Genomic DNA, 229,870 nt, shown 5'->3' on the forward strand with positions numbered 1-229,870 from the left:
CATGTCCTTCTTATGCTGGGGGCCCCAGAGCTGGATGCAGTACTCCAGGCGGGTTCTCACAAGAACAGAGTAAAGAAGGGGAGAATCACCTCCCTTGACCTGTCGGCCACACTTCTTTTGATGCAGCCTAGGATGTGGTTGGCTTTCTGGGCTGTGAGCGCACATTTCCAGCTCATGATGAGCTTCTCAAGATGCTGCTTGGGATGAAACCTGCAGGAGAGGATCTGAAAGCGTACCTTGGTATGAGCAGGATAAAACTTTCAAAATTTGTGGTGGTGAACGCTATAGTTTGGACAGCAAACATGAACAGGCCATGGGTGAGGGACTGGAGCCCACAGGGACAATGCCTGGGATGGGAAGCTGATGCAATGGAAACTGGGATAATCTATGCAGAGGGAATGAGGAGGATAAAATATGTTTGTTGAACTAGGCAGAAGTTTAGTAAATATGCAGAAGGAGACTCAGTTATGATTTTGCAGTCATCTCTCATTTCTTTCACAGCCAAACTCCTGAGGTGTAACCTAGCAACCTTAATGTCATTTCAGATGGCTTTGTATGTGCGATATATGTTGATGCACAGTCCAATTTGTGACAGTTACTTCTTTTTATCTTTTTGCATTTTTGGCAGCATTTCATATACTCTGTCAACAAAAGCAGAACAAAACTTTCAATTCTTAAATAGATAAAGTTCAGCACTATCCAGATGTGTATATTTAAGTGGCTGCCATGGCTGGCTTTTGTTGCTGCCAGATAGACAGTGATTTATTCTGTAAGTTTTGTGCCCTCAGCTTTCAGAAATACACTTCTTTTCATGCTGAAGCCCAGCAGAAGTCTAGCAGTAATAATTAGCAAGCCATAAAAATCGACCTGATTTGTGGGAACCACTGAAGGATGCAAAGAGACATTTCTGTTCAAGGAGCTAGGAACAAAAGCGAGTGGTTACTGACCCAGTCATGTCAGACCTAAATTTTGAGGGAATCCCAAGTGATAAGCGTTCTGCAGTCTGAATACTGCCTATTCATTCAGCCCTTCTAGCAGAGTGAATGAATCATCTTTTCAGAGACAGCCCCTCTGGGTCAGAGTTGAGGTCAGTGGTGGGGCATATATTTCAGACTGCTTGCCCTAAATGAAAAAGAAAACATACAAGACTTTGCTTACGCTGTTGCAGCTTTGAGCATCTCATTTATAAAACATTTACATATAGTATCTCATGAGACCCCTTACAAGTAGCGGCTCTGGATGCATAACCAGGTCCTTCTGGAAGGGCCATCTGTCTTCATAGCTCCTCATGTGCTTTCTCTCTTCAGTACCACCCCTACCCTAGAACACTTTTCTCAGCTGATCTTCCAGTTGATGTCCCCAACCTTATAATTAGCTCAGTGTCACTGTGTGCTGTCTGTATATTTTTAGCATGAGGTGGTCAAGTTGATTCTGCAGAACAGGTTGAAAATGAGCCCCCCTTCTTGCTTCATCTGGTGAACCAGCCCCACGCAAGTGGCATGGAGTAGTCTGCAGAGCCTGTTTGTGCTGCATCAGCAGAGGGATATGGAAGAAAACGTGTCTGGGATATAAAGTGGTGTTTCAGTTAGAAACTTCTGAGACCAACAAAGCTGTTCGTTTGTAGATCCCGGCTGTGCAATAGGTGCTTTTCATTTACGGTGCAATGCAGTCTATGTCATACAGTGTGTTTTCATTTAGACTTTGTTAAACACTGTGATGCTCAAGAAGGGGCTGTAACATTCCATCATGCTTGATAGATAAGGGTCGCCTTTAAAAATCAGTGTCAGGAAACTACACAATTATTTAACATCAATATTATTATAGCAAATAAAGCCTGTAAGCTGCGTTAGATCTAGATGTTATTTATGTGGTAAAAGCATTCCTTTCCCAGAAGAGGCTCTCAATTTGAGAAACCACGGGCAAATTAATGGAAGAAAAATTCAGCAGTTGCCTTTTGAACCTATGTGAACTGTTATCATACAATATGTCTTGCACAGTGTAATTTCCTACGGTGGGAAAAATCACCATTCATTTGCAGAGAGCCTGCCACCAGCAAGTTCCGTTTCATGCACCATAGCCCTTTGTGGAGAGAGTGAGTGTTTGTTCCCTCTCCCCTCTCTCCTCTGTGCTGCAGTATTTTTGTAAACATCTGTCCCACTCCCCTCTTTCCCAGGATGAAGAGTCATAGCCTTTCACAGAAGCTTCTCCAGATCTTTGATCGTCCTCGTTGTGCTCTCTGTACCTTTTGCAGGTCTACTGTATTTCATTTGTGATTAATACTTAATGCTTTCAGGCATCCTAAACCAACATCAGCATTAGTGCTGCTGAAACGCTTTGTAAAAGAAAAAAATACAGAGAAATTAAAGATGAATCATACGGTTACCTCTCAGAAAAGACAACAGAAGAACCTGAACACATAAACACATGCATGGATTTCTGTGTCCATCATTGCTCTGCGTGTCCTATATCCCGTTGTCCTTTTCATGGAAATATCTGATGGCAGTCCATGGAAGCACAGAGATAGGTTACTTCCCTTGTCCAGAAAGTCACCTTGAGGGTATCTTCTATATGCACTGCTTGTATTGCAAAGTGCATGATGACCTGGATCCTCATAGACATGTAGGCACCTGTTTCCGATGAAAATCAGTGGGTCTGTGTCACCAGGTGGAGACTTTGTGCATTGAGAACACACTGATGTGAGACTGAAGCTCTATTGAGCTTCTTTCTTCTTCATGTGGAGCAGCTCGTGCTGGTCACTGGCAGGAGTCTAGACTGGATGGTTTGATTGGAGATGGCAAATCCTAGCTTCCCTCCCTCCCCTGGCTGTCTCTTTATATTAAATAAACAACAACATGCATTCAGCCCCATGGCTTGGGTTTTTTTCCAGACTTTTTCCTCAGTTGCTGAATTTGTTCATCAGTCACATCTTATCATTCTTGACATGTACTTTCTTCATCCAATGCAACTTTCTTACCCTTCCACACTCCCCGGCCCTGGGCTTGTTTCTTGCCTCCCACAGAACCCATTCATTCTTCAACTTATCCCAGAAGAACGCCGCTGACTTCACATACATGCATCGGCCCCTTGGCACAGGGTGGGAAGAAAAGGGGTGGCATCAGAACAAGGTTAAACCCAACAGGGTTTACCCAATTACCCAGGCAGGTAATTGCATACACCCATGGGAGCTTGGGGAGGAAACAAGTCTCTGAAATAGGTCTTTGCTGTGCCAGCAAGTCCTGCAATTAAGATTTCAAAAAGGCTGAATGACTCAGGGAGTTGGTTCCTCCTCACACTTTAGATACCTTAATTTTCTTAATTCAAAAACCCAAGGAATTAAAAATTTAACTTCAAGAAAAAATCACTATAGTTAAAATACAAGCCAGGGCACATAAACTCATCTTTTTGGTTCACTGCACATCCTAAGATCTTAACTGAAGCCCTTGAGGGAAAAACTTGCTCTGAAACTGAGGGGCTGCAAAATCAAGTCCTGTAGCTTCAGGTTCCTTCAATACTGGCTTCTCCTGCCCCTGTGCCTGAACAGGCTGGAGGAGTGGCTGCTTGCTTTCTTTTCTTTTGTAGGCAGTAGGGTTGGCTGAGTAAAGCTTTGGCAGGGAAAAGCTACCACATGATAAAATTATATCCCAAATATTGTGATTTTACTGTCTAGACCATAGCACAAAAGATTTCTGGGTCTTCTTGTTTCCAGGTAGGGAGAGATTATTTGTCTGGGTATACAGTCATGGGTCATGTGAGTGGGTGGCTGAATGTGGGTGGACAGCATATTTTTAAGTCATACAAGCATGAGGGTATATTTAAGTTAAAAGAAGTCCTTTATAACATTGTTTAGAAAATAGTATGAAGGGATGAAATAATCCTACCACTTCTGTAGGACCAAGGTTTTGCAGCACGACAATCACTGCTCAGACATTCCCTAGGAAGGAAAGTTCTAGCACTAGCTAATCCATGCCAAGTTTGCTGTAAATATAGAAGCAAGCAGACTATGCAAATAACCTCTTTCCCAATCAGTTTTCCAACCCTTTGTCTCCTTATTTCTATTTGTTTATTTGCGGTTAGATGTTTTATGCTGCAGTTAAAAGCATTGGCTTCTGTTGGCTGTAATGGGTTCCTGGGCCCCTTCCTCTAAGGTTTTCTGACTGTGAAACTGAGAGGCAAAGATGCTTAAGTGGGTCTGGGTGGAGGGACCTGGAAACAAGCTTTCTTCTGTCTGATGCTCTTTTTCAGCATGAACAAACAATGCCTCAGACAGTAAGATACTTCTGCTTCCACTGTGTGCCTGGCATGATTGCCTGGTGTGTCTGAATATTATCTAGTGAAGCTAAAAGCACTCTTAGCAAAGCAATAATCTACTGCCCTTGACCTGAGGAGAAAACTTTTTTCATGCGAGCAAGAAGTTTTAACCAAACAAACTGGAGCAGCCCATGGCCTCGAAGATCCATTCCTCTATGCTTCATTTTCACATCAGCATCTTTGTGTTGCTTGTTCTTTTGTGGAATAATTGACTGTGTTCCTTTACTTCAGCGTACGGAAAGACAAAATTAAGCTGGGATGGCAGCTGGATCAGGAAGGTCCACTCCTAGAGTTACTGAACTGACCCTTTTTCAAGGGTCTATGGCCCTTGAGAGGACGTAGAGAGACAGAGTGTGGTGCAAATGCTGTTTTCCAGATTTTTGCCATGGACTGGTTCTCCTGCATATATTTGTGGGGAAGAATCTGTATGAAATTAGCCCAGGACATCCTTTTTACCATTTATAGTAGCTGACACGATGATACTCCCAAAGATAGCATCTAGGTATTTTCAAAGATTGTACTGTAGCAGGGGTGGAATTAGTTTTGAAAGTTAGGCAAGACCTTTGAAAAAATCAAAAAATGCAGACACATTTGTAGAGGCAGCATTTTTTTTTTGCTAATTAAAAGCTCACTGAGTAAAGTTAAGATTGTGTGAAAATGTGTCATGCTTGATGAGATCTTGGTGAAATTGAAAGAAAAAAAGGGATGTGAAAGTAATTCATGTACGCAGAGAAGGAAAAGGCGCACCAGTGTAGTTAAAGTGCTTATGCTGGGTGAGAGAGATTTTGGTTGTGTGAGTTTTTGCTTAGCAGTTAAATTTGTAGCGCCATGCTGCTAAACAGTCCACGTTGCCTCACCTGCATGTAGAGTAGCTCTGCTGAAGTTGGCAAAAGCATAGACCTGTCCTATGTGGAGAATATGCAAGTAACATATTAGCATAATTAATTATATTCCTTACTACCTAATTTGAACTGTCATCCATCGTGGAGTCTGTTGAGAGAAGAGATGCAACATCAAGTTAATGTGCCTTAGCAAGGTCAGCGTGGGGAAAAAAAAATCCTGCAAGATTTCACTCCAGCTTTTTTGTGGGCTACCTTTACAGACCCCATTCAAATACAAGTATTGATTAGTATGACTTGAGAGCAAAGGAAGCTCGTAGCTATGTAGCCTGTTTGCAGTAGCTGTGACAAATACAGTTTGGCTGACACTCCTTCAAACAACAGGCTTGAAGATATGAGTCTAAGAAGATAATAAACTGGGTGGTGTGTGCTGCCTTCACCTGCTGTACCTGTACAATATATAAGCAGAAGATTACTTTGTTTCAGCCTTTTATAAGCACTGAAAATTATAATGGGAGTGGTAGTGGGGAGGGGAACCAAGCATTCAGTGTTCATTTTTATTAGCCAGCCAGTGTTTGTTTTTGACAAGATTTCAGCCGGCCAAACTTGTGAAATGTTGGCAGCCACAGTGTTTTTAGTGTGATGTATGTGTGAGTATTTCTAGTAGTTCTACCTTTTTTTTTTTTTCCCCTCAGCCTGCAATGACTATATGACAAGTGTTTATTTCACTGTGTCTTAAATATAGTTGAAAATCTCCATTTATTCATATTGTGGAAGAACTAACGTGTACCATATAGGAAATTTTAAATTCCAGTTAGATTATGCCAGTGCTTTGAAAAGCAAGGAGCTTAGGAGCAGGAAGCTGTGCAGAGGGTGACTATGAGGAAAGACCGTTTCAGTGTGCTCTCCTGGATCAATCCTGTGTAGCAAACTGGTGAGCAGAATTTCCCCTGAAAAGCCCCAAGAGGGTCACATAGTGCAGCTGCTGCTTTGAACATTTTCCTGTCTGATCACACCTGGAATAACTCCAGGTTATAACAGCACTTGGAGCTAGTGCTGTTTGTTTATGGTGCTTTTTCTACCCTCTGTGCCTCCTGCATTGAGGGTGACAAAGCCAATGTAGCCACAAATGTGGATGAATCTTTTTCTCTGCCAGGATTGGCACGGGTTGTTTAGATGGTCACTGGCTAATGGCTGCAGAGCTTTGTGTTTTGAACAAGCCTGCCAACTGCAATGCCTTCTCTAAAGTGCACAGAGACAGCTCACGATGCCCATTTGAAATTGTGCTTGGTGGAAAAATCAATGTGGTGTGTCTGACTCTGAGGTGCTCCCCTGGGAGCAATCCTGTCCTTGTTCAGGGCTTATTTCAATGAGTCTTCTGGAAACAAAAGACTCCACTGAGAAATATGGGAGACTTCTGGCTGCCGGGAAAAGTCCCAGCTTCCCAGCATCACTCCTTCCATCCTTCAGCCCCTCCGGCTCCCCAAGGCAGCAGAGATCTCAGGTAGGATTGAGCAGGGACTGCCTTTTCTGTTTACTGATCAGGAGAAGACAAGGCTGTCATGGTACTTCATCTTAAAATTTGCAAGATTGTGTGCAATTTCATTTGGAAAGACTTGTGTTTCTTTGTGTTGGCACCTTTACTGACTGGTATTGATTCTTTAGTGCTTTTGCTGTACTTAGCACAGACCAAATTTATTGGTAATAAGTTTTTGCCTTATTTCTTGTTTCAGATATCACTTATAGTTGTCATGGTGCTGTTGTTATGGTTACCATCTCCTTCACTAACTAAAATGCCTTTCCTCTCTCCTGCAGGAAGCAATTATGATTAGTGATAGATGGGGGTGTGTGAGGGTGTTTGATGAATAGTAAATGGTGTAAAAATGCAGCATTGTTGATAGAAATGGTTTGTCAAAAAGGGGTGGTGCTGGAGCAGGAAAGGGTGCGTAGGGATTCTTCCAGCTTTTTAGCTAGAAGTGAGCTCTATGGTAGATGTTTTTGCAGGCAGAAGCTGCTAGTACCATGATTTCACCATTGCAAGAGAGAAGGGCACCCAGTTTTAGATTTCTGGAGTTTTAGCAAGTTGATGCAGTCCCTGGACATGGGAGCAAGGGCAGCCCTGCATACCGGGCAGCCATGTGTCTTGGGAGAGGAGCATCTGACAGCTGGTCAGCTTAGTAATGCTCTGCTTTCCAGCAGCTCTGAGAAATTAATACCTTCCCCAGGGAGGAAGAGCTCTGTTGGTCAGGAGTGGCAGCTGAAAGACTTGTTCTCATACACTTGCCTGTTCCTATGTTCAGCAGCAGGATGGACCTGTTTGCTATGAAGAGAAATGCACCTGGTGCTGCTTCTTGACCATTCTGTATACTACCTGGGTGTACTGCCTGGCTGCACAGCGTTTGTTACTCAGAATGGAGCAGGGCGGCTTTGTCAGGTTTGCATTTCTCCAAGTGAAAGCATTCCCCTTCATCAGGAACTGTATGGCACCTGTGGCAGGGTGACCCACCCTTCCCACCTGCCTACCTCCGCTGATGCCCAGCCCAACCATGGGAAACTCTGAGGGGGATTTAAATCTCTGTGCCCACGGGGCAGGACACCGTGCAGAAGGGAGCGTAGGAGTGTGGAGTATGAGCAGCTGCTCCTCTGGCACTCTGCCGGCTCTCTGCCATGCCAGTGCTGCAGGTCTGATCGACTACTTCAGAGGCTGCAGTCATTCCTCATTCTCAGCTCTGGCAAGGATGCAGATTGCGGTAAATTTTCTTCGTCTTTACACAGTAAGCCTCCTTTGTTCAGCCTCTGGTCCAGGCCCCATCCGTTATTTTTCATCCGTTTTGTAATCTAAGGTATAATCAAAAGGATTTTCGACAAAGAATATGTGACTATTGGCTAACTGTTTGCAGTGTGGAAATGAAAAAGCCTTTAAAAAACGCCAGATGCTAATACAAGTGCGAGGAGATGAACACTGCCTGCATTTTTAACAGATGCAAGGTAGTATTTAAGAGGATAGTTTTGCTCGTATTGTCTAGGAATAGGGATCTAGCTGCAAGCTAGTAACTCAAGCAGTGGACAAGGAAGAAATAAATCGTATTTGTTATAAATTACCAGAGAAACTTGTTCATCCTTTATTAGGCTTGAGAGGTAGAGTGGCTCCAATTGAGAGAATGTATAATTCTGTCTAATAATATACCATATTACTAGAATTACAGCACTTAGATGTTTAGCATTAAGTGGTAACTTTTGTTAATCATTTAGTGGCTCCTGGACTGTGAATGAGCATTTTAAGTAAGAGGGAAGCTAACATGGTCCCTGTCAGACACCATGAGACTTTCTCTCCATCCATGCTGTTTGCCGTGATTCTTTTTGATCGGTGTGAAGCACAGCGCTCACATCTGAAAATAATCACATTAATTTGAGAGAAGATGCATGTTAGCTGAAATGAAGGAGTGAAATGTGGGTGCAAAGCTCTTCATGTGTTCAAGGTGGGGAACATAATGAAGGCATGTTTCCACAATCCAGTGCCGTGTAGCTGGCACAACTTGTGCTGAGGCTCACGCTCATGCCCCATGGCATACTGGTGTGGTGTCACCAGGATGGCTTTGCAAAGGGCCATGCTGGGGTGTTGTTGCAACCCAGCCTGGTACAGCCTGCGGGCTCCGCCATCCTTCCTGCAGCCTCCTGCCTACCTGGGGCTGCCGTGGTCCAGCACCTGCCTTGGTCACCCTCTTACCACCACTAACTTCAGCTGATGGACAAGAAAAACTGTAAGAACGTACTAGTGAGAATACACTAGTAAGATTGCTGCTCCATATTCTCTGCTATTGAGGTTCTCCTATAATGGGCAGGGAAAAAAGTGTCATAAATATCCAAATTAATTTTTAACTAAGCAACATGACATTTTAGACGACTGGCTGTGCCTTCTTTTCTGATTTTTTTTAAAGCCTTCATTGCAGTTTATGCAAAGAATAAGAAAATCGTAGTGGAAAGAGGAATTTTTTGATTCCCTGAAGTACTATGTTTCCCTAGATCATCCAAACTGTTCCAAGTTTCTTCTTTTTATATACCTAACACTATTTAAATTCTGCCATAATATTTGTCCACTCTTGGCATTCCTGTATCAATATTTGAATTATTTGATTAATTTAATTCCATGGTATGTTAATTAAATGACAGAAAAACAACTAACCTGATGGTAAAAAGCACACCTGTGTATTCTGGATATGAACCTGAGCTGTGGATGAATCATGCCATACAGTAGATAGTCATTGCTAAATTGCCGAGTACAAAGATGCATTGTGTGACTCACTTGCTGTGTTTCTACTACCATTATAAACTCTGAGAGCACTTGATGAATAACAGAGAGTCAAGAATGAATTCATCCATGTTTCACCCTGTAACCATCTATTATAAATACTGAGACAAATTCTGCCTCCAGATACACACAGCTCTCATTGAAGCCTGCCCACTGTATTTTTAAAGATAAAAGCACTTCTGTTACTTTCACAGAGGACTTCTGTGATACAGTCCATTGTAAGAATGTGAATATCCTTCCTCAAGAGCTTCAAGTGAAGCAGGGAGTGTCTGCCTGGAACGGGGAAGGGCACTTCAGGGATAACGGCCTCCAAACTGCAGCGGTGGGATAATAACCGTTACATTCATCTCAGTGACTTTCAGAACCACATTCCCCACGCTCGGCTCTTGTGTAACCCTCCCTCTCCCTGCCGAGGCTCTGCGCTCCTCTTGTGGGTGACCCACGGGCTGAGCTGCTGAAGCTGATGGGCAGGTTCATACTGCTTCTGGGGCTTGCTATCAGCTTCAAAGTACACTGGATTGGTGGAGAAAGCCTTGAGTTAGGGTTTGGGTTTTTCTTTGTTCTTTTTTTTTCCCCTGAGCTCCCTCATGGGACATAGATGAGAATGTCTCCTTTTTTTCCCAGAACATGCTCTGTTCTGTCCTCAGACCCCAAACATTGGTGGCTTTGGATGTGTGCTACTCACTCCTGTATGGAGGGAGGCATTTATCCTGTGACCTCGTGATTTGGAAAAGCCCTGATCAGAAAATGTTCTGTAGTGTCATGCAGTAAACAAATGTAGAGACAGAGGGTTATCTCTTTGGTGTGTAGGAGGTGGTCTTTGCCCAGCTCGGGCTCTCTCCTCTGTAATTACTCCATCAGCTTTTCTGGTATGATTTGAGATGGCTGCATTAAGGCTTTTGCTGTATATGCAGAATGGCTCACTGATGGGTCTCCCATCAGGGTAAAGGAGGAAGGGAAGACAAAGAGGTGTGGAGTGTGCTTACTGTGCTTGATTGAGGCATGTCTCATTGCCACCAAGCTTTGTGATACTGCCCAGCCCACCATTTTCATTACACCTCAGAGGAAACTCCAGGCTTGAAGTTTCAACTGCTCCTGCAATCTTTATGCCATTAGTTACCCCCAGGGAATGGTGCTGGGTCAGGATGCGAGCAGACAAACCTGCGCTTCCCAAAACACCATGGTTTCACCAGGAGGCAAAAGAGTTATTACTTCTTTTTAGAGTGGAACTACAGTTTAAGTTACATATTTATTGTGCATGAAATCTAATTTTCATGATTTGCCATGATTTTTTTTTTAATGTAAAGTGAAGCCATTATTATTAAAGATAATATCTGATCGGAAAGTGGTAGAGTTATCAATTGTGAATGATTATCTGACAAATAACAATAGCTTTTTCTCATGTTTAGAGGGTTTTCTGCAAACCAACCTGACTGTGGAAACTAGGGCTTTTTTCTGGTTTGGTTGGTTGGTTTTTGTTACATGTCTGCAGATATGCACTTTTGTGCCTTCTTTTCTAGACTGCTCAGCTTCTGTGATACATGGCTGGTTGACTGTGTTCAGCTAATTTCTTTTAGGTGTTGTTTTGGTGCTTTGTTTTTTTTCTCCCAGGGAAAGAAAAAGGTGGCAAGTGCTTCTGGAAAAGGCCCGCTGTTTTTCACTTTGAAGTAGTTAGCTCAAGTGAAGCCTTTCTCTCGCTGCCAGAGGTTACCTTATCATCAAAACACAGATTACGATGTGTTGTCTTCCTAGGCTTACGTACTGAGGAGCTGCTACTACTATTTTTCTATGAGAAATAGCCAAAGCCAATGGCTTGTGCAATGGCTTCCTTCCCTTGCTCGGACAAATGAGAGCTAATTAACAGGAGTGAAATATGTGTGAAGTTGCAAATAGTGATTAGTTTTGTTTATGTGTAAATACTAATAGTCATAAGAGAATGCAAATGCTTGTGTGGGAAACAGCTGTTCCTCACAGGCTGTTTTGGACAAAAGGGAATGAGTGTGAATGTTCATAAAACAGCAAGTAAGAGGGGATATATAAATAGGGTCAAATGGCACATATGTTCAGGAACCTAGTCAATGTTCTCCAGTGTGCTTCTGTCATGGCTAGCAGCAGATTGCACGCGCTGCAGAAAACAGATCACCCTGCAGTTCTGTGCCCGAAGAGCACTTGCTCTTTGCAACTGCAAAGAAAATTGCAGGAGCAGCGTCACTTGTTTTAGCAGTTGTGGCATTCTTTTCTTTATCGCCAGGGAAGATGTCGTTGCATTATGATGACCGATTAACTTCTCGTTAAGTGGGTCTACATTTAACTGTAATTAGTGAGGTAAAATCAGATTAATGAAAGGACAGTCCTCAAGAAACTGATGCTAATTATTACAAGGCATATGAGAGTCAGGGAGGACTTGACCTGTATTTTTTACTGCTTGTGGCTTGTTTTGGTTTTAAAGCAGTTTTCTCATGCCCAGGACAGACAAGCAGAGGCACTTTTGCATTTACACCCTGTTTCATCTGCCGAATGGACGTTTCCCTGGCAGCGCTGCTAGTAACGTGCCTGTGCTGCACCCAGTTGCAGCCTGATGATCAGGGGCACAGTCACCCACTTGGAGCTGATTTCTCCTGCTAATGTCGTTACAGGCCAAGCAGTGAAGGCAAGGAACCATGGCGGAGGATAGGAAAGACGAATCCAAGGCACCGCACTGGACGTCAGGTCAGCTAACAGAGGCTTCTTCACACCCACATTCACCTGAAATTAAGGAACAGGGTGGCACAGGTGCCGGATTGGTCAGAAGTGCAAATGGATTTCCCTACCGAGACGACGAGGAGCCGGGGCTGGGCAGCCATGAGCAGCCGGGGACATATGCTCGGACCAAAGAGAATGGGATCAATGGAGAGCTGTCAGCGGGGGACAGGGAAACCGCAGGTAATGCACCTCAGTGCCCCACCAGGAAACACGAGGTTCTTCAGACCAATGAATGATGTTTCTTCAAGGGGAAATGTTAGCTGGAGCCAAGCGTGCCCCGGGGTGCGGGGAGCTGACATGAGGAAGCATGTGCCTTGGAAGGGCACTAGCTCTGCACAGCAAGGGCTGCATCTTCATGCGTCCTTACCCAGGATCCTGGGCAATGCTCTGAGAAGACTTCAGGAAAGGCATGATGGTGCCTTAGTGCATCTTGGTAGATGGGGCAGGGTCACCCCTCTGGACATGGGAGAACAGGCTGGTGTAGAGCAGTCACTCAGCTCCTCTGGGCTCGGAGGGAATAGAAAACCTCTCAGCTGTTGTGCATGTATAGCTCGTGTTGCTCTTGCATGCGTTTGTGTGAGCATGAAGGATGAGTTCTCCTGTTATTACTCACAAGTAACACCACCTTCTTGAAACTCCCAGCTATTTGCAGAATAATGTGTTTCTTAATCTGACCAGGAATACCACAATTCAGTGTCAGCATTTATTCACCCTTGCCCAGGCGTATTTCACTGGATACTCAGGGGGGCTTTGTCTATTTGTAACCTATGTTAGGATTTTAGGATTCAGCTTGTTATTTGGGAAAAAAAAAGTGTGACTGTGTCAAAATGAAATATGCAAAGCAAGTTTCCTGTTTTAGAAGTAAATGCTAATTCTCTCTGTGCAGACTTCCCACGTAAAACCCCAAATGCACAGTGCAAGAAGAATTTATCTTGTAGAGACACAGCTGCCCTTGATGCATCCCTCCATGCATGCTAAAGAGGTCTTTCTAGCAATGTTTGTTGGCTGTTGACAGCATTTGGAGATGCTATCCATAATTTCTCAGCAGCAAGAGAATTTTAAGGCTCTTGAACCCTACAGTCATTTCATAAGCAATTGGTGCTGGAAATGGAGATGTCTGCTAAAATTAAATGGGTTTAGGTGAACACGCTGTTGATGATTGTTTTGGGGGATGATAACAAGGTCTTGTCTCTTTGCTGTAACCCAACTTTGTGCTATGCTTAGCCAGCAAATAAGCAGGAGCAGCTGTGCAGGAATCACAGAAGTAAGATGCTGCAGTTCTTAGGGGTTAACGGGGAGATGTGTGAGTATGTTTCTCATCTTTGCCACAGATTTTTCACACAGTCTTGGACAAGTCCCAGCCACACACCTGGAGAAGTGGGAATAACTTTTCAGGATGAAGAGGAATTTCCTCCTCCTCAGGCTGTTGCAAGCTCAGGTTCTGAGCGGTGGTCAGTGTCTGGGAGGGGCTTCAACATTTAATTGAGGAGTTTGCAACTAATGGGTGAGAGGAGGCAGGAATCCACTGCTGCACAGTAGTAGTGTATTTTCATGTTGGTTTTTGAGGCAAGGAGTTAAACAGCAGAACAAGGAAAAATGAGACAGTATGGTCTAGGGCAGGCAGTGGGACTGGGAACACATGCCTGACAAGGGAACAAGACTACTGTTGATCTGGGTGAAGTTTGCTTTGATCACCACTTTGTGGCCTCATTTCCTCCTCCCCTGCTTTCTTCTCACCGTCTGCTTAGATTGCAAGATCTCTGGTGTGGGGACTTACTGTCGATCCATACAGTTTTTGCTTGGGAGTCTTAATATAGCTTATCTTGTGGCATCTTGCTTTGTCCTTGGACACCAGAAAAGTCCCCAAAACTGCTTACCTTCATGCATGAATTCCTAGCTCTCTGGAAACTTGTGCGCTGCACACTCACACACTGGCTAAGACTGTATTTAATTAATGCAACGTGAACCATCTTAGGATGCTTAAGATATATTTTTAATCACTTTTCTTGTTGGCAACTTACTGTAGTAATAGAGAGGGACTGGGGTGTGTGTTGCCGTTTTACACTAGTATTTACTAGCTGGATGTGCTTAATGCATTGTGAAGCAGGAAGTTTAGAGGTGGATTTTTGGTGTTTGATTCAGAGTTTCATCTTGAAATCATGATTGCTGTTCTCCACCAAATTCCATCATCTTTTTTGTTTGTCTGCCTGTAAATTTTAACTGTAGTGGGGTGTTGTATCAGGTAGGGTTTGTAAATGCCACTCTGATACACATAATTACCAATAATGTGAATGGTTTAATCATTTCTAGTAGCTTGCTGACTCCAAACAGCTGAGAAGAAAATGCACACAAAGCCAAGGTCAACTGAGATAATTAAGGCAAACTGTGGGTTTGAGTGGATTTACAGGGATTTTATTTTCCCTGGTGCAAGTCCAGCACTATAACCTAGGAACATCTCTGGCTTCTCAGCCTTCGTGTCGGAGTCCTAAATCCCCAGCAACTGCAACAACCAGCTCATCTGCAGTGAAGCACTAGTGTAAACAGGACATTTCCCAGGCAGCCACCCATCGCGCTATCCCTGCTGATTACAGCTCTGTTACATTTTGAAGCCTTTTGCTAAGGAAGCTCTCCAGGACCTGACTGACCCAGGAGCTGGGTTCACAAAATGGGCCTCTCCTAGGGAGGGGTATTCTGCAGCAGTGCACTAGTCGCTTTGGGGCACAGAAAAGCAGCAGGGCACACATTTGCAGGGCTCGTGCTGTAAAATCTGAGGGCTGTGTGTTAAGGAGAAGGTTAGAGTCAGGCCACCAAGACAAAGCCACCTTATGCCAACACTGATGCAGAAGCAAGGGATGGTAACGGAGGAGGAAATAACAGTTCTTGCCAAAACACATCCAATCCATCACTGCAAGTGACATTTTTAGGTTTGCACAGTTAAAATTTGTCTTCCTGTATGTATGCGTTTGTCTCTCTCTTGGCATCTGTCTAAGAGTTATTGAGTCTGACCTCAATTTTGGAATCCTCTGAATCTGGCTGTTGTGTTGCCTTTGATTGATCTGTCTCGGTATCGTGCTGGTAATGGCTGCATTATGGAGACACATCAATGCCCTCCTTTCAAATGGACCGATGGGAACGTGGGAGAGTGCACAACGCTGTGGACAGGGCAGCCTCAGGGCCTGATCTGGCATCCACTGAAGTCATGGGCAAATATGTGAGAGAGAATAGGATGGGGTTTTTGGCATAGCGCATAGGAAGCTGTTATGAATGTGATACAAGTAAGGGCAGTAAAGGAGTTATTCTTTCTTATATGTATTTGTGTATATATATATATTTGTATGTATACTTGGGCTGCCCCTGGCAGACAAGCTCAGCGCAATGCCTGAGCCACAAGTCCCACGCTGCTCCCAAGGACCTCCTGAAGACACCTTGCCTTTGGGGTGGTCTGCAGCATCCCACAGCCCAAGATCCAATGAGTTGCAATGTGCTCTCTCTGATCCATTCCTGTCCATGTCCTTTCTCACCTGCATACACACACAGGGTCTTCGGTGAGAATTTTGGAAGTACTAAGAGGTGGGGATGAGATCTGCAGCTCTTGTGAAGCTGAACATTTTCACGTCACATGAGATGTGTGCTGTAAAGGAGGCATGATAATCTTCAGAAACTCACTCTGAAGTGGGCTGATGTGGTGAGTTTTGGATTGGACTCCATGCTAGAACACAGGATGCGTTTGACTTACAATGAAATATGAGAGTGGCAGCCATTTTATTGCTAAGTGTAAAGTCGTGGTCAACTAACTGGATGGAAGCGCAGAGGAGCAGTACAGGTGTGCTGCAGCGTTCTCTGGGCACCAGCAATTCCACACAATCCATTGTATTTGACTTGCAAGGAACATCATGCTGCAAAGGTTTGGGTTTTTACACTTAAAATGCATTTGTTTTTCTTTTCAGTAATATAATGACTAACCTGTCAAATTTATATAATTAGAGGTAAAAGTAGTTAGATGTATTGTGAAGCATCTTCTACAATATGTCTTCATGTACAGTGATTCAACTGATTGAGTGCTTTCTTCATTAAATGCCAAATTAAAGTTTATAATCGGAGGGGGTTTGGATTACCCACACAGTTATTTGATGAATTATTTTTTTGACAGATGAAGGGAAAGCATTTCCTGAAATCCTATTACCAGAGCCTCAGGACAGTGGCTCTGTCCTGGTGTCAGTCAGTGTTAAGGACAGTAACACATCCTGCCAGAGTGACAAACAGAGCACTTCATTAATTGGCAGGGTACCGAAACCATGTGGGATGCAAAGAGACTGCTGGAAAATTGTAGCAGACTTCCTGACACAGCACAGAGGACCAAGTGCAGGTTAAGCACTCCTGCCTTGTTTTTCAGAGCCCTTGAGCCATAGGAAAGGTGGGTGAGAGGGAGTCCATAACAGATAAATGAGAGAGGCCAGGATTTTTGGTGGCTGGGGCGACCCAGAGACTGATATGTGTTAGTCTGTAAGTGGAACAGGAAGAGGGGGGAGCCCTAGACTTGTGAAGAGGAATGAAGAAGTGACAGTATTGAGCTGAAGGAAGAGTGAGGGGCTGAGGAATGATGGGGGAGCAGACCCAGCAGTGGGAGAGCTATGAGAGGTGAGGGGCAGAGAGCTGGTCAGATGAAAGCTGTGAAGGGAGCAAAGCAGGGGTGGGAAGTGGGCAGGAACAACCGCAGAGAAAAATGGGAAGGGGCAAATCATGTTACAGCCTTGAATGTAGTTTATCCTAATTCAGCCATTTGTATTAGGCTTTGTTCAGCCAGACTAGATGGGCAATTGCAACAAATCTATTCCTGTGACTAATGACTCTTTCAATAAACGTATTTAAATAAGCTGCAGGGAATGTCAACCTGAAAGACTGCACTGGCGTAGACAGTAAACACTTGAGAAGAGGTGGGGAGTACCTTTAGGTTGGCTACGCAAAAAAAACCCCAAACCAAACATGTTGAAAGCAGGGATTGTGCTTGTTTCAGTCACCTGGCAGTGTGTCAAAAAAACAGTCTGTATCCCATCATCTTCCATAGCCATGCCTTCTAGTAGCCAGTCTCTAGGTAATGAGGGTCTTTTTCACGGCCCTCACCACCACTGTGTTGTTAGAAAATCACCACAACTCTCAGTTCTGCTGGCTCAGGGCGCTGTGCCCACGAGGGCCAGGACTGGAGCTGCGATGGCAGGTTGTGCAGGGGCAGCATTGCAGCTTTGTGCATGGGGTCAGTAAACATGACAGCCTCTCCAGGCTGAAACTGCACCGAGTCATTGCTTGGTCCCATGGTGTGTTGATGGTTTTTCCCTCTCTAGTGAATTCTCGTTTAATCTTCTTTTCCTTTGTCTTTCTCCTTCTTTCTCTATTGCCATACAAGTGATGATACTAAGATGGCACTGCCAGTAAACATACAAACAGGCCACCTTTGTACAGAGGCCTTTTTAGTTTTTCTTTCTAATAGGGCTGCTTTGTCAGAGCTTTCCTTTTCATTTGGCTCTTTGCACTGGTCGTCCTGCTGCTGCCCAAGCCCTCCTGGCGTTACCAGAGCCCCTCACAAATTCCCTGAATGCCTGTTCCCCAAAGGAGCCTCCCAGCCTTGTTGTCAGATGTGCATTTTCAGCAAGCTGCATGTCTTGAGCAACACAGACAAAATGCATAGAAGGATGCAAAATCAATGGAGTTCAAAGATGAATGTGATTGCTGTGTTTGTCCCGCTTCAGCTGTTTTACAAAGCTGGAAGAATGTATCTTACAATGTCATTGATGGCTCCCATGGGAAAGAAGCTGTTAATTAGGCATTTTGATCTCCCTCCCTTTTCCCAGGAAATGTGACGGTATTTACTGTGCACCATCTTCTTTGCCAATTTAGATACAGGCAAACACACTAGACTTCTGAAACTTTTCTCCTCTGTGTTAAGAGTAATGCAAGCGTCATTTTCTGGGACGCATCATTTTCTGGGACACGTCATGGGAATATTTTAGACATGTTCAAATTATGTTGCTGAAGAGACCATAGGCGGAGATAGCAGAGCCTCTTTGGGGCACTTGTAGAAAGTGTTATTTTTACTGTTCTCTGTTAAGCTTGCTGTAGAAATCCTTCTCAATTGTTCCTCTGCAGAGGACCAGCATTGAGGCCAGAGAAACTCTGTCTTTTCCCATGCATCCCCTAACCCCAGCTATCTTCTCCCTGACTCTGAATCTTCACTAACTGCTGCAAAGACCAGTCTCTGCAGCTTTTCCTGTGACTGGCGCTATTGGTCACTAAATCCAGTAAGACATCACATTTTGTCCAACCTCTCTGAGGGGCTGGCTCTGCCCTCCCGCTTCCTCTTGGGACTTCAGAAATCAGTCGGTTCATGATTGTATGTAGGTATGTATTGGTAGGAGCTGGAGGGTCTGGCACAGTTTGGGGTGGTACAAGCATGCAAAAATTATTGCCTGAAAGGGAGTGGGGTGAGATAATCCAGTGTGCAGGTGCCGTTGATTCCCATGAGTCAGACACCCAGAGGAGTTCAGCCATCAGTTTCGTCTACCCCTAAAGCTCTTCTGAAAATGTCAGTGTGCGGTTCAGGTTCACTTTTGAAAACCGTATCTCAAACCAGGTGCAGTAACACCATTAGGGTCAACTGCTGCGTTGTGCCATATCAGTGTTGGATCTGGCCAAGAGAAGGCATCAACCAGCCATTTCCTTTGGGCTCCCTGTTGGTCTTTTGATTCACTTTGGTGTTTTCTTGTTACAGTATGAGCATCGTAAGAGAGGATTTCATAAGCAGTTGTGCTTCCTTAAGGAGTAAGAGTGAAACGGCTGCGAGCATGTTGGCCTGGCAACCAGTACTCACTTGGTGACGTCAGTGTTCCCAGAAAATATAATCAATACCAACCTCAGAGATGCAACAAGGGGCAATGAGGACGGGATATGGAGGAAATATCTTTCATAACATGTTGCTCCAACCACACCGGTAATTCAGACTGTGTGCCTTGAGTGCTGTTTATCAAAGTTGCCTTTTGAAAACATCTGCAGTTGTTCTTGGGGGGCTGCTGTAGCCAGGATAGCTATTGCTGCTGAAGAATGAATAGCTCATCAAATACAGAACACATCCTGGGAGTTTTGTCTCCCCTTTTTGTGGACAAAAATTTGCCTTTTGTCTGTTCACCTCTGCCCTTCCTCCCCACCATCCATGTTTGGCTGCCTGCTCTGGTGGGGGCTGTAAATGCAGACTTTGCTATTTTTGTGGGCCGGATCTCGACTGTCCAGTGCTGGCGTTAGCTGAGTGACTGGTAGGGCAGTTGTGTCCAGAGGCCATGTTCTAAATTGTGGCCTGTTGTGCTGGAGTCCTTTTCAGCATATGGAAGGAGACAGCTTGTGCATTTATGAATTACGTAAAGTAGAAAAGGCTTGTAAAAGCCAGGAGAAAAGGCAGACAGGTATGAAGAAAGCTACCCCACATCATGCAGGAGGGCTGCGGCAGAGCCACAAGCAGGTGTCACGGCCCTGTGCAGGGCTATGTGCTGCCCCTCTGGGCTTGTCTCAGCTCTGCCCCTTGCAGAGAAGAGAAAGTGGAGCGCTTTAATGGCTGTTCCCTGTCATGTCTGAAGGGAAGCCATCATGGTCTCCATCCCCAGGATGGCAGCGTGAAGGACATGCAGGAGCACTGGGCAATATTTGGCAGTGGGTAGTGGTCTTTGCAATTGCAGCTGGATGGTGGTATCACTGGGGACTGTGCCAGCATATAATTTTCCATTCCAATTTTGATCTGAGGGCAGGAAGATTTGCAGGAAAGTTGATTACCAAACAACAGAGCTTTGTTTTGCAGACACACAGCTGCTATTGTTTTGGGCAGAGCTGAAATGGCATCTTCTTCTCCAAAGTCACCTTGAAAGAGAAGCAGCAGGTTCTTAGGTGACAGCCTGGGACATGCTGGTGGGCATTGCTCGCCTCATTTCCTGGCCCCTTGCTCTGTGCACAGGCAATTATCAGCTCTTGGGGTCTCGCATGTTGTGGAGCAGAAGAGCCTGGAGCCACAGTCATTAACCCCCTCAGCTCCATGCTTTGCAAATCCCTTCCTCTGCTTTCCCCGTTATGGATGCTGATGCGTGTGGCTTGGTGCACTTTCCAGCCCTGATAAACCACAGGTTAGCCCATCAAAAGGCACAGCTTCCTGCCGTCCCTAGGTGCATCTGATGGAGATAGGTCCTCCCAGCATGGGGGCTGGACATCAGCCTTTCCACATGCATCTGGGTGCAGGTTTAACCATTGGCAGAGAGGTAGGTACCCTCAGATCACTTAGAAAAATGAGAGTTGCATAGTCAGTCTGCTGCTCCGGTGAGGAGTGCCAGGCGTTGCTGATTTCTTTTTTCCATGTTGCCATGCCAACACGTCCCTGTGCAGAGTGAGATCTCTTTTTAAGCTCTGCTGAGAGAAAGTATGTAGCCTGAGAGCTTAATTAGCATTCAGGAGTGCACAGCCTCTCTGTAACAGCTCTGAGCCACAGCCAGGGTGTCTGACAAAGGAAACGAGGATTTAATTTTTTGTCTTTTTCCTCTAGCATTTGCTTCTCAAGGTTAGGAAAGTCAGGGTAGATGGGGAGAGAGGCTGGGAGCACTTTGCAATGGGGACCTCACTCTGCTGTCTTCACTGAGGCACAACTTCCATGGAAATGAAAAGGAAATATTACTTTGGGGAGTATTTATGGTGCAAAATATATGTGTGAGAGATATATATACATGCAAATTTCTTGGTTTGACTAATGCTGATGACCTACTCTATATTAAAATTGGAAAGCAAAGGGAATCTGGGTTTTAATTTGAGAGGAACTCAAAAGGAAAGATTAGAAGGAAGCCAGGGACAACCCTCCTGTCTTTGTCTTCCCCGCTGTTTTAGTCTGTGAGGTTACAATATAGAGAAAGAAATCATCTCTTCTCATGTTGTATTCATATCCTAAGTAGGGACAGCAAAACCTAGTGTGTTGTACTGGTGTTTTGGTTTGGGTTTTTCCATTTTGTGGAGTTGCTACTGGTATATTTAACTTCTTACTTTAAATTAAATCCTTATAATGATAATTAATACAGGTTTGCTTGCCTTTGCCAGCTGAAGGGATCGAAATCAGCATAAAGCAGCTGGCATTAGCTGTCAGATGAGCACTGATAATCCAGTGCCTGTCCTTACCAGCTGTGAAAAGGTTGATCAGGAAATTCAAAGGCAAGTCTCAAAGTGAGAGGGCTATGTGCTGGTTTTGACTCTGTCATTTGTTCCTTGGGAGATGCTGAGCAAAACATTTATGTTTTCCTGTGCTGTTTCACAGACCAACTGCAGAGCAGAGTCAGTGGTGCTTGGAAAGCTGATTCTGAGGTGATGAAATGCATTCTTGATTGTTTTTTTGGATTTTGTTATTACTGAGGCATTCCTCATGACATGCAAAAAATGCAGGAAACTCGAGGCCCCCCAGCTGTGTACATTAGATCATGTGAATGAGCCTTTCTCCTATTTGTGGAAAATACCTGGTCAAAACTTTAATACTTGAATTGCATTCAGTATATAGGCAAATAACTGAGAGTTATCATTATCTCCAAGGCAGAAAAACCTGTGAGCTGCTTCCCAGAGAGTCAGTTTCACTCAGGACTGAGTAGATTGAATACTTCATGGAAATCAGTTTCACTTGGAGGCACTGTACACTTTGGAAGGGGAAATTAAACCCCAGGTATTTAATTTTTTTGTTCCTATTTCTTTCCTTGAGGTTAAGTCATAATGATATACGATCAATGTGATACAGTTGCCAGCAACCCCTGTAGCCTATGGCACTTATGATAAAGCTGTGGTCCTCTGTCCATGCAGCCCATGCATCTGGCAAGACAGATACATTAATAAAGAAGAGCAGAAGTATGAGCTGCCAGTGCTGCATAGATGTGGCAGTATTGATGACATAGTAAAACTTTTTTCATCCATAGCTTTGCAGCACATATGACAGAAGGAAAAGGCTTCAGCTGTGACTATTGCTTTTTACCCTTAAGCCAGGTATGTGCCAAATCCAGGGTAACACAGCCTGCGCAGGTTCTTGGTGAGCTGTAAAGTGAGAGGGCTTAGCTGTTCCTGTCCATGAATTGTCTTCTCTTTCCTTTCACTGTCATCCTTTCTCTCTATTTAAGAATATATTGTCCTTCTAAACAATTGCTTTGTCAGCTCTTCCTTCTTTCCCTCTCTTTTCTCATTTATGTTGCCTCTGGCTGATTTTTTTCTTGTTCTGTCTGTGTATTCTCAGCTTTATCCCAGCCATCCAGTGTAGCTCCTCTGTGACCTTGAATTTCCACAGCCACTCCTCATTTTCAGTACGCTTGAGAGATCTGCCTCTGGATGCAGACCTCTCCCGGTGGCTGCAGTGACCCAAACCCTGGTCTCAGCTCTCCCCACAGCATCCCAGATGTCCCCAGCGCCATGGCTGAAGAAGTCTGCAGGTGTTTAAGTGCCCAGAGAAGATGGCTCTGTCAGAAAAAGTGGAAGAGGTAGTTCAGAAGATGCACTGGGGGTATTCATATGCATCTCGCATCTCCCTTCTGCAGGAGTAGGTGCACATTTCTCTTTGCTAATCACGTTGCACACTTAGAGGTGTGAGCCAGTGGTCTCCAAGGGTGGGCAGACAGTGGATGGGAACAGGCTGTGTGAGCAGTCAGGGATGAGTCCTGATCAGAGATGATGACTTGGCGGAGACGAGGCTCCCTTCGACTGGCGTAGTGCCAGAAGAGAGGGGTAGAGATGGCCAAACTGCTGAGCAGGGCTGAGAACTGCTCTGAAAATCCATCCATGTCATGACTTCTGCAGGATTTGATTAATTTGTATGTGACACGGGACCTGTTCTGCTCTGCCTGTCTGTGGGAACACTCTCACATGCTCGACTGTAAGTACGCAACACCATTCCTCACAGTTAGCAGGAGAAAGACATCTGTCTCAGTACAGAGACGGGGCTAGGCTGGGAAGCAGAGCTGGGAAGAGATTAGCCACGCAGCGATTGCTGCATTGCGGAGCTAGCTGGTTAATCAGGTTTGGTCTGGCAGCGTGAGCCCTGGGGTGTACAGGGCATGGTATTGCTGCGTCATGTGTCACCATATCCCCTGATGGGATGAACCAAAATTCTGTTGCATTGACAGAATGATCTTCAGTCCTGACCAGGCACGACTAGAAATCACACACAACATGTGCACAAGTTAATTTTAAACTTAAATTCAGCAGTTTGTATAGCATACTTCAAATTCTTTTTTAAAAAGATCACAGGAAACACTGTAAAAAGTGTTTAAAATCAGCTCAAAAGGAGCTAAAAATGAACTTTAAGGGACATGTCACCTCCTGCTGTAGGTGGCTGGGCCTCCATTGACTTCTGTGGGGGTTCTTAAAAGTCTGTTTGTTTAAAATCTTAACTTGTACTGAGGTTCAAAACAAATATTGATTTAAAAGTGAATTACCTGTTACATGTGTTTACTCATACTCAAAGGATTAAATATCCAGTTCTTTGTTTTGAAACCAAAGTGCTTTCTTCTGCATGAGTCCTAAGGACTTCATGTTTTAATGAAAGACAGATACAGCTGCTTTGTATGTGTGAGTGATATTTTCAGCTGATACCAAGTCCTGGGAAAGGCAATGGGACCTCACAGAGGGTCTGGTGTTGTCTGCTTCAGTATTGCATGTTAGCTGTAAATTGTGTTGCTGGCGCATCAGACAAAACAGAACTGATTAGCTTTTCCCACTTCTGACTTGTCTGGGAAATGCTGACAGTAGTAAATATTTTGTTCCAGGCAGTAGACTTAAGAAGATGCGACTCAAGAGGATGCACAGGAGCAAGTATTTGCAGTAATGAGAGCTCGTTTTAAAAGCATTGTTTTATTGTACTGACATTTGTATGACTCCCTTTTAACAGACTTTAATATTTCAAGGGAAGGAGGAGTGTGGGGACTGATCCCTTAGTGTTTTGTTTTAGAGCTGCCAGACAGCATGGCAGAGGCCTCTTCCGAATGAATGTGTACCGACCGGGGTGTTGGGGAGCCAGAGGAGGAGGCTCACTGGACGTGTCAGAATTGCTCCTAGCGTGAATTGTTTTGGATGTTGCCACTTGAGTGCCTTGGAGATTTCGACTATATTTGTCCATCTCTTTTGCTGAAGAAGGGGATCAGGAAAATGCAGTTAGGGCAGTGGAGCTGAAGTACATGCAGAAGGTGTATAAGTGATCTGAGGACAGGTGGCCCAAGTCCTGGGATGCTGCTTCCCCAAAAGCTGCAGAGCAGCCAGGGATGCACAGAGAAGCCGCCCCTCCAGCCTCCTTGTTTGTCTGTGCCAGAACACTACCGGTCCGACACAGCCCAGCTACAGCCAGGACACCAGTTTTGCACCAGATTTACTCAGTTGTAAAGCAGATATGTTAAGGGGCTGGATAATGACAATTCAGATTCACAGTCTTAAGTTTAAGGAGGAGGAAGGAGGGGCTGTTGAATACCTGAAGTACCTCAAAACAGAGGTGTAAGCCATTTGCTGTGGAGCCCACCAGGGCGTGAAGCTGCTGTTGGGTGTTCAGCTGTAGCTCCCCTGTACATGCTGTTCACATAGTCACTGCAATGCATCTTTCCCTACAAGCAGTCAAAATGTTCATACCTTTGGGTTTCAATGCATTAAACAATCAAAGCTCTTTCTTTCTCAAAACACAAGCCTTTTCTGACCCGTTCAGTTGGTTAGCTGGTAAATCCTGGTGATTTAATTAATCTGTCGCTATCCTTATTGATGCTACAGTAGCTTAAAGTCAATGAGTTTATTAGGGAAATGATACTTGTCAGTTGTGTTGTGGTTTCATTTAATTTAAAAGCTGATGTTCCCATTATTTGCCTTCATACCTCCTGCCAATTACTGTTGATATTGCCAACAACCAGATCAAGGACCTACTTACAGCAAAATATTTACACTCACGAAAGCCATTTGAGAGCAAATATTTGAATTCTGTAAAGCTATGTTACTGCTTTTTTCTTCAATCACAAGCACTAACCTGTTTGCATTATTTGGGCTTTATATAAGTTATTCATACAGCTTTGATTGCTGCTGTGCGTTTCTCTTTTAACCTAAGTGCAAAAGGCAATACTTAGGGTTGTCACAATCCCAGTAATAAAGTCCAAGAAGTGCCTTTTGTTTTTCCATCAGAAATGTCCCTGGGTGAAGCCTAGGTTTTTTTTCCCCAGCATTTCAGCGGTCTTGACTCAAACGTGAGTTGTCCACCAGCTTCCAGGAGAGCTGGGCGTGAATGCAGGACCTGACCTTAGGGAACTGGCTAATGCCTCTAAACAAATCGAATAGCTATTTGGTTTGTAGTCCTGCTGCACTCGGAATTGCACTACCCGTGGGGGGAAAAATCTATAGGTCCTGTTTGCTTTTCAAATTGTTGGGGATAGCAAATAGCCACTTTGTATCTTTCCTTTTTGCAGGAATATATTTGGGGTATTTTGCCTCACTAAGCAGCACAGGTTGCTCTGTGCTTTTGTTGTTGACTCGATTCCACTGTGCCAACAATTAGTGCTGGTTACCTTGGAAACTGCTCTGCACCCCACTGAGGATTTTGACAGGCACGTTTTGACTGAAATTGCTTTGTTTTCCCAATTTTGCAAGCACACATGTAGCTAATCCTTTTGCTGTGCGCTGCCTGTGTTCCTTCCCTAAAATGTAGCAAAATTAATGAAACTTATTATCTGTTTGCATCTTTCTTTATCCCTTTTTTAGCCTCAAGGCTCCAGGAATGTTAATTACCCATTGCTTTAACTGAGCTCACTGTTAGTTTTCTTGGTAGACGTCTGAGGGGTGACATTGTGAATGCATGTGAAGTTTTGACACAATTTTCAGTCTCCTCCTCTCCATCCCTCCTTCCTATCATCCCTTCCCTTTGGTTTTCTCCTGGAGCATTTGTTGTGCTGTGTGGTTCCAGCATGTTAAACTTCGCTTATCCCTTAAACAAGTTCTGCTTTACAGAGACCAGATGGCATCTTCCATGGCTACAGCAAACTCTAGATCTGCTGCCACCGTGGTGGTATCAGATAGAGCTGTTGACAGAAAAAGCGAGGGGTGATGCTGCTCCATTTTGGGAAGAGCATCCCGGTAAAACTGTGGGGACATGAAATAGTTTTTCTTTTTAGGAGGAGCTGTCCCTGCTGCTGTGAAATGATACAGCATTGCAAAGAGGGGTAGGAGGGAGAGAGAAGAAGATAAAAGGTACTGCTGGATGAGGGCTGTCAGAGGCAAATATCTGAGCCTGAGCAGTTTCACTGAGGAAGTGGTGTTCATAGCAAAATCGGCTCCTCAATAGACTGAGCCTGAAGTTGTGGTAGGCTGGAAGAGAAAAAGTGCCTGAGGCTGAAGGCAAACCATTAAAAGGGCACACAGGGAGCAGACACCACACATCACATCAGTTGCTGAGGGAAGCTGCTCCAGAGCCGGCCCAACCCATAGAAAAGCTGCAAGTCTAGGTGCATAGGGGGTTTTCCTGAGGTAGGGAAATGCCCCGGGCAGCGGAGAGACCTGGCAGGAGCTGGCAGCTCTTGTGGGAGATGCTGATGAGGCTTAGGCATTGCCAGAGCAACTGCAAGAGCCCTCACACCTATAAAAAAGCAGCTCAGGGAGCACGAGCAACCAGGAGTATGGCCAACAGAGGCCAAATAGGGCATGGTGTGGCAGTTTGCACAGAAGGGCATGCAGGAAGGGTGTAGTCACCCTACCACCTCAAGAGGTAAGTTCAGTTGGTGGTCGTCATCTTCTCAGGAGGACCTTAACTATGGTATCCACCTGGTGGAAAGCCATGTCTTCTACACTCAGCAGAATGGATGCAGTGACCCAGCCAGAGCTCCCATGAAAACATGCAGACAACCAGGCCTCAGGCTACAGGGCTTGCCAGAGCCTTCTGCTGGTAACCTCGCTTTATGGGTCCTGGTTGAGTCTCTGTCAGTGAAGGGGGGGGGGGGGGGGCTCAGGTGTCTGGAAGGAGTGTCTGGATGATGCCTACTGCAGTTTAAACATCCGTGCCAGAGCAAGCTGGGTGGGGATTGGGCAGCTGTTGTGCCCTTTGGTGAGCTTATGAGGAGGGCAGCAGCTTTTGGAGGCAGAGGGAAGGCTGCAGCTCCCCATACCATCAGCAGCTGGTTCAGCATCCCCTGTGCATCCCAGTACTCTGAAAAGGTTTGTGTCCCTGAGTTGTCTGTGGGGCAGGGAGATTCTAGATGTCCTGATTTGGTATGCTGGGAGCTGGGGTTTGTAGAAAAATTGGGCTGACTTCCAAAACCAGGAGCAGAGAGTGCTTACTTGTTTGAGTTTTAGCTTTGGTTTAAATTAGCATAGTACCCAAGACAAGTGCCTGCCCTCTCAGCAGGGCAGGGCCCTCTGTGCCAACCAGAGAGCAGCCATGGCACTAATGGCAACTGGGCCGACTTGTCCTGACAGCTTTGTTGGAGCTTGGTCTGAAGTGACAACCTTTAAGGGAGCAGCAGAATCACCGTCCCTGTGTGTTAGTTCCTGGCCTCTCGGTTCAGCTTGCTCATTGCCAACGGGCTTTTGAAAGCTCGTGCTCAAGGTCTTTCACAATGTCTCTTCTCCATTATGGACATTGCATTTGAGGACCACCTGTACTTTTGGGTACCGCATTCCCTGAAATCAAACTGGAAGACTTGGTCTGTGTCCTGTATCATAAGCAGCTGACATCTTGGTAAAAAGGAGCAGCATTTTACTCTCTGCAAAATGCGAAGGAAAGCCATGTTGCTGTTCTTTATTGTGCTGGAGTCTTATGTGAAGTCAAGGTCCTTGTTGTCTTTAAGAAACATGTATTTTGTGTTACTTGTTATTTGTTAGTGCCATTTTTGTATCACTGTCCTGGTTTGAGTGAATGGCTACCTGCTTAAAGAGAGGGAAAATAAGTCTCTACAAGCAAAACTATCTCTAATGAATCCGGAGCTGTTAGGCTGTGAAGCATTTGCCTGGCATCCAGGCTGGCTAACTCTCCTTCATCTTTTTTTGTTCTTTATCATTAGGCTTCCTTGAACTTTAATTGAACCATAAGGAAACTATGAAAAGTCTCGATAGCCGTCCTGTGAGGATTTGACTTACCCACTGGATGTGCTATTTATATTGTCCATTAGTACAAAAATGTCTGTCCTTTTGCAGCAGTCATGTATAGCAAAAGCACTGCTTTTCTGGCGAACTGCCCGTGTTTCCTGTGTCACCCAAAATATCCATTAACAGAGTGTTCAGAAGTTGACCTTTCTTGATTAAAAAAATCTGGCCAAAAAAACCCAAACCCCTGAAACCCAAAACTCAGAGGCCATTTATACTTTTATTTACTTATTTTGCATAACCTTAAATTGGAATTTGTATTTTTAAGGAGGCAACCTTTCACCCCCAGCCATATCTCTCTGTGGAACATAATCTTTGTCTCAAGCAAATTAGATCAGGGAGAGAGCTGAGAGGGTGGGAACCGTCTTCTAGGCTTGGAGAGCCTATTTGCACCCCAGAACCCAGCTGGTGTGAACAAGTATAAATTCTGTAACAAAGGAGACAATTTTTAATAGGGATTTGTCTTACCTTCCTGGGAGGAGTCTTACAGTAGCGTGGATGATGGAGAGCAGGTGACCGAGTGGGTTTCCTTTGGATATGCTCCAGGGTGCTAAATCTGGTATGCATTTGCATATTCTATATCTGAAGAATTAATTGGAACCTTTTCTTAAAATTTTCATGTGAAAATAAGGTTAAAAAAATGATTCTCCTGACAGTCTTCCTCATTGAGTCTTGATTTGTTCATCTGAGCTGACAGTACAGACTTGATGACGTTACTTTCGTCAGTAGTGTTGTGATTAGTAGATTCATGGAAATTTTGACAGAAGGGTCACATGTCACATCCTCCAGGTGTAAAGTGGTGGTGGCAATTGGAGTGGGGTCTTCTGGAGCTGTGGTACTCTGCAAAGCTCTGAGCCATTCTCTATGCTCACCAAACTGTTGGGGCAATACTCTTTCCTGTTCTAAAAGAGCAGAATCTGAACAGGGATATACCAAGTATCAAAGGATGCTTTATGGAAGAGCAGTTAGTTTCCTACCTGCGTGTCCCACCCATGCAAAGTGCTGCAGCATGCGGCTACGTGGCATGGTGTGGGAGGGGGCACCACATGTCTGCAGGAAGAGGATGGGCCAAGACGCTGGTTTATTCTCCCAGTTTGCTCCAGTGTTGCTTGTGCTTTGTGGTCTGAGTGTGCATTCTGCACAATATGCTGTTAATTTCAGTATTTAGAAGAGGCCTAGCTAATAAGTAAAGTTACTGAGCAAAATTGGTCCTGTTTTACCTCAAACCAGGACAGCTTCACAACACGGAATTATCAGGACCTGTAATGATTCCAAGGGACCGTTTGTGTCCAGTGCACTGTTCTGGGACAGCAGTCTGGGAGGGTCTGTGAGGTACCTGTTCATGTTTCTCACAAGAGGAAGGAACCAAGAGGTTCTGAGAAGCACACCCAGCATCCAGCAGGCGTGGAAGCAGGAGAAATTTGAAAAGCCTCGAAATGAGGTGCAGGCCCCTGAAAGGCAGCTGGGAAGATTGATGGGCTTTAAATCAGTATCCCTGTTCTTTGGTTCATGGGACCAGCCACATACATGTCTTCATTTATGGGGTTATGGTGCTCAATTAGATCTACTTAACCACAAAGTGGAATTTCATCTCATACTAGGGGCAGGTTGTTGAACAGAGGGACAGAGAACTAGAGCTGCCATTCACAGTCTCCTGCTAATACAGGCATCTATGTCATCTGTAGTCCCTTTTGTAAACGTATCAAGCTCGGCTCACAACCAGTTAAGTTGTTTCCTGCTATGTGGAAGACTGTCAGAACTTCACACCCCTGACAGTAGGAAAACAGTGTCTTCAGATTTCTAGTCTGAATTTGTCCTTGACAAGTTTATGCTCATGTATTCTTGGGCTAACAGTTTTTGAAATCAACTTATTTTTTTCATTGCTTGCTAGTTGTTCTGACATATTCATCCATCTACTCTTGCTATTGGCTGCAGCCAATAAAACTATTGCAGTCACTGCCCTCCTGGTGATCAGTCAGGGGGGAAGTGAATTGTAAGATATAAATACCAACAATTATGAATGTTCTTTGCCAGTGGGTGGGTTTTTAATATCTTATTATATAGTTTGTGCAAAAGAGAGATTAACATAGCACTTTGTTTTTAGACAAACACGATGTGAAAGTCAAGTAACACATCTATGCTTTTGGGGAGAAAAAGAACAGCTTTTCTAAAGGACAAACGAAGAGGAATAACTTTACATTAAAAGTACAAAGGAATTCTGTAAGATTACTAACTGTGAGAAGAAATCACCATTATTGGTCTAATGGACAGCGTCCCTTGTTAGGGTGGTTGCTGTAAAGTTACATGTGGGGCATTGATTCAAATATACTTCCCCTTCCCAGCCAGTCCCAGCCTGAAAGACGCAGTAATGGGTGAGTAGAGAGCTTTTATTTCTGCACTCAGGATGGTGATTAATGGGGGCTTTGTGAGTGTCTCCTGGCAGGAGCAGAGTGTATTGCTGTCTGTAATTAGAAACCTCTGTCTCCACATGAGAGGTGGAGCAGCACTGAAATTTTTGCTCTGTTTTCAGGTGTGTGCCTAGCCGTGCAGCTGGTGGGCCCACGGCCGTGCAGCTTGTTGCCTTCCCTAGGGCTCAGCTCTGTGTCGGGTCCCGGCACGCTGCATTTGAAACAACCCTCAGCCAGCACTCAGAAATAGCTGGAGAGTGAAATGGTTTATTTCCACTGAGTTTGGCTATTAGAGGGAGGAGTATGTTGATTAATGAGTAAGGGACAGTGGGCTAATATGCAGATAAGAAAAGGAACCATTTTTTCTCTGAATTCTTTTGTAGATGGTTCTGCTGGACCAAACCTTATGTCCTTGATTCGTTTGATCAAAGGTGCCTGAACTGCCCTTAGGGCACGAAACCTCTCTGGTTACTTCCACATGCAGTTGTGTGCCTGATGACATTTCACTGCACCTTTGAGTGGGTCTAGAGCCGAGATGAGATACAATTTCTCAGTTTGGAAGTATTTACACCCTGAGCGGTCCCGCTGCCATCCTCCGCTCACCAGAGCACCTCAGCCCCTCTTGCATATGCAACACGTTGAGGGCAGTGGGAATGAGTGAAGCATGGGTCCTGTGGTGCCCAGGTCTGTCAAGCATGCGATGCCTTAGCCAGCTCCACACGAGTCCCCCTCCCCTGCGCCGAGCATAGTGAGAGTGAGCGGCTGGGAAGCAAGACTGTGTCTGGGATCATGGCATGAGAGCCACCAAACAAATTGTTATCTTCTGCAATCCTTCTGCATGATATTCAGACCTATTGTTTAAATAAAGCTTTGTGTTGCAGTCTTAAAAGGGGTGAGGAAGACAAAGTATACATTTAATCATACAGAAATGTTATTTAGCCCTTCTTTTTCAAGTCCCTCATCAGCATAGATGTCTGTCTGGAAAGTGCCTTTACTGCATACTGACTGTGTGCTGATGAGGACGAAATATCATCCAAAGTGCATGTAAGAATGCAGCTAACTCCATATATTAAATGTCAAGAAATCCCATTGCTCAGCTGGCCATTCTACCTGTTTGCAAAATAGTACCTGCAAAAAAAAAATTTTGGACATTTAATAAATGATCATCTTTAAATTTTGCAGTTGCTGCACATTGTCCCTAACAGAAAGAGCATTTAATAATGATGCTTTGTGCATCTTAGAGTAAAGGCTGGGGTCCTGGTTTTTATAAATACTCAGCATTTTCCACTGAGATCTTTGGAATATGTGGTACTTCTATTTTAGCTTTAATAATTTGCCTGTATTTCAGTAACAAATAATATCTTTTAATAATGGATTGTCAGCCTTCATTTTTTTATTGTTTAAGCTAATCTTTATAATTTTAAAACATTGTTCTCAGTAGCATACTTTTCTTTGTTTTTTTTTTTTAACTTTGCTGCTGCCACAGAAGAAGTGTCTGCGAGGATAGTACAAGTAGTAACAGCTGAAGCTGTAGCAGTCCTGAAAGGTGAACAGGAAAAAGAAGCTCAGCACAAAGATCAGCCTGGAGCACTACCTTTAGGTAAAACAAGACAAAGACTGTTCCAAGTACCCTCACGTCTGCAAATGTTATATGTATGTATAGTACAAAAAACAGTTACAGATGTGTATTCGCATAGGTTATGGTCATGGGTAAACTGCACACCACTGGATAAATGCTGGAACAACGTAATACTAGCAGTATCCCTGATGTCTCGCTTCTTCATGGCCCTGTGACTGTCTCATTCACTGTTTGCTCTAACAGCAGTTCTCCACATGGTTTCTGACTCCTGAGCAATGCAGCTGTGAATGTCATTTGTGGTAGTGGTTTTGTTGTCACATTTGGTGGGATCCAGCAGTGCGTGGAGCCCCTTTGTGTTCAGCCATATACTATGTGAGAGAGAAAGATTAATGTCTGAAGAGGCAAAGATTAGAGGAGGCATATAAAAAGAAAGTGATGCTTTGCTGACTGGGTAGTAGCTATTCAAAAAGATGGAGGAAGAGCAGCTCAACAGGAAATAAAGAAGAACAGGACACACAGTTTGAAGGTGGGAGAGGGAGTTACACCTTGTAGAAGCAAATGCCAGTGGCCCAGACTGGGAGTGGTACCTCTGCCACTGGTCCATGCTGTGCCCCCATCCTCCTGCTGGCTTATTCATGAAATGTATCTCTGAAATACAAGTGTGTGCGTGTGTGTATATATATAAATATGTATGCATAAATAAAAAGGTAATTATACACCCATTCATACCTACAGTGCTTCCTCTCTGCCAGAAAACTTCCACAGTAGCTCAAAACATGTAAAACAAAGGCCAGAGAAAGGCTGTACTCTGTCCTGAGGTAGGGCAAGTCTTGAAAGCCTGCCCCAGGATAAGGTCTGCTGGGAGCATGTACGTTGTGATCAAATCAAAATAATGCCTTGTGGTATTTCCCCCACAGGCACTTTGTTTAGTACAGTGGCTGGACCCTGCTTAGAAATAAATTAAAGTCAATGAGTAATTAAGAATATTTGTTGGAAATTTGTTTCCCAAGGTCTTTTGCTTCATTGAACTAATTTTGAACTGCAGCAGGGAGATGTGTTGCTTGGTAATTCCCTTTTTTACAGAGACTCAATTTCACATGAAAGACCCCAATTCTGCAAAACACTTCATACGTATTTGAGGACAGTTTGCTTCACTGGGGCCTGGGTGAGGCAAAATGGGGTTTCAGTTCCATCTAGTTAGATAAGATATTTTTAAAATATTGTGAGAAGTATGTCTTTAGTAAGCAACTGTTGCTGTTACAGTTCCTGTGGTCAGTGACTGTTAAATAAGTGCAGGTAGAATTGCATTGTGATGAAGATATACTCTGTCCCTGGACAGCACATCTTAAGGACAAGTCCCGTAAGGATCTCTTCCAAACCACACTGAAATTAATAGAAGGAGGCCTGGCAAATTCTGCTCGTGCTTTGAAACTGGCCTTTCTATTCTAAGCCCTGAACCAGAAACTGAGCTCTGGCTGTGGAGAGGTGCCGTTTATAAGACATATTTGTTAAAACAGATTTGTTATTCTTTTTTAAAAAAAAAAAACAAACAAACAACAACAACAAAAAAAAAAAAACTAAGACCCCAGTAGTGGATCTCTTTTTAAAGAATCAGATGCAGAGGTTATGCTGAGTTCATTTAAGAAGCAGTTTATTTAGGATTTCATCATGCTTGCATTAAAATAATTGAAAAAACGTCATCTGATTTCATAATCTAGTCTTGTGACTGGGAATGGATCTAAAACCTAGTCTAAATGGATCTAAGATTTCACTGTGCCTTGCTCAGCTGAATCACAAATAGGTCATGGCTGACATAAGTTTCCTATGCTGATGTCTTTTGTATTCAGACAAGCAATATCTGCATGTATTCTGTGATTAACCTTGAACTCAGTAGCAGAAAAAAAAATAATGCAGTATGTTTTTTCTTCATATATTCCAGGTAAACTGAAGAGATTGGATGCCATTTTCCGATAGTCAGCATGAATTTATAGAATCTCTCATGCTCAGATGTTTTATTGTTGTTGTCTTGGGTGACTGAAGGTTTTCTAAGTAGCAATACTGATTTAAAAGATAATTTCATACTTGACTTTTTATTGTACTCTGTGACCAGAATTTTGAAAAGAATTCATACCATCCAAAAAAAAAAAATTCCTTTTATTATAACTTTAAAAATCCATGTATTCTGAAAGGGTCTATCTGAATACCTGCTAGGCACAAGTCTCCATTGAATTCTCAGCTATGCAGAACAGGCTGACTGCAGTTTGTATCAAGCATCAGTCTTCCAGGAATTAATTAATGTATCTTGTTTTCACTGTTTGATTTCTAGCAGTTGAAGAGTCAGCCAACCTGCCTCCTTCCCCTCCTCCGTCACCAGCTTCTGAGCAGACTGGAGCTCTGGAGGAAGGTAAGGGTCTCTTGGACATTGCAGTGCACAGCTGTCATCAGAGGGATGAGACATGAATCTAAAGGATGGGGGAATCAGAAAATGAAGATACTTTCTGCACCTTCATGTGAAAAGATAAGGTGTTCCCAAGCAATAACTCCCCATACACAAACCAGCTGCAATGCATGGATGAGGTAGACACATATGCACAGAGGAAACTGACAGGATATGTTAAGTACATCCATATTAAAGAAAAAAAGATGACAATACTCACCTTTTTATCTGTTATAAGCAATATGAGCCATGATATATGCTGTCCCAATGTGGTCACCAAAACTATGATTTGGTATGGGTCATCTTTCTTTTCTCAGGATTTGTTTGGCTGTTTTTTTTAATTATGATTAACTTTGGGTTTGGAATCTTAAATGCGTGAAAGCAAGGAGATTCAGAGTTGGATCATATCTTTGGTCTTTGACCTGTAGTTCATGCTCCAGTGCGTACATGTATTGGGGGTTCTGTACACAGAGTACAGGAGTCAAATTCTAGTCTCGCAAAGCAAATTTCTACTCTGTTCAATGAATGTTCAATTTCAGTAGCCCATGATCACTACGTTTTCCTCCTGCTAAAATCTCCTTCAGCAAAGAACTTAAGTGTTGACTTAATTTTAAGCAGAGGCCTAAATACCAGTGAAGTTGTCACAATGGTAAGCATGTGTGTCAGTACTTTGTTCAACAGAAGACGACTGTTGCATCAAGGCCACCAGTATAGGGAGACAGCAATATGTTAAAACTGAGCCATACCATGTGGATATGAGAGAAGGATTTGGATTCAGAATCTCTAGGGGACTGTCAGTTGAACTCTGCCGTGTCAATAGCATTTTTATGTGTCCATCTATTTCCTTCTTGGATTTTCTTTTACCATTTTTTCTTTCTTTTTGTTAAATAAGTGCATGAAAATATTTTCTTATCATCTGCTGAACAAACTTTGTCGGTATTTTAACACAGAGCCTCTATTAATTTTGCAAGTGGACGGTTCCTATTTCATGTGCTAACATAGTCTGACTCTCAGTTTATCAGGACACTGCAATTAGGCATGTTCCATCTTGCGGTCATTTTTGAGATAATGCAATTACAGGCTGTGTTAACAGCAACATTTTTTCAGTCCACTGTACTGGAAATACCTACTGGATACAGTTAGTGACCAATATAAAAAAAAATTGATTAATTGATTGTTGTTTACATCTTTAGTTGAGGATTAGCTTTGTTACTGTTTCTGTCAGCATTATTATTTACATGTATTTTAGGATTTTATAAAGTACTCGTATTGATGAATTGACAGGAGGTTGCAGATTGCTCCCTAAGCAAATGGAAATCATTTTGCTGGTTGTGTTAACACAAGAAGGTGACAAAACACTATACAACTCGAGGTTGTTAAGAACTACCAGACTCTGCTGTTCCCAGCTGTGCATATGACTCAGCAAGTCACTTAACGTAGTTGTTTTTCTCTTCCCTTGCATGTAGAATTGAGTTAATGTAATAGCACTTACTTACCTACCCCGCAGGGGTGGTTGCAAGGACTGAAAGGTCAGTGTTTGGGAGATGCTTTGATGATTTACACAATTCCACCGTTTTTAAAAACATTTGCATCATTTCTTTTAACAGTAGTCAAAAGAGACTTTTCCATGACAAGATTTTGATTCAACTCTTCATATTTCAGAGCAGATCACCTGTATAAATCCTAAAAGTGTAGGTTTATAAGGGAAGTATGGGCAGAAATGATGTGCCGAGTCATTAATGCACCCTGCTGGAAGCTTCTTGTTGATGTCCAGCTCTGAAACGGGAAGTCACAGTAGAGTTGGTTGATAAACATAAGGAACTTCTTGAAAAAAATTTTACAACTATATTGTGGTGCTTTTTCCCAAAATATCAGTGTTGTAAATTCAATATAGTTAATGGTAGTAAAAATCTTGTGTTCTGCTCTGTATTAGAAGATGTGGTCCTTATTATCTGTGGGTGAGTTGAACTTTTGCTGATTTGAGTGAGCCAGACCTGTCATTTTTGTTCAGGCAAAGCTCCCATTCAGAAGAGTTTGACTCAGTAGGGTTTGACCCAATTTTACTGTACTTGTTTAAACCTTCGCTTACCTATACCATCTGGCTATTCATCCTCATGCACCTTTACATTGTCTGTCTTTCTGCTCAGTAGAATACAATTTATTAATTTAACCCAGTTCTACAGTTGTTGAACAAGAAAGTTGAGCGCATGGTGTGTGTATCTACCTCAGGCCTCCTTTTTTCCCCCTACTCTTAGAAGATTTTCCTAATGCACTTGTCAGTGTGTGTTGCATTGCTCTGAATCCAAAAGAGACTTCCTTCAGTCATAGTAGGAAGGAAATCACTGTTGTAGACATGACAAAGGTGGATGTGACCAGCCATGCAGCAAATACAAATTAAAAAAAAAAAAAGGTAGAAAAGACAGAGAGGTTTGTGGGTCAAGTGTATTTCATGAGAGAAAGGAGTCAGTGGATGTAGATTTCTTTCATTTGGCTGCAGAAAAACGTTCAAATGAGCCTGTTCTTTTTTACTGCTGCAGAAGGTAAGATAACTAATTTGCCTTATTGAAATTATTTCATTTATTTCAACTATAGTAACTTAATTTTGCTCAGGAAATGAAATTTTCCCTAGCACCGTCTAATCCTTTTATCGGTTGTATCTGGTCATGCAGGGCTGCTGTGATATTCTCTTGCTAACTTGGCATTTCTTTTGTGCTCCACGCCCTTTGAAATGGTCAGCACTGTCTTCATGCAAAAATTTTTCTAAATGTTACAAGATAGAAGGATACCTTTGATGGACTGTTTTCCATTTTGAAATAGGCATTTCAGATTAAGCTTTATATACCAAATACGAATATTTTGCATACTGAAAGGATCTACTTACAGTGAAAATTACTTCTTGAAAGGCATTTTCAAAAGATACCTGGAAGCTAAAGCAGAATTAGCCTTTGTGAGAAGTGATCTAATCTTGGACTTCAGAATACATTGAGGATTTTTCCCATGCTTTGAGATGAAAAAGAACTATTAGAAGGGACTAAAATAACAAAGAAAGGATTTTTCTTGTTGCTGAAATAAAAGCATATCCTCCTTTAAAGACATCATTATCCTGTTAACGAAATTGTCTGCAGTAATTTTGCAAATATCTTTATTAGAACCGATAAATAAACAATGTAAATCTGTAATAGCCACAGACATAACAGCCCCAGACAATACTAGGCTTTGCACTCCCAATGATTTTGGACCATCACAGTTACATGTATTAAGCATTTTTACTGTTGTCAGTTTCTGTAGTTTTAAGGAGCAGAGGCAGGGCCTGTATTTTCTTGCCTACAATTCTTTCAGAGCCTATAAAGAAGGAATTTTCAGCCTTGTTTGCATCAGCATAAAGAGGTCCTGGGGTTACATCTTCATTCTTGTTGATGCATTTTTATTTCTGAAGGGCCCTGTTTAAATACAAGCCACAGCTGGAAGGAGAACCTCCCCTTCGCATCCTGCACGTCCTCCACCTCCATGTTCTGCATCTGACTGTATCAACCTTCTGTTCTTTTCTCCACAATGTCCCAGTTCCAGCAGAAGAGATGGTGACTGCACCAACCATTTCCACTCTTGTCCACAGCAACACATGGACTAGTGTGAGGGCGCCCTGCAGAGAAGCAGGAGTTGTAGTTTTGAATCTTCTCAGGTTTAGGAGGGAGTTGATTCCTGGTCTCTTGCATTCTGAGATGCGTCCTCACCCCCTGTAACTAGCCTTTTGCAAACCATGAGCCCCCTCAAATCTGTCACTGAATTTTGTAGAGCTTCTATGGAGCAGAAATCCACAGGTTCCGCATTGCAACTGGATCAATATGTTTGCCTGCAACCTTGCTGCCGGCTCTTAATTATTAGGGAAAGGTGGGAAGCTCAGGACCAGACCTGTGTTTAGCATTTCCTATTGCAGTGCTCTGCAGAGCTTTCTGCTTGGCAGAGGCGGGTTGCCAGCTTATCTCTCCACACTTACCTCTTTTAAGCATGCATAAGCCCCTGAATCTGGGGTTTGGATTCCACTACAAGAGCAAAGCAACTAAACTATCAATGATTCAGGCACTCTTTGTGCCCTGAAAGAAATTCTGAGAACTGGTCTCTTCAACTAAGTTCCGTGGATAGTATTTATGTATATGCATAGATGCACATAGCATACCTTCAGTAGTTGCCAGCCTCAGGGCTATCATGGAATTTTAAACATGGATAATCTTCATTTTGCAGCATAATGATACATACTGGAGCTACTAACAGAGATTGCTAGCTACCTTCCTCCCCCCAGCTATTTGGGGAAGGGGTATTTTTGGTGGTTTAAATGTTATTTATAGGGAAAAGAAGACAGTGGGGAATTTTGAAACAGATACAATGAGAAGTATAACCACCGTTGACCCAAGTGTAAGCTGATTTGTTGCTTTTTAATTAAAGGACTTTTTAAAATTTACACTTTCAAGTATTTAATTTGATGACTATGAGGGATACAATTGTGTTGGGATACTTCAGAGGTTTCTAATACAGCCTAGTCAGCTGTACAATACGTATGAGTATCAGTGCAAGTTGTGAGATGTGGTTTGGGTACAATATATATTCCTCTAAATGATAAGTCTATAGTTTTGAAATTCACTTATTCTGACGGTTGGTTTCTGATGTTCCTAAACACTGTAAGGAACATCATATATGTGGCCCATGTGTTAAAATGCACAGCTGCTTCATTCCTCCATCCTGCATTAACCTGTAGCCTGGCTGATTTCATTCACTCTACAGTATGACATAGTGGCTAGTGTTGCTAGTGCATGTGTCCATCCTATCTTGTCTTTTCTTTGTCTGTCTGTCTGTCTGTCCTGCAGTTTTTGTCTGTGTGTGTCTATTTGTAGATGAAGGGGCGGAGGATAAGGTGGGACCGCTACACCGCTGCCCAGGCTGTGGGCCTGCTGCCAGCAGGGAGTGGCATAAACAGCTGACCCCCTCCATTTCAATCTCTGTGCCCGATGATGAGCCCTACAATTCGGATGAGGAGTACTATGAACACCCTTTGTTCAGCTCAGAGTGGACTGGCTCTAGTACACGTCCCAGTGCCACAGTGAAGAGCACAGTGATCTTGTTGGGCCATGATGAAGGTGAACTGAGCATGGTCCCATTTTGTTCCTCTTCCCCTCTCCCCACCTGCCATCCATTCCATTATATATGTGCCTGGGATTGATGATTTCTGGGAAGGGAAACCTAGTTGTGTTTTCTCCCCACATGGAATTGATGCTCCTCCAGAGTCTCTCCATCTCAAAGTGAAGCTGCAGCGTGAGCAATGAATGCAACTTTGGGGTCAGTGAAACCCTGATTCCTGCTTAAATCAGGGCTCTTGGTCTACTGGCCTGGCTTATAGCAGAAGCAAAAGCAGCAGCTAGTTAAAAGATGTGTCAGCTAATTTGTTCTGTGTGCCAAGGAATCACTGCCAAGAGCAGTGTGCAAAATAGGCCAAAAGATTGTTATTGGAGGTAAGTCAGTTGTTAACACAATGGGGAAAAAGCCCCACCTCTATGCCAAGATAGCAGTGGCAGGTCTTTAATTCTCTAGTAGGCAAAGGAAATCAATTTTTGCCCCAGTATACAAGGGTGACTTCAGGCAGTATTGGGTCATGTTTGAGCTCCTTTTTTTTTTTTTTTGGGGGGGGGATACATCCAGTTAAGATTGTGTCAGCTGACTGCAAACAAGGAGGAAAAAATGTTTACTGTTACTGTGTTTCTGTAGCCCCTTTTTCTATCGCCTTAGCACATCAGTATTATTTTGTCTGTGGGGATTACCTGAAAGTGAAATGGCTTTTGAGGAATCAAGGGAGAATCTATTTTAGGGCTAACTTCTCCAAGGCAAAATAGATCACGTTTCATCTCACAGCATTTGACTAACTCAATCTTGGGACACAGGAGCTGAAGTTAAAAACAGTACTGAATCCTCTAAAGGTTTGTGTCTCAGGAAGATGGAGGTGTATACCTGAAATTGCTCACTGGGTCATTTCTAGAAAACCAGAGTTGTTTAGAATTGACAGGATAACATAGCGTAATACTGCAACAGCACCAGAGAGAGATCAGTGCTAATAACTGAAGACTGTTAATGTCAGCATGTCTGCTTGAAGCTAGGGGAGACAGAAAATCACAGGAGTAGCCTCACTGTAGCTGGGTGCCTATAGCTGTTCTTAACAGCACTCCTAGATTGGTTAATTCATGGGCAGCTTCCTTTTAAGTCATATGGTCACTCTGGTGAAAGTGTAAGATCTCAGCATATCTATGGGGGAAAAAAAAGGAAAATAAGCCGGATCATCAGTGAAAAGATAGGCACTATGAAACAGCCCTCCTCACTTGCTGCCTGTAAGCAACCAGTCTGTTTGGCATAAAAGAGCCTGCTGCACAAAGGGAGTCTGTAGGATTCGTTCTTTAAGTCAGGGATAACTTTCTACATTGGTGAGTAATTAGTTTTAATCATGTGGTATTGTGTGAAGTGTCTCGGGAAATGGAGGTGTATACCTGAAATTGCTAAGAGTAAATGAGAGGCTTTCCTTAAAATTTTCTAATTGAAAGGGATGCAAATACAAAACTACATAAAATTGGAAAAAGAAAAGTAAAGCAAGTTATTCAAGTCAGGGCCTCTTGTAGCTGGGCACCTGCTGTTCTGGCAGGCTGCTTTTACAATCTGCCCACGTGTAAATATCCCTGTAACACTCGGGCATCGGTCCAGTTCTGATTCTGAATCTTCTGGCTTCTGCTCATTTAAGATATAGTATCTAACCTTATTTACATTTTGATATGTTATTAATAATGTGTTGTACTTTACATAGCGATATTTTCTCAGCCTCAAATAGTGTTTGTGTTCCTTAAACCACTTTTTAAAGGCTAGAACTGAAGTGAATGGTTGATTGTCTGGTTTTAGCTGGGCCAATCTCAGTAGAAAAATCAAGCCCTCATACTTTAATACCAGGAGGCTGGGTACAGCCACTTCCAGATTCGAAACCACTCTGTTCTAAATCTGATTCAGCAAAGTGAAGCATGAAGACACACTTTAAACCCAGGGGGATCATCAGGTTAAGTATGTTGCTGAATCAAAGGTTTCACACCTAATCCTGACTTCTTATCAGAAGGGATACTAATAATGCATGGTTATATTCTGTCTGAGTAACAATGGCAGGAATAGAGTCCAGAATGGAAACTTTGCTAATCCTTCTTCTGCCATGGCATGAGTAAAGACAGCTCTTGTTACCGCTGTAGTTATCCTAACAGCCCATAGGCTGAGTGATGTATTTTAGAAATTCAGATGAACAATTAGTTATATCGCACTCATTGGTTTCTTTGACTTAATTGGTGGTGAGAATTTGGGGGCTACTGGGGAAACAGAATAGAAAATGGAAAGTCCTTGTGTTAAATCTGTGATTTTCACATGCAGAGTTCAGATGACAGGCAGCCTAGGGGAGAAACTGTTTATAAACCTGCTCAGCGTAGGAATCTTGCCTGAATTCTTGCAAAACCATTAATTATCAGCTATTCACAAGGCTTATTAAGACTACGAAAGTGGCTTAATATTTTGCCAAATCCGGGATCCGTGGGGTAGATTGACTTGCTGACATTTAGCAATCGGTATTGCCAAGGTCAGTGGAAAGAAATTAATGCTTCATACCTTCCTCCACCTCAACTGAATGTCTTGTACTGGATTAAAAAGCACATTTATCAGAAAAATATCGGTGTACTTAGAGCTCGTTGATGCACTGGTGTTGTCAGGGCCATCCATCATTCAATACCATCTTCATTTGCAATGAATATCTAACCCACAGTCATTTTTGGGAGAGGCATACCTGTAAAACACTTTCAGCTCTCATCTTACAGCATAAACATGGCTTTTCTGGGGAGATAGTTTTTTTTAGTTTGTTTTGGTTTTTTCCCTAAGGAAAATTCAGTTCCACAATGACTAAAATGGGCTGGATACCAGCAGTCCTTTGACACACTCAAATATAAAATGTTCAGAGCTGAAAGTGTTATGCAAAAGCAGTCCTGTTGAGCTATGTCCTTAGTGTTTACTGTTGGTGTTGATGTCACCTCCTTTTTCCATCTCCAAAAAGAAGAACCAGTAGAGAGTCCGATGGCTGTGGAAGTGAAACCTGCTGCTCTTCCTGGGAAGCAAATGGGGAAAGAGCATGGGCCCATTGAGCCTTCGGACCAGGCAAAGGGCCTCTGGGAGGCTCAGTCGGATTCTGCTTTGGAAACGAAAGTGTGTCGCGAAGACAAAGTGCCAAGTGTGGCATCCAGCAGGGAGAGTGTAACTGTTGTGGCAGAAACGCCTCTGAAAGACACATCCCCTTCCTTGGCTAAGGAAGGTGTGTCCTTAGGTTTGCATGTGTTTGCTGCCGGTGAATCCTTCTCCAGCTTTCTCCAGTGCTTTCCAAGGCTGTTTCATTTCCTGTTCTTCCAATTTATTAGTATGACTGCTCTTATTATGCTTGAAGAGTGTGTAGCAGATAATATGATTGCATAGGTGCTGTATGACAACATGGTTTCCCACCGCTGTGGCTGATTCCTGATTTTTTACTTTGCCATGATAAAATATGCTTTGCAGCTAAGCTGATTCCTCTGCGTAAGCCTTTTTCCCTCATCTCAGATGTGTTTGCCAGTCACATTGCTAATCTATGTATATTTTTTTCTTTTTGGTGCAGAGATTCATCTGCTTTGCTTTCAAAAAGTAGATTTATTGACTTTGACTATGACATAAAGAGGCTTAAACTGTAGAAATGTTTTCATTTGCAGTGTGCAGGTTTTTTGTTTGTGGCTTTTTTTTTGTGTGTGTGTGCTTCAGTGCATTCTGGTTTAGCTTTCCTAAAGTTATTTGCTTCTTATGTCATATCCTTGCCATTCATTGCAGTCCACCCCTCCTCTCCTTGATCATTGCCAGAACTCTGATTTTTTGTGTCTTACCTTATTACAAATGTTTAACCCTGCTGGAGTGCCTTCATCAGGCAAAACCTCCATCACTTCCACTGGGATGTTTGCCTTCATAGTGAAGTTTAGGATTGGGTGCATAGGGTGAAGTTCTGATCTGCTTACTGAACAAAGTGTTTACTGCAATCTATTGTCTTTCAGTATGTAAGAACTAGGCTTCAAGATTTTCCTTTTAATGGTATTTCTTCTCAGCCAGTGCAACAAAGTGTAAAGACACATTATATGGAGTAGTGATATACCCATTCAATACCTAGCTAAGAAATGCTGTCTTTGGGAGGCTGGTGTTGTGGCTGGCCCGGCTAATGAATATTAAATACCTTTGGCAGTCAGAATGTGTTTTGATGCCATTGGTATTGTTCATTTGTACTACAGCAAGAGGCACAGTAGGATACATAAAGTCAGTATCTAGCTATTTAATTTCTGTGAAATGAGGATGATATCAGCTCAATGGCCATGTTTTTATACTTCATAGAGTTTGCAAGTAAGTTACCAAATGTAAAAACACAAAGGAACAAAATTACTGTAGTTGTAGACCTATGTTTTTTCTACCTGTAGAGTTTAGAACAGCAGTTGCTTTTTGAATAAATGTTAACATGTGCAAATATTTCAAGAGTGGCCAATACTTTGATAGTAATTGTTCTAAAAAATTCAGATTCGTCAGTGCAAAAAGATGGCTCCATGGGCTTAAAATTAGACATGGGGAGAATCAGAGTTAGCCCAATGCTTACAACAAGCTTTTAGAAAAACTCATAAAACTTTTTTTACAGATTACTGCAGAAAGTTCTGCCACATTCTGTAGTATCTCTCTTCATATTTTCCATAATAGGAAGATTTCCATATGATAGGAATCATTATTTTCCATGGGATATTAAAAAAATAATAATCTATTAATGATTAACAGAGTCTGTATAAAAAAAAACTTAACTAGGCATTACTCCCTAAAAATATAGTGGCAGACTGTAAGAGTAGCATCTTTAGTTTCAAATTAACTTAATTAGGGCCTGATCTACAGTCATTGAAACATGCCAAGTATTCTTTGACTTCAGTTACAGCTGAAGATGGCTGGCCATTTTGAAGACCAGACCTTCAAGATCTAGGACTATTAATAGCTCTGTTGCTGATTTACACATACCGGTTTCATGACGGCAGTGAGACTTTTGTCATTTGCAAAACAGTAAATATCAAAATTTGGTACAATTAAAAAAACATGGCCTCTTCTGACACTTGCAAAACCTTTTATATGCATTGTTTCTTTAGTGTAGGCTGCATGTAGAAGAAAAAAGTAAAATAGATATAGAAATGTGTAACTACGTATGTTTTAAATGTCAGCAACACACAAAGGTACTACTGATTGGACTTAATCTTGCAGACTTTACTAACTCAAAACTAACACAAGTTACAGAGTCCAGGAAAGCATACTTATGAAGTGAGGATTGCTTGTGGTTTTACTGTTGTATACAAACCATGAAGATGAAAAATTCACATGAAATCATCTCATTTCAGTGGTCACATATTTATATGTGTACAACTCACATTTTCACTATAAAACTTCATATACTGAAAGGAAACTAGGGTTTAACACTTTAAAGCAGATTTCTAGGTGGATGGCCTTGCTGCATGTTTGCATCTTTCTCCCTCTCCTTTCCATCATTCATACCGAGATGTTGTTCTAAGCCACATGACTGCCTGCCTGTAAGTGCTTTAAATAATTTTGTTATAAAACCCAAACAAACTACTTCAGATTTACTTACAGCCACGAAGATGGAATTCCGTGTCCAGGAGGGCGCACGCCCTTTCGCAGCAGAACCATTAGACACAAAGCAAGATGAATCTGTGAAAGACAGTATGACTGGTGAGCAACTTAAACATGATGCCTTAGTTCCACAGCCAGCAAAACCAGAGTCTATAGATAAAAAGGATTCACAGAGCAAAGACAAAGAAAACATGCCTTCACCCCTATCAGAACAGATCTTGGAAACTGATTCACAAAAGAAAGGGGAAGCCAATTTTGCAGAACCCGCTGCCAAGTCTTCTGCTTCTCAAGAACAAAAGGACTTGTCCTCTGAACTGCCTAAAGGGAGCAAAACAGAAGAAAGGACTGCAGAAGTGCCCTCATCATCCAACCAAGTTATGTTTATGAAATTTAAAGATGACCTTAAAGATGTCCAAGATCTCGACATCAGCCATGGTGAAAGTTCTCTGTTGCCATTGGAACCCAAGGCAGAAGCAGTCAAAAGTGAACTTCCTTCAGGCCTGTCTCCTGCTGTCCCCCAGGAGCTTCTGCTCAAAGACAGTTCCAAAACAAAACTGGAACCCACCTCCCAACTGTTTGCCAAAGATCTCACTAAAGGTGAACAAATCCACAGAGACAGGACACTAGCTCTGCAAGAAGTCTCAGCAGTAACTGTAGATGGCCTGAAAACACCAAGCACCCAGAAAATCCCTGCGTGGGGGGAGGAAAAGGACATGACCAAGGATGAGAGTGATGAGGAAGAAAGGTATGACTTCTATGATAAAGGGGAGGCTCAAATATTAGATGATGGTAAATTTACGACAAAACCCGAAGTTAAGACGCTTTCCCTAGACAAAGCAGATTTTCAAAAGGGTGATGAAGCTAGAAAGTCACCTGATATTCTCAAAGCAGAAAAAGAAATTGACCAAAGTGGGCTCCCAGCAACAGTAGATGTGAAAAAGGAGGTCCAGGCAAGAACACAGGCATCCCCATCCAAGTTAAGCCATGAACTGACCCTTGAGAAAACACCAGAGCACCCTGATACCACTCAGTTATCCAGAATAACAGAGAAAGCCCCTGAGGCACCAAGTTTAACCACTGATAAGGCTCCTACTCTAGAATCTTCTCAAGAGAAAGATGTTAAAAGAGATGCCAAGGAGGATAAGACAAGTGTTTCAGCTCCTCATCAAATAAAAGAAGAGGAGGACAGATCAGGAATGTCGAAGTATTTTGAAACCTCTGCTCTGAAAGAGGAAGCCTTCAAAGCAGATGCTCTGAAACAAGGCAGTGATTACTATGAGCTAAGTGACACTAAAGAGAGCGTGTATGAGCCTTATCAGACAGATCGTCTAATACCTGAAGACAAAGAGGAAGAGGAGGAAGAATTACAGACAGAATTGAATCAGCAGCAGAGTGGACCTGCTCATGAAATAGGGTACAGTACCTTGGCTCAGAGCTTTACATCAGACAAATCTGAAGAACCAAGTTCCCCAACAGAAAGAATGTTCACTATTGACCCCAAAGTCTATGGGGATAAGAGAGAACTCCACAGTAAAAATAAAGATGACCTAACTCTGAGCAGGAGCTTGGGACTTGGCGGGAGATCTGCAATTGAACAGAGGAGTATGTCCATTAACTTGCCCATGTCCTGCCTGGATTCAATAGCTCTAGGATTTAGCTTTGGTCGTGCACATGATCTTTCTCCCCTTGCTTCAGATATTCTAACTAACACTAGTGGAAGTATGGATGAAGGTGATGACTACTTGCCAGCAACCACACCAGCACTGGAGAAGGCCCCCTGCTTCCCCATTGATAGTAGAGAGGAAGATGAGCACATTGAAGAAGAAAAAGCAATGACAGAAGAAAAAGTCCAGCCTGAGACCTTGGTTGAATCACCTTTCTTGGCCAAAGAATATTACAAAAATGGGGCTGTCCTGGCTCCTGACCTGCCTGAAATGTTAGACTTGGCAGGGACAAGATCTAGATTAGCCTCCGTGAGTGCAGATGCTGAGATGGCACAAAAGAAGTCAGTTCCTTCTGACACTGTTTTGGAAGACAGCAGCACAGGCCTACCACCTGTGACAGACGAAAACCACGTAACTCTAAAAGCTGAAAGTCAACTAGAAGACTTGGGCTATTGCGTTTTCAATAAGTACACAGTCCCACTCCCTTCTCCAGTTCAGGACAGTGAGAATTTAACTAGTGAAACATGTCCCTTTTATGAAGGCACAGATGAAAAACTGAGACGTGGTCTGGCTCCCGACCTATCTTTAATAGAAGTGAAGCTGGCAGCAGCTGAGAAATCAAAAGAAGAATTCCTCAGTGAAAAAGACTTAGGACAGCATGCCACTGGTGAGTCCATTCTGGCAAGGGACTTTGAGCAGGAGAAAAAAGAGAAGCTGGATACGGTGCTAGAAAAAGGTGAAGATCAAGTTGACTCTAAAGACATCTATCACATTAAAGGTGCAGAGCCAGACAAGACAAGACCTGAGGCAATCTTAGAAATGAAAGAAGAAAGTGTGGCTGATAAAGTTCATGTAACCGATGATACCAGGTATGACAGAATATCAGCTTCAGAGATAGCAAGAGAAAAGGATGCTGTTTCTTTATTGATGGAGAAGGAGGAGAAGATTCTTAGCGTTGTTCCTGAAATAGCTGAGATAGAAGCTCCAATAAAACCAGATTACAATGCTATAAAGCACGATTTGGAAGTGGCTGCAAGGAGAGCTGACCAAGAATATCAGAGTCAGTTAGATACTAAGGTTAGTGAGGTTGTTTTTCTCCCTTCAGGGAAGGACAAAGCCTCTGTTAAAAGAGCAGAGCCTGAATCCAAAGACACTCAACAGAAAGATCAGACCATCTTGTCCAGAGAAGCAAAGGATGCAGATGTACTTTCCAAGACTGAGCCTAGTTATGGGAAGGACAGCACCAAACTGTCTGAAACAGAAATTAAGGAAAAAGTAACTAAGCCTGATCTGGTACATCAAGAGGCAGTTGATAAAGAGGAATCTTATGAATCTAGTGGTGAGCATGATCAAGCCCAAGAAAGTTTGAATGGAGAATCCTTAAAACCAGAGGATATCAAAGCAGAACCTCTAAAACCTCCTGTGTCTCATGAAGAGATGCCTGCACAGTTACCAGCAAAAGAGCTTTCTATGGAGCTTCTCCTTCCAAAAGCTGAGCCTCTCCATGAAGAGCCTGCTGAGATTCAGATGGAGAGCATACCACAGCCTGCAGAAGGAACTGAAAAGATTCCTGATACAGCTGTGAAACCTATGGAAGTCCAAAATCTGCTGCCATATGAAGTGGAAGCTGGGGCCACAATAGGGGAAGAACATGAGGAAGAAGAGGTAGAAGTAGGTCAAGAAGAAAAAGAAGAGGATAAACAGCATCTTATATCAGAAAGGCCCCCAGAAATAGACTTTGGGAAACCTACTGCTGAAGAAATGCTAGCCAAGGGTAGCCCAGAAGCACTGCCTGAACTGAAAGGCATTATTGAATCAGTGGTGACAGTAGAGGATGACTTTATCACAGTGGTGCAGACAACAGTTGATGAGGGTGAATCTGCTTCTCACAGTGTGCGCTTTGCTGCTACTCAGCAGGAAGACATCGAAACAGGGGACTCCCAGGCTGAAGAGGAGCTGGAGGTTGAAGAAGTGGCTGACATTCAAGTTGAGCCCAAGGAGGGCTCCCCAGAAGCTCCTGCTTCACCCCAGAGAGAAGAAATCCTGCTCACCGACTACAAGACAGAGACATGTGATGATTACAAAGATGAAACAACAATCGATGACTCCATCATGGACACAGACAGTCTCTGGGCAGATACTCAAGGTGTGCATTATCCTTTCTGTTTTGTCTGTTAAATATGTTTGCTTCCAAATCATAACGATCAAAAAACAAAATTATTATAGTTGTAATAGTAATCTCAGCATGTTTCAGAAAAATGGTAAAATAGTCTGCCTTTTTTTATTAATCCATCTGCTCTGTCTTCAACTATTTTTCCCTGCTCCACTGCAGTAATGTTAACATTTGTTACTAATCTTTTGTTTGTTGTTATAATTTGCTCTGATCCTACAGATGATGATAGGAGCATCATGACTGAACAGTTAGAGACTGTTCCTAAAGAGGAGAAGGCAGAGAGAGAATTGCGAAGATCATCTCTTGATAAGCATAAAAAAGAGAAACCTTTTAAAACTGGGAGAGGCAGGATTTCTACTCCTGAAAGGAAAATAGCTAAAAAGGAACCTAGCACACTCTCCAGAGATGAAGTGAGAAGGAAAAAAGGTTCATTTAACACTCCCTATTACGTTTTATTTTGTTTGGTTTTTTTGTTGGGTTTTTTTTTTTTTTTTACTATTGTACAGTACTATCTGGTTACTCTGTTTAGATGATGTGCACCTTAACAGTATTAACAGTAGTACTTTTTAATGAGACATTGTACAGCTATATGAAAAGCCATGTGCAAGGCTCACTGCTCCACTGGTCCCGTTTCAATAGTAGGCATCCCCACTGATCACTGCATAACACATCTGATATTAATGTACCAGTGCTCCCCCTCTTCCAACTCAGGGTTTGTTCACTCCAGTAGAAGCGACGCATTGGGATGGAGTTGTGGAGCAGTGGGCCTGCCACTTGATGTATTGTCATATGAAACTGTTTGCTGGTTTTTTCCTGATTCTATGTTTTTGTGTTTTCTTGTCCATAGCAGTGTATAAGAAAGCTGAACTTGCTAAAAAAACTGAAGTTCAGGCCCACTCTCCCTCCAGGAAAATCATTTTAAAACCTGCTATCAAATATACTAGACCAACTCATCTCTCCTGTGTTAAACGGAAGCAGACAGGTGACTGCGTTCTGTTCAGTTATGCAATGTGGCTGGCAAACATAGACTTTTTTTTTTTTTTTAAATCTCATGGCTGTAGCAGCTTCTCTATTTTTTTATTTTTTCCTCCAAGAATATCAGTCTTCACAAATAGTATTGCTTTTTTAGTGTTTTGTATCATTTTTCTTTTCTTCTTTCATTCCTGGTATTTGTTTGTTCATTTAATGGAGGCCATGATCATGTATGCTTGTCATTGCTTGGACCTCCAAGTGCTGTGGTTGTAACTTGGCATCGTGTTTATAGTGTGGTGTTGTAGGAATCTCTACTCATTTTTTTTTAATTACACTTTTTTTTGTGTTGTTTTTTTTTTTTCTGGTGGGAAAACGTTGACAGCTTAAACCATGGTATGCATTTCCATTATTTTGCTTTTTTACTCTCATGCATAATAAGAAGTGTTTCAGAATTATATTTTGTTGATTGATGTTATCTGCATTGACACTTCCCAATCTGTCACTGATGTTTATGCTGTACAGTCAAAATCCACAGGGGGAATCCAGCCACATGCAGCCTGAAGCTGAGAGAGAAGAAATCTGGGCTCACACTACGAATGCATTCCAAGCAAAAATCTTAAGATTTGGTAGAGGAAGATGAAAGGATTAAACAAATTATTCCTGTTACAGCTTGATAGGTGTATCATTATTCAGGGGACCAAAAAGAACACTTTCAGCATTTTCATCATATTACTTGTTGTTACTGTGAGTTCAGCGTGGAAAGATGAACATCTTGACTTTTCTGTTGATCTTAGGAAAAAAAAATATCCTGGAAGAGGCCAGGTAATATAGCTACATGTTGCAGTGAAGTTGTTCATCAGTAAAACTAGGGCTGTTAAGAGAAGAACTACGCACAGCAATGCAAAGCTACACAGGCCTCTTCTCATGGCTTAGAAATTAAGAACAGGACCTATTACCCATCCTATAGTTAAACAGTGCAATACCAGAAGTGTTCCTAAGAAGTTGTTCCCATCCAGTTTTGCACCAGTGAGTCACTCCTATTCTCAATTTAGACCAGTCTCAGTATGAAGATCTGACTAGTGAAAATACAATAAAAGGATAGTTATGTGAGGATAGCTTTAATGTTGTGCCCCACCTGTATAAAGTGGGTATTGTCTCCTGGTTGTATTCCATTAGGACAACCAAACTAGATACTCCATCCCATTGCCTTGCTCCTGTGAGAGAATCTGGTGCTTTTACTTTTCCCCCTCATGAGAAATGGAGCAAGGGAAGAAAAGGCTGATCCAGGCCCCCCTGTGTTGCAGTGGTGGCTTCTCCTCAGTTTGTAGTGTCTGGGCTGTGCTAACTTGCACTCTGGATCAGAACTACCCAAGAGAGAGGAATCTTAAAAAAGGATTAAAGCAGCTCTTCTTGCTACCTTGTGCTGTTTGCTGAAGCACCGCTTGATCAGCTTGGAAGTTATGACCCATAATTCACATATTCTTTCAAAGGACCCAGGAGGTTCAATAAGCAGTGGAAATGAGAGAAAAAAAGTGATGGCTTTGTAGTGTTCTCAACTTTGTCTACACTTCTACAGCCATGTGGTCAGTGTTGTCTTGCCCTCAGGTACTCTACCACTAACTGCTCTGAACTCTTCTGACCTGTAGCATCCTGGAGAGGCCTGAGTCATACCAATAGACTTGCAAAAGGAAATCTGCCCAGTGCCTTAAATGAGTGCTGTCTGGCAACTGTCAGAGCTTTTTCTCTCTCAATCCAATACATAGTGAGGCAGATGTATTAGGCAAAGTGTAAAATGTAATACAAAAATGACCTCCCAGTACATTTAAATCCTGAGATGGAGAGCAACCAAAATGACGGTCCCAGGTTGATCATAATATTTTCAGTATTGTAGTTTGAACTGCTCTAAAGCAGAGGAGCTTGAACCACACCACAAAGTGAACAAAAATATCTCTTAGAATGTTTCACCATACTTGGTGTTGCTGGAAAATTTACAGTATCCCTTATTTTCTTCTACCTTACCTTTTTATACTAACTGATGGGACTTGAGGGTAGGCCATGAGAAAGAATGCAGTGCTATGTGATATCCTAAGAGTGTAAATGGCTGTGTGTTAACCTACATATCCCTGAGCCTGAACCAGTCATCCAGCACTTTCCAGGATCTGGAATTTAGTGGGACATTGTCTCTTGCCTGTTTTCCTTTTATGTAAAATATAGCACCATTTCTTGAAGCCAGTTTCAACTGTCAGTGTGTCCTATTTGGAATGGTCTTGTCAGCTTTAGTGATACCTGGCCAGTGGGGCCCCACCAAAAGTCCCTTGCAGCGTCATCTATACAGATCGAGTGTATTGGAGTCAGTTAGAACCTCCATGTTGCATTTACTGTGACTTTAAAATGAAACATGTCCAGTCATAAGATACAAGTGTCTACAAAAATTAAGTTAATATTTGCTCATATTTTCTGTGTAGTGGCCCAGGAAATGACATCTTTCCTCTATTTCCCCTCAATCCCAGAAAAAAAATCCCATCTCACTGTAAAGCACTGGCAAATACTGGTCACTTACAGTGCCAAATCTGCAAGGGAGGAACTGCTTTTTCAGAGACTCATCCTTGTAATTTGAAAAAGAAATTGCATGGCCAACTCTGAGGAAAGAGTTGTGAAGTCTGCCTGCACTGGTGTAGTTCCATGAATGAAATTCCAGTCTGACTTGCGTTTTGTTGGTGGCTGTGAGATGTCACTGCAGTTGTGCCATCAGAGGAGTGTTTATGCTGGCAAGGCCAGGACAATTACCTGGCTATGAGTGCGAGTTCTGTTCCTTGTCTTCAATTCTGGGGTGACCCCCTGAGGTAAAACATGTTTGTTGTGTATTTAAACTGACAGGAGAGCCTGTAGAGATCTTTTGTTCAGATGGAGAAGTTGTGGTGCTTTCAGGTAAGTCAGCATGAGCAGCGCAGCTATTCTTTCCACTTCATAGTGGTGGGTTCATAGTGGTCAGGGTTCAACACCAAAGGAAGGAGGAAAGAAGCTATTTGTGATTATTTAGAAGAGGTGCAAAACAGACCAAAACCAGCCATAACAGAAGTGGTAAAATGTGATGCAGGAGGGCTGTGCTGTACTTATGCCTCTTGCAAATTCAGAATAACTGAAGTAAGCAGTTATATATTCTTTTCCTCCTCAGAAGTTTTCTCTCCTACTCCTTCAATTTAAAAAAAAAAAAAAAAAACAAAAAACAAAAAACCAGCAATGAAATTATATTCAGAGAGCAGAACTAGAGTGCAAAGTGTGGCAGAAAACCAGGGATCTCCTCACCATGCCTGGGAACTGCACAGGGAAAGGAGAAAATTAATTGGTTCTGTCCTGTACGATGCGTTAGGGTTGGTTTTACAGCTGGAAGACAATCGAGTTTACAGCTAGAGGTTGTCATCTGTGCCCACTGTCCTGCTTCTGCATTTACTAAGGGCATCCTGGCACAGATGCCAAAAGATTTCACATCTAGTTTTTGTGTAGCAAATCTCTTCCTGAGCAGCAATGTTGGGGTGAAACTAATAACTTGCTTTCTGAAAAGCTGCCCTATTCCAAAACTTTTCATAAGGATGAAATCCAAGTCAGAGAAGACTCTTACCTCAAACCATGTTGTATCAGATAAATGAAATAATTAATGTACTTGATGTCCCAGATATCATTTGAGTTGCTAAAGTCTGAGGGCTTAGTTGACCCATGGCACACTGACCTTGTTGATGCAAGTAGGATGATAATTCAACAGTGACTCTCTCTCTTTCCTTTAGGAATGATGTCTAATATTTTGAAAAGTGATAATTTCAGGGCCTCTTTTAAAATTTTCATTTGTGGATTACTTAAAAGAGCCTGATTTTTAGAGGACAGTCCTGAAAATCAGGATGCTAAGGTGTCTGAGGATGGACCTTCAGAACTAGAGCCTCTTATAGCTGTCGGCTATTTCTTGAACTTTTTTACTGTAGTTTCTGGGCTTGTAGGAACATGAATACAAAATTTTGATTTGTTTGAAATGTGTAGAATACCGTTTTACCCCAAGTACGTTTTAAGGCAGGTACATTTCTGTATACAGTTCATTGAGTGTAATTCACAAGGTACTAGCTTTGCACAGTAGTTCCAAGGCTTTTAATTATTCTAACAAGTGTAAAGTGTACTAAGTGGAAATGCTTATTATTATTGTTTTTAACTGTCAAGTCTTTCTTTGGGTCTCTCAGCAGCAGGTGGTGAAACAAACCAGGCTCCTGGTGTATTTAAACAAGCAAAGGAAAAACTCTCAGTGAGTAAAATCATCTTATCATTCATCTTTAAAACCTCCTTTTGTCCTTATTTCAGCTCATTTTGTGTTAATTCAGCAAGTAATTGTGTGTTCCATTTAAAATTTGTGTTCCATTTAGAATTTTTTTGCCATATTCATTATTCATTTTAAAAGGTAATTAAAACCGCCTTTCCTGAATAACCTGAATTACAGTCCTGGGTAGTAGATGATGACAATTTGCAGATCCATTGGCGGCACACAAACTCCAAACTGCAGCAGTTGGATGTTGTTCAGCATTTTGAGCCAGGTCACCCTCTGGGATAAACTGTGTACCTTGGCCCTTTCTGCAGCATCCAACTCATACTGCCACCTTGCTTGATTGCTACGCAGGCAGAAACCCTCCCCCAGGATTCACTGGATGTCTTCTGATGCACCATTACATAGCCATGCATTCTGCAGAGGTCACATCTGTGTACAAGTTCTTGGCCAGCAGCATTTTATATGTGATTAAGTGCTTTCTGAATGGCCATTTCCTGGACCGCTGATTTCTGTCTGTGTTTTAACCTGACAGTTGTGTGCCCTGCCTTCAGCTGCTTTGCAGCCTCTTCTGCTCCCTGTGTCTGGCTCTCCTCTGCTGAGTTTCCTTTAGCAAATACTGCAGTGCCTCTCCGCCCTGCTCCCATGCTGACCCTATGCTCTTCCTGTCCCACCACTGCAAAATCCTCAGGAAACCATCTTCTTTTCACTATCCCCTATGCGACTATTTTTTACATGACACTGACACATGCTAATTCACATTTGCAGCACGACAGTACTTTGTCATTGTTAGCCATCATTAACAATGAAGAAATTCCTTAGGATTCCTCTAAATTTCCTAATGTCTTCCACAGCTGTTTCATCTGTCTAACCAGATCATAAATTTTGGGGGGTACAAAAAGCCCTGTTTCATAAAGTGCTGCACGTTATTTATAAATCATAAGAAATTGTTAATGATGACAGCAGCGTAACCGATTGGAGGCTTTGGAGGAGTTGTGGAATTTAGACTTGAGTTCAGCCATGGATTCTGGGATTTCATGTGGTTTTTCAGGTCTGACCCATTTCAGCTCATAAATGGGAAACTGCTAGAGCTTCTTTACTAGTACAGTAAGAAACATCTGGACAGGTTTCTGGTCTGAGTCAACAGTATGGGTTTGTTACTGTCTTTTCCTGGAGGGTGTTCAAAAGAAGTCAATACAAGCCCATTTTCAGTCATCTCTATTCATGGAGTGCTCTACAAGCACTGCAAAATCATTCTCTGAAATTGTCTGCTTTCTATACACCTTTCTTATTCTGATCAGAAGTCTGTCCCTTGCTTACTTTCTATCCATGTTGCCTCATTTCTCTGATTACCACATTCATGCATCTCTTGGACATTTTCTCTTCTGTGTCTTGGTTTCACCTCTGCTTTTATAAAGACCTCTCTCTTTTTGTTGTTGTGTTTCTTCCTGATTTTCAGCTTTTATGTCCTTCAAGTGCAGCCTTTTCCTCTCCGCTGGTAATGTTAGATCATCTAGCCTGGTCAGTCTTGCTACCCATCTTCAAACTACAGTTCAGATAGTGCTTCGTAGAACAAGTTCAGGAAAGGCTAAGCAGTTCCATCTGCTGGAAGGAACTGTGTACCTGTGGTAGCAAGATGATCAATGATCACCCATTTGTTAGGAACACCTCTGAAATAAAGTGAGTTTTCTGCATCCCAGCTTCAGCAATCCCTGAGTCTTAGTCAGGGTTACACAGATCTTTGTCCTGTGGACAGCTGGTACTTCCAGCAATATGAATTATAACAGAGGTCAGAGGTAATGTATTGCTAGCAGAGAATAAAAATAGTTTTCTGGGTAAAGCACTGGCAGGGATTGAGGCATTTGGTTTCTTTGCTTGCTCTACCAGCCTTGAGCATGTCACTGAAATCTGGTTGGGCCAGATCCTGCTGCTATTACTGATACTAAAAAGTGCCTTGCTCCCTAAAAAACACTGAGGGATCTAGACTGTGATAATCTCAGAGCAGTGCATTAACTCAAGGTCATGCCTTTTGCCCAGCTTTTCCACTGAAAGATCTCAGTCTTGTCCACCTTTAGCATCCCCATTAGATGCACATATGCAAGGAGGACACTGCGTGCAGTATGAGTGAAAAGGCTGAGGTCTCTACATTGTGCCTAGAATCTTAATCTGGAAGAATTTTCCAGACTCATTAGGGGAAACATTTCGCATGACCTGCAAGTTGAAAAAGGTGAAAACCACTGAATGAACATTTGGGCCTCAAACTGTGTGTGCTTAGTTATATCTCAAGTTCAGAAAACCAGGTGAAAGGTGTTTGCAGAATGTCTGCTTCTTGGAGCCACCCAACATAGATACCCTGCTTCCACAGAGTTTCAGCATCACTAACCACTTTAGTGGATTTGTAAATATGGCCCAAAGTTTCACAAGTGGATGGGACCCACAAATTGACCCACTATGACAAATCAGTCAAAGTCTGCAGAATCCTTTGATGTGACAGAAACACATATTGTTCAGTTTCTGTTTAAAATAATTATTCACTGATATTATTCTGTGTATTCTCAGACAGTGAAATAAGTATTAAAAGAAAGAGACATAAATATGTTGCAAAACTCATTCTAGGAATATATTCTTGCTAGTAAAGCACTTCCATCCTTTGAACTAATTTCTTGTCTTGCTCAGTAGAGCTACTTGATATGGATGATGATATCCAGTAGAAGTCTCTCAGCTGTGTTGTAGGACTAGAATTGTTTGTTACACAGTTCTGCAAGTCTTAATCATGTTGATGATGTCACGGATGACATTCAGTACACCAGCCTCAGTTTTCTGTAGGCTAGGTATGTAGCCTCAGCCAGATGCCTGTCAGTAGAGAGTTGTCAACCCATTCTTTTCTCATTTTCTAACAAAGACAATTTAAGGAATAACTCAGACACCTTTTCTGAACATCAAGAAAGTTTAGATGACTGACTTAGATCTAATGCCGAATTTTTCATGGCTAAAGTTCTGTACCAAATCTCATAATTACAGGCTCATTGAGATTGGTCCTATGTGTAACTGTATAAATACAGAGAGAACCAGGAATACATTCCCAAGGTATTCCTTGCAATTGTTCTTTGTAGTATCAGTTATACCCATGGGAGAAAAAAAAGTGTTGCTTAAGTAAGTAGCTATATTCTCTTTCAAGGAAATTCCTTTTTACAAAGCAGTTAGGTGCTCCAAAGTGTCAACAAAGAATTTTCAATGTGTCCTATCAATGTTTAATTGTTCTTTCAATGGGGTATTATCATTATTCTGAATCAGACAAGTATCTGATCACAACGACATATGTCAGCCTTTCAACCTTATAGGAGTTTGCTCATCCCAGGACTCCACATTGTCACTCTATAGAGTGACATCAAATGCACGGATTACAGTGTTTGGGGTGCATTAGAGATTTTGTGTGTACATAGTGGCACAAGAAGCAACACTGTCATGTCATTCTGCCATTGTGGGAATACTGGTATAACTTTGCTTTTAGGATTCCCACTACTTTATTCTTGACTGTAGCCTGGAGGGATATATTTCAAATGCACAACTTAGTTTTAAAGGACTAAGATCTCTTGGTGCCCCTGCAGTTTTGCACTTGCTTCTAATGCAGCCAACCAGCAGCTGTACTAGTTAAATGCCATACCTAGCACCAGTTTTGTCTAATTAACGCAAGACAAAAATAGCATCTGCAGAAAAAGGCACTTCCTAGAATCAGTAACTCTGTCCATACCCAGACCGTTTCAGTCAAACAACACAGAACTAAAACTTTCATGAATGACAGAACTGCACAGACACCATTGCCAGACACAGGAAAAGTATTAATTCGTAGCTTGGCATTTTTTTTTGTGGTCCGTGTTGCATGTGTTTTCCTTTTGTCCAGCTTCATGTTGTGTTTTCTTTTGTTTGTTTTCTCATGACTAGACTGCCTCTTTGTCAAAGATTCCTGCCTCAAAGTCTAGAGCAAAGTCATTGCTTCCTCCAAGACCCAGCTCAGCTTGTTCATTAACTACTAAAAGGGCTACTTTTCTCGATACAGACAGTTATTATGTACGGCCCTCCTCAGCAGGCCCAAGAGACTGCTTGCCCTACTCAAAATCAGATGCTAAGGTAAGGTAGCAAAATTGGTAGAGAGAGTTAGCTTGGAGATGTGTAGGTGAATCCCATGGATCACATTCTCTCCCCACTGAATTTGAGTCATTTTCTGTGAAACTTATGTGGGATTACTTGCATCCAGTGGCAGAAAAAACTGATTATCAGGCTACAAGATTTGTACTACAAAATGGATAAAAACAAAGGAGATTGTCCAGAGGAAATGTAAGTGAAATAAGTTATAACTAGAAGGACATATCTTCTTTCTATTGACGATATGGATGCTGCTTCATTGACTGCTAGAAAGTTGCACCCATTTGCATGTGGGTAAGTGGCAAAGAACAGCAGTACTAATTTGCCTTCCAAGTTTAAAAAATGTAATTTTCAACCAGTTAATATTCTCTGGAAACAAATTCAATCCCCAGTGTAGGAGGGTACAGCTCTAATCACCAGCAATAAGGGCGGAAGCCAAATGCTCTAGGAACCTAATTTGGTCTATGCATGGGACCATGTTGAAGAAGTTGCCGTATAAATTTGAAGAGATGTTTGGCAGTCCATCCTTGCTTCCACATGTTTACATTTCACTTGTGTTTCAAATGTACTTGTTGTTGGGTGGATGACTATCCATTTTAAAACTATTTTCACTGTTGACTTCCATTTTCTGTGTAACTGTGCGTGGTGTGTCTTTTAGTGGTAGCATATCATCATATTTGCCTCTGGGAGTACCATCTTCTTGTGTAAGACTGTCTTTGGCTGCCCATCCCATAAGTTCAAAAATATTTTAACATACATGTCCGTTGCTCTGACTCTGGTAAAAAGAAGGTATCTGCTGATTTCAAAAACTTAAAAGACAAGTATGGAAAGAAATGAGAGAAGACACCAGGATTAATAGTCCTGCACTCAAAAAATAAGCTGTAGCTTAAAATTTTTCTCTGTAAAAAAATTACAAGTTAGTGTTTGAAAATGCAAAAATCACACATCACCTACCAGTATAGTGTGGAGTGTATTCTGGGCACTAGTACTGCAGTTACTTTGCAGGCAAATTTACATAAGAATTTCACACCTGAACTCCAGAGAATTTTTTTACTTTCAACTTGCACTAAAAATGCTTGCTCCTTATTGAGAACCAAATGTGGAATCCATCCATATTTAGATCAGGAGTATCTGTATCTGTTTTAAGTACCTCAGAAGATGACTATTGGGTGTTTTGATGGAGTAAAGAAGTACCAGGTTGCTAAGCGGAGCATGGGAGGTGGCTGGATCCCCACAGCTTCCTGTGTGAATAGTAAACTGGGCCCATACGATGAGGTCCTCTCCTCTATATATAGGTTGAGAGAAATCACAGTGCAGAGAGTGAGTTTTGAAAACTAAACCTTCCTTTTTTATTTTTGTACTATTAGGATGGAGTAAGCAAGAGTCCCGAAAAGCGTTCCTCTCTACCAAGACCTTCCTCTATCCTTCCTCCTCGAAGAGGTGTATCAGGAGACCGAGACAGAGAGGAGAACTCTCTCTCCCTCACAGCTTCCCTTTCCTCTTCAGTACGACGGACCACCCGTATGTTTTTTGCATATTAACCCTCTCCTACTGCTGTGAATGTCTCCCATCCTTGTTAGATTTGTCACATTGTCATAGCATGCTGTGTCCCTACCTTTTACACAGAGGGGAAGGTCTGGGGTATGCTGTTGGAAATCAGAGCCCCACAGACTGTTTTTGTTCAGATAGCAAGTGCTGAGCTGCAAGGGCTTGAAACCAGGGACAGGGTGCACTCTTTGCATAGTCTGCAATGCCCAGAGCTAGGACTGCTCTTCAAACTAATTGCTAATATTAGAAAATGCCTTTGCAGCATGTTTGGAGCTGGGTAAGATAATTAACACAGGGCATTTACAAGCAGCAGCAACAGCAATGAGACAAACCTGAAGTAGGCAATATAAAATATTCCGGTGGATCTTGGAAAAGTGAACTTAATATTATAGTCATTAACTTGCTGTTTCACAGTAATCATATCCCTGTGGTCTCATCCTAGGATAAAAACTGCTGAGAATTGAGATGTTAGCTAGCGGAGTGACTTATTGGGGAAAGTCAGGATAGTAAACGAGGAAGGTCCTTTTATGAGGACCAATGTTATCAAATCACAAGCCAAAAAAAATTACAGGACAAAAAGAATTTTTACCAAATACTCCTAGAATTTTTAGATAGATTTGTATTTGTCCCAGGCCTCAGAACCTGGATGTGGCTCCCTGCTTTCCAATAGGAATTTCTCTGGTTTCTCTCTTTAGAAACCAATCTTATCCCCTTTTAAGACAGCTTAAGGGAAGTAGATAATTAAATTCTACCAAAAAAAGTCCTTTGAAATTCTTAGGTGATGCTCCAAGGGTAAAAAAGAGACCCTTTGTAAGCAGAGTGACCCCCAGCTGGCACAGCAGCCCATTCTACTGACTAGAAGTGAGAGAACACTGAGCATTTGCCAATGTGGTGAGGGGCTGATGAATGAAAAATAAATATACCAAAGCTGCAGGGAGCTGGAAAAAAAACAACATTGCTTTTTTCTCTCAGCTGGTATAGTGAGAAGGTTATGTTTTAGGGTTGGTTTGGTAAGAAAGAAACTGTTCAGGGAAACTGGAGGTGAGAGTAGAGTATGTTCAACCTGTCTAATGAATCATGCAGAGCAAAGAGTTTCTCCTGGACCCCAGGGAGAGCAGTGCATTGCATTTGGTCCACCCTCGTTAAATAAACAGAATGATTAACAAATAGTTTAAATAAGATTTTGATTAGTCCCACTGGATGCTCCAGAGAGGCCCATTGGATTTATAATTCCTGAATGTTTTAAAGGTGAAAACATGCATGTATCTGTTCAGCTTTGGGGATCTCAGGCTTTGGGGGTTGGATTGGTCTTTCTCTCCCTGAGTATTCTCAGCAAAGCTTTGCTTTAAGCAGCATGTGGAGATATCTCAGTTTATGTTCATTTGCGTTTGAGAGTTACCAGCAGAGCTGGCTGCAGAAAGCACAGCGCCACTACTAAACTGCTTCTTGTGCTCAGTGAAAAGGACTGGCAATGCCATAAACAATGACTGGTGGGGCTACAAAATGTTACAGTATTTATTTACTTTTAACTTGAGTGCAGATGTAACTAGAATGTGACTTTTAATCAAGGCTGCCTTCTGTAATTGCTCTTTTTCACTGTGCTAATGAAAAACAGCAATTGAACATGAGGGACATCTGCCCGTCCACACAGCAGAGCTATGACTTACTTATGAGCTGAATGTGCACCCAGGGTTCAGCTGCAGGCACCAGATTACTGGCAGTGGTATATGAGCAACAGCAGCCAGGCACACAGAGTCTTTAGTGTCGGGATTACATTCGGAATTTTCCCCACTCTCTAGTTCAACACCCAAATCCATTGGAATTGGTGAAAAAATTCTTACCGGTTAGTCAGGTTGTCAGATTAAGTCCCAAACGTTAGATTCCAAGGATACTTCTGGAGTGAGTCCAGTGAAGGGCAACTAAGATGATTAAGGGATTGGAGCATCTCCCTTATGAGGAAAGGCTGAGAGAGCTGAGACTCTTTAGCCTGGAGAAGAGAAGGCTGAGGGGAGACCTTATGAATGCTTACAAGTATCTAAAGGGTGGGTTGAAGGAGGATGGAGCCAGGCTCTTCTCAATGGTTCCAAGTGACAGGACAAGGGGTAATGGGCACAAGTTAGAACATAGGAAGTTCCGTTCAAATACACGGAAAAACTTCTTTACGGTGAGGGTGACAGAGCGCTGGCACAGGCTGCCCAGGGAGGTTGTGGAGTCCCCTTCTCTGGAGATTTTCAAGACCCGCCTGGATGCAGTCCTGAGTAATGTGCTCTAGGCAATCCTGCCTTAGCAGGGGAGTTGGACTAGATGATCTCTAGAGGTCCTTTCCAACTCTGAAAATTCTATGATTCCGTGATTCTAGTCCTTTTCCCAAGATGGAAATCAATGTGATATTGTGCCTTGTTTAGCAAGCTTTGCAGGCAGCGTAGGTGTTGTGGGAAGCACACCTGTGTTACTGAGTGGAGAGCTCAGTCACCATGTGAGCAATTTACCAGCTCAGCCACACGTGACAAGGTAACTCCCGGAAGGTTGATCAGCAAAACGAGGCACAGAAACAGACATCCAGCGGTTCCAGCACTAGCACAGCCATCTTAGAGCTGTATCTCACTTCACACACAGTAATGCAGTCTTGGGAGGTACAGAGGGAAGAAGAGCTGTATTTCTGTGAGTCTAATGCTGGGTTTTTTCTTGCCCATAGGATCAGAGCCAATTCGTAGCAGAACAGGAAAAAGTGGAACTTCTACCCCCACTACTCCTGGCTCCACTGCCATCACTCCAGGGACACCACCAAGCTACGCCTCCCGTACCCCAGGCACTCCAGGAACACCCAGCTACTCCAGAACCCCGCACACTCCCGGGACCCCCAAATCTGCCATACTGGTACCTACTGAGAAAAAAGTTGCTATAATTCGCACTCCTCCTAAATCTCCAGCCACTCCGAAGCAGCTACGAGTTATTAATCAGCCTCTACCTGACCTCAAGAATGTCAGGTCCAAAATTGGATCAACAGATAATATCAAATACCAACCCAAAGGGGGGCAGGTAAGGATTCCGCTCTTTATGTTCATCCATATGTGATTTAGTCTTACGTGTGCACCTTTAGGATAGGTATGGGATGGGAGCCATTTTGAGTTGTCTGGCAAATGCTGCTTCTCTTATCCATATACATTGGTTGGTTAAGTGATGTTAAATGGCAGGGGCCAGGACAATCTTCAGAAAAGTATTTTGTCAGCTGAAAACAGTGCCTCACTGAAATCAGTTGAAAAATTTTAAACAAAAGTTTGCATTCCGTGCCATAGATATGTTTCAGCCTGATTCTCAGCAGTTGCTGCTTGCTTAGTCTTCATCAATACCAGCAAATGAAAGAGATTTGTTTTAATTCCAGCCAATTCATATTCAACCTAGATAGATGGTAGCAGGACTGCAAAGCACCATGACCTTTTCCTGTGGCATTGTACGTGACATGTACATTGTGTTGGGTGATGTTAATGAGGGTTGCAGCCTCCAACCTGGTAAATCCACCCCAAGTTAAAGATGATGGGAGGGGACAGATATTAGACAACTGTTTTTCTTGCTGCAGGGTTTGAATAAGCAGGAGCGGCTTAAATTGTATAAACTGGAGAATGTATATAAAATAAGAAAAGGTGAATGTGTAAGAAGGCAGTCAGGATTTTCTGTTCTCACTGTCTGAAAGAACAAGAATTCAGGGACGTGTTGATGCAATTAAAAGCTGAAAAAAAGATAGTTTCATACTTTGCAGAGTTATGCAATGAAGCGCATTGTCATGAGAATTGCTTTTGGCTAAAGACTGAATATGTGTGTAGGGTAGCAAATTCCCCTGTTACTACAGAGAGAACTTACTAAACTTTGGAAAGGACAGTAAACATGTAGGCTTTTAAGGTACGCAGAAGCTTTTGGAGTCTGAGGAAAGATCAGATAGGAAGTACTATAAATCTTCCTGAGGTATGGTGCTTATACCTTCCTCTGAAGGGTCTTTGCTTGAGGCCCTACCAAGCAGAGTTGGTATGGCCGGAGCTGGAATAGTCTTGTATCATTTTTGTGCAATGCAGAAATGGTAATACAGATGGCATTAAAAGCCAAAATTATGTCCAAGCAATTTGTTTGTCTTCCTGTTTGGAAAAACTGTTGTTCTAGCTTACAGGATGAAGCAGTCCATTTTATTAATGTTTAAAGAGTTATAAAGCCATTTACAACCTGAGAGAAATCCTATTTTATTTAGAAACAGAGGCTGAATGAGGAAAAGGAATAGAGTTTACCAACATTTATGCTAAAAATATGGACAACTCAGTCTTGTGGGTGTTAGCAATTATGTTGATTTATTTTTTTTAAAAAGTACCTGTGCATTCCATATTGATTCTGGACACAGCCCCATGACAAGAACACCTGGTGCCCCCAGCTCCCTTTTACTTTGCTGAGTTACAGCAGTGGCAATGTGAGTACTTTATAAAAGGTTCACTTCTCAACTACCTCCAGGGACAGGACATCAGGGTGAGTAACATGCTCCCCCATTCAGCTGTCCTGAAATCAAGACTGGATTCCAGGAAGCTGGCTTGCACACTGTTTCCAGATTGGATACTTCTCTATATATGTGAGTTTTGGAATACAGAGTGGAACATATAGAACAGTGAGGTTTGCCTAATGCTGTCTCAGGAAAAAATAATAAATTGGATCGAAACTTCATATTGCAACCTTATGCATACTGCAGGTCTTCCAGAGGAAAAAAACAGGCTCATATATTAAACAGTAAGGTATCTCTTAGGTGTTCATCCTGTTTTCATGGTAAATTAACACATTCAATGCTTTCCAGGATTTGGACAGTAGCCAGTTACTCATATGAAGTCGAGAAGATAATGCCTCAGCAAAGGTTCTTCTGCTTTTATTTTGACAATTGACTGTGTAATTATTTTGTATGGGAGTTCAACTCCCATTTGACATATTACGTAGCAGATGGTCAGGGTGCGCAGGGGCTCCAGGAGGCTTGGAACACAAGTTCATACTGCGTGTCTGAATTAGTATTCCTCATAACAAACCCAGCTGCTGGACATGGGGCTCAAAACCAGTATCGCATTAGCCTATCCTCCTCCTCCCTGTTACTCTGTGTGGACTGTAGCAACTGTACAAGACCAGGGGGCCACAGCAAATTGTATTTCTTTGTAAACACCATGCCTAGACAGCTACATGTGCTTAGCAGTTCTACAGTTGCACAGTCTTTGCTGGGTAGTGAAGAATGGCACAGCAGTTGGCATTTCACTATTTCGGGTATCACAGGGAAAATCTTCTGGGTGGACATAATGTCACTGAAGCTAAAGCATTTTTTAATTCCCAGTAGTATGTGGCCACGGAGCTGTGGGTTGGGCAAAAAGAGACTCTGAGTTTTTTCTTTATGTCTCCTTTATGCCACAGTTGCTCAGTCTAGACAAGAGGGTTTAGGATTAATTCTTTTCCAATTTGGGCAGTTGAATTTTATAGGGTCTGTGAGAGGAACACATGAAAGCTAATTTCATTTCCTTGTGTCTGCTCACTTATTTTATGTCTGGTGGCAGATACTGCACTGGCTGAAATGAGCTGTTATATGCTATCTGCTTTTAGGGATGATACATGAAACAAACAGAAAGCTGCTCAAGTTTTATAACCTGAACTGGAAGTGCTGATAGCCATAACAACAGGAAGAACAAGCAGACAAAAAGCCAGCATATATCTGGGCGAGTTAAGTACATAAACATGACATGCAAATCACTAAAGGAATACGGATATGCAGCCCAAAAGTGTCATTTGGAGACAGACTGTCCTTTTACCAGAGGCATATCTGAACCTATCACAAGGTTTTGTCTTAGCTTACAGCTGTCCTACAGAAGGCACCCGTACTCTGAAACTGCCAGAGGCTGAGGTGTAGAAAAGAAGAAGCAGGGGATGTCTGAATGCTAAATAAATCAAGAAATTCAGTGCTTCAGCCTTGAATTTAATCAAAAACTCATCAGACAGCAGCCTGATTTTACGTCAGCTCTGATTTGCCAGTCACAGAAACTAAGAAAAGGAGAGAAATCGCTCCACCTCACAGGGGGAAAAGAAATTTAAAAAACCAAGAGCATGCTTCTAGGGGGAGAAGCTAGCTAACTTTGCACTGCATTAAGCTCCTACTAGGACTGAGTATGTGTTTAATTGGTATTGTGCAATCTGGAGAAATGAGGGCTTCTCTGCTCTGTGATGCAGCCAGTAGGTGGTTGTCTGGTTTTCTCTTCATAGTAGAGTATGGTGAAATATATCATTCTTGGCAAAGCTCAGAGGCGACTTGCTCATGGGTATGTCTGCTGGGCTTCAGATGGATTTTCACACTGCATCAGCTGTGGAGGAAATGCTGGGCTTTCAAAAGTAACCCATTTGCATCTGTTATTTCTCAGACAGCCCAAGGGAAGCATGGGGGAACTGGGGGAAGGGGTTGGAAAACTGTTTGAGATGCCAAGAATGGGGTTTTTCTTTTCTGTTAGGATTTTTTTTTTTCTTCTTGAAATTCTGTCTATGGATGTGCTTTGTTTCGTATTGGAGTACAGAAGTGCACTAGTTGAATCTTTTCAATACTGATCAGGCAGAGTATTTATAAAGCATCATAGGCCAGCAATCAAGGATAAAGCCAACTTAGCTTTTAATTTAATCTTAAACTGTATACATCAAAATTCAGCCAAGGGCAAGAACTTCAGTGGATGTGAATCAGCATAGCTTCATCAAAGTGAATGGAGCTGTACAGACTAGAATGGCACACACAAGGTTTAAAATATCACTAACTATAGTAACAGCCAGGCACCTTGTAAGAAGTAAGATGACACATGGAAAAATGAAATACCTAAGCCATGTTGAAGAATGAAGTGTTCCTTGAAGGTCTGTAGGAAGATTAAGAGAGAACTTCACCATCTTCCCTAAACTGTAGAGAACAAAATGCATTTAGTCATGGGTCAGAAAGTCTAAACAAATTGTTGACACAAATATTCAGTAGAACCTGTCCAGAAACCACAAAAATGCTGTCAAGGAGAATAGGCTTCTGCATTAAATGGTAAAAGAGACTGGCACAGGGAAGGATAGGACATCTCAGAGCTGGGCAGAGGAGGCTTGGATGGCTATCTGGTGCCAACTTTGCACAATTTTTTGTCAGGTTCAAAATGAGTTTGGATGGCAGGAGACATTCCCCCACAGCACACCCACACACACTCCCCATTATCACAATTTATGACCCAGTCTGCAGAGAAAAGTATGCTTCTGAAGTGTTCCCTGCTTCAGCTACAGTCTGCCAGGATGCAGATTCATTGCCGAGACAGACAGGTCAGGTGGCCCACCAAGAGCTGAGCACCTCCTGGGAGAACTGCAGGTCAAAAGGTATTCAGCAAGTTCCATTTGAGACAGCACCTCATAATTCCTCTTCCTCCTGTTTCACGTGTCTTTGCACCATGTTACAAACACTGGTGATGGCCCAAAAACTAATCTAGATCTAGATTACATGCTATTGTTGCACTGGTTGTTGAAGAGTAATCCTAAAAGGTAGTGGAGTTGTTGCTGGGTCCCGTTCTGTCTCCCATCTCCTTCTGGCACATCATGCGCTTTTTCTCCAATCCATTGTGATCTGTGACATAACTGAGCCAACGCTTTGAGAATGTCCCTGCTCAGGACAGTGATGAACATAAATGAGCTATAATGTTCAAGCTTTGGTGCTTTCCCAAACAAGAGCCACAGGAGGCAGCTGTTTAGGGTGAAGTGATGTTGTAACATAGCTGTTGTTAAAGTACTTAGCTAATGAGAGTCTCGAAGTCAATTGTTTCCACACTGTTAGCTGCATTCATTGGAATAAGTTGGTGCATTTACCAAGTCAACAGTTCATAACTGTAAGATAAATTCATCTCTGTCAGTCTGCTTTTGTTTCCTTTATACATTCCCAGTTTTGTGGATTTACAGGACATTTGAAGGGATTTTTTCTGGACTGAAAATTAGAAACTAATTCATCTCTTGTTATAACTGCAGATCTACAAAGGCAAAGAGAAATTAGGAGTTTCAGGCACAATTTACAAACTGTCACAGCTCAAAACTGTAATTTTTAAATTTTTGAAATTTAGAATTTGGGCTCATCATTGCAGATTGTACAGAAATAACATCTTGCAGCTCCTGTGTTCAGACTGCACTCATTTAATGGAAGGCTTGACCGAGTACAGTCTGTACAGTGAAGCCTTGAATTATTCTGGATAAAAAGCAAGATCCTTCTTCCTGACTCATATTTTAGAAAAATGAAGCAATCGTTGCCAGGCTGTAGCAAGTTTCAGAAAGTTTCTTTGAGGAAAGGTGTTTGGTTGGTAGAAATGAGCAGGGAATTGGGATTTTCTATCCAGAACTGACATTCACTTTCTATGTGGCTGGGACAGAGTAACATCACTGCTGTGCCTCAACCATCTGTAAAATATGCATCATGATCATTGAGGACAAACTGTGAACTACAGATAGGAGGAGCACAAGATGTTTGAGGGGGCTCTAACCAGTAACAAAACTTCCACTGATTACAGTAGCCTTAAGTTGATGTTTCTCCCTCTTTTGAAGGCAGTTAGCAGCAGTGCACTGATTTCTGCCAGTTGGATGGGGTGTGTTCAATCTGTCTAGCTAGAGTTGAAGGTATCACTTTCTGGAGGATTCAGTGTCTATCCTACAACTACAGTGGCAGCTTAAGCGACCAGTTCCAACTCTTAGCTGGCTAATGTTAGAAGAGACAAATCCTGTCCATGACGTACCATACATTGTTGGTCTCTTGTTAATAGCAAAGGGAGAAACTGTATTTCTTTCTAGAGTAGATTGAAATTACCAGGACATAAATTGCTGTGAAAGTCTGAGTCATCCCAGCAGCAAGTTCAGCAGAGGAGCCATTTTCAGCTGAGCTCTAACTAGTCTAGATTTTGGCAATAAAATGGGGAAGATTGTTCTTTTGGGAAAAATGTTCAAGCAATACATAATCTGGATCAGAGCTGTTTAGTCATATAATAGTGTTCTGTCTTGCATGAAAAGAGAAGAAAAAGAGTTTATTTTGCTAGATGGGAAAGGATAAAAACCTTCATTTGTGTCTTGGAAAATTGGATTTGAACAATAAAAAGAGATGCTAAGGGACAAACCTGCTGAGCTTTGGAAAAGCCAGCTAGCATGAAGAGATAAACACCAGATTTTTTTTTTTAACTTTTACTGAACAACCTAATTTTCTCCATTATGCTGGAGTAAAGAAACCCAGACATAGTGACTCAAAACTCATCCCTTCTTAAAGATAAGGAAACTGATTTGAAAACTGTGATACTTGATGCTCAACACTTAATATTTGAAGCTATTAGTACTCTTCCTATGAGTAGGGACTGTTGCCTTTAAAATTTAAGCATCAAACTCTGTAGTTTAGCAAAATCTGCTTGGTTGTTTTTTTAAGGGGTACTAAAACAAGGATCCTGTGGTTTAGCTGATTAATTGAGCTCTTAGGGTCTTTTTTATTTGGTGTCCGTGAATCTGCTTCAACTTTTTTTACTATTCTTTTGATCAGCTCCCCAGATTTAGTGAAAAGTATGATTACAGAACATGTGTTACAGTTCATCTGATGTGGATCTTGCGCTTCCTTGAGCTGTCTGTTAAATTCAGCTGTTGTCTCTTGACTGTAAACTCTTTGGCATGGAAAGTGGTCATTTCACTTTGTATTTCCCAGCACAATTATGCAAAACCTTTCAATGTTTCTCTGTAGGCTTTTCTCCTTTTATTGACAGGGACATACCTAGTTCAGTGTGGCCACCTTATTAATTAGATGAATACATTTATTTGCAAATGGGTAGAAAGAAACTTGTAAGTCAGCCATCGTTGTCCTATGCAAGTATTAAAGACATAGCTGATTGCAAGACATCTCTTCTATTTTACTGATACTTTCCATTGAAAGTAGCTATTTTCAGTTGTTTGTAATTCACAGTTTAACTGTTCAGGCTGAAATATTACATGCTCAGTGTCTGTCTCTGGGTACATTTTTAAAAGTAAAAAATGAACCTATCTTGTTCACCCTTTGCTATAAGAGCAAGATGAGGATGGTATGTTATTTTGCCTATGTTATGTCCAGTGCAGCCTTTATTTTGAATCTAACTAGCTTGTAGGCTGGCAGCTTCACTAGTGTGTGTATCCAGTAATTTCAGGAGTGCAAAGGCTGAACATGATCACAAGCTCCGTTTGTAGATGTGGAAAGTCTGAGGCACAGTCTTTCTCTTCAATAGCTTTGCTAGACCAAATAAATACCCTTTCCCCTCCTTTTCATCTACCTGTAGCCTCTGCCAGGAGCATAAAAACTTGTAGTATCACCTGTCCTTGGCAGAATATAGATTTGGAAGCACTTAGAACTGCCTCTCAATTCTAATCAGGTTTTAGTCTTAACCTTGCTTCCTATACTAGACCAATTCTTGTCTCAATCCCTGTATTAACTAGGAGACCAAACTCTGAAATAATGTCTAGTTCCAGTGATGTAGCTGTGTCAAATCACTGTGATGCTGTGGTAAGAATGTGCCCTCTTTGATAAGTTGTTAGGAGTCTGGGAGCTTTTCCCAATATCACAGCCCCACGGCATGTTCAAATGGCAAGTAGAGCCAAGCTAGAGTATTTTTAAATGCTTTAGGCACAGTGTTTGTGGTAGAGCTTCTCAGAGGGCATAATTGCAAAGCAGGGAAAACATAATCATCAGCTTCTTGGAAAATATATACAGAGCCTGTAATTTTATCAGCATCACAATTTTTGTTCTTTGAGTATCTTTGTTTTGATGTGTACCAGGGTAGTAAGCTACAGGAGGGAAGCTGTTTATGGATTCTCTGCCCAGATGCTGATAAGTTAGGGGCTTTCCCTCTTGTTGAGAAAAACTCAGTGTTTCTACAAATTTTTGTTCATCTTAAACACAGTGGTGCAGTACTGACAGAGGAGAATCTGCTCCAGGTCCCCTGACTGGAGACTGTTATACATGGTGACTTTGAAATCCAAATTCACTTTCTGTAAACAGCATAGGGAGGCATATACCTAACTGGGAGATTCACAGGCATTGCAGCCTGTCACATCTCCTAACGTTAGTCAGTATAACTCAAAATATCCCCTCTTATCTAGGGTAGATGTTGCCCTCGGACCACAGCCCCTTTGTGTTTAGATTGCCAGTTGGGCCACTGTGTAGGAAGGGAGTTAGAGTTTACCCTGCAGAGTGAGGATCAATATGTGCTTCATCTAAATGAACTCTGAGAAAAATACCCTCAACACTTGATTTCCTAGCAAGCTACCCATAAATGCCTGGCATCTCTTGATGCTTTGACAGACAGCATTCAAACAGCGCAGAAGGTATTGGAGCACAGTGTCCAGTTCCTGCTGGGGACTACCTATAAGTAGTGTGAGTCAGTGAGGCTGTACTGTGTGTACATGAGCACACAGTCTGTCCTGGACTTCACTTCTGGACTACTGCAGAGGAGTCATCAGAGGAAAGACTTGGGGTAAGGTCTGTAAGACTTCCAGGGCTTCAGACAGAAGCCGTTTTTATCCTTGGGCAACGTGGTTTTGTGGAATAAACCCAGCATTGCCTGTAAGGCTTAATTTTTCCACTGTGGTTTAATTTCACGTGGATATGACAAATGCTGAGAAATCTCAGCTTGATCCTGATCAAAGACTCACTTCCAGGCCTTGTCCAGCATACCTGGGCAAACCAGTGTCCAATCAGAAGAGAATGTACACATTTCAGACTGGCAGGTCAGCACAAGGGTTATGAGGGAGCCTGTCAGGACATTATCTTGTGGAATGTTTTAGTGAGTGTGAATAGAAAGCAGTCCTGTTTCTGCCACAGACTAAAATGTTAGCTTTCCTGAATGAAAGCATGAGCAGGCTTCATCTTTCATTTAATGTGCAGCACAACTGAAGTGCATATATATACATCCCTACCACACCTCCACCCCCACACAAGATGTACATACACATTCAGGAACACGGAGACCTTCCTGGTGAGTCATGGTGTTCAGGCTGTCTCTATCGCAGGCAGCTGCATCATCTAATTCCTTTCATCAAGTGCCATTGTAAAAGTTTACCATTTTCTTATCGTCGCTCTGTTCCCTTGGGAGGCAGTTCCAGAGCCTCACTGCTCTGATAGTTACAAATTTCCCTCTAGAATCCAGCTTCAAATAATTCACAGTCAGTTTACATTCTTTGTTTGCAAGCCAAAGTTTCTCTTTAGCCTAAATAGTTCCTATCCCTCTCTGGTACTCTCTCTCTGATGTTTACAGTCTGATTTCTCAAAGGAAACAAAGCTCATGCAGTCATGCTGTCTGGCTGGCAGTCTCAGCCTTTCTCAATTTATTTGTAACTTGTTGGGCCATTTCAACCAGCGCTGGCAAGGGAGAAGTGGTTAGAAACACAGGCGGTCCCTTCAAGTTTGGTGATATTTGTTGACTGGATATGAAACAGAGACTCAGCAAAACACTGACATTGGGGGAAAGGCAGTGATAACTCAGCCCCTTTTCCACAATCAGATACAACGAACAGCTGGCCAGTTGTGTATTGGCTTCTATTTGCCCAGTCTAGCAGACCTGGGAGAAAGCTTGGGAGACATTGCTGACAACAGCAGATAGGGCTTGCTGAAGAATATAGGATGGAGGGATTAAGCAGTTTAAAGCCTTAATCTATAGGAAACAAGGCTCCATTAGTTTGTGGAACAGTTAGTTATAGAGGGCAGTCATGATTTAAATATGTGCAGGCGTGTTGATATATTCCAGGAAAGGGAGAAACAAGGTCATCAGAAAAAAACCTGGATCAGTGCAGTTCTTCCCTGTGCCAGATGACCAGCAGAATACATCCACATCATTCAACTCACTTCAGCCCTCAGCATAGGACATAAATGATACATAGGTCTCATGCTGGCCCCTCTACACAGGGGCACATTTCACCCAGTGAGACAAAGAGGATAATTGAGATGATTGGTCCCTTACATGTCTGCTAGCCAGGTCCATGGGCCATGAGACTCATAAACTGTCAGACTTCCGGGTGCAAATCAACCTTTAGGCACTTGATCAAAGGCACCCTCTCAACTTTTCACCTTGCTTTGGCTTCATTTTTAAGCTACAGGCTCCCAGTCTGCAGTGCTGAGGTCTTGTCGTGACCCCTAAGTCAGCATTTTCAGAGCAAATGCATCCCTGTGGCCATTGCTAAGAGGTGCTGGTGATCCATAGCTGAGAGATGTGCTCAGAAAGTGCTAGGAAGGCTTTCTGTTTTGCCCAGTTGTGTCTGGCCTGAAGCTCTCTGGGAGCCAGATCTGACTGCACATCTGATGTGTGTTTCTGTAACTGATGTGACACCCATCTTGTACAGTACTGGGGTACATTTTTAAGCAAATAGTATATTGAGAGAAAGCACAAGCATAAAACTCTAAAGGCATTTGCTTTCATGTTTTACTGTACGTTGGTTTACTCGCATGGATTAAGCAGATAGGAGAGAGAAAGACAGAAGTCAGTTTGCCTACCGAAAATGCCCTTCTGAAGGTGACCTACCAGTTGTGGAGCTTTCTGGTGCTGTCATCACCTTTATTGCTGAACATGCCATCACCACAGATCTTTACCTATGAAAGCGATAGAACACTTAACATCCTAATGGTTTGACTGATGTAGTGGTTATGTTATATGTAATAAGGGGGACCCATGAAACAGCTTGCTGTGAAGAAATTCTTCACGTTAGCTGCAAAGTGTGGATCTCTGAAAATTTCTTCTAGGAGTTTACTGGGCTTAAGTCAAGAGTGCACTCCAGGTGCTTAGTGCCAGAGAATTCGACTTGTTATCTTAAATGTGACATTATCCCCGCTGCAGGAGCCAAGAGCTGCAAAATCTGATATCCCTGTAAGGGGGCAAATAGTCTTTTCCTAGTTTGGAGAGGTGAGGCGCAAGAGGGAGTGACTTGTCTCAGATTTATCAGGGAGCCTGGGACAGTGTGGGGACCTGAAGCCAGAAAGCGGAAACTGCACAGGGTTCTTCTTCCTCCCACTGACCGCTTCAGCTGTTTTGCAGCTGCTTTGTGTTCCTCAAGTGGTAAGATGCCACAGTAAGGTACCCTGGTGTATCTGTCCCTCTCTCTTATCTCAATATTGGTAGTCACTGTAGGTTTATGTACAACAGCAGCTAACAGGAGTGTGCCAAGTAATATGTCAGTGAAGGCTCTACAAGTACCATTCAGCAAAATGAATAGATAACACCCAAAATTCTGTGGCTTTCTGCAAGTTCATATTTTATATTAATAACATAGAGATAAAAAAAATCCAACATAACATTTTAATAAAGACTTCATATTTAACCCAGAGAAATAATATGCTGCATAGATGGTACTCTTTGAGCAAGTAAAAGCTCCTGGTGCAATGAAGGCAGGTGCAGCCTTGGCCAGAAGCGTCTTCTCACACACCTGAAAAGCATAGCACTACTGAGCACAATCCCCTACCCTTGTTCAGAAAGAAGTCTGGAAGTGGTGTAACACAGGTGTGTGCTGAGCACCCAGTTGTTCCTGCCTACTGGTAACTGCCATCCAGCAGCACATCATTTCCTGGGAGGACAATCATTGGTGGCACCTGAATTTTGCCAGGTGGAGGAACTGCTTTGACAGGGAAGTCAAGGTGGGGGTCTGGCATGGGACAGCTTGGCCTTCCCTTCACAGAGTTCACTTCCAGACACTGCCATATGCCTGCAGTGCATCAGTGGCTAAGGTAACAGAAAAAATGTGAGCTCCTGGCATCTGTAAGGGAGGCTGACACCATCAAGGGAAGGTCGGGTACTTGTTCTACCAGAAACAAAGAGCACAGGGGAGAAGCACGGTGCTGCTAGCCCTAGAAAGTTGTGACCAACTTCATGGCCAGCACCAGAAATCAAGAAGCGGTGATTGCAGCTATAGGTATCCAGATGCTGTTGTTTTCTGCATTGCCCTTTAGTAAATGACAGTAAAGAGAGAGAGCAATAGAGAGCTCTGAGTCCAGTTTAATTAATTTTGTCAGTCCCCTCTCACAGGACACTCTGAGGCCTATTGAATGAATGTAGCTGCTGTTACGGCTGTACGGCAGAAGAAGGGGTGAAATACCTCAGGATTTCAACCCATGACTAAGCTGGCTGTATCTGGGATACCTGCATCAAAGGCTGGAGTGCTGAGCTGTGGGAATGAGGGTTTCCATCTTCTCCTTGTGGCTGGTTCAGCAGAAACACTGGCTATCACTCAAGAGAGTCTAGGACAGGCTGTCCAAAGACTATGTCCAGTCCAGACAAGCAAGGAGTTATTTGAACTTTTCGGGGAAAAGCCACCTCTCTTATCTCCCAGTATAAAAACTTTCCCCTTTGTATTTCACCACCACTTTGTGAGACAGAAAAAGAGCAGCGTAGTACATTTACATATGCTGTGTTAACATACTAAGCACAGAGATTGATGTGGTTTACGTTCACACATTTCAATACAAATGCCAGAAAAAGGAGTCACAGCAGGAGGAAAAATTACCCTGGCTCCCCTGTCCTGCAACCCTGTGGAGTGTGTGTATGGTATATAGTAAGTTACCTCCGATTCCTTTTAGGTTAGGATTTTAAACAAGAAGATCGATTTTAGCGATATTCAATCCCGGTGTGGTTCCAGAGATAACATCAAACATTCTGCAGGGGGAGGAAATGTAAGTAGTACAGACACCCTGTGAACAGGCATCTCCACTGTGGTGACCCACCTTGCACAGTTAGACCCCTCTGTCTCCCTTCCTCTGAGCACTACTTTCCCTTTTGCTACTGTTTCACATGTGAGTCTGGTCTGGTAGTCATGTGAGCCCTGTGTATGCAGTGGTGGCCTCCTGATCTTTTCCACAGAGCACAACATGTTTCCAGAACGTGGGTGGGAAAAGGGTTATCTCTAAAAGCCCAAGGCGGCTGACAGTGAAATTCCAGTGTGAGCCAAAATGGTTCAGTGCCTTTCATGGGAGTGGCCCAAGAAAGTAATTTCCAGAAAGAGACTCCAGCCTCACAGTGAGACTCCAGCCTCACAGTTGGGTATCTTCCAGTCCTTCCTCAGCTAACCTGAGAAGAAGAAGAAAAATAAAACATAAGGACAAAGAAAGCTCAGAGAGAGGGTGTGATAAGCCAGCATGCTGAGTGCTAATGCAAATGCCACTGCATTATTCCAGTATAACAAACTGAGGTTGCCCAGGGTTTGACCAGACACCTGTTAGTTCTAGAAGTCACGCTGGAATAGCTTAAGGTGGCTCTGACCCCTCTGACGGAAATGATCTCCCTTCACGTGGAAGAGCTGATGGTGCGGGCACATCTGATCCAAACAGATTCAGTACAACCACCAGTGCTAGCTTAAGTCATTGCCGGTGATGTGAGTGTTGTGGCATTGCAGTAATCCTGGAGCTCATGTCTGGTCTGGAGGGGCTGCAACTTCTTAAGACCTGCTAACACAGTCACTGTGATTGTGGGCTGCATCTGGGAGCTAGTTGGGAATGCAGCAAGGCAGGAGTGTCACTCTGTGGTTGTTCCTGAGTTGGGCTCAGCGCAGTCCTGGCAACACGGCCGGCAGCAGGGCACAGAGCAGCCGGAGGAGGGAGGGTGCCTGTGCTGCTGCCTGGAAGAGCAGAGCAATGCCACTGCTATCTGATGAGCACCACTGAGCCAGCTGGCTGAACACCAGCCAGCTCAGGTACAGCTGCAGAAGTCACATTGGTAGATTCATCAGACTCTCCATAGTGGATTGAGCTGAAATGCACACCATATTTAGATGCAGAAAAATATGAAACAGATGGTAGAGGAAAAAAATACTGTCACTGAAATATTCCTAGTTGCCAGGATGCACATTCAAGAGCAGAAGCAAACGGGATGGGTCCTGCTGCTCAGAAACATTTTAGGAAGAACCCACAAGCTAATCTGCTTTGTCCTCCTCTTCATTTTGCTAATAGTAAAGCTTAACCCAGCTCTGTCATTTCCCTAGGTGAGAAGGAAGCTTGCTGTATTAATCCAGGTGTTTCTTCCTTTGTGGCATGGTCTGTTTTCTACTAACCATCTCTCCTTTTCCAGTAGAGGCTTGGGCTCTTCCTCTGCAGGGCTTGGCTTTGTATTTATTTCATTTCATTCCTGTAATTTGTGTGTGTGCTTTTGACAGGTACAAATTGTAACCAAGAAGATCGACCTGAGTCATGTGACTTCCAAGTGTGGCTCGCTCAAGAATATCCACCACAAGCCAGGTATTGTAGGAGTTTCTGGAATGTGGGACAATGCAAAGACCTAATCCTGTTATGTGAAGGAGAAATCATGGATGATATCACTCTCTTTTATAGTCCAAGAGAAAGTAAATACACTTTGGTAATAAAAATAATATTCTTAACTCTACTTTACTAATATATAAAGACATAAAGGTATAGGACCACTGAGTTTAGAGAGTCAATAAAAAAATAATGCAGAAGGATGCTGCTGTGGCATAAAGTCATTTTGTTAAGATACTGAAATGCAGATTGAAGTCAGCAAAGTACTTGAACATGTGCTTAAATCCCATGAAAATCAGTAGGGCTGCATATGAATATGCATTGAAGATCTTATGTTTTATTTTTATATTTTATTTTTATATTTTAACTGAACATGCAGTGTGGTATTCTGTGCTTCTCTATACCATTAGATCTCAAGTAGAAGGCCAGTAATGTGAATGCACCCATGTGCATCAGGTCAGACTTTCTCCTGAGCCATTCCAGCCTCTTAATCTCTCTTTCATTTTTCTGTGTAGGAGGTGGGCGTGTGAAAATTGAGAGCGTGAAACTGGATTTCAAAGAAAAAGCTCAGGCTAAAGTTGGTTCACTGGAAAATGCCCACCATGTACCTGGCGGTGGTAATGTCAAGGTAAGGGGACAGCCGTCAGAGAAAAGGCTACCACTGTGTCCCTAGCCCAGTGAAATTATTACAGCTGTGAATTCAGCAATGACTCTGAATTGAGTAGGAAACATCTGTTTGTTCTCCTTTGAGCACACTCACATACCATTTGCTCCCTTTGGAATTTGGAATGGCCAGTCTCACATCTGTGTCTAAGATGAGAGTGAATCTTAAAGTAAAACATCCTGTAGTTTGTGCACTGGCTTTCCCCCTAAAGATGATTGGGACCATTGTACAGCATAGGTATGATCTAATAAATTTGTAGTATGGGTATCGCAGAGGATGAGGACTGCTTTGTGAAACAGGAGGTAGACGTCTTGAAAGTAAGATCACTCCACAAACATTTCACAGAATGACAGAAGGGTCAGGGCTGGAAGGGACCTCTGGAGATCACCTATCCAACCCCGTTGCCAGAGCAGGGTCACCTACAGTAGGTTGTACAGGATGGTGTCCAGGTGGGTTTTGAATGTCTCCAGAGTGGGAGACTCCACAACCTCTCTGGTCAGCCTCTTCCAGTGCTCTGGCACTCTCAAAGTAAAGGCAGTTCCTCCTCATGTTTAGATGGAACTTCCTATGTTCATGTTTGTGCCTGTTACCTCTTGTCCTATCACTGGGCACCACTGAAAAAAGACTGTTCCCATCCACCTGGCACTCTCTTCAAGTATTTACAAGTATTGATAAGATCCCCCCCCAGTCTTTTTTTTTTTTCTTGAAAAAACAGATTTCAGAAATAAATCACAACGCCCATATGTCTATTAAATTCATACAGCTAGGAGCAATGGTACTGCTCATTAAGGCATCCATCAGAGACAGAAACAGTAAGAGAATGTAACACAGTAAGCCAATGTATATTAAAAAAGTGAAAAATTCTTCAGTTTCAGTTATTCTAATGAGTGAAGAAGCTTTAATCCTCGTAAGAGTTCTTAAAAGTAAACAAAATGAGACCCAGATGATAATCTATAACAAGATAATTTGGTGAATATATAATGTGCTAAATTCTTTGCTTTCCTGGAGCAGATTGACAGCCAGAAGCTAAACTTCAGAGAGCATGCTAAAGCCCGTGTCGATCACGGGGCTGAGATCATCACGCAGTCACCAGGCAGGTCCAGCGTGGCTTCACCACGCAGACTCAGCAATGTCTCATCCTCTGGAAGCATCAATCTGCTTGAATCGCCCCAGCTTGCTACCCTCGCTGAAGATGTCACGGCAGCCCTCGCTAAACAGGGCTTATGAATTTGCTCATTTTACGTTGTATGAAGTAATAATATTTAGGCATGAGCTCTTGGCAGGAATGGGCTCAGAGCAGGTGTTACATTCATTCTTTACCATGTCTAAAATTAAGTCACATCCCAAGACTTGTAGTTACCATACAGTTAAAAAAACAACAACAAAAAAATTAAATAAATGCAGAAATTGGCCTGATTTCCATTTACAACAGGAAGACACTGGCTTTATATGGGTATACAACTGCAGTATGTTACATTGGACAATTATTGTTGCTCTGCTCTGTCTTGCATGGAGTACCATACTATGATAAAATGCATTTTTACCTTTCATGTGCCTGAAGGCCATCCACCTCTTTCTGAAGAGCCTTGTTAATATCCCAAGTTGCTCATTTCACTGTTCTGTTGATAGATGGGGAAATAAAAAAAGAAAAGTTGCCCATTGTAAGTTGTTACAGGTTGAATTAACAGTCTGCTTACCAGAAGGAAGGGCATATAGAGAAATTCAAGTTTAATTAAAAATAATGTGTTATTTTGTATAAATGAGTAGAACAAAAGTTGAATTAAGTTATTAACATTTTTTGGACCTGGTTAATTCTGTCAGTGTATAGCTGAAAAGCCAATAAATTATTTAACTAATAACTAAAAATGTAGTTGAAAACATTTGAACCATGCTTGGGGAAGTGATGTAAAAAAGCTGTTGGAAGCAAGCACTTCCACCCCAATGGACTTGTGTCTGATTAGAAAGTTGGTTAAGCGGCTAGATTTGTGTACACACCATCGGTTTCACATCCTTTCCATCTGTTTGATACAGTATTATAGATATATATATTTCTCTGTGGCCATTTGTGATACGCCCTCCTCATATACTTGAATATTCTACTTTATTCACAGTATCTGTGTCTCTTGCACCCTTTGGTGTTGCAATTTTAGGTATGTAAAAGTAGATGTTAGCAGGGTTTTTTTTTCCCTATTCATAAGAATACATTTTAAAAAGATGAAAATTTTAGCATGAAGTTGCTTTCTGTAACAACTAAAAGCCGTGACCCTGTTTTAGTGCCAGATGCAAGTCTCTTCTGTGATGCTAGAAAAAGGATTCCTTCACTCTTCCCTTCCCTCCCTTTCTTCACAAAGGTATGATTTTTGTGGGGTCCAGACGTTTGTAAAAGGGTCTCCAAAGATGGCTGAGTTTGGATTCTGGATTTTTAAAAAATCCGCAATAGTTTGGTTCTGGCTTTTTTTTTTTTTCTTTCTTTTTCTTTTTTTTTTTTTTTTAAACTTCTGTAGTAACGGTGAATGTTAGATTTATTTATTTTTTTCTTTTGCTAAAGTTGAAACACAGAAAAAAGGATTAATTTGTTGTTTCCACTCCTTCAGTGATGTCTTATGTATACACTCAGGCACTCACATAACAGTGATAAACATAACAGAGATGCCTGTAAATTATAGTATATGAATAAATAAAATGAGCTCCCTAGACTGGGTTGCCATAGTGATTCATCAATAAATAGGGCATCTTAAAATCTGAACAAAGTGGGATGATATTGACTATAAAAAGTATAAGAAAAAGTGTGCATAAAAGATGAAGGGCAGAAATACATAAACAACCAATCTAGTGGAGTTACCTGTGAGAACTCCATCGCTGTCTTATGGACACTAAGAGAACACTGAAGGTAATATGGTAGTATTACTCATCAGCGGATAATCTGCTGACACTATATGTACAGTAGACGTTATTAAATGACCAGTTTACATTCTTGCAGATTGTTTGATCTTTTCCTTTTGAAATTCTTAACTAAACTTTGCACTGTCAGTTGAGCTATACTTGATACATGTATTAGGTTAACATTGTGTGTTGGAAGCTTTTGATCCGTTCTTTTTCCTTCTTAATTTGTATGTGTGTGTGTGTGTGTTGGGCTTTGATCTGAGAAGACTCATAGAGAAGATTTTTATGTCTGTGGAGAAGTATTCTAATAATTAATAGCACAGGATTCCCCATCATTAAATTCAGGTAGTAAATGCACAGTTACTAGACAGTAAATATTCAGTGGACCAAAGGGGGATTTTGGCTAAGCTGTCACAGCAGTACAAAGACAAAACAAAATAGTTACATCTCTAAAAATTTTACTGAAGATGAACTCCTAACAGCCCCACACATGACATTTCAGCTCTGCAAAAAGCTTTTCCACACTATAAAGTACCTAATACTGTTTGTAAGTCGGTTGTTTTATACAAAGGACAGTGGGTTTAGAGCCATGCTAAGTGCATCTGGAGGATTCTGATTTCTGCCTTGTATGTGTTATACTTTTGCTTAGAATAATCCTAAGAATTCACATGGAAACAGTGTCAAGTGAGGTGCATTAAAAGCCTCTTCCCGTTTTTTCCAGAAAAACAACAGACAGAAAGAAAAAACAACAAAACAGTATTTATATAACATTGCTCTGATCATACCATCAATTAATATAAATTAGCCTTGCAGTGGGTTTTTTTTATGCCTTTTGCCAATGTGGGAGAGAGTATATGGTACTACTGAACCTCAGCTTCTCTGAAGCTGAACGCCAGCTAGTGAGAACAGTGTTAACCTGTTACTCAAGCTTTTTTATTCCGCTTTTAAAATTGACATACTCTAGAAAACGAAGCTTAGTTATTCCACCTATGTGTCTAAAGTTAGAGTGGTGTAACACACCAAGTCATTTATTTCATGCATTAAAATGAGCTTTCTTGTCTTGATTGAAGCAAAGACCTTTGTAATCGTAACCATCCTTCCATAGAAAGAATCCTAGAACGCTGTGGAGTTAGATGAAAAGAAATTAAGAGTTTTGTGCTGTTAAATAAAAAAAAAATAATAAAAAAAAAAACAAAAACACAAAAACAAGTTATGTTACATGACTCTAGATGTTCACTGAAAGAGCTCATATTACTCTTAACTTCTCAAGAAGAGTGTTGATTTTAAACACAACTGTTTTGTAAATATGTAATGCCCACTAAAGAAGATGGAGCCAGCTTCCCGGAAACTGCATCTGTTGTGTTTCTTTTCCACAGGCATTTTGAGCCAGCAGGTATGTTGGGTGCCTGAGACCCAACTCTGTAACAAAGCAGAGATAGCCAGACAAAAGGAATAGTGAAACCTTGTTTGGATAGCTAGGGGAGAGCCCCAAATTAATAATCCATCAAGTTGTAGAGACAAAAGAAAAAGTACTTCTGCCCCATCTGCAGAGTTCTGTTTCTATGTAACCACAAGCAGAAAGAAATCAAAGTTGAGCAAACCTCTGTCCGGCAACAGTAAAGGAAAAACTAATACTGATGAGGGAAATTGTGTGCCCACAAGGGCTATGTATATTTCCACTGTACAGCAGTAAATGGTATTATCCATTCAACACTCTGCTAAGGTACAGTAATAACCTCATCGTGACTGCTTACAAATCTAAGTTTGCCTATATATACGACCCAAAGGGAGTCGAAAGGCAGCCTGTGGGGACTACCACATGTGAGCAGAAGTTTTTTCCATGCTGGACCAAATACTGTTCGAAACCCAAGTACAAATGTCCCTTCAAAGGCAAATGCCTTGAAGAGTAGATCACGTTTGCTATGAAAATCGACACAGGTAGATATCTAGCCTAGACGTGTGTCGAGTTCACTCACTAGTCAGATTGCTCAAGCAACTCCCTCTGCAGCTCCAGCAAATCCCACTGCAGGAAGGTAAATTATTTTCACAATTGGAAAAGTCAAGCGTATAAAAGCCACTTCAACTTTAGCAAAGAGAAAAAGCCAACAAATAAACATGCGGTATGCTGGGATATCAAGGAATACAGCCTGCTGTTACAAACCTGTGTTTTTTCTGATAATTCTAGAGCCTGTTATCATAAAAGAGGCATTTCTTGAATGGCTGGTGGTAGGTAGTTCATGTTTTTCAATCCGATTTGCAATTGTATTTGTTGCTGTATAGTGATTGTTTTGCAAAATAAAATCGCTTGTCATCTAATTGCTTGTGTTGGTTTCTTTCCACTGTTTGTGATACAGCTGCTCCTGCATTCAACCACCGCGCATGGCTGCCCTGCGTGCAAAAAAGGTGTCCTGCACCTGCTGGTGTTGCAGAGCCGGTCTTGCCAGAAGGCCGAGCGGATTAAGTCATACTTCTCAGCTAATCCCTGTTCCTTCTTGCCAAAAGAATCATTTTTTACAGCTAAGCGCCCTCTTCTGCAGGGTAATATTTCCCTGCTTTGTGTGAATACGTTATTCTGTCCTTCGTTCCGTGGTGCCAGCCTGGGGGTGAGGTATAGCATCACCCTGCGCTGAGCGATTGAGCCCTCCGGGCAGAGGAGCCCTACGAGCACACCACCTTCCCCTCCCTCGTTTCGGTGGTTCTCTCGGGGGCCTTCAGCACAGAGGTGTGCAAAGGCGTCACCAATGGCGGGAGCTATCCCTTTGTCACAAAGCTGGGCCCGGCACTGGTGGGGACTTTGTCACGGTTTTGTACTGCATCTCCACCACTTTGTCCCGCTTGGCTGAACTGTGGGGCAGCCTCTCCCCCCTCCTCGGGCAGGAGCCGCTGCCCTCGGTGGGCCCGATGCCGTGAGGGGAGGCGGGGCTGAGGGGTTGCCATCCACATTCCCCGGAGCGTCCCTCGTCAGGGAGCGCGCGGCCGCCCTGCTGCCCGGCATGGCTCCCGCGGCCAATGGCTGCCTCGCGTGCTCCGGCAGGCTATAAATCCTGAGGAGCCGCCAACGAGCCCCTGGCGTCGCGAGGGGGATCAGCTCAGGGCTCCGTCCCCTCGTAGCTGTAGGGAGCGCTCTCAGCCGCCAGTAGGAGCTGAGCCCGGCCAGGGCCGGCTCCCTGCAGCCAGGAGCCTGTTGAGGACAGCGGGGTGGCGTGGACCAAAGGTAACAGGACCTGTGGGTGATGGGCTCTTGGGGTCGACCTGAAAACTTACGGGGACACAGCCCCGAAGTTTGAGGGCTGCTTGAAGCAGTTTGTTATTTCGGATCTGTTAGTGGGTCTGCCTTAGCTCAGGTCAGGGGGGAAGTGCGGCTCTGTGTTGCAGGTGGAAAAAGAAGTCCTCCAGCAAATGTTTATGTGCTGGCCCAAACCACCTGTGCGGACCAAGTGCCTTCTCAGCATGGGCCTGTGGTGTGGGGAAACAGGGAAGCCTCACCTCACAAGGCTTTCCGGCTCTTGCACTGCTACCTCTGGACCTGCTCAAGCGAGGCTGCCTCTGATGCCACCCCCTCCTCTGATGCCTGCCGTGGAGGGGTTGCAAGCCTGTGCAGTGCAGATGTAGGTGCAATGACACAGGTGAAACGAGAGCTTCAGTATCAGCTACTGTGTAAGCTCTGCATATTCTGCAGAGTTGGATAGCAGCAGTGAGACTTTCTAACAGAAGAAGAATCCTCCAAACGTGGCTGGGAGCCTGAGTGGCAGGAGGCGGATACAACTGAGTAGACTGCCTTAAGTTTCCCAGCCCTTGACCAAGCTGGACTTTTCACATAATGCTGCAATATTCATAAATAAATGCAGTCAAACTACCTGGAGGAATAATCAAGTGCTGTTAATTATCCATTAGAAGCACCCTCCTAAGGGTGCTTAGGCACAAGGCAAAACTAATGTATCATCTGCTAAAAGGAAAAAAATTAAGAGGTTGAGAACAAAAGGGTAAATCCTGATTTAAGCATTCACAGCTAGAGCAATGATTGAGCACAGCTGGTAGGAACCTGTTTCCTCCTTTCAAAGTGAATGAAGAAGAGGTGATACTTCTATGATTGTTGTGTTTTATTAGCAGCGTGAGGTAGGTGGCGTATTTTATAATTTGCTAGCAGACTGTGATGTTGGAGCACTGAGATAAGTACAAGCTGTGAATAAAATCTTAACTACGGTGTTACTGAACGTGAAGGAAGCCCAGGAACCCTGCTACAAGGTTTGCTAGATGTACAGAGGATCTGTCCATCCTGTGCCTATCACAGCTTGTGGGGTGTTCCTTCCATTGTACAAGAACATGGTAGAAAAAAACAGGTGGGCGGGTCAGAGAAATAGATCAGATCAGAGTGGCAGGCAGATGGTCTTTCACCTAGAGGTGTGTGGCCATGCAGAAGTCCCACTTGCTGCTTTGAAGACAAAAGTGTGGCCCTGATTGGGGGGGTCTCAAACCTGGCTTGTGTGAGCATCCTTGTTCTGGAAGGAGAAGCATGTGGTGGAGGCCATTCTCAGCTCTCTTCTGAGCAATGGAGAGAAAGACACGTTTGGTAACTCAGTGGAACAAGAGATCCCCACTTTCTTCTCCAGGAAGAAGGTGAAAAAGGTATTTGGGTGGGGTGGGGTTTGAGGGGAGGGGTTTTGTTGTCTTTTTTTCCCAAAAGGAAGTAAAAGTTTTGCAGCTACTACTACCAAAGCAGTCACATCCCAGAGCTTGGAGAGTCCTGATCCAAGGGGTGGTGTGATATCCTGACAGTGAAAGCTGGATTATTTTACTTTTTTCTTAGTCTTGTCCACAGACCCCCCTATGTCGTCTCTTAAGATTTTGTTCCATCTCTTCCTGCCTTAGCTAGCTGGAGCATAACCTGTGCCTATTATGTATTTAACTGCGATTAAACGGCTGTGTGAATATGATCTGTTGCTTGAACATGATACAAAGCCAGTAACTCTCTTTCTGCGGTGACTGTGGAGGATCTGTGTTTCTGCTGTTTCGAAATAGGATTTTCAGATGCATGAGTGTTATGTCCACTCCTACTGATTCCACCTAGGTGTGGCCCAAGGATTAAATATCTGATTGTCTTTACGGAGTCTGATCCAGCTGGACTACAGTCTGCTCCTGCCCAAATTCATATAGCAACAGCAGCAAACCCCGTAGTTTTAGGGGTTCATTTCATAGTTTTAGGGGTTCGTTTATTCTTGTTTCTGAACACATAGTCATGTTGTGTTTGAGCAGGGCTGGTAAGAAGACCTGTGAATGAGACTTCTGAAGAACTTTAGTTGAAATGTTTTCATGCTGAGTTTAAAAGCCCTTAAAGAAAAAAACAGAGCTTTCCTAGGTTTCCTTAGTTTTTACAACACACCTGGGAAGGAGAGAATCAGGCCTTTGTTTTACACTCCCCTATATGTCTATCTTGTGTAGTTCATGGTAGTGCTAAGAGGATGTATGCATTTGCCATGCTGAAACAGTAGCCTTTGACCCACTCTTTACACCGATGTAAATGACAGCATATACAATACTGCCAATGAAATAGCCCTCTGTGCCCACTCCCTGCTGATGCCCTTGCTGTGTTGTAGTCTAGTTACTTAACAAGGTACAAAGACTTTCTAGGAAGAGAAATTGGTAAATGAAGGAATAACTTTTGCTTCTAACTGACAAATCCATATGAGAAAGGGTAAAATGAGTGGCATTCATCAGTGCTGACTTTCTGTGACTGGTTGTCTCAAGAAAAAGGGTCTTCAGCGTGGGTCCTTTCAGCCGAGGACAAAAGCCTGCTGGCAGCTTATGGAAGACTAAGCTCTCGGGAGTGTGCCAAACAATTGTCTTTATTCTCTGCTCTGGGGTGTACAGTTAGGAGCTGTTTACAGCTTTGCTCTCGAACGGCTGCTGCACAACAGAATGGCTTGAGATACTCATGACAGTTTGGATTCTGGTTCTTTCTGCACAAAGGGAATAACAGATAAATTAAAGGTATGAATACTTATCAGTGTGAGTGGCAGGGACTGAAGCTGGGGACTCGGAGAGCATCAGCATGAAAACAAGTGAGGTTTAGAGCAGTTCCCTGCTCTCAGCACTCCTGTGTAAAGTGGGAGCTTCATGCTCAGGTTCTGCTTGGTGTTCCCACTGTGTGGCATGCTGCCAGCTTTGACTGTCTCTGGATCAAGACTGAATCCTACTCTGATGGATGTGTAAACACAACTGTGCAATGAATAAATCAGTGATCAAGCAGAATCATGTGATTTAGAGGGAAGTCAGACTGATGCTGCCTGTAGTAAGAGAAGAAATGGAAAAATAGTGCCATGGGCATCTTTTGTGCCCAAGCACTTGGTGGGCTGGGAATTGCTGGAGTACAGCAGAGCTAATGACACCGTCGCAGCTCTTCCCCACACCTCCTTCCTGAAAGCAGTGATTTCTTGCACTAGTCTTGACCTTTTTGCAGGCAGACCGACCTGTGTATCTGTGCCAGCCCAAAATGCCAGTGTAGCCTAGTGAACAGAGCACAGGTGAATTTTCAGGACACCGTGCCATTGTCCTACTATAATAACCTCCCTGAAGAGTGTGCTTGCTTCCTCTCTATCCCCACTGTAAGGGAAAGCAGAGGACTGATTTGATCCCCATGCCTGGAAGTATTCAAGGCCAGGTTGGATGGGGCTTTGAGCAACCTGGTCTAGTGGAAGGTACCCCATGGCATAGGGGTTGGAACTTGATCTTTAAGGTCCCTTCCAACCCAAACCGTTCTATGATTCTATGATTTTCTCTTTGCAGCACCCACTGCAGTATTAGTATCTATCGTAGACTGCAAATCTGAGAGCCTCTGCTGAAAGCAGAAGTTCAGTATAGAGGTAAGTAAAATCTTCCAGGCTGTAAAGTTCCTTCTTCTCTTACGCATGCAATTCCCAAGTTGCAACCTGCTTCACTTACATAAGTACAGATCACTTCAGCTTTGTGTGCCCTTTGTGGTAGGTGTGTGCGTTGTCTCCAAAACAAGGTAAGAACAGCCACTGTCAAACTAATATAAACGACCTTTGCCACCTCCTGGGTTTAGTGCTCATCACAGCCTGGCTGGATTGGAGAATCTGCATCTTTAACTGCAATTCTTATGACAGTGTCAGCTGTTGATAATATTTTCTTTGTAGTCTGATTTGTTTTGCATCAGAAGTTCTGTAGCTTCAAACCTCTGTACAAACGGAGGGATTTAGGTGTCTTTTATGGCTGCATGTTGTTGGAGAGCAATATTCTGCACTCAAAATGGCAAGTTTGACTAGAACTGCAATCTGCAGTTGTATTTTCCATTACTAGGAAGTAGTAGCTATGCAGTTTCCTCTCAGAATCTGTTGGGCTGCCTGAGCTCCACTTGCTAATGGCTGTGTGACAGGGCAAGGTGCTGGCTGTGCACAAAGAGTGAGTAAGGAAAATAATACTGGATTTCAAAGCTATTTGTTTCTCCTAGAGTCCTTCAAGGATCTAACAGAAACCCAGGTAGAGGCAGAAACCCAGGTAGAGGTACTAGCATATTGTCCTCCTGTTTTCTGAGAGGTAGTTAACACTGACAGATGTGGAGCTAGCATGCAGTGACCTCCTGTGTGCTCCACTCTTCCTCTTCTGTCTGAAGAGAGGATGTTTGGATTCCTCTTTGGAGGCTCAGTGAAGTGCTGCTAGTGAGCTTCCAAACTCTGCTCTCTAGGACTGCCTCCGTTCAAGGGCAGCGATGATGTCTACTTGGGTAGGGTTGAAACCAACGAATGACATTGGTTTCCTACTAATTTTTTTTTTTTTTTTTTCTGGTGGAGCTTTGTGTTCCTGTTTTCATCCCTGTCTGTTTGCCCCTAAGCAGCTGCCCCCGACTGACCGCACCAAGTGCCTCTGGTGTCCATGTCAATCAGGAGAATTTGTAGGAGATTCTGGCTGTAGTCTGCGAGCAAGCTGCAGTGCTCTTCTTTGCTCTTGTGTTTCCTGTTGTATAGCAGAGCGTGGGAATAATAAGTTTAGGCTTAGAGCAGCAAACTGGATGCTGTTGTAAATGGCTGCTTCTTGAATGCAGGAATAAGGAGAGATACCCCTTAAAAAAGACGAAACAAAAGACCACCAAACAAAAACCAGGTCTGAACTGTGTTACCAGTTACTGAAAGAATGCAAGTGTCTTAAACCAGTTGAATGTTATAACTGGCTAAAATGCCTGATGACACTAATTTTGAGGGTGAGACTGTATGATGCTTAAAATAACATCCACATAAACTATCCCTAGTCTGCAGCCCTCATCCCTGGCTGAGGGTTACCAATCCTCTTAACTGTGGTGAAGCTATGAGTTCTAGCTATTCATATCGTGAATGTCCATGGGGAAGCCACTGATCTTGCACTTTTTGAGGCCTGAAAAGATTGTTTTAGTTATTTATTTTTTTCTGTAATTGCAAATAGCATTAAAACTTTCCTTAATCCTTATACTGTTCTTGGAAGAAGAGTGATTCTCCTGCTTGATAATTACTAAAGCTCCAAATAAAATTAGACTTCGGATTTGTTGCTCTACTGAGGTTATGCTTTATTCAATAATTTCATAACACATTACAGGATTGGAAAAAGCAATTATTTAAAAATAAGTTTATAACTCCTACTGCATTGTGTTTCACTTCTGACTGTCAAGAGGCATGCTGGCAAGAATTAAAATTCAAATTTGCTTCCAAACAAGATGACTTTGTATAAAAAGTCCTGGATCCATTGAGGAGATTTGGAGTAGGGAAACTTCTTTAATACAGACCTTGCATTTAGAAGTAATTTTTTTTAACCCTCTTCTCTCTGGAGTTAGTTCTTGTAAGATTTTTAGAAATCAAGATTACTTTTTTTCCTGTCTGACCTCACTCAATTGAGGGAAAGAAAATAGTAATTGAAAACTTTCCTGTCTGAGCAAGCTAATCCTGTGAATAAAAAGGCTTTACTTCTGTGCACCAGTGGAAAAAGTTGCTGCTAGCAAAAAAAAAAAAAAACAACCAAACAAGACAAACACAATGAACTAGCTCAGCATCTCAGCACTTGGGTAGATTAGTGATTTTAATTATTTAAAACTTTTTGGTTGTAAACATATTGTTAATGTTTTATTTAACAGATTACCTTCTAATTAACTGTCTTAACACTCCTTTTGTGCAAAAGGGGAATTTTAGCAAAATGTAGACCACATAGGGCCCTGTTCTCCACGAGTGGAGATCAAGGCCACTCTAAATCACTGCAAGGAAGTATTGGGTTGGGCACAAAAAAACTTTATCCCAAGTGGGAGTAAATGCAGATTATCAAAGTAGTGGCACTAAGTTTTCAGGAAACCTGTTTCTCGAAGTACCCATAAGGAAGGAAATAGGTGGTGTTGATCAGTTCAGCTCCTGTTCCAGGAAGGAATGACCTTGATGAGTCTTTAAGTGCCTAATATTAAGTAGGAAGATTGAAAGACAGGAAGAAATATGGCATTTGCTTGTTGGAGCATCTGTCTTCAAACTTGCCTTCTTTTTATATAAGCAATAGAATACCAGAATTTTTTTTCTGTGAAAAATTAACTGATAAGGGTGGACTTACATTGGTCTTTCATTTTATTCTATTAATTATTATTAATAGTATACTATATACTCATATCTCTAGGTATGTAAGGAGAGCAAATCTAACAGTGACTGAGAAATATTTCCAGCAAACCTGACTCAAATATATCTTTGTATTAGTCAAGTCAGTCTGGTGTCTAGTTGGAAACACAAGTAAATCTGCTTTGGCACTCGCCATCCTCTTCGCCTCTGTTTATCTCAACTCTCTGTGTAGGAAAAACCCACTTGTGCTGGTTATGGCTGGTATAGAGTTAATTTTCTTCACAGTAGCTGCTATGGGGCTGTGGTTTGGATTTGCACTGGAAACAGTGTTGACAATACAGGGCTGTTGGAGTTACTGCTGAGCAGTGCTTACACCGGGTCCAGGCCTTTTCTGCTTCTCACAGCACCCCACCAGCCAGTAGGCTGGGGGTGCCCAAGAAGCTGGCAGGAGACACAGCCGGGACAGCTGACCCCAGCTGACCAACGAGATATTCCATACCATATGATGTCATGCACAGTATATAAAGTGGGGGAAGAAGGAGGAAGGGGGGAAATATTCAGACTTATGGCGTTTGTCTTCCCGAGTAACTGTTAACACATGAATGGAGCCCTGTTTTCCTGGAGATGGCTGAACACCTGCCTGCTGATGGGAAGTAGTGAATTAATTCCTTGGTTGCTTTTGCTTGTGTGAGCAGCTTTTGCTTTACTTATTAAACTGGCTTATCTCAACCCATGAGTTCTTCCTCCCTTTTACTCTTCCGATTCTCCCCCATCCCATGGGGGTGGGGTGAACAAGCGGCTGCGTTGGGCTTAATTGCTGGCTGGTGTTAAACCGCAACACCATGGAATAACCACTCCAAACTTTCCCTGTTCCTACCACCAACTTTTGCTTTCAGAGAGGGTTTATTACTTGCTTCCCTTCTCTCCTCTCTCTTGAGATAAAGGAGTACCTCCCTGTTCAGCAGCCTTGCTCTGTGCTCTATCAGATGCTTCGAGGGCTCCTGCCTTTGTAGATCCAAGGAGGGTAACTTGGCCTTATGAAGTGTTAATGAGCTCCCCAGCACCTCCAAAAGCCCTCTCCCTATTCTGCCCCTCTGCCGTTGAGGGGGAGTTGGTCAAACTCCACCCGATTCGCAGGAGCGGCCTATTTGAACTCGTCCCTGCTGCAGGCGGGTGGCGGGGGAGGGGGGGAGGCGTCTCCTGACCCCACCTGTTCTCGGCTGCTCTGCACCTTCCCCCCGCTGCGGCTTGGTGTAGCTTCCAAACTTTCCCACGGTGCGCGCCGCGCCCGGCCGAGGGAGAGGGGCGGCCGGAGCCCTGTTGCTCCGGGGCCGGCGGGAGCAGCAGCCCCGGTCCCCTTGCCGGGCGCGGGACGTCTTGCGGGGAGGCCCGGGGGCGCGGGGCGGGGCGGGGCCGGGCCGCCCGCGCGCCACCCGCCCGCCCTCCCCTGTCACCGCCTGCCGGCGCGGCTCTCGGTGCTGGGAGCTGTCCACAGAGGGAGGTGCTGAAGGCAGGGAGGAAGCAGAGGGACGCGGACATCTTCGCTCCCCTAATTTCCTCCCTGCCTTCTGCAGCCATTTTGCACCAGCAAAGCTGAAGGGAGGTGTGAGAGGGGAGGGAGGGGGTGGGCTGCAGAGGATGAAGGGAAGAGGGTAAAGAGTTACGGAGAGCAAAGGAGCAGCCATGGGAGATCCCGGCCGGTATGTCTGCTAAGACTGCCTCACAGCAGCAGCTGTCATCAGCATCATGGTGAAAAGGAAAAGCTCAGAGGGCCAGGAGCAGGAGACTGGCCGTGGGATCCCTCTGCCCATCCAGACCTTCCTATGGAGGCAAACCAGGTGAGAGCAGCGAGACCTGGATACTTGGGATACAGCTGCAACAGGGCAGTGGAAGTCGGGGGGGTGGAGGGGGGGCAGGCCAGCTGCTGCCCAGTGGCGGGGAGGAAGCGGCTATTGCAGCTGCAACATGAAGGCATGAAACAAGCTGTTCTCTTTACACTCAATATAGAGCAATCTGTGTGTATTTGGGATGAGGGAAGGACTGGAGGCAGCTTAACCTAGTGGCAGTCCCGGGCAGCATCTTGATTTGACTTTAAAATGTCCATGTGTATGTGTGTCTATCCACCTTTTCCCTCCTCCCTGTCCCATTCCCCCCACCCCCCCCCTCTTTTAAGAGGACTCCTGGAGCTCTGGTACCAGAAGCAGCATCCCTCAGCGCTGCACCAGAGATGCAGCTTTCCTTGTATCTGTATTTGCAGCTGTTCTGGAAGTGTAATCTATCCTTTGAGAGGTCAGCATGCAAACAGATACGTCAAAGTCTCACCTTATTTCATTGGATTGGAGAGTAATGATGTGTGAGGGGCAGGCTGAATGTATGGCTGGGGCTTTATGTTCCTTGTGAAACCTGTCTGTCTCCTGTCTTAACAGAATTCTAAACTGAAAACGTTGCGGGGGCTGTGGGGGAAGGTTGGAAGGTTTGGAGGTTGTGGCTCTAATTTAAGGCCTCTGTCACAAAATCCCTTTATTCCACGGTTTCAATGTCCTCCAAAAAGAAATTAATGCTGTAATAAGGTGACCTGATTATTTTTTTTTTTTAATATTTAACTCTGATCCTGTTCTGGAGGGGAATGACAACAGAGGGTGGGTGTTCTCTACCTAAAGGGTACAGGCCTGCATTTCATCCTAAGCCTTCCACATCAGCAGCTGTGGAGGAAAATACTTAATACAAAACTGGCAAATGGATCCCTGGCTTAAAATACAGGCGAGGCAAGTTCAGTGATATTTAACACATTTTAAACAGAATACATTGAAAATCTTTCACTAAGGTAAAATGGCTGAAAACTGTTTGATGGAAAATTTTATCTGTGGGCAACAGGACTTTTCTTGAAGGTGGATTAACCACCTTTTGGCATATCAGCATGGGTACTTTTGTTTTCTAGAAAAGGTAGCAGCATTTTGTCAGATGTGATCAACAGGTATCTGAACATTGTTTTGGCCTTATGTCTTCCTTTACATTAAGTTTCTCAGCCTTTTTGCCAACCTTCTGACATGAGAAAAATCCTAAAAATAACAAATCAAAATCCACACTGGGTCTCTAATGCTTTTTCTCCTTTCCTTCAGTGCATTTTTAAGACCGAAACTGGGGAAACAATATGAAGCTTCCTGTGTGGTATGTACATGTTTCTCTTTTTCAACTCTTACTAATAACTAACTTTTCATGCAACTTGATCTGACCACAGTAGCTGATCAGCAAGCTTCTCAGCTTACGCCAGAAGTGGATTTAGTCCATTCAGCTTAATTCTGTACTTTTATCACATGAGGATTTGAAACCCTTTCCCACCTAGAGGATTTGGATATCATGTGCATCTCTGGACACAACAAAAATGTATTGATTTGGATATTAGTAATTGAACTAATTAGTAATTAAATAAATAATGGTATGGGCAGACTAAGCTAGAACAATCTGGGTCTAAACTTGTAGTTCATCATGTGTGCATATGCTTTCAAATGAGATCGATGTCATTTCAGTTTGCGATTACTGGAGTTTTTTTCAGACTTAAAATATTGAAAATCTAAACATTACTAACAGGCTTTAAACAATTCTCTTACCGTTATGCAAGATGAAAATACCTCTTTATTGGAAAATAGAGGGACCAAGTCTTAGCAGCATAATTAAAGAGAGGTTATTATGCAGTTGCTATTAACTCTTACTTCTAACTGTATTTCAAATGAAACCTCAATCTATTGTCTAAAGGGAGAAGAAAGGGAAGGCATGCAGCAAGTTCGAATAAGATGGGTATCTTGGAAATTTTGAATTCCTTGAACTGTTGCTGATCTTTGGATGACTTAAAGTACGTTAAGCAGTTGCAGCCAAACTTGACAGACTGGAAAAACTTGGTGTGGACATGTATCTTAATAGTTTAAAGTACTTAGGTCTCTCTGCAGCAATTTTCTGACTTCCTTCTCACAAGATATTAAGCTGGAGAAGCCCTAGGTACTGCTGACTAGTTTTCTTCGAAGAAATCCATAAATTTTTCAGGGTTATTGCTAGATACCAAGTACTGATAGAGGACTGCTGGCTTACTGTGTTGGTGAGTAAAATGTATTGCAATTCTGGCACACGGAGCAAAAAGCGTCATCGCTTATTTATACCATTGACAGCTCTTGGTTGTTCAGAGGCTAGAAAATGGAGCTTGTTGCCTTATGGCCTTTACTAGGAGTCTCAGGAGTACGCAGGAACCATGACTTGAAGCACCTATAATCCGAGGCTGTTGCCCCACCTGTAAGCTAATGTCTGTTACTCTTGGGTAAAGGGCCAGAGCTTCCTTCTCTGTACGTTCTTCATGATGTACCTCTTTGTCTGTGACTTCCTTGTCCTTCATGCGGTGCTATTGGCATCAGGTCTTCCTCTGTGTCTCCAAGGCTGATTCTAAAACACTTTTGTTCTATGAGCACAAAGCGGAATTTACTAAGTGTAAAAAAAACATTCAAGACAACATAAGTCACACACTTCAGCCAAGGGAAAGTGAGTTCTGGAAAAATGCTCAGAAAGGAGGGTGCCTTTGGGGTTGGGGGTAATCCTACAGCTAGTGCCAGAGCAGTCAAGCAGCAGTGCCTGCCTCAAATGTCAGGGAGCTTGCTCCCCTCCTTCAGCCCGTGCCTTTGTGCCAGCGGAATTGCACAGTTACATATTTACGTGCTGTAGTCCTGGCAAAAAGCCTCAGTGGCCAAGAGTCATGTCTTGGGTACAGATGAGCTCAGCACTTTTGGAACCAGTTGCATCTTTGTGACCTGAAGGTTGGGGTGCCAGGCTTGCGTAGAAACCCTAACACTTACAGGGAGAGAGGAGCTTAGTGTTTCAGGAGATGGGGGGAATGAAGAAATGTGTGTACAGTGAATGCAGAGACTGTATTGACACCTGGAAAGAGAGCTGGGATTACCAAAAGCCTTTTAAAATTATGTATAGCTCTTGCAGATGTAAACATAGAATTTTGATGCAATTTTTAACTAGTTTTCATGAAGATTCAATCCACTTCTGCACCTTGGATGAAGGAGAACTTGATTCTTCTCCAATTCTTAACATAATAATTAAATTATGGTAGAAAGCTGTCAAAGGTAGGGCTTAGTTTTGACCAATTGATGGGATACAGCCTGAACTGCTGCATCTGCCACTTTCTTTTGCTCATCAGTTTCCTATCCCTGCCAATGCACAGAATGTCTGCCCACATCAACACTTTCCATATTATCCAGTGGGGTAGCAGAGTGCTGTGTGCATGGGTGAGAGAGGGTTTCTGGAACCTGACAGGTAGTCGGCTTCTCTTCTGAAACATCAAGCTGGCTGTCTAACACTGCTGTATTGACTAGCGTGCCTAAAAATACTATGCACCTGTTATATAATCTGTCCTTTTTAAATTCTCTAGCCAGAATAATTCTAGGCATGTCTATAGGCTGTTAACTGTCTGACAGTGCATGTGATACAACATTGTGCAGTATTCTGTTATTATTATTATTATTATTATTGGCCCTAAACTGCTGCAGTAGAATTTGCTGCATATTGTGCATCAAGGAAGCAGATGCTGGAGGTTCAGTGAGTACAGCATCTGGTCTGCAAGAGCAGATTGCATTGCTTCTCTGAGCTTTGCTTTGTACCATAATATTGGAGAAAAAAAAAACTTGCTCTTTTTTAGCTTTGTTTTTGTTACCTGAACAATCACACTGACTTCAATTGGTCTATGAACAATGGCCTTTAATCTGAAGATAAATACTCTTCCCCTGACTCCCCCTCTCCCTCCATATTGTCTTACACTGTCTAAATGCTCTTGTGCCTCAGTATGGATTTAATGTTCTTCCTTCTCCCCATTCTAAAGTTGTTCTGTCCTGACACAATGTCATTCCTAATGTGCATGAGTCAAAGCTGTAAATGACCTCACAGGAACATATGAAAGTGCTATACAAGTCTAATACATTTTTTTGGGTGAGGGTAAGGGACTCAAGGATACATTTTAAATTCTTTTACCGTGGATTGCACTGAGCATGGAAGAACCCAAATGTTTTCTGGAGGATCCTGCAAATTAAAAGTTTACCTCTTTTCTGTTTTTTTTTTTGTTGTTGTTGTTGGTTTTTTTTTTTACTTGTTTTTGCAAATGTAGTAGTATGTTTTGCTGTTATGAATGATTAAAGCATAGATATGGAACAAAGTTTAAAAAGAGGCCACCTTTGTTTTATTTTGCCAATGGACATGGTTGCAGAAAACTGAGTTTTTTCTGTAAATGAAGTGCTTGGCATCTGTGTTTCATTGCTTCTCAATGTTTGTATTATTACTATGTTTAGTGAACAATGGAGCCTTACCATTCCTTGTGCTATGAACTCCTAGATTAATGTTTTAGATCTTTCTAGGAACTCTTCCCTACTCAGAGGACCTTCCCCAGACTGACAATACTGTGTGCCTGCACTTCAAATTCTTTCCAGTCAGTCTGAAGTGACTTTAGCAATAGTCTCTTCTTTCTACCATGATGCAGCCTGAGCTTTGGAAGAACAGGGCAGTAGGGTTCCCTCCAAGGACAGAAGTCTAGTTCAGGAAGCACTAATAGTTTCTCTGTGTCTCTGCCAGTGTCCTTCTGTACATACACTAGGCTAAACACTGGGCCCTGCTCTCCTAGCTTACTGCTTTTTTTTTTTTTTTCTTTCCCTCAAGTGAGATTCTCTAGTGCTGCTTCCCTGGAGGAGACCTGCAGCTCACCTGCCTCTCCTGAGAGGATGCAAGCTGAGCTTCCCGAGTTCCTGACTGTTTAGCTGGGGCCTGGGGCCTGGGGCCTGGCGGAGCCCTTGCTGCCTTACGCAGTTTGCTGTAGATACAGCTCCCCTGGGCTTAGAGCAGGGGAAGTTCATGCGACTCGAGCAAAGCCGTATAGTTAACCATGGCAAAGCCCAGGCAGAATCTGCTCTGTCCTCTACTGCTCGTCTAGGCTTCCTTCAGGCAGCTACCTGTTCCCGTTCTGGCAGCAAAGTGACCAGGCTGACCCTGGTCACAAGGTATTTAACAGCCCCTTTTGTTGTTGGGGGAGAAGACGGTAAAAGGAGAACAGCAGCAGTGGGAAGGCAGCCAGACAGGACTGACCGCCACTCCCTGGGAAAACAGATGGCATCACCAGGCTAAAAGGAAAAATGCTTGTGTAAGTGGCCCTGAGGGAGCTGAACACACCCACAGAGAGCACTGCTGAAAGGGGCTGCCCTTTCTCCAGCCAAGGAATAGCACTGACTTTCCCCACTACCACCTTGGCAGATGTTCTTTATCCTCCTTTGGCACATGGGGTGTTGCAGGCACAGACAAGCCTGCTATAAGTAGGTAACTGTTTTCTTAGTCAAGCAGCGGCCCTGAGGCTGCAGCTCCAGACGTATCTGTAGCACGACAATTTCTTTCTTCTGAGTGACTTACAGGGAGCTTACTTCAGATGTTCTCATTCAGCCTTCTCATTGAAGCATGTAACTTCTCTCAGCTGTAGCAGCAGTTGCTTAGTTCATGTGGGGTGAAAATTAGGTCTTTGATCTTAATGTTTGTATATTCTCTGTAGCGGGTCCTGAAAGTTGGAGTAGAGCCATAGCAGACCAAAAGGGAGGCTCTACAGGAGCAAATCCTGACCCAGGGTCTTGCATCTTGGTTATCTGGTGTAGGCAGAAGCTGCTGTGAGCTGGACCTTTATGTAGAACTCCAGGCAAATCCCATGGGGACACTTGTCCCAAGCACTGCATATTCTTGTTGGGCTGCTTGTGGCAGTAATCAGTGTGGGGATTTATGCCAACTAGGTCCTGTGCTGACAGTACATGCACAGTGGCAACTGTGTACCAGCCAGTGCCCATAGCACACAGGGACGCTCACCGGTTTCTGTATAATAGCCTTTGTGTTAGCATTTTTCTGGCAACATACAGTACTTCTATCTCAGATGCTTGTGATCACATATGCTATTCTAGAAGCTAATCTTTCATTGTGGTACAGAAATATATTTAGCTTTCTGCTCAGACCAGCAAAGAACAGAGAAATCTGGTGGCTAACCATGTAGGAAAAGCTTCATGTGGCTCAGAAACCCAAAACGTTGAGGCGAATACAAGCCTAATTTAAAGACATAATTGCAGACTTCCTGGCTTCCTCTTGAGTTTCTGAAATGTGCAGAATGTGGGCCAGAGCTTCCAGAAGGCAGTTGTTGGAGGACTTTCTCCCTGATGCCATTGAAATACCCTTGAATGAGACCTTGAATGGAAAGCCAGAGAGCAGCAACGTGTCTCGTCATACTTCAGAACAGTGTTGCTGCTCACGGTGATTTTTTTTCCTCCCCGTGCTCTGTAAACTGAATACCTTTGTCACTGTACTGAAGCACGAGCTTATGGTTTAACTTTTCTGCTGGAGGTGGGAAAAAAATTCCTTTCGATAAGCCAAGGTCAGCACGGGCTCTGGTGCTCGGCAGGCCTTTCAGTGAGCTAATTCAGCTCGCTAACCTGGTAGAAACTACTTGCCTCTATGCTGAGCTTCATTTTGGCTTGTGTAGAGACTTGACTTGGTTGAATGAAGACTTCAGTGAGCCGCAGAGCTGATGCATGAGTAGAGGTGGGAGCATGTCACTGGAGCACAGATAAGAAGTAGCACCCTGTCCCCTTTTAATAAAAATAAATAAAATCTCACGTTTTTCACTAGCTCAGGCTTTATGTTATTTGTAACCATGCATTAACCGTGAACCTTTTGTCTTGCTTCTGGGGATACCTTGCTTCTTTGTTCCTCCCTTTTGTTAGGTAACCTCGTCTGGGACAGTTGTTCTAGACCTCTGTTTTCTTTATCCTAATGTGCTCTCGACTTCTACCTTCACACCCCCCACACACCCCCCCCCCGCATTCATGAACTGATAGGAATGAATGGCAGGAGACTGTTTCCCTTTGTAGACAATGTGGCCCCCAGCAGATCTCCGTAAGAGTGACTTGGGCATCCTTTCCATGGTAGACATGTTATCTTATCCTGGTGCTAAGACATACACATTGCTGACAACCTAATCTATGGGCCGTTATTTTTTGCTAGTCCCCAGGAAGCCAGCGGTTTTGTCCACATATTACAATTAATGCCCTCCAGTTTCAGCCACTGCTCCATGAAGAAAATCTATTGACTTTTCTGACTAGAACGTGGGGTTTCTACTAGGTGGGCAGTATGACTTTCTCCAGACTTATATTTGTTGGCAGCTCTGATGTTTATTGTTGGTATTTCCTCAGTTTCAATTTGTGTTGCTACTGGCTTAGTCCTTCATAAGTGCACTCAGTTCTGAATACCCCCCAAATATATTTGTGTAAATCATACAGTCCGACTCCCCTTCTTTTAGTCTGTCTATGCATGGTGTTAGTGCGGAGTTTCTGTTTTAGGTTGTATGTACAGATAGACGTGCGTTTCTCTGCCTGCATGCTGGCCAGAGCAGAGCTGTTACGGGGATGCTGTAAAACCACGATGCTGCGGCACTATTCTTGCACTAGGGCATCCTGCCTCTCGACGGAGGAGCTCATGACTGCCCACACTGGCATATGTGGCCATGACCTGAGAGAACAAATGTGCACAGCTGCAGGAGTATGCAGAAGAGTGCACATTACCGCTGATTAGCATGCCACACCTAAGAGTGGCTGGTCATTTAGGAGACCTAGGTTATGACTGCTGCCTTTTTTGCTTTTCTTCTTTGGAATTAAGTCTATTCTTATTAACACACACACATACACACCCCCAATTTGACAGGAAAAATCGGTATGACTAGTGTTGAAGGATAAGCTTTATGAATCTGGAGTGAGGCCATTCGAAGCATCCGTTAGGTCACGAATGCCAACAGTTACTTGTTTGTCCAGAGCCTGATAAAACTGATGAAACAGCTTGTGAACAAATAGGTAGCCAGGAGGCTAAGCTGGTATATGGCAAGGACATGCATTATCAGTAATGTATTTTTTCACTTTAGGAACTTCAGTGAAGGAGTCTAATTGCTTTTGTGACCTATAATGAGATCTTTGTATATGGTCAGAGGAAGAGCTTATTGAAATGGTTGGAGCAACTAGCAATAAGGAACTTCCTTAGGGATTTCAAAGGCAGATAGTCTTATTTTGTGTTTCTTGAGGTGGAAATAATGAACTTGCTGGAGCCATCAGCTCTTTTAAGTGTTCACAAAACCATTACATCATGGCTCGACAAAAAATCTTCTACACAGATTATTTTCTGTGGCAGGGTGTGAAAATATATCCTAAGGCCCATATACCTTTAATGGGTTGCCCTTTGTGTTACACTGAACTGAAAGAGCATGTGTGTCCAAGAAGAATATCCAGCGCTTAGCTCCACATGTACAGGCTTCATTAGCTCCTGTGACTTCCAACAGAATTACTGGCATGCCAGGTTAATAGCCAGCACAACTATAAGTCTGGCTTGATGTCAGCACTTACTAATATACACATGATACTTGCTTTAATTTTTATTTTTTTTATTACAGAATATATATTGAGTGGCCCATTCATTTCCTAGCCAAGTATGTCCATATGTCTGGTGAGCTTTAGCTACAGTCTGTGTCTTTCAGGAAAAATACTACGAGATGTGATTTAGTTATATAATGAAAACTTGCAGATTACAGGTTTTTAAAAGATAATGTTGTACGTACTAGAAGGTACGTGCAGAAAGAGATATACAGTGTCTTTTTTTCTTTGTTCTTACTTCTAGTCTTTTGAAAGGGTTTTAGTAGAGAACAAGCTGCATGGCCTTTCTCCAGCTCTCTCTGAAGCCATCCAGAGCATTTCTCGCTGGGAACTTGTCCAAGCTGCGCTCCCGCATGTGCTGCACTGCACCGCAACATTGCTCTCCAACCGAAACAAGCTAGGTTAGTACTCGTGTGAGTTTGTTTTTCCATCACTGACGTTATCAGTCAAAATATGACAGACTGATGCTCAGCGTGCCAACATATTCTAAATCCTAGAATCCCAGTTAGTTCATTCTGTGGATTGCCATTCTTGATCTGTTCTCATTTATAGCAGGGCAACCTGTGAAAGCTGTTCCAGTGAAGCTAATCATCTGATGAGCTGAAGAGTCAAAGTAGCTCAATAATATTTTGCTAGTTATTTTCCAGAGGTAATAGAATTAGCTTCAGCAAAAGCCTCCCCACCAAGCAGGCATGGGTTCCTTGAAGGAATACATATTTCTTGCAAGGCATGCTGCAGTGGCTGATTGCAGCAGGTACTTTTAATATCTTCAGTTCTTTTTTTAATTTTTTCTTCTTTTTCTTTTTATTCAGACCAATGCATTTGAGTCTCAGCAGATAAGTCAATCAGATAATAAGGATAGGGCCAGGTCCCCCACAACATCCTTCTCTCTAAATTGGAGACATATGGGTTTGATGGATGGACGGTTTTGTGGATGAAGAATTGATTGGATGGTGACATCCAGAGGGTAATGATTGACAGCTCAATGTCCAGATGGAGATTGGTGACATGTGCTGTCCCTTAGGGGTCCGTATTGGGACCAGTACTGTTCAATATCTTCATCAATAACATAAACAGTGGGATCGAGGGCATGCTCAGCAAGTTTGCAGACAACACCAACCTGAGTGGGGTGGTTGACATGCCTGAGGAACAGGCATGTGGAGCATCAGGAGGGACCTGGACGAACTCGAGAAGTGGGCCTGTGCGAACCTCATGAGGTTCAACAAGGTCAAGTGCAGGGTTTTGCACCTGGGTTGGGGCAATCCCCAGTATCAATATAGGCTAGGGGATGAAGGGATGGAGAGCAGCCCTGAGGAGAAGGAGCTGGGGGTACAGGTGAATGAAAAGCTGGACATAAGCCAGCAATGTGTGTTCGCAGCCCCGGAGGCAAACCGTGTCCTGGGCTGCATCAAAAGAAACATGGCCAGCCAGTCAAGGGAGGTGATTCTGCCCCTCTACTCTGCTCTGGTGAGACTCCACCTGAGTACAGTGTCCAGCTCCGAAGCCCTTGGCACAGGAAAGACGTGGACCTGTTGGAGCGAGTCCAGAGGAGGGCCACAAAAATGATCAGAGGGCTGGAGCACCTCTCCTATGAAGACGGGCTGAGAGAGATGGGGTTATTTAGCCTGGAGAAGAGAAGGCTCCAGGGACACCTTATTGTAGCCTTTCAGTACTTTTGGGGGACTTATAAGGGAGATGGGGCCAAATTTTTTTTGCAGGACCTGTTGTGATAGGACAAGGGGTAGTGGTTTTAAACGAAAAGAGGGTAGATTTAGACTAGATATAAGAAGGAAATTTTTTACAATGAAGGTGGTGAAACACTGGAACAGGTTGCCCAGAGATGTGGTAGATGACCCATCCCTGGAAACAGGTTGGATGGCGGTCTGAGCAACCTGTTCTAGGTGAAGATGTCCTTGCTCATTGCAGGGGAGGTTAGACTAGATGACGTGCCAATAGGGGACACAGCTTGAGTGCCTCACAGTGCTTGCTTGCATTTTGTCTTATTCAACAGAGTCAAACAGACAAGCCTGTCAAGCTGGCATCTTTTAGGACCACTCTATGTCCATGCATTCTGTTGCCCTGCAACTAACGTTTCAGGGACTGAACTGCAAATGCTTTGAAGTAAATGGAGACTTGTGAATTAGGAGGTTTCAAACACAATGAAACATAATGCTGAAATTTTTAATGGTAGAGTTTTAATTTTCAAATGCTTGAAGTTGGATGCCCAGTTTCCTGTGCAGCTCTGAAAGTCCATTAATGGAAACTGTGAGATACTGTGATGCATTTCTCCGTCCAGGACATCAGGATAAGCTTGGAGTAGCTGAAACAAAGCTTCTTCACACTCTTCACTGGATGCTGCTGGAGGCCCCTCAGGACTGCAGCAATGACCGATTTGGAGGAGACAGAGGCTCTAGCTGGGGAGGGAGCAGTAGCGCCTTTATCCACCAGGCTGAAAACCAGGGATCACCAGGACATCCCCGGCCCAGCGCCACAAGCGACGAGGAGGAGAATAACAGAAGGAAGTTCTTTCAGAACTCCATGGCCACAGTGGAGCTCTTTGTGTTCCTCTTTGCTCCCCTTGTCCACAGGATTAAAGTAAGTAGCAAACTGGTGGGTTACTTGTGTGGAGACACCTCTGGGCAGGAAAAGAATGATTCTGCCTTTGTGATTGTTAATTAATTCAGTCTACAGTGCACATTAGGTGACCACTGGAAATGTTTTAACAAGCTGGCAGAATACCACTGCCATTAGGAAGAAATACTTCCAGTGACATGAACAATCACTACGGCATCAGGCAGACACAAAGGCAAATAAATCTGAAGTGAGCCATTTTCAGCTCTCAGGAATGTCAAAGATCTGTGGCCCTTGTGAAGTCTTTGGGACTCTGGAACCCACAGAAAAGATTGTGTGCTTTAGCTTGCTCCAGTGATTCTCAACCATTGCTCAGAACGTCCTTGCTAGCTTTTCAGGGATTCCACTCTGGGAGTGCGACTGGGATTTGTTGTTGTCATTACTAATCATCTTGATGCTAATTACCTGGAATGCGTGATAGTGTTATAAGCATGGCAGTGGCAAAGGCAATTGAGCATTCCTTTGTCCTGAAGTTGGAAGCAGGCTGCAGGCTTCCTGTCTGTCAGGGTCCCTCTGTTGGTCTTATGCTGAGCCCATCGGCTTTGCAGAGTGGTGTGATGAGAAGACTTTATCTGCATGCTCTGACTGCTGCCTCTTTAGTCTCTCTGGAGGGCTGTTCAGCCTTTACATTTCCAGCTAGGCCTCGGATGAGAAACTGGCTCTGGAGAGTAGGTGCTTGGAAAAGGTCTATAAAGTCATAAAGTGGTAGAGGCTGTTATTTGTTCTAATCCAGCCTTGTATGCTGTAACAGTTGAAGAAAATAAGAAAGTACAGGAGACAAAGGATAAACTTTTGGTTAAGGCAGGTGAAAGCAGGTCTGGAGAGCTAGATGCTTTCCCTACTTCTGCTACTGAGTTCCTGTACAGTATTGCTCAGTTTATTTAGCCCAAATTTTTCATAATTGTTTACTAGTTCCACATTTTGTCTGTAAGCTACTGGGACATGACAGGAAGAAATACTGAATTCTTCCCAGTGCTACACACACAAATGTGGGCTGCCATTTGAATAAATGAAATGAAACTGGAGATAGACCCTGGCTATTAGAGATTAGGTTTCCAATTTTTTTTATATTAATCTTTCTGGGATGTAGTTTCCCATTTACAAGATGGGGTTAATAGCAATATCTGAGGTTTACCTCGAAAATCTCTGAGATCTCTGGGATACTGCAGTGATGAACATAGAAAAGCCCATGAAAACATGCATGTTTCTGTCATCAAAGCAAAGCTCAAAAAAGGTGAGGTAAATGAGGCATGTAACTGGCTCACTAAGTCAGCGTTGTCCCCTCTGTGTTTCACAGAGGTAGAGGTCTCAGGGGAAGAATACTATCTGATCAGATAACTGAGGTCATGTGTGTGCTCAAGGAAGATGATACGTGTTTGCACAGGCAGAGCTAAATGATGAAATTCCTAACTTCTGAGAGGATTTGTGTATTTAGCAATGTGTTTTTAAATGAGGCTTTTGAGAGGGTGAGAGGGATGCGTGTAATCCTGTAACCAGAACTGTAGATAAAATTGTTGGTATGTCATCAAAAGCGAGCAGTGCAAAGTAAAAATGCAACACGTTACTGCTACCAAAAGCCTTTCAAGGTGCTCCTTAGTAAAACCAGTAATTAAAAACAAGCTTAGTTTATAACAAGGCTTGTGAGCTCACTATGACAAGACGGCACTAACGAAGAGTAGGGAATAGAAGGGCTGGAGAGCTACAGGCAGTCAGCTCCTGCCATTGCTTTAGCTCTGTCTGCATCATCAGTTTCAACCGCTGAGGCATGTGGAGCTATGTCAACAGGAGATGGTGGTGCAGCTATGATTATGCTGCCAAAACTGCTACTACCATGTTTGTTTGCCTTATGGAGATAGCTGGACTATACCAACATCAGTGTCTCCTAATGTAGATCTGACCTCAGGTCAAGGAAGTGCATACCCACACCTTGATCCTGCTAAGATTTACTTGTGTACTAGTTTACATGCTTTTAGCTACTTGCATATGTAAAACAGCGATGGCACAAGTGTAAGTAGTACCAATGTCTCTGTATTGACATAGCTCAGGTACTAACAGTGCTAATAATAATAATAACATTATTGTATACTGCTATTTCATAGTAATTTGTTACATTTCATATTTCCTCAATTTCTAAGTAATGTTTTAATATTTACTATTCTTATTCTTTTAGGGCAAGAAGTTCAAGTCTAAGAGTGTAAATCCTAGGGTTGAGCTTGAATACTAAATATCAAGTGGTTATATATGGTCAGAAGGGGTGCTTTCTGACACAGGAATTGCCTTTTCATATGCAGCTTAATGTCCTGGAAAAAATGGTGTTCATTAACTAGTATAGAAATTACATTTGGAAAAAGCCTCTTGTATATATTTATATTGAGATTTCCTTATTATTTTTTAATAGCTATACTTCAAATGTACTAATGTCTGCAGAGTAGTGGCAGTGGCCCTTGAGTTAGCATATACTGACCACAGAACTGCACGTGATATCACTCATTTCTTGTAAGATCTGTGCATGAAAGAAATGTCAATCCTTTTAAACTGGAAACAACACTCTTGTGTGTGAGTTTGTGTGATACAACGTCTGTTTGTCTTTCTAGGAGTCTGACCTGACATTTCGGCTGGCTAGTGGCCTTGTTATTTGGCAGCCTATGTGGGAACACAGGCAGCCTGAAGTTTCTGCCTTCAACGCCCTTGTAAAACCAATCAGGAACATCGTCACAGGTCTGTGATTTTGCTGTGGTAATGTATCTCCTGTGAGCTGGGAAACCTTTCCTTTGTTTGTCTGATGCTGCCTTATGTTCTGCAGCCATCATATTTGAAGAAATATGTTAATCCTGCAGGAAGTAGTCAAACCTTTGAGAGTCTTAAACTACTCAGCTGTTTCCCCTCAGAGTCAACTGACATTTGCATAATAATTAAATAGGAGATGAGAGAGAAAGCACAAATAGGAAACGAGAAACTTCAGTAGAGTTATCGTTTCCTGTCAGCCTCATATCTCTGTTTCACTGTATCTCCCTTAGTTGCTAAGAAGGGCAGAGGCAGTACCTAGCAGCAGCCTGACACGGGTGGGGAAGGCCTTCCCAGACTTGCACTGGACAGTGTAGGTTCTTCTCCTTATCTAAAATTTGAATTTCACCATGTTATGAAATTAAACAAACTAGTTTCAAGAGGCTCCAAAGAAGGCTTAGGTTGTGAATTTGCTTTTGCATACTGGAAGGGGTTGTTCCTGCTTTGTACTTCATCCATAAAGAAACTGGAGTTGGGCGCTTAGGCTTCCAAGCCTTTATGTCTGGCCTAATTCTAAAAAACCTTTTTTACTTTTATGTTTTAGACAATAGTTTTGCATAATTGCTACAAGGTAGTGAGTTAAAAGTGTGCTGGGTATATCACTGTAGCATTGCTTGCTCATTCTCAAAAGCACGGATCTCTAATTTTCACAGTAGTGAAAATGTAGTTTGCTAAATCAGATTTTTCTGATGACAAGTCATTTTGGATGTCATATTTTGTTCTGAAGGCTTTGTAGGCCTCTGGAACAGTCCAGAATTGAAGAGTCAAGTCTTTCAAATTATTTAAAACCATATTTGACATCTAGCTCTTCTTCTTCTGCTTCAAATTCTGGAATTAAAAAATAGGATTTCAGGCCTGGAACTAACAAAAGGAGTTAGTCCTACGTGTTCTATGACTATTGGAATTTTTTCCATAGGTCTGGAGTGTGGTCAGAAAATCCCTAAAGAATAACTTCAGGAGTAAAATCTGAAATGAAAATACTCTGTTATGTTCTGAAAATGTTTTCGGTGTAATGGAAATAGAAATTGGAATGAGGTTCTCTATATCGGGAAAGATTCTGCTATCTTAGCATTGTTGTCTTAAATTGGGACAAAAAAGTTAAATTTACTTAAATTTTCCTTTGAACAGCAAATTAAAAAAAAATATACTGAAGAAGCTTTGCAATGTTTTGTTTGGAGTCAGTCTGACACTAAATCACATCTGAATAGCTCGCAACGTGACAAGATTTCAAGAATTGTGATCCTAGTCTTTGTGATGCCCTTGTTCTTCTACAGTATTGCTGATTAAACTTTCTGTATGACATTCGTGCATTTCTTGTGATAAAGGCATTTGTCAAATTGGAAATCACAATACATTCTGATAGACGTAACCTAGAAAAGGAGCTGAATATATGTGAAAATAGGAGGAGGAAGAGCTCCAAAATAAAAGGCACTAGTCTACACAGGAAAACACAATTTGATGCCAAATGGATTTAAGATAAAATTTATATTCACATTTGATTTTAAAGAAATAGAGAGTTTCAGTAGACAATGTTGTTGAAAACACAATTGAAAGAATCATACAAAAAATAATTTCTTTTTCTTTTTATGGCTGTGGCTAATGCCTAGGAAGTCTGCAGGAAAGAAATGCTGCTTTGGGTTTGTTTTTGGTTTCCGGTTTATCCTTTCATGGTACATTTTAATATTAGAGGTGGTTTCCAAAATGGCCTCCTTTGACTTCTTTTCTCAGCTAAGAGAAGTTCTCCCACCAACAATCAGAGCGTGACTTGTGAATCCCCTAATCTGGACAGTGGACATACTGAGGTAAGTTCTATGCCAAGGTTAGACAAGCTGGAATAAGGAGCTGAGGGAGGGGGAAATTATTATTGAAACAGCACTAGCAGTTACCACCCTGAAGTATTCCATCTCCAGAAATTACAGTTCTTCACGTTATTCCGGAGGCTCTGAACCTTGTTTGCAGTGGAACCAAAGGGTATTTAGTATAGTTGTCAGGATCTCCTTGGCCTTATCCTGTCTTACAGGACAGCAGCCTGATCTTACGTATTTTCGGGGGCAACAGCCCTGTCTTACCCTTTGCCTGTACAATGCATAGTACTAAGTAGACCCAGGTTTGATCAGTTGCTCGATGTTATTACCACGGTATTATGGTATAAGTAATAGTCATGTCTAAGCACAAATTGCAGTAAGAAAACTAATATGGGAGAGAGAAATATGTTTATATACCTGTTTCATTTTATTAAAACTATCCAAAGGGACTACAGGTGGTCTGTGAGACAAGCCAGCCAGATTCTGTACCTCCAAAAGCCACTGTTTCAGCATGTCATCGTGGAAATTCCTTGGATGGAAGTGTGTCCTCCCAAACCTCTCAGGAGAGAGGTACCACACATCCCAGGTAAAAACACCTTCAGCAAAAAGTTAGTCTGGTGTGACTCAATGGTGGAAGTCACAGAAGTCCTTTGTCTTGAATCTGCTGTTGTCCGTACATGCCAAGGGTGCTGGATGTTTATCTCAAACTCTTAATGTGACAAATCTCAGTTCTGGGTGATGAACAAGGTGGTGATAATTGATATTCAATGCCACCTTCATTGGAGAAATCTCTAGCTGGCCTGTTGGGACAGTTTCTTTGGTCTTTTCTAATTTGTTGGTTGTTTATAATTTAAAGACACTAACAACCTGCAGGTTCAGCCCTCCTCAGGCAGCTGGTATCTTTTCTGGCTTCCTTCTAATCAAATTTTCTTTTACTTTTGGTAATGCCATAAAGTAAATGAGGCTGATGAGTGTTTTCAGGGGGTGGAGAGGGAAAGAAGCCTAGCTGTATTTTTAGGTCTCTATGGATTTAGGAATGTCACTTAAACTCCTCCTGAAATCTTCGGTCCTGTTGCTTATCTCTTTTGGGAAATGTCATATCCAAAACACTGCAGTGTTTTAAGAAATTGCTTCATTACAGAGACAGAAGAAATGTGGGATGGAGTGGGTTTCTGCATATAATCTAGGAACGACTCTGATTTCTGAAAAAGGGATTTGATGTACCCTTTCACTGGCAAAACTATTCTCTAGGGTTCTGATCCCATCAGGAGGCTTCCCTCAGGATTTTGTATCAAGCCTGCTGTTGGTTCTGGATCTTTATTTAGTTTGTATTGATGTGAGCCAGTAAAACTGAAGTTGGGGACAGAACTGCCTTTCTATGTGTGAACACTACTGCTCAGAGAGTGCACAGCTGTAAAAAAATAAGCAGCCTTTTAAGAAGACAGCATCAGGTGATCAATTTATCAAGCTGGGTCTGGTGGTTGCTATGGGGATGAAGCTTCAGACAGGCTTTGAAGAGAGCATCATTATGTCTCCTCATTTGCAGGACTCATTGATCAGTTAAAACTGTACAGGGAGCTTCGGTTGCCAAGCAACAGACAACTGGGGAACAAATGTTGTTTACTCTACTTACCAACAGCCGCAGTATTCCTTTGTCCTTGGGCCGAGGTGGAAGGAAGGCTGCCTTTGCCCTCTCCCTGCAGTCACAGGCAACTAAGACCTGATTATACAAACACTGGGTTTACTTCTAAATGAAGCACGGAGCTTAATTTCTGGTTCCTCAGACACTTCTTGAGCAAAGGGCTTGTTCCTGTGATCCTGGCTAATTATCCTTGCCCCACTCCGTGAAATTCTCCATTTACAGAAGATACACTTTAACACTGAAGCAAATAAAGGCACAGCCCTTTATCCAGCTGCTGTCTCGAACGCACTGCCAGAGAAATAGACTTTGCAGGAAGGACTTTAATGCCGAATATTTAATAAGGAGAACGTGCCTTGCTGCAAGCTGTGTTGTGCCTCAGGTTTGCCTATGCTGCGTACAGGGGAGCACGAAAGACTCTTTAGCCTCAGACACTGATCCAGGTCCTGCAAAGTGACCAGGAAGTAATGGCATCATCCTTTACAATTGCTACTGAGGTGATGGGCTCTGTTTCCTTTGCTGGGATGCTTTGAGTATCCCAGATACCCTTATGTTTTTTTACAGGCTGCATCTATGTGACACAATCTCGACTGTGACAAAAGCAGCCTTCACATCAGGTTTATGGGGAAAGCTTTATAGCGTATTTCTTTTTATTATCATTTTCTCCCTCCTAATTCAGTTTTTCAGGTTTTTATAACAGTTTACTTTAAAGTCATCAAACTTGTAATATTTTTACCTTGAGTACAGCACTAGGGGAGAGGATTTGAATCTATAGGTTGCATACAGTGACATATGCTGACACAGACAGGCTGATCAGCAGTCGCCAAGTGCCTTCATCATTGGCCTGTGGGACTGGCAGCAAACCAGCTCCTGCAGGTTTGAGTTCTGGATGCACACAGTGCTCCAAGCCCAGCCTTGCCACCTGCCCCCTGTTTCCACGTGTATAATATGGAGCAGGGTTCACGTCACTCCAAGTGGTATCAATGTTCATTGCATGCTTCTTTCTCCTATATCTGCCTTGGATGCACAGGGTAGCTTTGTGGCACTGGGCAGCGATCCAGCAAAGCACTTTAAGCACTTAGGGGTTCCACTGGGCAGTATTGCCGCTTGTTCCCTAATGCTTTGCTGGACCATGGCCTTAAACGCCTCTGTTCAGAATGTGGCGGTGGTAGCCAGGTGGAGATGGGGGTGTCCTGCCAATGCTGTTTGCGTGTTGTTTAGCAGAATTGATAATATAAATGGTTTAAAAAAAAAAAAACAACAGTTGATGTTCTGTGACAACAAATATTTGTTGTTTGGTGATTCCCAAATGCCTGAGAATACAATTCGTGGAAGTACTGTTGGTTTTTATAGAATCCAAAATCACAGAAGTACTCAGTTCACGGAGGTGTGTTTCTAAGACACTGAGTAGAAACATTCAAATTGTATACTTCTGCAGGCAAAACCCCCAGATCTCCGGTGCTCCTGCCCCACCCCCAGCATTTCACACCTTCTTTTGCCATGTGATTCTCATTCCTTTCACTGCTCCTTTTCTGACAGATTGTCTCCTAACAGCTAGTGAATGTACAAGAGGGTAGATCAGACCAGTTGTACTGGGCTGGGAGAGAAGTGGTGTAAAAAACAAATAATAAAAATGTTGGGGCATTTTATTGCAATAAGGTTGGCTCTGAAAACAGATATGATCTCTTTGAAATCTGAAATCTCTGGAGTCGCATTTCTGAGGCTTATTACAGACACCTTGCTTTTGCATGCACTAATACTTAGGAAATCCCATACTAAAACCCATCAGGAAATGACACCACCTGAAAGGCAAGAAAATCATAACGAAGGCTAAAAATGGTCCTTTTCTCTGTTACACCTTGGCAAAGAGTGTCCATAACAGTAACTTTTACTTGTATAAGAATCAATTTAATTGGCTTTAAGGGTTAACTAACTTAGCTGTCCTGCCTGCTCCTTCTTAAGTAAGGCCTGATGTGTACAAATGTAAACCATTCCTAAATACGTATTACTAGTATCTGAACAGCAGATGCTCAAGGGTTGTCTGTTTCCAGCTGAACTAATTATTCAATTAGTGCAGGTGCTGGAGTCTTATCTTCAGCCCACAGTTTAAGAAAGCAACCCTATCCAAGAAAACACTTAACAAAGCATGCACTTGAGTCCTCTAGGGAGGTGAAAGTTAAATATCCACTTATGTGTCTTCAGTAATGCTTTTCTCAGTCAGGGCCTTAGTCCCAAAGGGTCAGTGTCGAATGTCCCTGCAAGCTCAAGCAGGCACAGCTGTGTGCTCATCCTGGTGATTTCTGCAGATGGCAGGAGAATGAGAATGGCTTACAGCTCTTCAGGAGTGGCTAAATTTTAGGCCTCTTAGTAGAGCTCTTGTGTCTCTTGGGGTGGACCAGCATGTATGCTAGGACAGAACTGGTTTCCAGGTATCAAAGGAAACTTTATGATATTAAGAGTGACCCCTTAAGAACAGTTTAACATACAAACTTGACAGATCATCATTGACTGGTTCTTTATTCAGACAGCTGAGTATCTAAGAAGGGCTAAGGTGCCTGATGACTAACATTTCTATTCCTGCTTTTTGGGACAGGGTGTCCTTGGTGATCCCACCATGCCAGAAGTCTCGCTATGCCACATACTTTGATGTGGCAGTGCTGCGCTGCCTGCTGCAGCCACATTGGTCCGAGGAGGGCACACAGTGGTCACTAATGTACTACCTGCAGAGGCTGAGGCATATGCTACAGGAAAAGCCAGAGAAACCACCTGAGCCAGAGATCACCCCTTTGCCAAGACCTCGCAGCAGCTCCATGGTGGCTGCTGCACCCTCTCTGGTGAATACCCACAAGACTCAGGTAAGCAGTTGCCCTCAGTAAGAAAACAGCACCTGTTGTGGTGATGCTGGGAAGTGATGACTGTACAACTAGTGAAAAGCATAGCTTTGGTGTTGGTTATACTGCCCGGAGGTCAGACACATGCATCAATTCAGAAAGAGACCCTGAGAACGATGAAGGTTTTGGACGCAGAATCTGATGCAGAGAGTCAGAGCTGGTGACTGCTGAAAGTTTGAGGATGGATTTAGGATAATTAATCTAGGGTGAACTGTGATGACATTATTTTTTTATGTGAGAACATGCTAAGGTAGTTGTCAGAGGAAATCAGACTGCTTTTGTGTTACGGTGTAATGCTCAGGACTCTCTTAGCTTCTTTGGTGTAACCCCTCAAAAGAGAGAAAAGGAATTGCACTTGGTACAGCACTGCACACTCCAGGCAAACACTTGATTTAAAATACTGGAGTAGGCTTTGCAAACAGAGGCGGTGAGCAAAAGCCCTCCATGTTGTTACCTCTTCTCCTGCTGTTATTCTTATTGCATAACTTTTACCTTTATATTTGCCAACAAAACTGTCCTAATAGATGTCAAGATTTGCTCCCTGTTTTGCTGGAAAAGGAACCCTGGATTCCTGACCTTGGCGCAGTAAAGATCTTTGTGTTAGAGCTTAAATGGTTTTTCTTTTGGGTAGCTCACTGTTGTTCCCAGGCTAAAAAGGGGATGCTGCTGCAGTTTCAGTTAATCTCCTTGATTTGTGCTACTTTTAGGTTGTGCGCTCTTTTCCTGTCACGTGGGCTTTTAACAGCAAATTCTGATTTACTAAGTTGATGGAACTGCCTAGCAAAATTTAATACAGATTCTATTTTTGCAATCCAATTTTATGACACACCTCAAGTAAAAGGGTCTATCTTCTATTAATGTTGCTGTCAAATGGCTTTTTTGAGTCAGAACTCTCAGAATTTTTGGTGTTTTTTTCTTCAAATCCTTGCTTTCAGTATTGTAGAGCTCTGGCAGCCTTTGACCTGTTATTTTATAAGGGAGAAAGGTGAAATATCTTTTCTCCTGTACAGTCCAGATGCTGGTAAGCCAGAAGACAAACATGAACAATGGAAATATTAGTAGTGTTATTTCTAAATCTCAGGATTTTATAGCCATTCTTACAATTTTTATGAGGGCTGGTGGTTACTTGTGGTGTTAAGAGCTCAGCAGCAGAAGTATTTTTTAAACTGTGTTATACTTTAGTGTAATTTCTATAAAATGTTGCCTGTTTCATCCCTGTAAAAGCTTAACATATCTCCATAAAGGCCAGGTGATATGAATAACTATTCAGTCTTAATCTACCTTTGCATGGGGATTTTATAAGATTGCTGTGCATGTACAGAAAATCCTCCTTAATATCATCTCCTGGAAGGAGAACTGGAAGATATTGCTGTTGATGTGTTTCACTGTTTCCATGCATATACTGTCCCTTTGTCTTTGCTCATAACAATCCGTTTATTTTCAACATTAACAAGTTTAGCTACTAGTGCGACAGGGAGTGCAGTCAGGGGTTCTCAGTACACCGGGATCGTGAATAGGGTTGTCCTCCATAGACACTTTTGCACTAGTATTGTGCTGGTTCTTCTGTATACAGTGAAACACTTCTCTCCTTTCACACACTTGGCTACTTCTTGCTTTTCCAGGCTGTTTCTCTTGCAGAAGATTCCTTTGCTCAATTGCTCTTCACTAACATTTTTCTGTTAAATCCATTTGGCAACTCCACTGGGTACTTTCTAGCTGTTAATGTGGAGACTCTGTCCAGAGCATTCTTCCCTCTAGGGCTAGGTTTGATTGCTTTTGGTAACCTCTGTGTCAGTCCTGTGTATTTTTACTGTACTTCATAAAATTGGAATCCTGTTTAAAAAGGTTTCCAATTTGTTACGCAGAACAGCTGTGATGGAGGAGGTGAAATGGCCTTCCATGCAGCAAAAGTTTCGGCTCATACTCCCTTTCTTTACAACTCTGAGGACTGAAATCTTTGCAATGCACAGAGACACCGAGGCTCTGGTTCATCCCAGCCAACTGTAGGGACTTAACTCCTGTTCTTATGTTGAGACTCCCATCACTCAAGGCTCTCAGCTAGTCAGAATGCCACCTCCAGAGCGCTAAGATTTGTCGTTTCTTTCTGTCAACACAAGGGGTTGTATGCTGAGGCTACACCAGCTCATCTGACACAGGGATGTGGTTAAAGCCTGCTTTTTTGGTCTAGATCTTAGACTCAGCACACGTCATCGTAATTTCAGGTTGATCAATAAGTTCTCAAAGATATCAGCACTCTGTGTTTCAGCAGGATAGATTTAAAGAGGCAGGCAGAAACTGATTAAAGACAAAAACAGCTGCCTGCAAATCACATCAGGGACCAGTAGATTTTTCTGGTAAATCCACATTCTTTCTATTGTTCTGCAGTTTATCAGGGTAACTTCCTGCATCTCCTCAGCAAAACTCTCACACTTCTTGTTGTTTTCTGTGTGCCTGAAATCACGTTTCAAATATAAGCTTGTGCTAAAGGAGTTAGGACCGAGAGAACATGAAAAACGTCCTCCATGTATTGCCTAGTAAACTGAACAGCAAAGTAGAAAAAGATGCAGTGCAGCATGCCAGCACTGCTTGTTGCATAGGAAAAGGGGTACTGGGCGGAGTGTGAATAAAATCAATACTAGGTTCCTCTAGAAAGTGACTTAAGTCTGAACATATTTCAGACCTGGCAACACATGATAAAGGAAACCTGCATTGCACCTGTATGCAGTGAATTCAGTATAAGGACAGGCATAGGAAATGAAACCTTCAGAGGCTCACAAACCTCTACAGTCTTGCACTAACATTGCAGGGGCAAAAAGCCAAAGCTTAAATTAAGCATAAGACCAATGCAGCTGCAGTGCTTGCTGCAATGCTAATATAAAGCCAAGAGTCTCAAGTGTAGTATCTTGAGTTAAGAGAAGCGCTAATGAGCTGGTAGCCATACAGTCATGCAAAAGGAAGGCAATAGAAAACAGAAACAACAAAATCTAGAGTAGCAACCCCAAAACTATTTTGCTTTCTTATCCCCTTTGTGCGTAATTACCACATAGCCTACTGCACAGAATAGCCACATTTTTAATCAGTATCCAGCAGGAGTGCTAGCTTGATTCGTTAAAATACATCCTGTACCACACTGTACATTTAAGGTGGTTCTGTAATTTGGTTTTCTAGTGCTGTTTGCTTGATACCTTCCCTAAGGCAATTTCAGAACTGGGACTGTGTATTTCTGCATGTTTGTATGGCTTGTATCACAGTAGGCCCCGATCCTCACTCTGTAAGCCACCTAATAAAACACTGATTTAGTAACTAATGGACAAAGATAATGAATCTCAAATAAATTCATATGATGTTTTCTAACCAGAAGAGGCCAGAGAGCTGTAAAAGCTGAGAACCAAGCCATATGAAATACTTGCTAGCCTTGCTGTTGAAAGCACATCCTGATTTGCTGTCTATTGCATTTTACAGACGACTCCTCTCCTGAATTTTTGGTCATATATGCAAAATGGTTTAAAAACATACCTTGACTGAATGTGATTGAAAACAGCTATGAAAAGGACTTTCTGTTGAGTGTCTCCTTCATTCTTGTGTTGATAAAATTAATAAGAAGGATTCAAGGGTAGTCTTTGATTAGTCTGAAAAGTCTCTGAAGAATGTGTGGTCCTCGATAGCCCAGTACTGAAACATGGTACCTGGTGCTTAAGACTTCAGCTGCAAAGACTGTCACCAGCTTCTGCCGGACCTTCGTATGCATAAAACTGCATACTTGTGTTTTGCAGAGTGCACTAGCTCTGCAATACCCGGTCTGGCTAGCCAGAATCTAAACCTCCTATGCCGTAGGAGTCTCTTCATCTGTCGTTGGCATATAGCTATCTCTGGAGTGAAAGCAAAAAGGTATTTTAACATGACCCAGTTGTTTAGCACAAGCATTCTGATGGGGGAGTGAGGATAAAGAGCATCTGCATTGGAAACAAGCTGATATTTAGGCAGAAGAAAATTATCCTGAGGGAATTTGGTCAGGTCAGCTGCACAAACATCTCATGAAAAGTGGCATCAGATCTTTAATGAGAACAGATGGCCAGGAGCTGAGCTTATGCCACCTTTGTAGCAAAGCCTTTCTTTACAGTAGGCAGCCGTAATGTCTGTGGCTCAGTGCAGAAGGGAAGCAGAGTGCCCTCTACTGAACTGTCAGTAAATTAGTCTCAAGGTTTTCACTGTCGTGGGGTATTCTGTGCTATAGCTGTAAGGGCTTTCACAAATATGAACTATGATAAGAACTGTCATGGACAGATCTTGGAGCACTGTTATGACAAGTGAAGGATGCTTACTGATGCAGAAGTCTCAGGTTTCTTTTGTGAGTAAATAAATATTTTACAAATCAAGTCTGTTGAAGGGACAGTGCTGTTTATTGCAGTTCAGTTCCAAAATACACTTTTAAGGCCATATATTATTAAGGGCATATTCTCTTGGACCTTAAAACTCTTCAAAAAGGCTAGCCATTGTGATTGCTCATGAATGTAAACCAAGGCCTCCAGATCACCAGCTACCCGGAGTCATACCTGGGATCAGAATCAGCATAGAACAGAATGTGAGTCTTCCGTGCCACTACACCACACTGACAGCGACGCCTGAGGCTTTCTGTGGCAGCACAACGTGCTGTACTTTTTTTCTGTGGTGACGGAAATTTTAGACAAGGTCAATAATTATGTGAGTTTCCAAATTTTGTTTGTTCATTCATTTGTTTTTCTTTAAATGTGCAAATAGTGTTTTGCGTAATGAATTGAAGGTCCTTTTCCTCTACAGTGCTCCTATGACAGCTTTTGGAAGTAGCTCTTTTTTTTAAGCTGATTACCCTCTAGTTCTCCTTGTGTTTGTTGTCTTCTTTTGGGAACTGAAGGATCTTACGATGAAATGTAATGAGGAAGAAAAATCGCTAAGCGCAGAGGCATTTTCCAAGGTTTCACTGACCAACTTGCGTAGACCAGCAGTTCCAGATCTCTCCACAGACCTGGGAATGAACATCTTCAAAAAGGTGAGTGTAAGAAAATTGTACTTTAATTTACCTATGATTCAGCACCCCGATGTCCTGCTAAGTAGCAACTGAAGGTCTGCTTGGGCTATACATTCATGCCATATGTGAGACCGACATCTCTCTTCATCTCTCTGTTTGTTAGTACGTAGGCTTTTATAATGCACATTCCAAACACAATACTGAAATCTTAATACAGATAACTGTCCTGCTGAAACTGCATGAGGGGAGGCTACTCAAACAGTGCTGATTTTTAAGTGTAGTTCCAGCTAATTCAGTGAGTTTTTCCAATGTTTTTACCTCATGAAGAGGTAAAATCCAGGTACCATCCAAGATACTTAGCAGGGTTTTGTGGATTCTACTAATCTAGCTCATGGTCTGAGAATGTAATAAAATTATACAAGGGCATCCATCCCAGACCAGGGCAAGATTGAGTTTCTTTAAATACTCATATGGTCCCAGAGTGCAGACAGTTGCTGTCAGGATAAATGGCTAAGATAAAAAGCTCCGAGTGGAAGGTTACACTTGGGCCATACATCTGTGTTACCTTTTTCCCTCAAATGGTGGTTTACTGCGCTTCAAAGCCTCTACCAGCTCTCATATTCCCTCCTCTTCCTCCTGCAGTTTAAGAGCCGCAAAGAGGACAGGGAGCGTGAGCGCAAAGGATCAATTCCTTTCCACCATACTGGAAAGAAGCGGCAACGAAGGATGGGGGTACCCTTCCTCCTCCACGAGGATCATTTGGATGTCTCACCCACTCGCAGCACTTTCTCCTTTGGCAGTTTCTCTGGAATTGGCGAGGACCGGCGTGGCATTGACAGAGGAGGATGGCAAACCACCATATTAGGTGAGATATTGCCTGGGGTCTCTGCCCCAGGTTCTGTGTCATTCCTGTCCTGAACATTTGGAGAACAACAGAGGCTTTTTATTTCTTAATCCATCCTATTGCCACCTTATGTCCTTGGCTCCGTTTGCAGCATTACACACCTGTTTGTAGAAGTGGCAACTGTGCTGACAGCAGACCTTGAATGACTTAAGCTTTGGTTCACTTTTTCTCTGAAAACTACCATTTTTACTGGAATAATAGCTACTGTAGCAACCTGTAGTCATGTCTGTACCACTTCAATGCACTTTGCCTGAGTGGCAGCAAGCATTGCACAACTGCAGCTTAAAATAGATGCAAGGAATGGTTGCATCCTCTTCTTTTAAAGAGAGATCTCAGGAGAGGCAGCAATATGGTCATTAGGAATATGGCAAAAAATAATCGCAGTCTTCCTCAAGTGGATACAAAATAAATAGGGTATTGTCTCAGACAGTGAGGCTTACACTGTCTTGATATTGCAAAGATACAGTGTTTAAATCTAAATATTGGCTTCTTTGAGCTTCCAAGTTCACTGAACAGCATCTAGGCATTGTTTCTGTTTCACAAACTTACTCCTAATGTCATAGATTTTCATCCTGGCACCCTTTCTTGGAGATGGTAGGCAGCAAAGTGATTGCCTAAGGCCATGCCAGAGTCTTCTCATTTTCAATGGCTTTGACGGCATCATTTGGTAAGCTCTCTGTTGTAAATACGTCCCTCTTTGGGACACAGGACAATGAGCTTAGCCAGTGAATTCTTAAAGATTCACATGTGTTTTGTCAATGGTTAATACACAAACACCCACAGATTTGTACAAGAATAGCAAACAGTATCCAAATCCTCTTTTGCCTATCTTCAGTAGCTCAAGAGGTTTGTTAAATTTTGATCTCAGGGGCTCTAGATTCTTTACCTGGCTTAACCTACAGTTCTTTCATTCTGATATCTTGGCAAAATCATATATTTCAGATCTAATGGTCAACACATCCTTTGCTTTAGCACTCCCCATCCTAATATACCTATTTATTTTGGACAAGGGGAGAAGAAACCAAATAATTCCTGTAAGTCACCCCAAAGAGAATCTTTCAGTGCTGACCAATCTTGTTTTCCTGAAGCAGGTGGAGGGTGACAATGTGGGTGTCAGCTAAATCAGTATATGCTGAACAGAAGAGCCTCGCAGAAAGTTTGTACATTCTGTCTTTATGTCAGTGAACCCCCGCCAGATATCCCGCTATATTTGGTTCTGCTTCACAAGGTCCTGGAAGGCCTTGACTTTAACTGACTCCAATCCTTCAACTCCTAACCTCAGTTACTGTCTCTTGCCTCCAAGCACCTCTGAGATGACTAAACTAAATATCCATTTCTTGCCTTCACCCTAGGAAAGTTTACCAGACGGGGGAGCTCTGACACAGCAACGGAGATGGAGAGCCTGAGCGCTAGGCACTCGCACTCTCATCACACGCTGGTCTCTGACCTGCCGGACCACTCAAACAGCCATGGAGAGAACACAGTCAAAGAAGGTAAATTTAACACATCGGGAAAGAAACGTTTCTCTGAAATATCAGCTCCAAGAAGCTGAGGAAGCGTTACTGTTTCCATGTATGAATATATGACTAATTGGTTGTGGTTTGTTTTTTTTTTTTCCCCGGCATCTCTCGAGGGCTTTTTGTTCTGTGTAGAAAAATGATTCAAAACGGTCATCTTTATGTGGTGCAGTTTGTCAAAAAAAAATTGGCAGCCATCAGCAGGGACAAGGCAGAGTTTGGGGTTTTTTTGCCTTACCACAGAAGTTTGGGCACAAACTTGGTATTGCTATTGGTTTCATGGGGAATCTTGAGCTATTTAATGCCCCTTCACAGTCCCCAACTTCTGAATTGTGCTCAGAATCACAGGTTTTTTTCTTAATTCCCCTGGTTCCAAAGAGAAGCCTGGCTTTTAAATATACTCTGAAATCTCTCTGGGGCCCACCTGCCTCGGACTGCAGAAATAGCAATGCCAGTGTGACCACCAAGGGAGATCCTCTGGTGGGATGAAGTCTGCTCCAGAAGGGGGAGTCTTTCTTTTGGCAGGGCAACACCACCTTTACCAAACAATGTTAGCCAAGCAAAGGAAAGCTCTCTTCCGTCAGCAGGGCTGTCTGCACCAGAGCACTTGCTGGCGCTGCTCCTACTGCCTAAACACAGTGGATTTGCTTTCTCCCTCGTGTGTGGTGCGGCTGGCAAAACCTGGTCATAGAGATTAGGCCTTACTTGTGCCAAGTGCAACCTTAAACCTCGATGAGGGAAGTGGATATCACACACCCCATGGAGCAGGGCACAGCCCGTCTCTGCGCAAGCTGCCAGGCAGCATACCTAGGAGGCTACAGATCCACTCGTGTTATGTTCTGTAGCCTTGGAGGTCTCAAAGATCTACGCTCTTTTAGCACAGCAAATGTGAATAGTCTGAGAGAGGATGGATTTACGTCAGCTTTAATCCAGCATGGGCACATCTCCGTTGTTTCTGGTCTGTGTCTCCTGGGCAGACCTCTTCTCCTGGGTCAGTTTTATGGAGCCTGTCTTCCTGACTTGCATTCATTCTATAGAACAGTAGTCCCACTCACTCCACCAGCTTCCTAGCCAAATATTTTTTAAAAGGTAGCCATATGCAATGCTTGTTTTTCTAGTTGTACCCCAGGTACAATACTGCAGCAACTATATGAATAATAGAACATATTGTACTATTTCTAGTGGTAGTCTATGACTTTGAACGAACTGTTCTGTAGTTAGAGAATAAGTACAAATATTAAATATTTCTTTTGTTTTGTGTGACTAACTATATCCAAGCATACTGGTCATTCATAATTTCCCGTCTACTTTCCCTGGCCAGGAGACATTTTCTAATGAAATCATTTCTTCTGGCTGACTCACTGAAAAGCAGAGATGAGAAATTAGTTATGTCCTAGGTTGCTGCTCAAGAGGAGCCATGGGCACATGCTGCAGACATGCATGGACGTAAATGAAGTCTTCAATCTTCCTTCCTTGCCTCTGTGAGTTCCATCCAGCAGTCAGCCCTATCAGTGACAATGAAATAAAGATAGAGCATAGGAAAAGTTACTTTATGTAGGATTTGGATATGGATTTTTGTCACCCATTTCAAAGCAAACTAAGCAAAACTTTAGTGAAACAGAAAATAGCTACCTTTGGATAATCATCCAACTTGGTAGCTGAGAAACAAAATTTCCTAATTCCATCTTTACTGTTATCTTCACCATGCAAATTTCAGTGAATGCCATTAAAAAGTCACACTTGCTAGCAGGTAATCCTGTGATTACAGGCAGCTAATTCCTGCCCTGATCATTGACCAAATTGTCGCCTAGTTTAAGGTTCTGTTATCAGCTTTAGAACATTTCTTCTAATAAATAGTGCTAGTTCAGTGCTGGCAGGGTTGCACAGGCTATGAGGACATGTAGTCACCACTCTGGCAAGTTGTTATTTGCGTAATATAACCAGTCCGTCGCTGAGTCAGTGCTTGAAGATTCTTATTAGATGTATGGTTTTTTATTCATTAGAACACATTAAATAGCCTTAGGTAGAGGTTCTTTGTTATTCCATAGCCCTGTTACTATACTGTCTGGCAGAAGGTGGTCCAATCAACACTGTGGGACGCGTAGGGCCTTTCTTACACGACAGGGTGTATAAACCTACATACAAAGCACTAAATGTGGGAAATTACTAAGATTGTGGCCTGGAGTTCAGCACGAGTTGTAAAATTGTGGTGAATCCTTGATAAAAATTGGCCTGTGTAGCCAAAATGCTGTCATTACCTGAGCTAACCAATTTAAAGTTAAGCTTGGCTATGTCATGAGGTCCCTTCTCTGAGCACTGTGAACTTAGACACCACATTGCCTTTCTCATCAGTCAGCTTTGCTTTTTGGAGATGGTTTAGACTGTCACAGGTACTGTTAGGAACATACTGCTCCATTTTTTTCAAATGGTGTGATGAAATATTTCAAACTGGTGTGACTTAAAAAGCTGTTCCAAACTGGTGCTGCTGTTACCCTACCTTCACCCCTGCAGCCAGCTGCAGAGTCCTTCCTCTTTCCTTTGCAGAGGCAGTGTTGTTTTTAAGACCAATACAGGGAGAAAAGCTGGCCAAAATCTAATCCCCCTTTTGCATTACATTTAGGCTGGCTGAGGTCCCTGATCTACTTACCTGCCTAGTTGACTAAGATCAACTTAAGCTACCATGGAACTGTATTACTTGAGCAAGCCTGGGGTTGTTCTAATTTACACTGGCTTAAAGGAAGAAACAAATCTCTGCTTTCATCCCTTTACCCATCCCTTTACTAGGAACCTGTCTTGTCTTTCAGCATGACAAGCTGCATTAAGAGTTGCTCCCTTCATGTAAACAAGGAGAGCCTCACTTTGCCATTTCATAACTCTAAATGGAAATTTACAGGTAGCCATTTTCCTCCCTGCAGTGCGATCCCAGATCTCCACCATCACTGTGGCCACCTTCAACACTACCCTGGCCTCATTCAATGTGGGCTACGCCGATTTCTTCAGTGAGCACATGAGGAAGCTTTGCAACCAGGTGCCTATCCCTGAGATGCCCCATGAGCCGCTCACATGTGCCAACCTCCCAAGGAGCCTGACGGACTCCTGCATCAATTACAGTTGCTTGGAGGATACGGATCACATTGATGGAACCAACAACTTTGTCCACAAGAACGGCATGCTGGATCTCTCGGTAATTGGCAAGGAATGAGGAAAGCCAGGTCCCTCTTCTGTCAATATAGCTGTACCATTGAGATCAGGGTTTTGATGAGCTTTTCCTCCACCTCTTTATATGACTTCTCTCAGCATTACATAAAGGTCAGTCAGATACATTTGTGCATATCATAAAAGTCTCCTCTGAGATACTGCAACTCCTATTACTCCTTGCAAGGAGCGCATGTGCATGTGGATTGCACACGTCAAATCTTAAGCAATATTATTTAATGGCTGTGTTTCCGGGGCATGCACCAAGTTCCCTATAAAATAGTATAAAACCGAATAGCACCTTTCTTCTGATGGCACCTTAAAACTCACCTTTTCTGCATTCCTCTTAATGACTTGACAGCTCCTGGTGCACTGAAGCAATGTTCTCAGGCTCACAGATGTCATCTCATGGTTTCCTTTTCTGTCTGACTGTGCCCAGCCTGTGGTTTCTTGTCTTACACCTAGATTGTAGGCTCTTGGGTTTGAGGGTTGTGTGTACTTCATTCTGAGTTCATACTGTGCCTGCTATAATGAGTGTCTAGTCTGTGACTAGAATTTCCAGGCACTAAATAGTACTAGGAGAGAAAATAAGTCTGACTCTAAATATGATGTTTGAATCTCCCAGGTGGTCCTGAAGGCTGTTTACTTGGTCCTGAACCATGACATCAGTTCCCGTATTTGCGATGTGGCACTGAACATTGTGGAGTGCTTACTTCAGCTTGGTGTGGTGCCCTGTGTAGAGAAGGTTCGGAGGAAGAGTGAGAACAAAGAAAATGAGGCCCCTGAAAAGAGACCAAGTGAAGGATCCTTCCAGCTCAAAGGGGCTGCTTCTGGTGGTTCAGCTTGTGGATTTGGGCCTCCGCCAGTTAGTGGAGCTGGAGATGGAGGAGAAGAAGGAGGTGGTGGAAGTGGTGGAGGAGGTGGAGGTGGCAGTGATGGAGGTGGTGGTGGAGGAGGAGGGCCGTATGAGAAGAATGACAAGAAACAAGAAAAGGTTTGTCTTGCTTCCCTTTACACAATTCCTGAATGTAGTGCAACATCTGTTGAGTATGCATGTGTATGCAACTGACCACCTGTTTTCCCTCCTTTATTTGCACCACAATCACAAATTAATCTCTTTTGCTCACTTGGGATTCCACCAAATAAACATGAGAATTCAAGCACTGTAACTACTCCAGCAAAGCAGCTGCCAAAAGCCAAGTTTGTGAGCCTTGCATGGACATTTTCAATATCTTGTTAAAGTGCCTGAAACCCTCAATCGCAATGATTTTTTTTTTCAGGTTTTATTATTCATAGCTTATAGGGAAAACCAGAATCCAGTGTGTGAGCAAGTTTGTTTCCTTTGATGGCCAGAAAACATAAATTTTTCAGTATTGATATGAGAATTGGTCAAGAGATGGTGTTGCTGACCTCCAAAGTTGCAATTCATAGTACTATAATAACTAAGACATTTTAAAAAGATGCTTGTTTTTCTGCTCAAGCAAGAGAGCTCTCTGTTTTTCAGGAGAATTTTTTGAAGTAAGTACTGAATGGTATTCATAACAGCGTGTAGGGGGCTTTGCATTTATAGCATGAATTTTTGAAGGGAGATGAAAAGGAGAAGCCTGGTCCCTAAACCTGAAAAATAATTGGAGTAAACATTTCAAGAATAAAAAATCAATAATGGACTATCTGAGAGGAGAAACGGACAGCAATTTGTTAAAAGTGAAATACTAACAAAATGCCAATGGTTGTGCCAAAGTTTCACACCATCTTTCCCTCTGTGACTCTCAGGATGAAGGCCCATCTGTCAGCACCCATAGGCTGGCACTCACAATGCTGATCAAAATTGTGAAGTCTCTGGGTTGTGCCTATGGTTGTGGAGAAGGACACCGAGGGCTCTCTGGAGATCGCCTGAGACACCAGGTATTCAGGGAGAATGTAAGAGAACTAAGCTCATTAAAGCGTCCCCCCTTGTACCTTTGACATCAGCTGCTGAGATTGCTGTCTGCCCCCTCTGTAGCTTTCTCTGTATTGGCAGTAAATGTGTTGCTCTTTGTCCCAGCCCACAGACTGTGCTGCAGCCCAGCCATAGCGGATTTTCAGCTATTATGTTACCTTCCAGCCCCTGGGGCTTGCTATGAGCACACCTGAGTACCAGGGTGCTTCTGAGCACCCCAGTCTGGGAAGGGACAAATACCTGGGAGCAAATACCCTGTGTGAGCTGATCTAACTAATTTTTCACGTTGACGATACCCCAACAGAGTACATTATTTACAAGAGGTGCAGCTATCTTGGGTTGCATATCTGAATCCAGAAGTCTAAGGTCTAGTTATGTTCACTTTTCCTAATGGTGATTATGAGCGGTTGCTGCTGGGCTGCCCCATCAGCTCCTGACAGTTGGAGTGCACTGTGCTTGCAGGCATGTTAGTATGCTGCAAGGAAGGAAAAGACTCATGCCCTGTTGAAGGGCAGGGTGGATAGTCACTGTTGATTCCTTACATTTTTGGTTCTGCCCAAGTTGAAGTGATAGAAACTGCCCAGAATGTAGCCCAGACGTCTGCCTTAATCCAGAAGAGTTTGACTCCCTGAGTTCAGTCCAATGCCTGTCAAATGGGAGACTTTCAGAGGCTTTCTCCCATACGGGCCTCCTCCTCACCTTATGTGCTTGCAGCGGGGAGCATTTCTGATGACTGTAATGAGAATTTACACTGTGACCATCCATGGTATGGGTGGGAGCCAGGTGCTTTTCCATGGCTTTGGTTAGCCTAAGCCATGCCAACAGAGCTATAATTTGGTTCTGGGATCTGAGCTAGGTGGCTCAGAGATGAATTGGCGGCTTCTGTATCATGCAGCGTTCTTCTGCTAGCTAGAGGCTACTGAGGCTACTGCAGCAGTTACGTTAGTTCTGGTCACAATGGGACAAAGTGGATTAAGAGCGTCCCAGTAGCAACAGTAGAAAGGTTCTGCACAGAGCACTGGTTGAACATATACCATGTTCATCAAATGTCAGTTAGGCTTTTACGTTGTGTTGGAGCTGAGCCAGCAAAACATTTAGGCCTAAGCATAAGGGAGTAGCTCTCTTGGACCCAAGTTTCTTATCAGACTCATTGAATTGAGGTCTTTATGGGAAGAGATTTTCCTACACATCTAAGTCTGCTGCATTTCCTGTGCGTTTGGCCAAACTGCTTTGCATGCACCATTTGTGTTGACTGCATGGACAATCACATGTCTGATTTTACTGGAAAGTTAAATACCCTATTGTAGGTAGCAGGAGAGTTCGTGTTTCCCATAGAGCTCGTATTTCAGATTCTCTAACTCCAACCTGCATGGAGTCCCAGTAGGATGGATATTTTTGTGATAAGAAGTTGACAATTATAGCTTTTAAATATAAAGCCAATGTTTTGCATGATATAAATTGGTCACTGAGTACAGGTGCATCAAGTGTGTTGGGTCTGAGCCAGAAAATCAGACGCCAGAGGCTGGCTAAGAACCTGTTTCACCAAGGCAATAAGCTTTGACTGAGGTGGTACATTCCAACTTTATTCCTATTTGGTGAGATTTTACCTTGGGGTTGGGAAGAGGAGGAGAGGCATTGAGACATGGCTGGCAATGACTTCACCACCACCTCCAACCAGTGGCACCCATACTGGTGCCTTGTTCGTGCCTTCAGCACTGTCTCCTTGTGCTGAACTTCTTTGCTTCAGAGGCAAACCTGTCTTCTGTTACAGGACCAGAACCCTCTGGCTCCTAGGGGAGGTTACTTTAGACAGCACAGTAGAGCATTGCCTAAGCAAGAGTAAAAAAATACCCTGCTCTTATTAGCAAAACTTGAACACGTACTTTGATGTGATGTGATTTGATGGGTATCGTTGCAGGCTCAGAACTGCCTCACAAAGCTGTACAAACTGGATAAGATGCAGTTCCGGCAGACCATGAGAGATTATGTGAACAGGGATTCTCTCAATAATGTGGTGGATTTTCTGCATGCTTTACTGGGATTCTGCATGGAGCCAGTCACTGACAGTAAGTATAGCTGGCATCAAAAACTCTCGCTTGAATATTCCTAAACTGTACCAACAGAAAGAAGCCATACCTTTTCTTTTCCTTTAAAAAAGAAAAAAAAATATGAATTGCTATCCTCAGAATATACAGACTATATCTGCAGAAGATACAGAGTATATCCTCAGTCAGTGTGGGTCAGGGGGGTTGGATCTCTTCTGATGTGACCACGCAGTGGTCTCACCTAGTGATCTTGCATCACCCAGTGCACCCGAAATTGAAGGCCTCTCTTTTGATTCATCCTACCTGTTGCTCGTGACTATTCAAAGAAAATATTTTCATTCAACTACGCATCAGGCAGCAAGTTTTTTGCTTCATGACATGACCAGGTGCCAGCTGGAATGGCCTGTTTAATCCAGGGTTTATTCTGAATGGAGATATAATTGAGCATAAAAACCGTCTGTGGTGCCTCAGGTGAGGCTGTAAATAGGAAGAACAAATTGAATAAACAAGAACATGAACAAACAGATGTGCATGCCTGTAGTTACAAACATGTGTGCATATGTGCCATTCTATATATGTTTTCTGGATTTGTTTTAAGTTAGGAAGATTATTGCAGGTTGTCGTGGTTTAAACCCAGCCAGCAACTAGAACCACGCAGCTGCTCACTCACTCCCCTTAGTTGAGATGGGGGAGAGAATCGGAAGAGTAAAAGTGAGAAACCTCGTGGGTTGGCATAAAAACAGTTTAATAAGTAAAGCAAAAGCCATGCACGCAAGCAAAGCAAAACAAGGAATTTGTTCACTACTTCCCATCAGCAGGCAGGTGTTCAGCCATCTCCAGGAAAACAGGGCTCCATCATAGTTACTTTGGTTACTTGGGAAGACAAATGCCATAACTCTGAACATTTTCCCCGTTTTTTCCCTCACTTTATATGCTAAGCATGACATCACATGGAGTGGAATATCCCTTTGGTCAGTTGGGGTCAGCTGTCCTGGCTGTGTCTCCTCCCAGCTTCTTGTGCGCTCTTGGCCTAGTTGCTGGCGGGGTGGTGTGAGGAGCAGAAAAGGCCTTGACTGCTTAGCAACAACCAAAAACATCATTGTGCTACAAACACTATTCTCATCCCAAATCCAAAACATAGCACTACACCAGCTGCTAGCAAGAAAGTCAGCCCCATCCCAGCCAAAACCATGTCACAGGTGCTATTAGAATGACCAAACATTTATGCTTGGTCACCGCATGCAAGAACAATCAGCAATGATTGTTCACAGAGTAGGAATAGCTGCTTTAAAGCACTCAGGGAGTCTGACTAGTCTGTTAGCCTACTTACGATCTCAGGCATTTCAGAGAAAGGATCAAAAAATTATATAGCAGACTTCTGTGAAGAAGATGCCCATAGGAAGTTTCCCCAAGTATTCATCAATTATTGACTCGCTCATGCTTTGAAGCATGGCAGCTCATGCAGCTTTTGAAAGTCTTTTCTCTTATCTAATGAAACTGGGATGTTTCTTGTTATTCATACAAATGTGTAATTCTTTTTTGACTCTTTCTGAGAGCTTAGTCTCATTGTGCACCTGGCAAGAACAGCATTCCTGTAGTTCAGAAGATTTTCTTTTCATGAGTGTTGTCATTTTTCAGTTTAATCAAACATCTCTTGTCCTTTAGAACAGTTTAGAAAAAGCTGGAGGTATTGTTCAAATTTTATGCCTTATTCTGTGGATCTCTAAATGAGAAATGTGGCTAAAAGGAAGCCAGAGTGGTCCTGAATCATTTAAATGCTTTTTCATACTACAACTATTTCTGGGAAGATTTCATCCTTCTCATTTATTTTACCCTTCTCTTCTGCTTTATTTTTGTGGGATGGGATTGCAAGAACTGAACATAGGATATTAGGTGAGGACTTGCCCTTGTCTCATGTATCTGAATCCCTTTATGTATGTCTTTAAGCCATCTTTTTTAAACTGTTCCTAACAAGGGGGCTTGCTTGTCCTTGAATTTCACAGACAAGGCAGGATTTGGGAATAACTTCACCACAGTGGACAACAAGTCTACAGCCCAGAGTGTAGAAGGCATTATTGTGAGTGCCATGTTCAAGTCGTTGATCACTCGCTGCGCTTCCACTACACATGAGCTGCACAGCCCGGAAAACCTGGTAAGTACTTGATCTCATGTTAACAAAGTTCCTTTTTCACTTAGGTGTCACCAGTGAGTCTTTACAGTGAAGAATTCAGTTCAGTCAAATCCCATAGCAAGCTATGCAGTCACAGTTGAAACATGATATAAATGTGATGCATTCTTTTCATGCCTGACTTGGAACCTGGCGACTTAGCCAGCATAAAAGTTGTGCACTCTGAATTGCATTTTTCTCTCTGTTCAAGCAGCATCTGCGTTGTTGTTTTTTTCCAAATGGATTAGTAGCATAGTCTGGAGCAAGGGATTTATGATGAAGACTGTAGCCAGCATAAATCAACTTTCAGCAAAGTGAAAGCCAGTTTACTTGGTCAAGGATGTGGTCCACCAGCGGCAAAGTATGTGAGTTACTGATAGCAATTTGGTGGGTCTTCCCAAGGTTTAGACAAACATTCAACTTACCAAACACTTCGAGGAAGGTAAGATGCTGCTGGTTGCTGCCTGTGTGCTGTCTCCCTAGAGCAGTCAGCAGAGTGGATGACATGAGGTCTCTTCTTCCAAATTGATGCAGAACCTAGCAGCTCAAACCACCTCCTTTATAATCAGAAATTAGGATTTTTCAGGGAAGCAACCAACAAGCACTCTTGTGCTCCATCCTTACAGCAAACTGTAGAGACAATAAAGTCCAGCTAAAGGGACAGTAATCCTCTGTGAGGGGAAGGGAAAGGGAGAAGGAAAACACAATAACGTGTTAGACCAGCAGAGTAGTCTGCCTATGTCCAAGTCCTCTTGTTCTTATGGATATTCCTCCTTTGTTATGTTTCTCGATGGAGATGTGGTGGTGGGATGCAGAAAAACATGTGCCATTGTTGGACGTAGATTAGGATCACCAAGTGTAAATTTTCCTTATGTATGTCTTTCCGGACCCTATTTTAGCTGATGTGTAAGGTGAAATGTTTCTTTAAGTGTAGCACCATTAAATGTGTCCATATGGAGAACACAGTACACAGAGTATATATGAGGATTTCCTGTTGTTGCGTCACTCTTTAAAGTCAATCTTGTGTTCAATATCTTATGAAAAAGAGCCTTAATCAGTATACAGATCCAATTATTTTTTGTTTGCGTTTTGTTGTTGTTGTTGTTGTTGTTGTTGAAAGCTGGCTGTGCAGTTCCTAGCTGGGAATTTTCAAAATAATCCAAGATCTGTCAGAAAAGTTCACAGATCAAAAATCAGGTCCTGTAAAACTGTTCCCTCCATCCCATTGCCCTCAGATATAGAGGTGATTTGTCACATCACAGATGTGTATAAATGTTCAGAACTAAAAAGAGCCTTGAGTGTAGGAGTAGGTTGGCGAATGAGTGAGTCATTCCTCTCTCTTCCCATGATGTAAAGCTCTAAAATAATTAAGAAAAATCCCCAAACGCCCGCTGGTTTTGAAAGAAAACATGCAATTTTTTCACTCTATTTTCCCCTCCACCCCTTCATTTAGCTTTTTCTTGCCTTTTAAGATTATGGGCTAGATGAGTGGGATAAAACAAGCTTTAAGTCATCTTTGCAGCTTTCTCATCTTGCAGCTGTTTTAGTCTCTGATACCTCTATATCTGCTTTAGCCAATTGCAGAGCATGTTCCATAACGATGATGCTCCTCATAGTCTGCTTCATCTGAGTGCACTAAATGGAGTCTCCAGCTTTTGATCCCAGCCAGAAAACTCAAACCCTGTACATAGAAGGTATATCAGGCAACAGCTGGAGGAAGTAATGGCCTGCTGAAGTACCTTAGAAACTATTGATTGTCACTGCTTCTTCACAAACTGCAGACTGAATTCTTTCATTTTCATGATGTCTTGCTATTCAGGGCTTGTACTGTGATATCCGACAGCTGGTCCAATTTATCAAGGAGGCTCATGGGAATGTCTTTCGGAGAGTGGCACTCAGTGCCCTCTTAGACAGCGCTGAAAAGTTAATACCAGGAAAAAAAACAGAGGAAACAGAGCAAGAGCCCAAACCTTCTGGGAGCAAAAGGTGGGTGTCTAGGAGGGAGAAGGCAAATGACTGACTTGCATATGGCTGTGTGACTACATGCACTGAACACAAATATAGACAGTCCAAGGGCTTGTGCGTTTTATCTTGATAGCACGTTAGTTCCTGATGTACAGAATTGTACTGTGGCAGCAGTCTCCATTACAATTTAATGAACTGAGACAGCAAACAGTGCTGACCCTCTCATACAAGAGGCCTAAGAGAACAGTACTGGGAGGAGGAAAGGTTAAGAGAAGTAAGAAGCATAGTGTCAGTCCCAAAGCACTGTGGGGACATAGCTTTCAATGTGCATCACATCCTTGGTGTTGTTTATCTGACAGGTAAATCCTGGTATGCAAATCAATTCCTAGAAGAAATCTAATCCTGATGTGCTTCTTTATAAAAAATACATTTTCTCTGGTGTTTTGAGACTTGTCGTTTTAAAATGTTGGGAAGAAGGATTAAGTTGAAAAACTCCTAAGAACCTTGCTTCTAAGAGCTGATGCCTTTTTCATGAATGATATATACAGAGAGGCAATAAATTGCTAAAGAGAGGGTACATCTCTAAAGCTGCTTTGTTGCTCAGCAGTGCTGGTTTCCGTGTCGTGTAGTATGTGATGACCATGAGATGGGCCATCCATTCGCTTTAGCTGATGATTCGTATTGTCTGTATAGATCTGAGGTGGGAAGTGTTGTCATTGACAAAGGTCAGGCATCAGCTGCCCCTGATGAATGCCGTAGTTACATCTCAAGCCGCCCAATGCAAACTCCAGAACAGTAAGTAAATATTGAATTGTTTCATGAGTTATTTATTGCCAACAGCTTCCTTATGGGGTTAGTACAAATGGGCAGGACAGCAAGGACTTGTCTCTTTGGATGGTACAACAAATGCGTGAAGTGTCTGTTCAGGAGCTCCTGATAACATCCAGGTAATGCCTATTTTCAATGCTGCCAGCTGGACCCTCCCTGATTTTGATGGGGAACCACCAGCGATTTTCAAATCACAGTGCAGTAGATTTGTCAATATCGCGTTCTACCATAGCCATGAATAGAGTGTTAATTCCTCAGAGATGTCATCACAGCTGTTCTCCATGCTTTGTTTGTACGCTGGGGGGATGATTCTATTAATTTTCAACTTCCAAGTTGTTGCTAAGGGTCGTTAATCCTTTACTGCCTCCCAAGAGCCAGTCCATTTCTGACCTATTTGGGGCATATAGTCTCCAAAAATTGTTGCATTTCCCTTATCAGCACAGGTGCTCTACCAGTTTTCTTAATGAGCAAATCAACCTGCTGTTAAGCATTGCACTTTTGAAGTCTCTATTGTCCAAAGAATGCTGCCATTTATTATTGAACTAAATTTAGTCAATACTCTTAAGAATTTTAGAAAACTTTATAAATGGCCACTGGTCCCTAAGTAACTTTGGACAAGTCATTTAACTTCTCTGCCTCTGAATACCCATCTGTCTTGTTAAAGTGCTTTGAGACACACTGTATGAAGACATTGCTTGCACCATATTATGTATTCTCCTGCATTAAATGAGCCTGCAAAGTCTCACTGTTGCTGAGACTGCAAGGATAACACAAAGCCCTTTACTGCTCTGCAGAACTGCAGCAAGCTGTTCTGCTCTGAGCCCTGCCACAGCCACTGGAGTTCTCAAAAGTATAGCAAAATATACTGTCCCTATTCCAATACATTAATGAGAACTGTGACCCCAGCAGGTTCACAAATGCCTATCATGGTGTCCAAAAGCTCTCCAGTACACATGATTCTAGAAAGCAGCAGTGTAGTCTTATCGATATGGGTTATTTTGACCTAAAATAAGATGATTTGTTTTTCACATGTAGGAACTAAAAATTGGGGTGACCTGTTCAGTAGATAAGCTCCTCAGGGTGGAAAAGATAGTTATTTTGTGCCTCGAACAATATTGAGCGTGTTGTCAAACTTGATTATGTCCCACTGAGAAGAGTATGTTTGGAATTCAAAATGAAAAAACCTCAAAGAATAGAGAGGTCAGGAGGGGGCCTTGGGAGGGGGCCTTCATTCCTCTGAGCATCCAAACTTCACTGAAATGCTGTTCACACTCTGCATCCCTTTTCTTCCAGTGATGAGCAAATCCAAGGGGCCGTTCTGGGACGCAAGGACTTCTGGCGAAAGATGTTCAAGTCACAGAGTGCAGCAAGTGATACCAGTAGTCAGTCTGAGCAGGACACATCCGAGTGCACTACTGCTCACTCTGGGACCACCACAGACAGGCGCTCCCGTTCCCGTTCCCGACGAATCTCCCTTCGAAAGAAACTCAAACTCCCCATAGGTAAATGTATGTCTCTTCCTATTCTATACACATATTGCATGCGCAGAGAAACACAGAGATATATCTGTCTTAAGAAATATTGCAACACAACTCCTTATTGTCCAAGTATATTGTGTATTCTCCCAAGGGAAGCTGGGAAATGCTGCTCTCTACGTTTTACAGATGGGGAACTGAGGCAAAGGGAACTGTAAGCAATTTGCCAAAGGTAACAGAGAATATCTGTGGCAAAACAGAATACTGAATCCGTGTCTCCAAAGTAGTAGGCTAGTACCTTAATCGTTGTTCCTCTCTGAAGAAGAAAAATATTCCAAATAGCATTTGATAGATAAAGAATATATCCTTTACAAGTCCCAAGACCTGGCCTTGCATGGTAGTTAATGCATGTAACATGAAAAGGTTCCTTCCCCTTTCCTCCCATTTTCCTTTGCCCTGGCATGGCCACTTTGGAGAAATATGCTGCAATTGCTAATAAATAGATTCTGCTTGGAAGCATTTTCAGAATTGTCCTGAGTGGCTTATTCTGCAACAGGGAACTGGCTGAAGCGCTCCTCCCTCTCTGGCCTGGCTGACGGAGTGGAAGATCTCCTAGATATCAGCTCTGTTGACCGTCTGTCTTTCATCAGGCAGAGTTCCAAGGTAAATGTGTCAGGCAGTATTGCAGAGAGCTTGGAGGGACAGGATCTGGCTGGTTTTAGCTGTCCAAGGAAACATTCTACTCAACATGGACATTGCAGCCAATGAGACTCAGTCACAGAAGCCTTCAGAGTAGAGTGCCATGGAAATTCGATCCTGGACTTTTGCGGCTCACGGTGAAGACTAGATTAAACCTACACTGTGCTCGTCAGTCTGCCTTGGTTCACTGAGAGAGAAATGCAGCCTCTGTCAACACACTTAAGGTTTAACTGTTGGTCACACTTCTTCCTTCTTTGTGCCTTTACAGCCTCTTGTGAAAGACCAATCCTTTAAGCAGAAAGCTTAAAAGATGAAGTGCTTCAGCGTACGTAAATCTGTACAGACCCACTTGTGTTGCTATGGTGATCCACTGTGTTACAGCCCTTTTGTAGCCGCTTTATGTCTAAGCAGGGAAGACCAAGAGATACAGGTACAGCGCAGCCTGACTTGTCCCTCTGTCTTCGCACAGGTGAAGTTTACCAGCGCGGTGAAGCTGTCAGAAGGAGGGGGGCCAGGAGGTGGCCTGGACAACGGGCGAGATGAAGAGGAGAATTTCTTCAAGCGTCTTGGTAAATGGCGCACCTGCCGAAGACACCCATCCAAGCTTCATCACACAGAAGAAAAAGATGGTTAGAAATCAGGGTTCTCGTCTCCTTTTTTCTTTCCTTTTATCTTTTTTTTTTTTAATCTCTTTCTTTCTGTATTTTACCCCTTTCCCTTTTTTCCTGCTTTCTCCATGGTTTTTGTATGCATTCTAGCCTTCTCCAACTTTTTAGTCTTTGTAACTGTTTTCTTTCCCTTCCTTCTTTCTTTTGTTTTGATTTAAAAAAAAAAATTCTAGTAAAGTCGATTTTTTTAAAAAATCAAGACTATCCAAATAAATTATGCAAATACAACATTTGGGCTTTTCAAATCAAATTGAATTTGATCAACACACTTGAAAAATTAATGCTTGCTTCAAAGCACTCTCATTCAGTTCAAAATTAGGTGTGTAAATCTTTCATTGCCTAATATAACAATGGGTGTTCCATCAGGTTTTTTATTTGGTTTTGGCTTTTTTTTTTCCAATTTGTGACCATTTGACAGTTTTAGCAAAGACCAGCACTGATGAAATGGAAAACCCTACACAAACCTTGTTATAATTATCTCTTTTCTTCTGTGTTTGCATGTCTAGTGTCTGCATACCATTCGTTAGGGATGCTGTCCCTTTTTCTTAGCACACAACATAATAACAACAACACTACTTTTCCTTTCCACGAAAGTATATTGAATTGCAATTAATTTTCAAAATCAGCAATGTTTGAAAAGGGCCTTTATGAATAATACAAGGTCATGATATATTCTGTTTTAAAATGTCATGCAGTCACGCACGTGCTCATGTCCTCAGCTCAGAGCTCATCCTTGTTGTCAAGGAGACAACCTGGTATCTTGAAGTTCTGCTACTGTTTTTTCAAGAAAACCAAACCCGACTCCCAAAAACACACAAAAAGGAGTAGATTTTCTTTTTCACCATTATTTCTCTAGCTTTACAGTGTGTTACATTCTCTGGCATTATGTTTTTTATTTTCTGACATTAAACTTTCACACTGCATTTTATGTATTTCACCCTCATCTGTCCCAGACCTGCAGTGTAATGCACATAAGGCACTATTCAGGCAAGTGATACTAGCAAAGTATGAGCGTATCTCCCCAGTGTAAACTGGTCATCATTCTACCACTGCAGAAACACTGGTGGTGGTTTTCAACTAAGTCCTAGGTGAAAATATCCTTCCTTTAGAAGGAGAATGCATCAGCCCAGCGGCTCGTTGTAGCTTGGTAGCTGAAGGTGAATACCCCCACACTGGAAGGAACTGCATTGTTTTCTTCATCTGCTACTTTGTGCTGAAGTAGGTGTGAAATACTTCCACCATATTTTCTCCCAGCTTTCGCTGGGAACAAACAACTGAGGGGCAGTGCGATCTTTATAGACTGCCACAACTCTTTATACTGTGCTCATGTGAGATATTCTTCATATTTTCTTGTAGGAAATTGTTTCCTTTTCAACTTGCTAATGCTGATTTTATGCCACTGTGAGTTTTCTTCTGCCTAGGGTGCCCATATTCTTGATTTAATGGCACAGGTTTAGTCTTGGCCCTGTAAGTGTCAAAAGACAAAGCTCAGGTGACACATTAGTATTGGCTTTTTGAGCTTTGGAAGCGTTGACCATACTTCAGCCTTCTGTGAGTAACATCAGAATTTATGTAATTAATGAAGAGGACTTGAAATGTCTTTTACGTGCCTGTGAGCGAAGAAATGTACATGACACATGCTTGATGGTTTTGACGTATACATGTGTTAGAAATACCATAATAAAAGTGATGCAATGGGTTAAAGACAGAGACCCTTGCGCGTTAGTATGAGAAACAGGCAAATTGTCCAGTGATGTTGATGGAGAGGGTTGGGCTGTTGCCTGATCACTAACTAAAGCAACGGGAGGGTGTTTAAAGTTTTTAAGGCGAAGTGTGACGGTTAATGAAGTTGTATCACCATGTTCACAAGGATCTCTGGTATGCATGAAAGCCACATACCATTAGCAAAAATACTAGAGTAGTTGTACATGCCTCTGTGTGTATGTACTTCTGTCTGTGTAGTGAAATTGATGTGAGGCCTTTACAGGGTGGGACACAGAATCACAGAATAGTCAGGGTTGGAAGGGACCTCTGGAGATCATCTAGTCCAACCCCCCTGCCAGAGCAGGGTCACCTACAACAGGTTGCACAGGACAGCGTCCAGGCGGGTTTTGAACATCTCCAGAGTGGGGACGGTTTATAGCACAGTAGAACAGCAATGTTACAGAGGCCCTTCAAATTTCCAGTGCTTCTGTATATTCTATAAAGGTCAGCAGGGTTTATGGGCTTATGGAGATGAGAATAAAGGCCTGTTGAGGGTGGATGGGCATACTATTAAATCCCTCAAGGTCTGACCCTAAAGCATTGTTTTGGAACCTATTTTTGCCTTCCCATTCTTGTCATTCATGGTGCTATGCCATTACTTTGCTCATGCTTTTTCCATGTGGTGTATCCTCTTGTGTTTTTGGGTTTTTTTAAAATAGTAGTCCAAATTTAAAAGAAAACAGAGAGAGGAGAAATACATTACAGTAAAAAAACCCCAATAATAAAATGTAGAATAACTTGTCACACCATTTATGAATTGTAATCTTCATTGTGATATGTCATCTAGACCACTGGATATGTATGTAAGCATACGCGTGTGTGTGTGTGTGTATCTGTATGTGTGCATATGTATACATATATATACACATAATTATATGCATATTCATGCATAACAAAATGTTTATTTTAATGATCTTTTTACCTATACTAAGAACACAGCATATATACAGACGTGAGTTACAGTGTGTTTACATGAGACCCTTAACATTCCTTTGGGCACTTAATGAAGACATTGTGAGTGACCCTAGAAGTTGCCAGGGCGTTCAAGCCATACAGCACATGTGAACCACAGCACATGCTTGCTTCGAGGGATGATCTCACATTCCCACAGGAAGCAACTGTGGGCGCAGGAGCTTGGGCACCCGCTCTCCTCCTGTGTTAGGAAATGGTCTCTGCTCACTAGGTGAGATTTTCTGCAGGGCTGAGTCACATCATTAACGCTAAGCCAGTGAGGGCTCGCCTGCTTAAAGGAAGGCTACTCCAGGATGGGTGTAGTGGAGGACAGTCATCGCGCGCTTCTGAAGGATTCTCTTGCAAAGCTTCAATAAAGGGCTGTAGTGATAGACTGTAGGTAGTACTACTGAGCCCAGACGGACAAAGCCTCTGCTGAATCTTTATAGTGGGGGTTAGGGAGATGCTTTAGGCATGCTTTTCTGTATCAGAAGGTCAAGTTCCTGTTCTTTACCTCATACAGGCACAGCCTGAACAGGGCCCTGAATAGGAAACATTTGTTTGTACCTCAAATGAGTTGGTGTTACAGCAGCCATAGCAGGAAGGCTCAGGTAGCATGCTACAGGCTATAAGGAAACAGGAGTTGGAAGAAAAGGGTATTTGTGCCTGCTCATTTATGTAAGTGTTCTACCTGTTCTTTCTACTTTATTTGTTTGTTTCCTCCATTTTGAGTAAATATTTCTCAACATAGGAACGTTTTGTTTACTGGGAAACTATGTACAGCTTCACTGGAGAGAGAAAAGCCACGTATGTCATAAAGATGTCTCTTGAAATTTCATTGATATACCTCTGTCTTCAGGGAAAAAAATGAAGATGTACGTTGTCATTTTCTGTTGTGACTATTGTTTGTGGTACATAAGTGCTTTCCAAGTTATTCTGAGGAGTGCAATCTCAAAGGGACTTTGAGTTTTCAGCCATTCTTCTCTCCTGAGGAAGGAGAAGTCACGAAGTCCTGTAGAGGTGATGTCTTTCAAATCCATGTTTACAGCCAATCTTGAATTCTCCACTTGGTGTTCTCTTCTTCAGTGCTCTATACTTCAGTATTCTGTAAACATTTGTACTTTTCACGTGTAAACAGGGAAAGTATTATGGATAAAGACAAAAAGCCCAGAAGCTGACTATTCTTGTTTTGACCAGCCACCTTGCCCTTGAAATTACTTTCCTGATTTCTCACCTGTATCTTTCTGCCACTCTCTCAACTCTGGGTACCAACTGCGTAATGATCTTCTGCATTCAGAAGTGTTCATTCCAATCGGCAACGGAATTAGTTGCTTTACCATGTGAACTCTATACTTGGAGTTTAAAATCATGCTTGAAAGAAGCCCTGGAGAGGGGTGCTAGCTTCATTTTCAAAAGGAACTCTTATCAGGGAGCTTTCCACCCCAAAGGGTGCAAGACACTTCAAGGGAGAGAGGCTGGAATGATGATGATACCTAGGAGATGAGTGCAGTCTCACTTTGGGTGTTATGGCAATTGCAGAAGATGTATGCCTAAAAAAAGGACAGTACTTGATTTCAACATAGAACATTTCCAATATTTGCTACTGACTTTTCTGTTCTAGTAGACATACATTACTACATTGATACATGAGGAATAAGGTTTATGCATGCTGTGCTTTCAGGTAAACTTAGAGGCAATAGAGAGGTAAGAGAAGAGATTATTCAGGAAAAATGAACAGTAAGCACGTGTTAAAGAGGTGGGGAGGAAGAGCCATATTCTGGTTCACCTATGTTGGGATAGATCCTGGATTTCCACACTGAGTATAGTGGATTTGTTTTGGGTAGACATCAGTATGACCAAGACCAGAATCTGGCTTGCTGTACACCTATTTCACAGAAGTCATGAATATTGTAAAAATGCCCCTGTCATCTTCAAGATAGCGCATCAAGGTGAGGAAGGGATTTAGACCAAAAATGTACTTATCAGGGGTTTTGTGCCACTGTTTTTATTGGTGAGAGACTGTGTTCCTTTCTCCCTACCCCTCCCTGCATCCCCTTTGTACTCTCTACCTCTTTAGGTTGCCATAGCTTTGATGATCACTTGACCTCCAACCAAGAAGGAGGAAAATCCAAGAACGTTGTGAACCTGGGAGCAATCCGCCAAGGCATGAAGCGCTTTCAGTTTCTCCTGAACTGCTGTGAACCAGGCACTATCCCCGATGCCTCCATTTTGGCAGCAGCCCTAGATCTTGTAAGTCGTTTGTTGGTGTATTTTTACCTGCTGAGTGAGAGCATGTGCCTATGTGGTGGCCCATTGCTGTTCACTAATGCTGTTCATGCCTGCACAGAAAGCAGGTAAAGCATCACAGCAATGCCAACTGGTGGCGCTGTTATTAGGTGGAGTTTTAGCATCTGTGACTGGATGAGTATGCAGAGAAAATGGATTTTTTTTTTTTTTTATTACATGGCTTCCCATAACTAGATTATTGCCAGTGCAAAGCTTTTATTGTTGGACTTCAGATTTTGCGCACAGCCATTCTGCTTCTGCTCCTAGTGTCAGTAATAACTTACAGAATAAGGATTGAAGACTGGATAACTACCTGGAGAGGCATAGTAATTCCACTCAGTTCTGACAGAATTATAAATACATTAGGCAACACTGAACTATTAGTCACCAGAGCCAGTCAGTGGAAAAAAACTTGAAACGTCACAGTGTACATGCTTTTAAATGCAGATATTGCTAATTTGCAGATCCAAATCACGAAGTGACACAATTCAGTCCCTCCTTCCTGACACTGAGTGTCTCTTCTATGTCTCCCTCCTTCTTTTCCTTGCAGCTGCTGTTTTTTAACAGTCCCTTTTCTAAAGCAGTGGCCTTCAGCCTGTGGTTCATAGGCCAGTAGGGCTCTGTGAGGTGCCTATGTGACAAACACAAGAATGTGACAAAGACAGCTATGTAAAGCCAGTGAACTATTAGTGAATTCTCTGCACAGTGCTCTTCTGCTTCCTTCCATAAGTGTTTGGATGTCTGCAAACAGAAAAAGATTGAAAGCCACTGCTCTCGGAGCATCCATGTCCTCTCTATCCCTTTGTCTTCCCGCTCCCCACCTCTTCCTTCTCTGACTGCCATGCCATTTGTGCTCATATTCAGTTTTTTTGCTTGCTGCTGAAGATGCCAGGCTCATGGACTCTGCCATCCTGCTAGTGTTGTGCCCTGAGATGTGCTGCCTTGTCTGCTCCATAGTTCTAGGGATGATACATTCTGTGCACCGTGCCTTTATTTGTTCTTCTTAACCTTGCGTCCTTAGGCTGCAGATTCAAGCAAGTCTGCATTAATATTGGCCCAAAGGGGCTGTTGCTACCAGTTCACTTCCAGGTCTACCGTTTGGACTGGTCCCTGTCCATCTTCCAGTAGACAGGTGTTTTCTTCACTAGTTCCCACTCTTCCTGTTGGAGATTGTTGGCCCTCTGGCTAGAAGCTATGGAAGCAGTGTCTGACAGGGAAGCCTGTCTCATGCTCTCACAATCAGACGTGATTCCTACCAGCCAGGGTTGCAGTGAGCTCAGGAGGTGGCTTGGGGAGGTAGTCACTCCTGCCGGGTATGCTGCACAAAGACAACTTCATTCTTCAAGGCTGCCAGGCTGCCACCCCATTGCAAGTTCTAAACTAACACGGAATGTAAGGTGAGTGGGCAGGGATGAGCTCATTGCTGTCAATTATGTCACTAAGATCCTTCTGGGGATGCGCTACTCTGTGTGCTAATAAATCAGATGATAAAACAGGGGTTTGGCAACTATGTCGCTATTGCCTGTAAATGTCTTATTTATTCTTTAAACTTGCTACATGCTTAAGCCACAGACCAACTTAGTCTGTGCCCATGTATGAAGTCAACTGAAAACTGCTGCTCAGAGTGAACTGATTGAAGATGTCTGTTCTGACTTCCAGAGCTAGCTTTTACACAATAGATTTTGACTCTATTTCTTCCCACTGAATGATGCCAAAGACTTTGGTATCAGAATTTCTAGAAGGTCTGCAGCTAAAGATGAAAGAAGCCTTGTTCTAATTACAGACTTGGGAGACTCCTTACAAGTTCCTGCTCAGCTGGCATCATGTCTACAAATTATTTGAGATATATAGAAGTTAAGAAGTCACGTGTACTGCAGGTTTCAAAAGATGACAGCTTGTCACCTCACTGTATTGCTTAATGGCAACGTATGCTCTAATGGAAAATTCCCACATTTTATGTCAATAGAGCACACCCAACAGAAAACATTCTGTGTTTTTAACTCCCATTTTCAGGCTTTTGAAGTAAAATTTGATTTAGGCTTGATGCAAATGAAAAGTTTCTTAAGTCATTTTATCCAGCCTAGTTGCTACGGCAACCTTTAAAAATCGAAAGGCAAACAGCTCCAGTTTCATTTCTTTCATAAACTTTTTCAGCATGCTTTTTCATGCAAATTTTTGAAATTCCATTCTTATACTGACTTCAAGATTTTTGATCAGCCTGGATGTTTATACACATTTGCCACAGTGATTTAAAGGAATTAGAACAATGAAACAAAGGCTACAATCTTACGGAGGTAATGATTTATTTATATATTAAATCGAGTGTTGTTTTAGGTTTAGATACTATGTAGTTAACATGTTTTCCCAGAAACAGCATCCCTCCTTGACTGAATTTTGTAAAACTCCAAACAATTTGTGGCTTTGCAAACGTTCAGTGACAATTGATAATATGGAGCAGGCAGTTTCATCCTTATGTCATCAGCTTAAATCCAGACTTGGCAATAATAAAATTTATTTTCTTTCTCTTTTTGAGAAACGCTGGAGGTTGAAAAGCAAATAATACGATATTTCGGTCTGTGGTCAACTTTCTGCAGAGGATTGCAATAAACCTCTGTCTAGCATTGTATAAAGATGTTACCTAAAGTATCCTAATTAGACTAGTGTAAATGACTCAGGTGGGTAAATACGAGCTTTCTTTTGACCAGTTTAGCAATGTGTGACACCTGTCACCGTTACACTTCTTCAATAAGATGTGTGAGTTCTTACCCTTGTTGAAATGCCGTAATGGCACTGCTTTATGGCAGGGTTGTGTTTGAGAGGACCTACCATATGTCAGGAGGGCAGAAGCAAACTCTAAACTGCAAGAATACCTGCCAGTATCCTGACTCCCTGTCACCAAGGGTCTTAGGCAGGCTCTGTTGTTCCCATGTCGCTGTTTCCCTAGGAGAAATATTTGTCCATAGGAGGGCGTATGACCTGGAAGGAAATTGCTCCAAACAGGTCTCCAGAATAGATGACTGGCAACAGAAACAAAGGTCTGTGTCATGGATTGTGCTAGACCATTTTTAGATATAATCAGAGAGATTTGAACTCACATTTTTGAGTCAATTGTCCTAGATATTGGTTAATAACTTACTCATGACCCATCTTCACATGCCTGCTAACCTACTTCTCATGCCAGACTTACCTTGTGGCTAGAAAAAGGAGAGCTATTCAGTCAGCATCTTTTGATGGTACTTGAATTTACTTTGTTTACTCTAAGAGTAGATTGTTGCTATTTTGCTTTTCTTTTTCTTTTTTTTTTTTTACCTTGAAGAGACCAGTGGAAATAAATTTTTGCTCCAAATACCTTGCAGAGTACGAGAAAGGGAACAAGAAAATTACCACTGGTTGATTAGTCTTATAAAATTCATTGTCCTTGAAAAGAAAACTGGGCCTAAATACTCTGCAGTATAAACTCTGCAGAATCAGCTGCATTTGAACAGTAATGTGATGCTGTAAAATTCCAAATCCATTCTGGTTTTGCTCCATCCCACTCAGGTCGTTGCTTTTGCTGTTGTTAGTACAAATCAGGGTATCTACTGAAAAGCTCCAATGGGAGTACTTGAAATTTTGTTAAGAAAATGGTGGATTCTTATTCATGTCAATTAATCAGTACAAGAACAATTTTCAAAAGACAAAGCAATATAGTAGGTCTAATGCTAAAAGTGGGCTTGTGAACAGTTTCACGGGCAGGCTTGTGAGAGTATTGCTGCTGTGTTAAGTTTTGACAGTGACCATGGTAACTTGTGTTCTTTTCAGCTATGCATCGCCTACCTGATTCATTTCTCTCCATTTGTGATGTGTTTCTCTGTGGTGTGAATCCATCCCTGTCCATTCTGTCACATCTTCATCTTTCTCTTGCTGCTGCTTCAGGTTTCTCTGAGCCTCAGGTAAGCAATCACAGGGAGCTTGTGCCCTGTGATGTTCAGAAAGTCCTCCTTCATGCAGGACATATTTTCAGGGATTGTTCATTTGGAACTGCTGCTCCAGGACACACCCATTCTCCCCTTCATCCCCCATCCCACATATCCTAGTTTAGTTATCGTAGTTGAGTGCTTCCATAATGTGTACAGCACATATCTTCACAAGATTCCTATACGCTCAGAAATTGGAACTTTGCCAGGGGTGAACTAAAACTGGAGACTACGGCTCTTTTCATGTATGTCTGCAGGTCTGGTTGAGGTTTTAGTCTGTGAGAATAAAAGAATAAAATCCTCACCTATTCTGTGTTCCGTATGGCATGTGAGCAACAAACAATTTGTCATGTTTTTTCCAGGTGCTAGGTACTAGTTTTGTTTCTGGTTATCAATGAGCTCAGATTTCGGCCTTCCTCATCAGAACATTGGGCCAGCTTTAACATTCTACTTATTCAAGAGAATTGCTAGAAGATTGCTATTTACTTCCAACATTTGAATAAAATATGAGCAAAAAGCTGCAACAGAATGCTGTGTCAGGAAGCAATTAACATTCTTGTTAATGTAGACAAAACATAACTCTTTTTTTTTTTTTTGCCAGTCCCCTAAAAGGTATGACTTTTTTCAGTCCTGTTGGTAGTAACTTCTGGCTGTAAGTTTAGCTGCAGCACAGAATTTCTTAAATCAACTCCCAAACTTTTGGAGCACTGTCCAAAATCTATTGCTTTCAACTTTTGATTAAAGCACTGTTGGATGCACCATTTGATAATGTTCCACAGACCAACTGCAGACTATCTTCCATGGTCTCGAGGCCCATCTGTTTTTTTTATGGACCACAGATGAGGAACCTCCCCTTATAAGTAGATACTAATCTGTTTAAATTGTCTCATTAATGCTGTCAGCATCTAAATGTGTGGAATACACATGTTTGTGCTCTGTGAAATCCCTGTTAGGGAACCTTTCAAAGCCAGCTTGTGAATTGTGAACATTGTTGTATTGTTAGTTTTATAACCTGCTGGCTGCAGGGATTTTTGCTTGTGAAAATTCCAGGAAGACAGGGGGGAAATTAAATGGAAATGAGGAGAACCATTTGCTTTTAGTCACTTTCCATGTCTGTAAAGATGCTATTTTTGCAGAGCTGTAGACTGCTGGGAAGAAAGCTCCTTCCTGAATCTAATCTACCCTTTAGGAAACAAATTACAGTGTCCATTATTTGAACATATTTGAGAGTTTCAGAAGCACTCCTTATTGCTCTAACATGGATCCTGCTGGGCCATTTAATACAAACGGAAATAGACTCAATATAATTTATCCCATTAAAGAAAAGTGCTCTTCCAAGCTGGGGGCAGGAGGATTTTCCCCTGGAATATAGTCAAGGCCGTCACTTCGAAACTCAGCTGCCTGATGTTAAGTTTCAGTACTAAATTATCTGATGCTTGCTAAGGCCATTGAAGTTAGGCAAGCGAAATTTTGTTGACTTATGCCAGTAATGGATTTCACCCTGCATATCTGCTTGCTATAAGTGCAAAATAGCTCTCTTCATAGTTTCAGCAAGCCTCCATTCATGCTTCCACCCCCAAGATGCACAAGCAGAACTTAACGTGACAAATGCTAGGGTTCATGCGGCCAAGCTGCCATTTGCGTTTGCAGTATTTGCAGCCTTACTAGCGAAGGTGAAAAGAAAACTTGACTCATTCCTCCAGTAAAAGTGTCAGACGCACCCTTCTGCTTTTTGACAGTTACATGGTCTCTGAAAGAAAGGATTACAGAGAGGTACTGAAACAAGGTTGTTTATGAGTTTATAATGTGGCTCTTTCTGCCCCTCTAGTGGCTGGACTAAGCATAACCGTTCAGTGTTTCTAAACCTTGGGGTTATTAGCTCAAGAGGTGTGATTCAAGGCAGAGATCTTGGTTTCAGACTCTGATGAAGAGACTTCTCGGTCTGTGTGGCTCCACGGAAAACTTGTGAAGCAATTGATTAAAGCAAAAAACCCTCTAATGTTTAGAGAGTTTTTCTGATGTATTTGTATTTAAGGTGATTTTCTGCAAACGTTTCAGGAAGCTCCTGTAGTGGCGAGAGCAGCCCTGTTCCTCGAGTGTGCACGCTTCGTTCACCGCTGTAATCGTGGCAACTGGCCCGAGTGGATGAAGGGCCACCATGTGAACATTACTAAGAAAGGCCTGTCCCGTGGGCGTTCTCCTATCGTGGGCAACAAAAGGAATCAGAAGCTGCAGTGGAATGCAGCTAAGCTTTTCTACCAGTGGGGAGATGTAAGTGTTTGTTTCTCTTCTACTTACATTAAAAAATATACCAAAATGTAACGGTAATTGGATCCTATGCAGAATTACAGTAAAATGAGGACTCATAAGCTTCCCTTCCAGCTCGCACTTCACAGCCTGCAAGATCACCTCTTCTCCTAATGGGAATGGACTTTCTTAGGATGTAACAGTGTCCCCTTCCTTCTCCTCCCCCTGCTGTGTTCCCTCTAAGGATCCGTTTGGTCAACTCTCCCGTTTTCAGCACTTGTCATACGTGAATGCCTAAGGAAGAATAAGAGCAGGGTGTATGATACTACTTACTTTTTTCTAGCCTCCGAATATTTTTAGCCCAGGGCTGCTTGAGCTAGCTGTGGTGCTCTATATTTAGTAATGGATTTCTCTTTGATGTTCTTGTTCAGTTTCTCTTTGCACCCACATAAGCTGTAATCACTCATCATTCTTTGGCAAGGAACTCTACGGGGTTACTACATGTCATCTAAAGAACTGCCTCTGTTTTGAGCTTGGATCCTTCAGGTTTATTTGATTGTGATCTCTTGCAACACATGGACTAGGCAATTGCCCTGTCTGGCCCTGTCAGTGCTGTTTGCAATTTCTTTGGAAACCCACCAGGGTATACCCATTGAAGGTCTGACACTTACTGCAAACACAACTCAAATAGTGGGAGAAGTTCCTTTGACCTCTGTGATACCTGTTACATAAGTGTATTTGGAAATGAGCTTTGTGCTTCTCACCTCCTTTCACAAAACCAGAGATTACAGTGAGCATCATGATAAAAAAAAAAAAAAAAAAAAAAAGACATAAAATCCAAGGCTCAGGGGAATTTGAAAACCATATAGTCTGCAGTCTTGGTGTACCTGCAAAATCCACGCCAAAAAAAGCCTGGCTGACCCATATTCTCCTAGGTTAAACCAACACATGCTTCTCAGTGGAACACATTGTAGGGAACCTTGAGCTAGTGCTGACCATGTCAGTACATTCCCAGCACAAAACACAGCCCAGGGGGAGAACCTAGCTGGGGTCTGAGCACTCAGGCTAATAAGCTTTGTCTTTTGGCAGCTCTGCTTCTTCCATTTCTGAAGCTAATTCTGGGACTGCTACCTGGGTACCCTACTCTCCGTTATGTCTCAGACACAGGTGACTGTCTTAATAACAGCACAGATACCAAAGTTCCTTGAAAAAGTACATAGTGTGAATGTATTTGCTTCTATATTCCACCACCTTAGCTTAACTGCTTTGAGGAATCTTTCCAAGTGGAGAACATAGTCCTTGTATCTTTGCATCCATTGCTGACAGTCAGGACTATCCATCTGTTTGTGTAGTCTATGCCTCAAGACATTCCTTTCCTTCACATTCTGACAAAATGGGAGCAAGCAAGTCAGTTACCATTAGAAACCAGTTAGATTTCCCATCAGCTGCTATTTTTAGGAACTGAATTAGCCCGGCCTGAAAAAAGTCCAGGAAGGTTTTCTTTTAGAAATGTTAAAGTATCACCATATGATGCAAGGTCACAAGAAAGGAGCCAGGGAAATCTGATGGCAAGCAATGTGGATCATTCTATTCCCCTTAACTTTAATGGCATCATCAGGCGTATCTGGATGAATTCTCCATGCTAGAAATAGCATGTGTTTGTTAGCTGCTTAGGAACATCACAGAAGGGAAAAGCATTACTTTTGCTTTACTGTAAGGCAGGAGAAGATTTGGAGAGCAGTCTTTGCCGCGCAAATTTATTCTCTTTTTACTGCAACCCATCCTGCTGCCCATTAATATTTCTGTTTCTTCTCACTGGAGGCTAGGACAGTATAGTTACCCATAGCATCGTGGGCCACTAAACAGACTTTAGGCTTTAGGACTGGTCTGCACCTAGCACTGCTGGGGTGCAGTTTACTTTTATATCCTTTACGTTGAATGCTGGGCAAGGTTGATCCTCTGTTACTGCTTTTACCTGCCACAAGCTGTTTCAGATGAAGGTGGCTGCAAGCATAAGTGGCAGCCACCAGCTGAGCCTGTAGGGCTGGGACCCTGCAAGCTGTGCTCCTCAGATGGCTGCTTTTGTTGGCTCTGACCAGATTCCAACGAGATAGGCTGAACCATGAGGAGAAACAGCTTTCTGTTGCCGTAATACAGGCCCCTGCTGCAGAACATGCTGCTGTTTCTGTGTGTTAACCTGCCCATTTCAACATGGCAAATATCAGCACGAAGGGCGGAATGACTATACACTCACACAGCTCCTAATCAGTTCCAGTATCAAGAAAGTGGGGTACCTCCCCAGCCCATCTCTGCCTCCACGCTACCAGATCCTTGTCAACACTACAGCACACTATCCTTCCTGCTTGGTGGCAGCAGGGCTGCTGCTCGGGGATGAAGATCCTTGGACAAAGAGAAAAGAATGTATTAGTCTTTGAATGCCGTGAGGCCTTGTTCTGGTTTTGTTTTTTTTTTTTTTTTCTTGCAGTACATAAGGCTGAAAATTTGTGCTCATTACAGATCCTTGCTTGTCTGTCATTGCTCACTAATTGTGATATACAATGCTATTGTCAAAGTTTAGTGAGACCAAGAATGAATGTAAAACCCATTTTCCCCACCCAACTCCTTTAAATCAGTCTTCCTAACAGCCATCAGAGCATAACAGTGGTAAACCCTTTCCACATGAGGTGGGATTTGGGCCACCTGTAACAGTGATGAGCCTACTGAATCATGCAATATCACTTGTTCTGCTGTCTTTTTAAATAATACAATGCTAAATCTATTCTGCTCAGGCTAGTCTGTCACTTCCTTTGGCTTCTTCTGTTCAGGCACTTCAAAACTTTTCTTTTAAAGTGTGTCATGCTCTCCGTTTGCTAGGAAAACCAAGGGTAATTCATGCAGATAATACATGTTAGGAATTCAGTGCTCATTAGTTAGGATGCTGTGGGATTATGTATGATTACTTTAATATTAGGGTGGACAACACAGAATAAATAACGTGATAAATTACTGCTTTGTGCGGAGGCAAGCAGAACATTTCTTCCTTTAAATGCCTGAAACATGAAAGGCGAAAAAAATTGTGAGAGACATGGAGTTTATTTAGCAATCTGCAGGTTCACAGATAGCTGAGGTTGGCAACTATTTGCATCAGCTTGCAAACCACAACAATACCACCTTATTCTCGTCATGTAGCGGAGTCTACCCTCTTCATTGTTGCTGGATTTCACAGGAACTGCTTAGTAGCAAGGAAGAGCCACCACACTAATACCTGTTTGGGGCTGTTTATCTATTTCTGCTTCACTTCTGCCGAGACAGGAAAGTTATACAGTGCTGGCATGGCCATAGGTAGAAAATTCAGAAATCCTCTGTAGTATCTTTCTCTGAAACTATCCCAAAACCAATGAGGCCAAATGGCAGGTGCTGAAGACAACTCGGTAATTAAACACATTTCCTCTCTCTGTGATGATATCTGTGATGATATCACAGGATAAAGTTTTACATACTTGTCTGTGTTCTCTTCATTTGTGTGCAGCAAAGAAAATAAAGAAAATCCTTAAGAGCTCTAAAGTGTCAGCAGGAGAGCATTCTTCTTTCTAACACACCCTCATCTGTAGCTTTGCTGACAGCACCATGAGGGCTGTTTACATGCTGATAATGGTGCTGGCAAACAGCCACGAATAAACGATCAATGCCTTTCTGAAGAGTTTAACAGTATTCAGTGGAAATCTGTCTGTGTTTTCTACGTGGGTCCCCTCCACACTATTACCTATGCACCTTCCCAGCTTTTATACACATACTGTCAGCTCGTTTTTGGAAAGTGCGTCAGGCAGTCTCCTTTAAAGATGGAAGCAGGCTTTCTCAGAGGTATTCAACAGTTTTATGGAGGAAACGGGGACTGTTACTGGATTCCTAACTCACAGGATAGTTTCTTAAACTGAGTTTAAGTTCTTAGATGGTTTCTTAAATATTCTTAGTATTCTCAGACTTAGCAAAACTTTGGCACACATGTATCAAGGGGAGAAAGAAAAGTGGAAGAAATTCATACAAAATAATGACCTAATCTCCTCCTGCCTGTCATGTGTTAGTTTGGGGATTATTTATTTATTTATTTATTTAACCGAATCTGCAAAAAATTTTCATCCTGAAATTTTACATTCTTTGCAAATTTTGGTTAGAAAAAAGGGGGAAATAAATTATGGTTTTGGTAGGAATTAATCTTCTATCATCCCTTTCTCTACTTTACTGCATTTCACAGGCAATAAAAATAAAGCCAGGACATGCTGTTCTGGCTGGAACATCTCCACAGCCTTCATGGAGCTGAGCCCTTGACCACCAGTGAGTTGGTCTGAAATTCTCACCTCCTTGTGCTTTCTCTTTCTCCCTGTCTGCAGGCAATCGGTGTCCGCCTTAATGAGCTGTGCCATGCTGAGAGTGAGAGCCCTGCCAATCTGCTGGGCCTCATTTATGATGAAGAGACCAAGAGGCGCCTGAGAAAGGAGGATGAGGAAGAAGACTTTTTAGATGACAGTAAGGAGACTCCCTTTACTACAAGAACCCCCGCTTGTAAGAACCTCTGCTTTAGGAGCACTTAATTTTTCTTCTTTTTTCATCCTCTGCCACCCAGCTGTATTTCCCAGTCCCTCACCTTCACCCCAGCTTCCTCCCCTGTTCTTTCCGTGCCTGGTTGTACATGACCGATGGGTAGCAGCACTGAGAGACTTTGAAGGAAAAGGGGGTGAAACCAGGCAGTGAGTTGCAATTCCCGTATACTGGCAACCTCAATTATAAGCAGGGTGCTAATTTTATGAGTCTTGCTGTCGCTTGAGTGCCAAAAGTGGTTCAGATTCCCATTCTTCCCAGTTATTTCTGCCAAAATATTTGTGTAAGATCAGCTGCTTTTCTGTTTCTTAACATTGAAGAGTCATCTCCTCACCTCATGTGAATTGGCACTGCTCTACCAAAGGCTTTTAAATCTTGACTTCAGTATATTTGCCTGATTCTCAGGCAGAAATATAGCACAGTAGTATAAAAAGTATCATTAAAAACCTCTATAAGAAGAAGATGACTAAAACACACATTTGTGCGTGTGCGTACATAAGGGGGCGTGGTGATCACTGATTCTGAAAGTCGAGATAGGCGTGCAAATTATAACACACCCTGTGAATCAAAATAAAGTCAAAACACATACTGGTGTAGGTGAAGGTGGTAACAAACATTATGTCCTCTCCAGACACCATTTGTATATACGTGTGTGCTGTAATGTACTGGTTCCTGTGTACATGTACTTTTGTTGGCCATCGGATGTAGTGTGCTAAGCACTGTTTATGTATCTTCTGGGGTTGTTTTTCTGTGGTTCTGGGTTTGTTCTTATCACTACATAAAGGCCAACTTTGGAGTAGAGAGGAGTAGGTGGGAGCAGTGAAATGGCATTTGTGGGAGATGATGTCAAGAGAAAGTATTTGCCCTAAGCTAGACCTTCACATGTGCCACTATGTGGTGTGCTCGTGCTAGCAGCTGTGTGAATGTGGGTGGCTGTTCTGGGTATTTTATTGGCTCTTTAAGAGGAAGGTGCACCCCAAATTTTCCTTCTGCTGCACCGTGAATGACTTTTGAAAGGGGAAGAACAACTGCATTCCTATGACCAACTGACAGAATAGTTTTTCTTGTGCCTGTTCAGCCACTGATAAGACACTCATAAAGGGATGAAGAGCTGCTTTTAAAGGGTAGTCTAAGACAAGCAAACAGGTTGTGATCTAGAAAGACATGTAAAAGCTCAAGTACTCTCCTGAAAGCCAGGGTCTGAAAATAACCAATCTGCATTCTTGCCAAAGGCAGAGATTTTTCAAAAGGTGCCCTGTATGTTGTAGGGACTAGACTGAGGAGCATAAAATATGCCGTTGGATATTCCGTTACAGTGTACATCTCATCTGTATGTGGTAGTTCAGGTTATTTCAGTCCCTACAAAGCCCATAATTTGTTACTGGTAATGTGTACAGAGGAATTAGTAAGCATCACTGAATTAATCTGATCCCCCTGCAGTGTCCTCTCACTTGTTTCATTTGGACTGTTTCTTTGTAAAAAGTAATTAGATCAAACATGGGGGAAAGCAAGTGAAAACACAAATCTCTCTGAAATGTATGAAGATGGTAATATCAGACATTATTTTAAAATGGGTGTGGTTAGTTGTTTTTACAACTAATTTTTTTACTTTTTTGCTGTCTATTGTCCTAAAGAGTATTTTTTCAAATTAATCAAGCACTGAAGAATCCCTCGTACTTTTCAGGCTTTGAATGGCAACAGATGGGTTACAAAGTGTAGGGCTTTTGAAGCTCATTGTTTAGTCTCAGTTGAGACAAAACTTCAAATATTTCGATAATCCCTCTTCTCTTTCCCCCTTTGTTTTAGGTTAAGCATTTGAATGTATAATTTGATTAAGCAGTTTGAAGTTTTTTCTTGATTATCTCTAAACAACATTTGGATTCTTTGCACAAATAAACAAGCCTGACTTCAAAGGAGGCTGTCTTTTCCAGTTATCAGGGTAGTGATTAATAATAGGCACAGTATGTCTTTGCTGGCTAGTCATAACTCCATGTATTTTGAGACATTTTTCTATATTTGAAAGTGGCTCTTTTCTAGAACTGCAGAAGATTTGGCTGAATGCAAAACTGTAAAAGGGGAAGAAGCGTATCTACTTTTTAAACATTATTAATTTTAAATGAGGTTTATACAAAATGCTATAAAATCATGTTAGTTTAGTAGGTGCTTCACCATAATATACTATAATATATAGTATTTTACACTGTAGTGTTACTATAATATAATATATACTATAGTACCCTATAGTGTGCTAGTGCTATTGCATGTGCTGGTAAATATGGGTTGATATTTGTTTGACTGTGTTCCTTTCAGCGTAGGAAAAATAGCATAGGTAGAAGTCTGGGTTTTCCTCTTTTTCAGTGCAGCTTGCATTGTGCACCATATGTGAAAATGTCCATCACCTCTTGGTTCCAGATTTTGTGTAATCTTGCTTACCATAGAAATATTTTTTCCTAGGCACTGTGAATCCTACCAAATGTTGTTGTCCTTTTGCACTGAAGATGGCAGCCTGCCAGCTTCTCCTGGAGATAACCACTTTCCTTCGAGAGACCTTTCCCTACATGCCCAGGCCACGTACTGAGCCTCTTGTGGTAAGTGGACAATACTCCTTGGAGAGGAAGCCATGCCCACAGAAGTCATTGGGCTCTGGTCCTGTCTGAGAAGAGGTGGGGTGGGATAATAACTCAGGTGGCTCTCTGATGCCGGGAGAAAGGAGCCGCTGACTGGTGAACAGAAGATGGACGGGGCACATCAAATGGGTTGATTAAGAAGATATTAAGAAGGTCAAGAAAGTTTCAAAATAGAGAAGAGAGCAGCAGATGGATTAAGAAACTGAGTGTGGGGGACCTGAGAGGTGTGGGAGATGGACTGCAGGAGGTGACAGCTCACATGCTGCCTAGCTGATTAGGAGGGCCAGTTGGCAGAGAACTGAACAGGGCAGTAGGGAGAAAGCGATGGTTTACTGAGAATTTTCTGGAGCTTGAAAGTTGAGGATTTTTTGACTTGGTTTAGACAACAGAATTGAAGGGACTGGGGTAATAAAGGAAAGAAACGGAGACAAAGAAGCAAGGAAAGAAATAAACCTCCATGAGTCTGAGAAAGGCATAGGCAAATCCTGACATTAAGAGTAAGCTAAATGACTGATTAGGTGACAACTAATTTTGTGAATAGCAGAACCCATGAAACCTGATTTCCAGTGGTTCAGTCTTGTGTGGATTCTCTTATGTCTAATAATGCAGTTTAACATCACCTTCAGCCTGTTGTTTCACAAAGGCACTCAGTTATCTTTTGTCAAATTGGATTGAAGGTGACCATCAGCTTCAGAAGTGGTTAACATGGAATGAGATGAGAAATGAATGGCAGAAACGCAGTTTCATCTTTTAAGCCTAATTTCTTTAGGAAATCAGGATAAAAAATTATAAAGAAAGAATGAGAAGTTTCCAAGTGAACATGAAGGATTTAGCCCTATTATTCTATTTTTGTTAATGACAGACTGAGATCAAACTTTGCTGATGACAATTGTGCTTGACAGGCTGATTTGGCTGGGCATTATTGTAATTAGGTTCTGAAATGGGTTTCAAAGGCTGTAGATGACCTATGAAGTGACTCAGCCCACAGGTATGCAAGAAGGGCAGTTTTAAAAAACAGGGATAAATTCAGCAGGAGTCTTCCTAAACACTTTGTTGATATTTTTACCATGTAATAAAGGACTCCATCCAAAAGCAGGATAATACCACGGTTTAGAATTCATCTCAGTAAAGTAGTTAGGCTTGGAATTAAGAATATGTTGGGTAATGAAGGTTAACAGAAATTTGTGCCTTTGTGCCAGATGATAGAAATGCAACTGATTAATAGATTTTCAGACTTGTATATGGGAGAGAAGGAGGAGAAATTATTTTGTGATGTGTAGGCAGAAGAAACCAGAAACCCTAAGGTCACGTTATGCAAGAGCCTATTAGAGAAAATGGCCATAGAGTGCTTCTTTTAATTTTGCGGGAGGTGGTGGGAGGGTGGGAAGAAGAGCCAACAACACTCCAGATTAAAATATTAGCTTTTGTATTTATGGAGTGATGCTTCCTTTCCAAGATGTCGTGGTTTAACCCCAGCCAGCAACTACGACCACTCCTCCTCTCCCCCCCAAGTACGATAGGGAGAAGAGGGAGAAAAAGTTAAAAAAAACCCATACCAACATGGGTTGAGATAAAGACAGTTTAATAGAACAGTAATGGAAGAGAAAATAACAATAATGATGATGATAATGGCAAAAGAATATACAAAAAAGGTGATGCAATATAATTGCTCACTACCCAATGACCGATTGCCCAGCCCATCCTGAGCAGCAATTGTGTATTCCTGCCCCCCAGCCAACCCCCATTTATGTACTGAGCATGACATCTATGGTATGGAATATTCCTTTGGCCAGCTTGTCCTGTCTATGCTCCCTCTCAGTTTCTATGGAAAGCTTAAATAGTCCTTGACTTAATATAAGCATTACTTAGCAGTGACTAAAACAATGTGTGTTATCAACATCATTCTCATACTAAATCCAAAGCACAGCAGCTAGTACAAAGAAAATTAACTCTATCCCAGCTGAAAACAGGACACGAGAGACTCATGTACGTAACGTTATGGTCCATAAAGCTGAAATTCCAGTAGACCAAATCTCACTTCCATTGATGTTTACAGGTATTCCATAGATACGAGCACAGAATTTGAAGCACAGCTTTGAAGAACCGAACCATTTGCACCTAAACTAGTTGTGGTGAACCAGTTTAACAACCCACAGTCCATCCAGACTCGCCAGGCTGAGTGCATAAGCACCCTTACTTATGTTTGAGTGAGGCAGGCAACTCCTGACTCAAAGCCTTTTACTGAAGCTGGTGGAGCAGATAGAAGCCTACTCTGCAAATGGCTGGGAGTGATGAATACATTCTTTTGAAGCCTACTGCTGCCACAGTAGAGCTAGAGAACTGGGACTTCTCATTTGCTGTGGTGGAAAGTCATTCATTTTAGCTTAGCAGTTGCTGAAGGATAGAGAGAGTCAAACTGTGTGCTGAGACAATGTATTTCATTCTGTCAGTTAATTTGTGGGGGAAGTAATTTCCAATGTAAGCATGTTGACAAACAACAGGGAGAAGTAATGTGTTAAACACTCCAGGAAGAGGAACTCTGACTATGCTGTACTGCTATAGTGGCTCATCTTATGCATGATGATTTATGCAGCTGCACTAATTCAGACAGATTTGATCACAGATTTTTATCCTGAAATGCTTTAGCCTTTGTTTCATATCCTAAACTATGTTAGATAAGTTTTAAACTACATGGAAGTTTTCAGTGCTAGAGATACTATGGATCATTACTTTAGGCACCCACCTTTCTGTAGCCCAAGTTTTGTTATTGAGCAAAGTAAAAATATTTCCCTTATGGCAATCTGCTCTTAGCTTTTCTGACAATCATTCATAATAATTTTCCCTGGAGATGCAAAGCTGACTGCAAATAGTTTTGGACCTTCGACTGGTGCTAAATAGGTTATTTAACCCATTTCAGCACAGCTCAGCCTAGAACATATGTTTGAGAAACCCTTTTTTTTGTTTCAAACCAACTCTTAGAGTAGCAGACTTTGTCACTACTCAAGTAGCTCCCAGTAACTTATATAGGTGTTTTGTATGCTAATTCCCATATGAGATCTCTTGAGCCTATAGAATTTTATCTGTAATAACTATTTTGGATAATTTCAGTGATGTCATCATTCAGATTCATCAGCTGTTTCCTCACAGCAAGGAACTTTGTGTTGTCTTAGATTTGAGCTAGTTCCATTTTGGGTCGAGTGATCTCAAAGCTGATGACATCCCCAGTCAAAAGGAACAAATTATGTTCTTAAAGAGCCCAGCATTTTAACTGTGTATGCCAGTGTGGGAGTTCACAGTCTTTCTTCGCTTTTTCTAGCTGTGGTTAAAGAAAGTGGATGATAATCCATAGCTTGTGGAATCTTAGGACTTTTGCTTTTTTGACCCAAACCAGTAGTCAGTAGGTGGCACAAATGTGACCATTTCTGTTAACAGGAGAAACTGATGGTGCAAACTAGCTTCTCTCTGGTGCAATGCTGTTGATTTTCCAGAATTTATGTACAGTCAATATTTTTATTACTCCTTTTTTTTCCCACTGTGTCCTTTCAGCCCGATCTGCACACCGAAAGCTTGCTCTGGGCCATGCTGTCATGGCTGTCGCACTCTCAGCTAGCTTTCTCTCAGCTTTTCTGCCTCTGATGAGTACAGTGGCAATGCATTCCCTAATCAATCACAGGGAGCCTGTTGGAGTAGAGACCTAATCATCCACCCGGCACCTCGGGCAACAGCCACCTTTTATTGCCACCTATCCATTAGGGGCCATTTATGTGCTTTCCCCCTCGTGAGCCAGAGGTGTTAACCAGAAATGTGTGTTAACACCTCGTTAACTCTTTCATCCTGACAGTGTTTACAGTGCGACTCAGCATGCTGCAAGCCCAAAGAGTAGTGGGATGAGAAAGTGTCAGGGTAGATGGAGAGCTGTGTGATAGACCTAAATTTCCATCTGAAGCAGCTCTTCCTGAAGCTTCTACGGTTGCAGTGAAAAGCGCGGGGGCTCATACTGCCTGCGCATCTGTGTGGTCTACATTCTGCTACAGGATCTGGAGAGCTGCAGGCTGCGTCTGGACCCTGAGATGGACCGGCACAGGTATGAAAGAAAGATCAGCTTTGCTGGGGTTTTGGATGAAAACGAAGATTCAAAGGATTCCCTGCACAGCAGCAGCCACACGCTCAAATCTGAGGTTGGCTTCGAGGAGAAAAAAGGTTTGTCAGACAATAAGGCTTTTGTATTCTCAGGGCTTGTGAAGTGGCGCTTGATTTTATGTTTTCGTTTGCTTAGACTGTGTTAAAAAGCAGGCGGCCATGGAGTCACGTGGCTTTGAATCATTTCTGAGGCGCTTCTGGCCTTCAGGGTTCAATATAACAAATGTGAGAAGCAAAGATGTTAAATTTTATAAAACGCTGCTATGACTGAAACCTATTAAGAGCATTGCAGGATTTCTGAAAAGGAGGATGCCTTGTTTGAAACTGTCTCTCAGTGGGGTGCTGAGAGAAGCATCACTATTTGATTCACTTTAAAAATAAAGATAAAAAGTGTTCGTGTTTGGTTTTTATTCTGATTACAATTTTTCATTTTGGGAAAACCACAGATAGGAGGGAAGATTGGAAACTTTCTGTGAAAATCTGTACTGGTTTGGAAGTCATGGCATCTCACAAAATTAGTGGTTGATCACTTGATCTCTTGAATTCTTTGCTACCACATGAAAACACACACCTCTGTGGCTTTTGATGGCTAGCAGATTAATGTTACCAACATACTGTATACTGTACAAGCAAACCTCAAGCTCACTGTGTTTGCTGAGAACAGCAGATCGTTTCCATTTTTGAGCCATCTCATGCAAAACTCACATACTATCTGATGGTACAAGTGTTGCAATACAATATACAGTCATCGTGCGTAATTGCAATTAGAGGCTAACCTGCCAGACAGTTACCTGTAAATGATTCTCCCTCTAACAAGTTTTCTAGAATTGTTTAAATCCTGTCTCATAATAGCCATATAAAGGCGCAGATGTTTGAGTGATAATTTTGATGATTGTTTGAAAAGGATAAATGTTTGATGATTTTTTGAAAAGAATGGAGTCTGTGGCTGGTTATCCTCTAGGAACTGTAATGTTTTATTAATGATTCAGAGGAGATTTTCTTGACTTCAGCGGGCTTTGGATAAATTTTGCATTGTCTTCAGCTGTGACCCTGCCACAATTACTGCAGAAAATATTAGAACTGCTTCCAAGACTCACATGGTGTAAAACTGACTCCAAAATTGTGTCAGGTGGGACAGTCACTCCTGTGAAGACAGCTAGGTATCCACCTAAGAAAGGTGAGATGGATAAATTCATGCTTAAGCTCATTTTTTACTACCTTTGACATATTGGCAGCCCAGCAAAGGACAAAGCCTTACAGTCTGTCTGACAGTCTAAGATCAGTGGGATAAAATGTCTCTAACTTTTTAGATGAGGAAAAGTTTGGGTTTGGGTTTGGTTTTTTTTTGAAGATAGTTATGACAATTACTTGAAACCACTTTTCAGCCTCTCTGGCAGCAGTCCCATCCACTGGGATGTTACCTGAGTGGGAGAATGCCTACAAGCATACAGTCCTGCTGGAAAATACTGGTGGCCAGTTTCTAACTGTCCTATTTTTCTTAGAGACAATGCTGACTTAGGTTTTCCTTCATGTGTTACTGTGCTACCGGCATAATGAAGAACTGAGGTTTTTTTTGCAAAGATAGAATTAACTTTCTGCATCTTTGTCTCTGTTAAACTACATTTTCCCTGCAGTTTCAGTTAAGTTGTTTTTTTCCCATTCTCCCTTTTCCCTAAGATGTCATGTAGTATTCCTTTACTAAAGCTGCCTCTTTACTACATTTTAGAGATGGGAAAAGTGACTATGGCAGGAAGGCTGAATCCTAATATACTAATATACTCTAGCAAAAATGTATTTGCAGTGTTTTGGAAGCTAAATAAAAGAAATATAATGTTATATTTTAAAATTACAATAATTATGTTCTTTTCTCTGGCCACAGCATATTCTTCTGGGGATCCACCTGGGCCAAACATAACAGATGCAGAAGCATCTTTCGTAATCTACCCTTTTCTAGATAAGAAAATGTTGTTGTGTAAATGTAACTAAATTTTTCTCAGCTGCAGCGACAGGTTTCTTTATCTCAACCTCTTTGATGAGTACTAATCTGTTTCCTTTCATTTTTTCTGGAGTGTTAAAAACTTTGTTCTCATTGCTCACCCCAGGTGTGGCTTAACAGCTATCCAAAAGCTACGAGTTTACTGTATAGAATCTGCTCCAGGTAGGTCTGAAGTACAGACACTAAAGCTAGGTAGATACAGGCTCTCAGAGGATCGTATGTATTATTTGCATGCTAAAATGGGATTTTGCAGACTTCATGAAATGCAGTTACAAGGGCTTAAATGGTTTGGCATTCGGAGGAACTGAGCCACTGTATTGAGGCTGATCCGAACAGAATTCGAGTAGTATTGATTGCTAAGGCACTCAGCATGCTCACTTGGAGGGAGATTCTCTAGTCACTCAACAGTGATTTGCCCAGATGATTCATGAGGCCTGAGGAGTAGCTCTCAAAACCTATCCAGCTGTCTTCGGCCAGGACATTAGCCACTGGAAATGGGAGTGGGAATTGAGTTCTGGAGGAATTAGGGGCATTCTCAGGCGTAAAGGTGTGTTTGATTTTTCCTGAAGCCAAAATACAATTCTATTAAAATATTTTGCTTACCCGTGGTATCCAAAAAGCTGTATCCTCTTCATTCTCAACAACAGACCAAAAGGTAACCGATCACACATGGCCTTGCCTGATTAGATCTGCAGTAAAATGACTGAGTGTTGCAACATTTGGACTGACATACTGCCATGTACTGCCTTTGAACTAAGAGGAGAATGAAAGTGCAAACGGTTGGTGCTTTGAACATTGAACCATTTCATGTCTGTGCTCATCAAAAATGCAGAGTGTCGATGGATGTTGTTAATGCCTGAAAGCTGCTGATTTGTCTGAAGGAGAGGATCTACGTGCTCCTGTTTCCTCTAAAGCATTCTAATGATGAAGAGTAACATGCAGAGACACGGATTTATGCAAATCTTACTTCAAAGAAGTCTTGCGTGCTAACCTCATGAAGCAAGCTACACTTCTGCAGTCACACGTGCTGTATGAATAAATAATTGCTCCTACTGCAGAGTTCAGTGAGGTTTACAGAAGCCAGGCCCACAGGAAAATAGGTTTGTCCGTGGTGCCTTGTTCATGCTTGGGATTCAGCCATCTATCCCTAGCAAGAGGTGATTCTGCACTAATGTAAACCCCAGGGGCTGGCAAAGAAAACTGCAATTTACATCCATTGGGCAGATCCTGTTTCCTGGCAGGAATGGAATCAAATTGGTGTGAATCGTAGGTTTTCCTTGTCCACGTTTTGGGTTTCTGTTAGAGCAGCTGACTCTACTTGCTGGTGGTTGAACGAGGGCTAATTCCAAATACAGACAAGGCCCGAGGCGACGTACCAGGTCTCCAGGACGTGAGGTGCTGAACACATTTCTGTAAAGCATCTTTACTGCCTGATTGACAGAGCTGCATTGGCGGTGGCTTTGGAGGAGCCTCTGGCCCCACACTCCTTGGTAGAAGAAAAGATGCTGCAATACAGACTGGCAGCAAAGGGTCGGGGGAGAGGGGAGGGCCAGGATATCTTTCTTTTTTAAATGAGGAAAAATTAAGGGGAAAAAAGTCCTCTTTTATTCTTTTAATACAGTTCCCAGCAGGAAGATCAGGATAGGAGGCTCCCGCTTGCTCCAGATTAAAGGAACCCGCAGTTTCCGGGTGAAGAAGGGGGGTTCCCTTTCCAGCATTCGCCGGGCCGGCAGCCTAAAGAGCACCAAGTTATCACGGCAGGACTCAGAGTCTGAGAATGAGGAGCTGCAGCTGTCCCACAGCAGGGACACTGTCACTGATATAGGTAACTTAGACAAGTGGGTGGAAAGGGAGGGGACAATAGGCAGGACCTAAACTCTTGATGTGATTGCAGCAGAGCTAGAAATGGCAAGAGACCCCCACCCCAGAAGGTTAGGAAAAACTTAGTCCTTTTCAGGCACTGCCTGAACTAGGGCCTGGGAGGAACACGGTTTGGATCCTGGGTGCAGCGGCAGCTCCATGCACAGGTGGTCAATTCAGAGCTCTGTGTTAGAGCATGAACTCTTGGAATGCTGGTGCCTGACAGCTGAACGCATGCTGTCTTTAGGGGAGCACATGCACGTGTGTATATGCACATACGCACACCCCTAAATCATATGATATAATGAATATGTGAGGTCATATGATATTTTGTTGTCCATATTAACAGATAGGATATATATGTACAGACATGCACTTCATATTCTCTGTAGCATATGATATCATAGGCATGTCATATGACATGTAATATATATATTCCTATATGTAGAACATAATGCATACATGCTGCATACTATATTTCTACATATTGGCATATACATATATTGTTACAGTTTGCAGATGCCTGCCTTAGTCTTCGAAAGATGGGTCCCCATACATTTATCATACAGAAACAAAATGTGTATCCCGCCATGCGAAATCTCCATCACAGTTGAACTAAAGGGGCTCTGATAGGTGTGTTAACCAAAAACCACAGTTCAGATACATTTGGAGCTGAAATACCCTCCCAAGCTTAATGGCCATTTTTATGTTGCCCAAAAGATGCTTCAGTAGGTGAACGTGGAGAGTGAGATTGCCTGTTCTGTAGACTTTGGCAAGTCACAGTTTAGTTAAAGAGGAGAAAGGAAGGAATAACCACAGTTAAACCCCAGCCATCTCTTAACAGCGCTGATGTTAGCATTATAGGAGGCCCATAGGCTATGAAAAGGCTAGAAGAAACACAGGGATCAGTGAAGTTCCCAAAGAAACCTCTCCCTTGTATGAGTTCTTTAGAGCTAGAGCGCTAGAATCAGGATTTTTTTCCCCTTTTATCCCCATGACATTAGCAGTTTCCATGGGCAATTGGCAGTGACTTTGCCCATTGGCATTTCCAGTTGGATGCCACTTCTGGTTGGAGTTTTGTTGACATTTTTAACCACAGAGCCCAGTCAATGCAGATCACTAAACCAACCATTTGCAGCATCTGAATGGTCCAAAGAATTTGTTTCTGATGTTTTTTGTTTATCTTCTCCCCTTCCATTAAGAAAAAAGTGGGGAGGGAGCAGTGTTTCCTACTGACAAGATGGCCTGTGAGCCGAGTCTATATGGTTCTTGTAATTGTCAAGCCAGCATGATACAAGGATTGGGGAGGGGTGTCCAAATGCAGTCTTTCCAGTGTGGCATATTCTGTGTACTCTGGTCTGTTCCCACAAGGCTGGCCTGGCTTACAAGTGCTGTCCCTAGTCTTTAAGCACATAGGGAGCAATAAAAACAACCACCTTTTGGGTATTTTTCTTTTGAAGAAGGGAGCCCTTGGAGCGCGAGCGAACCTAGCATTGAGCCCGAGGTGCTGAGCAACACAGGCACGGAGGAGAACTATCATCGGAACATGTCATGGCTGCATGTAAGTATGAGTCGCCGGCAGCACTCTCAAGGATGGCATTTTCAGTAAAAAGAGAACCTTTGTGTTGGTGATAGCCAGATCACAATCACTGCTTTCTCCATGTAGCATCAAGAATCTCAAGTGTAAGTAAGTTGCAACCTTTGGAAATCATCTATTTGCCGTTTCTAAAATGGACTAAAACCAGAAAGGTTTTGTCTTGCTCCCTCTGTCATAGAATGGGTAAAGTTGGAAGGGACCTTAAAGATGACCTAATTCCAGCCCCCCTGCCCTGGGCCAGGGACACCTTTCACTAGACCAGGTTGCTCAAAGCCCCATCCAACCTGGCCTTGAACACTTCCAGGGATGAGGCAGCCACAACTTCTCTGAGCAACCTGTTCCAGTGCCTCACCACCCTGCCCATTTTGTATATTTATTTTGTAAGGGAAAAGGTACTATTTCTCTCTAGGCGTGCAGGGACAGCCATGCTACCTCAGCTGGAAAACCATTAGCTCGGTATCTTATCTCCAGCATGGCTAATAGTGGGTAGTTCAGGAAAAGTAACAGAATGGGCTACAGTGTGAGCTGGGCTCCCGGCTTCTGGGAAACGGCATTTTAGAAGCTACTTGAGCTGGCAGTTCTGCTGTGACCACTATGTGTGCTAGCTACCAGAAGACTTTTCCTCAGGGAGGTTTTCCAACCCCTTTTAGAGCCAATTTATGTATTTTTGACTCCATTAACTCTATGAAAATTAGCTTAATTATGCATCTTGTGGGGAAAAAGAAATACTTTTGGAACATTTTCTTTGATTCCTTTAGATGCATTCTGTCACAATGTCTAACCCAACAGGGCCTTGTGTATCTTCGACTCTATCCAACAGACGGGGAGTACAACAGTGCAAATGTGGTTTGGTCCTGCAGGGCCTAAGACATCCCTTTTGGTGATCTCTGTACCCATGATTTAGACATGCCAAAAGTCAGTTGGGCACAGCTACTCTGTTTAATCCACTGGTATCCAAGGACTGTACACCTCTTCATCCGTTGCCTCATGACACTCTGTGATGGTGCAATATGGTCAGTGTGCCTGTGTACCCATGCTTTGCAGAAAAGTTGGATTGACTCCCTGTGCACAGATTGATTGTATTCTGCACATGTGCATGAGGACAGATGCCTTTTGGCTTCTGAGTTGTCTTTGGGAAAGACAAGCTGTCAATAATGAGTTGATATCTCCCTCTTTCCCCCAAGTAATTCCCACAGTCCAGTCTCCACTGCCCCATTCCTATCGGGTGTGGGCAAGAACAAGATTAATCAGGGCAACTAAGATGATTAAGGGCTTGGAGCATCTCCTTTATGAGGAAAGGCTGAGAGAGCTGGGACTCTTTAGCCTGGAGAAGAGAAGGCTGAGGGGAGACCTTATTATGGCGTACAAGTATCTAAAGGGTGGGTTGAAGGAGGATGGAGCCAGGCTCTTTTCAATGGTTCCAAGTAACAGGATGAGGGGTAACGGGCACAAGTTAGTACACAGGAAATTCCGTTCAAATACATGGAAAAACTTCTTTACAGTGAGGGTGACAGAGCACTGGCACAGGCTGCCCAGGGAGGTTGTGGAGTCCCCTTCTCTGGAGATTTTCAAGACCCGTCTGGATGCAGTCCTGAGTAATGTGCTCTAGGCAATCCTGCTTTAGCAGGGGAGTTGGACTAGATGATCTCTAGAGGTCCCTTCCAACTCTGAAAATTCTGTGATTCTAATACTGCAATGTCAGAAACAGTTCTTGATTTGAAAAGCAGTCTTTTTTGGAAGAGGTTGGCAGGGTGGGGAACTTGAATGCCATGTCTTCCAAGCTCAGTCCCTCAGTCCCCCGACTACCCTGCTTCTCTGTCAGGTTTGGAAACTAAACTGAGTATGTTAGACATGAGAGTGTGTACTAGGCAATTAATTGTTAGAGGAGAAAGACATCTTCCTAGCTAGCAGCTTAGGATAAATGATGGTGCCTTTGCTCAATGTGGGAGGATGCATGGACTCATAAACACAAGGCATAAACTGAAGGGAACTTGAGATGTTTGTCTTACTCTACATGTGATCAGCCTGCATAGGAGAAAGGAAGATTTGAAAAACCACCTGTTCCAGTTAATGCCACGCAAGTACCAATATTGCATGAGAACTTTCTCTTTTCGTTTGTTGGAAAGAAGGTGTGGGTGGATGGTCACTAAAACCACAGGCAAAACAAAAAATCTGCTTTACTTAACAGTCATGAAAAAAACACTCAAAAGGATCACTGGTTCCAGTTACTTATATGCATGCACCAGCATTTCCTTTACCTATCCTTTATGGCAGCCGGGAGCGTGATAGCCTCACTCTATGTCAGTGTACTGTAACTACAAGTTATAACAGTGGACCAGAGGCTGGGTAGAGGCTATACAATGCTGATCAGATTTATACCATTTGCACATTGATACAACACTGGTGGTTTGAGATGTTCCTGATTGACCCCAAAATAACATGAGTCCAGAACAGGCTGTCAAAGACAAGAATCCCACATACGCAGCACAGATTTGTTTTAAACTAAGGTCCTGACTTTTTGGAAGCCTAAATATTTGAAGGTTGAGAGTGATGTGGCTGCCTTACTTGAGAGAGCCAGCAGAATGCAGCTGCACAGACAATAAATGGATGGAAAAGGTGGTAGAGGCTCTTCCTGGTAGTTCTGTGCATTTCTGCTCTAGGTTGTGGGATGAAGAGAAGGATTCATAAAAACCAGTTCTGACCTACAGTGTGAATGACTTGGCGATGCCTGTGTTCCGCTCAGAATGCTAAGTGGCTGGGTTTGTGTGTAACATGAAGACCAAAGACCTGCTGGACTGAGCTCTGCTCCTGCAGGAAGAAACCCTTTGAGTTACACCAGAGAGCAGTCACTGAAGTATAGACTTACCCAAGGCTTTCTTTAATTAATTACTTTAGGGACTAATAGCAGTGTTGCTGCAGCAAAGCAGGGCTCAGAATAGCTAAATGCCCAAATATTTACTCTGTTTCTTAGATGGGTTTTACAGCTCCTTGCTGCCATATGGCAACACCACTACAAATAGTAACTGAGCCAGCTAACGAAAAGCGAGGCTGGATGGCCGACCCAAGCACAATGAGGGAAGCATAGGCAGAACAACTGGCACAGCTTATTCCTACTTGAGAGCGTACTGAGACATTTCTGTTCCCATTCCTTGAAGGAAACTAACCCCCAAACCGGGTGGGTTTGCAGCTTTAATGATGACTGAGTAGCTGACAATTTCCAGTCTAAGCCCTCATCTGGTGATAGAACAGCTTTTCTACAAACTGAGAGTATACTGTTTTCCTCAGCCTTGATCTTGCCACCAGCCAAACATACGCATCTACAGCAACTCCATCTCTTTGTCTGCTGTGTTAACTCTAATGTTTCTTTAGCCATGCCTAGCTAGTTTGTAAATCACTTGCAAGTATGGAGCTCTGCAGAGACACACATACCTTTTCAAAAATCTGTGTTGAGCTTCATGGCCTCCCTAGTTAGGCTGTCGAAAAGTTAGTTTGACTGTCCCTATCACTGGCTGCCCTATGCAGTTCTCTGTGTAACTCTCTTTTCTATAGGTAACTATGCTCTTTTGTTATTTCTTTTCAAGGTTATGATCCTATTATGCAACCAGCAAAGTTTCATATGTACCCACATTGACTACTGTCACCCACACTGCTACCTCCACCACAGCCGGTCCTGTGCTCGCCTTGTCCGGGCTATCAAGCTCCTGTACGGAGACACAGTGGACTCTCTGCGAGAAAACAGCACATTGAACAGTGTGGCAAGAGGCAAAAAGCAAAAGGAAGTAAGTAGATGGAAAAAGCAGAATGTTGTGGGGTTTGTTTGGGCAGGTCATAATTACCTTCAAGGACTGCATAATGTACTCAAACAGTTCTTTCATGACAAAATGAACACGACCCTCCCTAAACACAGCTCTGCTGTAAAAAAAAAACCAACTCCTATCAACTCATTTAGCATTATGGAAAGAATGTAATCTGTATTGATTGGGAAGAATCTTAGTTGCTCATAAGATAGTTTAAAAGCTTATAACCTCACTTTAATTTTAGTGTTCTTTTATGGCCTCTACTTATCAGCCCCTGGAGTCCAGTCTCTTTTCATGTTTCTTCTCATCTGTTAATAAGACCCACTCTTGAAATTCTCGTAAAATCTTGCATAATTTCTTTCTTTTAGGTCTGAGCTCTCAGAGCTGTTCCAAGAATTGTATACATTAGTCTTTAATGTTACAGTCTTTTTAGTGACACACTTTTAATGATCAATTCAGCAGGATATTCAAACAAGATTGTGCCTTTTTAGCAAGATAAGTGGTGCCTTTAACTTCAGTGGAAATATATTTCTGCTTTCAGTAAAGTGCCCACCCAGGTACCAACTGAATCATGTCAACAGTTGGTTAATACTTTCGTATTCCTGACCACAACAGACAGACTACAGTTATTCTGAATACTGGCAATGGCAGAGTCATTCAACTACTTTGTAGTAACATTGAAAACAAAAGTGTTCATGCAACTCTGATCAAGATTTCAATTGGGTGAAGAGGCTATCATCCCTGTAAGTGGAAAATGAAGGAGTAGGAGACAAGTTCACAATGTTTCTTCATCAGCTAGCAGATTGTTTGTTTCCTGTTAAGTTAGAAAATTGAAGGGTATTTGTATGGAAGACAGCACAGAGCAGAGGAAACAACAGGTAATGATTCTGCTTTCCTGGAAACTGTAACCCCCGTATATTTCTTCTGACACAGAAAAGTAATGTATCAGTGATTTAGGAAGAGAGGCAGTCATTTCCTCTACAGAAGGCAGGCTTGAGATAGGCAGCTGGCAGTGTCCATGAAAGGTAGCAAAAGAGCACCGCATTACTGTGTCTTGTTTCATCTCCAACTTTGAATTGCAAGGCAAAGTGGTATACATCTCTTCATCCATCAAACCACCAAAGCCTTTAAGCAACAGCAAGGAAAAAAAGAAGTTGGGGGACAATAAGGTTTCCTACAAACGCACGCACCATGTTTGTACAGACGTCACTGCAGGACAATTGAGGACTTTTGAATTTTATGTGACAGGAGACTTTTCATCCTAGTTCCTCATGCTCCGGTATTATTCAAGTGCTGTCATCCTCTGACTGCATGGGCACCATTTCCACGTTTATCTGGGTTCCAGAGGAACCTCTCTTTTACTCTCACAGCTTGCAGAATGAAAGGCTGCAGGTAGCTGCAATATGCAGACCTGGCTGAGGCTTGTGAGCTCTCTGGTAAATGAGGACCACCGTGTTAATCAGCAGGCTACTAGCTTGAGGAGTCTGTAGCAATCTAACATTCTAGGAAAAGTTCCTGGTATTGTGAATAACAAACATAAAAAGGACTTGTCATTCTCACTGTCATGGCAATCTGCTAGGGACAGCTCTCTGGCAGGCATTAGCTCAAGTCCTGAAATGTGTTGTCACTTACGCTTTCTGAAGAAGAAGAGAAGATATATGTAGCTGAGAGGAATCAACGGTGTACACACTAAACACCTCAGCTGGTAATTTTTTACAGGGAAGCTGTAGTCTTTTAACCTCTAACCTGCTTAAAGTACTGTTCTCTTGAAATACATGGGTGTGCCACCTGTGAAAATTACACAGCACATTCCTCATTTGGTTGACTGGCTTCTGCCTTAAGCTTTTATTGGGAAAAGCATTGTTAGAAAGACAAGAAATTTGGATGAGATATGTCATCTCACTGATACTAGGCCTGTTGCCAGCACAGGAGAAGGCTTTGTGCTACAGCTCTGGTACTAGACAGCTTCTAATTTATGGGTTTTTCTCTTGTACATGATCTCCTCCCTTTCCACATTTTGGGAAATCTAAACTCTGCTTTCTTTTTTTTTTTTTTTTCTTTTCTTCCTTTCAGTGCTCAGACAAGTCATGCTTGAGAACTCCTTCTCTAAAAAAGAGAGTTATTGATATCAACTTGGAAGGGAAGAAGGACTCTGGAATGCTAAAATACATCAGGCACCAGGTACTGACTAGGCCATGTGCTAGTTAAGGAGGCTGGTACATAGATGTCAGGTTAGAGTGCAACAAGAAGGAAAATGTGTATGGATCTCCAAGCCTGTGTGAAGAACCGTTGCTCCTGAATATCAGTCAGTTCAGCCCTGCATGTTTTCCCCTGCTGAGTAATGCTAAATTTAAGCCTCTTAAGGTAACCCCATCAAAGAATTCTTTAAACGTGTAGCTCCACTAAATTGGGGTCTATATCCCTGGCTTCCCACAGCAATGCATGCATCAAAAGTGGGGATACAAAAGATTAAAATAAAACAAAAGTTTAAAAATCCAGAAATGCATTTAAATACAATCTGTCAGTTTACAGCAATGGTTTTCTTTGTTATTCTTTGTTCAGTGTTCCTGAAGCAGCAACAGGTTCTTTGCAGGCCTGTTCTTGGCAGTCTGAGAGATTTTCATGGATCTGTATCGTTGTTTGTGCACCACCTCGAGAGAGTTTGGCTTTTCCTTTATCAGTGTTTTGGTGACGTGAGAGACTAGCAACAGACTCAAGGAACTAGCTTGCAAGCACTGCTCTTTCAGTGTAGGCTGAAAGCAACGTTCTTCTATAGACCATTATGTGAAATGGCTGAAACTAGAGGTTATTAGTGGGTAATCTGCAGACCAAAACTAGGGTAAAATACTGAGTGTGTTGTTCACTGCGGGTAGTTCGCACAGCTCGTCTGTTTGGCTTGGTTTTTTGCAGGTAATGAGCCTCTCCCCTGCACCTTTGTCACTGCTAATCAAGGCAGCTCCTATCCTCACGGAAGAGATGTATGGGGACATCCAGCCAGCAGCGTGGGAGCTCCTGCTCAGTGTGGATGAGCACATGGCTGGAGCAGCAGGTAAAAGAATAAAGCCACTTAGTATGGCTACCCCGGCTGCACAGCTCACAGTAGATCACAGGGCCTTGCAACACAGCTTTGTCTCAATGACACCAAGGGCCTCTTGGGCGCTGTTTGGTTTTTATAGACCTTCATGTTTTTGTGCTCAGTACAAAAGAGGTGGTCAGAAGGATCAGGAAGGCAATCTCTCAGATCCTGATTGTGGTGGATGATTACAGAGCATCAAAATTAGTATTTGTGTTTAGCTGGGTTTGTAGGCAGAGGAAACACAGTGATTTAATCTGTAGAGAGTTTACTGAAGTATTTTGTATGTTGCCTCATGGAAATTGTTAGTATCAGTTGAGGGCTAATACAAAAACTGAGAAGGGGGATGACAGTGGAACTGTCATAGCTCCTCTGTTGTGCTGAAAGGAAAATTCTCGTGTTGCATGGAGACAGTAGCGTTGCTCTATAAGGAGTCTTATGGTATGGTATTTGTCTAAATTTTCTGTTTCCACTTGGTATTAAATTGTGCAGATGACGTTTGCTGATGACACATAGTTGAGAGCCACCTTTAAGACAGAAGAAGATTAGAACATCATATACCTGTGAGACTATTACCTTGAAAAAGAAATTCCAGACATGGCATGAAATTTATTACTACAAAGTGTAAGATTATGTCCTTGCAAACTAATAAGAAGAATTGTTCTGTTATGAGCTTGAATCTTCTTCCACGGAACTGACATAGGTTTGGAAGAATTCAGAGTATATCAGTTGCCAGAAAATGGCTGACTTACTGAGCAGAATTTAGCTGTGGAAAAAATAAATACAGTCAGGATGTGTCAGAAGAGGTATTTCGTTAGAGATTCAAACTATTAATGCTGCTGTAGAGTACATTGTACAATTACCTAAAACACTGCACATCCATGCACAATTCTGATCGCTGAAGAAAGAGACGTTTACATTGGAGAAGTACAATGACTGTTAGGAGAGGAGGAAGAATGAAGAGCCTATATGATGAGGATATTTACTTAATGGATTCAGGTGAAGACTGAGTTGATACTGTTGCTCTCCATACCTACAGCAGACCAGTCAAGGAGGAAGAATTTTTTAAGCCATGGTAGTGTACAGTTGAGTATGATCTCTTTATGACTTCTTTCACTTTGAAAACAGATTTGTAACCACCAGAAAAGAGAGCAAACGCTCTCAGGTTTAAGAGTTTGTGAAAGGGATTAGATGATGTGACTCAGGAGGACCCTTAGAGTTTTATTGTCCTGTCCAAATGCTCATAGCCAGTGTGTGCTAATGCCATGTGTTCAGAAATCACGAGCCATAACCCTAGAAAATACAAACATCCCTCACACGCAACACAGACTGCTTAAAGCAAGCATATATTAAAGCAATCAAATTTGTTTGTAAGCCAGTCTCCCACAACTTTCAAATTCTACCTTTCTCCTCCCTCAGCACCCAAGGAAATGGCTTAAAGATTGCCAGCTTCCCCATATTTGTGCATCTAAGGGAGCCATCACAGGTCTTTTTACACTGGAGATTAAATTACAGGCAATTTATCAAAAGCTGCTAAGAATGCAAGAGTTTTTGATGTGCTCCTCAGGCATCTCTCCCCTTTTCGCCACACAATCTAGCTTCGTTTTCAACAGCTGGCAGTGAATTCTGCCCTGAAGTCCATTGTTTGACTCCACATCTCACGTTCTTCTTCAGTTCTGTTTCCCTCGCTTTGCCTCTGCTCCACCAGTGTACAGTGCACTTCAGCGCACAGGTCTTCTCTGTGCTCTCCCCTTCACCTTTGCCTTTCCCAGGCTAAGTGTGCAGACAGGAGGAGAAAGGAGCAAAATAAAGGAGAGAAACAAGCTGCCCAAAACTGCATTCAAGTGCACTTCAAGTCCCTTTCTGGGGGAATAATTTTGGATACTCTTTCTCTCTTATGAAAAACTTACCATGGGTCACAGGGAAGGCAAAAAAGCTTTGCTGCTCTTCCTGAGGAGGAGCAGCCTCTGAGATGCATTTTTCTCCTCCCCTTCCTGGAGGGAGGATTAAAATCCATTTGAGGGTTTGTAGTAGCTTTTTTAGTAGCAAGAGTGATTTCAGCCCCAGCATAAATTACATTCATTAACTCCTGTGCTAGTGTACAACAGCACCATCTACTGACCCCTTCCAAGATTATTTCTTTTTTTGGTTACTTCAGTATGAGCTCACACTTTTAAATCAGTCCTACAAAGGCTTGACATAGTTACGTTGAAAAGACCAAAGAGTAGAAAGTTCTCTGAGCTGGTGAAACAGGAGAGTCCCTACAGATCTGGAGCAGGAACAGGCGCCTTCGCAGTGCAAAGCAGGACCTGAGCAGTCAAAGAGCAGCCTTGTTTTTCTGCAGAAGTTCAGACTGCCTCTCATCAGCACAGCTCTCGTGCCTGGCACCTTCTGAATAAATGTCAAGGCAAACACAATGGCAAACATCCTCTTTCTACTGTGGAGGAACAGCCACCAAATCTAGAGAAATTGTCTCTAGTGATCTGTGGTGATCTACTGGTCAAAGAAACCATGGGCTCTCTGACACCCAATGAACTCCCACAGTAACACTGTTCCCCCTCCTTTTGTTTCCAGCTCGGTGCTTCTCAGATAGCCATCTAAATTAATTGGCCTCCATCGGCTTGGAGTTGGACTGTGTACGGTTATATTCAAATATGCTCCAATGAAGCAACTTTGGGCCAGCTCAACTTCTATTTTGCTGTTTTCCATTGTGATGTGGTCCTTTGTTTCTCAATTCATAGCAAATGTGTTTTCTCTTGGAAGCAGATTGTGATCATTGCACTGTGCCCATTTAACTCAGAACCTTTCTTTTTTGTTTTATCCATGCAAATAGACAGGTGAGACCTCTGCTGGGGCACCGCCTCCTGCTCTGAGGGGAAGGTTGAGCTTCTGTTAAACTTGCCTTTATTAATCATCACAGAAATCACTTGGAAGTGGAATCTTTGAAAGCCAAACTGAATTAGTCCAGTTACATCAAGAGATGCTTCTTTTAAAACCAGTCATGACTGAGATTTTAGTGAGAAGAGCGAGGTGTTTTATTTTAGAAGCAGGTTTTCCAGAACGTTTTACAAGCATCACATGAAATACTGTGTGGTTCCAAAAGGTGGAATCACATGTGGTCAGTTTCACGAAGCAGTACAATTTTCGCTAGGTCTGGTAGACTGCTGATCTCATTTCTGGAGCCAAGATTAGGTTTCTTTTGTTGGGGGAGGTTGTACAGCTGTAGTTTTTCTCTGCCAAATAAACACATTATTAAGGAAACCAGATGATCAGATGTCCTCTCCCTGCAGCTGCCATGTTCCTGCTGTGTGCTGTGAAAGTGCCAGAGGCCGTTTCTGACATGCTGATGTCTGAATTTCATCACCCAGAAACAGTGCAAAGACTGAATGCCATTCTCAAATTTCACACACTCTGGAGGTTTAGGTATCAAGTCTGGCCAAGGATGGAAGAGGGAGCACAGCAGATCTTTAAGGTAGGTAGGTCACGTGAAACACAAAGTTGCCATTTACAGCTTGCTTTGTGGGGTAGATGTGTAATGACACATTGCCATGAAATTGGCTGAAAATCTGTTTAGAGAAAAAAATGGTGGTGTAAGTCACACTAGTGGGGGAGGTGATACAGAACTCCTGTATAAAATGGGGACAGTGTAATGGGGACACAGGTCAGGAAAATCATCAGAGAAAGAAAGAAATGTGTCATGCATCGTGTTACAGTATAGTGAGATATGGAGTTAGGAAGAATTTGCAGAGGTAATCAATGTCTTGGGTACTTGTGCTCATGTTTAATTAGCAGTACTGACATTAATAATAGTTTGCTGTAACAAAATCTCTTTCATGTTTTTGCTTAGATCCCTCCTCCAAGTATAAACTTCACTCTGCCTTCTCCTGTCCTGGGGATGCCATCTGTGCCAATGTTTGACCCCCCCTGGGTCCCTCAATGCAGCGGGAGTGTGCAAGATCCTATAAATGAAGATCAGTCGGTAAGCAAGCACTGGTTTTATTTTATAGCAGCATGGAGGAAGCTAAAGGCAAAAGATGTGGGCTAAACTCTGAGTCTTCTTGTGTTCCTCAGCTGGGGAAAATCTAGTATGCTGTCCATGTAGGGCACACAGAATTTTCCACATTGTCATAAGGTTTTTCTCTTTGTTCACTGCGGTACGGTACTGCATATCATATCCCTGCATGAGACTGTAACTCAGGTCTTAAGAGCACACAGCTGTTCTCTCTCCAAGAGAAGATTAGTTTGCTTAAACTGTCTGACAGACCATTTTCCCTGCACTGGTTCATGTGGTGTCTCTTGGAAGAAGTCTGCACCAAGGTTTATTGTAGACATAGCTCCACGAGGAGTCTCCTCGTGAATGTCTGTTCAGCTACCACTGATTTGTATTTAGAAACAATTGCCGAATGCCACCAAGTTCTCTGGCAGAAAACACGGGATGTGTGTATCTTAACTAGCGGCTTCAGGCTGTGTTTGTTTTCTTTTCTTCCTGACAGAAGTCATTTTCAGCCAGAGCTGTGTCGCGTTCCCATCAGCGAGCAGAGCACATCCTGAAGAACCTGCAGCAGGAGGAAGAGAAGAAGCGCCTGGGCCGGGAAGCCAGTCTCATCACTGCCATCCCCATCACTCAGGAGGCCTGCTACGAGCCAACCTGCACACCAAGCTCAGAGCAGGAAGAAGAAGGTGTGCTCCAGGGCCAGGAACTGCATTGCAGGAACCTGAGAGCACCTGCCACCAACACAGAGCACTGCTTAGGGGTGTGATGTCCAGGAACATTAGAACCATAGAATCATAGAATTGCTAAGGTTGGAAGGGACCTTTGATTGGTAGTGTTAGAGAAGTCACAACCACATCCATTTGTTGAAGAGTTCAAGTCATTGAGAAAAACTGTGATTAAAAATTAGTGCAAGAAAAGCACAAAACCTTAGAGGTATTGAGGGCTCACTGTATTACCTGGACCTCCTTACCCCTCTCTCCCAACTTCAGTGGAACTTGCCAGCATTTAACATCTCAAAGCTCCCAGTATCTTGCAGCATTTAACACAATGAGAATATGTGACACTAGGTATGAAATTTGTCCTTCCTAACTTTAACCCTTTAATAATTAAAGGGTGGGAGGAATCACCCTTTAGCAATATCTGTCTTAAGACACATAGGCTGAATTGCCCCTGGGGTTTTCTACCTTTATGGTGATTAGTGGGGGAGCCTAGATGACCAGCTCAGCCTCTGTACCAAATTTTCAGATGGCCAAAGTTACATGACATGAATCATGAAAAGCTTAGTCTTTGGGTAAGGACTTCTATTGGTCCAGGCTAACAGAGCACAATGATTTCATTAAAGGCGTTTCAAGGTATGCATCATTAGGTGAGTACAGTGATGTTCAGATCTAAATATACATTGGGAAATCTTTGAGCAGAAATCCCAATTCTTAGGGAAAACTAAGCACCAGCAACTAAGATGGTTAACAGGATGTAGATGAGAAGTATAGAGCCAACTCAGTTACAATGTGACTCACCAGCACACTGAACGCTTATGGAACAATGCTCTACTGGTTCCCAAAGCATGAGCAAATTACCTATCTGACCGATCTTTATAGATTTTAAATTGTGCCTTTTGAGTGTTACATGACTTGAATTTTCAGTGTTCCAATTTGGCTGTAAGTGCTGTCCTTCAGAAAGTTCCCTAAAGCCTGTCAGTTGAATTTGGATTGACATTTCCTATTTTCTTTGCCAGTAGAAGAAGTTGCCAACCTGGCCTCCCGCCGTCTCTCTGTGAGTCCTTCCTGCACCTCCAGTACATCTCATAGGAACTATTCTTTCCGCCGTGGCTCTGTCTGGTCAGTACGGTCAGCAGTCAGTGCAGAAGGTAGGTTAACTTTATTTTGGAATATCCTTTCCTAGGATTTCATCCACTGGAAGCCTTTCCTGTTAACCCATAAAGCTGTTGGCATTTCCTTTTGCTGAATGTATTCCCAAGCTTTAGCCACTTTATAATAAATTACTGCCCTGCATTATTTTATTCACTCCTGCTGTTGCAATATCATCCCTTACTTATGTTTCATTTACAGAGTAGTGCCATGGAGAGCACTCTGGCTGAAAAAATGGTAATGAAATGGGATTTCCTCAAAAAAGAAAATGGGTTCCTTGAAAGAAGAGAAATGTGAATTGAAACAAATATATATTTACAATGAAAATTCTTGATCAAGAAGTTGGCTGGAGGCTCAGTTTCTTCTTGGAGATAGCAGTAAATCTGCTGTGCTTGCACAGCGATCAGATAGCCTATCGTTTTGTTCTGTTTGTACAGCAGCTAACATAAATGTTTATTTAACCTACCTGGATATTACCATGGCTTATTCACTAACACTCACCTTCTACTCTTCTTACTGCTCCAGATGAAGAACACACTACAGAGCATACCCCAAACCATCATGTGCCACAACCACCTCAAGCTGTGTTTCCAGCATGCATCTGTGCAGCAGTGCTCCCCATTGTCCATCTGATGGAAGATGGAGAAGTCCGGGAGGATGGAGTAGCTGGTACTGACCTAAATTAAACTTCAAGGGATTCTTGCTCAAGGGTGGTGGAAGCTTCCCACACTATGAACAATGGCTTACATTTGTTAGGTGCCATAACTAAAGTGGTGTAACACAACCTTGTATTTGCTCACAGTTGATGTTTCCTAGAAGTATTGTGTGCTCTGTATCGTTATGAGTATATATGTTAGTTAAAATGTTAATGAATAATCTATTAAATCCTCAAAATCTATTTGAAAGTAGATTCACAACAGAAATGTGCGTTTGTAGGGTTTTTCCCTTTATTTTCTGTGATTTGTGTTTGGTTTTGAGTTTTTTTTTCTTTTTTGGGACCCTGAAAAAGCCCCCAGTTCAAGAAAGATATTGAGAAGCTGAAAAGGGTCGAGTGGGGGGATACCAGGATGGTAAGAGGCCTAAAACAGGTGTTCTGTGAGGAGTGATTGTAGAAGCTGGGCTTACTTGGTGTGATGAAAAGGAAATAATGAGTTAGAGGAATTCTAACTTAGAGGTTATAACTTGGGAAGTTTAGGTTAGAAATTTGAAATTAACTTCATAACCAGGAGCATAGTGCGATTTCCGTAGATTCTTCATGCACAGTGGTTATCAATCCTTGGCTAGTCAAAGTCATGGTTGACACAATCTGGTGTCGGTGACAGTCCTGCTCCAAGTGGGGCTTAAAATAGAGATCTCCAGAGGTCTATTCCCACCAACATTTCTTTGATCCTGTGACAAACAGAAAGCTACCTATACACAGCCTGAACATTTTGGTTGTGGTCTGTGATGTATTTGTAAAGTAATAATGCATTTTTCTGTATTTGTTTCTCTAAAATATTTACAGATGGTGGACTGTTGTTCTTCCTTCCTTTCCCATTATTCATCATGTCAGCTGATTGCATATTTAACTTTCTGTTACATTTTGTATTCAGTTTTGGGTGGACGTAGTCAGCCACCTAAAGAATGTATGTGTCATTTTGTGATCAGCAACTGAGTACTGAAAACAAAATAATGAATAATTCTCTGTTGTTGTTACTATTCACAGGATTGCAATTAGTTGCACTTTGGGGAGTTGATCATCAACAAAATTCCCTGCTGACTATGTAATACTGTTCACCGATACCAGACAAAATCACTCAATGAATCACCATGAAATTCAACTGTTATGCATGAACAAAAAAGTACATGATTTTATGTTTTTTAATTGCCATATATGTCCATCTGGAGTTGTGAATCCAATTGGTTATTTCTTTATCATTCCTCTGACTACAGTGATGAAGTGCTTCCTGTCATATCAGCAGTAATTAGAGAAGGTTCAAATATTAGACTTGTCATTATTGCTTGAGATGACTGCACTGATGACCAGGAATCCTAGTGCCTCAAAGAGGTGCTGTGTGTTTCAGTACAAAAAACTGTGTCTTTCAGTACAAAACATGACAATTATGGTAGAGGGTTAGGAACGTTGGCATCTAAGTGTACCAGTTCAAGGCTTTTCCAAGCAAGAAGGTTCTGACCTTGTTTTCCTTCTCTTTTACAGTAAGCGCTGTTGCTCAGCAGGTCCTGTGGAACTGCTTGATTGAAGACCCCTCTACAGTTCTCCGCCATTTCCTTGAGAAGCTCACAATCAGCAACCGACAGGTAAACTTTTCCTCTCCCCAGTGGTTGTATGTATTGCTTAGAGCAGGGGAGCACAGCTGCAAGCAGAATCACTCTGTGGGCATCACTGAAGAAGAAGATTCGCTATTGTAATGTAGCTCAAAGTCTTTTAAGCCATATCATCAGTTGGCTTCAGTCTTTGTCGACTAATGTAAATGGGACGTAGCTGATTTACCACCACTAAGGATCTGACTTGCTCTATAGCCAAGCTTTGAACGGATGCTTAGTGAAGCACAACCCTTTCTATGTAACATAGGCAATATTGCCTCAACCCATGCCACTCTGTTCAGCTTTCTCTGAAAGATGGGGGTGGCTTTGTCTCTCCCTGGCTTATTAGACTGCTTTTTAGTGCTATGGCTGAGCTTTATGGAAGAAAGGGATACCAGTTCTGACTGCATGAAAGGCAGTGAGGCTCTCCATACCACTTTCTCAACTGCACATTTGGTGTACAACATCAATAATATCACTGTCCTCATCTTCCAAGCCACCACCTAAAAACTGACTACAAAATGAATATTCAACTTTGAGAAATGCCAGAAAAGGCTGCTTTTCAGTTGCTTGAGTGATCAGGTCTCAGTGGCCTCACTATTCCTGAGACTTCTCAGCCGTAGTCCCCAAAGCTTCTATTTAAGTCCAGAGGCTCACTTCTCTTTGTGCAGTATCTTTGAGATGGAAGCTCTACCCTGTCCAGCCTCAGAGGCCTCTGAGCTATCATAGTGTGCTGTTTTACCATCTCTTCATAGGCCTGCTACAACCGTGAGTACAGAACACAGAGGACAACACAGAGGACAGGTGTATTTCCTTGGAAGCTTTCAGCAGATGCATTATTGGCATGGGTTGTCCTATGCATATTCATGGGCATAACAGTAGCTCAGATCTGCTGTGAGTTAAGAGGATGAGGGCCATAGAAGAAGTATATGATGCAGTCTCTGTCCTAAGCTGACAGTGAGATGCCTTGCCCTCCACACCCCCTTCCCACCATAAGAAATGTATTGATCTACGTTTAAAGCAGGCAGCCTCTAAAGGAAGGGAAGTTAGATTCTGCCCGCACTCCCTACCCAGCAGCCACAGCTATTGATTTGTGCTGAACTAGATTTCACAGATCATCTAGGTAGTCATTTGTTGTGATAAGCAGGGAGAGGAGTGCAGAATCAGCATGCTACTGTCAGTACAAATTGCAATAGGAGGTATTGGCCTCTCTGAGATAAAACAGACATTGACCTGGGTGCTGTGCCCTGGGCCTTCTTTTGGTAAATGTGGGAGCAGCCACAAGCATATAGTCCTACTTCATGCACCGAGACAGAGCTGAACAAGGGAGTATGGAAAAATAGGAAGAAACAAAGCCAGAGAGGACAAAAGGAGGAAACCCATTCTCCATTTTGTGATGGAAAGAAAAAACATTTGCTCTTTTTCCAGGATGAGCTGATGTATATGTTGAGGAAACTTTTGTTGAACATTGGAGACTTCCCTGCCCAGACATCTCATATCCTCTTTAACTACTTGGTGAGTAGCTTGTGGGTCTACTGCGCAGCCCAGAATCTCACCTCTGCCTGCATGTGTTCTAAAAAGTTAATGTAACAATCTGCATGGAAATAAATGCTCTTAACTTTTCATATATAGCTTATACCGGCTTCTGGCTGTGGGTGCAACTAACCAGGCTTACACTAGCATTTCAGTCCTTCTCGGGAGAGAAAAAGAAACTTTTAACATTTTATTAAACCCCTAAACAACCTGTCATGGATTTCTGAATTGATTCACAGACAACAAGTTGTAGACCAATAGAAAGATCCCAGTGCCAGAAGCCTTTAATTATTTTACTTAATTTTCATTCAGAAAGTGCTCTGCTCTTGGACAGTCCTATTGCAACAAATCTAGTAGCTTCTTTCAAGATTGTGGAAAATGCGTTTGCGACAGTTAGGAAGTGAAAAAAACCAGACAAGATGTATGCTAATTCAGGAGCCCTCTGTTGTTCGTGAGGTGTCTATGTGGCAGCACATCAGAGCAGAAGGCATAGGAAGTCTCTTACTGCAGAGGTTCTCCCTTTTCCTCACCTACAGTGGCTTCTAAGGCTGGGGCTGCAACAGTACTTTTTGCCCCCACCCATCATCCTCTCTAGAAAAAGGAAGAATAGTACAGGCAGATTGTTCCGTAGTGTGTGTAACCTTTCAGGACATAAGTTTAGTGAGTTAATATCTCTGAGTGAAAAAAGGCAGAAGAACAGTATTCTTATGCTGTGTTTACACAATGCTCTGCACAATTAAGAGTGTGTATAACCTGATATTCCTCTTACTTATTACCTGCAGGTAGGACTGATCATGTATTTTGTACGCACTCCATGTGAATGGGGCATGGATGCCATTTCTGCCACACTTACCTTCCTTTGGGAAGTGGTGGGTTACGTAGAAGGACTATTCTTCAAGGATCTCAAACAGACTATGAAGAAGGAACAATGTGAAGTGAAGCTGCTGGTAACTGCCTCGATGCCAGGTATAAGAAATGAGTCTTTAAATCTCCTTCACTTCCAAGTTCATGACCCCCTGTACCAAAAGGGAGATCCATCAGAACTGCATCAGAAAAAAAAACTGCTACAAATGGCTGCATATTCTATGTCAGTTTTTCTTGAGTTGAGGATTCAGTCAGTAAATTCCACCTCTAATAGCTGAGATTTGGAAAGCCACTTTAAGAACTTTACAAGTGGCAAACAGAAAGTGAATTAGAACAGTCTTTTCAACTCAGAGCTTTGTGCCAGTTGGGCTGTGAAAGGCTGGCAGGACGATCATTGTAAGACTGTACTATTCAGGCTCAGTTTGATCTGATGCATCCTCTCATTTAAGTCTTGAGAGAGCCCAAGAAGAGCATGCTGTGAGCCTAGGATGTCACAAGTCAGACAAGAGATATATTGTTAAAAAACAGGTTTGACCTTTTAGGCTTGTTCCTCATCAGAGTGATGGTTGCTGCTAAAGTCAGCTCAGTCCTTTAGGTACAGAACAATTTCTCATTATTTGTGGAAGTGTGAGACTATGCTAACACTACATAATGGATTCCAGACAGGACTGGCATTGTCTGGCTGCCGAAGAATGAATTTTAACTATGACTTTTTCTCCATGGGCAGTCTTTTAACATTGAGTTAATTAAAGAGACCAGGGAGAATATCATAGAATCATATCATAGAATTGTTATGGCTGGAAAAGACCTTTAAGATCATCAAGTCAACCATTATCTGACTCTACCAGGCCCACTTCTAAATCATGTTCCTGAGCACCATACCTAGATGGCTTTTAAATACATCCAAGGATGGCGATTCAACCACTTCCCTGGGCAGCCTGTTCCAGTCTTTGATAACCCTTTCATTGTAGAAGTTTTTCCTAATGTCTAACCTAAGCCTCCCCTGGTGCAACTTGACACCATTTCCTCTTGTCCTATCGGTTGTAACTTGTGAGAAGAGACTAACGCCCACCTCTCTACAACCTCCTTTAAGGTAGCTGTAAAGAGAATAAGGTCTCCCCTCAGCCTTCTTTTCTTCAGACTAAACAACCCCAAGTCCTTCAGCCATTCCTCATGAGACTTATTCTCAAGACAACTGCTTTTCTTCCTTTAGGCACAAAAACCCTTGTCGTGCATGGACAGAATGAGTGTGACATCCCAACTCAATTACCAGTCCATGAGGACACACAGTTTGAGGCTCTCCTGAAGGTAGGAGTGAGTTTTTGAACTGGACAAACTGCTTAATAGTATATTTACCTGCCATTCTTGTATGCCAGCAATACATTATGCTTGATTTCCTCTTTCAGTGGGGGAGGGAATTTCTGCTGACACACACTTCTGTCACCATATGAGGAGAGCTTGGTTGAAAGAAACAGGATCCTATATTAAAGGATATTAGAAATGCCCTGACCTCACAGACAGCCAAAACCCCAAAAATGCAACTACACTTGAAGACGCTGCAGATTGTTGGGTATTTGCTGTATACAATCCTTTGGATAATACATAAGTCATTTGAGTGTTTGGTTGTATCAACACTAAAGACTAAATAGAACAATCAAGATCAGAGTGGAAATGATGGTTCAGTAGTCACGATGGGGATCTATGACATGTGAGGTCAGTTCCCCCTTCTGCCAAAGATTTCCTGGATGGCCTTAACAGAGCCACATAGGAAACAGATTTATAAAAGCCTTCAGTTTGTCCAACTGTGTTAAATTTTAATGGGAATAATGCATCTCAGTGCTTTGGAGGATCTCAACTTTAGTGTCTCTGTATATCACCTAAAGCTTGATAAATACATAGTATGGAAATGGAAGCTGCAATAGCCATGTGGCTTATATAGCCAGACAAATATGTGCAATATGAAGACATCGAAAAAAGTAACTACAGTCTTCAGGACTGTGATATCAGCATGCCTTGATTATCACAAACATATTAATGTACTTTATGATTAAAAATTAAGAATTAATACCAGTAGAGTGTTCCAGCCTGACTGAGTCATGCAGGTTTGTACCTTTATACGTCGTTAGCTGGATATTCTTATTTTAGATGTTGTGGTCTTTGTACAAGACAGCTAATAAGTAACAGGATGTTTTTCTTTCTTCCTCTTCAGGAGTGTTTGGAGTTTTTTAACATACCTGAAACGCAGTCCTCTCATTACTTTTTAATGGATAAGCGATGGAATCTTATTCATTACAACAAGGTAGGGCAAAGATCAGGTCCTGATGACTTTATTCTTTCCATCTTGTCCATTTTTAAACATTGGCGTTATCTAAAGGAGAACAAGCAGCCCATAAACAGACGCAATTCTGGCCTGCGGGCATAACATCTTGGGCGTTTAGCTGTGTGTGGTGAAAGACTGGAGTTTGACAGAAGAGGCAGAAGTGGAGTCCTTTGCTCTTAAGTCATTAATGTCTAGTTTTCTTAGAAAAGAGCAAATTTCTCTTCTGTTTATGCTCTTCCATGATGCCTGACGCTGTCTGAAAGCCCCTACCCAAAAGCTTCAGAAAGGGCTAAAGGGCCTTGTATTCAATTCTGTTGAGTGATGCTGTTATGATTGCATTTGTTTAAAATACACTTGTTTCCTTCCCTGGCAGACCTATGTCCGTGACATTTATCCTTTCCGGAGGTCAGTTTCTCCCCAGCTCAACCTGGTGCAGATGCATCCAGAAAAGGGTCAAGAGCTCATTCAGAAGCAGGTATCTTACTGTCACCAAACACCTCTGCCCAGAAACAAACCCTGTAAATAAACTTTTCTTTTTCCTTTAAAGGCTGCCACTCATGCTGCATGCAGATAGAGAGCTTTACTGGAGAAGTAGCAATTGTCACGAAATCTACCCTGGTGCCATTGGACAGCCGTATGGTATTTTAAGAAGAGTCAAAGGCGGCAATGTGAATTCCCTCTCAATCTCTCCAGCCAGCTTCTTTTGGGTGGATCATTTTTCATTTTCCTACACTCGGTCAGGAGAGCTTCAGTTGCCTCAGCTTCAAAAGTTGCTTATTCCTTTCTTTAACATGACCTCTGGATCTTTAGGAACCCATTTAAGACCTTTTCTTCTCAAGTCTGTCTGGCTGTGGAGCAGGAATTATCTGTTCTACCTTCCTCTCTGTCTTCTCACTGTAAAGAACGCTACCTGCCTCTCTTCCTTGTCCTGCTCTCAGATGCTAGTCTTACTGTAGCTACTCCCAGAGGCACAGCAGTAGCAATTTTTTCGTCAGGGGAATCTCTGCCCTCAGAAGAGCACTGTCCTCCTTATCTTCCAGCCTCACGACCTGATAATCTGTCTGATCCTGATAATGTTCTGCAGTGCCAAGGACCTCTCCCCTTAGGAACTAAACCCTAACTAAAGTGGCAGGGCAGTGCCTTTAATGTGCTGCAGACCCCTACAAGTATCATTTCTTTAGACAGTAAGACAATGGCATTGAGCTCACTCTACCTGTAGAAGCCACATGCCCTATTTTCCACAAATGCAAATTTGTCCCAGTAGCACAGGGTTGAGTGTTTAGGGAAAAGTTGCTCTAGCTGTATCTGCAAAGGATGCTAATAAGCAGGAAATAAATTGGTATTAACAGTTGCAATATTTTAGCCAAAAAGCAGCCACTGTAGTTGTCTCCCTGGCAATGTGAGTGCAGGGACAGGAAAATATCATCAGGAATGGTTATGAAAAGCAGCTACAAAGCTGCTTAAGAGGACTAGCAGCTAAAATAATAGAGAATATAGTTAATGCTGTCTCATATATGTATGGTACAGAATAGGGGAATATTTCACATGCTGCATCTCTCAGTATAAAGTCTTTAAAAATCTGAAATTACCTGGAATCATTTTGGTTGCTTCTCTGGCAGAAATTATTCTCTCTGTGGTTCTAGGAGATGTGTCCCACATATCAAATAAAGTTTGATATGCCCTACGTGACCCCAAAAGATTAAGATGGCCTGTCCAGTTTTGTCAGGGCATTATTTTACAGTCCACATTTTTCTATTTAGAGTACTTAAGAGGCCAAAATATTTCTAAGGTAAAGCTTAAATCAAGCGTCTAGCAGCCTCTCTGTAGTCATGCTAGAAGTGGCTGGACAACATCCAGCTTCAGCAGAGAAAAGAGCACTGTAGCATCTACCCACAGAGCAGCAAGCCATGGAAAAGTACTTTCTTTACTATTGATTGAGCACCCAATTCTAAACTGAGTGCACTTCAGAGCAAGGTCATAGCAACTGCAGGACATGGGAAGCTGAGCTTTGTCACATGTCAAGCCACGTGCTTCAAGTTTTGACTTCATTCCAGTATCTAAGAGCTGTCTTGAAACTGTTTCCAAAGGCAGTTGCTTCTACTACTGAGCATCACTCTGCGTTATGGTTACTTTGACCGTCAAAATAAAATAGCTAGCCTGACTAGTCCTACCAGTCAGAAGTTCAAAGGAGGCTGGTAGAATGAAAATCAGTTTCCCAGCTGGTGTAAAGTAGAAGCGATTATCTGAAGTCAGCAGGACTTTCCTTGTTTACAGTAACTCAGAATTTGGTCTGCTTTATTTTAATGACTACTTTTCTTTTTGCAACTATACATATGCCTTCTATGGCCGGACCTGAGCCAACCTCAACCCAGAAGGTAGATAACCATTCCAGTCTCATGTTGACTACAGTCTAAGACCTCGCAGACAGTAACTGAAACTGTATGGCTTTCAGTTTGGAGTTGGTTTGCCTCTGACTGCCTTGGGGGTCACACTGGCAAAGCTTACGTTAACCTACAAGAAGAATGCATGGCACAGTTGCAGAGTGTTTTACAACCACTCAGGGTCCTCCATAAGACTGAAATAGAAAGTGTTGTTAAAACTTCTTTTACAAACAGGATCCATCTTTGCTGAGCTGAGCTGAAGAACAGCAGTCACACAAATTCTAGCAAAAGAGTGCAGCACTAGCCCTGTGAATTTCAACAGGTTCCTCAGGGCCATGAGTGCAACATCCCTCCCATCAGAGAAATCCATGGAAGCTAACCTAGAAAAGTGCTTATGTGTGGTAAATAACTTCTTGATCAGTCTGATTCTGGTCCTTGTGTCTTCTTCTCTCAGGTGTTCACCCGCAAGTTAGAAGAGGTTGGGCGGGTGTTGTTCCTCATATCACTGACACAGAAAATCCCTACTGCGCACAAGCAGTCCCATGTATCTATGCTCCAGGAAGACCTCCTGCGCTTGCCTTCATTTCCCCGAAGTGCCATTGATGCTGAGTTCTCACTCTTCAGTGATCCCCAAGGTATGGCCTTTTGATAGCTTTCTCTGGTGGTTGTACAGGGCCTAGAAGGTTCCTGTGAGGCACTTCATTTGCCTTAGAAACATACAGACTTGTAGCACTACAGAAAGCTGATAAATCTCTGCCCATGGAAAATGATACATAGCTATTGGTTTGTAAGCACAACAGCAGAAAGGCCTTTGCTGTTAGAGGTCCCCAGATGAAGCTATGTTCTTTAGACGCAAATGAGAATAAGTTATAATTATGCATAAAAATTATGCATGAAACAACAGCTGGAATACTGTGTCCAGTAGCATAACTGGACCTAAAAAGGATTGCTCAGAGCCCTTTGCCATCCACTTTGAGGAAACAATGGACTTTCAGTGAAGACGGGGCAAATTCTGCAGCAGGGATATAGAAAAAGCCCTTTTTTAGAAACTTTGCTCTGAAAGTCAAGTAGGGTTTCCAGCCTGACTTGAGGATTAAACAGGCCACTGCTGCAGGACGGTAAACATTGGCAAGTTCTGTAACAGGCCTTAAAGGCACCTGTCTTCAGAGGCATTGTTGTAACTGTATTATGTCCTGTAATGTGTGGGACACGTGAAGGATAAAAATTCAGCATAAATCCACACAGCCATTCAGGTTGTGTGGGGCAGATGATGCATGTACAAGATCAGATCTACTTCTGCTTTTTAAGAGAATTTCCAACCAGTGGGGAGCAGATTTAATGAGCTGTGTGATATTCATCATTCTTCGTCTTCATGTGTGTTGCTTTCAGTCAAGGTTTGCTCAAGCCCTGCAGGCACTTCCACAAGTACAGGACAGGTGAAATCATTTTAAAAAGGCAGAATGATGGTCAGTGTTGTGGGATGTTTCTTTGGAGAAACATTTCTCTAGGAATGTTGTGAGGCTGGCTGTGGTGGACAGGGTTGATTGCTGTCACCTCTTCTTCCCCACAGCTGGGAAAGAGCTCTTTGGTCTGGACACTCTTCAGAAAAGCTTGTGGATTAAGCTGCTGGAGGAGATGTTCCTTGGCATGCCCAGCGAATTCCCCTGGGGGGATGAGATCATGCTGTTCTTGAACGTCTTCAATGGTGCCCTGATCTTGCACCCTGAGGACAGTGCCTTGTTGAGGCAGTACGCTGCCACAGTCATCAACACCGCTGTGCACTTTAACCACCTCTTCTCCCTCAGCGGGTACCAGTGGGCCCTCCCCAGCATGTTGCAGGTGAGCCATTTCCATGAACAATACAAGGGAAGACTTCCAAGAGAGCACTTTGTTATAGAACTGACTGTTACTGGAGAAACTTTAAACTGCTGAGTCCTGGTACCGTCACAGGTTTGGGGGGCCCCAAGAAAACAAACAACAGATCAGGGTGGGATGGCCCAAACCAGCATTCCTGAGACTACATCCCCTTTTCTACTTGAGTAAATGACTACATTTTCTTTTCTTCTTTATATTAAGTGAATTAATGTTTGTTTCCCTTTCTATGTACTTCCACACAAAAATGTGAAATTTCTGGAAATTTTTTGGACCTTGGGTCTCCCTCAGTGTTTTTTTCTCCAAGGATGGTGGAAATTTGGGGAATAGTTGAAATATCTAGATTTGCTACTTGCTGATTGAAACTAAAGTATATTCACTTTTTAAAGTATGATCATTGTGTTATCTGCAATTTAAATAGCAACAGAAAATAACACGAAGTGTTTATGAAAAACTATATGTTGTCTTTTCATGTCAGTGATGACATATATTGCAAGTGTTAAGAGGTAGAGTTTCTCTTCACTTTCAGGTGTACAAGAATGCTTTTTTCCCTGTTGACATTTGAGAAAAATCAAATACTGAAAATAGAAAAATCCTGCTGTTGTTGCTTTACAGACAAAAATATTATTTCTGCAGAGTTTGAAGACAATATCTAAATAGAGATTTAGTATTATAACTGTTCTTTCTGTAAAAGAAACAATGACCATGACATCCCCATGTATGTTCATTTTAATATAGTTAACAGAGCACAATAATTAGGACCAGTGATTAATTTAGCTATCTAAACAAATTCTTTAGTAAGTGGAAACTCTAATATCAGGCATTACATGGTTAGGTAAGTATGTATTGGGTCTAGATCTGCAGTGCATGGGTTTATTCATTAGAAGCAAGTAATTTTGAAAGAAAATAACTTAATAACTTAATTTGAAGTAGTTGACAGTAACCATTCAGTCCTGTGAAAGACTTTCTTCATTTTCACTTTTCGTACTGAGAGAAATTAGTTTTTTTAATTCTCCCCCCACCAATTACTGACAGCTACTGAATTAATAAAATGCCACTCTAGAGAGGCAAAACAAGTAATTCCACAAGAAAACCTTACTAGAAACCTTCAAGAGCCCTGTGCTGTAACGTGAATTTTGCACTACCATAAAATCTCAGCATTACCTATTGCCAGCAAATAGCAAGAAAATCCTGCCCACCCCGACCCCAAACCTCCCACAGGCTCGTACCAGCAGAGAAGTGCAGGCAGGCAATTGGAATGGACAGAAGGCAGCAGCACAGTGAAGTTGTTCCTAGCAATTTATACTGTTTACATAACTGAGAAACAAATCCCACATCTTTGGCAACGCATTGGCTGCACGGTTCAGTGGCAAGCCCTGAAGGAAATGTCACTCTAGAAACCCTAAAATATCTTAAAAGTGGGTGGAACTGTCAGTGTGTTGGAGGACAGGCTAGGAGTTCAAATTATCTTGACAAACTGGAGATGCAGTCTGAAAAAAGAAAAAACAGACAGATTATGTTGATCAGGTTGGACAAGCGTAGGTCCTTACTTATGAATAATCAGCCACATAAATATGGAAGGGAAAGTAGCTGATTCAGTAGCGCTTCTGCAGGACAGAATATTTGAGTTGTTATAGATCTGAACCTAAACATGAATCAATGGTGTCCTTCTGTTGAAGGATAAAAAAGAAAAAGAAAGTATCTCAAATGCCATTCTGGAATGAACATACGGGTCTGTATCCTGTGAAAGAAACGTGGAAGAATTTGGCTGCTCCGATCAGCAGTACTACTGACTTGAAGTGCTGGCTCTGTCCAGCTGTGGGCACTGCACAAAAAAACATAAGTTAATTGAAGACACTGCAGACAGGAACAGGGATGTACATCTAGAAAACATGTCATATGAGAAAGGACTAAAAAAGCTGGAATTTGATTTGAAGAAAGCACTCACTGGCTTCAAACAAGTAAAGTGCTTCTAGGAAGGAGAGCTAAGGAATCTACCTCTGATACAAGGGACAAAAAATAATGACAAAGAATGTTCAAGAGTGACAAGCAAACCTTTTTTCTAAGGAGAGTTTGTCCCTAAAATGCATTGTCAGGGAGGGTGAACAAGCCTCCATCTTTTAAGAGTGTTAAGCAAATTTATCAGGAATGACAAGGCTGTAGTCGATTCAGTCTGAGGTCAGGAGATGAAGAGCCCTTCCACTGGAGTAGTACTTCCATGTTCTTTTTCATTTGCTTAGGTATACGCTGACTATGAAAGCAACCCACAGTTACGCCAAGCGATTGAGTTTGCGTGCCGCCAGTTCTATGTCCTGCATCGCAAGCCCTTTATTCTGCAGCTGTTTGCAAGCGTGGCCCCTCTCCTGGAGTTCCCTGTGAGTAAAAGCCATTCCCTAATCTCAGCACGGGGAAGCCTGTGTATGCAGCCAGCCCCCCATCAGAGATCATAAAGAGAAAACAGCTGGAGCAGCAGCACAGTTCTTACTGAACATGTGCTCACTGCACTTGGTGCTGCACAGGACCCTTTCCTGAGCTTACATCTGCGTGCTTTTGTTCATCAGCGGATTGAACAGCATGCTGAGATAATGGGCCACTGGTATCCAGGCTAGTAAATGTGGTCTCACTTTAAATTTCTGTGTATAAATCGGGTACACCCCGAAGGAAAATAACGATTTGTAACTCTTTAAATGCAAATCTTTTCTTAGAATCCAGCAATAGGAGCTAAAAGCTTAATGCCAAGTTTTAGTACATGTGAACTGTAAGACTGGATTAGCCATGTTTGGAAATATTCACTAATTACTTTTTAACATTTTAATGAGTTAAAACAAGTTGATGGAATTTTAATTTGAAGTGGGACTGCCAAATCTAACTGCACATACACTGTAAGCACATACATCTTTCTCCTTCACAGGGCAGCAAAGATCTGCTCTTTCTGGGAAGTAAAGCTATGTGCGGTTTTCAGATCATTCTTACACTGTAGCATCAACCTGTTGAGTCAGGCGAGACTTATTGTTTGACAGCAGTAAGCTCTTGAGCTCCCTGTGGGCCCTTTGTCAAAAAAAAAAAAAAAGTTGCCCACAGCTCCAGATAAAAATTCCTTGGATGCACCCAGGCCCTCAGAAAATCAACCACGAATGTCTGTTGTTGAAACAGGATGCTACAAACAACGGAACCAGCAAAGGAGTGTCAGCTCAGTGCCTGTTTGACCTGCTGCAGTCTTTAGAGGGAGATACTCCAGACATTTTGGACATCTTAGAGCTAGTGAAAGCAGAAAAGCCTCTCAAGTCATTAGGTAACAGCAAAGCACCGTTTATTCAATCATTCCGGTTTGTTGTTTATTGGTTCAACATGCGTTTGATGCAGCATGATTTGTTCAAGACCCTTTTATTCTCTCAGATGCAGTCATACCTGTTTCTTATGCCTCATGAGGCTTTTAAGGTTGGCTTTATCTATCACCACCATCCTTTCAATATTTTCTGCAGGAGGGGAATTATTAATTTATTTTATTCCAAGCTACTTTTTCTGCATTGAGCCTTCTAGTCTGAGACTAGCCCCTGGCATTTTGAATTTTATCATGTGTGGGTGAAGAATAAAGATGCCTAATAAACTGTATCACGCTGACAAGATCAGTGTCATCCTCTCCTCTGCTCCATGTGGGCAGGAAACAAAAGCATCTTCTCCCGTGGGCAGACTATGACTAGTAAATGATGGATGCCATTCAGACATTCAACAGTGCTGAGTTGTAGTGGGTTGTTAATTTATCACAAAGTAGAATATATACAGCTGTATGATGTATCCAGGGCACTGTATCTCTTGAAAGTTAGCCATGCAATGCAGCATTTAAGAATTTGGCTGCTTTGTGCTTTGCAGGGAAGTAATTTTTTGCTGATTTTTATAAGGATCTTAATTTTTCCAAAAGCTTTCAAAATTTTCACTTCCCTTAAATAATACTGATTTTGATGGACTGTGAAACCCGTCTAGCCTTAGAGTTAAAGCTTCGTTATATACTGGGATTTTATGATGCTGCACAGTTATATCACAAGTTATATTATAAAATGGTACAGAAATGGAAGATATATTTTCCTCTTTGTGGATTGTAGTAAACATTTATACAAAAGCTTTGGGTTTTCTGTGGAGGGTTATTCAAAGTCACCTCTGAAAATTCCCAAGCGTGTGTTGATGGTGAGACTGTAGATGAGTATGTTGTGTGCCTGGTATTTTCCAGATGAAGATCAGAATTATCTAAAACATCTGACTTCCAAGTTCCGTTGTTCAAAGTGATTTATGTGCTTCAATGGTTTTGAAAACTTTTTCCCAAATCACTAGCAAACCAAACTCACTTTTGTGCTGGTGCCCATAGGGCTACCAGTAGAGAAGGGGCTTGATTTTTTAGAAGTAAAACTGTCTTCTGCTGTCAGAATAATTTTTAGTGTGGTGCAAACTTCTAGGAGAAAGTAGAGGGAGCATAAAAATTTTCATTAAGTTGCCACGTGTCCTTGTCATGCATAAGCTTAAGATTTTGCTGTGATGGGTGATGTTTGAAATGGGACTCCAGTAGCAGCTGTAGCCTGAGCTGTAGGCTCAGCAGTGATTTGACCTCCTGAGAACTGTTTCTCCCCTACTGGGTTCTTGGACGGCAGGGTGCAAGTGGGAGTGCAGCATATGTTTCCTTTTTATAGACAGATTTTTGTCAAAAATCAAGAGCCTATTGGGGATTGTTAACATGAGAAGCAAGCAATTGAACAGGGGAAACAGGAAAGAGTGTTCTAGCTCCTTTCATATTCCGTATGTTTGTGTGATAGTCTTCTCATATTGCTTTACTCCCTCAGACTTCTGCTACGGGAATGAAGACTTGACCTTTTCAATCAGTGAAGCCATCAAGCTGTGTGTGACAGTGGTGGCCTATGCTCCTGAATCATTCAGAAGGTGCTAATCTGTTTTCTTGGTTTGTGCAGACTCAGAAAAGGCATAAAAGTGGCATATGGCATGCGAAACCAAGGCAGACAAATGGAGGCAGAGCATACAGAAATTCCAAGCATGGGGCTTCTCTGTGAGGCCAAGCCTCTGCCTGTTGGTACCTTTCCTAAGGCACCAGTTCCAAACCCTGCCGGCTGCCGGCTGCAGCTCTCAGCTGGATGGCAGTCAGAGCGGCAACGCGTAAGCTGTGTTCCCAGGTGGGGGTCACGCTGTGTCCTGCAGGTTTCTGTTTTTGGAGCCGATGGAGAGGGAACTGGAGGGGGAGAAACAGGCAGCTGGAAAGAACAGGAAGATACAGAGAGAGGGGAGGTAAACTGGTAAAACAGAAAAGATAGTTTCCAAGAGAGAATCGGAGAAGAAAGGAGTCTTTGGAAGGGAAAATGAATGTCTGCAAATGGATGACGTTCAGAAGATACCTAGAAGTCTGGGTTATTTTTATTATTATTGTTTCATGCGTCAGCTAATTTGCCCCTTGATGTCCCTGATCCAAGAGTTTCTTTGGCCCAGGACTGCTTATCTAGTGAGAAGCAATGAAATCACAGGGCCAGTGAGGGATCCATGGGTCTTCAGATAGAAACTTAAGCCTCTGCCTGATGTGAGTTTCAGGACTGACAAAAAAACCCCAGACCAAGTATTAATTATTTTTCCAGCCTCCAGATGCTGATGGTCTTGGAAGCACTGGTTCCCTGTTACTTGCAGAAGCTGAAGCGACAAACCTCTCAAGTGGAGACTGTGACAGCAGCTCGTGAGGAGATTGCTGCTATGGCTGCCCTTGCCACCTCTTTGCAGGCCCTCTTGTACAGTGTAGAAGTTCTCACCAGGTAACCCACATGGTTCAAAGGTCTGAGCCTGCATTTGGTTATCAGTTTGGGGAAAGGGAATGCACAGGAAGTCACAATATGCAACGCAGCTTGAATAATGGTTGAGTTTTAGACATGGTAAAATTAGTGCCAAACTTCACCAGATCACGCACAGAATTTCAGTGATCTTGTTAGATGTTGTCTTTAGCGTGCTATTCACCTTCCCTTTGCCAGGCCTATGACAGCCCCACAGATGAGTCGATGTGACCAAGGCCATAAAGGGACCACAACAGCAAACCACACCATGTCAGCAGGTGTGAACACCAGGTACGTCAGTGGACTTTTCTTTCTTTCTCTCTCATTTTTCTGAACAGCTGTTTTTTTGGGGGTGGGGGGCTGGGGGGTTAGTAAGGTAACAACTGATTGCTCGGAGTGCTTGGAGCACTTCCTCAGACTGCTGAGGAAGTGCTGTAGGTACTGTGAGAGAAAACAGTCAGACAAAACGTGCACATAGCCCAGGACTGAATTTCTGACAGTAACCAAAATCCCCAAGACAACAATTTGTCATTTAAAACGATGTGACTAAATAGAAGACCAGGATACCAAAATGGAGGACACCCATCCTAAATGTCTTTTTCTTTGTTTCCCTTTTTGCACTCTAGAAGTATACTGACAAAGCAACTATGTCCCTCAGTTCTCTGCTCTGCCTACTTCTGGGTCCACTGTCAAAGTGACCACTGGGCAAAGCACACTTGGACAGCAGAAGGGTTGGATCCTTCTGGCCTTGTTCCGAGAGACTGAACAGCAGTGCAGGCTCAAACTGCACATTAGTTGGGACTCACAGAGACTGGCACCTCCTCTAGTTTTTTCTCTAGTTTTCTTTTCTTTTCTTTTCTTTTCTTCCTTTTCCTGTTGCCTTTTCCTTTTCCTATGGTTTGTTTCTATCACCTTTACCTCCACATTAGTCTGGGTTTTTTTTTTTTTTCAGTTACAGATAGCAAAGGAGTGGATGGCAGAGAATTTGAGAGAAATGCCCTCTTTAAAAAAACACAACACAAAAACCCCACAAAAAAAATCTTCACACAAAAGAAGGAAATAAGAAAGGAGATGGCACCAGTAGACTGTAATACTGCTCCTTGGCCATATTGGCCATTCAAATTAGGCTGCTGCAAATTAGACAAGGCCACTGGACAACTTACTCACTCATAGTGCAAGGGCTTCAGAAATCTTGTTACAATATCCCCCCACAAGCATTTGGGATTATGAAGGTTTTCTCTGCAGTACTGATGACTCTTCTGGGCAGCCCTGCCTTCTAGCCAGGCTATGTCTTACTGTTCTTAAAATCTGAATGCTCATGCTGACCCGGAAAGGGAATTCTCCTGTAGTAAAATCTGGAATAGCTGTTCTTCCAGAGCAGAGTATTTCCTCTGGATTTCTCTTTTGTCCGTACCAGCTGATAGTAAGTCTGTACAGAGCCAATAGTCTAGTACAACACCACGGGCTGTATAGGACTGTAAATCAGGAACACCATTCCGGCAAGACATGCTTTCCAAGTCTTTTCCCTGTCTTCTTTTGTATCGAAGTGAGATAGACCTCGCTCCCTACATGGATCATCAAAGGGCTATTTATGTCAATTTATAGATGTGTAGTGCACACATCTCGGTTGGTAACTCCTGGAATGAGTCTGTTAAGACCGATTCAGGCATGGATGAAATACAGCTTTGACTTTTGATCCTGGATCTGAGAAGCAGATAAACCCCTTCAAGCTCAAGTCTGAAGTATATACATGCCATTTACTTTCATTGCAAGATTGCCTAGTCTAAGGAAAATAAGATCTAATGTAAAGTACTGCTTTATTATTTGTCTGCTGATTTTGGAGAGCAGTTAGTATGTACCAGCTGACAGGCACTGTAGAGACTCCTGATGTTGTGTGACTCAGACATCTTGATTTACATTTTCAGATCTTTCTGATTATCAAATGTTCAGTCTCTGATCCCAAATATTTTTGCACTGCTTCAGGTTTCCTGCCCTTGTTTCTTCTGTTGTGTTGTCATTGCAACAGACATCTGCTAGCAACAGCAGGAGTTTCTTGATGGTAGAACTGCTCCAGCCTTGGACCTGTTAGCCAAATGGTTCTGGGTTTGTTAATGCTTCCTCAACAAGAAGTGGCAAGAGAAAATGAAAACAAAACAAAAATACACTCTGAGGTATTCTTTCCACTAGGTGAGCTCTGGCTTTGTGAAACAGACCGAGCACTGGGGTGAAAATAAGAGAAATTGCTTGAAAGATGGCTGTGATTTTTAAGACTGAATTTTTCCTTTCATAACAAGGGCAATAACTCCAGGAATCTGTTGTTTGCTGCCAGTTTGGAGGTAAAGGCTATCCAACGTGGTCACTAACTATGTGTAACCATTGTTCCAGTGAAACAGAAAGGCACAGTTTAGGCATTACTAAGTTGCTGTTTAAAACTCCACTGTTTCTGTTTTCCCAGGTACCCAGAACAGGGAGCCAAACTACACTTTATCAGGTATAGTAAAATCTTCACTTAGTCTTTCTTGACATGTGATGAACTATTCCCCAGCAGTTTCCAGGCTCACTGGGTAACACCCACTATAGCTGTGACAAGCAAATTTTTCAGGGGAGGGTAGCAAGTATAGTTCATACAGAATCACAGAATCACAGAACCACAGAATTATCAGAGTTGGAAGGGACCTCTAGAGATCATCTAGTCCAACTCCCCTGGTAAAGCAGGATTGCCCAGAGCACATTACTCAGGACTGCATCCAGGCGGGTCTTGAAAATCTCCAGGGAAGGGGACTTCACAACCTCCCTGGGCAGCCTGTGCCAGCGCTCTGTCACCCTCACCGTAAAGAAGTTTTTCCATGTATTTGAACGGAACTTCCTGTGTTCTAACTTGTGCCCATTGACCCTCGTCCTGTTACTGGGAACCATTGAGAAGAGCCTGGCTCCATCCTCCTTCAACCCACCCTTTAGATACTTGTATGCCATAATAAGGTCTCCCCTCAGCCTTCTCTTCTCCAGGCTAAAGAGTCCCAGCTCTCTCAGCCTTTCCTCATAAGGCAGATGCTCCAAGCCCTTAATCATCTTAGTTGCCCTTCGCTGGACTCGCTCCAGCAGTTCCCTGTCCCTCTGGAACTGGGAAGCCCAAAATTGGACACAGTATTCCAGGTGTGGCCTCACCAGGGCAGAGTAGAGGGGGAGAATGACCTCCCTCGACCTACTGGCCACACTCTTCCCTATGCAGCCCAGGATTCCATTGGCCTTTTTGGCGACAAGGGCACATTGCTGGGCCATGGATAATTTACTGTCTACCACAACCCCCAGATCCTTCTCCTCCAAGCTACTTCCCAGCAGGTCCGCCCCTAACCTGTACTGGTGCCTAGCATTCTTCCTCCCCAGGTGCAGGACCTTGCACTTGGTTTTGTTGAACCTCATTAGGTTCTTCTCTGCCCAGCTCTCCAGCCTGTCCAGGTCACGCTGGATGGCAGCACAGCCCTCTGGGGTGTCAGCCACCCCACCCAGTTTGGTATCATCAGCAAACTTGCTGAGGATACACTCTGTCCCCTCATCCAGGTCATTAATGAATATATTAAACAAGATTGGACCGAGTATTGACCCCTGGGGGACACCACTGGTTACAGACCTCCAACTAGACTCTGTGCCGCTGATCACAACCCTCTGAGTTCTGTCCCGCAGCCAACTCTCAATCCACCTCGCTGTCACCTCATCTAGCCCATACTTCCTCAGCTTCCTAATGAGGATGTCATGGGAGACAGTGTCAAAAGCCTTGCTAAAGTCAAGGCAGATGACATCCACGACTTTCCCCTCATCCAGCCAACCAGTTATAACATCATAGAAAGCTATCAGATTGGTCAAGCATGATTTACCCTTGGTAAATCCATGTTGACCACTTCCAATAACTTCCTGTTCCTCAACGTTTGGAGATGACATCCAGAATGAGTCGCTCCATTACCTTCCCAGGGACAGAGGTTAGACTAACTGGTCTGTAGTTCCCTGGGTCCTCCTTCTTGCCTTTTTTGAAGACTGGAGTGATGTCAGCCTTCCTCCAGTCCTCAGGAGGAGGAAATTATTCACATTTTTAATAAGACTTTGGAGATTACGATTTCCTTTTGGTTTTGTTTTGTTTTTATAGCAGATGCAACTATCTTTTCAATTGCAGCGGAAAGCATCTGTTGCAAAAACAAGCTGGAGAGGTTGTTATAATCTACCCATGCTGTTCCGCTGCATAAAATGCTTCCTTCTTTTTGCATTTTGTATTCTCCAGGGAGAACCTTCACCTACTGGAGGAGGGCCAGGGTCTTCCCCGAGAGGAATTGGATGAACGAATTGCCAGAGAGGAGTTCAGGAGACCGCGGGAGTCATTGCTGAATATCTGCACAGAGTTTTACAAGCACTGTGGTCCGAGGCTGAAGATTCTGCAGAACCTGGCTGGTGAGCCCCGAGTGACTTCTCTGGAGCTGCTGGATGTGAAGTCCCACATGAGGTATTCCACAAGCGTTCTGCTTTTACTTGTTCATTTCAGGGGGATTCATTCCTTTTAGCTCTTAATTTTTCGTAATAGCAGACAGAATCACTTTTTGGTGGTGTAGTTGCATGTTGCTGTCTGAAACATACAGAGTTTGGTTTGGATGTACCTTAGATTGTACCTGATGCTGCTTGTGTGTAAGGAAGGTTTCATATGCTCTTCTCTGCTCTTATTCAGCCCCCCATCTCCAGTGGATGAAATAGCCCTGTGGAAGCCCATCTGATGCATCAGAATAAGTTGCAGTGAGGAGCAGAGCAGATCAGGCTGCCTCTGCAAGGCAAGGGGTGGGGAAGCTGCCCAGGTGGCTGCATACGGCCTTTATCCTCTCCTGTGACGCTGCGCAAGAAGGGCAGAGCAACCACTGCACCGTATTGCATAAATACCTGAAATACGGGGGAGGATGGGGCAGGAGGCATTTACAGGGCCACCACCTCAGTGTGTGATACAGCAGCTGCACGAGCCTTTTATCAAGGTGCAGCACTGAACCCTGCTTGCTGGCTGGATGCTCACTGCAAACCGTTTCATGTGGTGCTGACCTAGAAGAAGTTGGGGGTAGGGCCTCCTATGCATTTTGGACCTTATTCTCTTCTCTGTGTTTGCTGTTCATGGTAAACACAAAATAGCCCAGGTTGCGACTGAGAAGTTTTTTCCAGATGTAAAAGACAAGAAAAGCAGTGAGCAAGAGGGAACGGACCTGATTCTGTTGTCAGTTTTTCATTCATTTTCAAGGGAAACTCCTTTCTCACCCAGTATTATCTCAGGAAACATAAACTCAAATGAAAACAGCACAGATACTCTCCAAGTTAGCCACAGTTAGCACTGTTCTGACTGGGATTAATATGGGAAAACTGGGATTATATGAGGCAGTCCTAGTGTATCCCTTGGCCCGGGGGGAGGTGGGTACAGGGAGAGAGCTCTCTGAGTTCTTTTATAAGACAGATAAATACTTCAAGATCATTCTTTGAAAACAGAACAGATAAATGCCAAGAGGCCATTTTTTATGTCCAAAGCCCAACAGACTCAGTAGATTATTAAAGTAAATAGGGAAGAAAGCAAAGATATGTATGTCTGGGACTGGACTCAAAAGTGAATCAGAACCACCTTAACAATAACGTATGTTGTTGCCCTGAACCCCAAGAGGCCATTCTGGCTGCAAATTATTCCTCTGTTTGAGCGCTGTACCTTTTTCCTCAGGAATGCCTTGTAAAGGAAGATGAAAGGTGACAGATCCTAGCAATGCATAGAACCAGCTCTGTTCCCACCCCTGGACCAAGGAAAACCCTCAAAAAGCTCTTCGTCCTTTTACAAGCATGCTCTGAAAAAAATGGCAAAGCCACTTAGCTGGCAGATTCTGTCACAGTTAGAGATCTTTGGATTCAGGCTGTCTTTGTAGAACACAAAATTATGTTTGACGTTAATTTAGGTCTTGTTTAACAAATGTCGCAAATTCGGTTGGGAATTGGGAGGTTGTTTTTTGTTTGGTTTGTGTGTTTGCGTATGAATTGAATGTTGGTGTTACCCCCCTCTGGCAAATGTGTAATAATTTAGGGGGTAATTTCAAAAAAGAGATGTCTGTTTCCACTGATGCATGTCATTCTTATGTAGTGCTTGGCTGCAAAAAAACCTGAAAATCTGCCTGATGGACATGGCTGCTTTTGCAGTGCCACCTTTAGGCTTTTTCCAAAGGACACAAGCCTCAGAACTCAATACATCTGTTCAGCTGCATTACCAACTCCATGACTTTTAGCCGTACAAGTCTGAAGTAAAAACTTTAATCTTACGTTACAAACAAAGGTGAAATTCTCAGGACGGATTATGTCCTTGGTTAGACATGTTGCAGGTTTTTTAATTATTTCAATGGGAGTGAGGATCCTGTGTCTGATGAATGTACTTTATTTAGTGCAGTAAAGTAAGGGGCTTGCTTCTTTTTACTATCCTAGTTTTACATTTGTATGTAACGTAAGAATGCTCTGAGTGTACTACCCAGAAGTATTTGCAGTTTAACAGTAATGTGGGAACTCCTTTTCTACATGTTTTTACATTCCAGAGTAATTGAGTTTAATTGTTCTCAAACTATTTTATGACCCTCTCTTAAAAGGCGAGTTTAACAAACTTAAATCCATTTGTACAGGAGGTGTTATTGGTATGTTTTCTGGAAAGATGCTTTCTTCTGAGAAGATTTCCATGAAGTAGAGTCACAGTACACAGTAGTAGCTGGCAAATACTGCATTCTTTTTAAGAGAGAAGGTCTTTCCATGGCTAACGGTTACAGCAGTAAAAGTAAGGGTTTGATTTGCAGATGATAATGAGTTGTGCCCTCATTCTCTTATGTCTCCTACAAAGTGCTGGAAATGACTGGGGTTTTGTGGCTGAAACCTGAATTGCTTTATCATAGTTAGCCCTAAACAAAAGCAAACATCATCTCGATACTTGCAAAAATTCATTTCATAAGTATCAGTGAAATGACTGACAGGATTTAACCACTGTAGGAAAAAAAACTTTTCTAAGTAGAGAGCAGATTTACCAGAATGTGATGTGACAGCCGTGGTCTTGGGAGGCTGACAGATGCTATTTCAAAGACTTCAGAAAACAAGATAATATGCTATCCTTTTCAGACAGGATTCAGCTCTCCCAGTTTTCGCCATTTAAAAGTGAAATGTTTAGTCTGCAAAAGTTATAAAGATCTTTCTGGACCTAGTGAAAAGGAGATGCACATCCAATGAGCTGTTTATCCTGGTATTTCAGGAAGATTGGAATTTCCCTGGTTGCTTATTTCTGCATGAACAGAGCTAGAAAATTAACTGAGATTGACAAGTAAAGTTGGATGAAATGGATATCACACTTTATAATGCATAAGAAAGAAAGCTTTCGTATACCATTATGTGCCACTGATATTGTATTACTAGAAAGAAACATAATTATATGATAATTTAAATTTCACAGTGTTTAAGAAAACAGACCTACTCCGCAGTAGGCAAAGTAGTTGTAAAAAGTAATAATAAAGAAACAAACACTGGATAAAGAAACACTTTTATAGCACTTTTGGTTAATCTGAGGAACTTGTTGCCATTGATATTGCTAGGCAGATTTTTAAAGAGAATAGAAATATATTCCGTTAGTTGAAGGCATTTCAGAAAAGCCCCCACAATATGAATAGGACTGTCCTGTAATCATTCACTACAAAGTCTATTGATGTTTCAGTGAGTTTACAGGTTTCTAACCCTTTTATTAGTAGATGCGGCTTTATTACTTGTTTTTGTCTACTACAAATATTCAAGTATTTCAGTAGGTCTTTGTGAAACTGCAAGTGTAAAAGTTAAATGTTGCCATGGTATTTCACAGTCAATACAGAAAATGCCATCGGCGAGGCCATCTGGGAGCGTTAGAAGGAGCAACAGCAACACAATCTGTAGAGGTGTTAGGAGAAACAAATCAAAGCTGCAGGGAATACTACAACATACATGTTGTGTAATGGGAGGCACATTATCTTTAAAATTTAACACCTGAAAATTGCAGAGTGAGACCTCTGAAAGTGGTGACACTGAAAAACAAGAACAAAACCAAAGCAAATCACTCATTAATTGACATACAGGTGATGCCAGGGCTGTGTTTCACATGCATTTGCAATGTTGTAATCTTACTAACAGCTCAGGTACACAAATCTGTGATTCCTGATGTTCCTTTGGTACATTTAATATCAGCGTAAAAAGATTATTTAGACCATTCCCGTGCACATAAATATAAACAGCGATTTGAGAAAAAGAAAAGAACACACCAGGAACTATGGTATCAGGTCTAAGAGTTTAAATAGCAGCACATTTGACTTTCGCATCTTTTTCTTTTTACTAGGCTACTGAAGACTTATCTGTTAGTTCATTGGCATGTGCGGAGAAACGCAAGTTGTATTTTATTTTCCTCTTGACAAACCCTGGTTTTAGATTGGCAGAAATCGCACATTCCCTGCTGAAACTGGCACCTTATGACACGCAGACGATGGAAAGCCGAGGTCTCCGGCGCTACATCATGGAGATGCTGCCCATCACTGACTGGACAGCTGAGGCGGTGAGACCTGCCCTTATCCTCATCTTAAAGAGATTGGATCGTATGTTCAATAAAATTCACAAGATGCCTACTTTGAGGTGAGCAGGTATAATGGAAACCCTCTGGGGTCCGTTTCTGATGTTGCAAGCCTTGAAGTCTGGGTATGTCATCTAACTAAAACTGTCATGTTGCAGTGAACATTTACAACATATCAGAAAATGAATAGATGTTTTTATCTCTGTAAGTGTGCATTTATGTTGACATTTTTGTTGTGTCTTCTGGTAGCAAGAGAAGAAATGCATGGTTATTAAGAACTACAGAGACAGCTTCCAGAAATCTCATTTTTCTTTCTCCAAAATAAGTCTTCAGATTTGTATCATCTCACTACCCTCTATATTTATTTTAGCTGTGAGTTGAGGAGATATTAATTTTATTTTTTAATGGAAGGTTAAGCTGTAGTAAGAGTGTTTCTAGCGTGCCTTCTCATGAAAATGCTGTTACGTTCTCTGTAAAGATAAGAACAGTCTGGAGGTATGCAGTAGCTTCTGAATGCTTCTTAGTAAAGGGAGCAGACAGAACTGCATCAATTGCATCTAGTCAATGGCTAGTGAAAGCCCAGTGCATCACATAGTAGCATTATAGTACAGGCTTTGGCGCATTCAAGATTTATTCAATATGGAGCATTCTCACCTCAGGGGCAGTGATACAAATCCAGTCTGGGTAGTGTAAAATCTCCCAACCCTTCAGATTTTCCAGTGATCTGAGTAAAAACAATGGTTGGTCTCAGTCATCTGCATGGGCCTATGTCCTCAACTGTTTGAACTGCACTTTGTGGGCAGTCTCAGCTGAGAAGCCAAATGATGTTAGAGGACATCAGAATTTAGGACTCAGGCGCAAAACTTTAGGTCCCAGTGAATGATATGTACACAACTAAGATGGAGCAAATAAAAGGGAGGTGATCTCTTCTTTCTGGCATCGCTACCTATCACTTTCCTTTGGCTAACAATCTACTTTAAGAAACTCCTGCCCTTGTGTGGAATTTAGAGGCAGAAATTTTTATGCTTTCTCCTTCCTGTTGGTTTGATTCTTTGCTGTCTTGCCTGCTTCTCGCTCATTCTTTCTTTTCTCGCTCATACTTTTCTCCTGCCTCAAAGGCAGCTTAGGAATCTTCCTGTTCCTGAAGATCTTTCCTCTTTGTGTAAGCTGAATGAATGTTCGTCAGTTAAAATTCCCTTCATATTCTCTCTGTCTATGCCTGTACCTATGCCTGGCTGAAACTGCTCTTCTGTACACAAAGGGATAGAGACAGCAAAGCCACTGGACCAAACGCAGCAACTACATTTAAATGTCATTGGGCCAAGAAGCCTCTTAGAGATGGGGCTGGGTGCCAGACCCCAGGAGTCATCCACTGGGGTACTCACATCAGAATCATTCTGCCTCCTGTGGGCACCCTGCTCCAAAACCAGTGTCCGATGGTAGTAGTATATATGTAACAACAAGTACGAGAACAAACTACTATTCTGGAGATTTAGGAACCGCGGATGGTGAAAGATAAGATATATGTTGGTCTGCATAAGAACTTACATAGTGAACACTTGATGCCCTGTGTATCTCTAAGAAGTCCACTGAGGAACTTGACAAGGGTATTGTTTATTCTTGAGCTAACAAGTTACTCAAGCCTTGTCTTTTTGTCCCAATAAGTGCACGGTCAGGTGTTGGCTTGAGAACTACACTTGCTCCAAAGAGTCAGGCCCTGAGATGAAGGGTGTGAACCACTTTGATGTTACCTATGCTGTGTCTGCTTATGATTAGGAAGGACTCTATTCAGCATCTGCCATGAGAGCTAAAAGCTGTTTTGGTGAAAAAAGCAAAATGTCAGGGAAGAAATGATGCTGGAATGAAGACTTTGGTGCTGGTAGGGAATGAATCGGCCCTGCTGCACAGGTTGAGGAAGGTAAAGATTGTACTGCTGAGCCAGTTTAAATTTAGAGCAGGCTCTGTCTGGGAGTTAATCTGGCAGATCAGACTAGACTTGGCTTACAGGGGGCACTCACAGCTGGTGGGGTTTGTTCCCTTCCATGAGTACATCCACAAGCTACAAGAGATGGAGGAGTTGCTCTTGGTTGGGAGCATGGCACAGCAAACCTTTTCCCTCACACAGGCACACCTGAGACAGGTGTCTGGTGGCTCCCTTTCCTTCACCGTCTGTCGGAGGGAAGCGTCAGGGAGTGAAACACAGCTCATCCACCACTGCTGTTGCGAGGGGGTTTGTGTCGCTGGCGCAAACCCCTCTGCTACGTTTCTCGTCTCTCTCAAATGCCCAGTGTGCTCTGTGGCTCTGTGCTTCTCTGAGCTGCGTGGGTAAAACCTTTTCTCTGTTGCGCACTTCGTGCTCATCTTGGACGTCGTCGCTGTCTGAAACATTTCCTCTGTGGGCGTCAGTGTGTGTCGGTCGCCGTGTTTGCGAGCGTCTGGTGGGGGGCAGGAGGCCCGCGGCTAACGGCACCTACTGTTGTATTGCAGGCGCCAGGTTGAGTGGGAGCCTGCCAGCAATTTGATTGAAGGGGTTTGTTTGACACTTCAGAGGCAGCCAATCATATCCTTCCTGCCTCACCTTAGGTCTCTGATCAATGTGTGTGTCAATCTGGTGAGTAGCCGAGCGGCAACCCCGTGAACCTTTGCTAACCCCCCCCCTGCTGTTGACTTCTCTGGACTGAAGATGACAGTTCATTCCCATTCCTGTCATTTTACCTGTCCCCCTTACCCCTCGCAAGGGGACTTCGCAAGTGACACTAGAGATAGCAAGGTTCATTTTTGAAGTGGTGCATGGGGAGATACAGTGACCAGTAGCGGTGGTCAAGCGATTTATTTCCGTTGCTTCCCACGCACCACTTTGAAGATCCACCTTTGCCAGATTGAGCTGAGAGTTGAGGGCTGCAAGTTGGAGAGTGGGGTGGTGGAGACTGCACACACCTGGTAGAGACGGGGAGAGGGTGGCACTGGGGATACCTACCGTCTCCAGTGGGGAAGAACCTTGATGGCTCTGTCAGAGGCCATCAGGTGTTGGCTAGTTAGAAGGGTTTTACATGGGTGGATTCACTCCACTGTTTGCAATGTCCCTGGCTTGATCTTGTACAGGTTTGCACTGTACAATGTTCAGATCCCACTCCTAGTAGAATTTATGCTCCTAAGTGTGTTACAAGAGAGAGACGATATAGACTGAGCCTGTCTGGTCACTCAGTGACAGATTGTAGTGTTTCTGCAGCTCTTACACTGGGAGAAAACCCTCAATTTGATAGCGGTGTGACTCCAGCCATTTGGACAAACATGCATGCTTACATTCCATGTGGAAAAAAATAAAGGGGGAAAGGCCGTGCTAGCATTTTTATTGTTATTGGGTTTTATAACATTTCCTTCTTAGAACGTAAATGTTGTAACTTTTTCTAGCAGTAACAGAAAACCTCCCAGGGTTCGCCAGTGCTCTGAGGAGCTTTAAAAACAATGATCATCACTTAAAATGTAATATCAATTTTTGCCAGTTTCCTGTCCTTCAAGTCCATACAGCAGTCATCACTGCAAGGACAGGGATGCTCCAACCTGTCAGAGTCTATAAGACTCCTCCCTTGTTCAAGCAGAAGTAGCTGCTTGGAGGGACCACAAATCTGGGCCTGCAGACTACTTAGGGTTGCTACACGGGGAAGTTGCTACAGAGTTAGGTCAAATACAAGTTGAAAATGGACTTGAAGTTGGGCAAGCAGTCATGGCAGAGTGAGTCACACCAGCAAGCTCTCCAAAGGGCCTGCATTAAGAATTAGCCAGTGCTCTAAAAATAGCAGAAAGCTCCGCAGTGCTGAAGTGCAGTCATCATGCTTGCATTCAGCTGGCTGGGAACATCAGGGAGACCTACCAGGAAAAGATGTACTCTTACCATTAAGAGTATTTTACCTTTAGCTGTCAGAACTATGGCCACTGTGAGCTGCGGGAGCACCCCTGACTGCATGCTGTATCATGTGTAGACCAGTTGCGTCATGAAGCCCAAAAAGAGATCAGACAGGAAGGCGGGGAAATGTCTAAATGATAATCCATGGTGATATAAAGAAAGGGCTCTGCCTCTCCTCCTTCTAAATTGTCCTTTGGTTTTCTGGCAGAAAACTGGTTACTGCCGTTCTCCCCAGGCTGGATTTTGAAAAAGAGAGTTCATTCATCTCCCCTAAGCATAGGTGTCTGCCAGGTAGCTTCTCCCTGTTCTTGTCATCTAGATGTGTCTAGTCATGGAGAGAAACAGGCATATGCAGGCCTGTGATTTAATTCTTCCTGAGGGACTTATCCAAAATGGTTCAAATAACTCTTCCCCAGAAGTGCTATTTTCTTGTGCTGATATTTCAAGAAGTTCCGGGCAACCTGATCACAGGCAGGTGACTCTGCTTCAGATATCTGGGGTCGGGTGAGATGAGTCGTACTTGGAGTTCCTCAGAACAGACTGTGTTTGAGAGGAATCTGAACATTGTACAAAACCCGGCTTGGGTCAGACTTAGGACATTATTTTTCAAGTAGAACAGCAAGAGAAGGGAAAAGATGTCCAGTTTCAATGCAGACTTTTTGCTTTGATGACATATTTTTATTTGTTACAGTCGTTCCATGACATATCCTCCAACTCTAACTGTTCCACCAGTCCAGTGCTGGTCATTCAGGGCAGCTACTGGGTACATTTATAAATGTACCAGGTTACCTGTGCACTCCTCCCATCCTTGCTGGTTCCCTCTTCTCCCCTCCCTTTCCCTGCTAGAACTCCTTCTCTCCTCACTGGCCCCAGCTCCTACAAGGACCACTGAGGGGGCTGGTTCTCCTAGAGCCACCCCAACTCAGTGCTCGGTGGAAAGCCCCCCCATTTCACTGACATTGGAGGATATGGCATGGATGCAACTGCAAGTAGCCAGCTGTGGTGATGTGCTCTGTTTGTATTGCAGGTGATGGGAGTGGTAGGACCCTCCAGTGTGGCTGACGGATTACCCCTTCTTCATCTCAGCCCTTATCTCTCGCCACCTCTGCCCTTCAGCACAGCTGTTGTCCGGCTTGTAGCATTGCAGATACAGGTGTGTCTGCCCTGGCCTGTGGCCAGGCCTGTTATAGCTTCTGGTTGAGACACCAACTCATCGGTGCTCTGTTTTCTCTCTGCAAAAGCTGGGCAAAAACTGTGGAACATACACCAAAAATGAAAGAGAAGCAACATGTAAATTCTCCCTTCTTTTTGAAGGCTTGAACTGAGCTCAAAACTCACCTGTTGGGGCCAAGTCCACAGCAAGCATCCATCAGCTTAACACTGCCATTGAAGTCCAGGGAGTTCAGCTGATAGATGCTGTTTTAGGCTCTGACAAGCACGTTAGGATTCTCTGCAGGATCTAAGGAGTTATCATGTCTCCTGCCACAGGGAGATGGGCCCCAGCCTGGGTCACGTCCATGCAACCCTACCTCTTTTCCAGTGGGACCACGTGTGTAACTGAGAGTGGAGTCTGTGCTCTTCTGCTCTTATCTGAGCTGGTCCACAGTGTGCCAGCTCAAAAAAGCAGGGCAACTTGGCTTTTCAGCTGCTGAGTCAATAGCATCCTTGTTGTCTAGAATAAAAAAAGCCCATCCTGGACTTATTGGAGAATTCATCACTATTCCTTTCTCATAGCAGTACCCTAACTGTCACAGTCTTTCTGCCCCTGTGTCCCTTTCCCTCCCCATTGGCATGAAATCAGACAGAATGGTGACCAATGATAGGACAATTTTCCTAATCTAGCTCCAACTTGCATTTTTAAATATGCATTGGCACACCCAGTTGAATACTTCAGCGGGTATTTCTGAGCAGTGGGGCAGCTTGGGAAGGAGGGCTTATAGGGACCAAAACACAGTGCTGTCCCTCAGAGCATGAGGCACAAAAGGACTTTGTGGTACTAACTGACACAGAAAGAGGACAGATTTCTTCCAGCTCTGAGGTAATGGTTCTTTAATCTAAAACAACAAAAAAAGACCACCTTCACCTTCTCTGAAATCTTTTCTCTTTTTTAAAACCAGATACCAAATTAATCTTTTTTTTTTTTTTAATTGGGAGTTTTTACTTTTATTGTCCTCTGCTCCCTGTTCACTCATTCTCTTCATGGGCTTTAAATGTAATGAAAACCAAACATGTCAGAAAAAAACATGAGAAGTCATATTCCTAATACTTCCAGCAGGTTATGAAACAGAAGTATTTCACACCCCATCAGAAAACATCTTCTCCTGGCATTTCTCAGCCCAGATCTGCAAGCTTGGGGGGTCGCAAGGTTCAGTTGCATTTCACAGCTAAGTCTGTAGCAACTGGGAAGTTGTAAATGAGCAGAGTTCTACTGGCAGTCATTTGTATTACCTCCTCTAAAGATGAAAGACCTTTCAATTTAGGCTTGACTACCCGTAAAGAAGTAAATGTGCATTTTGTTTATTTTTCAGGAGTTCATTCTTTGCGTTAGGAAGGATAATAGGGCAGCACAAAGTAAGGCAGAACAAAAAATGTGTTTGGGAATAACCTTCATGTTCAGACAGCAGAATATTTAGATCATTTCATTTGTGCAATTTCCTCTGTTCATTTTTTTTTTCCCCGTAGTCTGGGTCAGACCCTGATGCCATCCACGGAAGTGCAGAGTTTAGGACTAAAGTTCAGCTGACTCCTGTGGGATACATCTGATTTTGTTAATGATATCTACGAGTTAGGAATCTGGGCTTCTTACCTCTTGGCTATGACAAGAGCAGGTGACACCTATGTTACTCTGTGAATTCCTTTTACTCCCGACTAAGTGGTCTCAGGGCTTCTAATTCAATCAGGGCATCAATGCTGGTGTTGTACTGTGTAAACAGGATGCCCAGGGGATCGTCATTCCCTGCAGTAACTTGTGTGCGTGATCTGCTGATGAAATCGTTTAATCCTTTCTTATTATTACTGCACAGGCTTTGAAAGAAGATTTCCCCTTAAGCCATGTCGTCTCCCCATTCACCAATCAGGAAAGAAGGGAAGGAATGCTTTTAAACCTACTGATTCCATTTGTGCTCACAGTAGGATCTGGAAGCAAAGGTCTGACTAATTTAACAAAAAGAATTTTTCTCCCCCTTTTCTGACAACCGATGTTTGCACTTTCCCTGCTCTCTGTTGATTTTTTATTTTTATCTTTTAATTTGGTTTTCTGTCACCGGCAGTGTGTCAGCTAAGTGCCCTTTGAGTCTGAGACTGAAAAGAGCCCCACAGGGAGACGTTGTTGTTGTTTCTTCTCTTTGTTTCAGCTGTGCCATGGTTCTTGAGTCAGGTCTTACACAGATGTGCTCCTTCTTTTGAAACTGCAGTGCAGGGCAAGACAAATCTGCTGTAGCAGAAGCCACAGAGGGGAGCAGAGGTCAGAGAAATTGTGTGCCCCTGTGGATCACAGTCTGCCCAATCCATGCCACTTGTCTGGCACAAGTCCTGCTCCTTGCTTTCTTCTACAGAGGGTGGATCACTGGTAAATCCCTAAACGAAAGCAAAGAGTAAAGGGAGAGGGGAATGTCAAAAGGAAATGAGATTATGAGGCCACTGAACGGAACATTTCTGTGTGCTGTGTAGCTCTGTGTTCGTGTGTGTTTGTGTTGGTGCTAAAATAAACTTTGCCTTTGCTTGCAGGAGGAGAAGCAGCATAACAAGGTGTGGGGGACAGAGTTTTGGCTTAGGGGACATTTGAGATTGCACCCCATTTTGGAACTGAACAGGGTCTGGATCTTTTGGATGTCTTTGATGGAATGTAGCCTGATCTTTCTCTCTCTCTCCCCTCCCAATGCATCTCAGACAGCCCCTGGCTGGAGCAGCCTGAGGTCCTGCTGCTGCTCCAGACTGTTATCAATATCCTCCTGCCACCTCGTATCATCAGCACTTCCCGCAGCAAGAATTTTATGCTGGAGAGCTCTCCTGCCCATTGCTCCACCCCAGGGGATGCGGGGAAGGATCTGCGGCGGGAAGGGCTTGCAGAGTCCACCAGCCAGGCTGCCTACCTGGGTGAGTGATGGCTTCTGCTGACCACTGAGAAGAAACAGAGATAAAATGGAGCGTTGGAGACTGTAGATAGCACCAAAGAAAGCCATCTCCGGCAGGAGTTAATTGAGCTCTTTAGAGCTGCTTTAGGTCTTGTCCTGAACAAAGGGGCCAGGCCAGAGCATGAAATCAGGAGTGTCTCTGGAATGTATTGCAACATGAGCGGTGTCTGCACTGCAGCTGGCGGAGATTGCAGCACAGGTAGAAGTCATTCAGTTTTCACACTGCCGGGATATAGCAGTGAACCCACAAAAGGAAAGTCAGACTGCCTATCAACCCCTAATATCACAGCGTCACTGGCCCTTGGCTAGCTAGGGTGCAACGTGACGCAGTCTGTCGGCCTGCTGGCCCTGTACACACACGGTCCTTACTGACTGGTATTCGCTCTGCTCACTGTATGCTGCTGCAAGGGTAGCACTATATTTTCTCACACAGGTGAAAGGAAAGGAAAAATAACCAAACTGGAGAGGAAGGAGCGATGCAGATCATCAGGGCTATATGGGGAGAGTTTTGTCTCAAGGCTTTCACTCCTTCAAACAGCTTCTCTGTTTCTGATTTTGTAACGGCATTTACACAAAGACTTATATTCAGATCTTTGTTAAGCTATATCTGAGGTATGGGGTAACACTGGTGAAAAAAATGGCAATTCACCACTGATTTAGCCCCCACCTCCCATCCCAACAAGCTTGGATACAAATGTGTGACGGCTGAAATGTCTTGGCCATCCCATCAAGAACGATGGAGTAGTCAACCTTTCCCCAGGCCTCCCTGTTTGTTCCAGACCACGGGAGCATGGAAAGGGGGAGATTCCCTGTCCCTCCTGTGAGCTAACTGTTGGCCACAGCCCACTTTAATATAAGGCATTGTTTTGAACCTCATTGCTGTTCATCCCCATTTGTAAAACAATGCTCTTGTGAATTATGGCCCTTGGCATACTGGATTGTATTTTTGTTTAGATTACAGTTTGGCTGTGACTCATGCAGCTGCACTGCTAGAAAGGTTCTTTTCATTACACCATAAATAACCTGGAGGTTATTGTGCTCACAGGGTGACTCTTTGTGTGGATATGTTTGATCAAGATTTTTGAGGTTGTCTGATCAGCCAGATTCCCCCCCTGAGCTACTTTCAAAATATCTGAATTCCAGGAAGACAAAAGAACTCTGCAGGGAGGGAGAGGGGAAGTTTGAGCAAGAAAATACAGAGTAATTTAGGTGTGAAATAGGAAAATTTCTTTGGAAATATGACTCGCAGTCCTGATCCTGAGGCCTTTATAAGAAGGTTGCCCTCCTTCCCTGCAGCACTTGGAGACTGATAGAAGAGACAGTTGTGACTCTTAGGTGTGTGGGTATGCATGTGCACGTGCATGTGTAGGCTTGTGCCCTCTGTGCCCCCCCCCCTACCCCCATGCCTCCCTCAATGCTTGCAAGGGACACTGATAACCTCTCTGACTGCCGTTTGCTGGTGTGTGTTCCCCTGTAGCCCTGAAGGTGATCCTTGTTTGCTTTGAACGCCAACTGGACAGCCAGTGGTACTGGCTGAGCCTGCAAGTCAAAGAGATGGCACTGCGGAAGGTGGGAGGGCTGGCCCTGTGGGATTTCCTCGACTTTATCGTACGAACGCGGATCCCTATCTTTGTGCTCCTTCGACCCTTCATCCAGTGCAAGGTAACAGTTGCTTTGGCTCCTGCTAGATCACTCACTGAGGGCAAGATATCCTTTATTGCCCCGCTGAGAACAGAGAAACGGCACTCCTGGAAGAACTGGGTGTTTATATAGGGAGTGACTTTTCAGAAGTTAGTAGGCCTGTGAACCCTTTGAAACTAAATCACAAGGTTTTTTCCTAGACAACGCTAAAGGGTATGTCCATCATACAGGAGCTCTCATCCACAAAGCCATGGAATATAGCTAGTCTTAGTTCCCCTGGATGGGAAAGCACTATCAGGCTTGACCGAGAGGGTTTGCATGTGGACTTAGTTTTGCAACAAAGACACTCAAAGCACTTGGAAGTACTGTGGATGCTCTGAACCTAGGAGAGGGTTGGCAGAAATCTTCCAGAAGTCTCTCTTCCACACAGAGCTGCGCAGTACAGCTAACAGTCAGGAAGGACCATTCCAGTTTACATTTTTTGGGTGAAGGTTCTGACAGAGCTTTTGTGGATGGACAGCTGCTAGGCCGAGGCAGCCAGGGCTTCAGCTAATCCCAGCTCTTCCCTGCCTACCAGGTTGACTAGCACATGGTACTCCACCTTATTTAGCCTACTGTATCTCACCACTTGGACAGACTAAATCATCTTGGAGGAAGGAGCTGTCTCAAGCCTGAGGGCAGAGCTTAGCATAAGGAAGCCCCCATCCCCATGTACCAATATAAGTGACGTTTTGATGTCTGTTCAGTCAAATATAAGGTCGTCCCTGAAAGACAGGTGGAAACCTCGTAGCTGAAGTCAAAACTTCGTGCCTACAAAGAGGACAGTCTGCTGGCTGCAGGCTCATGCTAGTCTGGAGACCAGTTCCAGTTCCTGGGCATCATTTCCTGCACTGCTAACGTTCCCCAATTTTGCAGCTGCTGGCCCAACCAGCTGAGAACCACGAGGAGCTGACTGCCCGACAGCACATTGCCGACCAGCTGGAGAGACGGTTCATACCGCGCCCGCTCTGCAAGAGCTCCCTCATTGCTGAATTCAATAACGAGCTGAAGATCCTGAAGGAGGCAGTGCACAGTGGGTCTGGTAAGGAGGAGAGGGGAGCGCTAAGGGCCATCAGCCCAATCTGGCCAGCTGGCTCACCCGTACATTAACTTGTGAGGCAGACCTACCCACCGTCTAGGAGCGGGACGGGGTAATCCACCCATACCCCGACAGCCTGCTCCTGAATCAGGCCCTATGCCTAGCCCAGCCTTGCCACTGGACAGCCAACAGAAGTCCAGGTTAGTTGTGAAATGCACCTTGGTCTGCCCATTTTTTCCCTCCTAAGTCTGTGTCCCATTTCCCAGCAGCCGCCTCTCGCTCTCACAGCTGGTTTGGGCAGCCCCAACACACAACAGAGCAAGCCCCTACCTACACCTCTCTGAATCTGAAGCTGCTCGTGTAGAAATGTTGGTCTGTTTGTCAGCAGCAGATCTGTCTCCTCCTTTGTCCTCTTGGTCTCTTTTTGATTTTCTCTACTGTTACCAGCGAGGTCCAGACCAGAGTCCCCAAGCTCGTGGTGCACTGAATTCTCTCTTGCATGAGGGGACACTTCTCCTCCAACAGTCACCCTTGTTGCCACGAGATGGCAGCCACTGCTTACACACAGCAAAAGATTTTATGTGCTTTGTTCTTATGAAAGGAAAACAAATTCAAAAGAAAATACCCCAGCCTTTTTTCCCTCGGTAATAAGTTGCCTTGTTCCTAAATGTTGAAGCTGATCTTGAAAATATGGCACTAAGGTTGAGGGAGAAAATCAGACTGCATAAGAAAAACAGACAGAGATTTTGGAGAGATGAGGTGAGCCAGGGCAGATGTGTTTCTTTTATCACCTCTGCCAACCCCTGCACCACTAGTCCAGGCAGAATCAGGTGCCTGACGAGACAGGAATGCTTGGCTGGTTGTTGACTTCCAGTGCCATCGCTGACTTGGGTTTGGTTTTCCCATTCTTGTGCAGCTTACCAAGGGAAGACATCTGTCAGCACCGTGGGCACCTCCACCTCCGCTTACCGCCTGAGCCTGGCCACCATGTCCCGCTCCAACACGGGCACTGGCACGGTCTGGGAGCAGGACAGCGAGCCGTCCCAGCAGGCCTCGCAGGACACGCTGAGCCGCACAGATGAGGAGGATGAAGAAAGTACGTGGCAACTGATTTGAGCTAAGCCCCCAACAATTAAGAAGTTTTCCTGATGTCTCAGAGGACGGCTGGGAGGGGAAGACAGTTGTCCCTGTCCTTGTGTGAATAAAAGGCTCGTAGGGGCACGAGGCTATGGAACTGCTGCGGTTGCTGCACAGTTCCTGGTGTTAAAGCTTGGGTTGTTACATTCCCCCCGGAGCTCTGGGTAGGAAAAAGGGAGGGCGCAGGCAGATCTTTAGTGTGCGAGACCTGGGCTGACATGCAATCCTCACAGTGCTGACAAGGCATTTGGCAATTAGTCCTCTCTTTGACCTTCATCATGACAGTAGGCAGGGGCTGTGGCTGGCTCTGTAGTTGGGATCCTGTTCCTGCAGGATCTTAGTACTTCCTGCTCATTACTTTTGTCCAGATGCTCTGACGTGGAATATGTTGTCTTTGTGCTGCATGGGATCCAGCTGTGGCTCTCTGCAGGGTGGAATGTCTGTGTCCTTGTGTCACTCGATTAACAAAGAGGAAATTAAGCCTTAAACCTACTGACAACAAAAGCTTGATCTCCCTTCTGGGCAGCTGGCAGGTTCTGGGGTTGCCAGGCTTCCTGGTGCCGGTTTCGAAGGAATGGGATGGTGAATCTATTGGGGAGTAATTTGCAATGACCTGAATGTTGCTTTGTCATTTCAGCTGAGTTTCATGTTATTCTTGGAATTTTGCCTTCTCTCTGCTTTTGAGCTGTCCATCTGCTTCTGAGTTGTCCATCGCTGAAACCGGGGTAGAAAACTCTGCTCAAGTGTCATCAGGCTTGGGCTTCCCCCTGCTTTAGCGGGGACACTGTCTTCTGGTGCTGCAACAGTTGGTGGCCTCGGCGCTTCAATGCCTGAAACTCAGGCGCGTCACTTCTGTATTTGAGGACTGCTGACTATTCGCCAAAGACATTAAAAAAGGGGGTGGAAAAACAGGCTTAAAAGAAGGGCCTGTGCAGTTATGGCAGAATTGCCTTTTGGGAAAGAACAGTTAGCTTGAAACTTTCCAGGCTCAGCCCAACTTTATTTTAGTTGGGTTCATCACTAAACGTTGCACAATCCCTCCAGTATTGCACTGCTGATACATTGCTCGGGTACTCGCTGTGGCAAACTCTGGTTTCAGCCTCAGATTAATTATGAGCCACTGTGTGGGACGATGAGTGCAATCTTCCTATTTGCTTGCGGCAGTATTACTTCAGCCCTGCCTTGGCTTAATGCTGCCATAAAATATTTCAGTATATCAAAATCGGAAAAGGTCAAAAAGAAAAGAGAAAACGACACAAAACTTCCCCTTTGTTTTATCTGTTTATTTGTAATTAGAAGTTGTTATGGTAAAAAACACAACAGAGTAATTTCTTTCCAGGTACTTTATATAATTTTAAACAGTACCGGTAAAATTTCAAGCAGTCCTGATCACAATCCAACTGTCTGCATAATTCAGTTGCAGTAAGATGTATTTGAGTCAATTTATCCCCTTTTTTTTGGTGACATTTTAAAATGCATGTCCCAAAAGGTGTTAAAAGGTGTCAGTTCTGCATTTTGCTGTTAGGTATCTTATCTTTTGTAACAGTGCTTTGCTATACTGTAGCAGCAGTTTATTTCACCCCAGCAAAATGTCCAGTTACAACTTTTATGCCAGAAAACACTGTATATTAACAAACAATTTATTAATTACAGGGATTAAGCCCTAGTGGAAGCTTAATTCCCCAAACACATATTCCTGAGAGCTATATAAGCTGAAAGCATACATCAATCCCTGCCGCATGTGTGCTGGGTTCCTCATCCCGCAGGGTTTTATGCGTATGTCTTTCTGAACTGTGACTGTAAAATCTAGTGGAAGTATTCAGATTTGCAGGCTTGGGGTCTTGGTAAGTAAATGCTGGGTACACCTTTGGCACCCTATTAACTCTTGACAACTGTAAATATGTAGGTGGGGTTTGGGGTGGTTGTTTCCTCTCCTTTCCTGTTTTTTCTCTCTTTCTAGATGATTCCTTGAGCATGCCCAGTGTGGTAAGTGAACAAGAAGCATACCTTATGGGTGCCATTGGGAGGAGGCGGTTCTCCAGCCATCTCTCCAGCGTGTCTGCACCTCAGGCTGAGGTGGGCATGTTACCCAGCCAAAGGTAACAACATGGGCTTTTCACCTTTCCCATTATATTCATGAGAGCAGAAATGGGGCAGTATATTATGTGTACATCAGAGACGTGGGATAGTAGAATCAGCGCCAGCATAGTGATGCTAAATTTATTAATCCTGAAATAGTGTTGGACCAAGGGAGCAGAGTTGGAAATAATGATTCTCCAGGATTATCTGTGTTGTGTAAGGTCCATAAGAACACGCTGTCATCTGTAGAAACCTTCCTCTTACACAGTTTTAGAAACCCTCAGCACTATTATTTTCCTCTGCTACTACCGTGGACACCTAAGAAAACACATGATTTGGGGGTTATGCATTGAACCAGGGAACCATACACGATCTGTGTAGGGAGTGGGGAGGAATCCTGAGAAGTTGGGAAAGGAGGCAGAGGCATCCTGTTTGATTTACTTCGTTTTCTTCCATGCAGCCTTTGTCCTTCCTCGAACAGTAACTAGCTCATCACGGAAACTGGATGTCAGGTTCAAAGATGGGATTTAATACTGTTTAAAATCAGAAATATACTTGTGATAGAAATAAATTTGAATGCCTTATTCCTGGTTAACATGGAGTAGTGAGAAAGAGATTGGAATTTGGGAAATGTACATCTTTTGAAGATGCAGAGAGAAGTTTTGCATTTAAATGTGATTTTTTTAAGTAGGCAATGTTTATTGTTTTTTTTGTCTGCAACATAGTTATCCAAGGATATCTGACAATGGACAGATTAATTTATGTTATTACCTCTGAACTTTTAAAGATTAATTCTACATTATCTCTTGACTGGCCTCGGAAAATCAAAATTGTTCCCTCCCCAGTCTTGCTTGGAATTAAAGAAATAACCTTGATACATGAAGGAAAAGTAACAGCTGTGGCACACGCCAGCAGAGATAGGAGAAGTGATTTCCAAGACAGAAGTTACACAGATTTTATCTGGGAGTTTTCACAAAAGGACTTACAGGAACTCATTTGACTTTTGAACTCAATTGATTCAGTCCCTTTGTTTCTTGAAAAATTAATATGCAAGACTGCATTTTCCCCAATCTTTCACTACCATCTTCAATGCATAAACTTCATAAGAGTCATAGTTGACCGATAGCAATGTTTTCTTTGTGCAATCCCAAGTCATTGTGATGCTGAGAAAAAAATACTTTAATTACAACAGAGCTTTGCCCTCTACTTTTTTAAGTACATGGTACACAAGAAGAATCGTTTTTCATCTGTGTAGGGAAAGTACATGCTCAGCAAGCATAATCATAGTCCACAACATCGTGCCCTTTTTAGTTATGGAAGATCTCTGGGCTTTCAGACTGCCTCACAAATGTAAACTAATTAATGTTAAGTAATATTATTATTGCTTTCCTGCTGGTAACCCAGCAGACTGCTTTCTTTCTTTCTTTCTTTCTTTCTTTCTTTCTTTCTTTCATGTTTTTCCTATGGGCTGAGAAGGCTGCTCCTGCCTGAATGGCTGAAGTGTAGAAAAGCAATGTGATTGTGTACTCATTTGCCAGGATCCACGCCAGCTGTTTACTTACAGTTTCATTGCACTACGAGACCTTGTTTTCCAGATGTTAGTCCTTAGATTTGTACCAGAAGGAGAGTGGTCTATAGCTCATGGGAGACAGATTAGCCCTCCCTCAGGAAGAACTGGCTCACGGGGAAGGGGGAAGAAAAAAGCTTTCTATGAAGCTGGAAGTAAATAGAACTGAAATAAATGAAAATGCTGCAGGAAAATGGCTTTGAAAACAGTTCCCTGCCCTTATTTTGTGTGGAAACACATCCTACTGAACTTCTCAGCTCCCTGATTCACAGCAGAGATGCAGAAGTCTCCATGCAGTGTAAATTCCCTCTGAAGACCGCTCCTGTTACCAGATGTTCTTTCAGCTCCTCTGAGTCATATATGTGCTGTTGAGCGTGCGAGACCAATTAATGTTACCGTCCTTTTTTTACTTTTTTTATTCCGTTGATATTTTTTTCCCTTGAAAACAGAGACAATCGCATGCTTTTTGCATTTTCTTTCCCTAAATTCTTAATCTCCCTGCCCCTCCTGCAGTGAACCTAATGTCCTCGATGACTCCCCGAGCCTGGCCACTGAGGGCAGCCTCTCTAGGTACAGTGTTAACACTACCTGTCTGTCAGTGTGTGTGCTGGGAAACAAGCCGTTTCCAATCTCCTCTGTCTCTTCCCCTCACCTTTTGTCGCTCTTTCCATCTCTGTCTCTTGTGGCTCATTGATATTCAGGCCTGCAAGTCAAAGGTGTAGCAACCCGCCTTCAGTTTTCAGCTTTGATTGCCAATAACTTTGAGGAGGCTAAGGGGAAGGGGAAAGAAAAAGCTGTAGCAAGTGAAATAGCGGGCTGGCTGGCTAGCCTCAAGGTTTTCCCCTTGTTTAGCAATTGCTTGAAAGGCACGAGAAAGATTAGCCACGAGGCATTAGCGGTAGCCTGTTATAAGCATTAGTCTGGAGGCTTATATAAAACAGACATCTGTTTTTCCATTCATCCCACAATGCTGTCACCACAAAAGACTTAATAACAATATCAAGCCGGGTTCTTTAACATTCACTAATAAAACTAATTATGATAAGTCCTGTGGAATATAGTTCTCTGTGGATGCTTTACGGTGTCTCCAACTCTCAAATGACAACTTAGAAATCTTGCAGGTGAACACCCTTAATATATATTTAAAATTGCCCCACCAGTGCTGGAGTTCAGGTCCAGCTGTTCCCCGTCACCTGTGGACAGGGGAGTTTGCGTGCAAATGCTGTTACAGCCATGCTGGTCAAATGGGTCAGGAGTGAGCTTAGAAGGGAGGTCTTCACCTTTAACGGCCAGCTTGGCCGTGTTAATCATCCTTACTGTCCTGCTGCTGTGCTCACACCTCTCAACCCATCCTCGTGAGGTCAGAAAGCTGTCGTTAGTCCCAAGAGCATCTCTGTTTCCTTCCAGAAGAACACAGACCCTTACGTTGGCAACACAGAGGGTAACACACTATTTCATTACTTTACAACACCAGCTGAAGATGTGAATATGTTGAGAGGCATTTGTGTGAATGGTTTCAGTTTTGCTAGCTTGGTTTTAGATGTCAGTAGTGGCTTTTGGGGGTGGCAACAGGCTGCTTTGTTCATTTGTTCATTCTTCTTGGCTGACAAATGGAGAGTTTATCATTGGTGGTGCCACTGAGATCATCCCATGATTCATGGTGTCCTTTGTGTGCGTGAATCCTGCTTTGGCAGTTTGGTCTTTAATTGGTGCTACTGTAGGAGTGGCATTAGGAAAAGACATCAGCCTGTTGGCAGAGGCAGGAATATTCTTATCTGGTTTTGTGATAAAGCAAAATGGATTGCATGGTCATCTGAGCATGTTTTGGGGCCTGAAGAGAACAGAAGTCATTCAACCAAAGAAGTTAAGTGCCATCCCTTAAGTAGAGCTAAAAACTTACTACATTTGAGGAGAATGATGAAGGCAAAGGTCCGTACCCGAGTTAAAGCCATAATGACCCATTACCAGGTTACATCAATGTTGAAACTGAAATGTTTCGGTCTTGTTAGCAGGATGGAATCACTCCTAATAACGATGGTGAGGCTGAGGAATATGAGAGAGCTAAGTCAACAGATGAGTTCAAATGCAATAATTTATTTTGAGCCCCGAATGTAATCAGCTGTACAGTGGGTTCCTACTAATTTCTGTCACACCAATTTTCGCTAGGGACCAGGACGCTATCCTCCACCCTGCTCTGTGGTACAGAGATTTCCTTGGTTAACAGATGTACTTGGGAGTCAGTTCTGTTGAGGTTTATTATTCTTTTCAAGGAGCGGGCACTAACATCTGAAGGAGGTGCATCAGGGCTACAAAGCCTTAGAAAGAATGAAGACAGGGAAGTACAGCAAATTTTTATAAAAAGGCTAGGTTAGAGGTCTGTGAGGAAGAAAAGATGTTTCAACTGCATTGTTAAATGTGCAAATTGGATTCCTCCTCTAAAGGACAGAAGTAATAAAGCAGATGTTGTAGGAGCTTATTCTGCTGTGGGGATCATAGGACAGAATTAATGTGTTTTGATGTTCAGAAACATTAGTTTTGAATAAAGCAGGCTTGAGTTCTTCTTACATAACTTTGATTTCAGCTGGAGTACAGTGATAACAACTGTTTAGGATTGCCTTCTGAATTCAAAAGCTGATGTTTAGTCATAACTGACATAAAGAAATAAATCATATGGAGACTAGACCCTGATGGAAGTTAGGAGTTTCAAATAAATTAAATAAATGGTGACAAACACAAAAAAGAATAAAGTCTGTTTTCCTTTATTCTATAGCAATTAGAGCCAGACATGTAGAAAAGCAGGGAAGACAGGAAGGGGATAACATTTAAGTGCTCCGAAGTAAACAGATAGCATGGGGTACAGGGCTGAGGAGCATATGTGTCCAGCATTGTGATTTGTTGTGGTTATAATCTGAGAGGAGAGGATATTTTCCCAAATCACAAAGGAAGAAGGATGAGAAGTCACTGTAATGGAAATCTGTTGCACAAACACATTTCCCTTTAATGTTTGTTGTTATGCCTATCTTAGCTTAATGGTGCCTAATAGGGAAAAATCAGAGTGAATTCACATTGCCAAGGCAAGACAAGCAGATCTAACGCTAACGGGGCTAGGATGTGTCTGGGAACACAAGAGCTGGAGTTCATATGCATTTTAACCCATTCTCCACTGGCCTTTGTCCACTAACCCTCTCATTCAGATGTCAGTCAATGACATCGAGAGTGTACGTTCTACCATAATGGTGTGGCAAGCACGTGCATCGTTTTAATAGGCATTTAAACTCCTTGCTTCCTTTGTCTCTGTTTGGTTTTCCTCTTTGTTCTTTCTTTTTTTTTTTTTTTCTTTTTTTTTGGCTGCATGGTTTCTTGTAATTCATGAGCATCACTTATTATAACTGCCAACCTGACAAAGTTTCTTTTAGCCCCCACTGTGTGACTGCACTGCCTGTCGTTTCTTGTAGTGCTGGCAACATGCTTCCATGAAGTTGGGTTGGTTTGATCTTTTGCTCACCTGTCTCTACCCTAACTATGTAATGGGAGTAACATTATTGCGAAGATAAAACCCCTGACAGATACTCAGAGAGTGACAGAGCATCTTTGCGTTGGGCAGGAAGAACTTCTGTTTTGTTATTCCCACATAAATCTGGCCTATGTACTGCAGAACAACCCTTCTTATCGATCACATTGCCCCAGGAGGGAGACATACTGTCAGCTGAAATGGCATTTGATTCAGTGTTCCTTGATTGGGTCCCACGGGCTGCCAGAAAAACAGTATACTCCTCCTCAGGTCTGGTAAACAAGGAGAGACAGAAAAGGAGGGAGGGAGGGCTACACAGAGCCAAAAGTCTGTCTGCCACACTAATTTTCATGGAAACAAGATCAGTAGTGCTGTTTGATGTGAAAAGAAACCCTCACAAACCTTCACGAAGTTAAAGGTTATATCTGAAAATTCAGTCACTCCTCTGAAATTTGTGGTCTTTACGATTCTCTCTCTTTTTCCTTCCCTTTTTCAAAATTTGGGGATAGAAAGCAAAAAGACGGGACTGTGCTGTGCGCAGGCAGCTCTGCAAAACTCGGCTGCTCTCGGGTCCACCATTTGCCTGCAAAAGATATCTGCAATTTCAGCTCATAAGATCATCCCAAATTATACCAATTTGTGTAATGATGATTCAGTACTGGAAATAAACATCCACCAGCTCTCTAAACTCATTTCACTTATGATATAAGCCAGGCTGAGAATCCCAGACTCCAGCAGGAAGACACAAAGTCCAGCCGTTCTTTTGCTCACCTGTTGTTTGTCTTCAGTGCACAGATTACTCCATGGGAATAATTTTTTTCCTCATGTATAGCCTCTGTGCCCTCGTGTGGCCCATGCACTCCCTTTATCTAATGCCTTTTTCAAAGGGTTTTCATGATGCATGTGAAATGAGTTTGTTTCACCACTATAACCAGTGTTCTGTACTGAATATAATTGTAGTCTTTCTGCTACAGACATCTATGTCTCCTCACTCATAGAACTAACTGTTCCTTCATCAGAAATTGTAACAGTATCCTCAAAAGCTAGTCCAATAGAAAATGATTTTTTCAAGACCTTCTCCAACTAATTCCTACTTAATTCACATACTGGTAACTACTCTAAAAACTTCTTAAAATTCAGATGAATAAGTTTTTATGTAATCCTAGAAACAGAAGATTAAGAAAACTCTACAAGCTGTAATTTCAGGTAGTCTGGATCAGAACTCTAAAGACTAATTTAAGTGCAGTCTCTTCGCTTTAATAAGGAATGATGTGTTGCTTCTGGACCTACCAGTCATATGTGCTGCAGTCATTGTCTGGGTCAAGAACACAGTCCTACTAACAGGAAGTACCTTTGAGGACTCTGCTTATTCATAGGCGGGTGTTCGCATGATGTTTAGGATGCTTTGTATGTAAATCATGTCAATACCCTACGTAAAAGCTGGAAAATATGTTCCAGAGACTGGTGATCTCATTTGGAAGAGCTGTCTGAGGGAGAAGAGGACTCAAATATATCTTGTTTGTTCTGGCTTTGAGCTCGCAGCAGCTTTTCCTTTTTTTTTTCCAAACCACTGCAGCTGTGGTGAGATTGCCGAGGGCATGCCTAGGATTATTAGGCTGTGGTCAGACAATCAGAAGAGAAACAGCTTCAGGGTCTTAAGATGTCTCTCTCCTTGAAGTTGCCCATTGTCGCTCCAGTAGAGCTGGTAGAAACACACGCATATGGTTTAGTGCAAAGTCTGGCTTTAGTTTAAACTGATAAGGGAGGACAGCACAGGACTTTCAGGTCAGGTAACCAGACTTCGACCTGAAGCAGACCAGGAAGCTCTCGTGTTCTGTTCCACCAAACTTTCTAAGGGCAATAACTTCTACTAGAGCAGAGAATGAGCTGTTCAGGAGACAGACCTTTTTAAGCCTCTCCACAGACATCTTCCATGCCTTGTCTGACCATGTCCTTAGGTTTCACTTCTTCCTCCGCTCCTGTAAGGTCAGGCAATAAACCTTCACTCTGTTGGTGGTACTGAGCTCCTCCAGGAAGATCCAAGGAAAACATCTAGAGAAAAGAATGTTGTTTTCCTTTAGATTAATGCGGGCCAAAGGCAAAATGGATTGTAATACTGAATCTTCAACGATGCATACCAGATATAACTGGAAGTTGCTTAAATAGGACGTGTGGCTCAGTGGATTCCAGTCTGTCCCAAATAAGCAGCTGCCTGATTTAAAAGAAGTCCATCTTAAATGTTAGTTGCTATTGTAACCATATGTCTCTCAGACATAGTTCATTCAGCTAAAATGTTTTGTGACCGCTGTCTGCTAAATGACCAATTTTTAACTTTTTGGAGGAATAGAGTACTTTTTGATAAAAATGAGGGGAGGGTGGTATTTTTACGTGAAGCAGATTAAATGGTCAGTTGAATGGTAGAATGAGATGGTATGCAGCTGAATATGTTTTATTGCTAAAGATTCTTTTACTGCAGATTTTCAGATATTTTGTGCCAAGATATTAAAAACTAAAAAGCTGTTTATATATATATACATAAAATCTATGTTTACTTGTCTTTTTTGTTTATTAGCCACAACAAGACTTAAGGCTGCAAGTGTTGAGTGTGGGGCCTTGTTCACATAACTCATGCATCCATTATGTGAATGGATCCTTTGTCACTTTGTGTTTGTTTTTTGTTTGTTGACTTAAATTGAAATTCAAAACAGATGACAAAATTGTGATGAGGCTGTGGAGTCTATTTGGGAGGAAAAAAAATAGCTTTTACAACATTGTCCTTGAAAAAGAAGGCTTTTGAGCTAGGAAGCTGATATTCTTGCCTTTATTGATGAAGCCCACGTGGCAAAGGATGCAGAGAAGTGAGTGTTGCTTAGTGGGATGCATCAATCAATGACTGAAAACTGAAATCTACAGTTATTTATATTTGGATGCTACCTGTGCGTGGCCAAGTCCTGAATGCCATGACTCCACCTCCCACCCTTTCCTAAGCCCCAGAAGCCACAACCCAACAGACATGTCCCCCCATCCTTCAAAGACAGTACTGCTCTTTGAAGTGATTGTGCCATTAGTGGTTGGTTTGTTTATTTATTTATTTATTTATTTATTTATTTTAGTCAAAATTGCCAGGACACCTACTAGTTATACAGGGTGCTTCTGTGCTTAGCCTAATGGTGTCAACATCTAACAGGGTGGCAAGCGTACAGAGCGAGCCAGGACAGCAGAACCTTCTCCTGCAGCAACCCCTGGGGCGGAAGAGAGGCCTGCGGCAGGTGAGAAAACGGGGAGTGAACAAACCTTTTCTCCTTCTGTTTGCATTGGTTTGTTTTTTCTCATTTGGGTCTGCTTTGAAATGATTTGTGGGTGTGACATGTCCCTTTTACCTAATTTATGATATACTAGAGCAGTCGGTTGAGTTAGCAGGGGCCATAGCACAAGTTGCAACTGTGAAGCCTGACAAATCCCTAGGAGAGGAGGTGCACTCTGTTTTGAATTCCCCAATGTTTTCCTCTGCAGGCTTTTTTTTTTTTTTAATCAAACAATGGTCACACAATCTGCAATGTGTTACATTCAATATTGAAACTGAAAAGGCACAAAACCCAGAAGTTCATATGAAAGAGATGTCTGAGCCATGGAAACATTAGAACATATATCCGCTAAAAGCAGAGTGAATGGACACCTAGAGGAACAGACAATGATGATCTATTATTCTCCTTACAGAAGATAAGTTGTGTAATATGTGAACATATATCAGCCTAACTCTTTCTTCCAACGTTTAGCTTCGACGACCACTGCTGTCGCGTCAGAAAACTCAAACCGAACCTCGTAGCCGTCACGGAGCTCGACTTTCAACCACACGGCGGAGCATCCAGCCAAAACCAAAACCTAGCGGTAGGGCAGCGCTGCATTTCCAGAACCAGCAGTTCATATCTGAAAGTAGAACATACTGTGTTGGTTTTTTAGCTTAAAGGAAAAGTTAGTATGCTGTTGGTAGCCTGTATTAAAGTGAAGTCCCAGCAGTTTTATCTTCTTTCCTCATAAGTGGATATCCTACCAGAAAATCACTCCCTCAAAACTCTTTGATGGTTTCTCCAAAGGATTTCAAGATGAAACTGGGCATGGACAGTGAATGATAGTGTTCCCTAGAGGTGTGGAGAATTTGAATGACAGGTGTCCCCTAGTCAGGATACCTTGTCCAAAACCTCCAGATGTGCAAATTTCGAAGCTGCTACTGAGAGTAGTAGAAAGAAGGAAATTTCCCATTATTTGTATGCTTAGCAGTGCAGAGCTTTAAGGGTTGCATATGGAAATGAATACAGGACTGTTCTAGTCCGTGCCAGGAGTCAGCACTGCCAAGCAGAGCAGGTGGCTGTATTCTGTGCTATCTGAAGTGAGCAGTTAACTTTGGAGGAAACACCTGGTAGAGCAAAGGTTGCTTGTGAACTTTCTGGGTTTCTAACCACTCAGCCAGGGCTGCGCTGGGGCAACAGCACTGCTGGAGATGTTTGAACATAAAAGTTGGCCCAAAATAATTAAGAGCAGGAGCAGAGATAACAGCTTTACTCTTAAGTTTTAGTCCAGCCCTGTGCTGTTCTTTATTGCCAGAGAGTGGACTCAGTCTGCAGGAATGGGGGGCAACCAGCTGCCCTCTGTCTTTTCTCAGATTTCCTGCAAAACCTTTGGCACCTGTCTTATATATTTGCATCTCAGTTTTCCTTTTTTAGTTGAGGGCAGAAATGTCTTAACTCACATGGGAATTCAATTCAGTATATTCTTCTGGGATGAAAAGATGTTATGGGTGGCATTTATCTCACCAAGAGATGACAAAGGTAGGTAGGGTGCCTAGTCTTCAGGAGATCCCCGACTCTTGCTGTGGCTTTAGAGGAAGCCTAGGGTGAAAGGCTTTTAGACTAGACTCTACTTAGACAGCTTGTAAAGATGGAATGAAGCATGATTCCCGTCTTAGTTGTAAAAACTCCAGGGATTCTCTCTTCTTTTCTTGTTGTTTTCCATCGCAAACTGTAGCATTTTAATACTCGATTTTCTGGGTTTTGTACCCTTCAGCGGAGCAGAAGCGGTCGGTGACTTTCACTGAAGCCCAGCCTGAGGCAACAACAGCCTCCCCAGGTGACCCATCGGCTCCAGCAGCCCAGCAGCAGGGCTGCAGCCGCAGCAGCCCCCAGGCGACCAGCAAGCAGGAACCGCCCAGCAAACCTGTGCTGACTTCCTCACCTGCCATCGTGGTAGCTGATCTCCATAGCCAGACTACTGGCCAGGTAACATGATTCATGGTTTTATCATGTGTGTCTGTCCGCTGCTTCATCAAAGTTGCAGGGCAAATCTTTAGGGGAATGCCTGATGCGTTACAGCACTATAACGAAAGCTGGCGGGTGAGCGAAGACAGCAAACTCTTGTGTGTCTGTTCTTTGGGCTGAGCTTGCCCAACCCCCTGCTTTGGTAAACCATTCACTTCTAGATCTATGCAATGATTCTTAATCTGCAAATATATTTCCTGCGTCTTGCCCTTCCATCTTCCCACCCTATATAGCCATCTTTCTGGACCTGCTCACCAAGGCAAGTTTTCATCAACAGGTTTTTACGGCTTGCTCTCTGAGAAACTTGTCCTTGAGGAAGGCCACCTTCAAAACCTCAGGACTGTTTTAGCAAAAATTCATTTCAAAAGAAATTGCTTGTCCAACGTTTTTCTCTGTTGGACACCACTGAGGACAGTGCAGGGACAATCAGTCATCCCTTCAAAACATCAGTAACATTGAGATCACTTTTATACCCCCAGCTATCGAGTGTCTTTTGGGGGGTTATGTCCTTTGCCATGAACAAATGAAAAACACCCATCCTGAAAATATACTTAAAAAAATGAAATGATGAAGTGTTAACAACTGAAATCAGACAACCTTTCTGATCATTGCTACAAATTTGTTTCATGAGCAAAAAAAATATCACTGTTAGGGCAGAATTTTAGGGATTTATAATCTGCAAATGCCTGGCCCTTTATGGTAAAAAGTAGTTCCGAATGAGAAAGTATTTTACAGATGTTCCCTTGGGTTTTTCCCCCCCTCTCCCTCCCACTTTCTCTGAACCTGACCACTGGCTCTCCTCAATTGCAGAGCGAGGCACTTTCTACTGAGCAGAAGGAAAAAGAAGAGGGCTTGGAGTCCCGGCCAACAACAGCGCAAAGCACCCCACCCGCACAGCTCTCTGACACCGAGGACTATGCTGGCCTCGAGACCACCAGCTTGCTGCAGCACGGGGACACCGTCCTTCACATCAGCGAGGACAATGGGATGGAGAACCCCTTGCTGGCCACTCACTTCAGCTTCACGCACGTGGAGCTTGGGGAGACTGACGTTGATCTAGATGAATCTCATGTTTAACTCTTGAGGAAGTGCAGTAGTGGGAGGAGCAAGAGAAAGTGTACCTTCTCCTTTGAGTTCCCCAGTAACTCGTAACTAATTAAAACAAGAGCACTTTATTATCTGAAAGCAGAAAATAGCTAACAGCCGGTTGCTATAGACTGGCAAATTTCTGTTTGTGAAACCTATTTTAGTTCAGGGCAAGACTGCAGGAACAGAGAATTTTTACAAAATTCTTAGGGTAGGGATGTGTGGGCAAACATGTGGTCCATAAAACCTTGATCTGGCAGCCATGTACTGTGATCAGCAGCCTCGTTGGGTAAGTGGGCTGCTGTACTGTATGAAACAGAGAAGAGAAGCCTCTTTTGAGATTGTGCCCAAGATTTATTTTTGTAGCGTTTTTGAGAGGAGGGCTATATAGTAGCTGAACCCAAGGCTCTTACACATTGGTACTGGCAGTGAAAACACTGACAAAAAGTACCAGTCTAACACTTGATTTTTCACAAGCCTGGGACCATTGTTTCTAACTTGCAGGGCGATGATAAGCACCATGGAGCAATTAGACTTTTTTTTTTTTTGGCGCTGCAGACTTTGGTTGAGTTTACTTTTGTCTGTTGGTTTCATTCCACTCTGTAAGATATTGCCCTTGTGCTACAAAAATATTTGCTCTGTAAAACTAAATAGAGTACATACCGTAAGAAGGAATGCACGTGCTGTGCACAGATATAGACGGGCAGGGGGTGAGTGGTCTGCAGATGGTATAAATAGCCCACGCTGTCCTGCTTAAACGTACCGAGCAATTCATCTCCACAGCTTAAAAAAAAGCCCCAAGAAACCGCATCTGGAATGCGTGGACTTTCTGGTACCTAGCAACTGCTCCACTGATGCTGTTGTATGTACTTAGATATAGGGATTTAAAGTAAATATTTATATATGGTATTTTCATGGTCCTATATATATAAAAATATAAATATATATGTACATTGTAAACAAGAGATGGATATTGCAGGGCAAAAACTTGATGAAAGAATCTATTTTTGGCATGTTAAGATTGTATTTAAAAAGGTTCCATTTTATGTACGTAATGTTCATGGCTGCAAATATTAGAGATATATATGTAACATTTATAGGTAGGTGGAGATTCCCGTGGGGGACCAGTTGAAGTCACAGCTGAGTTATGGGCTGTGCTGCAGCATCATGGAATCACACTGAAATGTGACTTGAGCCATTAGCTGCTTAGGGGCAAACTGCAAAACAGCTGTGAAACAAACCATGAAATCATAAGCAACGCCCAAAGTTACCCTGTGCTTTGGGAATCATATACTGCCTTTTTCAGCTTAAGTTAGAAGAACTAGAGTTTATAATCATGGCATTATTGTGCAGAGGAAAATGGTTTATATCATCCTGAGACTCTGTAAAATGTGCTAATTACCAGTTTGGCTCCTGAGGGCTTGTAATTTGGACGCACGCATCATAAAACAGCCTTACTGAGGAGACAGAATGATATCCTCCTACCCACTTCCAAAGAAAAGCCTCGCATCTCTCAACAGCTCTGAAATAGCTGTTGAAAATACTGCCATACAAACGACTGCCTCATTGCTGTAGTGCAGCTTTTACTGTTGCGTGGAAAAGTAACCATATACCTGACAGCAGGTTTCAGCTTGCTGAAGCCCATGGAGCCTTCACGCTGTGCTGCCCGGTGTTTGCCAAACACTCAAATGTGACGGGAGCTGTGCAAGCCAATCTGAGGAGGGAACTCATGCACGTTAAACCTCTGAAGATAGCAAAAGCCATCCTTCTCCCAGGCTCACAGGTGTTGAGCATGCTCTGCTGCCACTGCGTTGGTGAGAGATGGAGACTCTCAGCACCTCTTGGGAAAAGCAGGGCTGAAAAGGCAAGTATTTTTATAGTGCACCGCCTGTATCACCATATACATGCATAGGTGGTGCTCTAACGTGAGTTTAAAGTGTACACGGCTTTGTAAGGGAGATGGTGGGGTGAAGATGGCCGTGTCTCAGATCTGCTGCTCAATTGCGTCCTGAATGACAAACTGCTTACTCTGCTGACTAAAACACACTGTACCGATTCTTATCTCCTCAGCGCACCGAAGCCAGCACCAGCTACCTATAGGAAGCTGCTCTGGATTAGCTCCTAGCTTGGAAGTCACTCAAAGAATTGCTAAATTCCAGATGCTAAGTTTTATTATTAACAGTGACGCACAAATAAGAAAAAACACAGCTTCACTTTCAAATCCCAAGGTAGGCTGGGTTACTGGCAGCCGGGTGGGGGAGGAGAATTTTAGATGTGAGCTGAGTAAACAGCTGGGACACAACACATACAGAATTATTTTACAGAGTGACCTTTTCTGTTGAAAATGAAGTATCTTCCTTAATGAGAAGAAGATGCCTCACCATGGTACTCCACTCTAACAACGACAAAATAACTGTGATCCACTTCATTTAATTCAGTAGATGTAATAAGTGTTTCCATTCAGGTTTCCCACTGTCACTGGTGAATCCACAGTAGTAAGCCATAGCAAGGACTAAAATGCCTTTTTAATGTCTACCCTGCTAGAAATCAATGCAGCTTATAAACAATGTAATCCGTAATTTAGTTTTATTCAGGTGGCCGGGCAGATGGCTTTGATTTTGTTGGATGATTGTCAAGAGATGCAACAAGACAGACAGACCAG

At 42.8% G+C, this 229,870-nt stretch overlaps 2 protein-coding genes across 4 annotated transcripts; both read left to right on the forward strand.

Annotated features, from left to right (window-relative positions):
* Positions 1-12,116: 12,116 nt before the first annotated feature.
* MAP2 (microtubule associated protein 2) lies at positions 12,117-79,453 on the forward strand (the record flags this gene model as incomplete). The annotated part of the gene is made up of 14 exons (XM_082484003.1): positions 12,117-12,378; positions 32,230-32,343; positions 34,649-34,726; positions 39,646-39,888; positions 42,867-43,121; positions 45,482-49,303; positions 49,550-49,756; positions 50,178-50,312; positions 54,526-54,587; positions 60,113-60,266; positions 62,989-63,332; positions 77,463-77,544; positions 78,078-78,190; positions 79,238-79,453. 14 exons carry the CDS (start codon positions 12,117-12,119, stop codon positions 79,451-79,453), a joined length of 6,087 nt encoding a protein of 2,028 aa, XP_082340129.1.
* A 12,977-nt stretch (positions 79,454-92,430) lies between these two features.
* Positions 92,431-227,199, forward strand: UNC80 (unc-80 homolog, NALCN channel complex subunit; the record flags this gene model as incomplete). 3 transcript variants are annotated; one of them, XM_082483915.1, is made up of 65 exons in its annotated part: positions 92,431-92,522; positions 93,804-93,852; positions 101,401-101,557; positions 103,453-103,751; positions 106,382-106,505; positions 108,300-108,373; positions 108,823-108,962; positions 112,609-112,870; positions 117,798-117,932; positions 118,554-118,776; positions 120,168-120,308; positions 123,248-123,516; positions 124,153-124,521; positions 125,301-125,447; positions 127,385-127,532; positions 129,515-129,663; positions 131,498-131,664; positions 132,337-132,438; positions 133,765-133,973; positions 134,503-134,609; positions 135,115-135,214; positions 140,106-140,278; positions 146,329-146,541; positions 150,906-151,041; positions 153,568-153,701; positions 157,775-157,940; positions 161,498-161,701; positions 163,197-163,297; positions 166,915-167,112; positions 169,204-169,311; positions 170,041-170,179; positions 173,494-173,675; positions 174,051-174,182; positions 174,697-174,883; positions 175,933-176,064; positions 176,591-176,734; positions 178,263-178,363; positions 179,798-179,884; positions 180,685-180,868; positions 181,980-182,074; positions 182,976-183,065; positions 183,460-183,561; positions 185,922-186,102; positions 187,038-187,306; positions 189,580-189,714; positions 190,493-190,631; positions 192,169-192,265; positions 192,967-193,137; positions 193,351-193,443; positions 195,608-195,643; positions 197,423-197,641; positions 201,622-201,822; positions 204,248-204,371; positions 206,692-206,817; positions 208,688-208,811; positions 209,553-209,759; positions 211,275-211,459; positions 212,354-212,519; positions 213,433-213,612; positions 215,614-215,752; positions 217,813-217,869; positions 223,998-224,079; positions 224,587-224,698; positions 225,872-226,083; positions 226,933-227,199. In XM_082483915.1, 65 exons carry the CDS (start codon positions 92,431-92,433, stop codon positions 227,197-227,199), a joined length of 9,993 nt encoding a protein of 3,330 aa, XP_082340041.1. The 3 variants fall into 3 exon arrangements, with proteins under 3 accessions (XP_082340041.1, XP_082340042.1, XP_082340043.1); XM_082483916.1 differs by lacking the exon at positions 161,498-161,701 and having other exon boundaries at positions 133,765-133,979; XM_082483917.1 differs by lacking the exons at positions 161,498-161,701; positions 217,813-217,869 and having other exon boundaries at positions 125,301-125,432; positions 133,765-133,979.
* Positions 227,200-229,870: the final 2,671 nt, after the last annotated feature.

This window comes from Vanellus vanellus (genome assembly GCF_965231255.1).
Source record: "Vanellus vanellus genome assembly, chromosome: 5".
In the NCBI taxonomy this organism is placed as follows: domain Eukaryota; kingdom Metazoa; phylum Chordata; class Aves; order Charadriiformes; family Charadriidae; genus Vanellus; species Vanellus vanellus.